The sequence below is a fragment of the Oryctolagus cuniculus genome, chromosome 7, assembly GCF_051225735.1.
Source record: "Oryctolagus cuniculus isolate XC-2025 breed Fujian yellow rabbit chromosome 7, ASM5122573v1, whole genome shotgun sequence".
NCBI lineage: Eukaryota > Metazoa > Chordata > Mammalia > Lagomorpha > Leporidae > Oryctolagus > Oryctolagus cuniculus.
This window is the reverse complement of record NC_142873.1, coordinates 70,456,833-70,722,685: the sequence shown is the minus strand read 5'-3', so window position 1 is coordinate 70,722,685 and position 265,853 is coordinate 70,456,833. Positions and strand designations below refer to the sequence as shown.

Here is a 265,853-nt window from a genome sequence, read left to right as displayed (position 1 = left end):
AGCTGAATTGGAAGTGGGGGAGCTGGGTCTCGAACTAGTGCCCAAATGGGATGCCAGCATCACAGGTGGCGGCTTTACCTACTACACCATAACACTGGTCCCCCAATTTTTTTTATGTAATAAAGTCAGGATACAGATTTGATATGTAATTTGTATACAGTTGTCATCCCCTTACCTAATGTTTTCCCTGTTGTGGTTTTAATTACTCAAGGTAAACTGTGGTGCAAAAATATTAAATGGAAAATTCAAGGCATAAATAATTCATCAGTTTAAATTGTAAGCGATTCTGTCATGTGATGAAGTCCGCTCCACCTTGCCTAGGGTAGGAATCATTCCTTTTTCCATTGCATCCACATTGTATATATCATCACCCATCAGCCAATAGCTATCTTTTTAGGTTATCAGATTGACTGTCAGTGTTGCAGTGCTTGTGTCCAGCTAATCTTGTTTTATTTAATAGTAATCCTAAAGCACCTGAGTAGTAATACTGGCAATTCAGATAAGCCACAGAGGAGATGTAAATGATTCCTTTCACTATCCTCTCATGTCATTACAAGAAGAGTGAGTATAGTATAATAGGAAATTTTGAGAGAGACCATATTCACATTAACTGTTCTAGAGTATACATTCATATGTTGCTTAACTGGGATATGGTCTGAGAAATGCAGTTAGATTATTTTCTCATTGTGCAGACAACAGTTTACTTACACAAAGTAGATGGTATATGTTGATCACTGAACATGGCCTCTTTTTTTTTTAAAGATTTATTTATTTATTTGAAAGGCAGAGTTACAGAGGCAGAGAAAGTGCTTCTATCTGCTGATTCACTCCCCAGTTGGCTGCAACAGCTGGAGCTGCGCCAATCTGAAGCCTGGAGCCAGGAGCCTCTTTTAGGTCTCCCACAAGGGTGCAGGGGCCCAAGGACTTTGGGCCATCTTCCACTGCTTTCCCAGGCCATCGCATAGAGCTGGATTGGAAATGGAGCATCCAGGACTCGAACCAGCACCCATATGGAATGCCAGCGCTTCAGGCAACAGCTTTTACCTACTACGCCACAGCACCGGGACATGGCCTCTTGATATGATCTATTATAAGATGTATGGGGCTGCTACCAGGGGAAAATGGTAGACTTTTTTTTTTTTTTTAATAAGTAGAAATATACTCTAAAATGAAAAGTATAGCATAATAAACGCATAAGCCAGTAACAGTCATTTGTTATCCAGTATTATGTACTATATACACAAATTGATATGAGCTATACTTTTATATGACTGACAGTGTAGTAGGTTTGTGTTTACCAACATCACCACAAAAATGAGAGTAACATTATTAGGAATTTTGATAGGAATTTGATTGATAGGAATTTTTTACCTCTACCATAATCTTACAGGACCACTGTTGTATATGTTGTCTGTTGTTGACTAAAATGTTATTTAGCATGTGGCTATTGTTAAAGTGTTCTATTTTTTATTACTAATTGTTGCTAATCTTACTCTTCCTAACTTATAAATTAAGCTTTATTTATGTATAGTAAATAACACTTTATATATGGAGTTTGGTACTATCCAAAGTTTCATGCATTCACTTAGGCTCTTTTAAAAATTTTTCATTTTATTCAAAGTACACACAGATCCATCTGCTGACTTACTCCTCAAATGTTTATCAACAGCCAGGTTGAGGGGCTGGTGTTGTGGCGTAGGAGGTTGGATTGCAGGCATCCCAAATTGGCACTAGTTTGAGTTCCGGCTGCTCCACTTCTGATCCAGTGACCTGCTGGTGTGTCTAGGAAGGCAGTGGAAGATGGCCCAGTTGCATGGGTCCCTGCACCCATGTGGGAAACCCGAAGGAAGCTCCCCCCACTATATGTAGTTTTAATCTCTGCTGAAATCTAATGTAATGTATAATGAGAACACCTTAGGCAAGTGTACTTGTATTGTCAATGATAAAAATCAGCATTGTCTCATTCTAATTATATTGTACCTTCCACCTATTGAGTATTGGTAAATATTTCATTTCAGCCTGTTAAATATATTTTGAAAGCTGAACAATTAGGGCTGCAAAATTTTAACTCTAATAGATTTGGCCAAATTCAGCCTCAGGTAAATTTTTGCTTGGCTTATACAATCAAAAAAATAATTGAGTGCCTTTAGAATGGAATGTGCTTTTACATTTAGATTACTTCATTGTTACTTGAGGTTGTTACTCAAGTGAAACCAGTCTGGTGTGTCTGCTTAATATGCTGTATGATACTCAGAGAGAGGAATTCATTAAAACTTGGGATCATCTTGGGCCTTATCTAATGATGATTAAAACTTAGTCCAATATGTATATCCAGAGGATGGTAGTATGTACATTCATAAAATCCTGAATTGGTCATTAGAAATAGCATGGTGAAAAAGAAATTACTCTGTGTACATAATCATTACTCTCATCCTTGTCTGATTTCTATGGCCTTGGACATCTAGGTTTAATTAGCTTTTTTTTTTTTTTATTAAAGATTTACTTATTTATTTATTTGAAAGAGTTACAAGAGAGAGGGATAGACAGAGATGTTCCATCTGCTGATTCACTCTCCAGATGGCTGCGATGGCCGGGTCTGGACCAGGCTGAAGCCAGGAACCAGAACTTCATCTGGGTCTCCATGTGAGTGGCAGGGACCCAAGTACTGGGACCATCTTCTGCTACTTACCCTAGGCCCTGAGCAGGGAGCAGCCAGGACACAAACCAGCACCCATAGGGGATGCCGATATTGCAAGAGGCAGCTTTACCCACTACTCCACAATGCCAGCTCCTCAGTGTACTATAAATATGACGATGGTATTATTGTTTGTTGCTGACATTTTCACAAAGGAGGTAAGTTGTTAGTTTTTAATTTCTATAACAGAAGAGATAATATCTTTTTAATTTATTTTACTTCTTTTAAATTTTATTTTAAAGGCAGAGACAGGCAGACAGAGAGCTTCCATTTCATGGTTCACTCCCCCAAATTTCTGTACAGCCATGGCTGGACCAGGCTGAAGCCGGGAGCCTAGAACTTAATCTCCTTCTCCTCTGTGGGTATCAGGAACCCAAGTACTTCAGCCATCATCACCTGCTGCCTCCCAGGGTGTGTGTTAGCAGGAAGCTGGGACTTGTGCACAGGTACTCTGTTAGGGGTGTGGGTGTCCCAGTGTCTTCACCACCACTCACCAAAAACTATTTTTAGTGTAAAACTATACTTTTCCTGTAGTTGTTGAAGGGGTTCTGATAAACTGAGCTCTTCTGACAGATGTGATCCTTGCTACTACTGATAGAGCTTGCCAGCAGTGTTAAAGAATACCTTGGGGGTGGACGTTGAGCTTAGCAATTAAGCCACCTGTGTCCCATATCAAGTGTGCCTGGGTTCAATGCCTGGTTCTAGCTCCTGATTCTGGCTTCCTGCAAAGGCAGACCCTAGGAGGCAGAGATGACGGCTCAGGTAATTGGGTTTCTGCCACCCATGTGGGAATCCCAGATCAAGTTCCCAGTTCACACCTTCAGCTTGGCCCACTGTTGAGGTATATACTGACCGGTTTGCCCACCATCTTATCTGATCCCCATATGTCTATTATATCACTAACTGTCTGTCTCCTGAGACCCCAAACCTTTCAAAAACTTCTGGATTTTTTTTTTTAAGATTTTGAGAGGTAGAGTTACAGAGAGAAAGGTCTTCCATCACTGATTTCATTCCCCAATGGCCACAACAGCTGGAGCTGGGTAGATCTGAAGCCAGGAGCCAGTAGCTTCTTCTGGGTCTCTCACATGGGTGCAGGGGCCCCAAGCACTTGGGCCATCTTCTACTGCTTTCCCAGGCCATAACAGAGAGCTGGATTGGAAGAGGAGCAGCTGGGACATGAATCGGCACCCATATGGGATGCCAGGGCTGCAGGCAGAGGCTTAGCCTACCATGCCACAGTGCCAGCCCCCTGGATTTCCTTTCTAGCCTGGTAGAACCCCTTGTCTGGGGTCCTTTCTACAATAAAAGTATTTTCTGCCTTAACTGGTCATCTCTGTGCCTTCTTTGAACCCTAAAGTCCTAATATTTCTAAACTGTACTGGTTAGTTTTCCTAACAAATGACTGCTTGGAGGCTAATCTGATTTTTATTTTATAGTTTTATTTATTTATTTTTATTTGAGAGAGAAGGAGAGTGAGAGAGAGAGAGAGAGAGAGAGAGAGAGAGATCTTCCATCTGCTGATTCACTCTCCAAATACCCACAACAGCCAGGGCTGTGCCAAACTGAAGCTGAGAGTCTGAAACTCCATCCAGGTCTCCCACATGAGTGTCAAGGACCCAAGTATTTGAATCATCATTGTTTATTCCTGTGATGCATTAGCAGGAAGCTGAAATCAGAAATGAAGCAGCTGGAGCTAGAACCAGGCACTCCAATATTGGATATGAATATCCCAAGCAGGGACTAAACCCCTTGCACCACAACACTGGCCTCAGTTTTGTTATTTTTAAAACACTCAGGCACAGGCTATTGCATTCTCACCCAATGGTATTTCTCTATAATTTCAGTGATTCTCAAACTTCAATGTAATAATCTTTTCTGGGGAGATATAAAATTACAAAATCCCAGTCCAGTCTTCTCACCAGGAAAGTCTGAGGAGTAATTCTGTGTAGTGCCTAGGAATCTGTATTTTTAAAAAAGATTTATTTATTTGAAAGGCAGAGTTGCTGAAAGGCAGAAGTAGAGATAGAGGTCTTCCATCTTCCCCAGATGGCCACAATGGCCAGAGCTGCACCGATCTGAAGCCAGGAGCCAGGAGCTTCTGGGTCCCCCATGCAGGTGGAGGAACCCAAGGACCTGGGCCATCTCCCACTGCTTTCCCAGGCCATAGCAGAGAGCTGGAACGGAAGTGGAACAGCCGAGACTTGCAGGCGGTGGCCTTACCCACTACGCCACAGCACTGGCCCTATGGAATCTATATTTTTAAAAGGAAGCACCCCTCACCTCCTCCCCCCCCCCCCCACACCAAGTAAGGGACTCTGGTTTAGCTGGTCCATGTAAAACCCTTCAAGGAATACTGCTGTCGATTTACAGGCATCTCCAAAGCTGGAAAAAAAATCGAGGAAGAATTCAAGACTCAGGAAGAAACAGGTGCAAGTTATTGTTCTATTGGCAATAGAATCAGATTCCAGAAACACAACTAGAAAGACAAACCCAAATCCTTTTTGCCTTTGGTTCAAAATGTGGCATGTCCCTGCACTCGCATTTCCAGTTAGGTACACAGAACAGTTTTCCATCTGCACAAGAAGGGCCACGCGATGTGATAAGAGCCGGTATCAGATTGCTTTCAGGATCCTATCACAGCTTCCTCCAACACCAGTGGGGACAAATAGATCTGAGCGTGAGTACCAGCTTCACTACTTCCTAGTTGTCAACTTTAAGCGAACTCATTAAGCCTGCATTTTCATGGGAATAATATTTTTGAGCTGTTACCAAAGAATAACTTGAGTTGAATGAAATATTTAATCATTGTAGACTTAAGTTCATGTATACCAGATGCTCTGGTGTCCTTTCCAGCTCTAAAATTCTTCATATGTCATATGAGGAGGCGATTTGCATTGTCAGCCAATCAAAAACATTCAGGAAACATAAAATCACAAAAGGAAAACAAAGCCATTAAACTCACTCTGTTTCCTTGGGGAAAAAAAAGTCAACAATCATCATATTCCTAAGCTGAATAATGACAGGGAAGGCAATGGCGACTTCAGGTGAAATAAGTCTGCACGGGGAAGCTGTAGGATCTCTGAACGGAGGGCAATCTTTGGATCTGCTCTCTAAGCGCGACCTTTTCAGAGAAATCCTGAGAATGCCCTCAGTGGACTCTGTCATGGAAGAAGAGCGTCCAGTGATGAGACGCCGCCATTGTGTCACACTGGCCCTAAGAGCATGGTCCCAAAGTGGAGTGTCTGAAGCGTGAATGACGCTGACCGCCCAAGGAGCTTTTGAGCGGAAATAGGGCATGGCGTCTCATGTCACTCCTGAGGCGTCTCAGATTTCCCCATCCTCTGTCTGCACCCGACACTCTCAAGGGGAAAGATTTCCTATCAAAGACCAGGAGTCTGGATTGCTGCCTTTCCCGCTTTCTCTCAGTCTTCTGGCACCCATCTTGTCTTCTCCAGTGCACAAGGTTGTTTAGGTTTTAGTGGACAAGTGACATTTACTGCATGGGGTGGGGGGGTGTCTGAGGCACAAACACTTGAGATTTTTTTTTTCTCCAAGTAGGCTGCAGGTTATTTAGTCGGCTTTGTCTTTGGCTTTGTTAAAGCCCCAAGTTATACACACTTGCCAGAAGGACTGGAAGGCTTAAAGCACTATGCAGGCCAGACACGCTTCCCGGCTGTCCATGTAGCTCCCAGGTCTTGGGATGCCAGAGACTCCGATTGGCCTGGGGTAATTTCTGTTCCCTGGAGGACTGTTCGAACTCCTTCCCCTGGCTAGGGGATGGGCAGCATCACTGAATCAAGTGGAAAAAGGAAGTGTAAACAGACTTGGTTCGAAAAAGCCAAGAAAAAGACAAGACTGAAGTTCAAAAAAAAAAAAAAAAAAAAAAGTGAGCGGGCTACTCTGAAGTTGCACACTGGAGAAAGGTTGGAAAGTGAGGCGTCGTGGCAAAGTGACAGGAGAGCACACAGCAAACCGGAACTAGATGCCCAGCACCACCGATGAGAAGGGAAAACCAAGCTGGAGCCTGTGGCTGAAAGGAAGTTCTCTGCTGTCTTGCTGAATTCTTCCTCGGTGAGGGACCTGGATAATTCACTTTCCCACACAGGTGCTCCAGGGCAGGGTCTACATCCTCACCCTGCTGCTGCCTCTGAGAGAGCCTGATTCTATCCTGTGTGCGAGCCAGATCCACGCGCGGCCGCTGTGAAGCCTGCACTGATTTCCCCTCATCAGTTAGGCTGGTACATCTCCTCTTTTCCTTTCCTAGATGCTTGAGGCCGTCCAGTGGGGCTGGGGGGCTGTGGGCCCCTCCAGACATGGATAGAATGTCCTTCACAAGCAAGCTGTCGGCTGTAGCTGGAAAGCCTGTCTCCAGACCAACTGGCATCTCCCCCACTCGTAGCTCCTTGTGCTGCATGTGTCACCTTGCGGCTATAAATCACACCTTCAGGGTAGATGCAAGCCCGCACTCTGAGCTGGCAGGGGAAGGGGCTGAGCCCCTGGGGAGAGTTGGACCAGCTGCAGGAGACCTTGGCTATCTTGTGTGACCTTGCGGTTTTAAATTATGCCTTCAAAGTTAGTTGCAATCTTCCTCCCAGAGCTAGCAGAGAAGGGGGCTGGGCTCCTAAGAACACAGGCTGTCTCCAGGGGACCCCTGCTATCTCCTTGAGCCCTAAACCAATCAACACACATATGTGAAAACCCCTCCTCTAATGGGCACCCCCAATAGGATGACCCAATGAACAGACAGTAATGCCCTGAAAACCTGGGACACTTCCTCAAAGCCAGTGTCCCGCCCTACTCTCGGACCAGACGCTTTCTCTGTCACTTGCCAACCAAATAAAAGTTTCTTTTCTGTCTAATAAAAGTTTCTGCTTATTTCTATACTAAGCTGAGGAAAAGAACCCACGAGACTTCCTCTGGCAACCACCCTTCCCTCGTGACTGGTAGCAATGCTGCCTTTTCTGCCACTCTGGGTTATCCATAAGGATCCTGGTTAATCTGGTTTTTCCTCATCTTCTTATTTTTGGTTTTTCCATCTGATAATGCTATTCTTTGAACTCTCCCTCTTGGGTTTCTCTCTCTTCCTGCTTACCTTGTTTGTAATTGACCAGCTGTCACCATTATTTTTCTACCCTGTACAGCTATTTTCATTATTGCCTTAAAAGTTTTCCCTTATTTTCTCTTGTAGGTATTTTTTAGGCCATCGCAACTTCATTCCAGTTTCTCTCTCATGATTTCTGGGACACAGTAGAGAGTCTCCCTCAGCTGTTCTTTTGGCTTAAATACATCTGTAGCCTTCTTGACACAGCTACCAACTTATGAAGAGTTGTACCATCTTGCATGGGAACAGTGTCTATCAAACAGCATGTTCTCTACAAAAATTTTTAGTTTTTCTACTTCAGTGGTTATTTTTAAAATTAATGCAGTTAAGATAAGTATATTCAAGATCATCTGGGTGTGTCCATTTGATAGCCAAGTATTTGACAAAATTTCATGATTCAGAGTTGCACATATAATTGCATAGGCCCCAAAGAAAACAGAGGCGGATTTAACATGCAAGTGAAGCAGGAGAACGCGGTGGAAGCTGAGTGACATCATGATGCATGACACAAAGGAATGTTTTTCAGCGATTCAAATGCCGAGCGCTAATGAGAGAGGTGAATCACTGCAGCACAAAGGTATAACCCTGCCACACAAAACCTGCTCTGGAACAGTCAGTACTGTGCCTGGTTTAAACCAAATCACATCGTCAGTCACTTTAATTTAAATTTCATTTATCTTATAAACTTATTACAATTAGTTTATAACATTTAAAAATGATTTTTTAATTATATAAAAGTTATATGCATAAAGGGTTTGTGACTATTTTTCTATTTGTAGATAATTACCTATCATCAAATAAAAATAATTTGTCAGGCTTCTAGTGGTAGGCAAGATGGATCAACAGCGATTCGAGCTACTCTGGTGTCTGCGCCAACTAAAACAGTGAACAAAATCTAAAGAATCCTAATTTTCAAGATATTAGGCACCAGGCAATAAAGGATAGTGTTCCCTGAGAAATGGGAAACCCAGATTGCCCCCAAGTGCGATGATAAGGTCCCCAGGCCTTGGCACAGGGAGGAGAACCCCACGTAGAACCTGGTGAATTCTCTAAGCGGAGGACTCTCAAAGGGGCTTGAGGAGGGTCTGGAGGGCAGGATACTGGCAAGGGGAGAGCACCACAGAGACAGACGCTCAGGCACCTGCCGAATGCCCCCCTTAAATATCCAGCAGAGACTGCAGGCTGCCTCGCTACCCACAAGGACTAGAGGGAATGGTACGTCGTGTGCACACAGGACTAGGGAATGTGTTTGGCAACTCCTCACGCCCCCCTTTCCTGATTATGAAATGAAAAGAACTTCATAATTCATGAGGGATTGTGTGGAGTACTCAGAGCAGTCATACCTCAGAACTGGGTAATAATTATCTCCACAATAAATGCTCCACAATAAATGGTCTCACCTCGCAAACTGAAAGACAGATCTAAAGGGGTCAAACTATTTCCTAGTAGCTTAACTGCAGCCCAGATCCAGCTTCGATGATACTTAAAATTACAAAAATATTCAGCCTCCATCAAGGTGAAAAGCACAATGTCTGGCATCCAATAAAAAAAAATCAGGCAATCAAAGTTGCAGGGGAATATGACCCCATTATTATAAAAAAAAGAACTAATAAGAACACTCAGAACTGATAAAATTTGTAAGAATTAGACTAAATTAAAATAATTATTATGACTATATTCCACATGTTTGGAAGGCTAAAGGAAAGAATTTATACGTGAATTAGAGAGTAGAAAATGTAAAAAGGACTCAAATAGAATTTGGAAGTAAAAACTATAGTATTTAACATGAAAAAGGCACTGATGAGATCAAAGGCAAATTAGACATTGCAGAAGAGTGGATTAATAAACTTGAAGACATGGCAATAGAAAATACAACATGTGGGGCTGGCATAGCAGGTAAAGCTGCTGCCTTCAGTGCCAGCATCCCACATGGGCGCCGGTTCGTGTCCCAGCTACTCCACTTCCGATCCAGCTCTGTGCTATGGCCTGGGAAAGCAGTGGAAGATGGCCCAAGTCCTTGGGCCTCTGCACCCATGTTGGGGAGCTGGAGGAATCTCCTGGCTCCTGGCTTCGGATCGGCGCAGCTCAGGCCATTGCAGCCAATTGAGGAGTGAACCAGTGGATGGAAGACCTCTCTCTCTCTCTCTCTCTCTGCCTCTCCTTTTCTCTCTGTGTAACCCTGACTTTCAACTAAATAAATAAATCTTAAAAAAAAAATCAAGAAACTACAACATGTAACACAGAATAACATTTTTAGAATGCAGCAACATCAGTAAGCTGTGGGACAACCTCAGCAATCCCAAATGTTAATTTTGGCTTTGACTGCCTGTGCTTCTGGGGTATTTTCCAAGAAGTCTTTGCCAGTACCTATATCTTGGAGAGTTTCTCCAATGCTCTCTAACAATTTGATGGTGTCAGATCGTAGATTTAAGTCTGTAATCCATGTTGAGTGAATTTTTGTGTAAGGTGAAAGGTAGGGGTCTTGCTTCATGGTTCTGCACGTGGAAATCCAATTTTCCCAGCACCATTTATTGAATAGACTGTCCTTACTCCAGGGATTGTTTTTGGATCCTTGATCAAATATGAGTTGGCTGTAGATGCTTGGATTGATTTCTGGTGTTTCTATTCTGTTCCATTGGTCAAATCATGCCAGGGGATCCCAATACAATCCCATCAAGGTGGCATGTACCAATGCCATCTCACTAGTCCAAGTGATCAATTTCAGTTCACAATTGATCACACTGATACATCTAAGAGTCAAAGGGATCACACAAACAAGCCTAGTGTCTGCTAATACCAGCTGATAGAATCAGAAAGGGAGAGAACGATTCATCATGGGAAGCGGGATACACAGTAGACTCATAGAATGGCAGATGTCCTAAATAGCACTCTGGCCTCAGAATCAGCCCTTAAGGCATTCAGATCTGGCTGAAGAGCCCATGAGAGTATTTTCGGCATGGAAAGCCAAGACACTCTGGGGGGGAAAAAAAGAAGACCTAAATGGAAGATCTCTGTGAGTGAGATCCCAGTAGAAAGAACGGGGCCATCAAAGAAGGAGGTACCTTTCTCTGAAGGGAGGAGAGAACTTCCACTTTGACTATGACCCTGTCAGAATAAGATCAAAGTCAGTGAACTCAAAAGGCTTCCATAGCCTTGGCAACTCATGACTAGAGCCTAGGGAGGTTACTGACGCCATAAACAAGAGTGTCAAATTGTTAAGTCAACAACAGGAGTCACTGTGCACTTACTCCTCATGTAGGATCTCTGCCCTTAGTGTGTTGTCCAATGTGAAGTAATGCTATAACTAGTACTGAAACAGTATTTTACACTTTGTGTTTCTGTGTGGGTGGGAAGTGATGAAATCTTTACGTAATATATACTGAATTGATCTTCTGTATATAAAGAGAATTGAAAATGAATCTTGATGTGAATGGAATGGGAGAGGGAGTGGGAGATGGGAGGGGTGTGAGTGGGAGGGAAATTATGGGGGGGAAGCCATTGTAATCCATTAACTGTACTTTGAAAATTTATATTTACTAAATAAAAAATAAATTAAAAAAGAAGAAAAAAATAAATATGTTAATTCCAAAAAAAAAGAAAAAAAAACAAAGCAAAATGCCTTTTTAGACTTACAAAGGCTGAAAGAATTAACCACCAATGATCTGCACTGAAGGTGGGTGTACAGGGAGAGGCAGGGGTGATAGAATCAGGAACAGGCCCGTGCTGCTGTGGGGAACCTAGGCTCGGAGTCTTGGCAAAGACCTGAAGCGAGCACACAGTGAGGATGGTTTTCTTTTCATAAAACATTAAATTGGGGGAAGAGAGCAAACTATAAAGAAAATACAAAAAGAAATTCATCCATGGTAATCCTGGAAATTGCTTTCTAAGGTAGTGTGTGAACTTTGCGTTAGGTGATGCAGAAGAGATTCATTCTAAAAAAGTCAAGAAAATAGCTCAACTGGGTTAGATCATGCTAAAAGGAGATAACATTACTTTGCTACAAAGTGTCTGCAACTAGAAATGATAAATGAAGGGAGAAATTGTTGAGAAGGCAATACAGTGTTTTTATGTTTTTTTTTTAAAGGTATCCTTTATTGACAGTGTAGTTTTGATAATCCTTATATTATTACAAGAACACAATGAAAACTGTGGGATTTTTCTTTTAAAAAATTCATAGATGATTTTCAACACCATTGGGGACTTTTTATTTGAGTGCAAAAATAGACATGGATAAGCAAATATTCTCAAAATAAACTTGGGATCACATCTATATGTTTGTGTCTAGTTTTTATTTGCTTGTTTTCCCCTTTATAGATTACGGAGACTTCTCATTTAAGTATAATTTTTCAGGAATGCTATTTTAAACCTTCCTCCCCAGAACAGAAGCAGAGCTCACTGGGTGACAGCCTTCCAAGCTGCAGGAGACTCTAAATCCCTTGGGGGAGGCAGACAGATCAGACAGCATTGTAGCAGAGATGAAGGCTGCATTGTTCTCTTATGGACAGAGTTTTTCCAGGCCCCACCTCGTGATGCTGCAAGAAACCTGGCTTGCTCCTTGAAAGGACAATTAGGTGACCTCTCTCATCCCTGAAAGCGCTGAAGACAGAGCACCCCAGGAATGCAAAGAAGAAAAGCAGAAGGAGAAGCTGAGCAGGAAGAGAAGAGAAGAAATAAAATCCAGAGACAGTCAAGTTTGTTCTGTGTCATTTTGGTTGATTTGCCTGCTTGTTTTAAGAGAAGCAGTTGGCATGAGAATCTCAATTAGATCCACCTGGGAGTCAGGGGGCCTGGGGGACTCTGCTCGTTTGGCTTTGTTAGGGATTCTGCCAACAAAACACAAACAGCAAAAGCCGCCTTCCCTCATGCAAATGTAGACAGTGCAATGTCACGGACAGAGAACTTCAGTGAATGATTCCCATTCCCATAGCCCATAGTCAATACCATCTTCTTTCTAAAGGAACAGCCATATTTTCAGCTATCAACTCCACATTTTCATTTACTATTTCACCTTAAATTAAATTTGAATGGCCTCGTTGCCCTACCTCTACTATCCACTCAAGTTCAAATTCCCTGTTTAATATTTTTTAAATTATTGGTCCCTTAAAAAGCATGTATTAAGTGACTACAATGTGGCTAAATATCAGAGAAGAACTAAGTCTTTCTGGACCTGGGGGACTCAGAGCCCAGTTGCAGGGGGCAGGGAAGGTGGCTAAACAGATAGAAGTCTTGCACTAAAATGCAGTTATGCTACGGGGCTATAAAATATCCTTACAGTCCAAATATAACCACCAGTCAACCCCATCTCCATTTCTCAGCCAATACCCTAGACTGAGCCCTGGCCATTTTGTGCCTGGTTGTCAACATGGCTTGTCTGATGGTGCCCCTGTCTCTGGACTTTCCCCTCTCCAATCTATCCCAGCATCAATACCAAACTAACCTTGTACAAAACTTTCAATGACTGAAATGGCTGCTGAATCAGGTTTGTACTCCTCCACCAGGCTCTGGAAGGCCTCATGACTGAGCTGCATCAAGGTCAGCACAGAACTTCCTTACTTGTCTTCATTGGGTCTTTTATGCCTTAGAAAGTGCCATTCTCCTTCCAGCTTCCAAGTTTTTGTTATTCTTGTGTCTTGGACTGTTTTCTTCTTTCCCTCCACTTTTCAGATCCTTCCCACTTTTTCTTTCCCTTCCTTCCTTCCTTCCTTCCTTCCTTCCTTCCTTCCTTCCTTCCTTCCTTCCTTCCTTCCTTCTTCCTTCCTTCTTTCCTTCCTCTCTCTCTCTTTCCCTCTCTCCCTCTCTCTTTCTCTTTCTTTTCTTTTCTTTCTTTCTCTTATTTATTTGAAAGAGTTACAGAGAGAAGCAGAGCCAGAGAGAGGTCTTCCATTCCACTGGTTCACTCCCCAAATGACTGCAACTACCAGAGCCGAGCTGATCCAAAGTCAGGAGCCAGGAGCCTCCTCCAGATCTCCCATGCAGGTGCAGGGGCCCAAGGACTTGGGCCATCTTCTACTGTTTTCCCAGGCCACCGCAGAGAGCCAGATCAGAAGAGGAGCAGCTGGAACTCGAACCAGCGCCCATACAGGATGCTGGTGCTACAGACTGGGGCCTGAACCTACTGTGCCACAGCATCGGCCCACCTTCCCACTTTTCAATACAGCTAAAATCAATCTTCATTTTTGGGAAAAAATTTTTTTTGTTTATTTCTTTGCAAGCAAAGAAAAAGAGAGTGTGAGTATGAGAGAGCAGAGAGAGAGAGAGAGAGAGAGAAACATTCCTATCTGCTGGTTTGCTCTTCAAATACCTACAGTGGCTAAGTCAGGGCTGGTGCAAAGCTGAAAGCAAGAAAGTCAATCAAAGCCTCCCATGTGGGTGGGTCAATTATTTTATCCTTCAATGTTGCCTCCTAGGAATCACATTAACAGGAAGCTGGAGTCAGGAACCAGAGTCTAGAATTGAATCCAGTCATGTCTATTGTGGGACATGAGCATCTTTTACTTATTTCTTGAATGGCAGAATTACAGAAAAGGAGGGAGAGAGGAAGATAGATCTTCTAGCCACTGGTTCACTCCCCAAATGGCCACAACAGCCAGGGTTGGGCCAGGCTTAACCAGAAGCCAGGAACTTCTTCCAGGTCTCCCACATGGATTCAGGGGCCCAAGCATTTAGGCCATCTTCTGTTGCTTTCCCAGCTACATCAAAAGGGAACCGGATCAGAAGCGGAACAGCCTGTACTTGAACTGGTACCCATTTGGGATGTTGGGGCTGCAGGCGGTGGCTTAACTGGCTGAGCCACAGTGCTGGCCTCCAACACAGGCATCTTAAATGCTAGGCTAAATGCCCAATTCCCGGCTTTTCTTGATGAAACATTCCAATTCTTCATCCCCTGCTTCAATCTTCTCTGAATTTCTCATGCACTATAGATGCCATGTAATAAGAATACAATCAAATGTGTATTTTCTGAATTTTGTTACCTAAAGCTTCAATATCTACATTAGGGTTGGCCAAAATACCTAAACAGTTTACTGCTTCCTCTCACAAACAAAATTCCCATCACGATTTACAACCTGGACATCTTTCTCTTGATTCCTCACTGAAATCTTTTGGGGAATGTCTGCAGCAGACTGCGTCCCATTCGGGGATAACATGATGCTCCAAGGCCAAGAAAGAGCAAAGGTTGAGCAGCAGGAAGGTTTTCCTGGAGCTTCCTGACAACTGGCTATTTAAAAAAAAATTATTTACTTATTTGAAAGAGCTAGAGAGAGAAGGAGAGAGGGAGGTCTTTCATTTGCTGATTTACTCCCCAAAAGGCCAGGAGCCTCTTCTGGGTCTCCCTGTGGGTTCAGGGGCCCAAGTACTTGGGTCATAGTCTGCCGCTTTCCCAGGTGAATTAGCAGAGAGCTGGATAGGAAGCAGAGCAGCTGGGACTCAAGCCAGTGCCCATGTGGGATACTGGCACTACAGGCAGAGGCTTAACTTTCTACACCACAGCGCTGGCCCTTGGCTGTTTTCTTTTATAAGAACTGGTCTTCTGGGTAGGCATTTGGTGCAGTAGTTAAGATACATGTCTAAACACACCAATTAAAATAGTGGGATGTGAGGACAATCTGGCTGCGACATCTGTCACCCCGTTGATTGCCAGGGTTGATTCAGCTGATCTGGCTGGCTAGGCAGATATTCACTTCCTCCCTCACCACTCCACGTGCGTCCCTCCTGGAGCTGCTCACTCAGTCAAAGGGGAAGACCTTCCCCGCTAGAGGAGGACCAGTCTTAGGTCAAGGGTGTATGAGTAGCTGCATTCCACTGCTAGAACCTCCAAACAAGCTCTCAAAAGACAGAGTGGATCAGAGAATAAGACCCAACTACATGTTGTCCACAAGAAGATCACTTTAAATACAAAGGCAACTACAGATTAAAATTAAATGGATGGAGGAAGACACCATGGTAACCCTGGAATAAATCATGGAGAGGTATATGAAATTTCAGATGGAACAAATTTCAAAGCAAGGAAAGTTATCAGAGATAAAGATGGGTATTACGTAATAACGAAAGGGTCAGTTCTCCAAGGAGACACAACAGTCCTGAAGGTATATGTGCCTAACAAGAGAGTATTAAAATACAGGAGCCAAGAAAGCACATCAAATAGGTTCCTATATTGCTGGTGGTGTTCTGTGACTTAAGCTGGGTGACTTAAGCTGAAATGTCTTTCTAGTATACAAAATAAACATGTAAGTCATTGTACTGAATTGAGCAGGACCTGGCTCCTCATATTTGTGAAGATGTTTGAAATCTGAATTCAATGCCAAGGGTTGGTGGATTAAGGGTGCACTTCATCTAGTTATGGTGGCGAGGAGTGGGAACGAGTTGGAGGGTCTTTGGGTCACTGCAGGCTTGCCCTCAGAAGGCAGTTCTTGCAAGAATGTTGGTTACTTGAACTAAGTTTGGTTTAGCAGTTCTCTCTGCTTCCAGAATCACCATGTGATCATTTCTCCATACATGCTCCACCATGGCCAGCCACCACCAGGTGCCAGACTGATGGGGCCGTCTGTTCCTGAACTGTGAACCTCCAAACTGTAAGCCAAAATCCCTTTCTCAAGAAGCCCCTCCTGGGTACTTAAGCTGAATACTAATGAAAAGCTGACTAATACAGTCACATGCCACTTTCTATGTGCAGTGGAGTGAATGTGGCTCTTTCTCCCAAACCGATATGTAGGAATCTAATGCTTGATGTGCTCATGTTAACAGGTGAGTCCTTCCAGCACTATGGTGTAGTGGGTAAAGCTGCCACCAGCAATGCTGGCATCACATTTGGGCACTGGTTCTTGTCCCAGATCCCTCCCAAAGGCCTAGGAAAAGCAGTGGAAGATGGCCCAAGTACCTGGGTCCCTGACCCATGTGGGAGACCCAGAAGAAGCTCCTGACTCCTGGATTCAGGTCAGCACAGTTCCAGCCATTGCAGCCTTTTGGGGAGTAAGCCAATGGATAGAAGACACCTCTCTCTCTCTCTCTTTGCCTCTACTTCTCAGTAGTTCTGCCTTTCAAATAAATAAATAAATCTTTAAAAAATTGTGACAAACCAAAGGAACCAATGTTATTAAAAAACAACAACAAAAAATCCAAATGCTGGCATCGTCCAAAGAAATGTAAAAGGTTTATTGATAATTGAAGTAAGTTGAACTGCCAGAGACAAATGTCCAGAGACATTTTGACTTGCACTAATGCTTTATGTACCTGTATTTATATTAAAAATCCACACAGAAATGAAAATGGAAAAACTGATATTACCCGATTTTTGTCCCCTATTTTTTGACTTGCAACTTAAGTAACTTTTGACCCCATGGAAAAAAATAAATAACATTTATACTACCAATAACAGGAAGAAGAGAAAAAAATTTTTGAGAATGAAATGTTTGCCATCATACTGGATTCTTAAGCATATTCTCCATGTATGTAGTGTGATAGCTGCGTGTCTTTTGGCATAGTTGTTACATGTTTGGCATGGGTAGCAGATAAATTGGCATCTTCAAAAAGGCCTACTGTATTGGCCTCACTTGCCTCCTGCAGACCACCAGTAGCTGCCTCTGAAAGTGTAGTTCTGTTTTGAAGTATTAAGCATTAAGTATTTGAAGTATTGGGGTCGGCGCTGTGGCACAGTGAGTTAAAGCCCTGGCCTGAAGCGCCAGCATCCCATATGGGTGCTGGTTCTGGCCCAGCTGCTCCTCTTCTGATCCAGCTCTCTGCTATGGCCTGGGAAAGCAGTAGAAGATGGCCCAGGTCCTTGGGCCCCTGCACCTGCATGGGAGACCCGGAAGAAGCTCCTGGCTCCTGGCTTTGGATCAGCACAGCTCTGGCCGTTGCAGCCATCTGGGGAGTGAACCATCAGATGGAAGACCTCTCTCTCTGTCTACCTCTCTCTGTAACTCTGTATTTCAAATAAATAAATTTTTAAAAAAATATTTGAAGTATTAAGCAGTTTTTTGCACCAGTCGGTGGAAGGAGAGTGCGATCAGAAGCTCAATGGACTTGGATAACCTCCACCTTTCATGAAGTGCTACAGTACCAGACCTGAAACGATAGGGTTTCTTCACCCCTCCAGCAGAGGGCGCACTCTAGCAAGCGGCTTTTGTAGGTGGTTGCTTCTGGGGTACTTTACCATTGGTGGATTTGCAGGCAGTCTGCTTCATATGAGTCATGGTGTAGAGACCTCTTTATTTACTCCCCTTCTGCGGCTGGAGCTCAGGGAACCAGAGCTGGCACTGGCATTAGAGCGGAGAAGGCAGTGCGAACATCATTTCTGTTGTTTATCAGTTACTGAGTTTCAGGAATTTTGTTCCAGCAGCCATAACAGACTAAGACAGCACATACGATATATTTATACTATATGTTTAGGTAATATACTTCATAATGAATTTCACAATAACAGAAAATTTTATTTTTGTAACTATGTGGAAAGGATCTTCCTTCTTTAATAGCATCAAGGAGACAAATGCCTTGTTTGAAAGGCAGACATAGACAAACAGAGAAAGCGAAAGAGAGAGATTGATTTTCCATCTGATGGTTCACTCCCCACATACCTGCAACATCTAGGGCTGGGCCAGGCTGATATCAGGTGCCAGAAACTTCATCTAAGTCTCCCAAATGGGTGGCAGGGGCCCAAGTACTTGTGCCATCAGTGCTGCCTCCCAGGGTACACAGTAGCAGGAAGCTGGAATAGGAAGCAGACTTGAACCCAGGCACTCTAATATGGGATGTGGTATCCAAGGTGGCATCTTAGTCACTAAGTCAGTCGCCTGTCCCTTGTTGTGTGCTTTCCAATGCCTATGCCTTTTCCATTGTACTATTTGGCTAATTAGTAAGATGGATCTTGCCTCTTGTTTTACAATGCCATTATAATATAACAAAATTTAAAACTTCGAGAGGAAGGAAGGAAGGAAGGGGAGAGAGAGAAAGAGAGAGAGAGAGAGAGAGAGAGGGAAACTTTCATCTACTGGTTCACTCCCTAGTGCCTAGGGCTTAGACTGGGGCAAGTTACAAATAAGGAATTAAAATTGAGAAAAAGAAAAACTAGAGTAGTAAGTCATGTCCGGGCACAGAAAGTGGAGTACAAGTGAACCACCAGAATTGAGTTTCAGGTTTGGGCTAGGGTTCCTAGCGGAGGTGAAAAGAGAAACATGATATATGACTAGTTATGTTCTGACCCCCACCCACACAGCCCACACCCAACTCCCTCAACTAGTCCTCTATTTCCATATCGGAAGTAACTGGCTTTCCCTTAATCATGACCATAACAGAACTTTCTCACTTGGGGCTATAAGCTTTTATTATCATCATTGCTTCCACATACCTTGCATAATAAAGACACAAAGAAACTAAGTTGTAGACGGATCCAAATTGAGTGAATCATTAACTTGCACACTGGCATGAAGGAAACAGCGAGTGTAACTGACATAACTTGAAAGAGCTTTGTATTTGTTTATTAGATTATATCTCAGTAGTAAATATCTAGGGACTTAATCCTCATTTGAGTGCTTTGGAAATTTGCAATCACCGAATGCACTTGCATCATTTTTTGGTTGATATGTAAATAGTTGAAGTGACGTTTATGTGGTAATTCTGTTTGCTAACTTTGTGATTTATGTGTTACTTCAAGGTTCATTTAAGTCGTTCCTTACATAATTAAATACCCTAATATGATGGGCCACTGGGGAGATAAGGAGCCACTGGGGAAAAGTTTTGTTTAGGATTTTTACCACTGAGCTGGATGAAGAGACAGTGTATTGATTAAGACCATAATGGCAGGGGTGAGGGGTGGGGGTGGGTATTCTAGCAGTTAAGATGTCGATGCCAGGCCACCTGCATCCCACATCAGAGTGACAGGGTGCCAGCCCTAGCTCTACTCTGTATTCCAGCTTCCTGCTAATGCATACTCTGGCAGGCGATAGAAACAGCTCATGTAATTAGGTTCCTTCCACCCATGTGGGAGAACAGGATTGGCTCCTGGCTCCATTCTGAGCTCCAGTCCAGCCCTGACTGTCGTAGGCATTTGGGAAGCAGTCCAACACAGATTCCTGTCTCTGTCTCTCTCTGCCTCTCAAGTGAATAAATAGAAATTAAAAACAAAAAACAACTATAAGGGACACAAAGCTGAAAGTATTAATTCAAACAGTAGATTATAGAATCTGGTTCTCATTCATCTTGATTCTTTTAAATGAGCGTGACCCACGTTGTTGAAAGATGCTGAAGTCCAGCCGAACGCAGAACCGCCTGTCTGTGGGACTTCTGCGACCACTTCCGGTTCAGAGCCTCTCTCCGTGCTTCGTTCTGTGTGTTTCCGCTGGTTCTGCCTGCCCCTCTCATCCCAGGATTCGCTGAAGTCTGCTCACTTGCTGACCCACTTGCACCCACTTCTCCTGCGAGGCCCATGGAGCTGTGTCTGGAGATGATTCGTGTTGCGCCTTTTACTATGGCCCTGGAGCTCTGTGGAAGTGGCGTGTCCGCCTTCCCTGTCCGCCAGGAGCTCAACGCAGCTCCACTGGCAGTGTTTCCTCAAGGTATATGACTGGGGACTCTGACCGGTCTCTGCCTCCTTGGTGTGTCCCCCAGAATGAAAGAACGAGGAAACCTACTCAGAGTTGTTCAAAGAGACGAAAAAGCTCCATGGTGTATTCATTCATTCATTCATTAGTGGACCACTGCGAGTCAGGACTGGGAAGACGGAAGGAAACATGACGTATACTGTCTCTGGTCATGGCATTGAATGGTAAGAGAAGACGTAATTCTAAGACTTTGTGTGTGTGATTTATTTATCATGTACAGAGTGGACACTTGGGCAAAAAAGCTATGACAAAAATGATGGCTCCTTAACAGCAGCTATTAATCGGTTTCCATAATGATTCTAAAACTGGGGTGATTTTGCCATCCCCCCCAAGCCCACCACCCTTATCCCCAACCCCCGCTGCAGACGTTGGGCAGGCTGGAGACATTTTTGGGTGTCACACTGGGAAGTCAGGCATGCTGCTCCAGGTCCTTCCGTCCACAGGAGAGTCCCCAGTGACAAAGATTTACTCCATCTAAACTGTCAGCAATATGGAGATTAAGAATCCTGGACTATTGTGGGTGTCGATTCAAGTGTTTCTGAAGCATTTGAGCAGCCGTCGAGAAAGTCCCCTGTAGCTTGGCATCTATCAGTATTATTAGTCATTAACATTCATTAAGCACTTACTGTATACCGGGCATTATATAAACACTTTAAATTTGTTATCCCACTTAATCATCAAAACCCTTGGGGGTGGGTGAGGGTGGGTGTTATTACTAGTCCTGTTTGAAGATGGAGAAACAGGTTTGGTAGGATTAAGATCTTGCCCGAGATCTCCTTGCTAAGAAATGACAGAGCTGGGAGTTGAACCCAGGAAGTCTGACTCCTTCTTCTTTTTTTTTAATCATAAAGATTTTTTTTTAAATTTATTTGAAAGAATTACACAGAGAGAGGGAGAGAGGGAGAGAGATCCATCTGCTGGTTCGCTCTGCAGATGGCTGCAACAGCCAGGGCTGGGCCAGGCCAAAGCCAGGAGCCAGGAGCTTCTTCAGATCTCCCACATGGGTGCAGGGGCCCAAGCACTTGGACCGTCCTCCACTGCTTTCCCAGGCCATAGCAGAGAGCTGGATGAGAAGTGGAGCTGCTGGTACACGAATCAGCACCCATATGGGATGCTGGTGTCACAGGTGGTAGGTTTACCTGCTGTACCACAACACTGGCCCTGGTTCCTCATTCTTCACACCACCAATGGGCAGCATATCTCACTTGGATGCCAGGCTTAGTGTATTAGCAATTGCATCAGTGGGTGCCCAAGTATTTGGGTCCCTGCCATTCATGTGGAGTTCTAGGCTCCTGGCTTTGGCCTGGCCCAGCCCTGGCCTTTGTGGCCATTTGGAGAATGAACCAGCAGATGGAAGATCTCTCACTCTGCCTCTTCCTCTCTCTCTGTAATTTTTCCTGTCAAATAACTCTTTTTTAAAAAATTGCTTCAGTGATCTTCTATTGGCCAAAGGCTTCCATTTGAAGCTGAGGAGGAAGAAAGAGTTATCATTATGGTGTATAATTCACCCAAATTTGGGGAAAGACAATTTTATGTGTTAAAATATCAGCATCTAGTTTATATGACTAATGGTACTCCCACATGATTGTGCAGTTGGCACATAAATCCCACTCAATTAAACAGAATCAGCCAAAACTGTTAGTCATATCTAATTCATCTCTAGCTGTGTTGACACAGAGTAGGCTGCAGTATCATAAATAGCAGGTGCAAGCTAATAGGCTCATATGCAGTCTACCATCATTATTTTACACTTTATCATTTTGGCTTTATTTTTCATTACTTTGCACTTCTGTTTTACTAAGAGCTTCTAAGCAGTCTTTGATAAACAATTTAGGTTCAGGCTGCATTTGCTATCCGACTTTGGTGTTTTCTGAGGGCAAAGCAGCAGTTCGCTGTCATCCATACCTTTACTTGCATTACAGTGTCTGAACACTCCTAGACTGTAACTGATCTAGTTTCTTAACCCTATAATCTAACCGATAGAAGGTAATCGGACACCATGCCTGTCCATGTGATAGGGCAGCATTCTTCTGTCTTCTCACCTGAGTACAGCAGGCTTGTGCCACCCAGGAGAATGAAAAGGTAACTCAAAATATGTGGGGTCCTTGTAGCCCAGCTGGGTATCCTTACACAGAAGAGGAAGTATGGGCCCCACAAATCACAGGTCAGTGTGAAGTGAGTACTGTTTTGGCTCCAGTAAGATTCTGAGATGACTTGCCCTGATAAATATGAGTGTGTGTGTGTGTGTGTGTGTGTGCATGTGTGTCCAGAGGTTTGGTTGTTGCGTTTTTAGGTCCTTAAGGTATGTGTGAGTAACATGCCCCAAAGCATTTCTGGAAAGAGTAATTTATCTGGAATTTGTATCTGTTTAGGATGATTGTGAGTGAAAACATCTTTGTATGCAGGACCAATAAGTATCTAATGGGTTAAATGTCAAGGATGTTGATTTCTTTCCTTCTTTTTAAAAAAACTTTTGCCATCTCAAACGGAAGCTGACTGATTAAGGTATTTTTTGTGGATGAGCGTCCTTTCCCTGTTTGTTATCGAGCCTGGCATACTATCTTTTTCTTATCAGTAAGTCTTTCAGATACTATTCTATTAATGACCTCTTTGAATTCCTAGAGTGGTAGATGGTGGGCTGGTTTGTTTGTGGTGTGTGTGTGTGTGTGTGTGTGTGTGTGTGTGTGTTTCCTTTACAAGTCATGGAGAGGTTCAATATCCAAAAAATTGATTCTGGTCCACAGTTTAAATCATGAGTGTAGCTTTGCATTTTAGAATCTTCAGAAGAGCTTGCAGAAGGTCTGCTGTTGCTGAGCCTGCTTCCAGAGCTGTCCTCTGATACTCTCTGCAAACCCTGCTTGATACTAGGTGTATTAGCATTCCAAAGTGCTATCGCTTAATGACTGCAATGTAGCCAGTCTAAGTGTGGACTGCTGACTGCTATAAATGCACTTTATTATTTCATCCCTGTAATAGCTCTTTATTTATTTCCATTTTACAGAGGAGCAAAGGGTAGTTTACATTAAATAATGTAGGTTGGATGAGTCAAACAACTGGTAAGAAAGCTACTAAACTGGTATTTTAAGTTTTTCACTTTTTATTTATTTGAGAACCAGAGAGAAACAGAAACAGAGAACAGAAAATGCCCATCTGTTTGTTCACCCCCTCAGTGCTTGCAGCATCCCAGGCCAGAGGCTGAAGTGGGTAGCTGTTAGCTGGAAATCAATCCAGATCTCTCACATGGGTGGGAGGAACTCAGTGACTTCGGCCATTACCTGCTGCCTCCCGAGGTGTGTATAGCAGGAAGCAGGAGTCAGGAGCTGGAGCCAGGAGTCAAACCTGATGTGGACCTTGTGTGTTTAATGAGCGTTTTATCAGCAAGGTCAATTTCTTGTTCTCAAACGGGGTGTGGATGCAGGTTGGCTGATGCCAAGGTTCCCATGAGTGACCACTGTCATTTCCTGAGGACTCTATTCAGACTCAGGGTTTAGCTGAAGGATTGTGGAGCAGAGAGACAGTGGAATAAGAAGTGGAAGGACAGAGTGGGGGCAAAGAAGTGGAACTTTCTTCCAGGAGACTGACTTCTTGGTATCAATTTATTTCTATTTTTTTTCAGCAAAGTCTTCATTCTGTGTTTTATAAAAGTGGCAAACTGTTCTGGAAAACTGATGTCACTTTCCAGATTGATAATCCAATATTTTGTGAGTTACAGTTCTCAGACTTACTTTAGATAGAATTTTTACTTTGTCCTGTTTCTATTAAGAGGAGAATAGTGGTTGAATTAAGTCTAGTGTAGTAATCATTTAATTGAACAGACAGTATGTTGACTTATAATTCCTGTTCAGAAATCTCTATGACTTGGGAGGGAATTTCACAGTACTTAAGCTTGGCGGTCTTTACACATACTGTAAACCCATAGGGAAAAATAGGAAATGCCACCTGTTTCTTATTCAACTGCTATACCTGCAAAATTTTCACTAAAGAAGGTTGTGGAGTTGACAAGTAGATAAGCTAATAATTTCACTGTAATGTTTAATAGTAGCTAACATTTATTGAGCACTCAACAGTCTGACAAGACTTTAGATCTAGGTATTTTGCATCTCATCATGTCGCTTCATCCTCACCACCCAATATGTTGACTGTAATGCCATCTCCATTTTATAAATGATAAAGCTGAGGCTGAAGTTGAGAGAGATTTGGAAACCAGCTCAAATCACATGGGCAGTGGCAGAGCCCAGACTCAATCATGGGTCCGACAGCAAAGTCAATATTTTCAGTTTTGCTGTAGTGGTATCTGACCTTGACACTCATGAGGGTGAAATGTATAAGAACATTATTTTGTTTTGTTCTTCTACTAAAAATCTGAGTGCCCTATTTTTCAGTCCTAATGTAGATACCTTTAAAAAATACTATCACCATTATATAAATATTGTAACAAGAATCACATTCCAAATGCCTCAGCCCACCATTAGAGACTCTCTGTTATCATCCTATTTTTTTCTTTCTTTCTTGTGTTTTTACTATAGCCACACTGGATTATTCATCATATCCAGACATGCCTCTCTTTAAAAGTACATTTATTTATCTATTTGAGAAGCAGAGAGAGAGACAGAAAGCACTTCCATCCATTGGTTTACCACCCTCCCCGTCCCTGGAAAAAAAATGGCTGCTATGACAAGGACAAGGCTAGACAGAAGCCAGGAGCCAGGAACTCAATCAAGGTTTCTCACATGGGTTGCAGGAACCCAAGTACTTGAGCCATTGCTGCTGTCCCAAGGGTCTGCACTGGCAGGAAGCTGGAGGCCGAAACTGGAGACCTGTTTTGAACTCAGGTACTTCAGTGTGTGACACAGGTATCTTAACTGGCGTTTCAACCACTAGGCTAATGCCCGCTCCCTCTTTTTTTTTTTTTGTATTAAATTCATTGAAGACTTAACAATACATGCAAGGTACTTTAAATTTGGGGAAATTAAAGAAAAGACACTGCATACTCTAGTCACAGGCTGCAATGCCTTTGTTACAGAGGGTGTTGGCAGGTAGAGATCGTAGGAGAGAATATTCTGGGTGTTCCACACATTTCCTAAAGCTGTGGCATCATGGAAGGCATTAAACTGTAAAGGACTCCTCCAGGGAAGGGTGAGCTGTATGGTGCAGAAGAAGACTGGTATGAAATTGAACATGGCCAAAGACAGGCTTGCAAGGTGGCAGGGGATGCATGGCCAAAGACTTCAAATTCCTGATAAGGAATGTAGATTTTGTTCCATAGGCATACATTCCATTAAAATCCAAAGAGATTTCTTTGTTTTTTTAAAGATTTATTTATTTACTTGAAAGTCAGAGTTACACAGAAAGAGAAAGAGGCAAAGAGGCAGAGAGGCAGAGAGGCAGAGACAGAGAGAGAGAGAGGTCTTCCACCCGCTGGTTCACCCCCCAATTGGCCGCAATGGCCAGAGCTGCACCAATCCAAAGCCAGGAGCCAGGAGCTTCTTCCAGGTCTCCCATGAGGGTGCAGGGACCCAAGGACTTGGGCCATCTTCTACTGCTCTCCCAGGCCATAGCAGAGAGCTGGATTGGAAGTGGAGCAGCTGGGACACGAACCAGCGCCCATATGGGATGCCGGCACTGCAGGAGGTGGCTTTACCCCTACGCCACAGTGCGTAGGTACCCCAAACAGATTTCTAAGATCTGCTCCACCCACCCCTATTATTTTCCTGCTCTGTTTCCCTCCTACTTTCTCCATTGTTTGTTCTGTTCCATTCACCTTGCCTTTATTTGAATACCCTAAGAATGCTCACGTCCCACCAGTTGGCACTTGATGTTTCCTATACCTGGAAAAATCCTTTCCTAAATGTGTGCATAGCTCACTCCTTTGTTTTCTTCAGGACTTGATTGAAATAGCACTTTATCAGGGAGAGTCGCCTGACTACTCTCTGTAAAATAACACCCCCTTGTCTTGTATCCCTGAGCCCAGCTTTATTCTTTTTTCATAGTCCTTAGCACCATTTGACATATTATTTGTTTAGTGTTCTCTCCCTCATTCTTTCTTCCCAACATGAAGTATAAACTCATTTATGCAGAACTTTCTCTGTGTGTGTTTTAATCACTGCTATATTCTTATCATCTAGAAAAATCCCTGATACAAAGGAGGTGCTCAATGCAGATTTGTTCAGTTAACGAGTTAAGTAAAATATGAATTCCTAGCTTCTGCCACCCTTTGAGACATTCTTTAAGAGCATCAAATGCTCTCCTTTCATTTAATCAGATTTGATTATTTTTTTAAAGATTTATTTATTTATTTGAAAGTTAGAGAGCGATCTTCCATCCGATGGTTCACTCCCCAATTGGCCACAACAGCTGGAGCTGTGCCGATCTGAAGCCAGGAGCCAGGAGCCTCCTCTGGGTCTCCCACACGGTACAGGGGACCAAGGACTTGGACCATCTTCTACTGCTTTCCCAGGCCATAACAGAGATTTGGATTGGAAGTGAGCTGCCCTTATGGGATGCCGGCGCTTTAAGCCAGGGCATTAACCCACTACGCCACAGCGCCGGCCCCAGATTTTCCTATTTTTAGTGGTTATGTGCAGAAGGATCATGTGGCGTGCTTGTTTAAAAATGTTGATTACTGGTCCTCACTCCCCAGATCCAATTATGTAGATAACCCTGGATCACATGTGTAAAACAGTAAAGTCTGTGAAAACTCACATGCAGCTCATTATAGACAATAAAACTCAAATGAGCCCAGAGGTAGAGAAGTATTTGGTCACACATGAAATAAATTTCCTATGTAGTCTTCCCACCTCCCAAGGGTTGATGCAGTGTTCTCAGCAAGTCCTGTTTCTATCCTACTTTGCTCAGCCTTTCCTGATGGGCTTTATCCTTGAATCCACGTGGTGTCAAAATGGCGGTTACATTTGTAGACACTCCTTTTTCAATCTTCACCATCCGTCTGAGGGGAAGAAACAGTGGTTTTGGAGTTGATCTGGTACAGAGTTTGGGATTCATTCTCTGTCTTTGGCTCTCTTTATCCCAAACTCAGTTACTGGGACCACTGTGTAGGGGGGTGCTATCCTGATTGGTTAAGTCCAGTTCGAGCCCATCTCTGTTGTAGAGGTGGGTGAGTGGTTGAGAGTAGTTGAGGGGTATTTCAAAGGAAAATTTGGGGTGCAATTGGAGGAGTAAGAGAAAAGGATGTGCTAGGGAGACAACATAAGACCTAGCTTCAGATGTCCTCTTTCGAGTGATTGGCTTTTTCTGTCCCCAGCACTAGTGCTTTATTTTTATTTTTATTTTTTAAAAAAGATTTATTTATTTTGAAAGAGGAAGAGAGAGAGATCATCTATCCAGTGATTCACTCCCCAGATGGCCACAATGGCCAAGGCTGGGCAAGGCTGAATCTAGGAGCCAGGATCTTCTTCAGGTCTCCCACACAGGTAGAAGGGGCCCCGATAGTTGGGCCATCTTCCACTGCTTTCCCAGGCTAGTAGCAGGGAGCTGGATTGGAAGTGGAGCAACCAGGACAGGAACCAGCACCCACACAGGATGCCAGCATCACGGGTGACTGTTTCACCTTCTATGCCGCAATGCTGGTCTCCTAGATTAACTTTTTTTAGCAGGCAATTAATAAATATTTATTAATTGTGTGAATGACTGCTTAAGATACATTAAATAGACACAAAAATGTTATCAGCAATTAGCATTTTTTATTTTTTTATTTTTATTTTTTGACGGGCAGAGTGGATAGTGAGAGAGAGAGAGACAGACAGAAATGTCTTCCTTTTCCGTTGGTTCACCCCTCAATGGCCGCTGTGGCCTGCACGCTGTGGCCAGCGCACCGCGCTGATCTGAAGCCAGGAGCCAGGTGCTTCTCCTGGTCTCCCATGCGGGTGCAGAGCCCAAGCACTTGGACCATCCTCCACTGCACTCCCGGGCCCCAGCAGAGAGCTGGACTGGAAGAGGAGCAACTGGGACAGAATCCGGCACTCTGACCGGAACTAGAACCTGGAGTGCCGGCGCTGCAGGCAGAAGATTAGCCTATTGAGCCGCGGCGCCGGCCCAGCAATTAGCACTTTTAAAAAAATATTTATTTATTTATTTATTTATTTGAAAGTCAGAGTTACACACAGAAGTAGAGGCAGAGAGAGAGATAGTGGTCTTGCATCCACTGGCCCACTCCCCAGTTGACTGCAGCGGCTGGAGCTGAGCTGATCTGAAGCCAGGAGCCAGGAGCTTCTTCCAGGTCTCCCAAGCGGGTGCAGGGACCCAAGGACTTGGGCCATCTTCTACTGCTTTCTCAGGCCATAGCAGAGAGCTGGATTGGAAGTGGAGCAGCCAGGTTTCGAACCAGCGTAGGGTACTGGCACTGCAGGCGGCAGTTTTACCCGCTATGCCACAGCACTGGCTCCAGCAATTAGCATTTAAAGGCAGAATTACAGTGTTATTTTGGAACTACTGTATGTTTTTCAATTTTTCTCTACTTAGGAGATAATTCTTAAAATTGGTATAGAAAGCCTAATTTATAAACCTATAGAATTTTTATAAAGCTTTTATTTAATAAATATAAATTTCATATGTACAGCTTTTGGAATATAGCAGTTCTTTCCCCCATACCCGCCCTCCCACACCCACTTCTGTTCCACCTCCTACTCCCTCTCCCATCCCATTCTTCATTAAGATTCATTTTTAATTATCTTTATATACAGAAGATCAGCTCTATACTAAGTAAAGATTTCAACAGTTCGCACCCATACAGACACATAAAGTATAAAGTACTGTTTGAAGACAAGTTTTACCTTTAATTCTCATAGTAGAACTCATTAAAGACAGAGGTCTTACATGGGGAACACAGTGACTCCTGTTGTTGATTTAACATTGACATTCTTATTTATGATGTCAGTGATCACCCAAGGCTCTTGTCATGAGCTGCCAAGGCTGTGGAAGTGTTTTGAGTCCACAAACTTCGTCATTATTTAGACAGGACCATAAGCAAAATAGAAGTTCTCTCCTCCCTTCAGAGAAAAGTACCTCCTTCTTTTATGGCCCGTACTTTCCACCGGGATCTCACTCACAGAGATCTTTCATGTAGGCCATTTTTTGCCACAGAGTCTTGGCTTTCCATGCCTGAAATGCTCTCATAGGCTTTTTAGCCGGGTCCGAATGCCTTAAGGGTTGATTCTGAGGCCAGAGCCCAGCACTAGTGTTGATGTATCACAGCTGTGTGGACTGGTTTCTAATCTTAGTTGGGAATTGTGCTTGTTCCCCATGCTTTTCTGTACATATTTCAAGTACTCATCTCTCTCCATAAAATCCTTACTCAGGCCTGTGTTTTTCTTAGTAGGTGATCTCAACTCTAATTCATAGAGAAAATAGAAGTAATGAAGCAAGTAGACCCTTTTCCCAACAGTCTACCCAATTCACAGACTTATCTTTGTGCTCATTCTCGCCTACTTCCCCCTAATCCTACTGTTGTCATTGGTAAACTATGGCCAAGAGAGTGTGTGCCACCTGCTTTTTTTTTTTTTTTAAGATTTTATTTATTTATTTGAGAGGCAGAGTTAAGGACAGTGAGAGGGGGAGACAGAGAGAAAGGTCTTCCATCCACTGGTTCACTCCCCAAATGGCCGCAATGGCTGGAGCTGAGCTGATCTAAAGCCAGGAGCCAGGAGCCAGAAGTCAGGGGCCAGGAGCTTCTTCTTTGTCTCCCATGAGGGTGTAGGGGCCCAAGAGCTTGGGCCTCTTCCACTGCTTTCCCAGGCCATAGCAGAGAGTTGGCTTGGAAGAAGAGCAGCCGGGACTAGAACTGGCGCCCATATGGGATGCCAGTGCGGCAGGCAGAGGATTAACCCACTATACCACAGTGCTGACCTGCCACATGCTTCTGTAGATAACGATTTTATTGGATTACAATGATACCCATTTGTTTATGTATTGTTTATGGCTCCCTTGTTGATACAATGGCAGAGATAAGTAAATGCAACAGGGACTGTGTGGCCTGAAAAGTTAAAAATAATTACTATTTGGCCCTTTAAAATAAAGTTAGCTGATCCCTGTTTTAGAAGATGGGATGCTCTTCAAATAACCAAACCGAATCTTTCTTGTTTTTGATCTTGTCCTCTTCTGTTTCTTTTGCTCACTTAGGTTTTCCCTTCTACCTTCAGCTTCTCTAACGTCTTTGGCTGCTGTTCCTCAATATGCCAGTCTGCTCAAAGATATCAACTTTTAAACAAAATGAAGCCTTCCCCTGATCCTTCAACTCTCCCATGACTCTGCCTTATCTATCATATTTCCTTTTCATACAAGCTTCTTGAAAGTGTTACCTTCATGATTGGTGTCCTGTTCCTCACATTCTACTCATTTATCAAACCCCTTCAGTCTTCACCTCTGTCCTCACTAGTTGCTGTTAGTTGATTAAAGAAGTCAATAAGTGTACCAATTAAACCATTTAGCTAATGAAAATATTTTTGGAAGAATCATGATAAAGCCAGGTTTTGTTCCGTGCTCTGATGACACAGCTGTGAACACAATTGGCAGAAATATTTGCCCAGTGGGACTTGTACCAGTAGAGATGACAGTGAACCAAAGAAACAAGTAGAATATCATTAGGTTAGAAAAATATCCATTAGGTTAGAAAGTGATATGCATTTATGGAGAAAAATCAATCAAGGAAAGTAGGTAGAGTTGGTAGGGGCTATGAAGTGGGGGTTCAGAGGGCCGCATTGTGGCATAGCGGGTAAAGCCTCCATTTGCAGTGCCGGCATCCTGTATGGGCGCTGGCTCAAGTCCTGGCTGCTCCACTTCTGATTCAGCTCTCTGCTGTGGCCTGGGAAAGCAGTGGAAGATGGTCCAAGCCCTTGGGTCCCTGCACCTGCGTGGGAGACCCAGAAGAAGCTCCTGGCTCCTAGCTTCGGATTGGTGCAGCTCTGGCCATTGCGGCCAATTGGGGAGTTAACCAGCTGGTGGAAGACCTCTCTCTCTCTGCCTGTCCTTCTCTCTGTGTGTAATTCTGACTTTCAAGTAAATAAATAAATCTTAAAAAGAAAATTTTAAAAAAGGAAATGGGGGTTCAGATTTTAAAAGGGTGGTCAGGGAAGGTCTCATTGAGAAGATGGCATCTCATTGAGAAGATGAGCAAAGATGGAAAGGAAGTGAGTGAGTGAGCCCCTGCCTCACTTCTGATCCAGCTCCCTGCTAATGTGACTGGGATAGCAGCAGAAGACCCCTGCATACTTATACACAAACACACCCCTTTCAAATAAATAAAATGAATCTTTAAAGAAAAAAAACCATTAAATATTGATTATTCAACTTAGGATCTGTGAGATAGATTATTATTTTTTTTTTATTTTTTATTTTTTGACAGTCAGAGTGGACAGTGAGAGAGAGAGACAGAGAGAAAGGTCTTCCTTTGTCGTTGGTTCACCCTCCAATGACCGCGCTGATCCGATGGCAGGAGCCAGGTACTTATCCTGGTCTCCCATGGGGTGCAGGGCCCAAGTACTTGGGCCATCCTCCACTGTACTCCCTGGCCACAGTAGAGAACTGGCCTGGAAGAGGGGCAACCGCAGAATCTGGCGCCCCGACCGGGACTAGAACCCGGTGTGCTGGCGCTGCAAGGCGGAGGATTAGCCTAGTGAGCTGCGGCACCGGCTGAGATAGATTATTTTATAGTTAGAGTAGGTATTTCACACCTCTTGAGGGACTGATTCTTGTACTTCAGTACATTGTTATATTTTAAAAAATATTTATTTATTATTTATTTATGTATTTGAGAGGCAGAGTTACAGAGAGAGAGATATCTTCCATCCTCTGGTAACTCTCCAAATGGCTGCAAAGCCAGGAGCTTCATTTGGGTCTCCCACATGGGTACTTGGGCCCAAATACTTGGGCCATATTCCACTGCTTTCCTAGCACATTAGCAGGCACCTCGACTGGAAGTGGAGCAACTGGGGCACGAACCAGTGCCCATATAGGATGCCAGTGTCGCAGGTGGCAGCTTAACCCTCTCTGCCACAGCACCAGCTCCCACTCAACTATTGTTAAAATACCAGACTTCTTTATGTCAGTGATAAGCACCATTAGAAACCTTTTCTGTAATGTAGCTAAAGATACAATTCTCATTTCGACTCCTACAGAAGTTATAAGTGTTATACTTCTACAATTATTTGAGAGCCTGCCCACTGATGTTGTGGAGAATCTTGCGCTAGGATTATTTTATCACCTGTGTGTCTCCATGTCTCAATTTTGGTGTCTTTTGACAAAACTAAAACTGTCTGGAGCTTTTCCTCATTTTCTCATTCTCTTTGAAGAATTCCTCTTTACCCACACCTTAAAATGCTGACCTTTCCCATGGCTAATTCTGATTTTCTTCATCTCTTGTTGGATACACTCTTCCTTGGAGAACATTCTTATTTAGAAGACACATATGTGATGTTTGCTAAGTACTGTGCACTGCTGAAAGCCCTTTACAGCTAAACTGGTTTCAGCTTTATGATGTTCTGCAGTGTGAATGTTTACTATATCCTTTTATGGAGCAGGGCATTGAGGCACAGAGAGGTGTGCCTGCCACAAAGGGGGTGCTGGGACTTGGAATCAGGCTACTCTAAAGGACCCAGTGTTTATCACCTCACTGTGCTGCTCCTGCAGGTAGAAGGTGGCTGTTCTTCCGGCCCACCTGCCTCTCCTGAGCATCAGACCCACACAGCCAAGTGCTTAAGTAAGGTGTGTCTCCATTCGACTGTTAGCAGTTCCTTCAGGTGTTCTCTCCCCTCACCCCACGAACGTTTTATATCTTAGAAAACGGCATCACTATCCAGCCAGTGAAATTGTCATGATTTGAGAGTTATCCTTAGCTCCCCATTTCCCTCTCAAATTTTATTTACGGCTGTTTTGCATATTCCATCAGTTACTCTGCCTCCAGGTGCCTTGAATTTGATCTTTTATGCATACTGACATCTACCATCATTAAAAAAACAATTTATTTATTTGGGAGAATCACATAGAGAGACAGGAAAAGATCTTCCATCTGCTGTTTTACTACCCAAAGGACTGCAACGGCCATGGATGGGCCAGTCCACAGCCAGGAGCCAGGATTTTCTTCCAGGTCTCCCAGATGAGTGCAAGGGCCCAAGCACTTGGGCCATCCACTGCTGCCTTCCCAGACATGCCAGCAGGGAGCTGGATCGCAAGTGAAGAAGCAGAGATTTGAACTGGCACCTTATGGGTTGCTGGCATCCCAGGAACTATGCCATGATGCTGGCCCCCACCCTCATCATTTCTGCCCTGAATTACAAGCAGCAGAGGTTCTGGTTGGTCATAAACCATGTCCACCACTTGGACTTGCACATGCGCAGGTATATCTGATGAACTGGCGGGGAAGGCTCTCCAAAAGTCTATTTGTAAAAAGGTAAGAAAAGTCTGGGGGTGGGGGTTGGGGAGAAGGAGAATTCAGTTTAAAGGAAAGGGGAAACAATGATGAGTCTGACCAAAAAAACAAATCAGGTGTCAGGTTTTTGAAGGGAAGGGATCTGCTTGATAATAGTACAGTGTTTTTCTCTTGCTTCTCTGACTCATGGCATCTGGTGCAGTAACTATTGCTGGAATGTAGCAAGATAGAACATCGAAAGAAGTAGACCTCATTCTGGGCCACATATTGCAATTTTGTTTGGTATATCCATTTAAATTCTTTTTTATAGATAATGTATAATGAACACTAAAGGAAATGTTTAAAAGAAAAATCCCATGCTTTGCCCTGACAAAACAACTATCTCTGTGACTTAGGCAAGATGAATTTCTGTTAAAATGAAATGCATGAATCTATTTGTATAGTTATATTTAAAAACACAATTAAATTCATAAATGAAATGAGAATAAAATTTTGTGTTATTGTCAAGTTTTTTCTTAACTATTATTTAGCAAATATAAATTTCCAAAGTACAGCTTATGGATTACAATGATTTTTCCCCCCTATAACTTCCTCCCGCCCGCAACCCTCCCAAGTCCCACTCCCTCTCCCATTCCATTCACATCTAGATTCATTTTCAATTCTCTTTATATACAGAAGATCAGTTTAGTATACATTAAGTAAAGATTTCAATGGTTTGCACCCACACAGAACATAAAGTGTAAAATACTTTTTGCATACTAATTATAGCATTAATTCACATTGAACAACACATTAAGGACAGAGATCCTACATGAGGAGTAAGTGCACAGTGACTCCTGTTGTTGACTTAGCAAATTGACACTCTTGTTTATAGGCTCTTGTCATGAGTTGCCAAGGCTATGGAAGCCTTTGAGTTCGCTGACTTTGATCTTATTTAGACAAGGTCATAGTCAAAGTGGAGGTTCTCTCCTCCCTTCAGAGAAAGGTACCTCCTTCTTTGATGGCCCATTCTTTTTACTAGTATCTCACTCGCAGAGAGCTTTCATTTAGGGTTTTTTTTTTTTTTGTTTGTTTGTTTTTTTTTTTTTTTGCCAGAGTGTCTTGGCTTTCCATGCCTGAAATCCTCTCATGGGCTCTTCAGCCAGATCTGAATGCCTTAAGGGCTGATTCTGAGGCCAGAGTGCTGTTCAGGACATCTGCCATTCTATAAGTCTGCTGTGTATCCCACTTCCCATGTTGGATCATTCTCTCCCTTTTTTATTCTATCAGTTAGTATTAGCAGACACTATTCTTGTTTATGTGATCCCTTTGACTCTTAGACCTATCAATATGATCAGTTGTGAACTGAAACTTTTTCACTTGGACTAGTGAGATGGCATTGGTACATGCCATCTTGATGGGATTGAATTGGAATCCCCTGGTACATTTCTAACTCTACTGTTTGGGGCAAGTCAGCTTGAGCATGTCCCAAATTGTACATCTCCTCCCTCTCTTATTCCCACTCCTTATATTTAACAGAGATCACTTTTCAGTTAAATTGCAACACCTAAGAATAATTGTGTGTTAATTACAGAGTTTAACCAATAGTATTAAGTAGAACAAAAAAATACTAATAGGGACAAAGTATTAAGTTGTTCTTCAACAGTCAGGACAAGGGCTGATCAAGTCACCATTTCTCATAGTGTCCATTTCACTTCAACAGGTTTCCTTTTTGGTGCTCGGTTAGTTGTCACCAATCAGGGAGAACATATGATATTTGTCCCTCTGGGACTGGCTTATTTCACTCAGCATGATGTTTTCCAGATTCCTCCACTTTGTTGCAAATGACCGGATTTCATTGTTTTTTATTGTTGTATAATATTCTATAGAGTACATGTCCCATAATTTTTTATCTAGTCTACTGTTGATGGGCATTTGGGTTGGTTCCAGGTCTTAGCTATTGTGAATTGAGCTGCAATAAACATTAATGTGCAGACAGCTTGTTTGATTGCCAATTTAATTTCCTTTGTGTAAATTCCAAGGAGTGGGATGGCTGGGTTGTATTCAGGTTTCTGAGGAATCTCCAGACTGACTTCCATAGTGGCTTAACCAGTTTGCATTCCCACCAACAGTGGGTTAGTGTCCCTTTTTCCCCACATCCTCTCCAGCATCTGTTGTTGGTAGATTTCTGTATGTGAGCCATTCTAACCGGGGTGAGGTGAAACCTCATCATGGTTTCGATTTGCATTTCCCTGATTGCTAGTGATCTTGAACATTTTTTCATGTGTCTGTGGGCCATTTGGATTTCCTCTTTTGAAAAATGTCTATTGAGGTCCTTGGCCCATCTCTTAAGTGGGTTGTTTGTTTTGATGTTTTGATGTTGTGGAGTTTCTTGATCTCTTTGTAGATTCTGGTTATTAACCCTTTATCTGTTGCATAGTTTGCAAATATTTTTCCCACCCTCTTCACTTTCCTGACTGTTTCATTTGCAGTACAGAAACTTCTCAATTTGATGTAATCCCAAATGTTAATTTTGGCTTTGACTGCCTGTGCCTCAGGGGTCTTTTCCAAGAAGTCTTTGCCGGTACCTATACTTGCAGGGTTTCTCCAATGTTCTCTAATAACTTGATGGTGTTGGGTCATATATTTAGTTCTTTAATCCATGTTGAGTGGATTTTTGTGTAAGGTGAAAGGTAGGAGTCTTGCTTCATGGTTCTGCATGTGGAAATCCAGTTTTCCCAGCACCATTTATTGTTATTGTCAAGTTTTTAAGTAGGACTAGAAACAGATTGCAAAGCACTTGGGTCTCTGCCACCCACGTGGGAGACCTGGAAGAAGCTCCTGGCTCCTGACTTACACCTGGTCCAGCCCTGGCCATTGTGACCATCTAGGGAGTGAACCAGTGGATGGAAGATCTCTCTCTTTCTCTCTCTTTATAACTCTGAATTGCAAAATAAATTAAAAAAATCTTTTTAAAAAGCATAAAACTGGATAACAAATAGTATATAATTAACAAATCATTGGTAACCCAATCATTCTAATGATGTAGTTTCAGTGTATTCTCACTCACTCATCTTTATTTTATTTTTTAGAAAAGATTTATTTATTCATTTGAAAGGCAGAGTTGGAGAGAGAGGGAGAGACAGAGAAAGGTCTTCCATTCACTGGTTCACTTCCCAAATGGTTGCAATGGCTGGGGCTGGGCCAGGCTGAAGCCAGGAGCCAGGAGTTTCTTCTAGGTCTCCCATGTGGGTGCAGGGGCCCAAGCACTTGGGCCATCTTTCACTGCTTTCCCAGGGAGCTGGATTGGAAATGGAGCAGCCAGGACTCAAACCAGCACTGATATGGGATGCTGGCATCTCAGGTGGAGGCTTAATCCGTTGTGCCACAATGCTGGCCTGAGTCATCTTAATTTTAAAAATTGTTTTCAAAATTTATTTGAGAGGCTGTCTGACAGAGGGCTCTCTTCTAGATTATTCCCCAAGGATGGGGCTGTGCTGACCTGAGGCTGGGAGCTGAGAACTCAATCCAGGTTTCCCACATGGGTGGCAGAAACCCGATTACTAGAGCCATGACCATTGCTTCCTGGGGTCTGTAATCAAGATCTGAAGCTAGGATTTGAACCCAGGTACTCCAGTGTGGGACGTGGGCATCTTAACCAATGTCTTTACTGCTAGGTCAACACCCACCCCTGTTATTTTTCTGAACTTTTTTGGTTTTGTTTCTTAGAAAATAATATTTTAAAAACACACACATGTGTGGGTGCAAACTGTTGAAATCTTTTCTTAATATAAAGCTTGTCTTCTGTATATAAAGTCAATTAAAAATGAATCTTAATGAAGAATGGGATAGGAGAGGGAGCAGGAGGTGGGATGAGAGTTGGGGTGGGAGGGTGGGTATAGGGGGAGGAACCACTGTATTCCTAAAGTTGTACCTATGAAATTTGCATTCATTAAATAAAAGCTTTAAAAAATTAAAAATACACACACATGTGGTATTTATAATACCTTTTAAAAAAGCTTAACATAGAACTTGATACAAAAGGCATTGTAGTTTAATGATTAGGGGATGCTCTTTGAGGTAGTCACATTTGTATTCCAGTCCCGTTTGCATTAACCATGCAATTTTGGGCTCATTTGAACATCTCTGAGTTGTAATAACACCATCTGAAAATGATTATGTGTGATTAAATATTAAAATTAAATGATAATGTATGCAAAGGGCTTGCCATACTGTCTGGAATGTAATAGGTAACAAAAAGAATACTCATTGCTAATTATCTTCTTTTCATATACATTTGCATAATCTTCTTAATCATCACTATGGCTTTTGCATATTAGACAATTTGGGAGATGAACTATATTATCCATTTAATCCCTCCTCCATTTTTTATGTATTGAAAGAAATGCATATATTGTTTCAATTTGCATTTCTTCGATTACTGAGGTTATTTTGCCACCTGTTTACTAGTTGGATTTGCTCATGTAAATATTTTTAAAGATTATTTATTTGAAAGGCAGAATTACAGAGACAGAAAAGGAGACAGAGAGAAAGGTCTTCCATCTACTGGTTCGCTCCCCAAATGGCTGAAATGGTTGGGGCTGCACCAAGCCGAAGCCACAAGCCATGAACTTCTGCCATGTGCGTGGCAGGGACCCAGATACTTGGGCCATCTTCCACTGCTTTTCCCAGGCCATTAGCACAGAGTTGGATTGGAAGTGGAGCAGCTGGAACTCAAACCAGCACCCAAATGGGGTGTTGGCACTGCAGGCAGCAGCTTCCTGTTGCACCCTGCTCTTAGAAATTGTTGTCTACATCCTTTACTTTATTGTGGTTGTAATTTCTTAGAGGTTTGTATACTTTTTTTTTCTTACCAAAACAGTAATTTGAGTAGTTTGTCCTTATGGGTAAGACCTTGCTTGAGATACTAGCGTCCCATAAGAATACCTGGGTTCAATAGCTGCCTCCAGCTCCTGCTAATGCAGACCCTGGGTGGCAGTGCTGATGATTAAGCAATTGTGTTCCTGCTACCAGGACTGAGTTCCTAGTTCTTGCTTTGGCTCAGCCCAGCCCAGCCCAGCCCAACCCTAGCTGTTGTGCGCATTTGGGGATGAACCAGTAGATAGAAACACTGTCTTTCCCTGTCTTTCAGTCACTCTCTTTCTCTCTCTGCTTATCAGATAAAATAGATATAATAATTCTGTCCTTATTTTTTAAAAATTATTTTCTTTGATTTGCTGATTACTTTTTACTTTAGCTTAAACATTAAAAACATATTTTCATTTTTTATTTTAATTGGAAAGGCAGAGAGAAAGAGATAGATGAGATAGGGAGGTCATCTATCACATGGTTCACTTTCTTTTTTAAAAATTTTATTTATTTACTATTTATTTGAGAGGTAGAGTTAGAGAGAGAGAGAGAGAGATAGAGAGAGAGAGAGAGAGAGAAGGGTCTTCAATCCACTGGTTCACTCCCCAAATGGCCGCAACGGCCGGAGCTGAACTGATCCGAAGCCAGGAGCCAGGAGCTTCTTCTGGATCTCCCACATGGATGCAGAGGCCCAAGCACTTGGGCCGTCTTCTGCTGCTTTCCCAGGCCACAGCAGAGAGCTGGGTTGGAAGAGGAGCAGCGGTAACTAGAACCGGTATCCATATAGGATGCTGGCATTGCAGGGGGAGGATTTAACCTCCTGCGCCAGGGCTGGCCCCTCGTGGTTCACTTTCTAAATGCCTGCAACAGGTTGGGCTGGGCCAACCTGAACCAAGAGCATGGACCCAGGTATTTGAGCCATCACCTGCTGCCTCCCAAGGTGTCTGTTAGCAGGAAGCTGGGGCTGGAAGTGAAGCTGGGACTTGAACCCAGGCACTCCAATATGGATGTATCTGTCCCAAGCAGCAATAAACTTTTGCCCCTTAGTTTCTCAACAGTCCTGATGATTTTTTCCTTTGTAGTTTATTCTATTAAGTCTAAGCTTCTCTTCCTCCTGGAGTGAGTAGATAAACTATCTTATTTTCTACTATTTGATTTTTTTTTTTTTTGACAGGCAGAGTTAGACAGTGAGAGGGAGAGAGACAGAGAGAAAGGTCTTCCTTCTGTGGGTTCACCTCCCAAATGGCAGCTATGGCCGGCGCGCTGCACCGATCCAAAGCTGAAGCCAGGAGCCAGGTGCTTCCTCCTGGTCTCCCATGTAGCTGCAGGGCTCAAGCACTTGGGCCATCCTCCACTGCCTTCCCGGGCCACAGCAGAGAGCTGGACTGGAAGAGGAGCAACCGGGACAGAATCCGGCGCCCCGACTGGGACTAGAACCCAGGGTGCCGGCGCCGCAGGTGGAGGATTAGCCTAGTGAGCTGCGGCGCCGGCCCAACAATAATTCTTAGACACTGATATTATTCTCTTGTTCATGATTCTCATTTTTTGCTTAGTTTCTTTTCTCTGTTTTCTATGCATTGCACCAGAGCCTGTCCATATAATTATGTGATTTCCTCCTTTTATTATAACATTTAAAATATTTATTTGTTTGTTTATTAGAGAGGCAGAGATATGGGAGAGAGGGGTGGGGGAGAGCTGTCTAAACCATCAGTTCACTTTCCAAATGCCCACAATGTCTGGCCAAAGCTGGGAGCCAGGAACTCAGTCCAGGTCTCCTATGTGAGTGGCAGGGATCTAATTTAATCCAATTGATTAATTTCAGCTGGAATTGGGGTGCAGCAGGTTAAGCTGCAGCCTGCAATACCAGCATCTCATATAGTCCTGGTTACTACACCTCTAACCCATCTCCCTGCTAATACACCTAGGAAAGCAGCAAAAAATGGCCGCAGTGCTTGGGTCCCTGCCACCCGTGTGTGAGACCTGGATGGAGTTCCAAGGCCCCTAGCTTCCACCTGGCCCAGCCCTGGCCAATGCAACCATGTGGTGGGTGAACCAGTGGATGGAAAATTCTCTCTCTCTCTCTCTGAAACTATGACTTTCAAACAAATCAATAAATAAATCTTAAAAAAAAAAAATACTTAACCCATCATTGCTGCCTCCCAGGGTCTGAACCAAGCAGGAAGCCGGAGTCAGGAGCTAGAGCCAGGTATCAAACTCTGATATGGGACATTGGCATCTTAATTGGTGTTTTAAACATGAGGCTAAATGCTCATTCCTTCCTCCTTTTAGAAATTTCCTGGACTTGGCTGGCGCCACGGCTCACTAGGCTAATCCTCCACCTTGCGGCGCTGGCACACCGGGTTCTAGTCCTGGTCGGGGCACCGGATTCTGTCCCGGTTGCCCCTCTTCCAGGCCAGCTCTCTGTTGTGGCCAGGGAGTGCAGTGGAGGATGGCCCAAGTGCTTGGGCCCTGCACCCCATGGGAGACCAGGAAGAAGCACCTGGCTCCTGCCATCGAATCAGCGCGGTGCGCTGGCCACGGCGGCCATTGGAGGGTGAACCAACAGCAAAGGAAGACCTTTCTCTCTGTCTCTCTCTCTCACTGTCCACTCTGCTTGTCAAAAAAAAAAAAAAAAAAAAAAAAAAAGAAATTTCCTGGACTCATTGTTTGTGGTAAAAAAGGCCAAATGTATTTGTGTAGACCATAATGCCATTCACACTCTGGCTCTTGTCTTATTTCCAGCTTCCACTCTACTTTCCTTGCCTAGCCATAGGAAGGTATGTTCTCACCAAGAATAGGAACCTATGATTTTTTTTTTTTTTTTGACAGGCAGAGTGGACAGTGAGAGAGAGAGACAGAGAGAAAGGTCTTCCTTTTTGCCGTTGGGAACCTATGATTTGATCAGGAATCTCAGTTTGGGTTCATAAGACTCCACCATGCAGAGATGGAAAAGTCTGAGGAAAGACAGGAGGGACAGTGAACTTGACAATGACCCCACTTCACAGACCAACTGCTGGCATTGGACACCTACATAACTTTTCCCAGGATGTACCCTCCCCTGTCCAGTGGAGGAGTTCTGATTGGAATATAGTCCTTGAGGTCTACCTACAGATCAGAACAGAAGTGAAAGTTTTGCAACTCTTGGTTATTGCAGAGGTCTGGGGAAGTCTATGAGTCAGCTTTTTGACATGGTAACAAATGCCTGAGAGGGGCTATTATGAAAGAAGGTTTATTTTGGAGCATGGTTTTGGAGGTTCCACAGTCCAAGATTGGGCTGCCCCATTGGTCTAGTGCTTGATGAGAGCAGTGGAGGGTGGAATGCCTGTGGGGATCACAATGGGAGTCTGGAAGCAGAGAGAAACAGGGAGTATGCTCACTGTCTATCCGCTATCTGGTCTCTCCGTTTAAAGCTACTATGATTCAATCACGGGCCTCCACTTTAGTGACTTAATACAACACAATCACTCTCCAAGGCCTCACCTTCAGACACTATAAGTGGATTAAGTGCTATTTTATTCTGTTAATATAAGACTCTGAAGTTAAGCCCTTAACACATGGGCCTTGGCGGGACACCCAAATTATCTGATCCATAACAGGAAGGGATGAGGTTTGCTACGGAGACAGGTGTAGGATTCAGGATACATTATGAAGGCAGAGTGGGCAAATCATGTGGAGTGATTAGATGTTTGGGATAAATTAAAGATGATTGTTAACTTGGAGTTGGCTTAAGTGGTAGTATGTACTGATCTGAAGAAATCTGGAGGGGGAAGAGATTTAGGGACAGAATCGAAAGTTCTGCCTAGGAAGAGTTATAGTGTTAGGAGAGGGTTGTCAACTTGGTAAGTCAGTAACTTTCTTGTCCAATATGTGTGTTTGTCTGTGTGTGATTTCCGTAGGCAAGTGGGTAATACTTAGGTTCATGATGCTGTAAGTAAGATTGCTTTGAAAGGATTGCCATCAAGGGCCGTGATGCAGTCACGTCTGTCAGGAAAAACTGACTAGGTAAGCTATCTTGGATCACCAAGAAAAGTCCCAAGATGCATAGACAGTGCATATCAGATAAGGATTGCAATTGCGACTGGTGAATATTTTCTCTCAAGAAGAGTTGGGCAAGCCTGGGACTGCCTCCCCTCTAGGGCCTCCAGTGCACACACCATGCAGTATAGCCACTCTGCCCCACTCCTTTTTTTAAACCTTAGGGAAAATCAGATTTCCATTGAAGAAGTCATCAAATCACTCGTGTTAATTTGTTATTTCTAAAACTTGAAAGATTTATGGAAGTCAACTTCTTATATATCAAATTACTCTTCTTAGTTAAGTAAAATATTTTAAGTGATTATTGTATATTCTAATTTTATATTTGTTTTGGTTGTACTAAAAACAGTTATAATTCAGAAGAAATACACATGCTGTTATCCACATTTATCTCCAACTTATGCAAATAGTTTTTTCAGAAATTTCAGACAATCTTCCTGTTATGCACTGAAGTATGCTCTGCAAAAATTGGCCAAGATCTATTTCGTCTTTTTAATAGTGAGAGGTAAAATGAAAGACTGAAAGATCCAATTAAGTGGGTCTTAGTCCCTATTCCTGATGTAATTCTACTTCTTTGGGGATTAGTGGAGTAAGCTGCAATCTATTTGCAATTAGTTTATCTACTTTGCAGACTCTTTCTGGCAATTTTTAAATCCCCAGCTGACAAGGCTTTGCCCACATAGCATTTCATTTTGGTGCCCCGCTGCCCTCTGGATAAAGTCCACATTTTTAACCTAATTTATCAGTATCCTTTTTTCTCTATCCCACTTCAGGCTAGAGCCAAATGGGACTATTTCGGACCCCCATTTAAATGATTTCTCTGTTGCTTCCCAGCCTCGGTGCTACTGTTCTCTCGGATTGAGACACACACACACACACACACACACACAGTCTCTCTCTCTCTTTCCTCCTCCCCCCCCCCCCCTTCCCTCTACAATCTGGCATCCTGGGCTTCCTAACTCACATTCAACCCTCCAGTCTACACAAGGATTCTCCAGGGAAATCTTCACTCACTCTTTGGGGCTGATGCATTTCACAAAAACTTCCTAGTGCTCTGGATCTCCTCCAACCTGTTTATATGTTTTGAAGCCTGACTGCTCATCGATGACCCTTACTGGAATGCAAATTCCTTAAGAACAGGAACTCTTCCTTATTCTCCAGGCAAATAGTGGCCAATAAATATTTGCTGAATGAATGAATGCATAAATATAAAGACAATGTAGATTTGATATTATAGGAAATAAAATTATGCATGAAGAGAAATATTTTACCTGAAATAAATATATTTTAGGATAAGTAGAAATTGTGTTGCTTTGTGTTACATTATGCAAATTATTTTACCCTACATTAACAAATACAAATTACACTTTAGATATAGTTTAAAGAATAATATAGACTCCTCATGTGGTAAGTTTTAGTATATGGTAAATATTTTTTTTTTGACAGGCAGAGTAGACAGTGAGAGAGAGAGACGGAGAGAAAGGTCTTCCTTTGCTGTTGGTTCACCCTCCAATGGCCACCGTGGCCGGTGCTGATCCGAAGGCAGGAGCCAGGTGCTTCTCCTGGTCTCCCATGGGGTGCAGGGCCCAAGCACTTGGGCCATCCTCCACTGCACTCCCTGGCCACAGCAGAGAGCTGGCCTGGAAGAGTGGCGACCAGGACAGAATCTGGTGCCCCGACCGGGACTAGAACCCGGTGTTCTGGCGCTGCAAGGCAGAGGATTAGCCTAGTGAGCCACGGCGCCGGCCAGTATATGGTAAATATGAAGTGTGTTCCCCCCAAAAAATTAATATAATTACAGGTATTGTTAAGAACAACTATCATAATTACATAGCATTTTTGATTGCAAAATGTAAATCCAAGGACTCCTGTGAGTTTATTGAAAATATTATTCCCTCCTGGAACCTTTACACAGTACTAGGCACCAGAAAATCCAGTGTTCCAAAGGTGCTCAAGGTCACCATGGGAACCACAGGGAACAATGTTTGTGGCCCAGGTTTCTGGAATGGAAGAACATCTGTGCTAAAGGGGAATTTAAGAAATCATGGAGGATGGGGTTCTTAGCCCCAGTCATGCCATGGAGAAAGGCGTTATGGTCAGAGGCAGTCAGAAATGAAAGAGGATATTAACTTGTTCCCTGTGGAGTTGTCTTTGGTTGATAGAACTTCTCTGTGAGTGCATATTTTACTTATGTTGTTAGCTAGGCGTGAATTAAATAAAAATACCTAGATGCAAATAGATATCAACATTTGAGGCTGGTGAAAATTAGGTTTTAGAAATGAGTTAGTGTTTCATAATCTATGCTTTTAACATGAATAACAGTTACTTGTGTGCTTTAGCATCACAGTATGGTACTCTTATTTAATTCCACTGTTATTTTGTGAGTTAAGAATTATTATGATCCCTATATATCATCCAAGATAACTGAGTCCAAACAACGCATACAATTGTTGGGAAAGTGAGGCCTGAAGCCTGGGCTTCTGCTTGCAACTCCGGTATTTTTTATACTACCCCATGCTAAAGGAGGCGATTGATGTGTCCAGATGACCCACACAAGCTCATCTCCCAACAGCTTTATTGAATATTTTTTATTCATTTTCCAAATATATGTTGAGCTTCCAATTTGTGTCAGTTTGCTCATCTTAAAAATAGGATTAACAGTAAGAGTATGCCTTAAGATAACTGATGTGAGAACTGAGTTGTAAATTGCCATGCTTGGTTTTCAGTGAAATGTAACTGTTATGTGTAATTATTGTCCTGGTAGAAGTATGTAGAGTATAGAAGAGACATAAATACGCATTTGAGAGTGAAATTCAAAACTTGAGGTTACAGTGTGTAACTCACCCGTATTTCTCAGCATGGCAATGATGGTAGGGGTGGTCATGGTAGAGGTAGTGGTGAGAGTGGGTGAGGAGTTGTGTGGGGAAAATTATTTTATAATAATAATAAAACATGGGAAAATTGCACTTCTTAATTTTTTTTCTGTGAGAGTAGGAGTGACAAATAAGTGCAAGTGGATAAGTTCTATACAATTTAAAAATGCACTGAGTTGTTAGCCTACTTTAAAAAATATAGCAATCTGGCCAATAAATGGACTACTATTAAGTGCATTGACTTGGTCATGGATTTTTCCTTTACTTTCTGAAACTGCATCATTTGTTATTGGCTGCAGTAGTCAAGGATGACTATTGAATTGACTTGCTAAATTTAATGTTCACTAAATCACTGCTTCTTAAACTATGCTCTGTAGAATGCTTGTATCCTACTAATAAATCACAGGAGCAGAAAAAAATTCAAATTTTTATAGACACCATGTAAGAACAATAGCCAGGCAGATAAAGCAACACCTTCTTTTATTTCATTATAAGCTTAAATTATCTCAATCTTTTCTTTAAGTGGTTTGAAGAAAGCAGCTGAAGATATTATGTATATGTTATAATTCTTTTAAGATATGTTTTACTTATTTGAAAGGAAGATTGACACAGAAAGTAGGAGAGTCACAGAAAGAGAGAGATCTTCTCTCTGCTGGTTCACTCCCCAGCTGGCTGCAACAACCAGGGTTAGGACAGGCCAAAGTCAGAATCCAGGAACTCCCTCCTGGTCTCCCATGAGGTCAGCAGGGGCCCCAATACTTCCGCTTTCTTCTCAGGTATCAGCATGGAGCTGGATTGGAAGGGGAGCAGATGGGACTTGACTTCGGTGCTCGAACATGGAATACTGGTGTTGCAAGCCTTTGCTTAACCCACTGTGCCACAATGCTGGTGCCCTATTCTTTGATGTTTATTACCCCCCAGATTTAAGAATCTATAAGATGAACAATGTAATTAAGCTGTTAGAATAAAATTGTGAAAAGGTTGTCAGTATTAGGGAAAATAATGAAATAATACTGGTCTTACTTCTACCACTAAATAGCTATATGACTTTTTTTTTTTTTTTTTTGACAGGCAGAGTTAAGACAGTGAGAGGGAGAGAGACAGAGAGAAAGGTCTTCCTTCTGTGGGTTCACCCCCCAAATGGCAGCTACAGCCGGCGTGCTGTGCTGATCCGAAGCCAGGAGCCAGGAGTCAGGTGCTTCCTCCTGGTCTCCCATGCAGCTGCAGGGCTCCACTGCCTTCCTGGGCCACAGCAGAGAGCTGGACTGGAAGAGGAGCAACCAGGACAAAAACAGCACCCCAACCGGGACTAGAACCCGGGGTGCCGGCGCCACAGGTGGAAGATTAGTCTAGTGAGCCGCGGCGCCAGCTGCTATATGATTTTTTTGATTTATTTATTTGAAAGTCAGAGAATCTTCCACCGCTGGTTCACTCCCCAAAGCACCATAGCATCCAAGGGTGGGCCAGGCAGAAGCCAGGAGCCAAGAGCCAGGAATTCCAACCTGGTACCCATCACGGGTAGCAAGGGCCTAAGCACTTGGGCCATCTTTTGCTGCCTTCTCAGGGGCATTATCAGGAAGCTTGATCAGAAATGGAGCAGCTGGGTCTTGAACACGTACTCTGATATGGGATGCTGGTGACGCAAGCAGCAGTTTAATCTGGTGTGTTATAACACCAGCCCTTTCTCCTATTATTTTTTTCCTTCTGTTTTGCTACATAATTTTTTAAAAAGATTTATTTATTTATTTGAAAGTCAGAATTACACAGAGAGAGAAAGACAGGCAGAGAGAGAGAGAGAGAGAGAGAGAGAGAGAGGTCTTCCATCAGCTGGTTCACTCTCCAATTGACTGCAACAGCCGGACCTGAGCTGATCTGAAGCCAGGAGGTTCTTCCAGGTCTCCCACGCGGGTGCAGGGGCCCAGGCACTTGGCCATCTTCTACTGCTTTCCCAGGCCGTAGCCTAGAGCTGGATCGGAAGTGGAGCAGTCAGGACTTGAACCTGTGACCATATGCGATGCTGGCACTGCCGGCAGCAGCTTTACCTGCTACGCCACAGTGCCGGCCCCCATAATTTTTTTTTAAGCTTTATTCTAAAGGCAGAGTTACAAAGAGAGAGAAGGAGAGAGAGAGAGAGAGAGAGAGAGAGAGAGAGACTTCCAAATACTGGTTCACTTCCCAAATTGCACAACAACTGGGCTGGGCAGGCCCTAGCCAGGAGCTTCTTCTTACCTCCAACGTGGGTGCAGGGGTCCAAGCACTTGGGTCATCCTCTGCTGTTTTCCCAGGTGCATTAACAGGGATCTGGAGAGGAACTGGAGCAGCTGGGTCTCGAACACATGCCCACATTGGATGCTGGCATCGCTGCACTGCTATGCCACAACGCCGGCCCACTGCCATGTAATCTTTTGTAGATGAAGTGTTTAACAAAATCCCTGAGTCCTTGTCCATTATTCTTCACTCTCATCCTCAGGTTTGGCCTCTGGCAAATCCCTTGCACTCCATGGAGTCTGTTTGAAAAGTTTAACTATCTGATCTCAGTCCCACCTGGCTCTTACCGATTTGATGCTGGTTCAGAATTCTTAAATAGGCACTGGTAATTAGTGTGAAGCAAAATATGGCTGGATTAGGCCACAAACTAGGCATTTGTGGGTAGCTATTTTATAAACCACCTTAAATCTATATATTTTTGGTATTGTTCTACTGTAATACTTTTTGCACATATAATTTACTAAAAGCTGTTGTAATTTATTTTGGCATCAGACAATATATTTAAGCCATTGAAATCATAGAGAATTTTGAATTACTCAGCAGTAAAAGTTTCTACTGCTTCTTGTTTCATACTTAATTTGAAAATTAACTTCTAGAAAGAATTCAAACCAGCCAGCACCGTGGCTTACTAGGCTAATCCTCCACCTTGCGGCACTGGCACACGGGGTTCTAGTCCCGGTCGGGGTGCTGGATTCTGTCCTGGTTGCCCCTCTTCCAGGCCAGCTCTCTGCTGTGGCCCTGGAGTGCAGTGGAGGATGGCCCAAGTGCTTGGGCCCTGCACCCCATGGGAGACCAGGATAGGTACCTGGCTCCTGTCATTGGATCAGCGTGGTGCACCGGCTGCAGTGTGTCGGCCGCGGCAGCCATTGGAGGGTGAACCAACGGCAAGAGGAAGACCTCTCTCTCACTGTCCACTCTGCCTGTCAAAAAATAATAAAAAAAAATTCAAAGTATTTATTCTAGATTTTTTTTACTTGCTTAGATAACATTGTCATCACTAAACAAGAACTAATGAGAAATGGAGATAATTTTTAAAGAATGGAATCTGTAAATCTCTCAGCTGTCAGCCCTTCAACTATCCTGAGCTCATTTTTCTTTCCCTATTCTAACGAGAGAGGATGTTCCTCTTTCCTTGCAGCTCATGTAACTTAGTTCTTCCCTCCTTCTTCTCTCATACTCTCTTCCTCCCCCCTCTCTTTCACCTTCTTATTGCTTTTGCTTCCATTCTGAATCTTTTTCTGACTTCAAACCTGATCATTCCAGGTCACTACTGGCCTTTGTTCAGGTTGGAGATACACTTTAGGCGAAATTAGACAAAGTGGTGACGAGACTGGACTGAACTGAAAGTGAGGGAGTGTGAAGCCACATAATATATATATTGGAAAAAAATGGGGATTTGAATCTGGAGAATTCTAAGGGGAAGATGTGATGAAAGACGCTGTCTTGGTATTTGAAGAATTGTCATGTATAGGAAGAGTAACTAGGAGTTTCCAGTACAACCTTAAGGGGAGGAATTGGAACAGAGGGTGTTGAAGTCACTTGGTGTTGCCTCCAGCAGTGTTTTCTGTCTCTGCAGGTGCACATGCCTAGGCTGCAGGGCGTCCAAGGCAGTGTGCAAACACTGGTTGCAGATTTAAACTTCAATGTTGTTTTTAAACTCAAGATACTTTCTATGCTTACCTGCTCAGTTTGTAGTAAGAACTCCCTTTCCTGCAGTTGAGCTCTATCTTAAATCTCTTAGTGTTTTCTTTATGTGCAAAAAAGATAGATGTTTTGCACATAAAATGAAAGTGAATTTGTTTTATTTATAATAAGTGGAGTGGTTGGAAAGAAATGCCTTCCATTATCTTGCTCCATAGACTGAAAAGCATGCCCTTATTATGAAATTACAATCAGTAGGAACTTTGACCTCATGATAATTGAGACAATAATGTGTTTTATGATCTCATTAGAACCTTGGCATGTATGTGTGTCATGTGTACTCTATCTTGTTCACATTTTTCTTATTCCATTTAGATTTGATTTAGGGAGATTCTATCACACTGACACTTATTTTCCTGTAATGCAACATAAAAAAATTTTAGTACTTGTAGCTTCTATTCCCTTAAAAACAATAAATTTATATTATAAATATGCTAAGGAAAAATGAATCTTTTCATTTTAATTTATTTTATTTAGTAGGTTGCAATTAATTCTTCATGACAAAATTTGCAATCAGGGGAATTATATGAAAGAAAATGCTTTTGTAAATTAAGTTTAGAAAACAAGAGAATGTTTAATTAAATCTGGCTTCTCTGAAAGTGTAGATTTGCAGTTCCTGTTATTAGACTGTTTACTTTGTGAAATTAGAGTACATTGAATGAGAAGCCCAGCTTCTTATTCCTACCGTTGTTTTTCTATTACAGCATTCCAGTGAAAAATTATCAGGGAATTTAAATGAGTTCAGCTTCTACAAGGATGTCAAAACAGCCACTTTGGAAATAGGTTATTATCACTGGATTTATTTAGCCTCTTAAACAAAGGAGCTAAGTTTTTAGAGAGATTTCTACACTTTGCTTTTTCATATCCTTCACCTATAAAATCTCGGAATTTTTCACTAAAGCAATCTGATTTGTCCACGCGATTGTTGACATCAAGATCTGGCGAATAAACATCAGGCAAAATTCAACTTTTCTTTGAAATTCCACAGCCACAGCCTAGGTTAGGTGAGACACCCTTTTAGGAATTTCAGTTTTAGAACTTTGATTTTTTTCCCCTCCTCGTATGACAACTTAGGGGATGTTGAGAAGTGCTCCTGTGTTTGTATGGTTTGGGGCTTACAGTTACAGATCTGGATAGTGGGAGAGGTGGTGTTTTGAACTGTTTTGCAAGGGTATGTCTGGTTAGAATTTCTGGCGTGTTTCAAATAGCGCTCGCACACAGGACAGTAATGGTTACTTCATGATTTTCGTGCCAGTTGTTTTTTGGGGGCGTCCGTGAAGCAGACCCGCAAGGACTGAGAACAAGGAGTTAGGCTGTCCTCCCCGGCCCCAGAACGCGCTCGCTCCGCTCCACGCCGGCCGCCCGGCTCTTTCCTCGCGCGCCCCCTCTCTCCCGAGAGGTAAACAGCCCGCAGCACCGGGGAAGGCCGGCGCAAAGCCGGTTCTCTCGGAGAAGCCACGCAGGGCGCATGCTCTGCCGATGGCGGGTCTGTAGCGCCATTTTCGGATGCCCACTCATTAGGCAGGTCCTCGGGACAGCGGGCATTAAAGTTGTTCAGACAGTGGGAAGAGCTCGCAGAGGCAAGCCCAGGGCCTCTCGGAGAGGAGCCCTGCCTGCCGCGCGTCGCGGTAGCGCCATGAAGAAATCCTTTTGTGTAACTTCCCCGGGTGGACAAGTGGCCCCCCCTGCCTTCTCTGCCTCCGGCCGCGCTGGCCTTGGCTGTCCCGCCTCGCCCGCTCCGGGAGCCCAGCGATACACAAAGCAGGCATTTGTGATGATTTTGCGCTCACAGTGGCGTCCTCAAACTGGGACGTGGAGGCTGCATGGGGACGTTTGATACCCGCGAGAACAAAGCACAGGTTCCATCCGAGTCTGCTTCTGTGCAGAGGAAATCAGTTCGTGGACTTCTAAGCTAGGAAGTGGCGCTTCCTTTTCAATTTCTTTTCTTTTTTTAAAATATAACGATGGAGACCCCTTAGTGGTGGGGATGCAGGTTGGCTGGAAGGTCAGCTGGAGGTTAGGCAGGGCGCGGGGAAAATCAGGGATGTTTGAGTGTGGGTGCGCGCGCGTGCAAGAGTTTAGAAGAAGATGGGGGCGTGCGAGGAAATGAGAGGGACTGAAAAGAAAACCGTGGAGTGGGAGAAGACTTTCTTGAGTGCAGAAGAGGAAGGCGTGCGGGTGCCTGCTGGCCTCCGAGGCCGCTCCGCGGTGGCCACTCGCGCCCCCCACCGTTTCATTCATAAGTTTCTGGCCCTGAGGCCCCGCCCGGCTCCCCCGGGCCCGAGGGCCGCGTTTCCCGTACTGCAATTGGTGAGCGGCAACAAAGCCTTAGCAACTGGCTCCTAGTGACCCGCGGGGCGCCTGGTAACTGGGGCGCGGGCCGGCGCGGAGAAAGCAGCAGGGCTGTCCCTTTAAGGGATGGCCGCGGAGCCGTGAAAGTGGAGGGGGCCGAGGGGGGGGCGGGGAGGAAGGTCTGGGGGCGGACCTAGGGGGAGGAGGAGGAGGAGGAGGAGGAGGAAGAGTTGCTGCTGAAAGGAGGTGGCGGAGGAGGAGCCAGAGCAGCTGCTGCCAGCCCGCGGGCACCGGAGTCCTGCCCGCTGCCGCACGAGTAGCCACGGGCGCGATCGGGGCCAGCCGTGTCCTCCTCCATGATCACTTTGGGAGCTGGGGGAAGACTTGGCCGGGCCGTGAGAGCTGGTTTGCGTTTCCCAGGAGCGGCGGCCGCGGAGCAGCAGCAGCAACAGCAGTCCGCTTCGAATCGGAGCGGCCACAGCCCGGGGCGTGTGCGCCCCGCGCGGAGCGGGCTCGGGTTCCCCACGGAATGTCCCCGGGGCGCCCGGCGCGCTGACCCTGCAGCCGCCTCCACCCTCGGCGCCCGCTGCCTCCCTCGGCCGGGCTCGGTGTTCCGGACCGCGAGCTTCCTGGCTCCTGGGCAGTGGGGAAGCCCCCGGGGGCGGGTGACCTCAGCTGGCCACGACCCAGCCCTCCTCCGTGCGTAACTCGCTTAAGATGGCAGCGGAGTCAGGGGAGCTAATCGGGGCTTGCGAGTTCATGAAAGGTGAGGCGCAGCCGCCCCGCATCCTCCGACCCTCCCTCGTCCCCAACTCCTCACTTCTTGCCGCTGCGTCCCAGCCGCTGTCCCAGGCTTCTCCCGGGTCCCCGGTCCTGTGGCCGCTGCGCGCGCTCAGGTCCCCTCTCGCCACTCTCCAGTCCCCGAGGACCCCCTGCTTCCGGCTTCTCTTTCTTGCGTTCCCTCTTTCCCTCTGCAGATCCCTGGGATGGCCTCCCCCGCCGGTGATGGGACAGCGCTGGCTTCTGCCGGGGCCCGGCACCCTGCAGCTTCTGGGGATCCTGCACCAGTTGATCCTTTCGGTCGCCCCTACCCCATCGTTGCCGGTCTCGGTTTTCGGGACACCCCCACCCCCCACCTCCAACCACACCCCCTCGTCTCTCCTTCCTTCCTCTTGAAGTCTCCGGAGCTGCTGGGGAGAGAGGCTCGCTTCTCTCTTCCCCTTCGGCAGCTGTGAGGTCTGGAGATTTCAGAACCAAACTTGCGTCTCCAGGTCTGCTGGTTCCTCCAGCATTGGTGTCCTCTGGCGGGCGCGCGGCCACGGGCTGAGTCCCTGGGTCCGGCCCCCCTCCTGTCTCTCTCACTGTTGTGCTCTGGGGGCTCTGCTTTCTGAGAGAGAGCGGGTTTCTGCAAGAATTTCACGTGTTAATAGGGTTCTTTAAATTATGGGTAGCAGATGTTATTTTGAGCCTTCTGTTTATCATCAGCCTTCACCTCTGCTTCCCCACTTCTCATATGTTTTCTCCTGTCTCTTATACTTGTCTTTCAGATCGGTTATATTTTGCTACTTTAAGGAATAGACCAAAAAGCACAGTAAATACCCACTATTTCTCCATCGATGAGGAGCTGGTCTATGAAAAGTAAGTTTCTATTTTTTTTTTTTCTCTCTCATTTAGGTTGTTGGCTCTTTGGTGAGGACACACTATGCACCTTTATGGAAGTTTTATTCAATTTTCTCCCGTGGTGCAAGTAACAATACTAGATATTTCTTTCAAAGGCTCAGGTCTTTGGGAAGAGGTGCAGAGCAAATTCACATAATTTGAACCTGTCAACACCTCAGTCCTTCTAGACTTCTGTCTGTATCAGTTCTTCTTACCACCCCAACAAACAGCAACTATACATGACCAGTGCTTCCTAAAGTGAGACCAAGCAGATCCATCTCTGTCATTGCCAGACTGTAATTGGCCGGTGAATCAGTCACCAAGTATTTATGGGACAACCACAGGGTGCAGGACAGTGTGTGCACTACAGGTACGTAAGATTACAGTTCACAAGGCGTCTTTTGTACCTTAGCCTGTTTTTATTTGTGCAGCTCCTTTGCAGAAAGTGGGACACATGAGCTGCAGGGAGCTGTATCCGAGTTGTATCCATGAGGAAGACTTTGCCTGTGTGACAAAGTATTGATTGAGTTGTGTTATTCAGGTGCCCCAAACTTCAGGCTCTTCTTTTCTTTGCCTTTGAGGATGGAGTACAGGAGTGCTGATTTACTTTCTTTGTTTACTTTGCATGTGTGGGATTAGGATTGAGAGTGGAAAATAAGAAAAGGGAACTGTTTTCTGTGAAACAGCACTGATCCACAGGAAAAAGATGATAGGAAAGTTCATGGGAAATGGATGTAAAAGGGCTGATTTTGTTATCAAAAAATGAAATCTGTGCATGGTTTTTGCATAATACACATTTTCCATGAATTTTTTGAAGATACTTTGTGAATCTCCATTCATTAAAGCAGCAGATGATAAGGAATAAGAAGGCTGAATTGATTTGGGTATGTTCTTTTTATTAAAAGAGCTGGTATTTCAGAGGAGTCTACTGTCTTCTAATATAAATATTAGTTTACTGTCATTGCTGTCGTAACAAAAGGTACAGTTGCAGGAGCCATGTAGCTTCCTAGCACTTGTCTAGCTATAAAGGACATTTGGCTGTGCTGCCTAAGGATCTGGGGCTTACAGCAGGCCTTTGAAGAGTAAGTGTCATGGGCCTTTTCTCAGAGGAAGCGGCGTTTAATTGTCCCTGCATCACAGGGGTTCTTGAGATGGAGGTCTTGGGACGTTTCTCTTAGTGGTGCTGGGAGGAGGACTCTCCTTGAATAGCTGTCGTGAGAGCTGGAATGAAAGAGCCCTTTGCTGCTGCGGTGAGTGCCCGGAGTTGCTGAGGCAGAGATCTGAGTCCCTGGTGTCAGATTACAGCTCTGCTCCTAGGCAGAATGGAGCTCTGCTCAGCCTGCTCCCTGACCCTTGGTACCTGGGTGATGTCACTGCCAGCAGTGTTTATTGAGTGTCCACCCTTTGTTGAGAATGTGCATTGTTGTGGCTTTCCTTCTGTGAATGTAGGGTTTGGGGAACCTCTTGTGAGTCTGATGATGGGGACTGTGCCTCTGCATCATTATGTTCAATTCTGCAGGGACTAATGTGCTAGAGATTGTTAGTATGTCATCAAACAAGCTCCAGTCATTGAGGTCTGAGTGGCTCCTCATGAGACTGTTGCTGGTAGATCCAGCAGAAAATCACATTTTGCCAACTAAATAGAGCGCACAGTGGCTTTTTAATTCTAATATTGATATACTAGCCCGATTTTGTATGTGCTATTCATGGTGGTTTTTATAGGATGGGACTACAAATCATGTTTCTTTCACATTTATTCTATTGTGTTTCTGGGGTCTTGTCAGGAAAGACTTGCTGGAGAGGCCATTCAGTTTATCTGGTGAGTTTGAATGTCATTTGAAATGATGGTGAGGACTCCAACCTGGGCCGAGTGTGTCCTGCTCTAGTTTGTATCTGTCCTGCTGTGACACAGTGGTGCCTGCGGTCTCTGTCACCCACAGCTCCATCCTTTTTGTTACCCCAAATTACACAGTACGAGTGACACAGAGAATGACATGATGATGACGTTTAAGGAGCTCCAAGCCTAAGGTGAGGATAACAGGACTGCAAAAAAGGTGCAGGAAATTTAACTGCTTCAGTATAGCCCCTGTGCTTGGAGGAATTCACAGGAGGCTGGGGCACAGCTTGAGGCGTGTTCAGAAAAGTTTTGTGGAGAAGTTGAGAGCACATGAAGGATGGGCGGGGTCCAGTAGTAGAGATGTGGGATGATGGATTCTCTAAAAATGGCCAGCAAGGGTGAGGAGGGAGGCTCAGACATGTGTTCAGGCAACAGTGGGTTCTCCAGTTTGCTTGCTGTGCACAGGTCACACATGTGAGGTGTGGACTCTGAGGCCGAGAGCTTGGTTGGACACAGATTGAATGTCAGGGTGAGGAACCCACAGATTCCTTGGCATGCCACGGGACTCTGTTGAGGATATGGGAGCAGGTATGGTATTACCAGATTTGTGCTAATTGTAAATAATGACAAACATGAGCTGAGCATTTAAATGCATGCCAGGTGCTATGCTAGGTGCTCTGCAACTATTCATCATTTTGTTTCTTGCATCAGTTCTATGAAGTTAGCACCATTACTATCTTTACTGCACAATGATGATGAGGCACAGAGAGGGTAGGTCACTTGCCTAAAGTCACAGAAATAACAGGTAGCAGAATGGAAGGTGAAACCAAGTATCTAGTTCCAAAGGACACAGATCCTCTCAAAAAATTCAGATGATAGCACCACTTAAGATGGATGAAAGAGGTGGGGCCAGCCCTCTCTGAGATGTCCATGGAGAAACAAGTGCCTGTATTAGAGTGGTGGGAGTGATGATGGAAAGGGGGCATCTGAAGTCATGTGACTTGGCAGCAAACCAGGAGTGTGGGGTGTAGAGAACTGCAGAGAAAGAGGGCTCCCACAAGTCCTTAAGACAGCCTGGGTTGCTGTCAGCCTATGGGATCCTTGGCTGTCACAAGGAAGTGGTGTGGAAGAGCTGGTTTCCACGGGAAGATCCGATGCTCCATGTGGACCAGGTTGAATTAAAGATGTTTAAAGAATATTCATATCACGGATGGATATTACCTAAACGTTGAGTTGTCAAATTTGGGAGTTTCCCCAAAGGTGTGCTAAAGCTGTGTGGGTAACTTGATTTTTGAGAAGAGGTGATACGAAGGTCTGTTATTTTGCAGGCAGGACCAGGATGAGGGGAGAATTGGGAGAAAGGAGAGACAAGTAGCCCCAAAAAGTGGGAAAGCATGAAGGAGACAGGAGAAAGGGAATGTGGACAGAAGCAGTAGAATCCATCTCTTCAGCTCAACTTCTTAGAAGTGTCCAATGAGAGAGACTGCAAAGCTTCTAGGAGGATGTGTAGCAATCTGGGCTCTGTCAGGATGTCCTGGGAGCAGTGGGATCCTGACTGTCACACTTACATGTGTATGTCTCTAACATCAGGTGTGTATTATAGAGGGCTTCCATAAAGGCGTGTATTATAGAGGGCCTCTACAGCCTGGTCACTCAGGAATCTGATGAATGTTTCAATAAAATGCTACCTTTCTGTGCAAACAGTCACCTGGGAAACTTTCTGAATCAGGGCCTAGGCTCAGTATGAGGCTGAGGATCCTCTGGACAAAGCTGTATTTTGGGAAGATGTTTATTTCATCATCAGAGGATGGCAGCACTTTGTGATTGAAATAGCAACTTTCTGAGAAGCTGTGGAGGAAATCTCACCAAGTGTTCCCATGATGTCAGGCGATTGGAGTGACAGTTAAATTTTCTGCTTTATTTTTATTTTCTTAAAAAAGTATTTATTTGAAAAGTGAATGAGTGGGAGAAAAGAGAGAGAGGGAGTGAGAGAGAGAGTGATCTCTTCCATCTGTTGGTTTACTCCCCCAGTGCATGCAATAGCTGGGGCTGGGCTAGGCTAAAGCTAGGAGCACGGAACTCAATCCAGGTCTCCCACTCCCATGAGTGGCAAGGAATCCAACTACTTGACTCATCACTGGCTACCTCCCCAGGTGCACATTAACAGGAAGCTGGAATTGGGAGCAGATCCAGGACTCAAACCCAGGCACTCCAATCTGGGGTGTGGGTGTCTTAACTGCACCACCAAATGCTCCACCCCTCTGCTTGATTTTTAAATTGACCTTGTCTCAATACTAGAAAAGACCTGAGCAGTTGGAATAAAATGTGGATGATAAGAAATCATACTTTACCCTTAGGTTTCGATTCCACAGGATTAAAATCAGGGTATAGGCTTGCACACTTGTGGTACAAAAATAGCCCCCTAAAAGGCAGCCTTTCAAATAAGATTTATGTGTGTTTGATTACACTACAAATAACGCATAACTCTTCAGAAAGACTGATTCTTTTGGTGTTGGAATTGGGCCCTGTAATCCGAATAGAAGCTTACCTTTAATAACTTGGCTTACAAGTTAGTAAAATCAAATATGGTAATTATTGTAATCCTTGTGTCCCTCTTGTTAAGGTGGCCATGGGGGTAGGATTGGTTGTTAATTGTACAGAAAGCCAGTTTGTTGTGAAGGATCTATATGTGGTGTCTTTGTTTTCAGCCTTGTCCATTTTCATTTCTTCTCTCTTTGGATTTGCAAAGAGAAAGTATTGAAAATGCCAGCAAGCTCCTCGTGGAGCTACTCTGAGGGCCGAATTTTAAGCAGTTCCTAAAGTGATTCGAAGAATTCCACCCAATGTGTTAGCATGTTAACAATGAGCAACCTCTAATGAGGACTAATTAGCTAAGTGGAAGACTTAAATAATTTAAAACATTGAACTTTTGTTTGAATTTTATTAACGTGGCCTGATATTAATGCATCTAGGAATTCTTGGATAAATAATTTATAGAAGAATGATTTCTTTTGTCTGTGGATCAGCCAAAATGTAATTGTAGGATATTTTTGTGTGAAGTACAGAACTGCTTACCTAGAAATCTTTGCAGGAAGGAGTATTTAGATTAGATTTATGTGAGAAGAAATCCTCCTGGATTTTCAATTTCTATTTCAAGTTTAATATGTAGCAGCGAAGATAGCTTAGTGGGAAGTTGGATGCCACTTAAGCAGATACCCACCTGTGAGCCTTGGAGTCTAAGCTCTCATCATGAATTGCTGTGATACAGACAGAAAAGTCTGGTGGAATTCCTAGACAGATTTCACTGTAGAAATGAAAATAAAGCCCCAACGACATTAGCAGCTGCGGCTAACTTGTGTCATCTTGTGCCAGGCAGTGTTCTGAGAGTCTTTCTCGTTGTCTCTGAATCCGTAGAACAATCCTGGGAGTTAGGTGCTGCGTTAGGTTTTCATCACCACTTAAAAGTGAGAGGAAACGGCCCAGAGAGGGTGAGTTCATTGCTGGAGGTCACGGAGCTAGAAGAGGACAGAGTGGGGATTCAAGTCCCAGGCAACCTGCCCTGGAGTCACTCCATGCTCCTAGGCCTCCATCTGTTCCAATGTCCTGAGTCTGAGGCTAGTGGGGAGGGTGTGGGACAGCCCTGCTCCTCCCTGCCAGGCCTGTCCCCTCTAATGAGGGTGATGGTTTTCCCGAGAAATATGCCATACGCAGCGTATGCCTATACCATGTCTGGCTTGTATTTGGGAATGCCTGATGGTAATTAAAACTTCTGTTGGCAGTTCCTCTTTTGTGGATATAATTTTGCATTTTCTCCTTTCAATGCACTGCCAAAAAGAAAGAAGTTGAATTATTTTTGTATAGTTGTAGGACATGTGACAGTAAAAACAGCCCAATTTTTATAAGTCTGTGAAAAGTGCTGTTGTAGGCTGTCTGGTGAAATGTATTTCCTGTCTCACTGGTGTAACTTAATATATAATGAGTTCTACACAGAAGTCTCTGAAAAACTTCGAAAGTTATTGAGTTTTTAGTTTTTATTTATTTAATTTATTGCAAAGAGGGAGAGAGAGAGAAAGAGAAAGAGATCGATCTTCTGTCTGCTGGTTCCCTAACTGCTCTCAGTGATGGGCTAGGCAGGCCAAAACCATTCAATTGAATCTTTTTTTTTTTTTTTTTTTTTTTTTTGGACAGGCAGAGTGGAGAGTGAAAGAGAGAGACAGAGAGAAAGGTCTTCCTTTGCTGTTGGTTCACCCTCCAATGGCCGCCGTGGCCGGCGCGCTGTGGCTGGCGCACTGCGCTGATCTGATGGCAGGAGCCAGGTACTTATCCTGGCCTCCCATGAGGTGCAGGGCCCAAGCACTTGGGCCATCCTCCACTGCACTCCCGGGCCACAGCAGAGAGCTGGCCTGAAAGAGGGGCAACCAGGAAAGAATCCGGTGCCCTGACCCGGTGTGCCGGTGCCACAAGGTGGAGGATTAGCCTAGTGAGCCACAGCACCGGCTCAATTGAGTCTTTAGCATAGGTAGCAGGGGCCCAACTACCTGAGTTATCACCTCTGCCTCATAAGGGAAGGAATTAGCAGGAAGCTGGGATCAGGAGCAAAGTGGGGCCTCAAACCCAGGCACTAGATAAAGGATGCCAGTGTCCCAAGCAGTGTCTTAATTAAAAAATGCCACCCCTATTTAGCTTTTCTTTTTTTTAAAGATTTATTTATTTATTTGAAAGAGTTACACAGAGAGAGGAGAGGCAGAGAGAGAGAAAGAGGTCTTCCATCGGATGGCCACAATGTCCGGAGCTGTGCTGATCCAAAGCCAGGAGCTAGGAGCTTCTTCCAGGTCTCCCACGCAGGTGCAGGGACCCAAGCACCTTGGCCATCTTCCACTGCTTTCCCAGGCCATAGCAGAGAGCTGGATCGGAAGTGGAGCAGCCAAGTCTTGAACTGGCGTCCATATGAGATGCCGGCGCTTCAGGCCAGGGCTTTAACCCGCTGCGCCACAGTGCAGGCCCCCCTATTTAGCTTTTAAAAGATGATAGAGTTATACTTTCTTCTCCTTCTACCCTAGCCTTCAAAAGTAACCCAACATTGTTCACTGTTGTTTCTCTCTCTCTTTGTAAACATTTATCTATTTATTTATTTGAATGGCCCAGCAACAGATCCCCCTCTGTTTTGAGTGTAGGTATTTGTTTGCATGTATGTACTTATGTGTACAACTAATGTTATTATGCAGTATACATTATAGGAAGTAGTCTTGTATGTATATATTCATAGCCGGTTCTTAATGAGGTAACCCACTTGAGTCAAATTTGACTTTCTAGATATTAATTTATTTAAGTATTTGCTGTTTTGACCTCAAGGTATTCACAGTCTACAGTCTGTAATCCTCCCTGGTAAATTGTTGTTCAGTCTTTTGCATTTGTTTGAGATAAGCCTGGTGAGAATGAAGAATTTAGCTGAGGTGCTAGGAGAGTGTTCTTCACAGGGCCGGCCCTACCCTGGCACCCAGAGAGCGAGGGGGAGGTCTGAGAGGCTGCAGGAGAGTCCATTGAGGAGCTGTTTGCCGTCCAAGTTCTTTCTGTGCCAGGTCACCGCAGGGCGGCTTCATTATTTTGTTTGAAGTAGATTCCTAAGACATCAGATGTTCTCATTTGTAAGTTCATAATCACTTTTCCAAGCCAAAAGTAAATGATTTTTACTTAGTCACAGCTCAATACGCCTTTGTGCTTAAAAAAATGACTTGCTACATTTTTATGGGAAGTGAAAAGCATAACTTGAAACCTGTAAATGGTTGAAATCTGCTGTACACGAAACTAGCATAACTTAGGTGGGGTAGGTTATGACACAGAGCCCTGTGCTTTGGAAATCGACACATATGAAGACACTTCAACAAGTATGTGGAGAATGGAATTAGCAGGTAATGTGCATTTTGCAATAACTTTTTGAAGTACCTGTGTGTCTATAAAGAAGGATGAGGAAATAAATACCGTGCAGGGCAATATAAGATCAAAGTTGCACATGCATGTGTTGAGTGTCCCAGAAAGGAAGAGCTCATTACTGCCCGGGTGACCACTCCGAGAGTGATGTTGGAACCAGCTTTGCGAGGGTGTATAAGAGCCCAGAATACTTTTAGGATCTCTTTGAGGACCTGTTATTGCTCACCATTCATTGTTATACCTAGTGCAGTGCCTGGCACAGAGCTGGGGTCCTAGAAATTTAAGTTGAATGAATGAGTGAATGAATGAATGAATGAGTGAGGAAGGAAGAATAGAAAGGAAGGAAGCAATTTCAGGCAGAGTCACAGGAAAAACCACACGAGATGTTTGGGAAAAGGAAGACTGCGAGGTGGAGCTTAATACTGGATGGGGCATAGTCACAGATGAGAATGGACCCTTGGTTGGGTACTGGATTGTGGAAAGCCATGTGGACATCTGTCAGTTCTGCGTGATGATGCATGGCTCTGATTTAGGCTGGGCAATGACAGGAATGGATTTGGAGCAGGAAGGCCAGGTTTGGAAAGGCTAGAGTATGGATTGCCTGGCTGTGGGACTGATTGAATGAGAGTTGGGATGAGGGGTTGAAAGAGAATTCAGTTTCTGGCTTGGGTCCCCAGGAGAAAGTGATACCTGTAAGTGGGTGAAGTATGTAAATCAGAGGGCGGAGCTGCCATTTTGTTCTGTTTGTTTGGTTTTGGGGATGGGAGATAGGAAGTAGAAAGGGGGAGTTGTTATAATGGAGTCTTTGTCTTTTGTGGTCTTTAAGTAGAAAATAGACAATGCCTGTCCTCAATATTTAGATATTTACTTGTTTAAAGTCTGGGGAGGTAGGTGGAGCAACTGATCTCAGATTCCTTTCTGGCTTTGTGCTTTGAGTTGGGCTGTCTACATTTCATTGTGGGATTCATTGTTTCTTAAATTTTTTTTCTGAAGTTTTAGTTCAAATTTACTTCAAAAATATGTTGGTTTTGTTCATCAACTGAATCCTTCCAGAACCACCAGGAAATTACATGTTGAATAAGAGCCTTCTAAAATATTGTTCTGTTTATTGAAAGTATGTAATATTCCTAGTCCTTGACCACTTGGAAACATCTGGTAAATGAGATGATTATTTGTGGTTGACAAAGAATTCCTTTTTAAGAAATAGTCTCTGTGAAATATGGTTTTTGAAAATTGTTTCCTTTATTCCTTTGTTATTTTTTTTTTAGAAAAGATTTATTTATTTATTTGAAAGGCACAGTTACAGAGAGAGAGAGAGAGAGAGATTGAGATTCCGTTCACTGCTTCACGCCACAATAGCCAGGGCTGGGCCAGCCAGGCTGAGGCCAGGAGCCTGGTACTCCATCTGAGTCTCAGCATATTGATAGGTGAAGGGGCCCAAGCACTTGGGCCATCCTCCGCTGCCTTCCCAGACTAATTATCGTGGATTGGATCAGAAGTGGTGCAACTGGGACTTGAATTGGTGCTCATATGGGATGCCAGTGTCTCAAGCAGCAGCTTAACCTACTATGCCACAACCCTGGTCTCAATAGTTTGGTCTTAAACATGTATACATTCTGTTGATTTGTATTTCTTTTGTTATACAATTTAATTTGCTTTTGAGGACCAGAAAACATAGTTTATTTCATGTTTGACCTCCTTGATCAATACACAATAATCATGTATTTATTCAATTTTGTCTGGGCATGTGGCCTTTCTGTGATGCTAATTATACAGAGAATTGGGAAATTACATCTTGAAGTTTCAAAGCTGTTTGATCATTTAAATGTCATGGAGGAGCTGGCATTGTGGCATACATAGTGGGTAAAGTCTCTGCCTGCCATGCTGGCATCCCATGTGAGTGCCAGTTTATGTCCTGATCCACTTCCCATCCAGCTTTCTGCTAATGCACCCGGGAAAGCGGTGAAAGAAGGCCCAAGTGCTTGGGCCCTGCTTCCCATGTGGGAAACCTGGAAGAAGTTCTTGGCTCCTGGCTTCGGCCTGGCCCAGCCCCTGTCATTGTGGACATCTAGGGAGTGAAACAGCAGATAGAAACTCTCTCTCTGTCTCTCCCTCTCTCTCTGTAACTTTGACTTCCCAATAAATAAATAAATCTTAAAAAAATATATTTATGGAAACTTTTCTAAAATGAATCCATATTTCTGCTTTCTTAAAGAATGTTGCTGATCATGATTTACATTTTCCTGTAATATATAGATTGACTTGTTATGAATATGGGGGTTGAACACTTTCCCTGTAATTTGGTGGGTAGTTTTAGGGACTCTTGATGAACCAAGTGCCCTCTGCTAATGTGCCAAGTGGCTCCAGTTTGCTGAACATCTGTGTGTTTTCATAGTATAAATTTATTCTGTTTTTATTGCTAATACTCTGAGTTGAGTACTTTGTGGGTGCTGCTTTGTTGGGTTAGCATTGACATTGCTGTCAGGGAACTGGCCACTGATAGCGACTCCTCCCCATGAGCTGCTGATGAGTCTGACAGCTCTGGGCATAGAAAGCAGAGATCACATCTTATTAGCATTTGCTACCAGAGAAGCCTAAATCGACTCTGGGATTCTGTTTCTGCTTTTCTTTCTTTTTCTTTTTCTTTTTTTATGATTTATTTATTTGGAAGTCAGAGTTACAGTGAGAAATGGAGAGACGGAAAAAGACAGATTTTGCATCTACTGGTTTGCTCTCCAGATGGCCGTAATGGCCAAGGCTGGGCCAGACCCAAGCCAGGATCCAGGGGCTACCTATAAGTCTCTCACACGGGTGGAAGGGGCCCAAGCACTTGGACCATCCTCCACTGCTTTTCCCAGGTGCATTAGCAAGGAGCTGGATTGGAAGTGGAGTAGCCGGGATTCAGTGGCTTTACCTGTTGTGTGCAATGCTAGCCCTGGGAGTCTTACAATCATAGCTACAGGGCATGGGTGTGTGGCAGGCTTTAGAAGAAACAATGCAACTTTGTTTTTGGTTTACTGATGGTCCCCACTGAGATTTCAGATTGGTGATACTTGGGCATGGGTACCCTTGTGTAACTGACTTCTTGGTCTATATATGTTTCTTCCTTTTAAGGGCTTGTGGAATTCATACAGAGTTTACGGGAGTTCTGGTAGTTAAATGACTGGTTCCCAGCAGTAGAATTAGTCTGAAATGTTAACGTGTGTGTGTGTGTGTGTGTGTGTGTGTGTGTATTTTGTGTGAAATCAAGACACAGGCTGAAAGGTTGCTGCTCGGAGGCTGTGTCTGGTGGGCTTGTAGAACCGCGCCTTCTGCTCCTGCCCAGGACTGAAACGTTGGGATGTGCTTGCCCTGGAGCTGATGCCTGCAGCTCTGCAAAGCCCGAAAGGGAAGGCTTAGGCTGACTTTCATTTGGATAAATTCACAGAGTTGAAGGAGCTCCCAAGAAAAAAGGGGCTGGAATGATGACTAGTTGAGGTGAGTCCTTGCAGCTTTTGGGGGTTACCTCTGGAGCAGGCCACACACGGAGCATGCTAGTCACAAAGATGCAGCTGCAGGGGGAGTCAGAGGGGAGAGGCCTAACCTTGCTGTGTGCCCAGAGGGGTGGATGATCTCTCCAGATCCACCCCCTCCCTGGCCCTTCCTTCTTGGGTCATTTTGTCTGCCTCATTTTACTTTGTACTCAAAGCTTATAAAAAGTGATTATGTGTTGTCTCCCCTCCATATTTAACCCGGCATAGAGTTTAGAAGGATAAGAGGGAAGTATCTTTGCAAATGAATCAATCAGATCACACAATCTTCCATTTATTTACTCAGTCATCTTTGTACTGGGTGCTTCAGATACAATAGTGAGCAAATTTAAACCTAGCTCTGATCTCATGGAGGTTGTAGTCTGGTGGGCGGTAGTGAGGATGTTAATTAAGCATTTTAGACCCAAGATTACCTGCAGGTGCTCTAAAGGGAAGACCTGCGGTTCTTTGAAAGCATGTATAGCAGAGCCTATTTGTGTGTGTGTGTGTGTGTGTGTGTGTGTGTGTGTGTGTGTAGAACAGGGTTTGGAGAGGTGGAGATGGGGTGAGGTAAAGAGTTCCTTGAGGAAGTGTGACTGGGACTGAGAACTGAAGGATGAGTGGATGTTAATGAGGTCAGAGGAGGTAGTATGTGCCAAGGGCCTGAGGCAGGAACTAAAATAAATCCTGTGGCTCAAGATTATTAACTATAAAATGGCTAAAAAGTTTCAAAATGAGATCTTAAAGGGAGATAGGTAGGGGCCACACCACCCAGTGCCTTGCAGGCAATCTTCAAGGTGTTGGAGATTTTACAGTAACTATTTCCACCAGCACAGGTTTTAGAGTGGCTGTTTTTCTTTTGGGCTTCAGCTGCCTTGTGAAATGTTGTGAGCCTTAGTTTTTATTTTATTTTTTTTTTGAATATAAGTTTCCTTTTATTTTGAAATGGAAACAGCGGAATGCAGTGGTTTGTCACGGGGAAGAGAAGCGGAGGGTGTGCCCTGCGAAGGTCAGAGCCAGCTGCCCTACCCCCCAGACAAGCACAGAACAGACTCAAGGCTGGGAAGAGAGGTACAATCAGAATTGGGGTGGCGGTGGCTGGCAGATTTCCAGTCATGTACAGTTTTCAAAGTTATTGCGATTACAGAGTAAGGTAGCACTCGTTCTGAAAATCACAAGTCACAAGAGGGGGTGCTCAGCCCCCCCCCCCCCATTCATAAAAATACACCCGCCGGTGAGCCTTAGTTTTTACGTACAAGAGACCCCTCATCATCTGGTTTTCTGCCAAAGTCACATTATACTGTTGGCCTCGCCCTCTTCAGCGCCTGCTGTTGAGTAATGGGGTGAATTTACACTGGTTTAGAATGTTCCTGTGGGAGTGAGTTCTGTCTTTACAGGGCATTCTTGAAGAAGTCGCCTTTTGGTTTTGTTAGTCTGAGTCTTGAAGGGGGTTTTCTCTAATTGACCTGCTCCAAAGAAGGAATTCACAGAATTACAGACCCAGATGCTGGATGCTTCCTTCATACCATCTGGTCTGTTGCTTGGCTTTATGGAAAAAGGGCAGCACTTACCTATTTTACCAAAAACAGCAGCTGTACCCTTAGGCACCCTGCAAATTGCTCTGGGCTAAGAAGGTACTAAGTGGGAGAAAGGGTCCTTATACTCTCCTGTTAACTAGGCCAGAGAGCGCGTACTAAGGGCCCGAGGCAGGAACTAGACACGGGGACTTTCCTAAAACAGCATAAGGACAGAGTTGGTAATTGGATTTTCTCCTTCCTTTAGGATCAACAAATGTTCAGCTTTATGCAGATAAGTAAATGATATGGGGGTACTTCAGAATGGTCATGGAATTGAAAAATAAATTTATTTCAGTACAAAGGCAACTTTGAAATCCATGCATAGATTTTTCATGATCTACATTTTCCATGAACTTTTTGCAGGCCCCCTTGTGGTTTCCTAATACACAGAGGTGCTTTCTAGGCACTGCAAGTGTAGAGAAAGTGTGGCAAAGGTCAGGGAGAAGGCTGAGTCCTTCCCCTTTCCGCTCTGAGGGAAATGCCTTCTGTACCTTAATCCAACACAGTGAGAGGACAGAGTACACAGCGAGTACATAGTGAGAGGACAGGGTGAGCCGCCCTGGAGACACATTTGAATTATTGGATGGTTTTGTCTAATGTAGATAACTAGAGTTGTAGACTCCTCGACTCTAGAATGAAGTGGCTTCAAAAGTTCTTCCCACTAGTGTATCATGATATATACATAGGATATATTAGCACAGCTGGAAAAAGATTAGAAGCCACCTGATTGGGTGGCTTCCTTTGAGAGATGAGGATGTGGGGACTCAGCGAGGCCAAGACACCAGCCCAGGGACAGTGAGGGACCATGCTGGGACAGGAAGCCTCTGGCTCCCAGTGGTCTTTAGCTCTACATCAGGCTGCTGTGTGCAAGGAAAGCTTGTGAGATGTGCATCTGCTCTGCTCCGGGAAGCTGGCATCAGTGGACTTTGGGTAGTTCTGCCATGAGTGTTTCAGCCAAAACTCAAGACTTGCGCTGTGAGACCTTTTGGAATTATGATCATTTTAAATTTTAGCCACACATAGAAACTTATTCATTTGACTGGAGGAATGCTGGTAATATTCATTCTAGTGATAGGGAAAATATTAGGTGGTGTGTGTGACATAGAGGCAGTGCTGCTTAACTTCTGCAAACTATACATACACAACCATGACTTGTGTAATCTTACTGTGCTTTGTGGGATACTGATATCTCAGCACTAATCACACTGTAACAGTATCTCTACTTATCTTCTCAGTAGGGGGTGAGCTCCCTATGGATTGGGATCAGTAGCCTTTCAGTAAACATTTGGGTGAGTGAATCAATAGACCAAAAATGTCAGCTGTGCTGGTAAAACAATGGAAGAGTTGGCATGCCTTATAATCTTATAGAATTTATTTAAAGCAGTTGTATATATTTTAATTTTAATTTATAATTACTTTTTAACAGCTTCAATGTGATTTATAGATATAATTCTGAAGCATAATGATATTCCCTTTCTTCCTGCCTCCCTCCCCCTGTCTTCCTCCTACTTTTTTCTATCTCTCTTTTTTTTTAAATTTTTGAGATAACATATTTTAAAATTACATTACAGTAAAAAGGCTTAATACTTCACCAAGTAAGAAGTTTAACAAGTATAAAGCAGAAAGACTGTAGTTCAGTGAAAATACAGACAATGGCTATAAACCATAATTGAATGGAAAAAATGACCATTTTACCCATGCAAGGAAATTTTAAAGTAATCACAGATCATTGAAACTATAGTAGTATAGGATTCTTGTTTGGCGCTGCAGCTTACTTGGCTAATCATCCGCCTGTGGTGCCAGCACCCCGGTTCTAGTCCCAGTTGGGGCACCGGATTCTCTCCTGGTTGCTCCTCTTCCATTCCAGCTCTCTGCTGTGGCCCTGGAAGGCAGTGGAGGATGGCTCAAGTGCTTGGGCCCTGTACCCGCATAGGGGACCAGGAGGAAGATCCTGGCTCCTGGCTTTGGATCAGTGCAACGTGCTGGCCATAGCAGCCATTTGGGGGTTGAACCAATGGAAGGAAGACCTTTCTCTCTGTCTCTTTCTCTCACTAACTCGGCCTGTCCAAAAAAAAAAAAAAAACCAACACAAAAAACTATAGTAGTATAGGATTCTTAACCATTGGTTTGACAAAGTTATGCAGCGAAGTTTTAAAAAACAATATTTGCAGCAATATTGATATACACAGAAATTTCTTTCTTTTTTAAAAATTTAGCTCCCTCATATAAGGCAGAACATGAGATGTTTGTCTTTCTAGGTTTGGCTTATTTCACTCAACATGATATGCTCAGTTGTGTCCATTTTGCTGCAAATGGTGGAATTTCATTCGTTTTTTTATAGTGAATGATATTCCATTGTGTATATGTGTCAGATTTTCTTTATCCATTCATCTGATGATGGACACCTTGGTTGGTTCCAAATTTTGGCTATGGTGAATAGTGCTTCTAGAAACATGATGGTGCAGATAACTCTTTAATACATTGTGTTCAAGTCTTTTGGATAAATACCCAGTAGGGGGATTGCTGGATCATACGGCAAGTCTATTTCTAGTTTTAAAAGAAATCTCCACACTGTTTTCCACAGTGACTGCAGTAATTGACATTCCCACCTACAGTGTTTTTTTTTTTTTGTGTGTGTGTTTTTTTTTTTTTTTTTTTTTTTTTTTACAGGCAGAGTGGACAGTGAGAGAGAGAGAGACAGAGAGAAAGGTCTTCCTTTGCCATTGGTTCACCCTCCAATGGCCGCCGCGGTCGGCGGGCTGCGGCCGGCGCACCGCACTGATCCGATGGCAGGAGCCAGGAGCCAGGTGCTTTTCCTGGTCTCCCATGGGGTGCAGGGCCCAAGCACTTGGGCCATCCTCCACTGCACTCCCTGGCCACAGCAGAGAGCTGGCCTGGAAGAGGGGCAACCGGGACAGAATCCGGCGCCCCGACCGGGACTAGAACCCGGTGTGCCGGCGCCGCTAGGTGGAGGATTAGCCTAGTGAGCCGCGGCGCCGGCTTTGACATTCCCACCAACAGTGTTTAAGTGTTCCCCTTTGTCCTCATCCTCACCACCATTTGTTACCCTCTGTGTTTTGGATATTAGCCATTCTCACAGAGGTGAGATGATATCTCATTGTGATTTTAATTTGCATTTCCCTGATGGCAGTGATGTTGAGCATTTTATTGTATATTTGTTGGCCATTTGTATTTCCTCTTTTGAGAATTGTGTATTGGAGTCCTTTGCCCATTTCTCAACTAGATTGGCTGTTTTTTTTTGTTGAGATTTTCAAGTTGCTAATATATTTGGGATACTAATCCTTTGTCAGATAGGTGGTTGGCAAATATTTTTCCCATTCAGCTGGATGTGATGGCTTTCACTCTGTTGATCAGTTGCTTTGCTGTGTGAAAGCTTCTGAGTTTGATATAGTCCCATTTGTTTAGTTTTGCTTTCCTTGTCTCTACTTTGAGGGTGTTGTCCAAGAAGTCATCCCCTATGCCAATATCTTGGTGTGTTTCTCCTACATTTTCTTCCAGCAACTTTGTAGTCTCAGGTCTTAAGCTTAGGTTTTTGATCCATTTCAAATTGATTTTTATATATAGTAAGAGGTATGAGTCTAATTTCATTCTTCTACATATAGACATACATCTTTGCCAGCACCATTTATTGAAGAGATTATCCTTACTCCACTGTATGGTCTGAGCACTTTTGTCAAAACTCAGTTGGCTGTATGTATGTGGATTAATTTCTCGGCTCTTTTCTGTGCCATTTATCTATGTATTGGCTTTTATGCCAGTACCAAACCATTTTAATTACTATAGCATTTGCAGTATGCTTTGAAACAGGTATTGTGATGCCTGCAACTTGGTTTATGTTGCTCAGGTTTGCTCTTTGGCTATTCAGGTGTTTTGTGATTCCATATGAATTTTAGGATTTTTTTCTAACTCTGTAAAGAATATCATTATATATTTTTGTATTGTCTTTGATTAATATTCTAACATGTAATACCTTGTTCAGAAGAGGTAGTTATAAATTTTGTTGAATGACTGACTAATTCTTGGAGTATAGCTTATCTTTTTGCTAAGAAGTTGAAGATTTTCACAGAAAACTGTGAACATGTAGGATAAGGCATAACAGAGCTTCAAACAATGATTTCTCTGAGAATGGGCTCACTTCGATTTTATTAGCTTACTGGAAAAACCAAAGACCAAGTAATGGCACAATATAAACTTAATAAATCTTGTAAGGAGAGCTAGACACGCTGGGTATGACAGAAAGGCTTCTTGGCCCAGTATCTATGTGCCTTAGCATCCATGGAACCAGTGCTTGTGGGTGCCAGGTGACTCAGTTTGGGCTCCCATTTCTTTTTTCTCCCCTTAAGGAAATGAATCACTTTGCAGGACTCATATGCTCCAATTCTTTTAATTTCTTCCTGTCAAAATGGGAGGAAATTTGATTTTTAGCTATTTACACCCATTGAGTAGAAGATAGAATGATTTTCACTTAATAATTCATGAGTTTCTGTCTATTATTGACCCATATTCTGCCAACCTTGCTATAGGAGGAGATTTTACAAATTGGTAGACAGATTGATTTGTTCATTCATTTATTCATGTGTAGATGAAGCTGAGGGTCTTCTGAAATAATAAAATGATAAATCCATGATTTTTCCTGCCCGATGAGACCAGAATAACTCCGGCTCTCTTTCAAGACAAAGGAAGTGTTGCTGGGCTGTGGTTCTGCAGGCTTCTTCCTGGGAATTTTCAGAATGGAGAAGACACTGTCCAGTGTTTGTCACCTCAAGTTCAGGAGCCCACTCAGCCTCTGATTTCTTTACAGAATTTCTAAAGGACTTACCTCGGCCATTCCATCTCACTGTCCCCAAGCTCTTGAACTTCTTTTTCTCCTCTTCTACCCTGAGTCGAACTCCTTTCATTCTTCTGCCTTTGTTCCAAGTTGCTGAAATATGTTTTTTCTACTCTAGTATGTTCGACTTATTTCAAATGTTTTTTATTTTCATAAAATATCAAATACCTGTCTAGTGGTCTGTATTGTAAATGTGTCTATTTTCCCCACATCAGGGAAGAAGATTCATGGGAATAAGTATCTTAGTGGATGGTGTTTCTCTATTCAGGCCATTTTATTTATATTAAAGTTAGCAATGACCCAGTATCATGTGAACAATTATGGCCATTTTCTCCATGATTTTGACATTTTCAGAAATTTATGTGACTGGTTAGAAAACTATATATGCACATACAAACTATTATTATAAATACACAGATATTCTTGTAAACAGAAGCATTGTAAGGAAGTGGTATATCAAATGACCTTAAGATGGCTTCTTGGCTTTATCTTTGTCACACTTCTGCCTTTTGAAGACTAGTTCTAGGTTGCTCTTGGCTATGCAAAGTGTTTGAATTTCTTAGTGTGTAACTTGAAGCCTGTCCCTCTCTCTGTGGTATATGAAGGCAGATCTATAGAGCTTCATGATGTTGTGGGGTGGGAAGTCCTTTGGGTTGAGATGGCTTGGTTTTTATTTTTCCTTATCCTTAACTTTGGACTGTGGCCAAGAAAGAGGTGTAACCTCTTCACTGTGTTGTTTGTGGGTAGCAATCTGCTCTTACAGCGGCCTTCCACTTTGGAGATGATAAGGAAACTGGGGACTAGAGCCTCTTCTAATTTTCTGTTCTTCAGTTCAAGGTCCCAAACTGACTTTTTGGAAATATGACTCCTTTGAACAAACAGAGATAAAAAATTACTAGGCCTTAATCTTACTGTTGGGAAATATGTAGGTTCTTGAAGAATATTGTCTTTTTTTTATGGTAATCTTTTTTTTTTAAACTTTTATTTAATGAATATAGATTTCCAAAGTACAGCTTATGGATTACATTGGCTTCTACCCCCCCCCCCCATGACTTCCCTCCCACCCACAACCCTCCCCTTTCCCGCTCTCTCTCCCCTTCCATTCATATCAAGATTCATCTTCAATTTTCTATATATACAGAAGATCAGTTTAGTATACATTAAGTAAAGATTTCAACAGTTTGCACCCACATAGAAACAAAGTGAAAAATACTGTTTGAGTAATTGTTATAGCATTAAATCTCAATGTACAGCACACTAAGGACAGAGATCCTACATGAGGAGTAAGTGCACAGTGACTCCTGTTGTTGACTTAACAAATTGACACTCCTGTTTATGGCATCAGTAATCTCCCTAGGCTCTTGTCATGAGTTGCCAAGGCTATGGAAGCCTTTTGAGTTCACCGACTCTTATCTTATTTAGACAAGGTCATAGTCAAAGTGGAAGTTCTCTCCTCCCTTCAGAGAAAGGTACCTCCTTCTTTGAAGACCTGTGAAGAATATTGTCTTTAAACATTTTATCTATGCCTCATTCATGATACTTGGCAATTTCTCTGGTTTTTAAATTTTTTTTTTCATTTAAAATGTATTTATTTAAAAATCTATTTGGCAGGCAGAGAGAGAGAGAGAGAGAGAGAGAGCTAGCTATTGATCTATCTAATTTATCTCTCTCTCTCTCTCTCTCTCTCGATTTCTATCTGCTGGTTTACTCCCCAGATGTCTGCAATAGCTGAGGGTGGTGAGGCTGAAGCTGGGAACTCAGAACTCAGTCTGGATCTCACACATGGGTGACAGGAACACAATCACCTTCTGCTTTCCAGGGTGTGCAGAAGCAGGAAGCTAGATAAGAAATAAAGCCAGGTCTTGAACCCAGGCACTTTGATATGAGACGCAGGCATATCAAATGGTGTATTAGCTGCTGTGCCAAACACTTGCCCCCAAGTGCTGGAAAAAGCTGGAGCTGCCCTGGGCTTAAGCCAGGACCCTGGAGCTCAATCTGGGTCTCCCACGTGAGTGGCAGGGGACCAAGCACTTCAGGCATCACCTGCTGCCTCCTATGGTGCTCATAAACAGGAAGCTGGAAGTGGAAGTGGAGCTGGGATCTGAACCCAGCTATTCTGATATGGGGATACAGACAATCCAGCAGCATCTTAGCTGCTGTGCCAAACACCTGCCTCTCTAGTGTTTTATAGTTATTTTTGTTTCTATTTGATATTTACATCTTTATCAATATTATCCACCAGGGTAGAGCATTTTTTAGTTCTGTAGCCACATGTGGCTTTGCACATATACATTTCAAGTGATAGGGAAACTGAATTTTAAACTTATTTAACTAATTAATTTAATTCAAGTCATCATTACTATTGGCTACCATGCTGGAGACTGCAGATCAATTTAAGGACAAGGTCTATACGGTCTGTTTTTGATTTCTTGTGTTACTGGAATATGCCAGTTTACTTTCCTGATGTTTAATGAAGTAGGTCCATTTGTTCACCATATTGCTTCCAAAAGTACATGTGACTAACCCGATCTTATTGTTAGAAATTGCATAGCTTTGAGTTTGAGATTGAAGTTGGCTTATAGTAGTTTTAATGAAACTGGAATTGAATGACATGAATTCTTTGTTTCTTTCTGAAATTTATTCAAAGTAGGTTTAAAAGCTGAAAGAACCATAATTAAAAGTTGCAAACTTAAAATTCTGTGTTAATATTCATGTTCAAGTAGGGAAAAAAGGAGGCAAGTTAGTCAAAAGTATTGCTTCTGATGATATAAGGGCAAGGAAATATCTGTTATAGAGATAGGATTGCTTTAATCAATGTTGTTAAGGGCATTTTTTTAAAGATTTACTTATTTGAAAGTCAGAGTTACATAGAGAGAGAGAGAATGAGAGAAAGAGAGAGAGAGAAAGGTGTTCCATCCTTCTATTCACTGGTTCACTCTTCAATTGGCCTCAACGACTGGAACTGCGCCAATCCAAAGCCGGGAGCCAGGGGCTTATTCTGGGTCTCCCACATGGGTGCAGTGGCCCAAGGACTTGAGCCTTCCTCTACTGCTTTCCCAGGCCATAGCAGAGAGCTGGATCGGAAGTGGAGCAACTGGGACTTCAACCAGTGCCCATATGGGATGCTGGCACTGCAAGGCGATGGCTTTACCTGCTTGGCCACAGCGCCAGCCCCAAGGGCATATTTTTGTAGTCTTTATTTTGGTTCTTTTGAATGGGTTCTTGTTGAATAGTTTTAGATTGGTCAGTCACTAAGTCATTGGTATAGTGCATTTTGATTCACGAGTATTTTGTTTGTATTTACAGCATAGCACTATACTGAGAACTTCATAAATAAATCATGAACTTTTATATCAAATCTCAAAGGTTTCTTTTTTTTTTTTTGCAACTCTGTTTTTCTCATGAAACTTGTATACAGGAACAGCTCATTTTAATGCTACCTATATTATAAATTCTACAATATTATTGATTTGTCTTTCATGGATAGGATATACAAGTTCAGTATTCTTTAATTGTTTGAGGCATATGGCTATTAGCACAGTTGATGTAGTGTAGTGACACATTCATTATAACAATTGGGAGGTAGAAAAAATTAAATGATTCCTTAAAATGAGGGTCATTTGTGGACAGATTTTTTTGGGAAATGGTTGGTTTTTAGTGAATTTGTGGTCTTGGTTAAATTGAATTTAAAGCATTAATGAGCCCACTATTAAGACTCATTCCTTGGAGTTTCTTCTAATTAGATAAGGCATACCTCAGTCCCTGACAGAGAGACTTGCATTGTACCTGAATAGGTAGTATATATATATGGTAGTATGTGTCCCTGGCCACAAGAGTGACACAAATGGTGAGTGTTGAGAACTTTGAGAAAAAAGGTGGTTAATGTTCCCAAAGAGTAACTGGACAGACTTCATGAGAAGGTAGGATTTAAACCAGGGTTTGACGAAGCTTCAGTGTAGCATGAAGAGAAAAGGAGGGCACTCTAGGCAAGAAGATCATGTGAGCAAGGACTTGGATTAAGAATATGTGTGGAGTATTTGGGAGTAAGAAATGGACAAGTTTGTTGGGATAAAGACTCCAAATGGACCCTGATGTGAGAGAAAATCAGTCTGGGATGTAGGGGCATGTTGTGTAAGGTTGTGGTTCCCGGGCCAAGAAATTATTCTGAAGGCAGGAGGGAAAGACTGAACATTTTTGAGTGGTTGGAGGATATGTGAGACGTGAAACCTTATGAAGATCGTTCTTAGTAGTAGAACACAGAATGGTTGGGAAGGGGAGAGAGAATTTAAACAGTGCAGATGTGAGACAAACAGGATTCGGATTTCTATTGTCACGGTGGGCACAGAAAGGAAAAGGATGAATTATATGACATATAAGAATTAATCTAAGATTTATTTGCTACTGTATCATGATTGTGAAGGTGATCATGCTGGAGGAACTGGGAGACACAAAATGTTTTTCAGCTTGAAGGCTGCTTTGAAGGAAAGGTGGATTGAGTTTTAGATATTCTGAGTTTCAAGTGATAGAAGGATCTGTAGATGTTGGGTCCAGCAGATAGTTGAAGATGGAAAAGGCTGATGCTGTGTCTCAAGTGGAGACAATGCTTTTCTGTAGTGTTATCAATCAGTTACATTCATGGCAGTTGTATAGATTTCAGACTATATCCTGGAGATGTAAGGGATTAGGGAGTGGGAGAGGAGCCAGTGTATTTTAGGATTCAGAAATTCAAGGAGAATGAAAACTGAGAGAAGACCACTGGGTTTAAGATACCTGAGAATTGAGAGCAACATTTGAGTGGAACAATTGGAATTGGAAACTAGATTACACAGCATTATGACTTACATAACTGATAAAGAAATAAAAGCAGGACATATGGGCCACGTACATCTCAGTTCTTTCCTTGCCTGCTTTTTAGTACTTTGACTTAAATATCCTGGTAGTGAGATAAAAGGAGTTGGAACTCAATACTGTCCAACAGTCTCCTTTTATGAAACTGGTTAGGATAACTGGAGGGCATTAGTAAAGCCAGTAGTTATTTGGACTACTATGAATTAGATCTGTTACACAGTGACCTTTGTCCTGAATACAATTTGAATTTGATGATAAATTTAATGAAATTAAAAAGGAACATTGATGTTACTACTACATTTAAAAATTTATTTTTTTTATTTTTAAGGAATTTATTAATACATTAGATTTTCAGGGTCAAAGCAAATGCATGATAATTACTATAGTACAATTCTCATGTTAATATTATATTAATACACAGAGAACAGATTCAAAGTATTACATTTTTTTGTTTGTGTTTTATATCTCAGTTTCTATGCAGATTTTGGACCTCTGAACTTGGCAATGGTATACAGATACTGCTGTAAACTAAACAAGAAACTAAAAGTGAGTATTGCCATGATGTTTATATTTTGATATTAAAATATTTGAACCATGAAATGTGTTCATTGGGGTTGCTGCACACACACCATTGTCAGGTAGTCTTCTTTATCTTTGGAAATTAATGTGAGTTAGTTCACTGGAAGTTGAAATTGATCCTCCTGAATATTCCACAAAGGAGATGTTAACCTCTTTCATTTTTCAGGATGAATTGCAATATGAGCTGAATGAAGTCATTGGAATCTAAGAAAGAAAGAACAGCACAAATCCCTTTAGGTTATTGTTTATGAGTCTCTATCAAATTCCCTCCTAGGATAATTTTTCTGAAACCTTCCAATCTGTTTGTGGACACTGTTACAGGTGATGAAAGGACTCATCATGACTGAAACTCTGGAATATAACAATGGTCTGTCTGGGAGTGAAATGTTTGTGTGTTTTTTATTTTATTTTTGTCATCTCTGTAGAGTTAATCGCCAAAAGAGACTGATGAACGGGAGTGATAGAGCACTGACTTTACCTGATGCCACAAAATTCAAGTCAGATACTTAGTATTCACCTACATTTTTGATTGTACTTGAAGGAATTGGTTTCCCTTTCTGTACTTATATGTGGATCTTGACATGTGACTTTTTTTCTCTTAAACTTTAAGCATATGAGGAAAAGTGACATCTATATTCCTCATTTTGGTGAACTTATTTCATCCCTTAGAAAGCAATATTTACCTATCCTTTTCTTCTAAGATCTGAGGCATTTCATTTTGGTAGGCAAAATACAACACAGCATGCTCTTTTTTTTTTTTTTTTTTTTTTTGACAAGGTAGGGTTAGACAGTGAGAGAGAGAGAGACAGAGAGAAAGGTCTTCCTTCCGTTGGTTCACCCCCCAAATGGCTGCTACGGCCAGCGTGCTGTGCTGATCCGAAGCCAGGAGCCAGGTGCTTCCTCCTGGTCTCCTATGCAGGTGAAGGGCCATCCTCCACTGCACTCCCGGGCCACAGCAGAGAGCTGGACTGGAAGAGGAGCAACTAGGACAGAATCCGGCGCCCCAACTGGGACTAGAACCCCGGGGTGTTGGTGCTGCAGGTGGAGGATTAGCCTACTGAGCTGCAGCGCCGGCCAACACAGCATGCTCTTTAGGACAACCACTAAGTTATAATGGTCAGATATTTTATTTTATTCTTTCTATAGGGTAAAATGTTATTGGTTCTACATAATACATAATTTATACATGTTAACTGCTCAGTGATTTTCTTATTCCCACTCTTATTTTTTATTGAGATCTATTACGAAACTTTCTTTTAACATCATGAACATTTAATGAAGTCCAGACAATCCATTCGGTTCATCTCAACCATCAGGTAATCTGTTGGATCTCTGGAATGACATTTTTAGCTTTGGTACAATTAATGGACACCCTGTTACTTGTTGAAGGATTGACTTTTCAAAACCTACATGTTAATCCAGCATGCATTATCTCAGTAAAGCGTGCTGACTAGAATCTCTGTTAGGGCAATTGCCTCAGCCTTATGGAAACTCATTTCTTGGATGATAAAATAGGTACTACAGGATGAACATCCCTTCTCTGAAATGCTAGGGGCTGAAAATGTTTCCAATTTCAAATTGGGAATATTTGTCTATATTTAGAGAGAGATCTTGGAAATGGGGCTTGAGTCTTGACATTAGTTCATTTATTTTCATATATACCTTATACACAGAGCCTGGAGGTAATTTTGTATAGTATTTTTAGTGTGCCTGTGTTTTGACTGTGAAGTGTCACATGAAGTCAAGTGTGGAATTTTCCATTTGTGGCATCATGTCCAGTGATCACAAAAGTTTGAATTTCGAAGCATTTTTGATTTTGGTTTAGGGATGCTCAACCTGTATAGAATTCTCACAGGGTGATACTTAGGATTATTTTAGAAATGTATATAAATGAGCTTTGTAAAAGTTAAGATGCTAACAAAATAAAGTTACTGTTGTCACATTTGTGAGTTCTGTTAGGAAATACAATAAAGACTTCCACGAAATTTATGAATACCCTCTTTGCAGCCTTAAAGCTCTCATTTCTAAATGGAAAAGCTATCTACTATAATTTTTGGAATCTACATGACCTTTTAGTCAAAGCTGAGAAGGAGGCATGGGAGAGAGATGTGACTTGCTTAAGGCTGCCAGGTGAAGTCAGAACTGGCTTTTATGGCCCTTGACTGCATCATTCCTGATCTCCTCCCATCTTTGGTGGTCATCCCAGCCTCTGGTTTCAGGCCCACTCTCTCCTTGGTCATGACTGCTTCACCTTGTGTTGTCCCACAGTGGCTTCCAGGCTCCTCTGCCTCTTCCATTGCAGTGACCGTTACTGTCACTCTGGCTGTGCGGGTCCCATGATGCAGACTCCAGACTCTTACTAGGAGCATTGCCCTTCCTGTGACACGTCATGCTGCACATCCTGTAGGGGATCTCTAGACTAGCCGTCTGTTTGCTCAGTCCATGGGTGACCTGCTGATGTCTCTTGCCTGCAGCCCATGATGGTTACTCATTCTGGTAAGGCCCTGGCACCTTGCCTCCATGCCTTTTTCCTTGCTTGCTTGCAGCACCACCCTTGCTGTATTCCCAGTATTTGACTAGGGAGCACTTTACCTCTGCTCTGCCCAGCCTTGCACTTTACCCTGCTCTACACGGACTACTATTCCTTGCATTTGCTTGTCCCACCCAATATGAATAGAATGCACTTTCTCTCTGGCTTGATAATTCCTTATTCCCTAAGACTGTGCTCTGACTCCACAAAGAAACATCTCCTTGTCCTTTTGGGCTGGCTTGAAGGTGCCTCTCTTGTTTCTCCATAATTCTCTCTGCCCATCTCTATTGTTGATGAATGATACTTACCTGCTTGCACTTGTCTTTAGTGCTGGACTATGGGAGCTTCTGCAGGATGGGGAGACTTGCCAGATTATCTTGGTGGGTTCTCAGTGGCCAGCACAGAATCACCAAATGAACAGAAACTTCTGTTGACCAAGTCACGATCCCCTTGACTTGCAGTCGCCTTTTATCCCCTCCCTTCTACAGGTGTCAGAAGAATGACTCGACCTCAGTATGGTCCCATCTTGGCTATGCGCTGATTTCTTAACCCTCTACTGTCTCGCTTTTGCACTCCCTGCTCCACTGAAACTGCACTAGTGACATCCTAAACACAGAATCTGATGGCCTTTGCTTAGTCCTCGAGTTCCTTAGCTTCTCTGAATAATTTGGCATTATTGCAACCACTAAATTCACCTTAGAATTTTTCTCCTGTGTGATTGCCTAATTCTTTTAGACACGTTTTATTTTCTAGTTTGGAAGTTGTTATTACTTCCAATAAGGCTTTTATTATTTTCTTCCTTTATTCCAGGGCTTATGAAGATAGGTGGTATTTTGCTGTGTATCCTACTCCAAATCCAAATTTCCTATTTTTTATATATCAAAGGCATTTTTTCTTTCTTTTGTTTTAACTTTTATTTAGTAAATATAAATTTCCAAAGTATAGCTTATGGATTACAATGACTCCTCCCCCCATAACTTCCCTCCTACCTGTAACCCTCCCAACTCCTGCTCCCTCTCCCATTCTATTCACATCAAGATTCTTTTTCAATTCTCTTTATATACAGAAGATCAATTTAGTATACATTAAGTAAAGATTTCAACAGTTTGCAACCACACAGAACATAAAGTGTAAAATGCTGTTTGAGTACTAGTTATAGCATTAATTCACATTGAACAACACATTAAGGACAGAGATCCTACATGAGGAGTAAGTGCACAGTGACTCCTGTTGTTGACTTAACAAATTGACACACTTGTTTATGGTTTCAGTAATCTCCTTAGGCTCTTGTCATGAGTTACCAAGGCTATGGAAGCCTTTTGAGTTCACCGACTCTTATCTTATTTAGACGAGGTCATAGTCAAAGTGGAAGTTCTCTCCTCCCTCCAGAGAAAGGTACCTCCTTCTTTGATGGCCCGTTCTTTCCACTGGGATCTCACTTGCAGAGATCTTTGATTTAGGTTTTTTTTTTTCTCCCCCCCAGAGTGTCTTGGCTTTCCATGCCTAAAATACTCTCATGGGCTCTTCAGCCAGATCTGAATGCCTTAAGGGTTGATTCTGAGGCCAGAGTACTGTTTAGGACATCTGCCATTCAAAAGCATTTTTTCAAGTAGCTGCTTTGAGGTGGTGACTTACTGCTATTTTTTGTGTCTATATGCATTCTGTTACCAATAGCTTTAGTTTTAATTATATTATTAGAATGGAAAATTACCCATCAGACATTTGCTTAGATGAAAAATCCAAAAATGAAACCCACCATCACCAATAAATCCGTGATACTTGTTTTCAGGTAGTACTAGGTTGCTATTTGCTATTTCTGGCCGATAGTTACTGTGATGGGGAACCAGTCAAGAAAGAGACTTATTGAAGTGAGAACAATTTGTAAAACTGTATATTTTAAAATGTAAAATGTAATCAGTGATTGATAATCTAAAGAAGAAATTATTAATCTGATATTTCACGTGATCCTAAGCCCTTGAAAAAAATGTGTACAATTTTGTGTGTGGTTACATTTTCCTTCGTGAAGGATCCATAGCTTTTCATCAGATTCTCAAAAGCATCCTTGACAAAGCTGACGCTTAGAAATTGGGCTACTATAAGGGCTTCCAAGAGAGAAGGTTGTACTCATAAGACACAAAGTAGTGGTAGTTTCAGAAGCAGAATATTTCCTTTCCAATCCTAATTAGCTTTAAAATCTTTCAATTACTAATTTAATGACCTGAAAGTTTTATAAAGGTAATACGATTGAACTGACTTTCCCTAAAATGGTCAATCGTTTTGATTATTGATTTCACTTTTCCTTGGAGAAATGCAAAACCCCGGTTTTTTTGGGGGGATATCCCTGAATAATGGGACACTTTTGAAGACAGTGATTTTTTTTAAGTACTTGCTGTTGTGAATCAGTGGGACAATGACTATTCTTGAGGACTGCTTTAAAAGGAATATACACAGAAATGGAATCTTAAATTTACAAAACGGCCCAAATAGCCTTTTCAGGATAAAAGAGGCAGAGGGGTAAGCATCATGAAGTGAAGGCTTGTACTGAAGCCCTGGAAGCACCTGGCAGATGGTAGGGCTCCTGGAATGTCTTGCTGCTGGACGAATCAGTGCAGTAATCCTATCCTGGACACCAGGCGCCTGCCACTGTGGCAGGTGGTTGTGCACAAGAACTCTTTTGATAAAATGATTAGACCACCTTCTTATCACAACTACAAACCATGTTGAGATTTCCTCATGCACTTCTGTGTCAGGCTCATGGCTTTGAGGGAAGAAAAGCAAGCTGTGTTTTAGGGATAGTTCAGGTCGTTTTACGGGGTACTGAGAGCTGTAACACAGAGTTAACTCACGTGGGAGTGAACACTGACAGGCTTTGGCGAGACATGGACCCGTTTGTTCTTTCAGGAGTCCTCAGGCCACGAGAAGAGCCACTTTTGTGGAGAATCCCCACTTATCATCAGCATGATCAAACAATCTTTATGAGCAACATTTCTCAGAAATTTTGACTTCTGCTTTAATCAAACACATCATTTCATTCATGAAATAACAATGGCTTTGAAACAAAATGGATCATTTGGAGACGCTTTTTCTTGATAAGGAAACAATTCCACCTCTTTTTTTAAAAAAAGATTTATTTATTTATTTGAAAGTCAGAGTTACACAGAGATTGAAGGAGAGGCAGAGAGAGAGGTCTTCCATCCGCTCATTCACTCCCCAACTGGCTGCAACAGCTGGAGCTGAGCCAATCCAGGAGCCAGGAGCTTCTTCCAGGTCTCCCATGTGGGTGCAGGGGCCCAAGGACCTGGGCCATCTTCCACTGCATTCCCAGGCCACAGCAGAGAGCTGGATCGGAATGGAGCAGCCAGGATTCGAACCTGTGTCTATGTGGGATGCTGGCACTGCAGGCAGCAGCTTTACCTGCTATGCCACAGCGCTGGAAATTCTACCTCTTTTGTCAACTCTCACTAAAAACATTAACCATATTTTGTTTTGTGCAGCCAAAGAAAATTTTCAAGAATATCCCTTTCCTGAGAAAGTTGGAGGTAAACATGTAGAGGTCATGGCTGTTCACGGAAAGACCTGTTCATTGTGTCGCTTTTGCAATGAGATGACCACTGATTGCTATGGAGATTGCTGATTGCTGCAGCTGGTTCTGGCAGGCCTAGTCACCTGTAAGAGAATGATCCCTCGGTCACCATGGTCCCTGTGCTGTGATCTGCTTCATCTGCCCACCGTCACTGGCAGAGTTTGCTCATTTAGGGGAGTGCATGGGCTCTATTCCTTATTAAAGAGCTTATTATCCAGGGTGCCTTGAGCTCAATCAGATAGATTCATCCAGCTGAGTTAAACAGTGTTCTAACCAAAAGACTTGATGTTTTTATTTGAAGCACGACAACAACTTTATTGAAAGACTGCTTACAATTTTTGTGCCTGACCACTAAACTTCTGTTTTTTTCTTTTTTCTTTTTTTTTGGCTGTGAGCTTAATTGTATCATCTTTTGTTGTGGAATGATTTTTTTGTGTTCTGACTTAAGCTGAACAAGTGCATGATTTGTATGTGTTACCATAATCCAAGGATAGCCTGGGTTATAATTATTTATGTAGCATGTCATCATTTTGTTCTCTCTCTGAGTTGCCAGGGCTTGTTTTTCAGGACTGATCCCACTAGAATGCAACTTTTCACATAGCTTTTCCAAGACAGAAAATGTCTGTCCGGGGTCAATACCCTCATCTTAGTTTGTATTGCTCTATTTTAGCAGTACATTGTACTTTGGTTTACAAGTGCCATTAAACATCCTATGATATGTAACACACTTACCAAGAATTACATAAGGATGGTAAAACTTTGACTCTCAGGTAAGCAGTGCAGGTCTGGGAATTTCTATGGGTTTGATTATATTAATTCAGAGATACTCAGTATTAACTCATTTTTATCTCCTATTTTTGATGTGAAATGATTATTGTGATTGTATTTAAGATCATTTCATTAGTCCTTGTGTACTAAGTATATCCCTACGTAGTGATTCCCTTTGGCTTGTAATACATCTGGGCTAAGATTTTGCATTAAATAGTAATTCAATTGTGAGTGCATGTGAAGATGGAGACTGGGGTTCTCTCCGTTGCCACAATGCTCAGTAAAGTGTTTGACACCTAACAGCTGCTCAGTTCATGCAGGTAGACCCTCTAGACCTTTCTGCAGCCATATTATCCTGGCACCCAGATTCAGCAAACTGGTTGTTAATGGTTGCATTTAGTTGACAGACGTGCTTTGTTGGGCATGAACATGATTAAAATTTTGAATTCCGAGTCAACATCTACAGTTTATTTATTTATTTAATTTTTTAAAAAGATTTATTTTATTTATTTGAAAGGCAGAGCTACAAAGAGAGAGAGGGAGAGGTAGACAGAGAGATCTTTAATCCACTGTTCATTCTCCAAATGGCCACAGTGGTTAGGGCTGGTCCAGGCTGAAGCCCGGAGCTAGGAATTTCATCTGGGTCAGGGGACCAAAGATTTGGGCCATCTTCTGCTGCTTTCTCAGGTTCATTAGCATGGCTCTGCATTGGAAGTGGAGCAGCCAGGACTCTAACCAGTGTCCGTATAGGATGTTGGAGTTGCAGGCGATGGCTTAATCGTTATGCTACAACACCGGCCCCTGAAATCTACACTTTATAAAAATTTCCACAAAATTCTAGATGTTTGCCTTCCTTTACATATTGCAATATTGTACAGTTCTCGGTCCAGATTCCTGCAAGGAGCAACAGGTTGGAGGTAGGTGTGCTTCGATTTGGGAGTGCTCTTCTAGTTTGCCAACTGGCCCACTTCAAATTCGTGGCCTCTGAGAGCATTTAAATTTAGAACTTCTGGAAAAGGGCCATGTAAGGCATCTTAATTATGGGATCATTAAAGGAACTCGTCCCTAAGACGGTACCACCTACAATGCATAAATTTACAAATTGTAATAAAGTTTTCTGTGGGACATGAGAGATTTTAAAAAATATGCTTTTAAAAGGTATACAGCATGATTTGGAGTTTCTTGGAAAGAGAATTTGAAATTCTTTGTTTTATACAGCTCCCTTCCAAAGTTCAACAATGTCTCAGAGCAGTGTATTTCAGGGTACAGTCTCTGGACCGCCAGTGTCAGCACCACTGAGAAGCCTGGTGGTCCTGCCCCACTGAAGCACCAGGGCCCAAGAATCTGTTTTAATCTGCCTTCCCAGTGGCTCTGAACCAGTCTCTTGAGAAGATGAACTATTATGCAATAATATACTTTAGATTTAGTTTGTTTCTGATTTCTGAAAAATTTTAGTCCTATTGACCATTTCAACCTGGGAATTATTGAAATTCTGAACCATAAAGCTAGGTAAGATTTCCATAAATCGTCAAGTTTAGGGAGAGAGCCCTGGGTTTCTCCTGCCTCCCACACTGGCTGTGTAAATGCTCACTGCAGGCCCTCTCTGGCCCCGGCTGTGTCTTTGTGATAAAGCAGAGAGTGCTTGTCAGGTTTCAGACTCTGGTTTGAGAGACTGGTTAAATCAGCTCCCTCTGGCATTGTTCCTGTTGCTTTGGATAATGATGGACTGTAGCAAGTTACCAATAACTGTTAGCTCTTGCTGTTGTTGTAGAAGATTGTTTGCGTCCACTGCCTCTGTTTCTAGATGGAAATCTAAAATATAGAGTGGATAGTGGTTGCAGAATCTGATTTGTTGTGGGTCAAGGGCAGCGTCACTGCAGAGCAGGCTAGTATTCCTTCTGTGACACCTTCTCCTTTATATTTAAGTCTGTATTCTTTTGGTGTGGCCAATTTCTAACTCAACGTTGCTGCTGTACACGGTGTTTTTGTCCTCTGAGCTTCTCAGGTAAAGCAGAAAGAATCCATAACAGAGTGGGAAGCTCACTGAAAGCCAGTGTTTATGGCATAACTTTGCAGATTTCTCCTTGAAGGCGTGGGTTAACATAGCACCCTGCAGAGGAATGGAGCCTGTGACAAGGAGGCAGCTGTCCAGTTTAGAGGCATGATGTTCACTTGGCATTAGGGCAGAATCTCGAAGAAGCATCTCATGGGCTTGTTAATTGAGTCGAGTCCTGCTGTCTCCAAATTATACCTTTATTTTATGTTTGTCTACATATTTATCTTTTTCAGTGTTTTTCATTTCTTTCTGTGGGTTCTTCAATTTTTTAAAAAGATTTATTTTTTTATTTATTTCAAACCAGAGTGACAGAGGAAGAGAGAGATGGAGAGAGAAAAAAAAGAGAGAGTTCTTCCATTTGCTGGTTCATTCCCCAAATGGCTGCAACAGCTGGGGCTGATCCAGGCTGAAGCCAGGAGCCTGGAACTCCAGCAAGATCTCCCACATGGGTGGCAGGAGGCCAAGTACTTGGACCATCTTCTGCTTTCTCAGGCACATTATCAGGGATTTGGGCTGGAAGCAGAGTAGCCAGTACTTGAACTTGTGCTCTGATATGGGATACTGGGGTGGCAGGTGGCAGCTTAGCCTTCAGCACCCAATGATGGCCTCCAAATTATGCCTTTCTTTCCCTGGATGGTGTATTTCTTCCATGAATAATCTTTTTTTTAAGATTTATTTATTTGAAAGTTGGAGCTAGAGAGAGCGATTTAGAGAGATAGAGAGAGAGAGAGAGAGAGAGATCTTCCATCCGCTGGTTCATTCCCCAGATGCCAGATGGCTGCAATGGCCAGGACTAGGCCAGGCCAGAGCCAGGAGCTAGGAGCCAGAGCTTCTTATGTGTCTCCCATGTGGGTGGCAGGGGCCCAAGCACTTGGGTCATCCTCCACTGCTTTTCTCAAGTCATCAGCAGGAAGCTGGGTCGGAAGTGGAGCCGCTGGTCTTCAAACCAGCACCCAATGGGATGCCGACATCAGCTCCCTATGAAAGATTTTGAAGGATGAGTTAACGTTCCTTTACAGGTACTAATGTCACTAATATCTCCACTGGATAGTGTTGTTTCTTTTAGGGTACTTTGATTATGTAAAAGTAGTTTATTTTTTTTTAAAGGAAGGGGCTAGTTAATATTTAAAAGGAAGAAATGGGGATGGTCATTTGGCCTAGTGATCGGGACATCTGTCAAGTGAACCAATGGAGCTCTCTGTCTCTTTCTATCTCTTTGTCTATCAAATAAGAAAATTTTTTTAATAAAAAGGAAAAAAAAATGAAAGAGTTTTGTATATCAGCTCAACCCTGTAAAACATCAGCAAACAATTGACACAGATAATTTTGTTTTGTTTTCTTTGAAAATGGTCACTCTGGTACCAGAACTCTGCTCTTTTGAGCAGCATCACTGGTGTCAAACTGTGGGGCAGAATGGCTCATAACAGGGAGGCTGGTTGTTGCAGGAGACAAATTAGGACATGGCCTGTGGCATGTAAGATTTTTTCTCTGTCACCATTCACTTGGAGTTCGTTTTGATTCCTCGAGCAATAGCCCAAATCTTGGTGATCTGACTGGGAAGATACCGCCAAGCCTTGCAAAGCAGATCATTTGGCTGTGGTACTTTTGCAAGTTAACTGAGAAAACAGAATTTTAGAAACATCTATGTGAGGCAAATGCTCGGAACTTTAACTGTTTTTCTTAAAGTCAGGCAGAAAGCTCTCTTAAAAAAAGTGTTATGTTTGCTTTCTGTGGGCAGCTTCTGGTGGGAAATATTTTATGGTAGCTTAAATTTCTAGGCAGATTTTGTGAAGACCATTTGTTGGCTGCCATGATTTCTGAAAGCTTGTAAAGCTTAAAATAGTCTTCTAAGGTCCTTAAAATTGTAATCTGTGTTCTATTTACTTAACCATATTTATGGGTATGGAAGAAAAAGAAGGCCTCCCTGAGAACTTTGCCCTCCCCTGGCGGTTCCTGTTCCAGATGGTCTCTGAATTCCATGTGCTTTAGAGTGAGCGAGAGAGAAAGCAAAGAATATAAGCACAAAACAAATTCTGAAAAGAAAGCAGGAAATGACTGTCAGCGATGAAAGAACAGCAATATACGTTGTCCCTTGTGGCGAGTAGGTTTATAAAATAAACACAGTTCCACATTATTAAGTGATAGCAAGAGCTTGTTCTAAAACTACGTTCTTAGCAGAGGAGAGCATCAGAACAGACAAGCTAAACTTCACGATGGATCACTGGCATAATGAAATGTACAGAGAGGGGCTGGGAACCAGAATACTGTTGAATCCTTGTGCCCAGTCTGACTTGTGTTTATGGAGAGCCTCACCTATGTCAGGAAGTCTTTAGGTATTTGAGATGCAGATGACTGGACATGCTTAGTTCAGAGGAGCTTCTGATCGCCTTTTGTTAAATGAAACACACCTTACTGATGGAGAACACTAAGTGGTGAAATCAACCAATCCATGGTAAAATAAAATAAACAGAAAAAAAGACGTGTCTCGGCAGTCAGTTTCAAATTGAAAAAGCAAGGAGAAGACAGGTATCAGCAGCTTGTAGTGACTTTGAAATCTCTAGCTGTAACTTGAGTTTATTTTTTAAAGATCTATTTATTTACTTGAGAGAGGCATAGTTACAGAGAGGTCTTCCTTCTGCTGGTTCACTCTCTTCAAATGGCCAAAGTGGCCAGAGCTGAGCCCATCTGAAGCTGGGAGCCAGGACCTTCATCTGAGTCTCCTATGTGGGTATAGGGGCCCACTTGGTGCAGGGGCCCAACCACTTGGACCATCTTCTGCTGCTTTCCCAGGCCATTAGCAGGAAGCTGGATGGGAAGTGGAGCAGCTGGGACTTGAACCAGCGCCCATATGGGATGCTGGCACCGCAGGCAGATGCTTAACCTACTACACCACAGGGCCAGCCCATAACTTGGGTTTATTAACTCCACTGACCCAGATAAAATATTTCCCGTCTATCTCATAGGTGTCTTTTCATAAGCCTTTCAAAATATAAAGGCATTGGCAAGAAGAGACATGTCTTTGAGCCAAACAGTAATTTTCAAAAGTCCAGTGAAAAAGGCACTGCAATGTCAGAACATGAAATTCTTGGTTAGCAAAGCAATGCCTGGCTGGGGTAAAGAGGGGTTTTCTGGCTCATTGCTGGGATGCCTGGGACTATGGTGTCTGTGGTTTTGTGCTGCAGCCAGACTGTTGTAGTTTCCTCCTAGAACGAACTTCAGAGTTGAGAGGGTTTCTTTGCCTGGAGACAACAGCCTGGTAAAGAAAGGTAAACACTTGAGCTGTTTTTACACTTTTAAAGGGATTCTAAGCCGGAATTCTCTGTTACACATTCTCTGGTCAATGTATAAGGTATAAAAAGCTGCTCTTTAGTTAATATGAATTGATAGGAAATATGAAAATGTGCTTATGTGACTGTGTTTTGTATTGTCAAAGTACGAAAACTGTTTTGAAATATGAGGAAACTGAGAATTTATTGAGTTGCGTTGATGTTCTTACTGCTTTGTATTTATTTGATTTTTTATTAATAATTTGGTTGCATTTTAGTAGATGTTTTTATTTGTCACTTCTTTTTACATTTAGCATGTGTGCTACATACCATGTTGTTTATTTGGATTCAAATACTTGAGCATGCAGCATATTGCCTGGCATGGAGCAAGTGCTTAATAACCGAATTGATGGATTTACTAATAGATGGTTACTAATAGATGGCTCATCTTTTTCCATTAACCATTTCATATAATTAAAAGGAGGTTATTAAAGAACACCATAGAAAGAAAATATTAATATTGGTTTATAAAGATGAAAACATCTAGAGATGACAACGAATTGGTTGACACACTTAAGAACACACCGTATAGTATGAAAAGTGTAGATAACTTTCTGTGAGTTGGAGTGACATGTAGGGAGTGAAAAAAAGTGAATGCATAATATATGAGAAAGAAGAAGAAATAATCAAACATGGTTCCTATTAAAACAGATGCCATTAATTTAATTCTATATCACTGTATCAATCTCCTTTTTGGAGAAAAACCTGTTATATTTTTAATTCTGATTATCATGATGGGCTGTCAAAGCTTCCCAGTCCCTCAAATGCTCATGTCCAAATGTCATTGACATTGAAGTTGAAAGCTGTGAAATTTTACAAATTGTGATGTTTGTTGAAAGTTGAGATGATGGTTATCATCTGTATATTTGAACATTGTCTCTAGGGTTACACTAACTCTTTTTTTATCCCTTCTTTGCAGTCATACAGTTTATCAAGAAAGAAAATAGTGCATTATACCTGTTTTGACCAACGGAAAAGAGCAAATGCAGCATTTTTGATAGGTGCTTATGCGGTAAGTACTGTCTTCATGGCTATTTTTTATAATCAGACCAGTGGAGTGCTAACAATGGCAGATAGAATCCAAGCCACTTTCCCAGAGGAACTGTGAGTCATAGCAGTATGGGGGTTGATCTGGAATGACTGGCATCAGTAGGGTGTTTACTCTGTAGATTTAATTTTTTAGTAGTGAGTGAAATAATCAAGCAACTGCAGTGTTAAATTGGACTCCACAGTTGTGTAGGTATTTTAATAAAAAGAATTCTTCACAAAGACATTGCCAGGAAAAATATTTCATATGTGTATATCTGCATATGAAATATAATATTGTGAGCCGGCGCCGCAGCTCAATAGGCTAATCCTCCACCTAGTGGCGCTGGCACACCGGGTTCTAGTCCCGGTCTGGGCGCCGGATTCTGTCCTGGTTGCCCCCCTTCCAGGCCAGCTCTCTGCTGTGGCCCGGGAGTGCAGTGGAGGATGGCCCAAGTGCTTGGGCCCTGCACCCCATGGGAGACCAGGAAAAGCACCTGGCTCCTGCCATCGGATCAGTGCGGTGCGCCGGCCACGGCGGCCATTGGAGGGTGAACCAACAGCAAAAGGAAGACCTTTCTCTCTCTGTCTCTCTCTCTCACTGTCCACTCTGCCTGTCCAAAAAAAAAAGAAATATAATATTGTGGAAGATTTATAAACACCGTTGAGGTGTTTCTTTTTTTGGGAGACGATGAAATCTTAGATTGCACAGGGAGGGGTGATGATAATGATGAATATTCTGTTCATCTATAGGTGTGGTTGCAGTATAAACCTTGCATGTATTACGGCTTCCCTAATTATTAGGAAAGATTTTCAAAAATAATTTTAATTAGAAATTTTGTTCTCTGTAAGCACTAAAATGTCCATGTGAATTACACATGTGAATTACTCAGATTAAAATATACTTATCTGAAATCAAGTCATGGGAACAAGCGTGTGTTTCCTACGGGGTTTTGTGCTGCTTTGTGAGCTTATTTGTGGATCCTTTGTCACAAGGGATTGCCATCAGAGAAGGGTCATCTGCCTGCTGCTCCCCACATGTCTTTCCCTCTCTGTCCCTCCCTCGCTCCCTTCTCTTTTCCTTGTTATCACTCATCCTTCCTGTTTTGTTGAGTGTGGTCCTTCACTTTGATAGAGTACCTCCAGAATTTTGGAAGGGAGTTTAGTTACAATAGATGCATGGATAAAACACTGAGATAAAATACATGTTTTGATGCAGAACTTTTCCATCACTTTCTGGCAACGAAAGGGAGTTGAAGCAGGCTTGGTGTGGTGGAGGAGGTGCTGAGGAAGCCTGAGCCTGTCTTCTGTGATTCTTACAGTCCTGAGCCATGGTGTAAAGTGATTGCAGTCTTGTCCGGGTCATTTCCCAACTGATTTTCTATTTTAATTTTAGAAATGTGCTGTCTCAGAGTGCTTTCAAAAATGTTTGTTTATTTATATTTGCTTGTAAGAAGGAGAATGAGAGTGAGAGAGAGAGAGACAGAGAGAGAGAGAGAGAGGGACCAGACTTTCATCCACTGGTTTACTCTTCGAATGCCCACAATGCCATGGCTGGACCAGGATGAAGTCAGGAGCCATGAATCCATCTGGGTCTCCCATATGAATGGCAGGTGGGTTGGAAGTGGAGTAGCTGGGACTTGAGTTGGTTCTCCAGTATGGGAGGAGGGTGGCTCCAGTAGTGATCTAATTGGCTCTACCACAATGCCTGCACTCCCACATCCCCTAAGAGAGCTTTTTGACATAAACTCTTAATCAAAATAAAACTAGGGGCAGACATTTGATGTAGAAATTTCTGTATTGGGGTGCTTGGTTCAAGTTCTGGCTCCTCCACCTCTGATCCAGCTTCCAGTTAATGTGCACCCTGGGAGGCAGCGGATGATGGCTCAAGTAGCTGAGTCCCAGTCACCCACGTGAAAATCCTGGATTGAGTTCCTGGCCTGGTCCAGCGCTTGCTGTTGCAGGCATTTGGGGGAATGAACCAGTGGAAGAAGATCTCTTTCTCTGCCTTTCAAATAAAATAAATGAAGTAAATAAAAAATTTAAGAAAAAAGAAACTATGAATTGTAGTTTTCCCTTCAAGAAAATTTTATAGTTTTTGTTGTATATTTGCATTTAATTGTTGACACAAATCTTGTAAGGAGATTGTCAATAATGTGCATTATACACCCATCTCAGATTTCATAGGTGTTAGATTTTGTGGTTGGATAACTTCCAGTCTTGGGGGGGATTCTTTGGCTACAAAGGACTGTTGGAACAGCCACATTGGCTACTTGGGACACACGAGGTGAGTGTGTTTTATCAACGAGAAGTCCTTAACCTTGAAGGTGTTCCTCATTTTTTTTTTTTAAGATTTATTTATTTATTTGAGAGGCAGAGTTAGAGACACACACAGAGAGAAAGAGAGATCATCTTCCATCTGCTGGTTCACTTCTCAAATGGCTGCAATGGCCAGGCTGAAGCCAGGAGCCAGGAGCTTCTGGGTCTCCCATGTGAGTGAAGAGGCCCAAAGACTTGGGCTATCCTCTGCTGCTTTCCCAGGTACACTAGCAGAGAGCTGGATCGGAAGTGGAACAGCCAGGACCTGAATAGGTGCCCAAAGAGGATGCTGGCACTGCAGATGGTGGCTTAACGCACTGTGCCACAGCACCTGTCCCTGTGTTCCTCATTTTAAATTTGGAATCTGTGCCCTTTCAAGGGGAATTGACTCCTAAATATTTTACAATAAGACAAACCTTTTCTTCTGACTCTTAGTTTTTGGTAAAATGTGCATAATTCCAGAGTTCCCTTGTCTACTTCATGGTTAGGCAAGTGTGTGTTTTATGGCTCTGTGTTATGTATCTGAATGTTATCTCACATGTTTTGTGGTGAAACAGAGCTCTTTATTCCTCTTCTCAAACTGATTTATTTGCCCAGTTGTCCCTTTTTCCGTAAATGAACTACCATCAGTGACTCACTAAACTGAAAGATGGCAGTCATTTTGATTCTCTTGTTATCCCTTCCCATGTTACACTCACTCGTGAGTTCAGTCAGCTCTACTTTCACAACACGTTGAATTGGGATACCTCTTTTCCTCTCCACGGCTGTCGTCCAGCCCGCTGAAGGGTTGTTGCTAGTCTGGATTGTTACCCCTGCCTCACACCTTGTTTCCTTTATCTATGCTTGCTTTCCTGTCATTAGGGTAATCTTTCAAGACTATAAGCTAGAACATGTTATTTCCCTGTTTCACAGCTGTCTACTGATTGCTCACTGTTGTTAGCATTAAATTCATCATCCTTACCAGTACTGTTAGGATTCTTTCTGGGCAGATGCCAGGTCTAGCACTTAAGACACTGGATCAGATTCTGGCATCCCACATTAGAGTACCTGGGTTCTACTCTTGGATAGGTTAGGATAGGATAGGATAGGATAGAATAGGTTCCGCTTTTGGTTAGGTCTCTGCTACCCACGTGGGAGACCTGGATGGTGTTCCCAGCTCTCTTCTTTGGCTTGACCCAGTCCTGGCCATCGTGGGCATCTGGAGAGTGAACTAGCAATTGGGAGTTCTGTCTGTCTGTCTTTCTCTCCCTGCCTCTCTCTCTCTTTTTTTTTTTTTTTTTTTTTTTTTTTTTTTTTTTGACAGGCAGAGTGGACAGTGAGAGAGAGAGAGACAGAGAGAAAGGTCTTCCTTTGCCGTTGGTTCACCCTCCAATGGCCGCTGCGGCCGGCGCACCATGCTGATCCGATGGCAGGAGCCAGGTGCTTCTCCTGGTCTCCCATGGGGTGCAGGGCCCAAGTACTTGGGCCATCCTCCACTGCACTCCCTGGCCACAGCAGAGAGCTGGCCTGGAAGAGGGGCAACCGGGACAGCATCCAGCGCCCCGACCGGGACTAGAACCCAGTGTGCCAGCACCGCAAGGCGGAGGATTAGCCTAGTGAGCCGCGGCGCCGGCTCCCTGCCTCTCAAAAACAAAAAAATCCTTTCTGATTTGGCCCCATCTGCCTTTATGATCTCCTTGCTCAAGCTACTCCTACCATGCAGGCCTTCTGTGAAAATTACAGATAATTACAGAAAATTACAGATAAATATCTTTGATATTTCTGTTCTGTTTGGAATTTTCTTCCATCAGAACTGTGTATACCGATTCCTTCTAATGTTTCCTTGTTAGAGGGGCTTTCTCTCAAATCCTACCCTGCCACTAGCACCTCAGCCACTTGCTAGTCCTCTGTTGTTTTATTTAGTATTACTACTATTATTATTATTTTCATTTGTGATAGGGAATGAGAGCCAAGAGAAAACTCCCATCTACTAGTTCATTTCTCAGAGGCCTGCAATGGCAGAAACTGGGCTGGGCCGAAGTTGAGAGCTGAGAACTTGATCCAGGTCTCCCATATGGGTGGCAAGAGTCCAATTAGTTGAGTCATCAGGGCTGCCTCCCAGGGTCTGATTAGCAGGAGGCTGGAATCAGAGGCTGAAGGTGGGAACTGAAATGAATGGAGGCACTCTAATATGGGCTGTGGTGTCCCAACCAGCTGCTTGACAGCTGGGCCAAACGTCTGCTCTGTTTTATTTTCTTTACTACACTGTACTATTTGAAATTACTCTGGCTGGGTATTATTATCTGTTCCCCAGACTAGAAGGTAGGAACCTTGTCTGCTTTGTTTATTGCTGTGTCTGGAGGTTGATGAAATACTTAACAAGGGGTGAGGCCCACGCCTTCCCTAGTTAAGTTGGAAGCTGACTGCAAAGTTGTGGCAGAGTCCTAGAGGCTTCCTGCTGTGCTGAATCAGGAGGAAGTCCTGGGTGGGGTATGGGAGGGGTCCCAAGGGTGAGACTAGGGTAGCCAGTATGGAGTAGGGAGGGGCCCTGGGGGCAGCAGTTGTTTATCAATTGGTGTGGGACTATTTCAGTTTTTGAATACCTAGCATCAGCTAAGAACTGTGCCTGGCTGGCACCTGGTAGATGTTTCATGAATATCTGTCAATGAGTGAATAACATGATGACAGAATATGAAATTTGTTCTCAAAATGATCATGTTGGACATGAAGTGTGAAGTGCTGTCTTCTTGTTACCAGAATACTTGTAACTGTGGTCTTTAACGTTGCAGACTCAAAGCAATAATCATTGACCAAGGGTGGTGTCTGGTATGCAAAATCACATCACTACCTTGCTTTTTAAAACTAATTTCTTGTTTTCTCATTTTTTTATTGTGGTAAAATACACATAGTATAAAATTTACTGCCTTGGCCATTTCTAAGTGTGCAGTTCAATGGTGTTAAGTGCTTTCGTTCTGTGCTGTAAGCATTGCCATGCTTTGCTCTTTTGAGTGTAACATTTTGTGGTGAACATGATGTGTGCACCAAGTCATGGCTGTGCTTGTGGTTTCTCCTTTCTATGATAATTTCAAGTATGTCACTGGAGCATTTGTGGCCTCTTCCCCTGTCTCTAAGTGGGGGAGAGTTTGTGTACTTTGTATCTCATAGAACTGTGCAGTAGGGAATCCACAGGGAAGGGAGTCCCCTCAGAGTGACCTTAAAGCCAAGCTGGCTGGAATATGGTGGCTTCAGGAGATCACAATGACATTTAATGGATGACTTATACCCCTAGCAGGGAAGTCCCTCCAGGTGAAGGACATCTGCTATCCCTAAGCTGTGACATGGTGTTCCTTGAGATGGAGGGCTCAGTTTTTAAAAAGTCAACTTTGTCCCTTCCTGAGTAATGCTAAGTACAATTTTAATTATAATGTTTAGATCATCATTAAAAAATTAGAAGTATGAATTAGGTTCTTACCATGTGGCTAAAGACTAAGTCCTCACAAGTACCAGTGTTAATGTACTATTTTCAGTTTACTTGCTTATATAGCAAGGAGGTCAAGGAGAATACAGATTAGGCCTTGATGATTCAAGAGTTGTAAAAGAATATATATGAGAAGTTAAAATTAGTGTGATTGTTTGGCTTAGAACATTGAGTTCAGAGTTATTAAAGAAGTAAGATTCCCCCCCCCTCCCCCAACCCCAGATGTATGGAGGATATGTAAACAGAGGAGGCAATCACATTGTGTTTTCATTAACCTGCTTGTTAAGTCCTTGCTAAATGAGAGGTCTGCATTGTGTGCTAATCGGGACTATCCTGAATCAGATGTCATGTCTGAATAGGGCATGACAAGGCTGAGATTTGTAGACTTTCTAACCACATAAATGTCTGTTCTTTGTCTTGTAGACTACACTTAAGGCCTAGATAGATATATTTGAAAGCTAAGTCTGCTACTAATTGCAAAGAAGCCATTCTCCAGTAGTTGAGACTTTAGCATAGCCAGAGGCTTGGCTTTGAATCCATTGTAAATTACAAGTCTTGAGCAAGTAGTTTCACTTATCCACACTACTGTGTTTCTCATCTTTGAAACGGGTAATAATAGTCCACCTTACTAAGTTGTGATGAGGACTGAAAGAGGTCATACACATATACAGGTGTCACTGGTGCGGAGTGCAGTATGTGGCATGTAAGCACTGTAGGAGTGCCTGGTAGCTCTGGCTGTTGAAGCTGTGTGGCTTTCCAAAAAGTTTTCTGAGCCAATCTCCTACTTCCTATTCCCCATTTCTGTGTTTAAAGCTTTAGGCTCCCCCTCCCCTAAGATCTTCCCCCTCCTTTTCTGCTTATCTTCCCTCCTGTCTACCCCATTTATACTTAAATCCTTTTGTGGCTCAATAACCCCTCAGATGGTTGTTAATCTGAATACTGCTTAGCATAAATCACTGGAAGGTGTGTGTGTGAGCTCCCCCCCCCCCATGTTATTTACATTTTACAGGATAATCAAATTAATTTCTCATTTGTGAGATATGTAGTCAAATATGTGCTCCTTGTTTTAGATATTTAAATGGTGAAAAGTGCTACTTCATTGTTTAACTAATTATTTTTTCTTTATTATAATGTAACTTATTGTTCTAGTAGTTTCATTTCTAGGTTTCCTAACTTTTTAAATGTCTCATGATTTTAAATGTGTTTCCTGTATTTGGACCATTTAAGAGTTGAAAAGTGGCTTCTGTGTCTTTCTTTAAAAAAAAAAAAAGTGAAGCCACTTCCCTGCCGCTTTTTATTAATAGGTGCGGATCACTAGAAGTCACGCCCTGAGTCTGAGCTTCTGTTAGGAAGTGTGTGGGCCTTGAGCTCTATGGCTCACAGTGCTGTATTAGTAAGCACTTCTGTACACCTGCATACAAAGATGGCTGGTTGCCAATACTGCTAACGGAGGTACTCAGCACCGGGTTATCTGCTGAATATTTGGGAATTACATTCAGAACACTATCATCTAAAAGTGGTTAGTGTGTGTTTGTATCATTGGATAGAAACATCATTGGCTAACTAACTGTGAATTTGTTCTAGTTTTTATTATTTGGACCAGACATGTTAGTTTCTTTATTCTCTAACTCACAAGTCACCAAACATTGTGATATCAGAACTGGTTTGTCATTAAAAAATGATAAACAAGTGTCATTTAAAATAAAGATAAAATGCTCAAAAAGAATATTGGTGTAAGAGAATACAGGCATTGACTTTATAAAATTTGTTAAAGCAGCAATGTAACGGATGTCAGCCACTTTCGTTCTGTCCCCCTTCACAGTGGCTTCTTGGTGAGTTTGGAGAGGAAGGGAGGGGAAGCACATGACTGGGGCAGGTCAGTTTCCTGTTGCAGTTCCTTCCTTTTATAGTTTGATGGGCAAGAACCCTTTTGTGATACTCCCTATAAATGGGCCAGACAGCCTCTTCTTGCACAATTATGTTTTTGATGGCTTTGAAGCAGGCCAGTCTCCCTCTCATCATATAACATTTTCAGTTTCAAGCACTTTGAGATTGGGGGTTGTTGCTCTTGTGCATAGAGCAAGGTCGTTTCTTAGTCAACTGTCCTTGTGTGTTTCGTTTAGCTGTGGGCTAGTAAAATTAGCTGTTTGCTTTACATTTGTGGGAGGTGTCTCAAATTACATTGCATAAGTCTTTTCACCTTTTTTGTTTCTTTTCTCTTTTTGGCATAGTGATAACGTACTTCCTCAGTACTGTAAATGAACTCTCAAATTTATGTACATATAACACAGCTACACACACACACATACAACACACACGCACACTTTTAGTACTATATACTTAGTGTTCTTATATTTAGTGTGCATGTGCTTACAATGATTTACTCACACATTGCTGAATCTTGCTAGTAGCCTCAGAATGACATATGCTTTTAAAAAGTTTATTTGTTGCGGCTGGGGTAGTGGTACAGTGGGTTAAGCCACCACCTGGAATGCTGGCATCCCATATGAGTGCCAGTTCAAGTCCTGGCTGCTGCATTTGCAATAACAACTCCCTACCACAGTGCCTGAGAAAGCAGCAAAAGATGGTCCAAGTCCTCGGGCCCCTTTGCCATGCACAGAAGAGATTGGATGGAATCATTTAAAAGCTAGAATGCTTAAAGATAAATTATGAAGTCAAAATGAATTGTAAAAATAATAGCAAGAATCACTGTATTTTGAGGCATTAGTTTTTTTAAAGTTACTGATTGAAATAAGGTGTTTTATATAGAACTGAAATAGGCTTTATACCAAATGCAGACTTTTAAGATTAATATTATGCATGATTGTCTTAATTTTAGTGCCAACTTTGTTTTTTATTTATGCATAAACATGGGTACTAATGTAGATAATTTTTAAACAGCTGTTCTTGCAAATTTTAGGATTATCTTCAGTAAGAAATAATTCAAATGCTTAAGAGTATTAGAAAAAATTTAAAAAATTATTTGAGAAGCAGAAGGACACACAGAGAGATATAATAGAGCTCCCACCACTCACTGGTTCACTCCCTAAATGCCTGTAATAGCTGGATCTGGGCTGGGCAGGAGCCAGGAGTCAGGAGCCAGGAACTCATGCCATGTCTCCCATGTGGGTGGAAGGAACCCAATTACTTGAACCATTACTGCTGCCTCCCAGGGTTTGCAGGGAGCTGGAACCAGGAGCCAGAGTGGGTATTGAATTTAGGAACTCTGATATGGGTCAAAGGCACCTTAACTGCTAGGCTAAATGCTTGCTCTCTAGAAATGTTTAAACAGAATTGAATTTTCAAAAGTTTTACCTGCGTACATTCATTATAAAAAATAATCAGAAAATAAGCACCCAATGTCTGAATACATGCATTTCCAGAGTGTGCCTGATGATGTATTTGCCATGTGTGATATGAAAGCATGTCCTGTACATCTCTACTTGGGCTTTACCTGGTATTTACTGAGTTGGGGCCGTTGCTATTCGAATTTATACAAATATCTGGACAGAGCAGGTTCACATTTAGACATCACTCAAGTACTAGATACAGGTTTGCTTATCAATGAGATGGTTACTAGAAAGCACACATACAGAAGCTGGATGTCATCTTTCCAAAATTTATGCAAAATGAGATTATTTGCCCAATGAATACACCTTGATGAAATGTGATACTGAATGCATTTCTCTGTGTTTGCTGTTTTAATTTACAAATAAAGCACATACTAATTAAAAATAGATGCACTTTTTCAGGCTCACTGAATTATGTCCCCAGGAAATTCACTAGGCAGAGCCCGGCTCCAGTCCTACTTTCTCATGTTTCAGTTGTAGAACCTGAGCCCAGAGAGGTTATCTGAGGTCAGACCCAACAGGTGAAGAGAGACTGGAATTCAGAGCTCTAAGTTCCCAGCTGGGAGCTTTGTCCAGTTCAGGGGGTAACTGAGCAGTGCTAGTTTAAGGATAATATACTGCTTCTAAACCATGACAGTCTGTGGAAGAGTGAAAACAGCCTGTAGTGTGGATGGGTAGAATGTTCCAGTAGAGAGCAGTGTTACTGTAGTGTCTCAGATGCACTAGTCACACCCTTCTCTTCCAGGCAGCATCTGAGCTTTCATTCTGGCCAATGGGCTAAGCACACTACATACTATTGTGCACTGACTGGGTGCAGTGGTAACTCTTCTCATATTTCCTTTGGTGATGTCCTCGGAAGTCTTAGGGTAGGTCCAAGTGTAAGGAATGGTAGGGGAATAGCAGAACCAAGGAATGAAGTGATTTCATTCTGTTTCTCAGAACAGAATTTTTCAAGCTTTTTTTTTTTTTGCTGTAATTCACCATAAAGCTATTTTACATCTGCATTACAACTTAGTACACACACACGTACACACACATCTTTCACATGTATGATAGAATCAAGAGGTTCATGAAACAATTGTTACCATACATGGTGAAGCCTACTGATATTTTATATTCTGCTCTATATTATTAAGAAGATTGTCAGGGGCTGGCTTCATGGTGTTGTGGGTAAAGCTGCCACCTGCAAGACGGCATCCCTTATGGGCACCAGTTCGAGTTCTGCCTGCTCCACTTCTGATCCAGCTCGCTGCTAATGGCCTGGAAAAGTAGTGAAGGGGGGCCCAAGTGCTTGGACCCCTATAGGCATAGTGGCAGACCTGGAAGAAGTTCCTAGCTCGTGGCTTTGGCCTGGCTCAGCCCTGGCCATTGTGGCCATTTGGGGAGTAAACCAAAGGATGGAAAATTTCTCTCTCTCTCTGGGTCTCCCTCTTCCTGCTTATATTTTTCTCTCTACCTCTGTAGCTCAAATAAATAAATATTAAAAAAATTGTCTTTCTCATTATATTGATTTTGTTCCTCATTAGTGGGTTATGATCTACAGTTTACAAAACAGCCCTTACTGTGTTTAGCTCCATTTACATATTTTCTAGGGCATTGAATTTGGCACTGAATGTACAGGTGATTGTTTGCCTGGTCCAGTTTAGTCTGTGATTATGGTTAGGGTACATTTAACATGACCAGTTTAAGAAAACCCTCAGAGGCTCCTGTCTCTAAATAGCAAGATGTGCAACTGGCCCCAGATGGTTTTTATTCAGTTGATACTTGAGTCTTGGGCAAAGGTGAATTTGTAAAATGATTTATCTTTTTTTACCTCCCTTTGATCTAAATCACTGTTACCCTCAAATGTCTCCTTTTCTCCTTCTTTCTTCATAGCAACCAACACGTGCATTTATTTAGTTGGGGACAGCCTCAAATGAGAAAAGCCTGTGTTTGGGTCAGCACTGGGGCCCGTGCTTCCCTGGCCTATTGGGTCTAAGCTCCACAGGGGACTTGGTTTCTAAGTTTGAACTGATGAGTAATGTAGTGCCCTGTTCTCTTTGTCACAAGGCATTTTACACTTTATCCAGGTTTTTTTGTATATGTCCATTTTATTTAAAGAATTTGTTTTCTGTTGATCTAATGAGTAAAATTGTATCCTTTCCTCTATTATGGAAAGTGAATTCACAGCATTAAAAACCCTCTGCATATGTTTTTTGTGAACTTTTCAATAAAGGAGGTACTAACTACATTTATGTGAAGGCTGCTGTGTTGTTTAGGTCCCTAAGATTTTTTTAGTGGTCAGAATATGGTTGTCATGTTAATAAATGTAGACTGTGCCCATTTAAAGTCTTCGCTTCCCATGTTAGGGCCCCTCTGTCCCTGTGTCTTTCTTAATTATATTTCTTGTTTTTCTGTCTCAGCCTTGCTTCCTCTGTGCCATCTTCCCCCAAAGGCTTGTAGGGCCTTTCAATTTTCATTATGGAAATACGAGGTTTTAATTGATGAGGAGCTAAAGCCAGGGATGTAGTTAGACAACCAATTCATGGGTAATAAAAGTACACAGTATGACTGGGAAGGTGTTGCCTCAGTGTAAAAGAAATATTTAGATGGCTGCAGTGCCTCAAAGAATTATTTAATAGGGAAGTAACTAACATTCATGGTTCACAGTTTCAAATTAATGAGCAGACAGACAAGCCTTTCCGTGTGAATATGCATACTGTAGGATGACTCAGACTCGCAATTCTTTCGAGAGTGGGTGTGTGAGTCATTCCGTGGGCCTGCTTTGTGAAATTTCTTAGTTAATTAAAAAAAACCCTGATGCCCTTCTCAGATACACTTTCCCGATGTTTTCTCCCTAATTAGTTTGCCTACACCCTGCTGCCTCCCCACTCCCAGCTGTTCACTTTATCATTTTTTTTTTACCTACCTGACCCAGAACAAGGCTTGCTTTTAGCTTTTCTCACTTTGTCTTGCAGTTAATTGTGCATAACATAATCTACTAGAATGGCTCTTTGCAGTTACCTGCTCTGCAATCTTTCTTCTATTAGAACAAGCTTCCTGAGTAAGGAGATGAGTCCTAACTCATATTTGTGTCCCAGTGTCCAGTATAATGCTTATCTCTGCTGTTTGTTTTTAAAAGATTTATTAATTTACTTGAAAGACAGAGTTACAGAAGAGAGAGAGAGAGAGAGAGGGAGAGAGAAAGAGATTTTCTGTCTGTTGTTTAACTCCCAAATGGCTCCAACTGCCAGGACTGGGCCAGGCTGCAGCCAGGAGCTCGGAACTCCGTTTGGGTCTCCCATGTGGGTGGCAGGGATCCAAGTACTTGGGGCATCATCTTCTGCTTTCCCAGGCACATTAGCAGGGAGCTGGATTGGAAGTGGAGCATCCAGGACTTGAACTAGTGCTCATATTGGATGCCGTTGTTGCAGGAGGCAGCATACCCTGCTGTGCCACAGTGCTGACCCCTGTCTCTGCTGTTTTACTGGATGAAAAAATGAAGGAGATAGCCAACAGCCCTGGAGGGAATTTTGATTCCCCATGGTAACTGAGATCATGTTAGCAGCATGTAAGAAATGATGCAGACAGACTCCAGGTTCAGAGTCTTTATCATATAATAGTAGACCCCTCTTATGCACAGTTTCACTTTTTGTGGTTGCAGTTATCCATAGATAATCATGGGTCACAAATACTGAGTGGAAAATTCCAGTAATGAACAATCCCTAAGTTTTAAATTGTACCATTCTTAGTAGGGCTGTGATGAAATCTCATGCTCTCTTTCGCGTGGGCTATGACTTTTCTCTATGTTCTGTATGCACACTGTATACACTACATACCTGTTGGTTGCTTAGTAGCCATGATGGTTTTCAGATTGACTATGGCTGCTTTGGCTGTATGGTAGTTCTTGTGCACAATTCTTATGTAATGCTCAGTCATGATACCTATGTCATTCACCTCACTTCATCTCCTCAGGTAGGCAATGTATCATCTCACATAACCGCAAGAAGGTGAGGACAGTACAATAAGATATTCAGAGAGAGCAAGAGGGAGAGAGTCTACATTCACTCAATTGTTACTACAGTAGAGTGTTACAATTCTTCTGTTTTATTTTTGGCTGATTTTGTTAATCTCCTGTTGCCTAACTTATAAGCTAAACTTTATCATAGGTATGTAGATAGTGACAAAAATAGTATATGCATGGTTCAGTACTTGTAAAGTTTCAAATGTCTACTGTTGCCTTGGAACATGTCCTCTGAGGACTAGTCAGCATTGCTGTTCTCTTAGCCCTGGGCCCTGCCTAGACTGCTGTCACTGAGGCCTCCGCTGCAGCGCTTCTGATCTGAAATGAGCTGCTTGTCAACACACGTGGGCTGGACCCATCCTGGACACTGAGTTTACGAATATGTTTCTAGCATTACAGGAATCAGGGAAGCCTTACATCCTTTGGTTTGAATGTGGTGGAATATTTATGTTCCCTTCAGAAATATTTGAAGCTTTGAGAACATTCTCAGTGTCTTCAAGTGGGTTGTAGTTTTGGTAACAAGCTACATATTTTATCCAGAGCCAAGATTCATTTTTTTTCCTAGAGACACATATGTGAAATATAATGGAAATAGTGACAAAATGGGGTTAGCATTCTAAAACAGTTTCTAAAATCATTTTGTTTTCCTGTCTGCAAATCAGATGTATCAGTTAAAAGATCTCAAGACTTTTAGGATATCCTGGCATTGGACTTGTGCTATCATTAGTACATAGTTAAAATATAGTAGATACTAGATTTTATGTATAAATGATGAAAATATTTTACTTCTGAATTCATGGAAGAGGAAATCAGATTAAGTTGTTAAGTAAGATCCTTGTATTACATTTAATTTTTTTAAAAAAATTTACCCAGAATGTGGACCTTAGGATTCCCTCTTTTAATTCCATTGCACATTTTTGGCAGTGGCGGCGGCGGTTGCTGCTGCTGCTGCTGCTGCTACTTCTTGTTCTTCTTGTTCTTCTTCTTGTTCTTTTTCTTCTTGTTCTTGTTCTTCGTCTTCGTCTTCGTCTTCTTCGTCGTCTTCTCTTCCTTCTTCTCCTTCTTCTCCTTTTCCTTCTCCTCCTCCCTTCTTTCTTCTTTCTTCTTCTTTACCATTGGTTGACCTAGACCTTGGGGTAGATACTTCAGGATGAGATTGAGCATCTCTGATTTTTACCTATCTACCCTGATTAGGGTGGGAATGAGCGATCCAGAAAATAGGTTGCTCTGTGCAGCACTAACTGCTTTAGGGGAGCTGTACACTGTGATTCCTCATCAATTTACAGAAAAGACACACCTCAGAGAGGAGCCCTCCCTGCCTACCCCACCCCTCTTTGTCCCTATCCTCACTGTACTAGGACACCCAGAGGAATGAAGGAGGGACTGGTCACAGGAGGCAGAAGTGGGATATTCCAGTCTTCTTCCTCTCAACCTTGTTACCGGAGTGTGTACTTTGAGTTACTCATCTTTCATCTTCCATTCTGGGTGCCTTTCTCGCTCCATTTCTGTTTTCCCTACTTCTTCCCCCTCTCTTTTCTTCCTCTCTTCTCACAACTTCTCTCTTCTTATGGCTTTGCTTTTCTTTCCTCTTTCTCCTCCTTTCTTAATTAGCTCATCTAAAGAATAGTGGTATTGTTATCATTGGAGCTTTTTGGTCACTTGTAATAGAAACTGGCCCTAAGGTACTCAAGCTCATAGCTTAATCATGAATTTCCTGGTAACTTAGTCAAAAAGGGGGACAGTGGAGAGTTCCATGGCCTCCACTGTTTAAGAAAATCTATTCCTTTTAATAGGGGACAGTCTTTTCCTCTCCCATTCTCGCAGTTTCATTTGTTTGTTCATTGAACAAATATCCATTGAGCACCTGTGCCAGAAACCTTGGCACTAAAGATATAGCAGTGAACAAGAGAGTTAAAATCCCTGTCCTTACAGACAGAAGGTCAGTCATGGTGGTCGGGTGTGACATGCTGGTAACTGGCTGCATCCTTCAGGTTGAAAGTTCAGAGAAACCCTCTGTGAGGTGATGGCAGTTACACTGTTGAGGAGGAAGAACCTTCTAGGCAGAGAGGATAGCATGTGCAAAGAGCTTAGGATGGGAATGACTGCAGCACCATGGCCAAGAGTGTGTAGAGTAGGAGCACCAGAGTGAAGAGGCCGATGTGCAAGGGAGATGATCGGAGGTCCCTGCCAGGCTTGTAGGTGCGGTTAAATTTGGGTTTTATTGTCCATGACATGGGAAGCTGTCAGAGAGTTGAAATGATCTGATGTGCCTTAGAAAGACTTTTAAACACATCTTTTAGAACTCAACTTGATGCTCTCCATGGTACAGTTATCTCTATGATTTGAATTCTTTCTTGCTCTGATACCATAGTGATATGATTATCTACCTGTCTGGCTTTCCTGTTGTTTTCATTTTGATATCCCTCAGATACAATATGGTACCTACAAGTTGACACATGAACAAAGAGGTGGATTTGTTACATGAGTTGTAAAGGACACTGGCTAAGCCTATTGATGTTCTCCTGGAATTTTATCTGGAGTGTAAACGTCCTTTCTTATGTCAACGATCTCTTCATAGATAAGAGGATAATGTTTATTTGTAGTTCTGTGATATAATTCAGGTGATTAGCCTTCTGAGTTATATAAGGAGAAAGCTTATAACAATGGGCCTCCGACCAGAAATACCCATGGGGCAGACTTCATATTTGGTGAATTAGAATGCCAGGGAGAAGTCAGGATATCTGTCTGTTAAAATATTTTTAAATGTTTTTCTGAGGAGAACTTGAAGTTGGGGCCCCTTGGGTTGGGATAGTGGATGAAGTCAGGAGCCCAGTGGCACGCACTTTGTTCCTGATATTACCCGTGGTGCATGGTACCAGGAACTCTGGTGAATGAGGAAATGAATCTCTGCTCACTTCCCTTTCCTGTCTCCTTCTGCTTTCAGATTTTCCTTATTCCTAATAAACCTGCAGTGCATATCTTACTGCTGGTCAAACTATGGAGTGAGAAATTGCTGACCAGCGTTGAAGGGGGGCTGTTTTCTTGAAGAAGTGAGGTCTGCCCACATCTGAGAGCCAGAATAGGAGGGAAATTTCAAATAGGGGCTGGTGTTGTGCTGCAGTGGGTTAAGCCGCCATTTGCAATGCTGACATCTTATATTGGAGCACAGGTTCGAGTCTTGGCTGTTCTGTCTGTGATCCAGCTTCCAGTTAGAAGATGGTGAAAGTACTTGGGTCCCTGCTACCCACATGGAATACCTGGATAGGGTTCCAGGCTCCTGGCTTCTGCCTGGTTCACAGGCTGTTGCAGCTATTTGGGGCGTGAACCAGTGGATGGCTGATCTCTTTCCTTCTCTGTCTCTCCATCTCTTTCTCTCTATTAATCTGTTTTTCAAAAACATAATTAAATACATCTTTTCTTTAAAAAAAAGAAATTCCAAATAGTTGCAGAAAAAGTAGCTAGACTGATGGCATATTACATACTTTGGGTATGTGTGCCCTAGATTTGTTGGTTGGGTTTCATTGAGTTTTATTTAAGTTGGAATTATCTTTACTTGTCTCCATTCTACTGTCTGAGGAAGTTAGTAAGCTAACATATTTAGGGGAAAAAGTTACTTAAACAAATCTATGCATGTTTAACAATGATTGATTTTTTTTCTTCTGGAAGGACAACCCTGTCATGTGGCATGTGTTTGAACAGTTCAGGCCAATGCATAGGAGAATTGCCACAGAACCCTTTCTGCAAACACCTGACTGGTGGGCAAGGGCAAAGCTCTTGTTTCTCCTTCATTCTCTAAGCAACAACCCTTTTGTAAATATGGAAAGAGAACAACCAGTTCCTTGTTTGCCTTCATTGTTAGCTTTCTATTCTTGAGTGAGTTCAGAGAACAGTAGGCTGCAAGTTACCATGAGATCCTAGACCTGAAATTCAGTTCACATGCTGTGTGGCTTCTGCCTTTGATGTTGGGATATCTTACCTACAGGTTTCTGAAAATTTGAAAAGAATAAGATGACTATATTTGAAAAGGCTTTAATTTTTTTAATTAAAATAGTTTATTTTTACTTATCCTTAAGTTAAGAAAAGTTTCCTCAGGTACACACTGTACTTACTAGAATGAATATATTGTATCATCTGGTCTCCCTCCTTACTCCTCTCAGGAGATCAGTTTGTAAGGTGCACTGAATCAATGGGAAGAAGCTACCCACCCCTACCCCTCCCTACCCCAAGACGGCTTCCACCCCTGGCAAGTTTGTTGTCCTCCTTCTTCCTGTGGGAGCCCAGAAAGTTTTTGACTTTTTTTTTTTTTAAAGTAATGCATTTACTTATTTGAAAAGCAGAATTACAGAGGAAGAAAGAGGGGGAAGACACAGAGAGCCAGAGAGAGAGAGAGAGAGAAAGAGAGAGGGAGAGGAAGAGTCTTCCATTTGCTGGTTCGCTCCCCAGATGGCCACAATGGTCAGGGCTGGGGGTCATGTAAAAGCTAGGAGCCAGGAAGTGCGTCTGTGTCTACCACATGGGTGTTAGGGGCCCAAGCACTTGGACCGTATTCTGTTTTCCCAAGTACACAGCAGGGAGTTAGATCAGAAGAGGAGCCACTGGGACTGGAACTGTGCTCATGTGGGATGCTGGCATTGCAGGCAGCTGCTTCACTCACTGTGCCACAATTCCAGCCCCTTTTGACATTTTTCTTAACAATTATTTCCTTCCAGTAACATCAAGAAAGATTTTCTCTTCCTACTGCCTCAGATTTGAAATCAATCCTAATCATAATTTCAAATATTGAGGAAAGTTAGAGATTTTTGAAGTAGAATTAGATATAAGCAAATATCAAACATTTTAAGTTAACTCAAGACTTACTTTAGAAGTTTTTTTTAAGACTTATTTTATTTGTTTGAAAGGCAGGGTTGGAAAGAGAGAAAGAGGAAGAGAGAGAGAGAGAGAGATCTTTCATCCTCTGGTTCACTACCCAAATGACTGCAATAGCTAAAGGTGGGCCAGGCTGAAGCCAGGAGCCAGGAGCCAGGAGCCAGGAGTTTCATACGTCTCCCACAAGGATGGCAGGGGCAGAAGCACTTGAACCATGTTCGCTGCTTTCCCAGGAGCGTTAGCAAGCAGATAGATTGGAAGTGGAGCAACTGGGACTTGAACCTGTGCCCACATGGGATATTTGCACTGCAGGTGACAGCTTAACTCATTATGCCACAACACTGGCTCCTATTTTAGAGTTTTATAAGCATATCTATTGATTTCTTCATTTTTTCAAATCTAGCCTTAGGTGTTAGCATTGAGGGAAGAATATGTAAAAAATGAACACATTCATTTAATTATTTTATTTCTGATTTTTAAAATAATGTTTTCTACTACATTTTATTTTAGATATGTGACTTTAGTATGAATCATATGATCATTTTTGGACTAGCGTTGGAAACCACCAATCTTAAAATTTTATCTTTGTCAAATTATTTGCAGAATTTGAAATGTTAACTTTTACAGATTAACTTCTGAATGGTAACTCATTTGCAAGTTATGAACTTGATGTAACTGTTAATGGGTTTTAAGAGGATTCAAACATTAAACCATGGTCTATTACAATGGAGCTGTCATCGGTATCTTCATCAGAAATGAATTGTGATTCTTTGTTTTCCAAGTTTGATCAAAAAGCCCTTGACTTAATGAACACATTTTTCTCTCTTTATTTCACTTAGGTTTCTTCATTTAAAAAGTTTTTGAGATAAAGTTCGTATTATACCCAGAAGTGAGCAGTGAAACTCAGCACCAGGAGTATTTAGCGTGAAAGCATTTGGTTTGAGAGTATATTATTCAAGTGATATTCTGGAGCGAGTCTGGTTTTGTGCTTTACACAGAGACTGCCTTTTGATGCTGAGTGCTGGATGAGAGACAGGGTCATGGTTCCCTGTGTGTTGTTGGCTTGTGGGAGACTGGCCACTCAGGTTTTCTTGGGACCAAACATTTTCTCCTTTCCCTCTTTGATGGATTCCTTTTGACTTCTGCATACTGAAAACCTTGGCTTGCTGTTTCCTTGGTTTGCTTAATAAGAGGTTGGGCTACTTCAGTGTGATAGAACCAGCTCAACCATGTCTATGTTGAACTGTGTGTTTGCCTCAGGCAGAAAAAGGCCATAGTGTCGCTCAGACAATTAGATCAAGAGATGTCTATTTGCCTTGCCTGTAGCTGTCACTTCTGGATTCTGGGTCCCTTCAAAATAGACTTGAAGAAGCACATGGCGAATGTTGTGTGCAGTTCTCCCAAATTGCTCTCTGATGAGATCTCTTACTGGTTTCATTGTAATTACACCCATGAGGGGGATGGAAAGAATATTTCCATTCCAGATAAATTCTCAAATGGATGCTGACTGTACATCAGTTTCTGACTTCAACTGAAAATGGAAAGCAGAGATGTCACATGAGAGTATTTCAGAGCAAATAGCAGCTCACACAAAAAGCACAATCTCTCTTGACCTTGTTTTCAGAAAAATGCCAGAGTTTTAAATATTTGGAGTAGGAATAAGTGATGGAGATACTTGATGTCAGATGCTGTCTCACTTGTATCGCTAACCTTGCTTCCATGTTTGCTAAGTGGATGCATTGTCTTGTACTTTGCTGCCCTCATAATCTGTGATTTTCAGTAGACTCAAAACTTGAATAAAAGGAAGAATAACTTATTTCTTTTTCTTTTTTATTTATTTTTAAAGATTTTATTTATTTATTTGACAAGTAGAGTTACAGAGAGTGAGAGGGAGAGACAGAGAGAGAGGTCTTCCATCCCAAATGGCTGCAATGGCGGGAGCTGGACCGATCTGAAACCAGGAGCCAGGAGATTTTTTTGGGTCTCCCATGCGGGTGCAGGGGCCCAAGGACTTGAGCCATCTTCTACTGCTTTCCCAGGCCATAGCAGAGAGCTGGATTGGAAGAGGAGCAGCCGGGACTAGAACCAGCGCCCACATGGGATATCGGCACTGTAGGCAGAGGATTAACCTACAGCGCTGGCCCCATGACTTCTTTCTTTTCTTTTTTTTTTTTTTTTTGACAGGCAGAGTGGACAGTGAGAGAGAGAGACAGAGAGAAAGGTCTTCCTTTTGCCGTTGGTTCACCCTCCAATGGCCGCCGCAGCTGGTGCGCTGCGGCCGGCGCACCGCGCTGATCCGATGGCAGGAGCCAGGAGCCAGGTGCTTTTCCTGGTCTCCCATGGGGTGCAGGGTCCAAGCACCTGGGCCATCCTCCACTGCACTCCCTGGCCACACCAGAGAGCTGGCCTGGAAGAGGGGCAACCGGGACTAGAACCTAGGGTGCCGGCGCCGCAAGGCGGAGGATTAGCCTAGTGAGCCGCAGCGCTGGCCGACTTATTTCTTTTACAATGTGTTCAACCAAGGTTGTAGGAGACAAGATGCATTAATTCTTACTCTGTTTTAATTGGACTATTTAGCTAAAAGGATAGAATTAAAATGGATTTGAGATGGACTAAAATATAGGTTGCTTTAAATATACAGTTGAATGTTACATGTTTGGTTCGTCATCAGACTTTCTATCTAATTTGTAAGTGGTTGTTTAACACCGAGGATTTCTATTTCCAAAGGCAATTAGAATTAAAGTGGAATCATTTGTGCATTTGAGCAGTACATGACTTTTTCCTGCTTAAATTTATAAAGTTGACTGCAGATGTTGTTTTCTCAGCCACTGAATAGAATAGGAGGAAATGATTAAGAAGGAAAGGTTGCTAAACAGTTTTGTTTTGGTGCTTATATATGACAATAAAGCCTTTAATGCTGTCTTCAGGAAAAAGCAGTTTCTAAGTGAAATGCCTGACATTTAAGAAGTCTGAGAAACAAGTCTTGGGACCCAAAGCAGAAACTGTAGACGGTTTGTATTTCAGCAGTGTGCCGAGGTGCTGGCCTCATGGTGTGTTTTGTGGATGTTCTTTTCACGGGTTTCTGTGGTTCGTTCGTTGCAAGTAACTGGTAATTGCTTTCCTCTAATAATATACGCAACCTGGTAATCTTATTCTTTTTCTCATAAGAAGTTCACATAGGAAAAATGAGTACAATACTAGTAAAATAAAATCTTTTCTGTTTGCATGTACTTTTTGGAAAGACATAAGCCACCTCAGGGATCTTCTGATATTTTGACAGTAGATTTGATAAAGCAGGGTCCAGTGGCATTTATTTTATGGTTGTTGGTATTAAGGAACCAGGAGATGTGGGAGCCTGTTTGAAGAGGCGGAACTGAGGCTGGAATCAATGCTTGTCCTTGAAAATGAGAGGCTGAACTAAATGATGGTCTGCGTGTTTTGGTTTTGGTATGTCACAATCACAAGTGATATTTACAACCTCATGTTTTGACATATGTATGTATAGGCAGGCTTTAGGGCTCAGGTACGAGAAACAGTAGCAGTCATGGATCTAGATTCACATGGATAGAGCTGGTAAGAAGTAGAAAAATTCCTTCGGGATCAAAATTCTGTCATTCTTTGGTTCCTTGCTAAGTGCTAGATGCAGTTCTGGGCATTTTACATACATTATTAATTCATTTAATCTTCCCAACAAATAACTTTATGAGGTGGCTACAGTTATGTCTCCATAAGGACTCCTAAGGAAACAGAAGCCTAGAGAATTAATGCCTAGATGTACATAGGTGAAAAGTTGGATTTGAACCCAGGCAGGTGGACTCTGGGTGCCTAACCCCCACTTGCTGCTGCCTCCTCAGTCTCTGGCCAGTCAGTGCTCCTTGAGTCTGTCATGTTTCTTCACACATAAAATATCCTCTTTCCTCCCACTGCTTGTTTGTGCAGCTGCCAGTGGTTTTTTGAGTGTGTGCTGTGTGCCAGGCACAATGTTGAGTTCTGCAGATGGGGAAGAGATGGAAATGTTCTCTCAGTAGCCTGCAGCCTCATTGAGAAGGACTAAATCAAGTCTTCATAGAAACAAACTGGGGTAAGAATTTGGAGAAGGAGGGAGAGCTTTGAGAGCACGGGGCGAGTGCTTGTTCTCATCTCATTTCCAAAGAAGGCTGCCTGGCATGACAGGCATGACCTTAAGGAAGGGCAGGAGGTGGCCATGAAATGGCTTTCATGACACAAAGCAGGCTTAGTCTTCAGTCTTTTTCAATTCGTGGACAGTTCCCCAGACTGCTTTGGGGGCCTTACTGTCAGTGTCTTCAGTTCTTTAATCAGGTTGCAGACTCTCCCTATGTCTTCATATGTGTGCGTATCCCTGTGTCAGTTGTCAACATTAAGTACATTGAAGACGTGGTTGAATCCTAGCCGTCTCTGGTGATTTGTGTTCTGGCTCACCTCCTGGTGGTTGCCTTTTAGCAGGTGTTGGAGTGGATGAGTGTAGCTTCAGAATAGCCCCAAGGAAAGGGGGAGGCCGACTGTGGGGACCTGAGAGGAGGCTTTCACTCTTTCAAAAGTCTCTAGAAACAAATGCAAATTATATGAACCAGAGCTTTTAGCTGTTGTTGTTTAAAGATTTATTTATTCAAATAGTGGAGTGAAAGAGAAAAGGAGAGACAGAAAAAGAAAGCGAGAGAGATCTTCCATCCACTAGTTCATTCTCCAAATGGCTGCAGCAGTCAGACTTGAGCCAGGCCAAATCCAGGAGCCAGGAACTCCATCCTGGCCTCTCATGTGGGTGGCAAGGCACTTGGGCCATCATCTGGTGCTTCCAGGCATATTGGCCAGGAGGTGGATTGCAAGTGGAGTAGCTGGGACTCGGTCGCAAGTAACATTGTCAATTGCTGCACCACAATACTGACTCCAGCTTTTAGTTTTTATTTTTATTTTATTTTATTTTATTTTTTTTTTTGACAGGCAGAGTGGACAGTGAGAGAGAGAGACAGAGAGAAAGGTCTTCCTTTTGCCGTTGGTTCACCCTCCAATGGCCACCGCGGCCGGCGGCTTTTAGTTTTTAAATCAGTCCCTTTATTACTTTCTCTCTCTTTTTAAAAGATTTTATTATTTTATTTGAGACTCAGAGTTACAGACAGAGAGAGGGAAAGAGAGGTCTTCTATTCCCCTGGTTCACTCCCCAAATGGTTGCAATGGCTGGAGCTGAGCCAATACGAAGCCAGGAGCCAGGATCCTCTTCTGGGTCTCCCACATGGGTGCAGAGGCCCAAGCACTTGGGCCATCTTTCCCAGGCCATAAACAGAAAGCTGGATTGGAAGAGGAGCAGCTGGGATATGAACCTGTGCTCATGTGGGATGCTGGCGCCTCAGGCAGAGGCTTAGCTTACTGTGCCACAGTGTTTGCCCCTGTTACTTTCTCTTTTAGTCCCTCGTTGTAGAATTGAGTCTACCTAGTTGGATGCTTCCATACATCTGGGCTCTCAGAAAATTAATTTTATGAGCTTCCCTGGGCATTACCAATAAAGTGTCAGTGACACATTTCTTTGAACTTTCCTTCACTAATTGTTAATTAAGCTGAAGTCACTCCCTGGGAAGATTGCACTGTTGTCAGTACCTTGCAAGTTAAAAGTAGTCAGTCACAGAACATATGAAGGGGTCTTTGAAAAGTTCATGGCAAATGTGCATTCAAAATAACTTCAGGGATTTCAAAATGTTTTGCAAAAAAAAACAAACAAAAAAAAACAAACAAAAAAAAACACCAAAAAACAACAACAACAAAAACTTTTAATTCCATTTTCCATGGACTTTTTTGAAGCATTGGGAAGAAGATGTGATTCCTCATTCTAGAAGCTTTCTGCTTTGGAATCAAGGAAAATAATCCCAACACAGCTGTGAGGTGCCCAGGAGGAAGTGATTGTGAGCGTCTCTGAGCGAGCCAGGATGCCTGACGCCCCTGAGCTGTAGCCAGGTGACTGTGAGCAAGTGGTTTGCAGTGTTGGACCTGTGAAACAGAAAGTAGAGAATGATGGGACCTCCTTCAGGGGGGTTGTGAGGATTTATGAGCCAAATTATGCCTAGTATAGTACCTGACACCTAGTGTGAACTGTGCAACTTTTTTTTTTTTTTAAATTTTTTGCCAGGCAGAGTTAGACAGTGAGAGAGAGGGACAGAGAGAGAGAGAGTTAATAGACAGTGAGAGAGAGACAGAGAGAAAGGTCTTCCTTTCGTTGGTTCACTCCCCTAATGACCGCTACGGCCGGTGCTGCGCCGATCCAAAGCACACATCTCTGAGTGTGCAAATTCAGTATTCTGTGTGGGCTAAATATGGTTGTCTGAAACGTTAAAAAAAAGACTCTCCTTTTTGGCATACATCCTCTATATTTGGTTAATCTTGGTGCTTCTAGACTATTTCAAGTAATCACATGTGTTTTCTGGAAACTTCCATTTTGAAGAAAATTTAATTGACTCAGAAATGTTTGGAATGCTAATTTCAAAGCTATCTTATAATTTCCAGTGGAAGTGCCTAACTGGGAAAGGCTATTCTCAGCATTTGTTTCCTCTTTTTTAAACAAGTAAAATATTAAACAACAGGAAACCAACTGCCAAAATTGATGAACACTCTGAGATGGCCAAATTGAGACCTGAGAGTATTTAGACTTTCCAAATCACAAAATATGGTAAACATAGGGGCACAAGTTTTATTTTAAAATATACTGTGTGTGTGTGTGTGTGTGTGTGTGTTGCTCTTTGCCATATGGCTTGTCTGGGGAAACAGTAGCACCTGAAAGCAAAGCCACACACATAGTAAGCTTTGAGTCTGGTTTAGACTCTATTAAGCCATTGGTTGTTTTGAGAATCACCTCTTGTGTATCAGACAGATTAAATTATTGGAGTTGAAAATGACAAGAGAGGTTGTAAATTGCAAGATGCCCCTGAAATTCATATATGTTATTTTTGACAATCATAGGATTTAGCTTAAAAAGAATAGATTTATAAGTATTTTCACATGAATTCTAAGAGGACTTTTATTTATGTTGGTCTGGTATTGATCTATAAAATAAGTACAACCTTGGTATTTTTTACATTATTTTTCATTTCATTGTATACACAAATATTTAAAAATTTTTAAGATTTATTTTTATTTATTTTGAAAGTCACAGAGAGAGAGACAGACAGACAGACAGAGAGTTTTCATCCACTGGTTCACTTCCCAAATGGCCACAACGGCCAGAGCTGAGCCAATCTGAAGCAAGAAGCCAGGAACTTCTTCCAGGTCTCTTATGTGGGTAGGAGGGACCCAAACACTTGGGCCATCTTCTGCTGCTTTCCCAGGCACATTAGCAGGGAGCTGGATCAGAAGTAGAATAGCCAGGATATAAACTGGTGCCCATATGGGATGCTGGCATTGCAGGCAGCAGCTTTACCCACTATGCCACAATGCTGGCTTCACATTTAAAATTTTAAGTTATGTATTTTAGTATTAATTCATGTGTAGACTCAGTAGCATGTTTTTCATTTATAGCAAGTATACAAGACACTTTACGTCAGAACTGACATAAGTTAAAGGGGGTACACGGTGGTACATAAACTGAAGTTGAGAAAGTTAATGTTTGATTAATTGAACTTTGACATCATTGACTTACTATTAAATAGTATCAATTATGCTGCCTTGTAGTACTGTGCTTACATTTTAAATAAAAACCTCGTAACTATTGATCTCATATATGTTTCAGTACTTGTGGGGAGCAACTCGGACTAGACTAAGTTACTGGAATTAAGACTTATTCTATGCATCTGCTCTCCCACAATATGGCGCTGGGAGAGGAGAAAACAGCTTCTACCCAGCTGCCTCCAGTTCAACCAATAAACAGCAGGACCTGCTCCTGATTGGAGGAGAGCAGCATACTCGGCGTGTGGGCAGCCGAGTTGGGATTGGCGGAGGAGGACTATAAAGGAGGAGAGAGACGGCATGCACCAGGAACATCTAAGGGGAACACCTGTGAAGCCCCCGAGAGAGCCGGCCGGCGGTGTGCCGCTCCCCCGCGGAAGTGGGGAATGTGGCAGGGGGAACCGCCCTTCCACGGAGGTGGAAGGGACGGTAGCCAACCCGGGAAGAACCAGCAGCAAACCCGGGGAGGGCCGAGCAGACAAAAGAACAGCGCAGGGTCCTGTGTCGTTCCTCCACGAATAGGGGGAGCGACATAATGGTGCCGTGACTCGGATATGAAGCCTAGGCAGGGCTTAGTGTCGTTCCTCCACGAAGAGGGGGAGCGACAAGTACTGGCTCTTTAAGAATCTTTTATTAATTTATTTTGATACCTGGCATTAAAAAATCACTTTCATTGGCTGACTCCTGCCCAGTTAAACATAAGGAAGTATATATTAAATGTTAATTTCCTGAGATAGTTTCTATGACTTCCTGAAAGGGTAGGGCAATTATAGAAGTGAAAACACATATGGCTCACAAGTGGCTTTTGTTCAGTTGTATCAATGCCAAGTTTGGGAGCATTCTTCCAATTTGGATTTATTTATGCTAATATTTAATGGAAGACTGGGCAGCATATTATTTTTTTACCCTTAAAACTAGAAAAGGAAAAATTATACTTAAAAGATGCTTTGAAATTAATTTTATTCATAAAATAGTTTTAGAAATATTAGAATATCTGGTAATACATTTTTGAGCACTGTAGATTTTATTTTTATGTTTCACTTTAAAAATTTTTATTTATGTGAGAAGCAGAGGCTGAGACACAGAGAAAGAGAAAGACCAAGAGCGAGACAGAGAAGATCTCCCATCGTTGGTTCATTCCCCAGTGCCTGCAGTGGGCAGGACTGGGTTAGGCAAAAGTTGGGAGCCAGCAACTCAGTCCAGGTCTCCCATATGGGTGGCAGAAACCCAACTACTTGAGCCATCCTTGCTGCTTCCCAGGGTGTGGCTTAGCAGGAAGCTGGAAACTGGAGTGGAGCTTGGACTCAAATCCAGGTGCTGTGATGTAGGATGAAATGTCCAAAGGGCACCTTACTACTAGGGCAATAGCCCATAGATTTTACTTTTAGAAAGATTACATTTTTGGGGCCAGTGCTGTGGCATAGCAGGTAAAGCCGCTGCCTGCAGTGCCGGCATCCCATATGGGTGCTAGTTCGAGTCCCAGCTGCTCCACTTCTGATCCAGCTCTCTGCTATGGCCTGGGAAAGCAGTAGAAGATGACCCAAGTCCTTGGGCCCTGCACCTGTGTGGGAGATCCAGAAGAAGCTCCTGGCTTCTGGCTTTGGATTGGCATAGCTCTGGCCATTGCGGCCAATTGAGGAATGAATTGGTGGATGGAAGACCTCTTTCTCTCTCTGCCTCTCCTTCTCTCTCTGTGTAACTCTTTCTAATAAATAAATAAATCTTTTTTTTAAAAAGTACATTTTCCACATTTCATAAGTGATTTGATTACTTCCCTTTAAAAAACACATTTGCACTCATCTGTACAAACTACAAAAAGAATATCATGAATGTAGGAAATATATGGACAGTTCTGTATTCTCCCTCTAGTCCTTCCCCCAGTCCTACTCCTTCGAGACAACTCCTGTTAACACCTAATTTTTTTTATTATTTTTTAACACAATTTTAAAAGTCAAGTGTAATGGTCTTTGGAGACTTGGAAGAGTGGGAACTTTTCTCCCGGATTTTTGGAGTCAGATCTCTGTTCAAAGTCTGACTTCATCAAAGAGCAACAATGTGAGTTTAAAAAGTTTCTTTCCCTTCTGAACATCAGATTTCTCAACAGCAAGGCTGAATCAATGGCAGTTTCCTTCCTGAAAGTTTAACAGGCACAGTCTGTTTCTGTTCTCTTTCTGTTTCTCTCTCTCTCTTTTAAAAATATTTATTTATTTATTTGAAAGTCAGAGTTACAGTGGGGTTGGGAAGGAAAGAGAGAAGAGAGAGAGAATCTTCTGTCTGCTGGTTCACTCTCTGGATGGCCACAACAATCTAGGCCGGGCCAGGCCTAAGCCAGGAGCCAGGAGCTTCTTTCAGGTCTCCCACATGGGTACAGGGGCCCAAGCACTTGGGCCATCTTCTGCTGCTTTTCCCAGACCAGTATCAGGGAGCTGGATCAGAAGTGGAGCAGCTATATGGGATGCCTGTATTGCAGGCAGCAGCTTAACCAGCTATGCCACAATGCTGACACCAATCTCTGTCTCTTTTTCATCAGGGTATATGTCTCAGAAGAAGTGACAAAGGAATCCATGACCTATTCCTCTTAGGAAAATGGAACTTGGCATTTTTTTAAAAAAACTTTATTTAAGTTATACAAGTTTCAAGTATTCTGTATAAACAGGTTTAGGGACATAGTGATGGAATTTGGCATTTTAGTCTCCCAGCGTGTTTATTCAGTAGTGCACTCATTTATCTGGAGAGCATTTCCCCCTCTGCCCCAAATACTTGCCTTCAGCTTGTGAAAGGTCAGCCTGTGAAAGGTGCCCCAGGAATCTTCCTGGAATTTAGATGGCCCCTGTTGGGTTTCACTTTGCACTTATTAATAATTTAACACTGGGATAAAAATAAAAACAAAGACTCTCATCTTACAGTGTGAGAACACGGGTCCCGTGTACTAAGTCATGCAGGTAAGATGAGGAGCGAAGCCCTTTGGGCTCGCCTGTCTGAAGAAGTCGTTCACTCTGGCTGGCTTCCCTCCTGCAGAATGATTGCCTCCAAACGAAAGGGAATTATCCTAATTGCTCCTGAGGTGGGAGATGTATTTTTGCTCTTCAGAGGTTGTTGGATAAGCATTAATTATCTAATCCAAACAGAGAGGCTTTCTACTAGGAGTGTTGCCTTTTAGCAGCTGTAGTCGACTTTCCAGTGCTGCAGCATCTTTAGGCCTGAGCAACCATGGTGTTGTAACCACCTCTGTTATCTAACCTCCCTGTTAGGACGCAGTAGAATCCTGTTCTAACACTTGTTACCGAAAACAGACTTGAAACCTAGGGTTGTTTTTTAAATGGGTTTGTGTAATTGGAGCTGCAGCTACAGTCACGATTCTTCATTTGTAGGATCTGTGCCTTATATCTTGTTTAGCACTTTCACAGTTTAATTTGTAGTGCTGTTTTTGTTTTATACACAATTACCTTAAAAAAATCAGACTTTCATATTTCCTTGCTAAATGAATGTGGGGCTTTGTTATTAAAGTCAGAAGTACTTTTTATCTGTAGACATTAGTTTTCTGTCCTTAGAGAATTCAGAATTGAGGTGGTTTATATTCTGGAAATTATTAAGTGAACACATGTAATACATTGTTAGTAATATAGCTTAATGTATAAAGATGCTTTGTAAATAGAAATAAAACCCCTATTTCTGAGAACTGGGGCTCTTGTCATTCTTGTCATTGAAATGCATAGGGTTTTGATGTTGTGGCATATTAAGGAAATAATATTAATTCTGGGTAGAGGGTCCAGCATTGTGGCACAGCGGGTTTAGCTACCAACTGTGATGCTGGCATCCCATATGAGCTACTTGTTCAAGTCCCGGCTGCTCGGCTTCTGATTGAGCTCCCTGCTAATGTGCCTGGGAAACCAGCGGAAGATGACCCAAGTACTTGGGTCTCCTGTGACTCATGTGGGAGACCAGCATTGGAGTTCCAGGCTCCTGGCTTCAGCTTGGCCCAGCCCTGGCCATTGTGGCCCTTTGGGGAGTGAACCAGCAGGTGAAAGATCTCTCTCTTTCTGTCCTACCTCTGTTTCTGTAACTCTGCTTTTCAAATAAATCAAATAGATCTTTAAAAAAAAACCTTGTAATTCTTGGTAGAGAGGATTTTAGAAATTAATTTTGATCAAAGCTATAGAGGAAAAGGACCAGTGCCCTTGGCCCATTGTTAAAATATTAAACCACACTTGGAATAAAACCAAACTGTTGCCATGCATTGTGTTGCTCCTTACTTCTGCCTGGCTTGCTCCTTCCCAGCCTCCACACTGACCTCTTCTCCCCCACAGATCTCACCCTTAAAGGTCATCCAGACCCCCCCACCCCACCCCCCGCCCCATACCTACCTCAAGCAATCCACTTCTCTCTTTCCAGGGCTCTGATAATTCCTTTTCAGCCAAGATTTCAGGATATATTTTTAGTTATTGTCTTTACCCCACAAGAATGTGAATTCTGTTATGAGACATACCAGTACCTGGTAGAGTGCCTGGCATAGACTACATAGGCCATGATCTGGTTAGATGGATGTTGTTTACTGGTTTTGAGAGCTCCTTTGTGTGTGTTTCTTGAAGATTAGTTCATCCTGCTGAGCCACGGGGATTTAAGCACCACTGGTGTCAAGAGCTAAGCCAATGCATTGTGCAGTGCTCTTACCTGCACCCATTTTTTCCCATTTCCTTGTGAATTTATTGAGCTTTAAGAGAGCAACACTGACTTTTCTCAAACAGAGCTCCCAATAGCTATTTGATGAATATTGCACTCACCATAGAGTGTCTTCCAGACTTCACCAGGCACTGAACTAGTTCATGCCAGACCTTCTAGGAAGGACAAGGAGGCCCACACTGGTCTTTGGTGAGCACTTGGTATTCTGAAGGTATGGTTGTTCCTGTCAACGGTGTCCATCAGTGTGCCTGATAAACAGTCCTAGATGGCCCCTTAATGAATTTGCCTCTGCAAGCTCTCACCCATTTGTAAGCCAAAGGCCGCTGCTCATCTTAGCTGAAAAGGAAATGTTGGCAGCTCAAGTTGCTGTCTAAAGACCAACTTTATCCCGATGACTGTGTTGGAAGCACTCAAATGCAGATCTGGTGAGGAATTAGTTTTGTGCCGTTCTTTGGTGATGTTCTCATTTTGCTGTTTATCTGTCTTAGGTAATCTATTTGAAGAAGACCCCAGAAGAAGCCTACAGAGCACTACTATCTGGCTCCAACAATTCCTATCTTCCATTCAGGTATAAGTGCTTCCATTCAGGCCTATCTCCTCAGCTGGGCAGTGCTTCAGAGAGAGCTGACTACTTCAGTGCTACATTATGGTGTCTGCAGTTGTCTTAAGGCTGTGTTACATGGAATGAAGTGAGGTGTGAGCTTTAGTTATTTCATTTGGCAGACTTTACCCCTAGCTAGGTAGGTAAAAATAAAATAATTTCTTTTTTTTAGGATCTCTCCTTGAGTTCTATGTTTTAGAGTTGACTTGAAGCAAAAAGAGTACCTGTCTTATGTGCTAATACCTATGACACGATTTACTAGACTTCAGTAATCTACATCACCGGTTCTTCCGTTCATTCTTTCATCTCATGAGCATTGATTGAGCTCTGACTGCATGTTGGGACTGGGGATATAGCATAAGTCATCCTGAGTGCCTTCAATGTTTAGGACACGAATCTGGCTTCCATCCTCAGGAAGCCTCTCATTATAGTGTTGGAAAAGAATGTTTTGTAAAGATCAGTTGAAGAAAGTCTCTTAAAGTTGGGGAAAACTTGAACTTGTCTACATAGTAGGAATGAAGAAGAGTCATCTGATAGAATTGTGAATGATTCTCATATTTTTGCTTATGTGTGTCCAAATCTACAGACATGTGTATTGCTTAATTATCATAATTTCTAAGGCTAGAAAGGAATGGGACAGCTGAGGAGACTCCTTATTGTTCGTCTTCCTCCTGCTGCTTGGTGTAAATCCAGAGAGTGCTGGCCTCTGTGCCCACATTGAGAAGTGCTTTTAGCAAATGAAAATTTATTTTCATTTATTTGAAAGGCAGGCAGGGGGATATATTTCATCCATTGGTTCACTCCCCAAATGCCTGCAACAGCCAGGCTGTTGACAGGAGCCCCAAACACCGTTTGGGTCTCCCATGTGGATGGCAGGGGCTCAAGTCCTTGAGCCATAACCTATTGCCTCTTAGGGTGTTCACAGCAGGAAGCTGGAGTGGATGTACAGGTGGGACTCGAACCTGGACATGGATGCAGGTGTCTCAACTGGTAGTTTTACTACTGCACTGTGATGCCCTTACTGCTAGTATAAATATTTAAATGAATAAATTAAAAGGAATATATATCAGGATATATATCAGGATATATATATCAGGATATATATATCAGGATATATATATCCTTCAAGATCCAAGGGATTCCCAACTGTTTGAGACCACTGGAGACACATAGGAGAGACACAGGAGGGTGTGAAGGCAGGAGGAGGGACAAGGCAGAAGAACACCCATTGAGCTTATTTTTCTCAACAAGCTCAAAGGGCATAGGCCTGGGGTTGGGACCTGAGAGGAAAATATCCCTTAAGGACAGATAGAAAGTGACAGGTTTTGTGTAAAAGAGTATGAATGATGATGGAAAGCTCTCTTTTTTCCCCCCTTCACTTCTAAGGGCTCCTGGACTTTGAAAGCCTTTTGCAAAATACAATTCTGTTTTTTTTTCATAAAGGATAATACTGACGCTGTTAATGACCCTCCCTAAGTTCTAAGCAAAGTGGCTGAGAGTGTACACTTTGGAAGCAGGGACCGGGGTCGAAGCCTCATTCTGTTTCTTATATCTGCCCTAGGTGTAAATAACTTTGGAAAAACTACTCTATCATCTCTGAGCCTCAGTTTTCTTATCTGTAAAATAGGACTATCTTTATTAAATGAGGTAATGCTTTCCTCACTATGCCAAGTGCAGTACCTGGTCTTTGTCTATCTGTTGTTGTTAGTAATGATGTTGTTGTTGATAAGAGACAAAGATTATCCATAAGGATATAAATATGAATAAGAGCTATTTCTTCTAATGATCTCACATTTGAGAGGGGCAGGACAGATCTGTAGGCACAAAATTAACCGTAAAATGTTTAGGTTCAGGGTGGGTGTTTGGACTAGTGGCTAGGATACCATGTCTCATATTGGAGTACCTAGGTTTGATACCTGGCCCTGTCCTTGACTTCTGCTTTCTGCTTTCTGTTGTTGCAGACCTTGGAACACGGTCGTGGTGGCTCATGTAACTAGGTTTATGCCACCCACGTTTCTGACTCCTGGCTTCTGCCTGGCCCAGAGCTGGCTGTTGCAGGCATCTGGGGAGTGAACCAGCAGATGGGAGCCCTCTGTGCCTCTCCCTGTAAAACAAACAAACAAACAAACAGTTAGATTGCACAGAAATAGAAGGAACGGTGAATTCCGACAGGGATTTGGGAAACTCACTTACACTGAGCTTTACAGGAGGGCAAGGGTTTGGCAGGTGGAGAATGGAGGAGGCGAAGTTGGCACAGGTGTGCCTTATGGAAGCATGTGTGGTATGAGGCAGCTTCGGAAGGGCTCTGTGGCAGGAGCCCAGAGAGGAGGCACTGACTCTGGGGGTGACTGATGCACTTTTCCTGCAGACAGACCTCGTCAAACTTGTTTTTCAAATCAGAAAAGTAATTGCAGTTTTCCTGTTGTTATTTTGAAAATCTACGTGCACCTAGAAACTGCAATATTGTAACACTTATGAAATTGTAATGCCGGTAAATAGGCCCGATGAACAATATAGTTATTTAAAAATTTACAAGTGGAATGTATGTATTAATTTTTCTGCTTGTGGTATCCTTGCCAAAGAGGGTGTATATTTCCCCTTCACTGGCTGGATGAGACTTATTCTTCTTCTTGTCAATTTAGATGAAAATGTTGGAGGAGGGGATAAATTCTTTCTTTAAATATAATTATATTTTATCTTTCTTGTCCTTGGCAATTAATTTGTTCCTTAAGAGGTAGAATTTTTGAAGAATTGGCAAGACCATAATAGAAGAAATGCTAGTAAGAAAATTATTACTGCTTGCCATAGAATTGAATCAGAATGATCACAACTGTAGCCCATTTTTCCATGTTTTTATTTAAATATTTGAAAATATAAATATATTCACATAGTTCAAAAATTTAAGAAATAAATAGGAAGGTTTACAGTGAAAATTCCCCTTCTCATCTTTGATCCTCATTTTTTAGTCTTTTCCAGATAGTCTCTGGTATTGTTATTCCATATTCCTTTAGTTTCTCTATGTCGATATAAGCAAATAAAGATCAGCATTCTCGTATTTCTCATACAGTGGAGCATATCACATGCACCGTTTTGCACCCCCCCCAACTCATCTCAGATACCTTTACTCACCAGTGCAGAGAGAGCTTCCTTCCTCCTTCTGTCCTACTCATGTGTACTTTACAGTAGGAATACATTAGTCAGCTTCTTACAGGTCAAAACCTAGGTTGTTTCTTATCACCTTAGTTATACCTTTCTAAGTCACTTAGTCTCAAAAGTATTTTAAAAGGAACTGAGCAAATGCTCTGGAAAATATTATAGCATAGTTGTTAGACATAAAGGGATTTAAATCTGTTTACATAAAGTACTCGTTATGTAAAAAATTGTGTTTAACATACATAGGAGGCATTTGTTCCTTGGTGTAGGCCCTCATTTTCTATTAAAACTTTGACCTTGAATTTAACTTTTTAAAAAAATTTATTTGAAAGTCAGAATTAAGAGAGAGGGAGAGAGAGGGAGAGAGGGAGAGAGGGAGAGAGGGAGAGAGGGAGAGAGGGAGAGAGGGAGAGAGAGAGAGAGAAAACGCTTCCATCTGCTAGTTTATTTCTTAGATGGCCACAGCTGCCAGAGCTGGGCCAGGTGGGAGCCAGGAGTCAGGAGCTTCATCCTTGTCTCCCTCATGGGAGGCAGGGGTCCCTACACTTGGACCATCTTCTGCTGCTTTTCCTAGGCCATCAGCAGGGAACTGGATTGGAAGTGGAGCAGCTGGGACTGAAACTGGTGCCCATGTGGGATGCTTTACCTGCTATGCCACAACATTGACCTCAAATTCAACTCTTCAGTTGTGCTTTCTGATAACTCAGGACAGCAAGAACTGTAAATCTAGACTCTTCATAAAACATACATCTGAAATAAAAGATACCACAAAGTAGTGTGTTTAAAATTTAGTGAAGAATTTAGATCAAAGAATACTACCAGTTTTCTGGAATTTGACTGAAGAGACTTACTTCCCCCACCTGTGCTAAGATGTAAGTTGTTTTCAGTTCACAGCACAGACTGACTTTTAGACCAAGGAATTATTAGGAAGACTCATCGTCATATCCTAAATCCTAGTCAGCTGCCATTGCCTGGGCTTTCATTATAATCTGGCATATCATCTGCTAGTTTTTTTTTTTTTAAACCCTATTTGTTATATTTTTATCTTCATTGTCTCCTTTTATTTAACTGCTGTTTTGTTAATACTTTTATTTAAAAATAGGAAACCTTAAAAGAACTCCCATTTAAATGTAATTGTTTTATTGTTTAAAAACTTTTGAAAATAAAGACTCTTTTGAAAGCTTTTTTTTTTTTAAAAAAAAAGATTTATTTATTTACTTGAAAGGCAGAGAGACAGAGAGAGATCTTCCATCCACTGGTTCATTCCCCAAATGGCTGAAACAGCCAGGCTGAGCTAGTCTGAAGCCAGGAGCCAGGAGCTTCTTCCAGTCTCCCATGTGCAGGGACTTAAGCACTTTGGCCATCCTCCGCTGCTTTTGCAAACCATTAGCAGGGAGCTTGATTGGAAGTAGAGCAGCCAGGACTTGAACTAGCACCCATATAGGATGCCGGCCTTGTAGGTGCTGGCTTTCCCCGCTAAGCCACAGTGCCATGCCCCTGAAAGCTTTTTGAGGGCATGGTTGGTGTATTCTTGTCACTTTTCTCTGTGTTCTCGTTTGTGCTATGTATTTTAATGTCTTTAAATAAAGGAGTTTTACAGCTACTGTGAATTAAAACAATGCTGTTCAAATATTTATTTAGCAAGTATTTTCCCCTGCTCACTCAACTCTGTAAAGCCTTTCCTCATTTTTCTAGAGAAATTGGCAGGTCCTTCACTAGTAATTCCCTGTTAGGGTTTATGTGTTACAGTGCTGTGTGCAGCACATCAGCACGCGTCTTGCATTATAATTCTTTGTTTGCGTGGCTGACTTTTTTTCCTATTTGTGTCTGAGGGAATAAGCACATCCATTTATTACTTTCTCTGTGGACCTAAGGTGATTAGGCCAGCTGGTGCTTGCTGCAGGGGATTTCAGTGTACAGAGTGTATAAATGTATAGGCAGCGAACACGGCTCTGGGCTTTGTTAGAGTTGGGAGAGAGGTGGTAGGAGAATAACTCTGGAACCGGGGATTGGACATGTTAAGGTAGGCCCCGGAACACACCTTTCTTGTTGGGATGAAAACTGGAAAATAAACACCCAGGTGCTGATTTTAGGTGCTGTACCTTTTTATCTGTGTGGCATAGTTATTTTTTATGATGGTATATTAGGTAGGGACCTATATAAAATGATGTTTACAGTGTAGTTGCATTATTATCACCAAAAGGTCTATCTGATTTTCTTTCTATTTGGACTCCTATTTAAAATTTTAAACATTATAGCTTTTATTATTAATCTGGTTAAAATTGTCTAAAAATGAGATAAATTAAAAAAAAGATTTCTGTGGATTCACTACCTATTGTTGATTACATTAAGTTTAGTTGACTTTAGCTAGGAGTAGTTGAATGTCTGGCATGGTACAATGTTCCAGGAGTATTGTAATGTTACTGTTTTTGAGTTAGTCTCAGGGTGTTCCACTGAATGTATCGAGAACTGTAGTTTTCACTTGTACTGAAAATAGCCAAAGTGTTTATCAAGAGCAACTTTAGCTAAAAATTAGAGGAAAGGATATTTTTCATCTACTTTAATCCCTTCAGTCCATCCATCTTAAGTGTTGGTTTGGCAGCTGGCCCCTAAGGGAACAAGGGCCTTTCAGTTCTCCACAGAGCTTGAATTGGCAAGTCTGGGACGGATCTTTTAGCAATCTCTCCCTTTCAGTGGACTACCAAATTATAGTGCATACCCTTGAGCTTGATTCTGCAAAGTCATATTAATTGCAGCATGTCACAGTGCCATGGGACAGCTGGTCCACAGTGGACTCCCAGATTGCTTTGAAGGTGGTCAGGGGCAGTGGTTTTCTTTTTTTGTTTGTTTGTTTTGTTTTGTTTTTACAGGCAGAGTGGATAGTGAGAGAGAGAGAGAGACAGAGAGAAAGGTCTTCCTTTGCCGTTGCTTCACCCTCCAATGGCCGCCGTGGCCGGCGCGCTGCGGCCGTTGCACCGCGCTGATCTGAAGGCAGGAGCCAGGTACTTATCCTGGTCTCCCATGGGGTGCAGGGCCCAAGCACTTGGGCCATCCTCCACTGTACTCCCTGGCCACAGCAGAGAGCTGGCCTGGAAGAGGGGCAACCAGGACAGAATCTGGCGAGGGGCAGTGGTTTTCAAACCCATATTTTAAGATGCTCATAAAACAGAATTTTCAAAAAATTTAACTCTTAGAAAACATGGAAAAGGTAACCAATCTAAACTGCACAACTCTTATTGTGCTTAATACATACTTCATTGTTTCTTTATCCATATATATCAGTTTGGTAAGTTTCTTGGTATTGGTGGTGATTTCTAAATCTGTCAAAAAAATCAATTTTTCTTTGATGTGTAAAATTATTCAGACAGTAAACAACATACCCAGAAATGTGCAGGTGAGTTTGGAGGTAGGGTGTAGTGCTGACATCCAGTAAAATAAAGCTGCTTGAATGCTGGATATCTCATCTTCGTTTGATACTTTTTTTCCTTCTCTCCTCCCTCCCTCCCTTCCTCCCTTTTTCTTTCTTTTTTTCTTTTTATTTGACAGATAGAGTTAGACAGTGAGAGATGGAGAGAAAGGTCTTCCTTCCATTGGTTCACCCCCCTAATGGCTGCTACGGCCAGAGCTTGCCGATCCAAAGCCAGGAGCCAGGTGCTTCTTCCTGGTCTCCCATACAGTGCAGGGCCCAAGCACTTGGGCCATCCTCCACTGCCCTTCCGGGCCACTGCAGAGAGCGGGACTGGAAGAAGAGCAACCGGGACTAGAACCTGGTGCCCGTATGGGTTGCTGGTGCCACAAGTGGAGGATTAACCAAGTGAGCCATGGCAGTGGCCCCTCTTTCTTTCTTTTTCTTGCAGGTCTCCTGGATAGGTTCAGGATGCAGTTTTGTGTGGCTTTTATTTTAATTTGGAGAAGAGGCTAGGACTAATAGATGAGTGTTCTCCAAAGTTAGTTGGTTTTAAAACTTATCTGCATATCTTGGAAGCTTTTTAAGAACTACTGATGCCTGGGTTCCACACCCAGAAGTTCTGAAATAATTGATCTGTGGTACAGACTGAGTACTGGGATTTTTAAAAAAACTGTCTACACGATTCCTATATGCGGCCATGATTTAGTGCCCTATGAGATGCACCATGATAAACACAAACAAACAAACACACACACAGTCAATGATCAAATAAGCTTAGAACTATCCATCTTGGAGAGTTTTAAAGATTCTAAATGGGTCTGTTACAGGGTCCCTGCCTGCTGCCCAGTCATGCTCAGTGAGCCCTGTCCTTTGAGGAGAGGAAGGCCTTGTTACTCTAAGTCCCAAGTGAGGAAGCAGGAGAAGTATCTCAAATCTTCCTCCCAGATTGGGGGTGGGGGAAATCCTTATAGAATGGGTAGGAGAAAGCTGGTATGTGGAAATACCCAGCAAGGCAAAATCTTGATGGAGAGAGGCTTAGAATCAGGCCAGCTTGGAAAGATGGATTTTTAATTCTGGGTTTCTTTGAGGGATCCCTCGTGTCTGAGAGGGGTTGGCTGTACCCAGGTTCTGGTGTTGCTCTGGTTTCTTGGGTCCCATCCATTGGATCCTCCGACTTCTGCCTGTGCCTTGGCTTGCATGACAGGCAGTGCCCACTTTGTACCTATCTGAACACCTTGTTCTGAAAAGCAAGGGCTTACAAAATATGACCAGAACCATTATAAAAGCATTAAATGGGGAAACTCTCAGGAAGGGAGTGGGGAAGCATAACAGGAGATTTTTAGGTTAAGGGGAAATCCAAAGAAAGGGTGGTCTGATGTTAGTTCTGGGTAGTGAAATAGTCTGTTTCGCTTTGTTTAAACCAGAATTTTCCAAAGTACTGATTCCCTTCCGGCTGCTGTTCTGCAATGCTGTATGGCATGTTTCCAGATCCACACCTGTGTGGAACAAAAAAAGATCTCTTGGGTTCAGAAAAATACGCTGTTATTTGTGGAACTCTTTTTTGTGCTGTTTGCTGAGAGTCTTGGAAAATAGAAGGTGTACCAAGTGGTGGTATTTATGTGATGTGGACCCTGATAGCCAAGGTTTTTTCCAGAGCAGATGTGAGGCCAGACTGTCTTCCTTAACTGGGTTCCACAAACCTCCCACTGGCAATCCTGTAATGACATTTATCATTAAAGTGGACCCGTATTGTTTGCCTTAAGGGAGGTGTTTGTTGTGTTTTGGGGATGACCCCTAGCGATGTCCCGGTGGTTGAGCTATGTGGCTAAGTCTTAGTGAAATCTCAGAAGCAATTATTCTAGATATTTTGGGCTTGCCAGGACTTGCAGGTCTTCTAACAAAGACTCAAAAGGGTCAAACACTCAGAACTTGGCATCAGGATGCCTTCTTTCTTCTGAACTACAAAGTAAACATGCACTGGTTGATGTAAGATGTAATTATAAGATACACCTCTTTGCATCTAACATTAAACCAGATATTTGTTGGCTTAAATATGTGATTTTTATCAAAGTTTGTGTCATAATAAGCTTTGTGTTTCAAGGGAGAGTTTTCCTTACCCCATTTCCTTCTTGAGTTTCAAAATTTTATTTTATGTTCTTTTAAGATACTCAGGATGGCTACCTTGCTGCTTTACGGTCTTGATCTTTGGGGCCTGTTTTGCCCTATGGGTCTTTAATAAACCTTTACTTTAGGTGCTTGGTATTATGTAAGGACTTTGCATTATTGTTGAGTAGTGAGGATGTGCCAATTTCATTATTGTTGAAAATAGATGGTTTATCCATTCTAAACTGTTGAGTTCATTCTTGAGAGCTGGAGCATATTTTTAGTAACTTGGACCATCATGAAAAACAGGCTGTCAGATTTTTCTTGTTAAAGTGATAAATAAGCACCATTATACAGGATCTGAAAACAGAAACAACTGTCAGGGTGTCTATGACCCTTTAACTACACACATGGAAGTGAGTTATATCTGTTCTATTTTTTGTTAGAGCAAGACAGTACTTCAGTACTTTGCATGGTGAAAATTGGTGCAGACAACTTTTTTTGTTATTCCCACTTTTATGGTTTCAGATCACTGTTAACAAACTTTGCGTACAGGGTTGTTACCAACTAACCTTTTTGTACTCCTTGTAGTAGTATATTGCTAGTAGTCAGCTTTAATTGATCAAGATGATTTGGAATAAGATTATACTCATTTACCTTAACAAACACAGTAGTACTTTGTTGAGTATCTGTTGTAAAGCCCTTATTTTTAATACCTGAGTTAAAGACAACTTTCCATTATTTTTGTTTTAAAAGGAAAATTAGAGTGGTTAAACATATAGTAGTCAGATATTCATAAAAGGCCCAGAACACAGATCCTGGTCTTTTTTTATGGTTTGATTGCTAGTTTTAGACAGATTCCTTTGTGCAGATTTTGTATGACCTTCTGAGCTGCGACTTAGAATTGAATTTTCATGTGTCTATTTCCTTAGTTTACCAAAGTGATTAGTGCATAGCCTACAGTAAGAGAAAAGCAGGAGATCCTGTGCTATTTTTTTGTTAGGTGCTGGTTATGCTAAGCTTTTGGCTTTGCTCTGTGAAGCTGTTGGTTTTACTTTTTCACAAATGGAGACAGTTTTGTTCTCCCATTGATTCTCATTAAATACATTTTCATCTTATAGGCCTCAGTAATGTACGTGATCAGCTCTTTCTTTTTCCTATGACTGGCACCATGGATTTGTTCAGAGAAACTGGAAATGAAGGTGTCCTTTGGATGATTTTGTAAATTATTTTGAGGCACTGTCTACTTCTTATACATATAATCTAGAACTGAAATGTGTATAGTAGTTACTAGTTGCCTATTTTATGCATTTTCCCATGCATTTTAGCATGGGAAATTTGTCTAGTCCAAACTGAAATAATCTAAGTGTAGAATACACATTGCGTTTTAGAAATTTTATATATGACAATATAAAATATCTGAATCGATAATATTTAGATGTTTTAGATTAATCAAATCATTATTGAAACTAGTTATTTTTATTTTATCTTAATATGACTGTGAAAAATTGTAATTATAGATGTGGCTCTCTTTTGTGGCTGGTGTTATATTTCCATTGGAAAGTGATGATTTGGAGTGCTTTTGCTATTGTACATAGTTTATAATTAAAGATTTAGATGACTTTTTTTCAGAAAGGTTAATAGTTTCTAACCAGTAAATATGTTTAGGTATAAGGAGAATGAATACCTGTTAATGATCATTCATTCATTCAACAACATCTGTAATATAGTAATGTGCCTTATATTGTGAACACTTAGACATAAATGATGCATTTTCTGCCCCTCAGATGCTCATGACTTTGTGGTGGTTGTGAGGATGGGATTCAGTTCAGTGCTTAAGAGGTTTCTTGGATGACCTTTGAGATTCTTTACAACCCACTGCTCTGCAGATATTTGTACACTTCCTAACTACTTGTCATCCAGAGAATTTACAGAGAATCCTGTGATCAGGACATACGTAGATCACAATCATTCCCAATATGCCATAGCCCATTTACTAACAGTTCTTTTTTATAGCTGTATAGTCTCCACATAGTAGACGCTGGGCCTCTGTTCTCTATTCTTTCTTCATTTTGAAAATTTCATTACCAGAAATGCTTTCTTTTTGTTTTGTGTAAACATATTCTTTCATCTCTGGTTTCATCATGTAATTCCTAATATTTATCAAATTGCTTCGTTCTGAGTGATTTCTTAGATTCTTAGGTTACAAGCAGTGGTGTGCTAGTGACCTGGCTCTAGAAGTAAAATGTGCTTGCTGATTCCCGTGGTGTCAGTACTTTACTGCTGTGGATTCAGGCTATCAAAATTTCTGAATATTTAGTGGTTGGCTATTGTGAGCCTGTGGAAGATAGCTGTAGGACGCCAGTGAATCCATTTCAGTATCTAATTATGGGTAATGATTCTAGTTTTCTTTGATTTTTTTTCAAAATAAATGTAAAAGAACACACACACACACACATTCAAATCCCAGTTGCTCCTTCTATTAGAATATTTCTTCATTTAGTTTTTCACTCAACAGATATTTATTGACTGGAAGCCTCTCCCAAGGTCATGGTTATGTAGATTTTTATAATCAGTTAATAATAGCTTTCCGGTTCAGTTGACTGTTATGCTGGAAGTCACATTTAGAGAAATAGAATTTCCAGGATGGATGGAGTTTAGGTGATGGAGCATGAGGCTGAGCTAAATTTGCATTTGGATATCTCTGTAGACAGCTGCTGGCTGTAACATTAGTCATCTCTGTTGGGGGTTAGAGACACATGATTTATTCTTCAACAGAGATGAATGATTAGAAAACCTGAGTATTTGGGTATTACCTTATCTCCTGAATGAAGAGCAGCCTGTGTTTACCTGTTTAACAGAGTAATGCAATACATAGTAAAGCTATCATGGCAGATAAGGGTCAGAGCTGTAGTTTTCCCACGTGGCAAAGAGTGTGCAGACTTTTCTTTCCTTTATGAGGGAGGTGGAAAAATACAACGCGTCCTCTTGTTCCACTCAATAACATTTGGCTTAATAAATATGGATGAGTGCATGATTGAGCGAATGAATGAAAAGGCAAACCAGGAGTAAAGTAAGTAATTGGTAACTGTAACTGCATTAAAATTGTGGGAATTTAAACTGTTTCGCTCCTTGGTATGGTGACTTAAATTCTGGATGCTTTTTGTAGCCTCTGTAAAGCAGCTGAGTTAAAGCATTTTGTCTAATATCACTTGACACAAAGGAGAGAAAACTGCCTTTTGAGCCTCACTGCCTTTACATTTATTCAATTAATATTCTTTGGCCAAAGGAACAGAAGAAATTGTTCTTAATGGCCAGGAGAGATTTTTTTTGGGTTAATGTCATCAAAGCTTTTCTTGGGAGGTTTGAGTTAACAAAAGTGGTCAAAGAATATGATAGTAGGACATTGTCTTGGGATGAACTCCCAAGCTCCTGCACTTAACCATTTATTCACATACTTATTGAGCTTTAATTTTGTGCCAGATGCTAGGGAGACAGTGGGGAATAAAAATGTACAAGCATAGATATCTTGCCTTCCTTAAGATTGTTACAGAGAGAGATGCCTGGAATCAAAATAAACATAGTAGGATATACTTTCTTTTTTTAAGATTTATTTATTTATTTGAAAGTCAGAGTTACACAGAGTAGAAGGAGAGGCAGCGAGAGAGAGATCCTCTATTCACTGGTTCACTCCCCAATTGAGCACGACAACCAGAGCTGGGCTGATCTGAAGCCAGGAGCCAGGAGCTTCTTCTGGGTCTCCCATGAGGGCGCAGGGGCCCAAAACTTGGGCCATCTTCCACTGCCTTCCCAGACCACAGCAGAGAGCTGGACTGGAAGTGGAAAGCCAAGAGTAGAACCAGTAGTAGCCTCACCTGCCACGCCACAGTGCTAGCTCCAGAAGGATATACTTTTAAAATGTAGTTAAGTCCAGTGAAAATAAGTTTGGGGTCTTGATCCAGCCAGCGCGGGGTTGGAGGTTTCCCAGCTGAGATCTGAAGGGTGAGGAGGTACCCCATGCAAAGGTAAGTAGGAAGAATGTGTGAGAGCAGCAGAGGCAAGGTTCTGTGGGGAGAGATGGGTGCCCGACACAGAGCTCAGGCAGGCCCTTGGGGCTGAGCACAGAGAATGAGAGGATCATGATCCAGGAGAAGGCCGGAGGGGCAGGTGGGGCTAGATAATGTAGGGGTTGAGGCCATGTTGAGGATTTGAACCTTACCTAGAACAATGGTAAATCAGAAAACTGATTAGAAAGACTAGGATTGGGTCTAGAAAGGTGGTGGCGATGGAATTAGAGTAAAATACATTCAAAGAGGGTATTTAAGAGGCAAACACAATGGTACAGAGTGATGGACAGGATAAGGGAAATGAGAGACGTGGAGGGTACCTTTGGGTTTGGCTTGAGCTGTGCCTTTTACTGAGACAGGGACTGATAGAGGACCAGATTTGTGTTGCTCTTGGTTTTGGGGTTTGGGGCAGATTCAGGAAATTCTTCCCACATAATGAGTTGCAGATATGTGTCATACACCCAATAGAAATGCTACATTAGGTGCTTGATTGTACTATTTTGGAATTTTAAGAAGGAGTTTAGCTAAGAAATGGAAATGACTTAATTATACATTAACTGGGGCCAGTGCTGTGGCGCAGCGGGTTAACGCCCTGGCTTGAAGCGCTGGCATCCCGTATGGGTGCCGGTTCTAGTCCTGTCTGCTCCACTTCTGATCCAGCTCTTTGCTGTGGCCTGGGAAAGCAGTAGAAGATGGCCCAAGTGCTCGGGCCCCTGCACCCACATGGGAGACCTGGAAGAAACTCCTGGCTCCTGGCTTCGGATCGGCGCAGCTCCGGCCATTGCGGCCATCTGGGGAGTGAACCATCAGACGAAGACCTCTCTCTCTCTCTCTCTCTCTCTCTCTCTCTGCCTCTTCTTTTCTCTCTGTGTAACTCTGACTTTCAAATAAATAAATAAATCTTTAAAAAAATTATACATTAACTGATGAATGGATGAAGAAAGTGTGGTACATATACACAGTGGAATACCATTCAGCCATAAAAAGAATGAAATTTTGGCATTTGTAACAACCTGGATGGAACTGGAGGAAATTATGTTAAGTGAAATAAGCCAGTCACAGAAACACAAATACTGCATGATCTTGCTTACATGCGAAATCTAAAAAATTGATCTCATAGAAGTTGCGAGTAGCATGGTAGTTACCAGAGGCTGGGGAGAGGTGAGGGGAAGGAGGGTTTGAGAAAGTTAGGGATAAGAAGTTCTGGTGTTCTGTTGCACAGTACGGGGACTATAGACGATGATAGTATGCTGTATATTTCTCCAAAAAAAATAGAAGGATGGATTTTTGGAGTTTTTTGCCATAAGGAAATGATAAATATCTGAGAGAATACATATATTTACCCTGATTTGAACATAACACAATGTATACGTGTATTGAAACATCACAAAGTACCCATAAATATGAGGAGTCTTAAAAATGTATGTGAACATACCTATCATGAAAAACCTATCTGTGGGTTTAAATTTTTTTATAATGAATAAATTTATCTTTTAATTTCATTTTTCCACGAGTTTTATTGATTGATTTTTTTAGAGATTAGAGAGAGAGAGAGAGAGATTGATTGTGTGTGCTACCATGTGCTGGTCCAGTTTTCAAATGCCTGCAATGCCCAGGGCTGGGCCAGGCCAAAGCCAGGAACCGGGAACTCAGTCAAAGTCTCCCACATGAGTGTCAGTGACCCAACTACTTAAGTATCACCTGCATCCTCCCAGGGTGTGCATCACCAGGAAGCAGGAATTCAAAACAGAGCCAGGACTCTAAGGGAGGTACTCTGATATATCATGGGTGTCCCAGCCAGCACCTTAACCCCAAGGCCGCATGCCTACCCTTCAAAAACTGTTGGAAGTATTTTCATCTGTTTATGAGTAGTTAATAAAAAGGAGTTTGTGCTAGCGATGTATTTGAGGGCATTCTTAGATAGTGGTAATGATTATAGATGAGATTGTCTAGGGCAGTGGTCCTCCAACGTCTCTCCTACTGGCAGCGTTGGAACTTGGGAGAAATGCAATTCTCTTGCCCTGCTCGAGGGTTTAAGTCAGCTGACTTGAGATGGGGCTCAGCAGTCTGTTTTAAAGGATTATACAGGGAATGCTGTTGCAAGCTACAGTTTGATAGTCTAGGGAGAGAGGATGGAGTAAGAATTTGGACCTGGAACTAAACCCTGAGGAGGTCTAAGTTTTAAAGACTGGGAGATAAAGGATAAGTCTGCAAAGGAGATTGGGATGACTGGCACTGCAGCTCACTAGGCTAATCCTCCGCCTACGGTGCCGGCACTCGGGTTCTATTCCCAGTCAGGGCACCGGTTCTGTCCCGGTTGCTCCTCTTCCAGTCCAGCTTTCTGCTGTGGCCCGGGAGTGCAGTGGAGGATGGCCCAAGTGCTTGGGTCCTGCATCCGCATGGGAGACCTGGAGGAAGCACCTGGCTCCTGGCTTCGGATCGGTGCTGTGCGCTGGCCGTGGCAGCCATTAGGGGGGTGAACCAATGGAAGGAATACCTTTCTCTCTGTCTCTCTCTCACTGTCTAACTCTGCCTGTCCAAAAAAAAAAAAAAAAAAAAAAAAAAAAGAGATTGGGATGTAGAGTTCTAATTGGTGGGGAAAAAATCCAGGAACTAGTGAAAAAGGAGTGTTCAAAGCAGGGAGTTACTGTTGCTGACATATGAAGTAAGATGATGCTTGCAAAATGTTCCTGGGGCTTAGAATTAGTCAATCGGGAGGAACAGAAAACAGATGAGTGGTTGCCAGAGGCTGGGGAAAGGAGTACTGGGAGCAACTGCGAATGAATGCAGTTTCTTTTTGAGGTGATAAAAGTGTTTTTCTTTTTAAAATGTTTTAGAATTAGTGGTTGAATAATACAATGAATATATACTAAAAACCACTGAATTGTATTTTAAAAAGGAAGGCACACACTTCTTAGAGAAGTCTTGTTTTAAAGAGGTTGTCAGAGAGTGGTAGCTGAAGGAAGATGTAGTTTTGGTTGATGTGTTCTTTTTAGAGAAGAGATGGTAGAGACCTAAAAATGTTTAAATTATTTGGGGAAAGATCTAAGAGAGGGATAACGAGAGGAAAAGGATACTCAAATAATGATGTCATCTCAGAGTAGAAAAGAACATTTTTCTTTTAAATGTATTTATTTGAGAGAGGGAGAGAAGAAGAGAGGGAGAGAGGCAGAGAAGAAGAGAGGGATAGAGGGAGAGAGAGAACTCCCATCTGTAGTTCCCTCCCTAAATGCCTGCAACATTCAGACTGGGCTGGGGCTGAAGCTCGGAGCTGGGTCTGGATCTCTCACATGAGTGACAGGAACCCGATTACTTGAACCATCACCTCTGCCTCCCAGGTCTGCATTGGCAGGAACCTGCAGTCAGGACCTGGAGCTGAGGCTCAAACCTCAGTACTCTAATGTGTAGCATGAGTGTTTTAACTGTGCTAACTAAATCCTTTAGGAAAGACTTTTCAGGTTAATAGATTCTGGATTTTTCCTAACCCCCGAAGTCCATATCAAATCCCAACATGGGTGAAATACACTCCTCATAAAAGATCTCTCAGGGGCTGGTGCTGTGGCGCAGTGGGTTAAAGCCCCAGCCTGCAGCTCCTGCATCCTATGTGGGTGCCAGTTTGTGCCCCGTCTACTCCACTTCTGATCCAGCTTCCTGCTAATGTGCCAGGGAAAGCAGAAGATGATCCAAGTGCTTGGGCCCCTGCACCCACGTGAGAGACTTGGAGGAAACTCTTGGCTCTTGGCTTTGGCCTGGCCCAGGTCTAGTTGTTGTGGCCATTTGAGGAGTGAACCAGCAGATGGAAACCCACCCCCCCGTCCCGCCTTGTCTATATATCTCTCTGTAACTTTGTGTTTCAAATAAATAAATAAATAAATAAGTCTCTCTTTTTTTTTTTTTTTTTAAAGAATTTTCCAGTTCAACTTTGCACATTGTGTGGGGCAGATGTCTTGCTGCCTTCCAGTGCTAGCCATTCTAGTTTCAGATGATTCAACCACATGGGAGGGATAAAGAAAACCAACAGGGAAGTGTTATTGTATAGAGTAAAATCTCTCAGCTTTTTAAATAGGCTTTCAGTCTTATTTTAGCTATTTCCTTCATCCTCACTTTGGAGAATCCAGTACCGCCAGGACCAGGCTTATGAGAATTTTCTGGTATTAATGGTGCTGGTTCTTTGTTCCTCTGACAGTTAAGTCTTCTGTTTTCTTGGTCTTCTAATCTGTTTACCACTCATCCATCTTATTTCCAGATTTTAAAATTCTTTTCTTTTTGTCTACTGTCTCATGTTTTCTCTCCTTGTTGGATTCTATATTAAAAATTGCTTTTCAGAATTCTCTTTCAAGAGAGATTGTGGTAGAAAGGGTTCAGTCTTCCATCTTTACCCTTTTTGTTTCTTTTTTTCCCTCTCAGAGAAAATATAACATGTTTTTATGTCTCTTCAATGCTAGTTTCTCTCCCATGACTGTGTTTGAGTCAGGTGCTACTACTAAGCTATTTTTCTCTTGTCCACTCTGCTAGCCAAATTTTGGGAACATACTGGCTTTATATGGCTGTCATTTGGCTTCCTTGTGCTAATGCATCTGAATAAATACATTTTATAGTAGGTGTTCAGAAAAGGTGTGTCATCTCCTTCCCTCAGCCCAGAGGACATGACTTATTTTATTGCAAACCTCTGATCATCCTTTCAGCCTGCTGTGACTGCTTGTATCTTAATTCTGTTAGGTGGTAATGAACTCTCCTGCGCAGCTCTGCAGATCTGCAGATTTGATGATAAAGTCATTATAGCTCTTCTCAGTCATTGGTAACAGTTGTGGCTATGAGAGGACAAGAGGTATGACAGTCTCACTGTCTTTACAGCCATCTGGGGAGACTAGGTCTGCAGCATCAGCCTGGAAACTCATTTTGCTGAAATTGTTCAGCTCAGTCTCAAGGTGGGAAGACATAGTTGAAGGAATAAGGGTCACTTCCACTTCTCACAGCTGTTTGTTAACTTTTTCAGTACAACGAAGATTTTTTTTCTTAAAAAGATAAAGCAATAGTTTTTAACCCAGAGTTTAAAGAGAGCATGCAGAGAGTCAGTCAATATAAATGAGGAAAAAATTTTTATCTTTATTTCCTCTAAGTCTTATAAGAAGATTACATTCAATTATAATGAGTATTAGAAATAAAGTATAGTAGTATTAGCAATACAAGTAGCTTTGTCACAGTAGAAATCAGAGATTTTTATGTCACATTAAAGTTGTTATATCTTAAAATATTATTTATGCTCATTCCTTCTTCAAATTTATAGTAATCAGACTTGTCAATAGATCTTATTGGATTACATTAATTTTAAAATGCATATTAGGCTATTATAAATTTGTCTTAATATTTTGATAATTGTTGACATTTAATTGGATTCACTATCTATTATGTTAAGTATTTTATTTTATGCATTTAAAAACATTATTCTGAGAAAATGGATCCTCAGCCTTCATGAGGTCAAAAAACACAAAGGCACTGAAACCATGCCCCAAGGAGTGAGACTTTTTTTTTTTAGTACAAACTAGCATTTTATCTTAGATCCCCAGCTACCCTTTTCTCTGGGAAAGTCCATTAAAATTTGATTTGTGACATATGAGTCACATCTTTACAAGGGGGTTATTTTGTTTTCACTGACATATGAGTTCCCATGGTTTTTGACAATGACAACAACAGCAAAAACTCAAAACCTTGGAATCAGATTGACTTAGAGATGCAGAGTAACCCTTCTTTACACAGGTTAACTTTGACGTTTCAGCACCTAAGAAACATTTCTTTTAAGCTGCTTTGCTTGCTTAATATTTTTCTACTAGATGATCAGGATGCTAGTTCCCGTTTTAATTCATGGCTTAGCAGCAGTGGGTTCCAGTTACCTCAGATGCTTAGTGCTGTCAGACTTGGTTTTTATGTTTGGCCCTTACAGGTTGTTTTCTTTGAGTACTGCCTTCTGGCACCCTCCCGTGCTGCCCTTGGTGGAGGCTGTGGGGTGTGTGGTTTGACTTTGTCAGGGCAGGTGCCTGACAGCTCTGTTTCTTGGGTCAGCAGTGGGGGCTGGGCAGGAGACTGAGATGGTTGAGGTCAAGTTTCTTGCCTCGGACACCTTGGAACATTGCTAGTGTTAAAGTGCTGTGCCAGTTCTTGCTCAGCTGACCCGAACTTGATACTTTAGTTTTATGTTGCCTAAAGTAAGTCTGTTAAGTTGCTCTAAAAACTTAAATAAAGTATGAAGCACTCACTTTTCAATGCAGTTTCCCATTCCTTTTGATGGAGCACTTCACTGTGTCTTAGAAGCTCTGGTGGATGGATCCCAGTGACTCTGGAAGGCCATGGTCGATGGTCGGGAAGCGTGTGACTGTGTTTTCCTCTGGTTTTGTTTTTGTTTTTCTTTGGGAAGAGAGGAATGGCATTCAGTCCATGAAAAGAGCAGCCAAGTTCTGTTGAAGTGCATACATTCTGCCTCTTACTTTTTTGTGCTGGTGTTTATGGTGTTCCTAACAGGAGGTTGTCCTCTGCCAGAAAGCCTCTCAGGGTGATGAATGTTTTACTTAAAGAATTAAGCTCATTGTTAATAATCAGAAGATTCATAGTGTTTATTAAGCGCTTCCTCTGTGCCGTACACTATATGAAGGACTTTATGTACTTTTTAATGTAATCTGAACACAATCCTGTGGGTGATGGATGACACTGTTGACTTCCTTTGCCAGAGAGGAAGCTAGGGCTGTAGAGGATGGAACTTGCTCACAGTCCAAAGCCAATATGTGACAGAGCTAGAATTTGAGCCAAGGCAGTCTGACTTTGGAGCTCAAGTGCTTACATCTGCATTTTTATTGATTCAGCCTATTGTTAAGATGAAAGCAATTTCAGAAACGCTGTAGATAAGCCACAGGGGTAGTTGACAGCTAGGATCTGATGTGCTACATGAGTTTACCAGGCTGTGAAGCCAAACAAGCATATTTCCAACTGACTATGGTGTTTTCTTATTTGAATACTCTAAATGCAAGTTGTTAATGTTAAATTTATTTATATTTATAGGGATGCTTCCTTTGGAAATTGCACTTACAATCTCACCATCCTCGACTGTTTGCAGGGAATCAGAAAGGTAATAACAATTCTCCTTGCTGTAGTCGACACAGTAGATTAAAATATGGAAAAGGAATCATCTCAGCATTCTCGTTGGTCCTTGGGGACAGGGGACCTAGTAAGCAGAAAGCTTTCACTTCCCGAATGATGATTGATTTGTAAAATACAGTCAGCCCCCCTTACCCATCATGGGTTCCTCCTCTGGGCATCCTACCAATCACAACTGGAAAATCTTGGGAAAAATGCATTTTTAGTGAACATATGTGAACGTATGCAGACTTTTTTTGTTGCTATTGTTACCTAAACAACATAGTATAACACCTTTGTACATAGCATTTACACTGTATTAGGTATTATAAGTACTCCAGAGATGATTTTAAATGTATGGGAGGTTAAGTTATATGCAAATACTACACCATTTAATATGGGGAACTTGAACACCTGTGGATATTGGTATCAATAGGAAGTGGGGTATGGAATGAATCCCCCATATATACCCAGGGAAGACTATAGACAGAAGGGTGAGTGCAGGAGGGAGTGAAGGGACCTCCCTTTCTCTTTTTAGCTGTTTGTGTTCTTGGGCAGATTTATTACTTCTATTTGCTGCTATGGCTGTGACATTGGCATGTCACCCATTTAGCTTCATTATCAAGCTTGATCTTGATATGGGAGAGGCAGGAAATTATCTCAGCCACTGTTCTCTTCTGTTAGTTGGTCCCCACCCCAGACTGACTGAATCATAAGCTTGGGGGTTGGGGCCCCCACAGTCTCTAACAACCCCTTCAGCTGATTTGATGCACTCTAAAGTTTGGGAGCCAACTTGTAGTTACCAACTTAGAATGGAGATGTTAAGCTAAAAGATTTTGAAAACTTTTGGAACATAATTTAGAAACAGTAACTTACAGTCTGAAGTCATAAAAGCAAAACTGAATTGAATGAGGGCTCCAAGTACATAATTCCATACTAAACCTATAGTCATGATTTGTTATCAGTCAATAATGTATGTATTACATTACCCACTGGCAAGGGTATCATGGATTATATAGTATCAGTAGCTTTTCTAGCTCAAATATTCTCTGATGTCATATAAAACTGATTTTGGTATATTTTTCATTGAGAAAATCAGTATGATAAATATGTTACCTGTTTTATGTATGTTTCTCATGTTTCATTTTAAATGCATCTGAATTATCTAAAACTTCAAAATAGGTGCCAAATATTTTTCTTTTTATATAAAAACTTTGGAGACATTCTAGCCCACTCTTGCAGATAATATCATCAAAATGCACTTGTAGAAATACCACGTAAAAACCTTTATGGAGGTATTACCCAACATGTAATCCATAATTATAGTGTTTAGAAAATATGTTGGGGCAAAAGAAGTACTTTATTGTTTCTGTTATTATTATTTTGCCTTTCCTACCTGTGGTAGGGGCCATTTTTAAAAACAACACTTATGAAATTCAAGAAGAGTTCTCACTGGAATAGCCCTGCCTACTCTTACAATAACTGGTTTCTTGGTATAGAAATTTATATCATCCTTCCTGTTGTACACTCTTTGTTGTGAATTTTCTCATGAATAAAGTCTCCTGTAAACTTATTGTTTCAACAGATGTTGGGGTTTACACAAAGACAGATATGATTTTGAGGTCGGAGAGGTAGTTCCTTGTGTCTTTAAGCAACTGAGATATATTGTACACTCTTAACATGAGGTGTCATTTTCTGGGCTCTTTTTTGGCAGTAAGTACATTCTAAGACTGTACACAGAATATAGCCACATTTTTGTCTTTTATAGGAATATATTTTTCTGATTTTGATGTTTTACATTGTCATCAGATAGTTTGCATGTTATATGACCTTATAGAGACTTTCATAAACACACTTGAGAAATAAAAAGTGAATTGTTGCGGGTATATTTTTCTCTAGATTGGTACATATGGATGAACTATGTTGCTTTTTCAAAGGTGAAATAGTTTAAATAACTTGTTCTGCTTATTTTGGATAGGTTGTCTCTGCCCATGTTGTCAGAACTTAACATTTTTAAGAATCACCTAGGAAAGTATATTAAAAATGCCAATATTCATAGAGTCTGGGAATGGATCTTAGAATCTTTTTTTTTTTTTTTGATCTAAGTTTCTCTGTTTCTGACATAGATGATGTTCTGTATTTTGAGAAAACAATGCTGCTCTCTGAATCATTTTCCAAGAGAAATGGACCAGAGCTTGGCTTACTGATTTCATTTTCTGTTTTTAATGACTTGATCGTGTAACTTTTAAATCCATCTGTGGTTTTGCATTCTGTTGTCATCTGCATAGCTTCGCAGTTTATAAAATAAGTCTTTGTCTTCCTTAAAATTTTAGATCTGAGCAAGCTAGATAGTTTTTAAAAGTTGTAAGTCATTAGTTACAAAAAGGAGTGTGAAGTCTTTGTGTAGTTGTAAATTGTAACAGCAGTGAAGGTAACTATCACTGGGAAACAAATTCTCTCAAAGTAGAGTTTGAAGAATGAATTAGGGCCTATTAAGAAAAATGCTCTTATTTTTGGCTTAACTACCTCATTATGATAAAAGGAAAGCAGAACTTTCTAAGAGTAATTGATGTTTCTTCTGTCAGGGAAGTTAATCACTATGATATATTTTGTCATGGGTTTATAGTTCCCAAGAGATTTTTTTTTTTTTTTTTTTTTTTTTTTTTTTTTGACAGGCAGAGTGGACAGTGAGAGAGAGAGACAGAGAGAGAAAGGTCTTCCTTTGCCGCTGGTTCACCCTCCAATGGCCGCCGCTGCAGCCGGCGCACCGCGCTGATCCGATGGCAGGAGCCAGGAGCCAGGTGCTTTTCCTGGTCTCCCATGGGGTGCAGGGCCCAAGCACCTGGGCCATCCTCCACTGCACTCCCTGGCCATAGCAGAGAGCTGGCCTGGAAGAGGGGCAACCGGGACAGAATCCGGCGCCCCAACCGGGACTAGAACCCGGTGTGCCGGCGCCGCAAGGTGGAGGATTAGCCTATTGAGCCACGGCGCCGGCGGTTCCCAAGAGATTTTAACTATAACTCTGCCAGTGTGTTTCATTTTATATACATAATTAATTTTACACACAAACTAACATACTAGGATTCAAGAAGCTTCTTTTGTGGAACATATTTTTGTGTCACTCTGATTACTTTCACGTCTAAGATGGTATTAAAGCAGAATTCCCATTGCTATGAAATGATTTCTAGATATGCATTAACAATCAAAGGGTTTAGGCTTCCTCCTCCAGGTCCGTGGGGATTATTTTATAAGAAGGATTTCCAGAACTGACAAGTAGATTTTTATCAATGTGGTATGGAAAAAACTAATTGAAATTCTACTTTTAGGGATTACAACATGGATTTTTTGACTTTGAAACGTTTGATGTGGATGAATATGAACATTATGAGGTTTGTACATTTAAATCTTTTGCAAAAACAATTTTGTGGTACTATATATCTATCTATCTATATATATATATTTCATTTAACACCCAGGTGTTAACAAACTGCATGGATGCAAAATGAAAGCATTCTGGAGTTGTGTTTTTTTTTTTTTTTTTTAATTGTCAGCTTTGTGCTTTTAGTTTTGGTTATTGCCTTTGAACTAGGAGTCAGCAGAATCTGTGTGTGGGAAAATGCCAAACTAAAAATGTCTATACATTTTTCTATCAAACCTTTATTCACAATCACTTTGAACTTTTAGTTTATCAGAAAAATAAATTCAGAATAAAAGTTTGGTGCTGAAATTGTTACTTACTTTTATCTTAAAATTCAAGGTTTATTTTAGATAAAACTGATGTGTGTCTTAGAATATTTTTGACTGGATAAATTTTACTTTGAAATATAACTGAGTTTACTTAGTGCTAAGTAAGGTGGTTAATTTCCAACCCTAGGGAACCATTACAAAGCTTTGGAATGGTATCATGCCTGCTCAGTGAGGCAGTGTTTAGACAATGGCTACCCCAGCTTGTTTGTTGTGCCCTAAGGTGACATTCAGGGAGAGAAGGTTTTGTGCAGGATAAGGAGAAATCTAGAAGTTAACTTTTCCTGAAAGATGAGAGTCTGGGGAGTGGGAGTAGGCCCAGCATTTTCTGAAAGTGAGCTCATCTGTTGGGTTTCTCTGGAGGAGTGATAAAACTTATCACTGGCCTTAGTAAGGGCAGCCCTCCTATTTTGGGCTCCAGTCCAGGATATTCTGCTTACGTGTTGAATTTAACATATCTGAAAAGAAACTGATCCTCTTCCAGTCAAACACGGTTTTCTGCTTTGTACATCCCTGTTACTGGCATGGCCATCCTGCAGTTCACCCTTTTTTGTCCCTGTTGAAGCCAGCAGGTGTTTGAATTCCCTGTGGCTGGTGTGACAGGATGTATCATATGCATCTCTCTCCTTTCCTCTCTTTCTCACTACCTTCCTGCTGGCTCAGGTCTCACATCTTCTCCTGTGGCTGCTCTCCTCTCAGGCAGTCTCATGTACACCTGACTAGGTGATCTTATAACAGAGCGCATGTCCTTTCTTGTTCTGGGCCCCAGACTGGCTGCTGCTCCCATAGCTCTGCCGAAGTGTGGATAAACTCCTCTATCCTGGTGTTTTGCTGTGAAGCGCTCCAGCCCACCTTTCTAGCCACATCTCCTATTTCTTCCACATCCCTCTTCCATGTCCAGCCCCTGCTGAGTCGTTTATTTACTGTTTCTTGACTGTCTCTGTGCCCCGACCCAGCTTGCTTTCTCCCAGGTCCCCATTCTCCTCTGTTTTGTGTGTGTTTGTAACCTACTCAGATCATCCCACCTCTGGAGTGGGCCAGCCCCTTCAATTTCAGGTGTTACAATTTGTATTTTCCATTTTTCTTGCTTCATGGCTATTTGCACACAGGCTTTATTTTCCTCATTAGATTTCAAATTCCCTGTGAATGGGATACGCCTAAACAGAAAAATGTATACCATGTTCTTGCATAGAAAGCCTTAATATTGTAAAATTGCTGCTTGTCAAATTAACAAACTCAGCACATTTTTTTTTTAACTTTTATTTAATGAATATACGTTTCCAAAGTACGAATAATGGATTACTATGGCTTCCCCCCCATACCGTCCCTCCCACCCACAACCCTCCCCTTTCCCACTCCCTCTCCCCTTCCATTCACATCAAGATTCATTTTCGATTATCTTAATATACAGAAGATCAGCTTAGTATACATTAAGTAAGGATTTCAACAGTTTGCTCCCACACAGAAACATAAAGTGAAAAATAATAGATGATTTTTTTTTAATGATGATGAAATCAGATCAGACCTATTGTCATGTTTAATCCCAGTGAGAGTCAAGTTGGGAGTTGATAGTTTCTTTTCTATTCTTTTTTTTTTTTTTTTTTTTTTTTACAGAGGATCAGTTTAGTATGCATTAAGTAAAGATTTCAACAGTTTGCACCCCCATAGAAACACAAAGTGAAATATATTATTTGAGTACTCGTTATAGCATTAAATCTCAATGCACAGCACATTAAGGACAGAGATCCTACATGAGGAGTAAGTGCACAGTGACTCCTGTTGTTGACTTTACCAATTGACACTCCTGTCTATGGCATCAGTAATCTCCCTATGCTCCAGTCATGAGTTTCCAAGGCTATGGAAGCCCCTTGAGTTCTCCGACTCTTATCTTGTTTAGACAAGGTCATAGTCAAAGTGGAGGTTCTCTCCTCCCTTCAGAGAAAGGTACCTCCTTCTTTGAAGACCTGTTCTTTCCACTGAGATCTCACTCACAGAGATCTTTTTGCCAGAGTGTCTTGGCTTTCCATGCCTGAAATACTCTCATGGGCTTTTCAGCCAGATCTGAATGCCTTTAGGGCTGATTCTGAGGCCAGAGTGCTATTTAGGACATCTGCCATTCTATGAGTCTGCTGAGTATCTCACTTCCCATGTTGGATCACTCTCCCCTTTATTTATTCTATCGGTTAGTGTTAGCAGGTACTAGACTTGCTTATGTGCTCCCTTTGACTCTTAGTCCTTTCATTATGATCAATTGTGAACTGAAATTGATCACTTGGACTAGTGAGATGGCATTGGTACATGCCACCTTGATGGGATTAAATTGGAGTCCCCTGGTATGTTTCTAACTCTACCATTTGGGGCAAGTCAGCTTGAGCATGTCCCAAATTATATATCTCTTCCCTCTCTTATTCCTACTCTTATGTTTAACAGGGATCACATTTCAGTTAAATTTCAACACTTAAGAATAACTGTGTATTAATTACAGAATTAAACCAGTCATATTAAGTAGAACAGACAAAAAAAACTACTAAGAGGGATAATGTATTAAGTTGTTCATTAACAGTCAGGGCTATGCTGATCAAGTCACCGTTTCCCATAGTGTCCATTCCACTTCAACAGGTTTCCTTTTTGGTGTTCAGTCAGTTGTCACCGATCAGGGAGAACATATGGTATTTGTCCCTTTGGGACTGGCTTATTTCACTCAGCATGATGTGTTCCAGATTCCTCCATTTTGTTGCAAATGACTGGATTTCGTTGTTTCTTACTGCGGTATAGTATTCTAAAGAGTACATATCCCATAATTTCTTTATCCAGTCTACCGTTGATGGGCATTTAGGTTGGTTCCAGGTCTTAGCTATTGTGAATTGAGCTGCAATAAACATTAGGCTGCAGACCGCTTTTTTGTTTGCCAATTTAAATTCCTTTGGGTAGATTCCAAGGAGTGGGATGGCTGGGTCGAACGGTAGGGTTATCTTCAGGTTTCTGAGGAATCTCCAGACTGACTTCCATAGTGGCTTGACCAGTTTGCATTCCCACCAACAGTGGGTTAGTGTCCCTTTTTCCCCACATCCTCGCCAGCATCTGTTGTTGGTAGATTTCTGAATGTGAGCCATTCTAACCGGGGTGAGGTGGAACCTCATTGTGGTTTTGATTTGCATTTCTCTGATTGCTAATGACCTTGAACATTTTTTCATGTGCCTGTTGGCCATTTGGATTTCCTCTTTTGAAAAATGTCTATTGAGGTCCTTGGCCCATCTCTTAATTGGGTTGTTGGTTTTGTTTTTGTGGAGTTTCTTGATCTCTTTGTAGATTCTGGTTATTAACCCTTTATCTGTTGCATAGTTTGCAAATATTTTTTCCCATTCTGACGGTTGTCTCTTCACTCTCCTGACTGTTTCTTTTGCAGTACAGAAACTTCTCAATTTGATGCAATCCCAATAGTTAAAACTCAGCACATTTTATTAAGGATTCCCGTATACTATTCTTTTGTTTTTAATATTTATTTATTTATTTATTTACATCTACTCGAAAGACAGAGTGACAGGGAGAGACAGAGGAAGAGATTTTACATTTGCCGGTTCACTACCCCCAGACCCTCAATAGCCAGGGCTGGTCTGAGCTGAAGCCAGGAGTCTGAAACTCCACCCATGTCTCCCCTGTGGGTGGCAGGGGCCCAAGCAGTTGAGCCATCACCTGCTGCCTTGCAGTCTGCATTAGCAGGAAGCTTAATGCTCGCAGAGGAGCTGGGACTTCATACTGGATGTGGGGAGCTCAAGCAGTGGCTTAACCCAGTGTGCCACAATGCCTGCCCTGGTCTTTTTTTTTTTTTTTTTTAAGATTTATTTATTTGAAAGTCAGAGTTAGAGAGAGAGAGAGAGAGAGAATCTCCCATCTGCTGGTTCGCTTGCCAGAAGGCTGCAGTGGCCAGAGCTGGGCCAGGCTGAAGCCAGGAGTTATGAGCTTCATCCCAGTCTCATATGTGGGTGGCAGGGGCCCAAGCACTTGGGTCATCTTCCACTGCTTTCCCAGGCCATTAGCAGGGATATGGATAAGAAGTGGAGCAGCAAGGACATGAACCCATGACCGTATAGGATGTTGGCATCGCAGGCAGCGACTTTACCTGTTATGCTGCAACACCGGACCCCCACCCCAACTCCTATTCTTTAAACACCTGATTTTTGGTAGTGGCAAAAGAAAGCCTCTCTCCCTACCCACCAGCTCAAGAACTCCAGAAAACTAGAAGCGAAACGAACTGTATACTTACAAGGGAGAAATTTGGACAAACCATGGTACATATACAAGAATACTTCAGCAAATTGGTGGGAAAATGGTATTAAAAGATAAGTTTATTTAGGTGCACAATTTTTGAAATCCACACACACTTTTCCCATAATAGCTATTTTCCATGAACTTTTTGAAGAACTCTCATACATAATGGAGTGTTATGCATTTACAAACATGAATTGAGGGAGTGAGGATCTAGCCTGATTAAGATATCCATGTTTCACATTGGAGTATCTGGGTTGGATTTTCAGCTCTGGCTTCTGATTCCTGATTCCTGCTTCCTGCCAATGGAGACCCTTGGAGGCAGCAGTAATTGCTCAAGTAATTGGGTTCCTGCCTCCCACGTGGGAGACCTGGATTGAACTCATGGCTCCCAGCTTCAGCCTATGTAACTGCAGCTGTTGTAGGTATTTGGGGAGTAAAGTAGCAGATGGGAGTTATCTGTCCATCTGTCTGTCTTTATCTCTCCCTCTCTCTCTCTGCCTTTCAAATTAAAAAAAAAAATGAATTGAGCTGTACTGTTTGTCCTGGAATGATTAAAGTATTTTTGGAAAGTAAAGATACAAAAGAGTGCTTATTATATAACTCCCCCTTGTAGTAAGCCAAAAATAACACACTTCCTATATGTATATATGTCTGTATTATATGAGTGGAGGTCATTTACTTTGAAGCTAATGAAGCTTAAATTTTCAACATCTCATATGTATGAATACCTTTTAAGATCCTAAGCCTAATTTTTGTATTATTGTAGTGGGTTCCCCCAAACCTTTATATCTGAGTATGGACAGAAATGTATGGCCAAACACTAAAGCTATTTCAATTAAAAGAGAGGTTAGAAGGCCGGCGTTGTGGCTCAATAGGCTAATCCTCTGCCTGCGGCGCCGGCACCCTGGGTTCTAGTCCCGGTTGGAGTGCTGGATTCTTTCCTGGTTGCCCCTCTTCCAGGCCAGCTCTCTGCTGTGGCCAGGGAGTGCAGTGGAGGATGGCCCAAGTGCTTGGGCCCTGCACCCCATGGGAGACCAGGAGAAGCACCTGGTTCCTGCCATCGGATCAGCGCGGTGCGCTGGCCGCAGTGGCCATTAGGGGGTGAACCAGCAAAAAAGGAAGACCTTTCTCTGTCTCACTGTCCACTCTGCCTGTCAAAAAAAAAAAAAAAAAAAAAAAAAAGAGAGAGAGAGGTTAGTATTGAAAGATAGGAGAGATGGAGAGGTAGACAGGGAAAGAAACAGCATCAATAAAGAGAAAAAACCTAGTTGACCTTTTATTTATTTGTCTCTTTCGTGAAATCTGCAGGAGACGTACAGATGCATTCTTGCAAGGTAAGAATGTTTGTGTGTTTTTTTTTTTTTTTTTCAGGCAGAGTGGACAGTGAGAGAGAGAGACAGAGAGAAAGGTCTTCCTTTGCCGTTGGTTCACCCTCCAATGGCCGCCACGGCCAGCGCGCTGCAGCCGGCGCACTGTGCTGATCCGATGGCAGGAGCCAGGTACTTATCCTGGTCTCCCATGGGGTGCAGGGCCCAAGCACTTGGGCCATCCTCCACTGCACTCCCTGGCCACAGCAGAGAGCTGGCTTGGAAGAAGGGCAACTGGGACAGAATCCGGTACCCCGACTGGGACTAGGACCCAGTGTGCCGGCGCCACAAGGCGGAGGATTAGCCTAGTGAGCCACAGCTCAGGCTGAGAATGTTGTTACACTTCACCTGAATCCACCACCATCACCACTTAGGCAGTGGGAGGGGTAGGCAGTTTTAGGGAACATTTGAAAAGTTTTCTGTTCAACAACTTCCTCTCTTCTAAGATCTATAAGCTAGAAATGTGATTGGCCGGTGGTAGGTATTGCATACATGTTTGTTTAATAAATACATGGGTAAGTAAAGGAACTCTTTCCCAGCAGTCTGTGGGCCTGGTCATTCCTGTTGTCTCTCTTACTGATTGCCTCTCTCCAGTGCATCCGGACATGTGGAGAACTTGTGGAATTGCTGCATTCGTGCATTTCACTAACTCTAACACAGTCAGTTTTCAGGAAGTTACTGTGATTTTCCAAGTAAAATTTTATTATTATCAGCAGTTTGTGAGAGTGTAAATCTTGAGTAGGCATGTTCAGGATGGAGCTTTTCAATGGCTCTTCTTTAGTAAACTACATTTAACATATAATATGGATCAAGAAAAAGCCTAATCCAATGAGGCTGCAACTCTATGTGAGATTAAAGGGAGTCTTATAAGAATGCCACATGAAAATGCTACTGATAATGAGGTCAGCAGATCATGACAAATATTAGTGTGAAGTCTACAGAGAAACCTCTGGTCATTTGCCAAAGGTTGTATCTGTCCTCTCCCTTCACTTCAAAGGATCTAAGGCAGCCCTGTTCAATAGAAAGATAATAACATTCATTTATTTGTAAAATATTTTAGTAGCCATGTTTAGAAAAAGGAAGAAAAATGAGGAAATTTAGATTACACACATCACTTGATACAAAATAGGTTAAACATTTTACATGTAACAATATAGAAATTATTCATGAGGTATTTTACATTAAAAACAATCGTCTGAAATCCCTCATATAGTTTAGACTATATCTTAATTTGTCCCGGCCACATTTCGAGTGTACAGTAGCCACGTTTAGGTGGAGTGCAAAATCTGGAAAATGACAGGCATGTCCACGTGCTGTCGTAGATCATCTGTGTGACATGAAGCCCAGGAGAAGCAAAACAGATTGTGTCTCCTTCCTTCATGGGATCGAATTGTTCCCCTGAGAGTGGATTTCAAGGCCCTGCCGTATTTAGAAGGCCAGGGTAAGACACCTCAAGTTTGTGCTTTACTTTCTGTGTGACTTGCAAATGGCTCATTGTATTAAGTATTTAGAAACAGCACCCGATGTTGGTTTCCATCTTGGAAAAGTAGCTTGCACAGTGTGGAAACCCTTTGCCAGCCATTGTGAACCGTGCAGTTCCTCACATTTGCACCGATAACAGCAGGATAACTTTGACAGCTCTGCTGGGAAAGTATAGAAAAGTAGCTGAAAGACAGGTGGTTCATGAGTTTCCCCTAGCTAGGAATCACTGTCAGGAATGTTGGGTCTTTTCCAATACATTCCTTAAGGTGTTCCCAAAGAACTAAGAGAGCAGAGGGAGTAACTGCTTTATTGCAACGACACCATTGATCAATTCAGAAAAGGAGAAAGATAGACCTTTAGTCCTAGGGAGAAACAATGAAGAGGAAGAACTTGCATATTCAATTGAATTATGCCCCTGTGGGGACCTGGGGACCTGTGTGCTCACCTGTAGTGATGGTCAGCAGCCACCGCTGGTACACAACCATGTTCCACTTTCAGGATCTTGAATCTGCACCCACATACAGAGTCTGCCCTCAGGCAGCTTTAAAAATAATTTTTTGGGGGTGGGGGGAACTTGTCCTTACCATGTGAGACCTTGCCAGCCTCCGGCATCACTAATGATAGTGCTACTCTTAAGCGGTCATTGCTCATCAGAGGAACTTTGCTGTGTGGAGTTCACCATTTTCTGTGTGTGGTTCATCATTTTCGTGGTCCGTGAGGGGTTTGCTGCTGTTTATCTGGAGTCCTACCATTGTTGTTGATGTCCCTGTGTTGGCCAAATGTGGAGGAGCTCAGGTGAAAACATGGAGAAAGCGATACCCCGTCACAGTTCTCTTCCTTGGCTGGGGGTGGGGGAAGAAGGGCAGAGAACTGGTGCTTACAAGGCAACAACTGGAGGTGCCTGGTCACTGGAGCTTGTCTATCACCTGACCCAGAATGTGGCCCGTGCAATTCCAGGGAGCCGCTTTAAGCACCCTTTAGGGGAGTAAACAGAGTTTAAAGTTCAATAACAAACCTCAAAACTGAGAAATTATTCTGATTGCTTTCTTTGAATGATTTCATATCTGCCATCATCTTTTCTCCCCATAAATCATTCCATTTAACTGGAGAGAGGGGGAAGAAAAGCTTTCTGTGTCTTAGCTTTGTTAGTAAGGGTATTTGTAGACTATGGAGTTACTAGTGGCATGATTGTGCTTTTACCCACTGACAAACCTGGCCCAGTGGCTACGTGCAGTTAGAGCTGCAGGTGGCTACTGCCCGCCTGATGACAGAGGTGCTAATTGAATCCTACTCAAGAGCCAAGTCCTTTTGTTTCTGCCATCATGGCACATGGGAAAAATGATAACATTTACTCAGCACCCTGTGATCCTGGCTCACAGCTGTTGGGGACTGGCATGTGCCACTCTGGCTGCCCCAGTCCCTGCCCAGGCAACTCCTCTGTTCTGGTCACACTGTTTGGGAAACTTTGTTTTATAGAAAATAATAGTTGACAGATAAACACTTGTTTTATGAAAGTCAAGGAGCCACATTACTCCCCTTGCCATTTTAGTCATAGAACTTTTCAGTTTGTTTATTGAACAGATATCAAATATGTCCTACTTGTTTAATATAGTTCCTATTTTCTGGAGGCTGCCTGTAATTTCCTTTTTTCCTGTGTAGTGCTGGGGCCTTGGCCCTTGTTGCCTTGTACCATAGGATCTGTAGATTCTTATGCCTCATTCTTCAGAAATGATCATGTTTGCTCGACTCTTGCCACAAGTCCCCGTCTTGATGCTTGTCAAATTAGCCATCTACAACACAGAATTTCTCATTGGCTCAAGACTGGTTGAATGCAGACTATTTTGCTAACTTCACCTAAAGGATGCTCTTTTAGGAAAAGAACACTGCTGTTCTAAAAATTGATTGCCTATGATCTGAGCCAAATTACAGTGAGACAGCATGGGTCCATTCTGCTTCTTGGGATGGAGTCTTTCCTGACTGGGTCTCTTCAATCAAGTCTTCACATCTCTATCAGAATACCTGTTTAAAAATTTAAGTCCAAGCTTAATCCCCTGTTTCAAGTCTTCCGTGGGCTCCACACTGTTTAAGTATGGAGGAAATACATACTCCCTGCTATGGCGCACAGGCCCTTCTTAATGTCAGCTCTTTCTACCTCTTCACTTTCGTCCTTCACAGCTCAGGCTCACACCCAGATCTCGGCCGTTTCCTGGACGGCTGCAGCTCTTGGTGCTTTTGCAAGGTTGCACCTGCTGTTGCTCTCTGTGGCTGTGAGTGAGCCCTCCTTGCTGGATCACTTTATTTGCATGGCTGGCTGCTGAGTCCTTCTTGTTCCCGTGGAAGCCGTCTTCAAACAGTGCGGTATGGTGCTGTTTACACACAGGGACCTCGGGTCCTCCTTGCCCTCTGTAGGTATTTCCAGGCGGGAACAGTGCCTTACTCATCTTTAGATGTATAAGTAACCCAGCAGCACAGTGTACACATCGTGCGCAGTCATTCAATGTTTCTGGAACGAAATAAATAATGGGCAAATGAGTGATTAAATACTCAAACAGTAAAGCATATTTTATGTGACGTGTTATCTGTGGAAAGTAAGACATGTTAATTAAGAATCCCATTCTGATTTTGAAGCAACATTCTAAGAGATAAATTTACTATGGTAGACAACGTTTGCAATGAAATTGCTTTCTCTCAGCACCAGACAAGAGTGAGTTGCCTTTTTAGAAACTCAGTTCTTTGAAACACAGATGCTAGTTATTGTTATCTAATGCCACGTCTGTGTGTAACAACTTAGTTTAATAAATGACTGAGGACATCTCCAGGCTGATTGTGTCATCCTTCATTGCATAAATAACTTGTCAGCCTGACCAGATGGTGTAGGCTCCTGATACTGCCCTTTAGCACACACCTTGAAAACCAGTAGAGTTTGTTAGGTTTCCCATCACTTGATAAATACCTTCAAGTCAACAGCATGAGTCATTGTTGTTCACTGACACATTATATTTAAGGCTTTGCTTTGGACTAGAATTTGAACAGCAAACTAGAATGTAATCTGGATGCTGCTTGATCCTCGCCTCCTTGTTCATGGATCAAGGAAGCTAAAAGTGAGAATTCCTGGGAGTGGGCATTGTGGCATGGAAGATTAAGCTGCCATTTGGGATGCCCACATCCCATATTGGAGTGCTTGGTTTGCATCCTGGCCACTCTCTGCTTCTGATCCAGCTTCCTGATAATGTACTTGGGAGGCAGCAGGGGGTGGCCCCAAGTAGTTGAGTTCCTGCTACCTTTGTGGGAGAACCAGATGGAGTTCCTAGCTCCTGGATTCTGCCTGGCCTAGCCCTGGCTATTTCAGGAATTTGGGGAATGAGCCAACAGATGGCCGATCTTTCTTTCTCCCTCTCTGTCGTTCCTTCTCTCTCTGTCACTCTTTTCAAGTAAATAAATTAATAAACTCTTTAAAAATTGGAAATTCCTGCTACAGACCCACAGGGTCAAGCAGTTTCCATAGTAAAGTTACTAGGGCAGTTCCTCACCACCTGGAGCAATGATCAATTGTGCCTCCCACAATAAGCAGACTGATAGAAGGGTGTAACAAGCATTCCCCTGAAGCTATCTCATGCTATCAAGTGCATCACTCAGAGACCACCAGTTTAAGGGAGCAAAAATGCCTTCCTGGTCACTGTAGCTGCTAAAGTGGAGGGACCCAGTGTTTCCACAGCACTGACACATGACACCTGATGCAGGTTCAAAGATCTTGCTCAGGTGGTTGGTTAAGTCTATAAAATGTTCTGAGGTCTACCCTGTCCTAGGCAGTTTCTCACAGTTATTTTCTTCCTCATTAAGCATTATGTAGTCTCTGTCCCTTATTTTACCTCCAAACTTCTTGTGGTCTTGGGCTCTATCTTCAACATTCTGCTGAAACTCTTTGCTAATAAAGCAGTTAGCAAAACCAACTGGCTGTGCTTGGTCTTCCTACTCGATTAACTCTGTGGCCACTCTCTAAATCTGGAAACTGACTTTCCTTCCTTAACTTTTAAGTTCTGTATCTTGCATTTCTCCTTTCCCTATCCCTGGACATCTTTCTTAGTCTCCCTTGAAGTTCTTCCTCTTCCTTTGCCCACCCTAAGAGGCTGCTGCTCTGTAAGGCCTGGTAATTTTGTTTATTACACTTTCTGTAATTGAGTGCACCTGTTGCCAAGTTTCAACAACCATGTGTGTGCTGCTGACCCCAAATCTTCATGTCTCGAACACTGGGGTGGCATCTGTGAGCAAGCACTGGGTCTGCTCCCTGCTGTAGCCTCATCAAAGGTGCTCTCAGCGCTTGACTGTTGGAGCAGTGTCCTAAACATGCCTCCTCTCCTGCAGCTGTCTTCCCTGCCACAGCTGTAACAGGCAGAGGTGATGCAATCATCCTCTGTCCCTCTATCCTGCTGTCTCTCTCAGAGGCAAATCTAAATTAATAACCTAGAGTTTGATTATTAATTAAAATCAAATGGCATGGCAACTTAATTTAAGGCAAACAGTTCAAATATTTATTTTTGCATTAAGCTCATAAAATGCTAATCCTTACGGCATATTTGTGTTTATATAATACAACTGTTTCAATACTGTTTTATTGTTTTAGAAATTAGGGGAAATATCAGATGATACTTTTTTAATTAAAGATTTAAAATATGTTTATTCAAAAAGCAGTGACAGAGAGGGAGGGAAAGATAGAACGAGAGCTCTTGCATTTGCTGGTTCACTCCCCAAGCAACTGGGGCTGGGCCAGGCTGAGTCCAGGAGCTCAGAACTCCATCCAGGTCTCCCATGTGAGTTATAGGGCCCCAAGTCATTGGGCAATCTTCTACTGCTTTTCCACGCACATTAGCAGGGAGTTGGATCAGAAGCAGAGCATCTGGGACTGGGACTGGCATTCTGATATGGGCTGCTGAGTTATGGGTGATGGTTTAATCCACTGTGCCACAATGATAGCCCCCAAGAGGAGACTTTTTAATGAATTAAAAAAAAAAGACATCGAGTTCTGTTGTCTTGATTTTTAGAATAGTTTTTATGTTACTGTCATGACTCTTGTGTACTTCTGTTATAACAGTTATCAAAGTTTAATGTAACTTTTCTCCAATGGGTAGAATATAGATGGTAAGAGTACCTGATTCAGAGAGTTGTAGTGAGGATTAAATGAGTTGTCTGAACACAGTGGTGCCTAGCACAGAGTCAGTGGCACAGATGTATTTGCTGTTACTGTCATCACTGTTGTTTGTCATCCCTACTTGCCTTTGGACTCCTTAGAAAATGCTTTTTATTACTTTTATATAGTAAAGGCTCAGAAAATACTTGAATGAATGTTGAATTGAGCTTCAAGATTGTTTATATGTGTTATATTAGAAAACACATATGCTAAAAGGAATTGGCTTTTGAATTGGCAACCTCAAGGACTATGTTTTCTATCTTATTGTATGTTTATTAAAATGGTAAGCAGGCCAACTATTTTTCAGAGGCATAGATGTATTTCTTTTAGAAGTTGTAAAAATTTATGATTTTAAATAAAGTTGTTATATTAAATTTATATTATTTTAAACTTTTTTTATTTATTTGAAAAGAAGGTGTATAGGGGAGATGTGGGGAGCAACCCGGACTGGACTGAGTTACTGGAATTAAGACTTATTCTATGCATCTGCTCTCCCACAATATGGCGCTGGGAGAGGAGAAAACAGCTTCTACGCAGCTGCCTCCAGTTCAGCCAATAAACTGTAGGACTTGCTCCTGATTGGAGAGCAGCGTACTCATCATGTGGGCAGCCGAGTTAGGATTGGCGGAGGAGGACTATAAAGGAGGAGAGAGACGGCATGCACCAGGAACATCTAAGGGGAACATCTAAGGGGAACACCTGTGCAGCCCCCGAGAGAGCCGGCCGGCGGTGTGCCGCTCCCCTGTGGAAGTGGGGAATGTGGCAGGGGGAACCGCCCTTCCACGGAGGTGGAAGGGACAGTAGCCAACCCGGGAAGAACCAGCAGCAAACCCGGGGAGGGCCGAGCAGACGAAAGAACAGCGCAGGGTCCTGTGTCGTTCCTCCATGAAGAGGGGGAGCGACAGGGAGAGATGTGCAAAGACCTTCCAGCCACTGGGTCACTCCCCAAATGCCCACAAAAGCTGGGACTGGGCCAAACCAAAGCCAGGAACTCAATCTCTGTCTACCACATGGATGTCAGGGGCCCAGTACTTGAGCCATCATCTGGTGCCTCCCATGGTGCACACTAGCAGGAAGCTGGAATGGGAAGTGGAGCTGGGACTTGAACACAAGCGCTTCCATATGGAAGTCCTAAGCAGTATCTGAACCACTGTGATAAATGTCCATCTCCCAGATTTCATTTTAAAAGCACCAGGGGAGTTAGTATTCAAAACAAAACTGGTGACTCTATTGTAGACTGAAGAATCCTGTAGTAAAATGAATAATAGCACCTAAATATATCCACTTCAGGAATTTACATTTTTATTTTGGTGATTTCTTGTAGTGAAGAAGACTCATAATTCTTTCACAGAATATTTCCTAGGTAGTAGGCTTTAGAGCAGAAGCTAAGCTCATTACCTCATCCTTTCTTAGAAGTTTGTTTATAAAATGTTGTAAGGTTGGAAAGTACCTTAAGTTACCATCTAATCTAGATTTTTTAAAAGAATGTGTGTGTGTTTAATTAGAAAAACCAATTTGTGTCATCTAAAATAATCTATTTATACATGTTAGGATTTATATAATTCACTATGAAAGAAAGTGCAGATATTAATTTTGGAAGATTACCAAAGTAGGCTTATGTTTTATTAGGTCAGTTAAAAGCTGTAACATTAATTTTTTTTTTCAGATTTAGGTCTAAGACCTAAATCCCTTTGTTTACTCCATCAACCATACCCAAGCTACTGAACATGGCCCAATATTATGTATGTTTATCTTTTTGGGTAGAAATATTTACAAGCACATTCTTCTGACTGTGAGTGAATGCATTTTAGTGAAGCCATTGCCTCTCTCTAGATGACTGATTGTAAAAGCTAAAATTTAGCCAAATTGATGTTTATAATGCAAATAAACTGATTTAGCACAATATGTTTATCTAGCCTATTGATATCAAGGATGCAGAAATAGTGAACATAGAAACCTGTTTTTGTCTGTTATTCCTAAAGAATTGGTTTTAGTCTTTTGATGATTAGAGCATCCCTTTATTCTTGGATGTTTAAACAGTGTTTTAAGCTTAATAATTATTTGAGAGGGATATGGAATCATTAGTTGAGACATTTATTTAAACAAGATAATATTTAATTGTGATCAGGAATTTAATATTGGGCACCTTATTCAAATTATTATAAATGAATAACTGAGATTTAAGTCAGCATGTGTACTCATATCACTCTTAGTGTCTCTAGGATTCTACTTAGGGCATTATTGATATACTGTGTTACAATTTGATTAATGCAATCCAGAAATTTATAATGTATCATGTAAAGTTTAATTTACAAGCTTTAGATAATTGGAAAGAAGCATCTGCACTTTTAAATGAAAATTATATAGTCAAGTTTTGATGTTCACAGAAGTGGTAATGGATAATATAATTAATGTAGTGGCTCCAGATTTCCTTGCCAACATTCTGATTTATTTTACAAATTTTGAGTTCTTAGAGTACTGTATAGACTTTGTGTTTGGCTGAGATTTCCACCATTGAGGTCCTTGACACACAGTGGAGGAGAGAGCCTTTTATAGGGATAGCCGTGGATAGCCCCGTGAAGACAACAGAACTGTGCTGCTTCATTGCCTGGAGGATGGAGAATAAAGGGGTCTGAGGGAATACATGTATTGTTTGTTTATTAGAAAGAAAGAGAGAGAGAGAGAGAGAGAGTGTGTATCCATTGGTTCACTTATCAATGCCCACAACAGACAGGGCTGGGCCAGGCTGAAGCTAGGAGCCCGGAACTCAGTCCAGTCTCCCATGTAGGTAGCAAGGACCCAAGTACTTGAGCCATCACTTGCTGCCTCTTAGGGTGTGCATTTGCAGGAAGCTGGATCAGAAGCAGAGCCATGACTCAAGCCTAGGCACACTAAGGATGCAGGCATCCCAAGTGGTGTCCTAACCACTGTGCCAAATGCCTACTCCAATTTTGTGATGCATTGCACAAATATCTCTCAATTACTTGCAAAATCTTAGGTAATCTTAGTCCTGCCTCAGTGCTCCAGGTGTTCAAGGGCACAAGGGAATGGGGGAGGGGAGAAATGGAGGAGATGCTGGAGTAATGAGAAAGTACTTAATCCCTTTCCCAGTCTTCACACCTTTTCTGAGGATCCCTTAGAGTCTATAGACTAAGGGCTGACAACCTGGTGATTGAGGTCAGCCCACAGGTATGTTTTACTTGGTTTCATAGTATTTAAGCACTAAATTTAAACTGGTCAACATTTTAAAAATAGAGCGATTTCACTTGAAAATCCAGTTGGAAGACTGGCCACCTTCAGTTAGCTGTCCTGCAAGGAATAATGAGTTACAGCCAAGCAGCACTTGCCTTTAGGTCACTGTCTGGCTCTTGTTTGGATTTGCAACCAGCACCTGAGTAGACCTTGACCGACTGTAGTTTGTGGTATACCTTGAGGGCTTAATGAGCCCCTGTCCCTCATTCCTGTTTCCCAGTCTAAAAATCAGCACTGACAACAGATATAAGCCATCAAAACAGAACACATTTGAAAGTGTGTTTATCATGAGCCTGATGCTTAGAGATTTTTTCCATTGTTTAAGTATGTTTACTATGTTCATGGAAAGTGCTTATTTTTCTCTTACATTCTTTTGTTTATTGCTAGAACAGCAATGTTTGCTTTCATTTCATTTCATTGTGGAGTGGTCAGGAGACAAACTTACTTCAAGTAAATACTTCTCCCTTACATAAATTAATTTTTCACATGGTCTAAACTTCTGTAAGGTGTAGGTGAAAATTTTCTAAGGCAGATTGAATCGTAAACAGTAAGCTTTATTACTTTATCTTCATGTTTGTCTAATTAATCTAGAACAAATACTGTGAAAAGAAGTTTTATTGTAAGAGTTTCATAAATTGTATAAGAATTATAATATATTTTTATTTTCTTTTTTTCACAAAATTCTGCCAGCGAGTTGAAAATGGTGACTTCAACTGGATTGTTCCAGGAAAATTTTTAGCATTTAGTGGACCACATCCAAAAAGCAAAATTGAAAATGGTAGGTTTTTCTTTCCTTTACCATCCCAGAATTTATTTTATCTTCTCTAATTTCTTAATTTTCTCAAGTAACCCTTTCTTTGGATAATATTCTCCAAAAACATTCACTTAATAATTAAGAGAAATTAAGCAACAGTAACTAAGTATGTTTAATGTTTCCAGTAGGTGGTGCTATAATCACTGTTTTAAAAACTAGCAACTTTTCTTGGGATGAGACAAATAGGACATTTGCTTTATGTGACCCAGTTATCAAAGAAGAATCAGAAAACCAAGAAGCAGGTTGCTAAATTCTATCATTGGTTCTAGGATTTATTTGGTGGTACAGTGTCAACACCATGTTGAATAATACTAATGATGCCTAATTGTCATTGAGTACCTGCTGTATGCCTGTTATTAGCTAATCACAGCATTATCTTATTTAATGCTCACACAACTCTATGAGATGTAGATATCAATATATCCATCTTACAGAAGAGGAAGTTGAGATTTTTTTTAAGTAGGGAATTTGCCCAAGGTCACATTGTAATAGGCAAAACTGATTCTTTTATCCAGAACTGGGCTCCTAAACAATGCCACTACATTGATCTTTTTAGTTCCATTGTGGCAACTAGGAACACTCTTCTAGTTGAAAGTAATTATTTGCAGAATATGTGGCCATGGGCATACATATTCAGAAAAGAAAATTCAAATAAACAAAAAATAAACCTCTTGAATGAAACATGGTCAGCTATACAGTATATAGCTATATAATATTATTCCCACTAATACTTGTTTGTTATTTTTTCATCTGCCAGCATTCCCTAGAAGACAAGTTAAGAGGGATGCAACAGTTTAAGATGAGATTATGGGAAAAATACATAAATCCAAAAAATATTACCTATGTGCATATTAGCTCCTTTTTCTGGCCATACAGATGGATCACCAGTCTTCTAGTGAACCTAATTTGAAGCCCCTGGTGTAAACTCATTCTTTTTCATTTTCCTCCTTCTCCCACCTTCATGTTATTTCTCCTAAACTCTAGTTTCATTTGTTTATTGTGATCCATGCATTTAGATTTGAAAATTTGAGTTTCTACAAATGCAAGTGTGATCAATTCATGCCTGTGACATGTCCGTCAGGGAACTCTGTGTGAGGCATGGTTTATTTCTGTCCACGAACAATCCAGGTCTAGAGTGAGGACTCGTGTGTGAGGCCTGCACCATCGGGGAGAGAGGGGCTTCGGTGTTTTTCCTCAAGACGCACCGAGGACAGGCTCCAGTGAACATGTCCGCTTTTATTCATGACCACATACACTTTTAAAGGGCGGGCAGAAGGGGTGTAGCTAATTCAGGGTAACACTAATTCTATAGGTTAGAACATTGATATTGGCACCGCTATGCTTCTCCAATCAGCTTGAAGGTCACGTAGCTCAGATAGCTTTCCAGGTGGTCCTAATGGGCCTGGGCCACACCTGGGAGCTGTTTACCTGATTGGCAGTTACAGCGCCCTTTAACAGAGGGCGGGGGTGGGGAAAAGTGCCTGGGACTCCCACCGCCTGCCAGCAGTCAGGTTGGGATCCTTCCCTGGAGGCATGGCACACCATGCCCTTTCAGCCTCCTACATGGGCAGGGCAGGGAGACTCCCCGCCAGGAACAGCATCACTAACACTAGAGAACCAAGCTAACAGGGCACTTCTGTGATGAAGCCAGATGCTGTCAATCTTGATTAGTTAACCTCTGTGAGTTAGGAGTAACCTGCTGGGAACCTGGGGAAACTGCTTTCATAAGTTGGCATCTGAAGATGAGATTGATACCTTTTGTTCCAAATTATCTGACTCCAGCTGAGGAAATCTTAGTAGATGTATTGTTTCAGCAGTGATTTTGTTGTTTTGTATTTGCTTGGCAAAGATGGAAGAATTTTCCCATTTGGGATTCATGTGTTTTACCCAGCTTTCTTAAGGAGAATATGGGAACTATAATTTAACAAGACATTTAAAATATTTTTGTAGAGGTAATGCATACTTATTTTAAAAAGAGAAGAAAATGCAGATGAACTAACAAAAGAAATTACAAAATTGACCTATAATTCTACTGAAAGTTGACTGGTCTGTTGGTGGTATTCTTGGTGATTTTAGTTTCTCCTGTATGCTCTTTTGTAGTTTTTACTTTTACATGTCTTAACTGTTTTATGGTATCTATACATTGTAAATGTGCACATATGCACATGCATTTAAACATTTTTTTCTTATAAAAGGGGGATTGCAACATAATTACAGGTTTTCTTTCTTTTTTTTTTAGAAAACTTCTATTTAATAAATATAAATTTTGAAAGTACAACTTTTGGATTATAGCGGTTTTCCCCCCATAACCATCCTCCCACCCGCAAACCATCCCATCTCCTACTCCCTCTCCCATCCCATTCTTCATTAAGATTCATTTTTAATTATATTTATATACAGATCAACTTAGTATATACTAAGTAAAGATTTCAACAGACTGCACCCACACAGACACAAAGTATAAAGTACTGTTTGAAGACTAGTTTTACCATTAATTCTCATTGTACAACACATTAAGGGAAGAGATCCTACATGGGGAGCAACTGCACAGTGACTCCTGTTGTTGATTTAACAATTGACACTCTTATTTATGACATCAGTAATCACCCGAGGCTCTTGTCATGAGCTGCCTAGGCTATGGAAGCCTGTTGAGTTCATAAACTCCGACCTTATTTAGACAAGGCCATAGTCAAAGTGGAAGTTCTCTCCTCCCTTCAGAGAAAGGTACCTCCTTTGATGGCCTGTTCTTTCCACTGGGATCTCACTCACAGAGATCTTTCATTTAGTGGACAGTTTTTTTTTTTTTTTCTAAACATACCACAGACTTATTTCCATGGCAATAAATGAAGATCCACATAATCAATTTCCATGACTATACCATTATGTTTTCACTCTATGGCTGGGCCATAATTTCATTGATTTGTTTTTGAGTGAGATCTAAGTTGTTTATAGTTTTTTACTTTTTAAAAACTACTCTGCTTGGCCTACGCATGCATGTATCTGCCCACTGCTCCTGTTTCTTTAAATTCCTTTAGAAGTAAAATCACTAGGTAAAAGGATATGCAGATTTTGTGTTATAATTATGTGAAAAATCTCATTGTTTTTGGTTTCATATGTCTGTGTGGGAGAACAGCTATAGCCACCATTTGTTTTTATTCCCAGAATGGCGCCAAGCCTCTTGTACACACATCATCTTCTGAGTCATGGGAACCACCTCTGGGGTAGGACGCAGTTCTGTTATGGAAGAGAAGGTGGAGACCTAGAGGGGTTCCCTGACTTGCTCAGGTTCACACAGCCAGTCAGTGGCAGCAGGTAGATTCAAACATAGGTCCCATGAAGTCCAAATTCTATTATTAAAAATTTTATCGGGCCGGCGCCGTGGCTCAATAGGCTAATCCTTCACCTTGCGGCGCCGGCACACCGGGTTCTAGTCCCGGTTGGGGCGCCGGATTCTGTCCCGGTTGCCCCTCTTCCAGGCCAGCTCTCTGCTGTGGCCAGGGAGTGCAGTGGAGGATGGCCCAGGTGCTTGGGCCCTGCACCCCATGGGAGACCAGGAAAAGCACCTGGCTCCTGGCTCCTGCCATCGGATCAGTGCAGTGCGCCGGCTGCAGCGGCGGCCATTGGAGGGTGAACCAACAGCAAAAGGAAGACCTTTCTCTCTCTGTCTCTCTCTCACTGTCCACTCTGCCTGTCAAAAAAAAAAAAAAAAAAAAAAAAAAAAGAGCTTCAAAAAAAAATTTTTTTATCAATGAAGACATACATGCTCAGTACAGAAAATTTAAGCAATACAGATGAAAAAAAAAACCCTTTAAAATATAATTTAGAAACAACTATTGTTAAGATAATCAATGGCTATATATACAGTCTGTACTTCAAGAATTCATGGAAATGGCATTAAAAGGTTTATGTTGGTGTAAGTATTTGGAAACTCATGGCTATTTTTTTCATAGTCTACATTTTCCACATTGGTTTTTTTTTTTTTTTTTTTGTGCAAATGTTGTGCCCTCTCATTTGGAGAAAAAAAGGTCTGAAAGTCCCGTTTATGATGACTGGTACAATTTCATTTAAGGCTGCCTTTGGTATAGGCTTGATCTTACTGGGATGTCCTTTTTTTTTTTTTAATTTTTTTTATTTTTTGACAGGCAGAGTGGACAGTGAGAGAGAGAGACAGAGAGAAAGGTCTTCCTTTTGCTGTTGGTTCACCCTCCAATGGCCGCCGTGGCCGGTGCGCTGCGGCCAGCACACCGCGCTGATCCGATGGCAGGAGCCAGGTGCTTCTCCTGGTATCCCATGGGGTGCAGGGCCCAAGCACTTGGGCCATTCTCCACTGCACTCCCTGGCCACAGCAGAGAGCTGGCCTGGAAGAGGGGCAACCGGGACAGAATCCGGCGCCCCAACCGGGACTAGAACCCGGTGTGCCGGCGCCGCAAGGCGGAGGATTAACCTAGTGAGCCGCGACGCCGGCCTTGGGATGTCCTTTTTACCATCTCATATTCACGAGGAGCTTCAACATTGAAAGGAAGTGACCCCCCCCCCCTTAATTAAAGGGCTTTGATTTTGTAGAACCTTTTTGAATGTAAGAGAATAATTTTGTGGTGGAATTAATAAACTTGACTCAATTGTAGTGAGATCTTAGTACATTCTTTTTTTGAGTTCACAAACTCTGTGTTTCCTGAGTCATTTTAGGGGTTTGTAAGTAGAAAAGCTGAAATTTTTAATGAATTAACCATTACGTAGATGTTGCTAGGAGATAGCAAAAGGAAGCCCTAAAATCTTGGGTTCCAGGCAGAATGCTTTATAAGAGACTTGATCTGTGTTTGTGTCAACAGAGAACAACCAAGGAATTTCTTTCAGCCATCTTGATTCACATTGTGTTGACATAGGGGAAGAGAAGAGATGGACTTTTTATTTTTGGAAACAATTTGAATTGATAAGTGAATGATAATAGCAGAAACATTTTGAATCTCAAATTTTATGAAAAATATTTCTTACCTAGCCATTCTATTCTTAACATTATTTAAACATACTGCACACATACAAAGAAAATAACTTGAAACAGAGAATTCCAACAGTTGGGAGCATCAGCCTTCTAGTTTAATGAGAAATCAGTGTAAAGATTAGCCTGCCCCCATCCTTAGCAGGCAGTGTGAACTTCAGTGAACTCCCAGTTTTCGCTCGTTTATCACAATGGGGGAAATATGTACATTGCAGACATTGACTTAGGACTGGACATGTTTGCCTCACCTTGGGCACATAGCTTATTGGATAGTACACTTTATGATTACCTGTTTTTTTTTTTTTTTTTTAAAGATTTATGTGTTTATTTGAAAGGTGGAGCTATAGAGAGGGGGAGAGAGAGGGAGAGGGAGAGGGAGAGGGGGAGAGAGAGGGAGAGAGAGACTGATTGATGTTCCATGAGCTGGCTCATTCCCCAAATGGCCACAACAGCCGACCTGGAGCAGGCTGAAGCCAGGAGCCAGGAGCTCCATCTGGATCTCCCATGTGGGTGGATAGGGACTCAAGTGCTTGAGCAAATGGATGGCTACCTTCCCAAGCTTTTAGCAGGAAGCTGGATTGGAAGCAGAATAGTTGAGACTCAAACACGTACCCCAGAATGGGATGCCAGCATCCTAAGCAGAAGCGTAACCTGCCATGCCACAATGCCAGCCCCTATGATTACATTTTTATCATTAATAATCCTAAATCCCCATATTTTCTCTCTCAGTACATTTGCCTTCCAATTGTGCAGTTTTTCCTTTTAATAATGAGTGGGTGGGCAGTCTAATGTTATTCATTTCTGTCTAATGTTCTTTAGTTTCCAGACTTTAAAATAAAGAACTGAGAAGATATGAATTTAAAATTTATTTTAGCTCTGAAATTCTGTATGGCCGGCTCACTTCTTGGGCTTCTGCTTGTGTTTCACCAGTGCCGGTGCACCATCTAGTGGCCAGATGGAGTAAGGGTCAGATGGGCTGGACCATTCCCAGAGGGTGGTCCACCTTGCTGAAACCAGCACTTGATAAGAAGCATTCAGATAGGAGCGGGCAGTCAGCTAGGGGTCAAGATGCCTGTGTCCCATATTTGGGTGTCCGTACCCTGCTCTGGCTCCTGCTCCAGCTTCCCGCTGATGTGGACTTTGGAGACAGCAGATGACGGCTCCAGTAGTTGGGACTCTGACGTCACTAGCTTGATGCTCCTAGCCAAGTCCAACAGCTGCTATGGGCAATTGTGGAGTGAACCAGTGGGTGAGAGCTCTCTTTATCTCTCTCTCTTTTTAAAAGATTTATTTTATTTATTTGAAAGGCAGAGAGAGAGAGAGAGAGAGAGAGAGAGAGAGAGGCTTCAATCTGATCTTCAGTCTGCTGGTTCACTCCCCAAATGGGCACAAATGGCCACAAATGGCCAGGGCTGGGCCAGGCCAAAGCCAGGAGCCTGGAACTGCATCTGGGTGTCCCATATGGGTGACAGTGACACAGTGCTTGAGCCACCATCTGCTGCTTTCCCAGGTGTATTAGCAAGGAGCTGGCTCAGAAGCAGAGCACCCAGGACTCAAACTAGTGTTCTGATACAGGATGCTGGTGTAATTGCAAGCAGTGGCTTAACCCACTGTGCCACAGTGCTGGCCCTTCTTTCTTTTTCTGCCTCCCAAATAAAGTTTTTTTCAAAAAAGCACCCAAATATATTGATAACACCCACCAACAATTGTTCTAAGATTATAGGATTTTCTTTGTTTGTTGCTTATAACTCATCTGAAACAGCTTTAAGCATTTTTAAACAAGCTGCTTACCACCTCTAGGAAGTATTACTTCTAATGTTCATATCAGGTCACCTTATTTGGAGGCCTAACCAATAGAGTCAAGTTGAGTCTTACTGACATCCAGGACAGGTATTGGAATCTGATTGCTGGGGTTCAGATGCTGGCTCTGCCACTCAGCAGCTGTGTGTGTGTGAGCCGGTTGATTTTTCCAGGCATCAGTACTTGAGTAATTGCAGGGTTAATGAGAGTCCACATGAAGCAGTTGGCATCGTGCTTGGCACATAGTAAGTACGCAAGAAATGTTAGATGCCACCACTATCATTACTGTTATTATTGCCGTGTCCCACTGCTAGATTTGGACAGTTCTGTCCAGGATCGTCTCTCAAAAGATACCGTTGTTTCTCTAATAGTCTGTTTAGCTAAACCCTCCTGGTCCACCCCTTGCTCCCGATGAAAAGTCATATATGAAAATGGAGATTCTTACAGCCTTGTTTGCAGGGGCGTGGGGACAGACACTAAGCCAGGCCAAGACAGGTAGAAGGGGTAAGACATCAGTGACATGTGCCGTCATGGAGGTGCAAAGTAGGGGGGCAACCCAGGGGCAGAAGCTGTTGCCAGCCTGCCACTGAGGGGAGGCTTCCAGTGTACTCGTGAGTCCTTCTCCTTCCTATTCCTCACAGGATAGAAAAGCTCTTATTTCTTCCTCCCGACTATAGCCCTTTCCCTTCTAGGCTATGGATCTGTTGCTGGGAAATAATTAGAGCAAATAAACCAACTCAGAAAACAAACTTAATTTTTTTCAGGTACAAAGGCATGTGTTTCAATGACTGTTTCTGCACAGAAGATTTTAAATAAGCCTGTATTAAGCTGATTGCTCAAGACAGTATAGGCCTAAGAAAGCCAAGCGTCTGGCTGTGGCAGGGAGGGCTGCTTTCTGTTTTCTTTCTCTCTCTTCTTTTTTTTTTTTCTTTTAAAGATTTATTTATTTATTTGAAAGGCAGAGTTACACAGAGAGAGAAGGAGAGGCAGAGAAAGATCTTCCATCCAATGGTTCACTCCCCAGATGGCTGCAACAGCCAGAGCTGTGCCAATCCAAAGCCAGGAGCCAGGAGCTTCCTCTGGGTCTCCCACATGGGTGCAGGGGCCCAAGGACTTGGGCCATCTTCTACTGCTTTCCCAGGCCATAGCAGAGAGCGGGATTGGAAGTGGAGCAGCCAGGTCTTGAACCGGCGCCCATATGGGATGCTGGCGCTTTAGGCCAGGGCATTAACCCGCTGCGCCATAGCGCCGGCCCCTCTTCCTTCCTTCCTTCCTTCCTTCCTTCCTTCCTTCCTTCCTTCCTTCCTTCCTTCCTTCCTTCTTTCCTCCCTCCCTCCCTCCCTCCCTCCCTCCCTCCCTCCCTCCCTCCCTTCTTCTCTCTCTCTCTCCCCCACCCTCTCGATTTTATTTATTTGAGAGGCAGAGTTACAGAGAGAGAGAGAGAGAGAGAGAGAGAGAGGGAGGTCTTCCATCCACTGGTTTACTCCCCAAATAGTCACAGTGGCTGGAGCTGGGCCAATCCAAAGTCAGAAGGCAGGAGCTTCCTCTGGGTCCCTCACATGTATGCAGCTGCCCAACCACTTCTGCCATCTTCCACTGTTTTCCAAGACTGTAAGCAGAGAGCTGGATCAGAAGAGAAGCCGGGACTTGAACAAGTGTCCATATGGTATACTGGCACCACAGGCAGAAACTTAGCCTACTATGCCACTGCTCCGGCCCCAAGGGCTGCTTTTTATTTTTATTTTGGCTTCCATTTGGCGTGACCTTGACCAGGTGTACCAGTTAGGATTCTTGGTTGCAGGCAGAAGAATCAAATTTGGTAAATTAAATGACATCAGCAAAAAAGGCATTTATTGGGCTGTTTTGGGCAGCTCACAAATGATGTATTATAAACATATTGTTGTCCAAGAGAAGGCTGGAGATCTGTGCTTAGAATAAAAGAGCAGGACTCAAAGGAGACCATGTATCTGCAGACTCAGGGGAATAAGAACGTCACTGGGTATTTCAAACAGAGGGAATTTAACACCAGGAATTTATTGCAAAGAAAGACTTAAAAAGTAAAATGACGTCACTGAGGAAATCTGAATATTATGGAGAAAACAGCTGGGTATAGGTGCCAAAGTACAGTTCCTAGAACCTGGGGGCTCTGAGAAGGTGTCCTGTGTGCAGCTGATGCTCAGACCTCAGAAAGGAGTGCCGCACAGCTAGGGTCAAGGAGCAGAGACCCTGGGGCTGCCCTCCGACCTCTGGGGCAGCTGCAGCAGGATGGCGCTGGTGTGCTAACCCAAGCCCAGAGCTCTGGCTGCAAAACTCTTCTGCTGCCGAAGTGGTGCTGACAGGGGATCAGCAAGAAGCTCTTCTCTCTTCTCTGGTTGCCCTGCCATGCCTGCCATTTTTAGAGCCAACTGCAAGTCAGCTAGAAAGGTAGTCTGGGGAATGTAATACATGGACCCCAGCCCCAGCATCACAGAATGGGGGTGAAAGAGGGTTGGCCTGGAGCTTGGAGAAGATGGGAACTGATCAGGGTGAGCAGAATCCGGGGCAGCAGGAACTCCAGCCAGGTCATGGTGCAGAAGTGTTCTGATGCATTTGCAGGCTGCTGCCGCCACCACGCTGGGCGCCCACCACCACGAACAAATTCCTGTGGGATGGTCTCCCTCACCTGGTATGCCAGGAATCAGTGCACCCTGAAGGGGATGCAGATGTGTTCCTTGGGGTGTGTGAAATCAGTCTGTTTGACCGTGGGGCTGCTAGGATGGCCTGTATGGCCAGAGCCCCTACTGGTCACCGTGGCTGATCGGCCACTAGCTCTGTGACCCAGCCGACCCTGAGCTCCCAGGACACACACGTGGTGGAGCTGCTCAAAAAGAGAAGGGAGCTCACTGCCCCAGCATTCCCCACTCCTCCCCACCTCCCAGAAAGAAAATTCCTTGAAAAGGCTACTCTTTTAGATTGTTTTTTAAAGTTAAAAAATTATTTACATGTTTCTATTTTAAAATATGGACACTTGCTTTGAAAAAAAATGCTATTTATTTGGGAGACAGACCAAGAGAGCGCCCATCTGCCGGCTGAGGCTGAAGCTGGGAGCTGTGAACTCAACCCCGGGCTCCCAGTGGGTGGCAGGGACCCAATTACTTGGGCCGTCACTGCTACCTCCCAGGGTCTGCATTAGTAGGCACCTGGAGTCAGGAGCCAGAACTGGGACTTGATCCCAGGTACTCCTATGTGGGATGTGGCTGTCTTAACTATTAGGCTTAATGCCCATCTCTGTATTTTTAATTGAAAAAATCATCTATATTTATGATGTACAACATGATATTTTGAAATATTTAAATACATGGAAGAATGGCAAAGTCAATTTTTTAAATGATTGATTGATTTGTGAGGCAGAATTACAGACAGATAAAGGGAGAGACAATCTTCCATCTGCTGGTTGACCCCCTAGATGGCAGCAAAGGCTAGAGTTGGGCCAGTTCAAAGCCAGGAACCAGGAGCTTCTTACTAGTCTTCCATGTGGGTGCAGGGGCCTAAGTAGTTAGGCCATCTTCCAGGGCTTTCTCAGGGCTTTCTCAGGCCATCAGCAAGGAGCTGGATCAGAAGTGGAGCAGCTGGAATTCAAACCAGTGCCCATACGGGATACCTGCACTGCAGGCAGACTTAACCTTCTACCCCACAGTGCCAGCTTTGCTAAGTCAAATTTAACATAGGAATCACCTTGCCCTGTCATTTCTATTGTGTGTGAGAACATTGAAACCTAACTTTTTGGTGACTATCAAGTATATGTTGTAGTAGGTCTATTGAAGTTATTCCTCCTTTCTCATTGAAATTTTATATCCTTTGGCAAAGGTATCTTCAACCCTGCCCCTGCCAACTGCCCCCTTTTAGTTTCCCGATTTGTTAAGTGGGTCACTCCATTCTTGGCAGGTGGTTTGAGAATTAAAAGAGTAATTGTGTGTGATTGTGACTCACACATCATAGGTATGTGCTGATCATCAGTCTCTTTTGCATGGACTTGTACTGTAGATAAAAACCATGTAAACTGGCTGATGGCTCAAGCCCCTGGGGTCCTGCCAACCACATGGGAGATCCAGATTGAGTTGGAGGCTCCTGGATTTGGCCGAGTTCAGCCCTGGCTGTTGTGGGCATTTGGGGGGAGTGAACCAGAGGATGGAAGATCTATCTCTGTCTCTGTACATTTCAAATAAAAAAATGAAGGTAAATGAAAAAATTAAAAAAAAAAGGACTGTTAGAAGAAGCTTTTGAGTGTCGTTGAAAAGGGCTTGCTAAGCAGAGACTAGTGAACTATGAAGCATCAGGCATGGGTCCAGGTGCATGAGTACGTTTGAGTACTTTAGAATGCCCGTGCCAGGAAGATGCGCGGGGGATTTGAATCCTAGAGGCTGAGATGTTGAACTTTGACACGCTACCCCGATGCTTAGAAAGGTATGTTTTTTCTTCCAAGTCTCCCGGGCGTTCAGAACTGTGCAGACTGCTGCTGTGTGGCGCTCGCTTTCACCGCCACGGAACGCGCTGGCCTCCAAGCCCTGCAGTGTCAGGGCGGGCTCTGTGTCCCTGGGGTCCGGCAGAGGGAACGCGTGCCTTTTGCTTACGGCTCCTTTCCCCTTTAGGATACCCTCTTCACGCCCCTGAAGCCTACTTTCCTTACTTCAAAAAGCATAACGTGACTGCAGTCGTGAGGCTGAACAAAAAGATTTACGAGGCGAAGCGCTTCACAGATGCTGGCTTCGAGCACTACGACCTCTTCTTCATAGACGGCAGCACTCCCAGCGACAACATCGTGCGCAGGTTCCTGAACATCTGTGAGAACACCGAGGGCGCCATCGCCGTGCACTGCAAAGGTGCGTGCCAGGCCTGGGGTGGGGGGTGGGGGGGCGTGAACCCAAACCTAGGAGATACCGGGGAACAAAACCAGTTCGTGTCTCGGGAGATCAGAGCTTTTATTTCAGAAAACTGGAACACGATCAACGATCCCGTTTTCATGACGCCTCCCAAAGGAAAGGACTGCGTGGTGTGGCCAGTTGGTGGTGGTCTGACTTGCTGACCAGGCGGGGTTTCTGCCCTTACGGTTCTTTCCTCATGTCCTGGGTCAGCAGTGGCTACAGGCTGCCTTGAATGCCTTTAAATGGGTAACATTGTTCCTCTTTCTTTCAGAGTCACTGGTCTCTTTGTCTGCTTCCACCCAGCTCGTATTAAGCGCTTCCAGCTGTCTGGATCCCGCTTCTCCTCTCCCCACTAGTCTCTTGCATTTGGAGCAGAGGGTCTCCCTTGTCTTTGCTGTGGGTAATCAGCTACTTACGGCTGCTGCTGTAGTCCTGCCTCTTGGGATGAATGGGAAGACTTGCTTGTAGAAGTAAACCTCCGGGCCCTGGGAGTGGGTGCTTTGTAGGAGGCACGGAGTTACCAGATCAGTGACTAATTCTTGTACCCACATGGGGGTTGCTCAGAAAGTTCGAGAATAGCATTAAAAGAGAGTACCCACTTACCAGTTTTTGAAGACCCCTTCAAAATATTGCACAGAATGTAGTTCTGTATTTTATATAGCAATCCTGTGCTAGCGAGCTACTCAGAAAATATGAATGGCGCTTGCTCTCAGTTTAGTTGTTAGACTCTGAGGGAGCTCAAATTTCGTTTAAGAGTTTCCAGATTGGCGGAAGGTATTTATTGGGGTCTGATTTCAGGGGTGCGGGATCCAACTGCTAGTTCCTCACACGCAGTTTACCATAGCGCCGCTAGGTGGAGCTACTCCCGCGGCACTGGGTCTGAGTGCTCATTTCGGGCTTGTTTTATGCTAATCCTCCAGTAGGTGTTGGGGATGGTACTGTTCTTTTCGTGTGCCTGGTGCTGCTCTGACTGACTTATTCAGACGAGTATGGCTTTGGTTCTGACAAATTAAAATACCATTTTGTAGGCCCTTGTTTCTATGTTTAAGATGTGAGTAGGTGGAGGTACTTTGCTGAACATGTGAGCAGTGAAGGGAAGCTGCGCTTTCCCAGAGACCTGGAGAAATGGAAATGAGAGGCACGTGGCCCCCCTGTGTAGATGAGGGCGCCCTGTTCCAGGCTTCATAGGCCTCTGATGCTGACTCGGACGCCTCTCTTGCCTCCCCTCCCTACTTGCTAGCAGGGTGGAGCCCTGCTGTGCAGTCCATCCTATCCCGAGAGCCTTTGTGTGGGGGTCTTTTGGGAAGGGATCTCTTGCTCATCCTGTAGGTGCTGTTTCCAGTCATAGTGACTTGGCTTTTCCAGGGGTGATTCATTTGCACCCCAAGGTTGCCTTCCATCCCATTTTGTTAAGGATTGCCCAGGCCCAAGACAAAGCCTGCATGTCACGTATTTCAGTTATCAGAGGATTTGGAGAGCTTCTAGAGTCACGGCAGCTATCGATGTTTAGTAGGAGATACCAGCTTCTGTTTCCAAGTTTAATTTCATTATAAAAACCAGTATTTCTCCTGGGATTAATTTGGTTTTATTTCCCGTTTATCGTGTGATCACTAGGTCATAGCTTTTCTATATATCTTGGATTGGTAAGTTCAAGGGAGAGGGATCAGCGCTGTGGCATAGTGGATAAAGCCACTGCCTGTGGCACTAGCGTCCCATATGGGCCCCAGCTGCTCCACTTCCACTCCAGCCCACTGCTAGTGTGCCTGGGAAAGCAACAGAAGATGGCCTGAGTCCTTGGGCCCCTGCACCCATGTGGGAGACCTGGAAAATCTCCTGGCTTTGTACTGGCCCAGCTTCTCCCATTTTGGCCATTTGGGGAGTGAACCAATAGTTGGAAGATCTCTCTCTCTTTCCCTCTCTAACTCTGCCTTTCAAATAAATAAATAAATCTTAAAAAAAATTTCAAGGGAGAAGAGATGCAAGGTTTTCATTAAAACAGCATCTTTTATGATAATTTTCCTCACCTAAGAAAGATTGTGAAAGTAAAAACACAGTGTTCATTGTTTTTGATACAGGTTATAATATCTGTATATCCTTAACCTGTCAATGTTTATACCTTTTAAGAAATACAGAGTGTAAGTATTTATATACAGTATTGCAGAGGGTTTTATATTTTTATCTGAAATCAAGACTTCAGCATGGAGGTGAGTTCTTGTTAGGAAGGTCACACGTGGTGACATCTTTTGATGGTGTTATTTCATTTGCTTCCACTTGTACACACATGTAGGATTCTTTTAGAAGGATTATACCTTCAGTTTAATTACAGCTGCATTGCTTTTAATAGCATACTTCTCTGGTGTAGGTCTGTTGATTATTTTTGACATCTGCCCTAATTAAGTCAGTTTGATTTTCTGGGAATTGAAGCAGCACTCAGTAGCATAATTGAACCTCAAGGAGGAGGGAGGGGAGAATCTTATCCTGTGTGAAATGACCTTTGGTAGCTACTGGACACAGAATGAATATGTCATGCCTCAGCAACAAATTAGATATGGACGCAGACTAGAAACTGCCTTGCTGAGAACGTGTGAAACCCTACAAGGGTTCAACATCTGCAGTTCACTTGGTGTTTGGTAAAGGGATGGCTGTGCGTTCTTGAAGTTCTCTAGCACAATTAATAATCTAGAATACAACCGCACTGTGAATTTCCAATATGTGATTGTTGATGTCCTATTGGGATTTCAGAAAACGGCTAGAACCATAAAGCGAGTGGTGTTTGACTTGGTATTAATAGAACACTTTTCAACATCTTGTCATGCCGTGCCAGGGAGCCCTTTAATTATGAATGCTTTAAGAATTTTGTTCAAGTTTTTATAGAAACTTAGTGAAATGTTCCTCTTCTGTTCAATTGCAGTAAGAGCGCCTAACTATTGAGTGCTAAGTATGTTCTTTTTATAGATCTAAATTATAGACTCTTTTAAAAAGGGGGATGCAACTTTAGTTTCAGAGAAATCTGAATATTTTCTGCAACACCTTTTGGGCTGCAAGAGCAACCATGAGCCTAAGTGAGGGAGCCAGGGTGCTCCTTGCACAAAGAGGAGGGAATGAGAGGTGGTGTTGTCCCTAAGAAGAAGGCCATCTTCCCTTCAGTCTGGTGACATAGGGAGGGACTCAGGGAACCAACTGGGCCCTGGCTCCTGTTCCAGGATGGTTGGCTATGCTTTATCTCTGTGGTCTCCATGGTCTTGTCAAGGGTGTAGGGGAGTTACAGCTATAAGTTCTGGGGGAAACAGGGAGGCAAATTATTCTTAACCCTCAATATTAAAGGAAGAGCCCTGCTGAGAGCATCATTAAATGTCACACTTTTCTAAAGAATGTTGCTGTTTAGTCTGGAGCATAAGGTACATCAGATGAAATCAGGGCACACACAGAGAGACTCATATACACGTACACACCTCATCTGGTAAGCAGGATACACACACACACACACACACACACACACTTATTAAACAGGAAGGATCAGTAGGAGGGTGTTTGGCTCAGTGGTTCAACCCTGTTTGGGATGACTGCATCCCTTCTCAGAGCACTTGTCTTGAGTCCCAGCTCCTCGGTTGCATATCCAGCTTTCTGCTCATGTGGATCCTGAGAGGCAGCAGGTGATGACTCAAGGACTTGTGTGTTGCTGCCACCCGTGTTGGAGACCCTGGTGGATTTCAGGGCTCCTGGCTGCATCCTGGCACAACCCTGGCTGTTGCAGGCATTTGGGGAGTGAATCAGCAGAAGGAAGATTTTCTTTCCCTGTCTTTCCCCATCTTTCCTCCAGTTGCTCTGCCTTTTAAATAAAATGAAAATAGATATGAAAATATCTAAAAGGCATCTAGCTATATCAGCTTGACCATCATCTATCATTTCATCTGTGTGTATTTGAAAAGCAGAGTGATAGAAGGGGATACACACATGCACACACTTGTGTGTGCACACGAGAGAGAGAGAGAGAGAGAGAGAGAGAGATCTTCCATCCACTGGTTCACTTCCCAAATGGTTGAAATGGCTGAGGCTGGACCAGGCTGCAGCCAGGAGCTTGGAACTCCATCCAGGTCTTCCATGTGGGAGGCAGAGGCCTAAGCACTTGGGCTGTCTTCCACTGCTTTCCCAGGAGCATAATGCAGAGAGCTGGATTGCAAGCAGAGCCGTCAGGGCTCAATACTGACCCCTCATCTGTTTTTTATATTCTCCACCCAGGCGTTACTGCCCCCAGGAGGACCGAATTCTGTTTTACATAAACAGTTGTGCAGTGTATCTATGGCACTAAAATTTCATAGGCGACGATTAGGAAAAAAGTATCTAAAGAAGCTCCTGGGGGATTAATGATGTAAAAATGGTTGAGAAACATGTATTTAGACACATACCTTTCCTACATTTTAACAGTTCTGAAATTAAGATGGATCTTAAAATTGATAGCATGTCATACCTTAATTTTTTCTTACTAAGTGGAATTTAATGGTGTGTATCACCATTAGGCAGTGTGATGGTATCTTAGACTGGCTGAAATATCAGGTATTTTTGAAAGAATTGGGCATATCAGAGAAGACTTTATTTTTTACCTGTGAAAGCTGAAGGGCCCCCTCAAAAGCAGAAGATTCTTAAATATATTAAAAATGAAGCCATCCAAATTTCCCCTCATTCTTTTCTTTTTAAAGATTAATTTATTTGAAAGGCAGAGCTCCAGAGAGAGAGAGAGAGAGAGAGAGATCCGTCCTCTGTGCACTGGTTTACTCCCAACATGGGCCGGGGCAGGACCAGGCTGAAGCCAGGAGCCTGAAACCTCATGCAGGTCTCGCATGAGGGTGGCAGGGGCCCAAGCACTTGGGCCATCTTCTCTGCCTTCCCAGGTGAATCAGCGGAGAGCTGGGGCACAAGCCAATCCGCCAGGACTTGAACCTGCACTCATAGGGGATGCTGGTATTGCAGGTGGTGGCTAAACTCACTGTGCCACATGCCAGCCCCACTGTCACTCTTTTTCTAACTACGTATTTTATGGGTGAAATCAGCATTGTACCGGTTGTCAGTGTCAGAGGTATCCGTTATCTTTACCTGTTGCTGAGACCCAGCCAGCACGCATTTCTCATGGAGCTCTTCAGATGGCTGCATCCCAGCCCCTGTGGCTGTTCTTGCTTTTCCGCATCTGCCTTCTGTCTCCTGGGCCTCTGTCCGTTCCAGTCCTGGTGTCTGCTGCTGCCAGATCCATCTACTTAATTATGTCACCTTCTTGTCCCCAAACATATGGACGCCTCATTTTGCCCTTTCCATTGGTTAAAGAAAAATACAGATGCTTGCCTGCTGGCAGCTGCAGGCTGATTAGCTGTTGATAAAGCACTGCATTTGAACCCAGTGCAGTTTCTAGGAGGGGTATGACTTCAGTGTTTTTGTGGGTGCATTTGCTATACTTTGTATTTCTTCTTTCTCTCTCTTCCAGCTGGTCTTGGAAGAACAGGGACATTGATAGCCTGTTATGTCATGAAACACTACAGGTTTACACACGCTGAAATAATTGCTTGGATCAGAATATGCCGGCCAGGTTCCATTATAGGACCCCAACAGCACTTCCTGGAAGAGTAAGTATATTGTCTTCATGCTCTCTGCCTCTTGTTCCTCTTGGTGGTGGACGGTGTCAAGCCTGTGCTTATAAGATGGCTACATCGTTACAGAAGTCTGCCCTTCAAGTAGAATATTGTTGCTTTGACAGCTAATGCATTCTAACTTTGTACCTTTTATATATCTTAGATCAGGTGAGAGTGAGAAGAAAATCACAGAGCCATCTCTGCCTACCCTTTTTTCTGTCATTTTCTCTGTGTGATCTTGGCTACAGTGCAATTTTCTTATGTCATCCCACTTGGCACTTTTCATTCTTTTCTTTTGTTTGCATGTCTAAAAACAGACTTTAAGGAAAAAAAAACCACCACAATTAGGGTCACTCAGTGATTTTGGTAAGATTGCTCTTATCCTGACAAGTAACTGAACTGCTAGCAGAGTGACAGCTTACAAATACACCCAAGAAGTTTCCAAGGAAGGAAAAAGAAGACACAGAGGTTAGCCCTGGCCATGCCACTGCCTTTATGACCATTATTTTAGAGGAATACTTTTAAATTCATTTATTCGCTCATACATCAATTCACCTACTTGTTCATTTAACATTCTGCCATCCTCACCCCATGAAGTGCAGAGATTTAACCCCTAAGGGTATGGGTCTTTCCGGTCCACTTGTGTTTTCCTTAAAGTGGTAGAACTTACCATTAGTTTACTCATTAGTAAGACAAGAAGATGAAATTAGCATTAGTTGATCCAGATCCAACTCTAAAATGTTATCAATTAGTGATTTACTGAAATAGATTTTTTTCCTTTCTATGCTGAGATGGTTCTGTTTTGAATATCAGTGTTTTATTCCTTTCCAATTCAAATCACGTTAGGTTGGTAAGAACTAAATGATCATGAATTTCAGAGAATGATGTCATATGTAAGATCTCGGCATCTGAAATGATAAGGAAAATTTGATGTTGAAGAAGAAATTGTTCCTGGGGCTAGCTCTTTAAGATCCAGCAGTTAGGAGTTGGAAGAATGTTCATTTGACAGTGTCTCTTGAATATGCACCTTGCACCAGACACAGCTTCGTGCAGTGCACAAGTGAGGAGATGTAGCTGAGAATGCGCCGTCCAGGTCACTCGTGTCCTCAGGGTTCAGACACCACAACCTTCCCATTTCATGCCAGCACACGCTTTCCTACCTCTCGTTTGTGCCTCTTCTCTCTGCGTTTCTCAGAATAATAGCAAAAGAAATTAAGGCCAGGAGGCACAGGCACTCTGGGTTGATGACGAGTGTCATTTATGGGCACTTCAGTTGGAAGATTTAGGGACGTTTCTTTGTTGTGAGTTGACATTATGGCTTGTCAAGGGTCGACCCGTGGAAAATGAGGTGCAGGAATGCCTCACTTGTGTAACTGCCATATTAGCATAGGCATTATAGTGCTTAGATTAGAGCCTTCCTGAAGGCAGGGTCCTTTTTTTTTTTTCTCTTAGGCATTATACCTTTTGTATATTGCAGTGTTTCTTAAAGAACTTGCATGGAAAAATGACTGCGTTAACCACAGACTTTCTGGGCTTTCTCAGATGTAGGGTACTTTTAAGTGGCATCAGAAGTAGTATTTTGCTTGACTTTTTACTCTTAGTCTCTCCTTCTCTTTATCTCCTTCTCACATTAAAAAAAAAGATTTATTTATTTTAAAGGCAAAGTTACAGAGAGGAAATAAAAGATAGAGAGAAAGAGAGAGAACACCCTTCCATCTGCTGGTTCACTCCCCAGATGGCTGCAAGAGTCAGGGCTGAGCCAGCCTGACACCAGGACCGTGGAACTCCATCTAGATCTCCCACATGGGTGGCAGAGACCCCATGTGCTTGGGCCATCTTCCTCTGCCTTCCCAGGCAGATTAGTGGGGAACAGGATTTAAAGTGGAGCAGCCAGGACTCGAACCAACACCATATGGGATGCTGGCATCACAGGTGGCAACTTAACCTTCTGTGCCATTTTTGTCTTAACGTAGTCATTGGGAGAAGTCATGGTGCATTGGTGACACTGGTTTGTCCCACAGATATTAATTGGTTGCTCACTCTGGGCCAGGCAGTGTTCTTGGCCCTGGAATGCAGCTGTGAACCTGGCAGTTGACGTTCTTGCTCTCAGAGTACTTACTTCTCTTGTGGAAGGAGCTTGTAATCATTGAGCATATAAATTTATATACTGGGTGATTTCTGATGGTGGTACATGCTGTGAAGATGGGATAGAGGCTGGTGTGGGGGGTGACTGATGGTGGTGAGACCACTCCAGGTTACATGGTCAAGCGAGCTTTTTTAAAGAGAGAAGAGACCTGTTGGGGAGAAGGAGCCACTTCTGTCAAAATCAGAATAGTGTCCTTTGCAGAGGGCCCACAAATGTCCTGAGGTGGAGTTGGGGGAGACTTAGCATTTGAAGTCCATAAAGAAAGGTAGCATGAATGGAATTTAATAAGCCTGAAGTGGGAGGGTTGAGATATAAACTTGGTGATCTGTCATGAAGTGAATTCACTGTGTAATCTCCCCTAAATAAAAAAATAGAACATTGCTCGTCGGCGCCGTGGCTCACTAGGCTAATCCTCCGCCTTGCAGCACCGGCACACCAGGTTCTAGTCCCGGTCGGGGTGCCGGATTCTGTCCCGGTTGCCCCTCTTCCAGGCCAGCTCTCTGCTGTGGCCAGGGAGTGCAGTGGAGGATGGCCCAAGTCTTTGGGCCCTGCACCCCATGGGAGACCAGGAGAAGTACCTGGCTCCTGCCTTCGGATCAGCGCGGCGTGCCGGCCGCAGCAGCCATTGGAGGGTGAATCAATGGCAAAGGAAGACCTTTCTCTCTGTCTCTCTCTCTCACTGTCCACAAAAAACAAACAAACAAACAAACAAAAAAACCAACATTGTTAGCACCCAGAATCCCTTGCCTGTCCTCTTGTATTTGCTACCCGTGCTGTCAAAGTGATTGTTATCTTTCTTCTGACACCATAGATGGGTGTTGCCTATTTCTGAGCCTTGTATAAATGGAACCACACAATATCTGTGTCTAACTGCTTTTATTATGCATTATCTTTGCTATTGTGTGTAGAAATAGCTTGTTCATTTTCATTGCTCTTATGTCCTGTTGTTTGAAGACATGAGAAAACTTTGCAAAGTTTGTGCAAATGGAATTAAAAGACGAGTATATTTTGGTGCAAAAAAATTTTGAAATCCATTTATATGAGGGTTTTGAAAATGGTGTGCTCATTTGGCCTGGTGCTTAAGTCACTGGTTGGGACACCTGCAACCTATATTGGAATGAGTGGGTTTGAATACTTCCACTGTCAAAGGATATTTAGGCTGTTTCTTGGTTTTGCTATTTATGTGTCTTTTGCTATACTTACCTGTTGGTTGTATACTTGTGAGTAGAACTGTGGTTATTTGTATGTTCGCAACAGTAGGTGCACCTGTTTGCATTCTCATCAGCAGTGTCTTTTTATGCCTTTTACTTTCAAGCCATTGGATTTTGATTGTAGTGGTAATATGCTTTGTAGTTTAATTTGCCTTTCCCTGATGACTAATGGGTTGAATATCTTTTAATTTTTAATAACCATTTATCTATTCTCTTTTATGAAGTATCTTTTCATGTCTCTTTATACATTTTTCCTATTAAACTGTCTTTTTCTTGTTGATTTGTAGGCATCTAAATATTCTTGATACAAGTACAGTATCCATCATGTGTAATGCAAATATATTATTCTACTTTCATGCTATGCATTTTCATTCTCTTAATAGTGTTTTTTGATGGACAGACTTAAAATTTCAGTGCAGTCCAGTTTCATCGATCTTTTCTTTATGGCTAATGCTTTCTATGTGCTACTGAAGATATCTTTATTAACTCCAGAGTGTGAATATATTATTTTATGTTATCTTCCAGAAACTGTATTGATTTTTCTATTGGATTTAGATCAATTCATCAGGGATTGCTTAAAAATATCTTAGCAGATAAATTGGGAACTATCTCCTTCTCTATATTCTGAAAAAAAATGTATATAAGATGGTATTATGGGGCCAGCGCCGCGGCTCACTAGGCTAATCCTCCGTCTTGTGGTGCCGGCACACCGGGTTCTAGTCCTGGTCCGGGTGCCGGATTCTGTCCCGGTTGCCCCTCTTCCAGGCCAGCTCTCTGCTGTGGCCAGGGAGTGCAGTGGAAGATGGCCCAAGTACTTGGGCCCTGCACCCCATGGGAGACCAGGAGAAGCACCTGGCTCCTGCCATCGGATCAGTGTGATGCGCCGGCCGCAGCGCACCAGCCGCGGTGGCCATTGGAGGGTGAACCAAGGGCAAAGGAAGACCTTTCTCTCTGTCTTTCTCTCTCACTGTCCACTTTGCCTGTCAAAAAAAAAAAAAAAAGATGGTATTATGGGAATTGAAGAATTGGGTGGATAGTGTCAAACAAAGTACAGGTTAGATACTGAGGGACCGGGAGAGTCAGTTGTATTATGTGACAGAGTTAATGCAGATACATTGGCCACGATTGAAATTCCCTTAGAGCTAAGTAGGTCACCAGTAGAGACTGGGGAATATTGGCCACCAGGTGGTTTTCTGTCTGGCAGTTTCTGGGAGGATGGTGGCCAAGGGGAAGGCATTCCCAGGTGGGTAGGCAGGGGACTATGAGTTGTCTGGGTGATGTCAGCTCCACTGTGTGGTGGTGCTGGGGCCTGCAGGAGTAGTGCCGGTCACGGGAGTCTCAGCCATGTGGTGGCTAAATGCTGTGTTCATTGTCTTCCCTGGCATGCCTTTTTCCTTTTCTTCTTACTATTTTAAAGATTTATTTATTTATTTGAAAGGCAGAGTTACAGAGAGAGAGAGGGACAGAGAGAAAGGTCTTCCTTCCATTGGTTCACTCCCCAAATGCCCACTACGGCAGAGTTACACAGAGAGAAGGAGAGAGAGAGAGGTCTTCCATCTGCTGGTTCACTCCACAATTGGCTGCAATGGCCGAAGCTGCACGGATCTGAAGCCAGGAGCCAGGAGCTTCTTCCAGGTCTCCACTGCAGGTGCAGGGGCCCAAGGACTTGGGCCATCTTCTACTGCTTTCCCACACCATAGCAGAGAGCTGCATCAGAAGTGGAGCAGCTGGGTCTCGAGCTGGCACCCATATTAGGTGCCGGCACTGCAAGCGGCAGCTTTACCCATTACGCCACAGTGCTGGCACCAACTAGATCTTTTGAACTTATTTCGCTGACTGAAATTTATATTTGTGACCATCTCCCTGATCCCCTTCCCAATCCTCCTTCCTCCAGCCTCGGGTAATCAGCATTATATTCTCTACTTCTTCTTTTTCTTTTTTTTTTGACAGGCAGAGTTAGACAGTGAGAAAGAGAGAAAGAGAGAGAGTTATAGACAGTGAGAGAGAGACAGAGAGAAAAGTCTTCCCTCTGTTGGTTCACTCCCCCAGTGGCCGCTATGGCCAGCACTGCGCCGATCCGAAGCCTGGAGCTATATTCTCTACTTCTATCACCAGCTCTTTTAGATTATCTGCACTCAAGTAAGCAAGATCATATGGTGTTTGTCTTTCTGTTCTTGGCTGGTTTCTTTGACTGTAATGGTTCATTTAGCATAATGATTCATCCCTGTGGTTGCAGATGACAGAATTTCCCTTTTTTAAGAGCACTTCTTATTTTCTATTTATTTTTTAAGTATTTTTATCTACTTGAAGGGCAGAGTGATGGAGAGGGAGGGGGAGGGGGAGGAGGAAAGGGAGAGAGAGGGAGAGGGAGAGGGAGACTTCCATCTGTTGGTTCAATCTCTGAGTTACTACAACAGTCAGGGCTGGGCCAGGGCAAAGCCAGAATCCTTGAATTCCATCCAGGTCTCCAACATGCGTTGTCAGGGGCTCAGGCTCGTGAACCATCATCTACTGCCTCCTAGGATGCGTTACTAGGGAGCCAGATTGGAAGCAGAAGTGCCAGGATTTGAACTGATGCTCTGTGATATCCCGAGTGATGACTTTAACCTGCTGTGCTGCAATGCCTGCTCCTCTATTTTTTTTGTAAAGCTGAATAGTATTCCATTATGTATACCACGTTTTCTTTATGTGTTCACCCAGTCTTTGATGGATGCTTGAATGCATTCCATCTTGACTGTTGCAAGTAATGCTGCGGTGAACTTGGCAATGTAGCTATCTCTTCAACATACCACTTTCATTTCTTTTAGAAATATACCCAATAGTGGGATCGCTGGATCATATGGTAGCCTTAAAAAATTTTTTTAGGAAGCTCCATACTGTTTTTCACAATGGTTATATTAATCTGTATTCCTCAAATGGGTAATTTGGAGAAGATGGTTATGGTTTCCTATTGAGGGAACAACAGGTGCTGAAGTTTGGCTTCAGAGTGTGCTGGGGGCTGCTGTGACTACATGGGTGATGAGGTCAGAAGGTAGCGGTGTCAGATCACTCAATTTTCTAGGCCTTGCAAGGCTTTTAGCTTTTCTTTTGGAGAGATGAAAATTCAGTGGAGTGTTTTGAGCAGGGGAGTGATGTGATCTGACATATATAATCTATCTGTAAAATTTTGACATAATTATAGATTCACATGCAGTTTAAAGAAGTCATACAGTTGAACTCATAGATGTTGAGAGTAGAATTGTCATTATAGAAGGCTGGGGAGAGTAGAGGAGAGGAAAGGGGAAATGTTGGTCAATAGGTAGCAAGTTATCATTAGAAAGGATAATTAGTTCTCGTGTTCTGTCACACGATTGGGTGATTGTAGGTAATAATAGCATACTGTATATTTAAAAAAATCTAGGAGAAAAGATTTCAAATGCTTTTCACCACAAAGAAACAATGTTTGAGGAAGAGATAGGTATGCTTGCCTTATTGTATACACAATGCATGTATATATCCAAACATCACATGGTGCCCACTATACCTCACAAATACATAAAATTTTATGTGTCAGTTAAAAAAGAAATAATATAGACAGATCCCATGCACCCTTTACCCCCTCCTCTTAAATACTAACATCTTACAACTATAGTGTAATTCCACAGCCAGGATACAGTCAAGATATAGAACATTCTAATCACAAGGATGCTATAATGCTTTTTTATAGCCACATGTACTTCCCTTCCATCCCTGATCCTTCTTTAATTCCTGGTAACTGTTAACCTGTTCTCCCTCTATGTATTTTGTCATCTGAAGAATGTTAAATAGCTAGTCTTGGAGTGTATAACCTTTGAGCTTGGCGTTTTCCCCTCTGTGTAGTTCTCTAGAGGCTCATCAAGGTTGTTGCATGTACCAACAGCGTGTTCCTTTTGTGGCTGAGTGGTATTCTAAAACCGGGATGTGTCATGATTTGTTCACCATTCACTTGTTGAGGAATATCTGTGTTGTTATTAGGTTTTGGCTATTACCACTGAAAATGGTGTGTTTGTGTATAGGTTTTTTTGTGGACATAAATTTTCATTTCTGTGGACTAAATACCCAAGAGTGTAGATTAAATACTACTAGTCCAGTTATAACTGTCAAACTATTCCAGAGTGGCTGGTGCCATTTTACATTCTCAGCAGCAACGTATGAGTGACCAAGTTTGGTACAGAGTTGTCACCATTTAGTGGTGTTATTATTATTATTATTATTTTAATTTTTTTTTTGACAGGCAGAGTGGACAGTGAGAGAGAGAGACAGAGAGAAAGGTCTTCCTTTGCCATTGGTTCACCCTCCAATGGCCGCTGCGGCTGGCACACTGCGGCCGGTGCACCGCGCTGATCCGATGACAGGAGCCAGGTGCTTCTCCTGGTCTCCCATGGGGTGCAGGGCCCAAGCACTTGGGCCATCCTCCACTGCACTCCCTGGCCATAGCAGAGAGCTGGCCTGGAAGAGGGGCAACTGGGACAGAATCCGGCGCCCGGACCGGGACTAGAACCCGGTGTGCCGGCGCCACAAGGCGGAGGATTAGCCTATTGAGCCATGGTGCTGGCCAATTATTTGGTTTTTAAACCATTTTAATAATTATATAATGATATCTGGTGGTTTTAATGTGTATTTCACTAAAAACAATAATACTAAACAATTTTCATGTAATTATTTAGCATTCATATATCTTTAATGTGCAAATTTTTGCATATTTTTTCAGTTTCTTTATTACTGATTTTTCAGAATTTATTAATACACTCTAGATATTAATCCTTCATCTAATTAATAGTTCCAAATATTTGCTTTCAGTATGTAACTTGTCTTCGTTCTCTTACTAGGATGGGGTTTATTTCTTTTTTCAAAATTTTTTCTTTGCTTGTAGTTTTTAGTATTTTGACCATATGTGTTGGTACCAATTACTTTGGAATTATCTTTTAAAAAATTTTATTTCATTTATTTGAAAGATGGAGTGACAGAGACAAGTGAGAATGAGCAGGAAAAGCAGGAAAAAGTAGGGGGGTGCGGAGAGTGAGTTCCCCCATCTGGTGGTTAACTCCCCAGATGTCTGCAACAGTCAGAGCAGAGCTGGACCCTGCTTAAGCCAGGGGCTGGTAACTCAGTCCCTTTCTCTCATGTGAGTTGCAGGGACCCAACTACCTGAGCCAATGCCTGCTGCCTCCCAGGATGCTCACTAGCAGGAAGCTAGAATTATAGTGGAGCTGGGACTCAAACCTAGGTACTTCCATATGGGATGTGGGTATCCCAAGTGTCATCTTAACCACTGTGCTGAACACCTGTCATGGGGTAGTCTTGTCTGCCTCCCCTCCCCTCCCCTCCCCTCCCCTCCCCTCCCCTCCTCTCCTTTCCTCTTCTCTTTTCTCTTCTCAGCTCTTATTTCCTTAAATATATTTTCAGCCCAGTACTCTTTCTCATCTCCTTCTGGAACTCCATTGACACTGAATATTAGATCTTCTGTTAGAGGTTTTCAAGGTCTCTGAGGCTCTGTCCATGATTGTATTTCTAGTCTGTCTCTTGCTTCTTCACACTGGGTAATTTCTATTGTTCTGCCCTTCAGTACACTGATTCTTTCCTTTCCCTTTCCATTCTGTTGAGCCCAGTGACTGGACTTTACATTTTGATTTTTGTGTTTTTCCATTTTAAAGTGTCCATTTGCTTTCGCTTTGTATCTTCTTCTTTACTGAAATTAATTTTAAAAAATATTTATTTATTTATTTGAAAGGCAGAGTTACAGAGGGAGAGGGAGGGGGAGAGGGTAAGAGAGTGAGAGGGAGAGAGAGAGAGGAGAGAGAGGAAGAGAGAGGGAAAGAGAGAGTCTCCCATGTGGGTGCAGAGGCTCAAGTATTTGGGCCATCTTACACTGCTTTCCCAGGCCATTAGCAGGGAGCTGGATCAGAAGTGGAGCAGCCTGGACTTGAACTGGCACCCATATGGGCCAGCTCTGCAAGCAGGGGCTTAACCCTTTACACCACAATGTCAGCCTCTTAGTGAAACTTTCTATTTTGTCAGGTTCATATGTGTTTGTAATTGTTGAAGCATTTGTATCATGGCTACTTAAAATTATTTATTTAATTTGAGAGGAAGGGAGAATGGGCTGGGGATGGGGCAAGGGAGGGAGGAAGAGAGAAGAGAGAGACTGACTTAACTTCTGCTGGTTCACTCCCCAAATACATTGGATCCAGGAACCTAATCCAGATTTCCCACGTGGGTAGCAGGGACCCACCCACTTGAGCCATCACCTGCTATCTCTCAGGGTCTATATCAGCAGGAAGCTGGCATTAACACTGGAGCTGAGCTTGAACCCAGGCACTGTGATATTGGATATGGGTGTCCCAGGCAAGTATCCTAACTACTGTATCAAACACTCACCCTGGAATCTTTGTCAGATAACTCTAACATCTCTGTCATCTGGTATTGGTGTTTACTGTTTGCCCATTTTCATTCTGTCAGTGTCAGAAAATGTCAACCTGGACATTCTCCTTGTGTGTCATGAGACTCAACCTTCCCGAAACTCTGTTGTACCTGATTTCTTACATTGCTTCTGCAGGAGAAGGCAGTGAGGTGGAGACAGAAGTCTAAGTTTCCCATCAGCCTCTATGGATACCCAAGGTCAAGGAGTTTCTTGTTACTGTGGGGGGGGGGGAGGTGGGAGTTGTAGCTTCCTCATGTGGTCATCACTGACCCCACAGTGGGGTGGCCTTGTTAGTGAAGGGAGGTGGTGGAAGTCTCCACTCTCCCCTAGGACTTTTCTGGCCAGTAGGGGAGAGACTTCTCCTACTGTTGGGGTGGGAATCTAGGCTCCACAGTTAACATCTTAGAGGGAAGTGGGGTCAGGACTAGGGGGGTCCATTCCTTGGTTCCTCACTTGGCCGCCTTTGACACCTCCCAGTCAGGGAGGCTGGGAATTGAGCTTGGCAGGGTTGGAAATATGGGCTGCCCTTTCAGCTTTTGTTGACTGTATGGGATAGGGTTACTGCTACTTGCTGTGGAGTCTGGTTAGAGTAGAACAGTTACTGTCTGAAAGTGTTCTGTCTTACTGGGATACCCTTTTCCTGGTCCTTGGATTGGAGGGAAAGAGCAAAGTTCTGTTCTGTTTTTTTTTTTTTTTTTTTTTTAATTCTATTTTGTTGGCTTTTCTGGATCACTGCCCTATTCAGCCCTGAGACAGAGATGTGTGTAGGCAAAAAGCAAGCCTAGGAGCTCACTGCCATGGTGTTCCATGAGTCTCAGGGTTCCTATCCACTCTGCTTTCCTCTGTTTTCTCAGCTTCTTCTGATATCTTTTCTATAAATAACATATGGGATTTAAAATTGTATGCAGAGGGATGAATAGGGGGAAAGGTACATGTACTTCTGAGAAATGGCATTATTGCCTTACATTTTAAGATAATTAGTCTGGGATGTTCACCTTGGATCTACTGTCGTAGGTGGAATAATGTCTCCCCCAGTACATGCGCGTTGTCATCCCTGGGGAAAGGGGACTTTGCAGCAATGATTAAATTAGGATTTTAATGTGGAGGAGGTTCTTCTGGATTGTTTGAGGGGCCTAATATAATCACAGGGCCCTAAAAGAGGAGAAGGCCAAGAGATGACAGAGATTGGACTGATGCACTTTGAGGATGGATGATGGGGCTCGAAACAAGGAATAGGATCAGCCAAGGAAACAAATTCCCCCTCAGAGACCTTAAGAACTGACTCTGCCTACCCCTTGATTTTAGGCCCTTAAAATTAATTCCAAACTTCCTGCCCGCAGAACTGCAAGAGAATAAACATGTTTTCATTTATACCACTCATTTGGCAGTGCTTAAAAATAACGTGTGGTAATTTTTCACAGTCTGAAGCTAATACATCTGCTTCCTGTGCATAGTAAATATGGACAGTAGAGTGTGAGGGCCCTAATGATGAACGTGGATGTTCTGATCATCTTCTTTTATTCATCATACTTTCTAATTTGGAGTATTTGATGTAGGGGAGTCGTGTGATCCAAGGGTTATTTAAGGAAGATTGGGCCACAGCGGAGTGTAAGATGGATTGGGTGGATGGGGTCGGAATCAGAGGGGCTGGAACGAGACTAGTATAATCTATCTTAGGGAGACAGGGCCTCAGCACCGGGGATAGGAGTTGGGCAGGAGAGTTAGAGATGGGTACCGGGGCCATTTCAAGGGAAAAAAAATGCCAAGCTTTGAAGACTACTAATGATACAAAAGATGAAGGGTGTGAAGTCAATGGTGACGCAAAAGCATGAATAAGTAATGCTCCCTAAGAAAGAAAGGAGGGTGTAAGGAAGTTTTCTGTTGGATTTGCATCTGTCAGCAGTGAAGGGACTGTATTCCTTTCAGAGGTGAAAAAGCCAATCAGTGCTTTTTAGGTAATGTTCATTCTAAATCTGTGACCGTAGAACAGCTGATTTATCATATCCTGCTCATCTCTGAAGGCTGCAAATATGTCCAGGTGTCTGATTTCTGTGTCTTAAACTAACATTCCTGCTATGCCATTGACAATAATAGAGCTGGTTGTTAGCATCCTCATGAGCGATGGATGAGTTTCTATATTGGCAGATCCACACTTCTCCTTTGTTATGGTCTGATGCTTTATATTTGAACTTTTCTAGGATATAAATAAAGCTTCTTTTATGCCAAACAATCATCAGGTGTTTTTCTTCTACTTACAGCCGAAGTTCTTAAGCTGAAAATGCTATTCTGAACCCCAAATGGATTTCCTATCAACCGTATTTGAGGTTCTTAACATGAGGCATAAACATATCATTTTTGTTGTTGAGCCAACTCTGAACTCCTTCTCACATGTAGAGTTATAAAGAGGGAGGATGTCAGGATACCTTTAAAATTTGGTTGATTCTATTTATTGAACATTCACTGTTTGATCCCATGCTGACTTCTGAATCATGTATCGTTAGAACGTTCCTTTAATGTAAAGGGCATAAGGGATACTGGGCTCCCAGGGAAACTAGCAGCTCACAGAGATCCTTAACTTAGGGGCCCCCTATCATATTTTATTTCAAGTTTTCCTCCGAGAACTCTGTTAAAGTCTAAATCTGCACCCTGCAAGTTGGAGCTTCTGTTTTTTTCTTTTTCTTTTTTATTTGACAGGTAGAGCTATAGACAGTAAGCGAGAGACAGAGAGAAAGGTATTCCTTCCGCTGGTTCACTCCCCTAACGGCTGCTACGGCCAGTGCGCTGCACTGATCCGAAGCCAGGAACCAGGTGCTTCCTCCCAGTCTCCCATGCGGGTTCAGGGCCCAAGCACCTGGGCCATCCTCCACTGCCTTCCCGGGCCACATCAGAGAGCTGGACTGGAAGAAGGGCAACCGGGACAGAATCCGGCGCCCCAACCGGGACTAGAACGTGGGGTGCCGGTGCCACAGGCGGAGGATTGGAGCTTCTGTTTTGAATGAAGTTAATTTTTTAAAAAAGCAGCAATTTTGTGGGTGTACTCTTTTTCCATTTAAAATTTTTATTTATTTATTTTTATTTGTTTGAAACACACACACAAAGAGAGAGACAGAGACAGGGACAGAGGTGTTTGTTTGTTTGTTTGTTTTAAGATTTACTTATTTATTTAAAAGGCAGAGTTACACAGAGAGGAGGGAAGTGAGAGAGAAAGAGATCTTCCAGCTGCTGGTTCATTTCGGTCCTGGGCTGGCCCAGGCTGAGGCCAGAAGCCAGGAACTCCATCCAGGTTTCCCCATGTGGGTGACAGGATCCCAAGCTCTTGGGCTGTCTGATGCTGCTTTCCCAGGTGCATTAGCAGGGAGCTGGATGGGAAAGTGGAGCAGCCAGGACTCGAACCGGCACTCACATGGGATGGCAGCATCGCAGGCAGTGACTTAATCCGCTGTGCTACAATGCTGGCTGGCCCCAAGGCAGAGTTCTTCCATTCCCTGGTTCAGTGCAACTGCCTGCAGCAACTAAGTCTGGGGCAGGCCAAATTCAGGAGCCTGAAACTCCATCCAGGTTTCCCAGGCAGGTGACAGAGACACAAGTACTTTGAGCCATCATTGCTGCCTCCCAGGGTGTGCATTAGCAGGAAATGGGATCTGAAGCAGAGCTGGTACTCAAACCCAGGCACTCTAGTGTGGGATGCAGATGTCCTAAGTGGCATCAAAACTCCTATGCCAAATACCTTCCCATCTTTTTCATTCTCAAATCTATTAATAAAAATTCCCCATTCTGTGATATTTCATCAACTTCCAGTCATCTTAAATAGTTTTCAGCATTCTAACTTGATTGTAAGCCTTTCTTTGTCTTCAGCTCTTCTCAAACATCTGAGTGCATAAGAATCATTCTGGGGGTCTTATTAAATGCAGTTTCTAAATAAGCAGGTCTTGGGTAGGAATTTTCATTTCTTTTTTAAAATTTTTATTTATTTGAGAGGCAAAGTTGGAGAGGGAGGGAGGGAAGAAGAGAGAGGGAGAGAGAATGAGAGAGACGGGGAGGTGGGGGGGGGGAGGGAGGGAGGGAGAGAGAGAGAATCAGTCTTCCATTTGCTGATTTATTCCCCAAATGGCCACAGTGGGGGCAGTGGCTTAATCCGGATTAAGCCATACTAACTGTGGGTCAGGCTGAAGCCAGGAGCCAGGAGCTTCTTCTGGGTCTCCCAGGTGGGTGCAGGGGCCCAAGGACTTGGACCATCTTTCACTGCTTTCTCAGGCACACTAGCAGGGAGCTGAATTGGAAATGGAGTAGTTGGGACTCCAACCAATGCCTATATGGGATGCTGGCACCACAGGCAGCGGCTTAACACAGTGCTGGCCCCAGGGATTTTCATTTCTGATAATGCCCCCAGGTAATGTGGGGCTTCTGGTCCTTTTTTTTATTTATTTCATATTTTTTAAATTTAAGGTAAACAAAGTTCATGTATTTCATATATACAGATTTAGGAACATAGTGATACTTCCTACCCTACCCTCCCTCCTGCCCATGCCCCTACCTTTGCTCGTCCTTCCTCTCTTATTCCCTCTCTTAATTTTTACAAAGATCTATTCAGTTTACTTTATACTTAAAAGTTTAGTCCTACACTAAGTCAAGAGTTCAACAAATAGTAAGAAGAGAAAAACACTGTTCCCCAACAGTAGAGACAAGGGCTGTAAACAATCATCAAATCTTAAAATGTGAATTTCATTCCTATACATTACCTTTTTGGTATTCTATTTTGTTACCCCAGATCCGGGAAAACATATGGTGTTTGTCTTTTTGGGACTGGCTTATTTCACTAAGTATAATGTTTCATAGTTGCATCCATGTTGTTGTGAAAGACAAGATCTCATTATTCTTTATGACTGAGTAGTATTCCACAATGTATGTAACCTACAGTTTCTCTATCCAGTTAATGGGCATCTGGGTCCACATCTTAGCTATTGTGAATTGAGCTGCAGTAAACATGGGGGTACAGATCATTCTTTCATATGCTGATTTCATTCCCTTTGAGTGAATTTCCAGGTGTGGGATTGCTAGGTCATAGGGTAAATCTATTTTTAGATTTCTGAGGTATCTCTGTACTGTCTTCCACAATGGCTGTGCTAGTTTATATTCCCACCAACAGTGGATTAGGGTACCTTTTCCACCCACGTCCTGGCCAGTATTTATTGTTTGTTGATTGCTGTATGACAGCCATACTAACTGTGGTAAAATAAGACCTCATTGTGGTGTAATGGGTAAAGCTGCTGCCTGTGATGCCAGCCCAGATGGGCTCCAGTTCATGTCCTGGCTGCTGCTCCTTGAATCACATTCAGTAACAAAGGGATTTTGGTTCATTTTTACTCTATAGATATTAACTTAAAATTTTTTTATTTATATAAACAGAACAGATTTCATGTATTTCATCTACACAATTTTTTTTTAATTAATTTATTTGACAGATAGAGAGAGACAGTGAGACAGAGAGAAAGGTCTTCCTTCCGTTGGTTCACCCCCGAAATGGCCGCTACGGCCAGAGCTATGTGGATCTGAAGCCAGGAGCCAGGTGCTTCTTCCTGGTCTTCCACGCGGGTGCAGGCGCCCAAGCACTTGGGCCATCCTCCACTGCCTTCCTGGGCCACAGCAGAGAGCTGGACTGAAAGAGGAGCAACCGGGACTGAATCCGGTGCCCATATGGGATGCTGGCGTCGCAGGCGGGGGAATAACCAAGTGAGCCACGGCGCTGGCCCCTCATATACACAGTTTTAATAGCGTAATGATACCTCCCACCTTCCCTCCCTCACTCCCATCCTCCTCCTCCTTCCTTTCTTATTTTTCTTTTCATTTTTATAATGACATACTTTCGGTTTATTTTATAATTGCAGCCTTAGCTCTCCACCAAATAAAGAATTCAACAAGTAATAATAAGAAGAACCACTGTTCCCCGAGTATAGACAGAGCTATGAACAATAATCAAATCTCCAAATGTCAATTTTATTCATATACATTACATTAACTTATGCTGCATCTCAGTTTAGTACTTAGAACATTTGGTAAATTTCATGTTTAGGTTGAGCTAAATCAGAAATCAATAATTTAACCAATTTATGCATTTTATTTCTGGAAATTACCAAAAGTAAGATGGCAAAAATCTGTTTAGGAAATAGAAAAATGCATTAAAAAGTCTTCTTAGCTCACAGAGTTCCTTTACACATGGGGCCTGATAATGATGTTGTTTTAGTTTTAGCTGAGATTGGATTTTTAAAAAAGATATATGCTGTAGGTCAAGGAATATGAATTAACATTTTTTATAATCTGTTTTAAGGACTAAAAATTTTTTCCCTAAAGTAGAGATTAAAATCTGAAATAGTATATAAATCAGAATTTAACAGTAGAAAATACTGTGATTAGTTAGAAGTACAGGCATATTGTAGAGATTTGAGTTTGTGCTTTTATTGAAATTGACATTTTTACAGTGACATTTGCAGAACTTCTAGAAGTTTCTGATTTCCTTTCAATATTTACATCTGATCCATTTTTTGATTCTTAGTTAACACAGAAACAATGTTTCCATGCCAGCTGGGTTTGTCATTGTGGTGCAGTGGGCAAGCTGCTGCTTTCTTTCTTTTTTTGTTTTTAAAGATTTGCTTATTTTAAGATTTATTTATTTATTTTGAAAGAGTTACAGAGAGAGAGAGGGAGAAACAGAGAGAGATCTTCCATCTGCTGGTTAATTCCCCAGATGGCTGCCAACAGCCAGCACTGGGCCAGGCCAAAGCCAGGAACCTCATCCAGGTCTTCCATGTGGGTAGCAGGGGCCCAAACACTTGGACCATCTTCCATTGCTTTTCCCAGGCCATAAGCAGAGATCTGGATGGGAAGTGGAGCATCTGGGACATGAACTGGCCCCCATATGGGAGTCTGGTGTTGCTTTACCTGCTAGTGTAATATTTTTAAAGTTCATCCATATTGCAACATGTATCAGAATTTCATTCCTTTCTGAGGCTGAATAATATTCTATGGTGTGGATATACTAAAGTTCATTTATCCATTCTTTTGTGGACCCTTGGGTTGTTCCTGCATTTTGGCCTCTGTGAATATAATGTATCCATGAACATTGGTGTATGAGTATCTGATTTTTAAAATAATTTAAAAAATATTTATTTATTTTTCTGAAAGGCAGAGTTACAGAGAGAGAGAGAGAGAGACAGAGACAGAGACAGAGAGAGATCTTCCATCTGCCGGTTTACTTCCCAAATGGCCACAAAAGCCAGTGCTTGGCCAGACTGAAGCCAGGAGCCAGGAGCTTCATCCATGTTTCCTTCATGGTTGCAGGAATCTGAGGACTTGGGCCATATTCAGCTGCTTTCCCAGGCACATTAGCAGGGAGCTGGATCAGAACTAGAGCAGCCGTACAAGAGACAGTGCCCATGTGGGATGCTGGCATTGCAGGAGGTAGCTTAACCCACTACTCTGCAACTCTGGCTCTAAATAAATTTTATTTAACTTTATTTAATAAATATAAATTTCCAAAGTACAGCTTTTGGATTACAGTGGCTTTCCCCCCTCCCATAACTTCCCTCCCACCTGCAATCCTCCCATCTCCTGCTCCCTCTCCCATTCCATTCACATCAAGATTCATTTTCAATTATCTTTTTATATAGAAGATCAATTGAGTATATATTAAGTAAAGGTTTCAACAGTTTGCACCCACACAGAAACACAAAGTGTAAAGTACTGTTTGAGCACTAGTTATAGCATCAGTTCACATTGTACAACACATTAAACACAGAGATCCTACATGGGGAGTAAGTGCACAGTGACTCCTATTGTTGACTTAACAATTGACACTCTTGTTTATGGCGTCATTAATCACCCTAGGCTCTTGTCATGAGTTGCCAAGGCTATGGAAGCCTTTTGAGTTCACCAACTCCGATCTTATTTAGACAAGGTCATAGTCAAAGTGGAAGTTCTCTCCTCCCTTCAGAGAAAGGTACTTCCTTCTTTGATGGCCTGTTCTCTCCACTGGGATCTCACTCACAGAGACCTTTCATTTAGGTGGTTTTTTTTGTTTGTTTGTTTTTTTTTTTTTTTTTTTTTTTTTTTGGCAGAGTGTCTTGGCTTTTCATGCCTAAAATACTCTCAAGGGCTCTTCAGCCATATCTGAATGCCTTAAGGGCTGATTCTGAGGCCAGAGTGCTGTTTAGGACATCTGCCATTCTATGAGTCTGCTGTGAATCCCGCTTCCCATGTTGGATCGTTCTCTCCCTTTTTTATTCTATCAGTTAGTATTAGCAGATACTAGTCTTGTTTGTGTGATCCCTTTGACTCTTAGACCTATCACTGTGATCAACTGTGAACTGAAATTGATCACTTGGACTAGTGAGATGGCATTGGTACATGCCACCTTGATGGGATTGAATTGGAATCCCCTGGTATGTTTCTAACTCTACTGTTTGGGGCAAGTCCGATTGAGCATGTCCCAAACTGTTCATCTTTTCCCTCTCTTATTCCCACTCTTATTCTAAATAAATTTTAAATAACAACAATTGTACATATTTATGGGCTACGGTGTGACATTTCAGTACATCTATATGTTGTGTACTGATCCAAACCTGGTATCAACAGTTCCCCTTTTCTGATATTACTTTATGAATGGAGGCTGAGCACTTCTTTCTAATATTTGTTCAGACAATATGTACTAGGTTATTGTGAACTAAGGTCTCCCCCATGCCATGTCACACTAAGAACTTATTCTTCCATCTAACTGATTTGGTACCCGTTATCCAAATTCCCTGTATCCTTTCCCCCACCCCCAACCTCCATGAATCACCATTCAGTGTTCAGATTACCTTTTTTTTTTCATTTCAACTTCCACATATGAAGGAGAACATGGCTGCAACAGTTGGAACTGAGACAGGCTGAGGCCAGGAGCCAGGGACTCCATCGGGATCTCCCACACGGATAGTAGGAACCCAAGTTACATGTACCATCTTCTGCTGCTTTCCCAAGTGCGTTAGCAGGAAGCTGGATCAGAAGTTCAGAGTAGCTGGGACTTGAGCTGGCAATCTGATATGGGGTGTTGGAGTCAAAGGCAGCAGCTTAACTCCCTGTGCCACAATGCCAACCCCTGACCAATTCTTTAAGCCAGGAAGTATTATGTACTGTACTTCTGTTTCTATAATAGCCCTTGGGATGTTAGAATAGGAGGAAGGTAACACAGAACAGATTGGTATTCAACCCATAGCTGGAGAAGGCCCAGGCCAAGCTAGAAAGTTGGTTGAATTTTTATGTGAAATGACTTAATGGTAGCATTGGATAGACATTGGGTCAGGGTTGGGTTGTCCCAGAAAAAACAAAACAAAACAAAACAAAACAAAACAAAACAAAACACCTGTCCCAGGGTTTAAGAGTGATGAAGATGAAGAGTTAGGATGGTGTAGGATCAGGATTAGGCTGGAAGTGAGGGAGAATCCGCTGCCCAACAACTTCCATTGTGTTTTGGGCTGGAAACCTGTGTATAATTATAATAATGCAACTGATTGAAATTCATTAGTGGAATATTAAAAACAGATATTAACAAAAATCTGTGAAGGCTGTATATCAGAATTGACTCAGATTTAACTCATAATGAAGCAAGTTATTTAGTTATTTTCCTGTGCTCCAGGCCTGGCTAGTCCAAATTTGGCTATCCCAGGGCTGGAACATGGCTGAAAACAGTTACTCTAGCCCTGGATACACCCCTGCACAAGGCTGTGTTGAAATCAAGAGACATCCACTCCTCTCATTTCAAAATACCCATCCTGTTAGCAGAGGGTCAGCAATTTCCTCCTGCTTGGAGACACACTACATCATTGCAGTTTTACTTCGAGCTGACATAGCTTCAAAAGATTTGATTTTCAAATGCGAAATACTTAAAAATACATGTTTTACTTCTTTTTTGTTTGAGATGAGGCTTTTAAGGCGTAAGAGACACCACAATAAAAGCTCTTGGGGTTTTCATTGTCAATAAAAAGGTGTTTGCATGAAGTGCTGCTTTTCTCAAAAACATTTGCGTACTGCATCGCTTAGCAACACACACATCGGCTTTGACACCTTATTCATCTTTAGTATTCATGTTCAAATAAAGTCTTTCCAGAGAAGGGACAGAAGCTTTTCAGCTGAGCAAGTGGAAGTCATTTTTATCTTTAGGTTGGTAGCACCCTCAAGTTTCATTTTGAAACTTATTTTGGAATTGAACGTTTTTTCAATTTCACCTTTTAGGTTCTTCTCTGCTTGTTTCTACTTCATGTTTTTCTTTTCTATTATTATTATTATTCCTTGAGACCCTTACATGGTATTCCTTTCATTATTTGTTGTTAAAGATTTATTTATTTATTGGAAAGGCAGACTTACAGAGAGGCAGAGGCAGACAGAGAGAGAGAGAGAGAGAGAAAGAGAGACAGAGAGACAGAGAGACAGAGACAGATATCCTCCATCCACTGGTTCGCTCCCCAAATGTCCACAACTGGAGCCGGGCTGATCTGAAGCCAGGAACCAGGGGCTTCTTCTGTGTTTCCCATGTGGTTGCAGGGACCCAAGGACTTGGGCCATCCTATGCTGCTTTTCCAGGAGTGTTAGTAGGAAGCTGGATCCCAAGTGGAGCAGCCAGGACTTGAACCGGCACCCATATGGAATGCAGCACTGCAGGCAGTGGCTTTATCTGCTATGCCACAGTGCTGGCCCTTCCTTTTGTTTTGGGGATAAAATTTATATTCCTTAGCTTGGCATGTAGAACCCATTATAAGCTGTTTTTTGCCTCCTTTTCTCATATTCTCTGCTTCAGACGAGCCAAAAGAACCTACTTCCCAAGCAGGCATTGTTTTATAGCTACTCTTACCTGTTGCCACATGTAAGTCTGTCACTGGCTTTTTAGCAGCCACATAGTATTGCACAGAATGGATCTACTGTAATCTGATGAACTGCATTTCCATTTGGATGCAAATAATGCTGCAGGAAACAGTTTTGTATTTTGCACACAGTTTGTATTTTTGTAGGATGAAACCTAAATGTAGAATCGCATCATTGAAGGGATTGCCCATGTACACTTTTTCAGTGATTTAAAGATTAATCTTTTCTTGAAGACATTCAGCAGTATTTAACCATAAGCAATAATGTTCGGATTTGAGAGTAAACTTGGCTTACAAGGAGATGGACTCCTTTCCCAAGGGCCTAATGAAACCTTCAGGGAGGGTTTGATGTTGCTGTTGTTCTCCCTGTTTTAACTTCTATTTTGTGTAATACATAGGACCTCTTTGAATGAAATTAATACTTGGCTTCCTAGATATTTTAGGAAAGAAATCTGCGTACTTGTTGATGTCCTGTCCATGACAATGTTTTTATTTCATTGGATGTTGATATTCTTTCTGATGAACCACAGTGGATTTACTTTTAATTCTATACTGTACAGTTTGGTATGGAATAGAAATAAACTTATTCTATGGGGATAATTTACCTTAAATTTGTTGAGATAAATAAATCAAATTTATTCAATAAAAATAGAAACCCAAGATTATTTGGTTTACATATTTTAAGTTCTCTTCTTAAAGCATTGAAAAAGTTGTGACTGTGCCTTATTGAATAAGAGAAAGCTTAAGATAAATTTCATTCATGCTTTCTTACCCCAAAGGAAAATCTGATGGAGGCTACAATAAAGCCTGGCTTTTGGAATATAAGAGAGGATTTCTATAGTTATGTGTTGAGGGCCTTTCACTGGGCCACACAGGAGGTGTTTACTACGTTTTGGGTAATGTCTCTGTTTGGCTCTAGTTCTTTCACACTCATTTTCAAGTCCAGTTCATTCCAGCTGTGTTTATAAACAGACATACCAAACTTCTATTTGAGAAATACTTACAGATTTCACATCCATATTTAAGAGACACATGAGCTCAAGGTTTTTATTGCTGTAGAATGTATACAACTGATAACCTCAACAGTCAACCTGTGTAGGGCCACATAGACAGATAGTGGAGGGTTGGTATTTGTGTTTCTATGGAAATTTGATTTATTTTGGCAATTTGAAAATGACATTTTGTTTTACTGTGAGATTTCATAATCTTTCTAATCTATGAATGTTTATCTGTTTATTTTTCATTTTAAGCATCTTACTTTTGAGGAGATGATGGCACTTTATTGTAGAGTTTATTTTGTTTTCTCTCTTTTTTTACAGAAAACAAGCATCATTGTGGGTCCAAGGAGACATTTTCCGATCCAAACTGAAAAACAGACCTTCCAGTGAAGGAAGTATTAATAAAATCCTTTCTAGCTTGGATGATATGTCTATTGGTGGAAACTTATCTAAAATACAAAACATGGAAAGGTTTGGAGAGGTGAGTTTCCCTAGGGAGAGTCCATCTCCTTCAGACCAATGTCCCGTGCTGTCACCCAGTTGCACATGTATCATGCAGCAGTGTCTTTCTGTAGGATTCTGACAGTATCAAATATTTAGGTATGCAGTCATCTACCTATAATACAAGAAGCAGAGCAAAGAAGCCAATTATCCTAAAAAGAAAAGAAGCTGTAATTTAAGGAGTACAATTATTTGTAAGGAGACTGTTCTGGTATGGAGAATATTTACAGAAAGGAAATAGAGAAGCACATTTTTACTTGCAAACTGAAAAAAAGAATCAAGAAGAAAAAAATTTCATTTGGCGTAGAAGTAGTATGTATCATAAATGATACCTGAAAACCTCAAATTTGTGTTGATTTCTAAAGTATTTGCAGAGTTGAAAGCATAAGTGGAGCAACTTTCTTTTTTATTGAGGCTCTATCATAAGCAAAACACTTTAAATAGGTGTTATATGTTACCTGGTTTAGTCTGCATGTCTACCTGATGGGTAAGGTAATATTATTTATTTTATAGTAAAAATACATTATAGAGGTTTTAACCTTAGAGTTAAAACATGACTTAATCCATGTGTGATGCAAAATTTATGTTTTTCTTTGTAAATTTTATTTATTTAATTTATCTGAAAGACAGAGCTAGAGACAGATGGGTAAATGGATAGATGGATAGACAGATAGATAGCCATCTTTCATTCACTAGTTCACTTTCTCAAATGTCTGCAGTAAGCTGGGGTTGATCTGGGCAGAAGCCAGGAGCCAGGAATTCAATCTCAGTCTCCCACATGGGTGTTAGGCAGACACGTACTTGAGCTTTCACCAGCTGCCTCTCAGGTGCTCATTTGTAGGAATCTGGAGTCAGGTGTGGAGCTGGAATTGGAACCCAGGCACTTTGATATGGGATGTGGGCATCCCAGGCTGGGTCTTAACTGCTGTGCCAAACTTGTGCTTTTACTATTATACCCCATTACCTTGAATAAAAATGGAGGTAACTGACTAAGAATTAGGATCATGAGCATTTTTGGAACTAGCAGCAACCTTGAAGTCATTTGCTCTAGTTTCCTTCTTGTATGAATAAGAAGATGGGGGTCCCAGAATATTTTACCCAAGTTCCCAGAGGGTTTAGTAGAAGGGGCCATTATGAGACCTGGGCATCCAACTCCAGATTTAGCTCTTTCTATCATATTACAGCTAAGGTGGAGCTAAGTACCTGATTTCTGTTTGGTTTGTATTTTTATATCCCTGGAGGAATGAAAAAAGTTGCTAAAATATGTATGCCACAAGTGTAGATTTGCGCTCTTTTAGACAATGGCCCATCAGACCTGGACAGGAGTCTGAAACGTAATGCCCCGGCTCAGTTTGTCCCTCAAGAAACCCAAAATGGAAAGAACACACATGGCTCCCTTAGGTCAATGACTGGCCTAACTACAGAGATACCAAACATGTTTCCTTTTGCTAGAGAGCTTGAAGATTGGGCAGTAAGTTTTCTTTGAGGACATAAAGTAGAGGCCACTGATGGAACTGCTTTTTAATGTTCTGCAGAACCACAGATGTAGTGCCTAAGTTCACCTATGTGAGTCCTCTGTCCTCAGGAAATGTGAATCTTAGCCAAGGTCATGTCCATGTGCAAAGCCTTTTGTTGGTTTTCTTGTCTCTGTGTTGCGGTCTGGCCTATTAAATGCCAACAAAAAAGCACCTGAAATAACATTTTAATGTGATAATATAGCCGAGAAAGAGCACTCTTTTCTTGCTGTGGGCAGCATATTCCTCCTAGGTTAAGTTCTGGTACATAGGGCTTTCGGTTATACTTTTGAAAAGCAAACATAAAATTTGTCGCTCTATCGGAGAGACATATTTACCTTGTGGGAACATAGTGCTTTCTTTGGCATAACCTGTATGAAGTTAATATCTAGTAATTAGGACATTTCATTCTCATGCTTTTTTTAGACACCAATTTGTCGAACTTAAAAAATAATTAACACTTGTTTATCACTGGAAGGGTAAGGAGTGCAATATGATTGAATTTTCAAAGATTTATTTACTTTTGTGAAAGGCAGAGCAAAAGAGAGAGCAAGAAAGAAAGAGAGAGAGAGAGAGAGCGAGCTTCCATGTACTGGTTTACTTCCCAAATAGCCTCAAGAGCTAGGGCTCGGGACCAGGTCGAAGCCAGGAATTGGGAATTCCATCAGCCTCTGTGGATGGCAGAGGCCTAAGTACATGGGCCATCTCCTGCTGCTTTCCAAGGCATACTGGCAGGGAGCTGGATTGGAAGCAGAGTAGCCAGCACTCTGACATGGAATGTGGGAGTGTCAGGTGTCCCAAGTGGCTACCCAACCCACTGCCCTACAATGCTGGCCCAGATATGATTGGAATTTAAAATGATTTTAATGTAAGTATGTTTTCAGATGCTGGGCTGTCCTTTCCTCCATCTTAGTTCAGGCTGCTATAGCAAAATACCATAACCTGGGTGGTATATAAACAATGGAAATTTACTTCTTAAAGTCCAAGAGCAGGGTACCTGCAGATTTGGGATCTGGTTCATAGATGGTGCCTTCTTGCTGTGGCCCTGCTTGATGGAAGGGGCAGACAAACTCCCTGAGACCTCTTAGGTAAGGCCACCAATCCCTTTTATGAGGACTTCACTTCTTAATACCCTCACCTTGGGAGTTAGGATTTCAATGTAAGAATTTTAGAGTGACAAGAACATTCAGATCAGAGCATACCCCTTTCCCCAAGTAATTATGTTAGCTTTGGTTATTTAAATGCTATTGTTTTTGAACTGGAGGACAGAAAAGCAGTGTGGAGAATGATGGGTGGTTAATATTTCACACAGTGATGTGTACGTGGCTTTTGGGGCACTTTACAGCTTGTTGATACTCTGTGTAAGGAGCTCTCCCAGTTGCTTTTCTTGCCTTGCCTGTCTGGTGCCAGCTCTGGGACATTACATGTATATGGGAAATTTAGTTTAAAACTAGAGTTGATAGAGTTACTGATAGCTTTATTGTTCTTATGTAATACTGTAGGAAGTCTAATCTGTTTCAAGTTCCATACCGATGTTGTAGGTAGAAGCCCACAGAAATTCTGGATTTATTTGGTTTATATATAAAGTACAAAAGAGGGCAGTACTACTCTAGAGGGTGCCTTATTTTTATTTTTTTAAATAAAAGATTGAAAGTAGAGACTCTAAATTATTTTTTGATTTCTAAGTCTATAGAACTCATGATTTTTATACTATCTTTTTGATTCATTTTTCTATGCATTTTTGAAGTGTCCACATATTCCTGGCCTGCAGGAATGAATTTACTTGAATAAATGAACAGGTTATAGTTTCATATAAGAAAATGAGGATAGAGACATGAAATTGGTAGTGATCTAAGCTTTATGAAGGCATTGTGTGTTCTAATAGCAAGTTAGCCCCTGCAATAAGTGCTTATTTTTATATTCAGGGACTTAAACTCCATCATGAGTTGGGGTTATTTAAAAATTGCTTTATTTAGAGTACCTCATTTAAAGTGCAAATATTTGAGCTAAATGAGGCGCTTAGTGGCAGCAACAACCCAAATAGCACCTACTATCTTCCAGAAATAGTTCTAAGCCCTTTACATCCTTATAATCCTTCCAACAGCCATGTCAAAAAGGCATTATTACTAGGCATGCGTACGTAAGACGAGATAGAGAAAGCTAACTCCTTTGCTCAGGATCATGCAGTACGTGATAGAAATGTTACTTGAACCCAGGTGCTCCAGCTCCAAAGTCGCTGCTATTCTGTGAGACCTCTTGCAGCACATACGTGCCTCTCTACAAGGTCTTCAGTGTGGCTTTAGAATATTATGTATAGTAATTTTGAACAAAATCTTAGCCAATCTGTTCTAAAAAATGTCTCCTGGAATTACAGTACTTTCTAATTTTCTTTTTCTATTCTAGGGCCACAGGCCAATATTAGCACACAAATCAGTGGATGCTCTTGACTTAGAGATATTAAATAGATACAGGTGCTGCTAACGTTCAGCCAAGTTCACATAAATTGACCATCAACTAGGCAAGAATGTAGTGTTTTGATTATAACTTTGAGATACTGTGATTTATAAAATCCATCATAAGCACTTGTTGAGCTCACTCTGGCTGTGATGTGGAAGTTATGATTAAACAGAGTCCATGTGGGCTGGGGTGGAAGACCAGGGAGTTGGTGACAGCAGCCAGTGGCAGTGAGGAGGGAGGGAAGACAGATCTGGGGGCCTCTGATAAATCTAAGCCTTTATTGATTAGAAACAGCATCTTTGTCTTCCCCTTACCTTGATATCATATAGGTTCGACATCTGAGAGCTGAAAAAGAACTAGAGAGGTGACCCAGCTGCTTTTCCTGGTCAAATGATTTTATATCTGCTAAAAATTCCATTATCTTTATCTTTCAACCATTTCACTGCTATTTTTACTCATTCCTATTTCAAACTCTCTATTTATATCTTTTTCCCATTACCTCCCTTCCATCTTTATTCCCTAAAGTGCTGTATTTTCTTCTAATAGATGATTTTTTTTTTTTTTTGACAGGCAGAGTGGACAGTGAGAGAGAGAGAGAGAGAGAGAAAGGTCTTCCTTTGCCGTTGGTTCACCCTCCAATGGCCGCCGCGGCCGGCGCACCGCGCTGATCCGATGGCAGGAGCCAGGATCCAGGTGCTTTTCCTGGTCTCCCATGGGGTGCAGGGCCCAAGCACCTGGGCCATCCTCCACTGCACTCCCTGGCCATAGCAGAGAGCTGGCCTGGAAGAGGGGCAACCGGGACAGAATCCGGCTCCCCAACCGGGACTAGAACCCGGTGTGCCGGCGCCGCAAGGTGGAGGATTAGCCTATTGAGCCACGGCGCCGGCTCCTAATAGATGATTTCTGAACAGTACATTCCATAGCTTCCCCAATAGCTTACTCTGCCACCATACTCTTGATGTCTTGGTCTGTAGTTACTTTATCCAACTGAAATCTATGGGCGCAATTTAATTTTTAAAATTTTGATTTTTCATTTTTATATAGACAGAACTACTGGTGGAATAAAATACATCTTTAGGCTATTATTCTTTAGCTAAGTCTTCATCTTTAGAAATTCTACTTTTTTAGATATTTTAGTTTGCTGTCACTTTCTTGCCTTTATACAAGGCCACCCAGTATCTAAAAGAATGAATGCTGGCCGGCGCCGCGGCTCACTAGGCTAATCCTCCGCCTAGCGGCGCCGGCACACCGGGTTCTAGTCCCGGTTGGGGCGCTGGATTCTGTCCCGGTTGCCCCTCTTCCAGGCCAGCTCTCTGCTGTGGCCAGGGAGTGCAGTGGAGGATGGCCCAGCTGCTTGGGCCCTGCACCCCATGGGAGACCAGGAAAAGCACCTGGCTCCTGGCTCCTGCCATCGGATCAGCGCGGTGTGCCGGCCGCGGCGGCCATTGGAGGGTGAACCAACGGCAAAGGAAGACCTTTCTCTCTGTCTCTCTCTCTCACTGTCCACTCTGCCTGTAAAAAAAAAAAAAAAAAAAAAAAAAGAATGAATGCTACTGCTCAGACCCTCTGAAGGGTAATGGCCAAGAAGTCTACTTTCTTTCCTTTGCAGGAGCAAAGATAGGAGGGTCTTCCCTTGTCTAGGCTTCCTCATATATCTCCAACAGTCATGCACTTTAGTTCCTTTTCCACAGATTCTGGGGGTCTGCTGACCCTTCACCAGCTCAGGGAAAGAGCATCTGCAGGGAGAGAGGCTACTGCCTGAGAGGTCAGAGGACAAGGCTGGGCTCTGCACATTGTCATTGGTGAATCTATTTATGAATCATGGCAAGGAATGAATTTGGTATAAAGAAGGCCAAACAGCTCCTGATGAGAAAAGTCTGCAAACTGCCCCTGGTTTACCGAGTCATGAGTCTGATTTATGCCTCACGATATGTGGAACTGCATTTTCTAACAAACTCCTGTTCCCCGCCCTCCCCCCCCCCAGCTCTTATGACCTGGTAAATGTTACAGAATCAGTCACCTAATAACTATAGGCCCTAGTTCTACTCACATTTGTGTATCTTAATCAGTATTCAAGGAGGCCAAAGTCCTTTTCCATATAGCTTTTAATTGTTTAATTCTGTAATTTAATATAAATGTGTTTTGAATAACATGGAGTTTTTTTTTCTCAAGAGGTTGAGGACTATTATTTTCCCTATTAACTAATATATATTGAGCACACTGATATTTACTATATACTCTCTTCACAACAGTGAACCTATGATACACACATTAGCAATCAACACATTTTACAAATGAGGGCTGAAGATGATCACTGTTACAAATCTTCCCTCAGGACATGTGTTGAAATGAAAGAGTCAGTATTTGAAATTGGGTCTCTCTGAGACCAAGCCTAAGTTTCTAAACCTTATATGCTACAAATTCAAAGAGTCATTATAAGATTAAATGAAATTATGAATGGAATAATGCCAAACATATCTAGACACTCTATATGAATATAGCCATTATTAATCTTAGTAAGAACCTTCAATTGTGCAAGTAATTGTTTCCTTTTTATTTAAATAAATTTAATTTAAACTCACTTTCTTCCTTGCCACCCAGGAAAAAAGTACTTAGAATTTTATGGCTTATATGTTCTATACCTCTTAGTTCTAAAACTATACCAAATTTCATACGATATGCACAGGAACAAGAAGTAAGGGAAGATCAGTTGAGACAAAAAAAAAAAAAAAAACAACCCTGATGTATATTTTAGTAGATTTCAGACCTGCATTGCCTTCTAGATTTTTTCCCTTCCTTTCCCTTTCCCATAACTTAATGCCTAAGCATTTCGCCACACTTGAATCCAATTGGTCATCTTTCTTTTTTTTATTTAGTAAATATAAATTTCCAAAGTACAGTTTATGGATTACAATGGCTCCCCCCCCATAATTTCCCTAATTTCCCTCCTACTCGCACCCCTCCCATCTCCTGCTCCCTCTCCCATTCTGTTCACATCAAGATTCATTTTCAATTATCTTTATATACAGAAGATCGATTTAGTATATATTAAGTAAAGATTTCATCAGTTTGCACCCACACAGAAACACAAAGTGTAAAATATTGTTTCGGTACTAGTTATAGCATTACTTAACATTGGACAACACTTTAAGGACAGATCCCACATGAGAAGTAAGTACACAGTGACTCCTGTTGTTGACTTAACAATTTGACACTCTTGTTTATGGCGTCAGTAATCTCCCTAGGCTCTAGTCATGAGTTGCCAAGGCTATGGAAGCCTTTTGAGTTCGCCGACTTCGATCTTATTTCAACAGGGTCATAGTCAAAGTGGAAGTTCTCTCCTCCCTTCAGAGAAAGGTACTTCCTTCTTTGATGGCCCGTTCTTTCCACTGGGATCTCACTCACAGAGATCTTTCATTTAGGTCTTCTTTTTTTTATGCCAGAGTGTGTTGGCTTTCCATGCCTAAAATACTCTCATGGGCTCTTCAGCCAGATCCGAATGCCTTAAGGGCTGATTCTGAGGCCAGAGTGCTATTTAGGACATCTGCCATTCTATGAGTCTGCTGTGTATCCACTTCCCATGATGGATCATTCTCTCCCTTTTTGATTCTATCAGTTAGTATTAGCAGACACTAGTCTTGTTTGTGTGATTCCTTTGACTCTTAGACCTATCAGTGTGATCAATTGTGAACTGAAATTGATCACTTGGACTAGTGAGATGGCATTGGTACATGCCACCTTGATGGGATTGTATTGGAATCCCCTGGCACATTTCTATGTTAAGTGAAATAAGCCAGATGTGGAAAGACAAGTTAGGTATGTTTTCCATCATAGGTGGAAATTAAAAACAAGTTGATCTGAACTTGGAACAGTGATTACTACCCACAGGAAGGTTGGAGGCAGGAGGGGAATTGAGGAAAGCTGGGTAATGGTTTCAGTCGGGTGGCGGTAACAAGTTCTAGTGTTCCACAGTACAGTGGGGTGACTGTAGTTCCCAATAAGGCATTATATACTGTATAAGGTACTAGAGGAGAGGAGCTGGTAAGCTCCAAATACAAGGAAAAGATAAGGAAATGGGAAGGCTGTGTATATGCATAATGCTGTGCTGCTTAAAATGTGAAAGTATTACATGTTAATTAAAAATTTTAAATAAAATAATTTATTAAAATATTTTTAAAGGTATGTTTTCCCATCTAGTGCTTGAGAGCTAAGACTTTGTATGTATTGCTTTTTTTTCTTTGAGAGTAACGGTGCTTAACTTGAGTAAACCTAAAGAAAGTGAAAATGTTAAATCTGGATGATGAGGTACATGGCTATGTGGCACAGCATTTTTGCTTTCTGTTTTTGAAATGTACCTTAATTTACAAAAAAATTTAAGGTTCATAATAGAATATGAGAAAAACACATGTAATTATAATTTTAAAATACTATTACCTTTTTAGCTAAATTGCATATCTCAAAATTAGTTTTAATCTTCTCCAGTAGTAAATGACCACAGCTTTAAAAATATCAAAAAGTGTTGAATTCCAATAATAAAAAATATTAGTCCCACTCTGACTTTTCTGTATTTTCAGACCCACTCGCAAAGAGGGAACCTCTAAAAGTAGATTATGCTAACAAATTTACTATCCTATTTCTGAGATTACATTGCCAATTTTTATTTATCAAGCTTGCATTGCTGGTTTTTTTTCTGCCTTTTAACATGTAAAATTCAGTGGCTTTTCGTGTCCTGTTATGCAGCCATCACCACAATCTAGTTTTTAGAACATTCTCATGACCCCCAAAAGAAATCCCATACCCATTAGCAACAGTTTCCCATTTTTCCCCTCCAAACACTCATCCACCTTCTGCCCTCCTGGGCATTGCAATTCTGTTCCTTATGTTCACAGACATAAAGCCACACCACATATAGCCTGGCTGCTGTCACTTTGCATAAGGTTTTCAAGGCTCATTCATGTCGCAGCACATGGAAGTACTTCATTGTTTTTCATGACCAAAAAATATTCCAGTGTACAGATACACCTGTGACTCATTCACTCATAGAATGCTGGTCATTTTGATGCTTTGTACTTTTGGCTAAAATGAATGATGCTGCTCTGAACATTTGTGTACTAATTTTTGTGTGGATATCTGTTTGTGTTTCCCTTGGATGTATACTTAACAGTGGAATTCCTGGAACACATGGGGGAACAATACTTTTATTCAGAAACTGTCAAACTGTTTTCTAAAGTGGCTATACCATTGTATTTCCCTATCAGCAATAAGTGAGGGCTACAGTTTCTCCACACTGACATCCTCTCCAACACTTGTCCCTTTTGTTTTAGCTACCGTAATGGAAGTGAAGTAGTATCTTTTTGTAGTTTTGCTTTGTACTTTCTTAGTGACAAATTATATTAATCATCTTTTCATGTGAGTGTTGACAACTTGTACAGTTTCTTTAGAGAAATCTCTGTATGAATATTTTTTTCTATTTATTAATTAGGTTGTTTGTCTTATTGTTGGACTGTAAATATTCTTTATATAGTCAAATAGAAGTCTTTTATCGAATTCAATTTGAAATATCTTTTCCCATTCTGTACACTTTCCTTTTAAAAATTTTTTGTTGTTTATTTGAGAGGCAGAGAAACAGAAATAGAGCCTCTGTTTGCTGTTTCATTCCTCAGTTGGCCAAAAAAGCTAGGACTGGGCTGAACTGAAACAGAGCTGGAGCTGGCGCTGTGGCGTAGTGAGTAAACCTGCCACCTGCTGCGCCGGCATCCCATATGGGCTCTGGTTTGAGTCTCGGCAGCTCCACTTCCAATCCAGCTCTCTGCTATGGCCTGGGAAAGCAGCAGAAGATGGCCCAAGTCCTTGGGCCCCTGCACCCGTGTTGGAGACCTGGAAGAAGCTCCTGGCTCCTGGCCTAGGATCACCTCAGTTCTGGCCATTGTGGCCATTTGGGGAGTGAACCAGCATATGGAAGACCTGCCTTCTGCCCCCCTCCACCCCCGCCTTTGCCTCTGCCTCTCTGTAACTCTGCCTTTTAGATAAATAAGTAAATCTTAAAAAAAAAAAAAAAGCAAAGCAAAGCAAAGAAACTGGGAGTTTGACATTGCTAGTTTTATTTATCAAGTCTGGACATCTTTCTATTGTGTCCTGGTTATGCTAGACGTGATTTAGCTGTTCTGTCTAGCTATTGTCCTGCCTCCCTTAGCTTCCCAATCATAATTTTTGATTTTACCAAATAATATGTGCATGAAAATATGATTCAGCGTTCAGCTAGTTGTTGCATTATGTCTGTCCTATTTGTCGAACCTCTAACCTCTTTTTCTTTCTTCTAAAGTTAATTGCTTTTTTATTTTCATATTTTTATGCATTTGAAAAAAGATAATGCTACTCCTCCAAAAAGTTGCCCTAAGCAATTTTAACTTTGTTGAAATCTCAATGGAGCAAAAAATCTTACCAATTCTGTTCTTTTTATGGAAAGCACTTCTCCTTTCTAATTAGCCCTAATGTATAGATTTTTAAAAATTTTGAGAGACAGACAGGAAGACAGAGAGATCCCATCCTCTGGCTCACTCCGCAGATGTCTGCAACAGCCAGAGCTGGACTAGCCCAAAGCTTGCATCTGGGAACTCAATCCAGAACTTCCACGGTGGTGGCAGGAACCTAATTACTTGAGCCATCACCAGTGTCTTCCCCTGGAAGCTGGGGTCGGTGACCAGTTTTGGGAATTGAATTTAGGTACTCTGATCTGTGGGACGTGGGTGTCTTAACTTCTGGGTTTAAATGCTGCCCCTCCACTCCTAGGTCTTTTTGTCATAGTCTTCATTTGGATCCCTACTTTTCCTAGATCTCATGTTTTCTTCTTTCCTTTTTCCTGAAACACTTTATGTGTTTCAGAAAGGTTGAATTGGGTTGGGGCGTAGTAAAATTTTGTATCTTTGACCCGTATGTTTGATGAGAGATTTAATTTTAGAATTACAGGTTGAAGATCATTTTTTCTTAGAATTTTGAAGGACTCACAGAGCTGGGAACACAAAGAACCTCAAGATTAAAGGGGTAAACAAGCTTCCTGGCTTTCAGATGCCCACAGAGGCACCCTGTTGACAAGAAAACTGTGATTGGGATGAATAAGGATCCTGTCAGGTCCTCCAAGAAGCATTGCTGGCCTGTCTCATGAGGTCTTATGTGCTTCTTGGATCCACTCCATATTCTGGAAACTCTGGCTACATGCTAACTAGCGGGTAACATCCCCACTGCGTGTCCAGTGTTTGCTGTGGCTAGATGGAGTGAAGCTTACTGTCTCAGGCGCATCATCCCAATAGCAAACTAGCCTTCAGACCTTCCTGACTTCTCCTCATGTGTGCTTCCTTGGGTGGCCCACTGGGTTGTATGAACAGAGATGAATCATGAAACCAATTCCTGGAGCCTTTACAGAGGGGCAGCTTGTGACTCTAAGAGATCTCTGTGGCTTTAAGTCTCATGGATCATGATGACCTGGCCTGCTTCACTTGTACTCAGTCTTTGAGACTCAGCTAAGGGACTGCCTGCTCTAGGAAGCTCTTGTCATCATTTCTTCTTTCCAACTGGCTCTGTGCTTTGTGTGCCCTCCCCCTTTTAATTAAGCTCAGTGATACAGGAGTGAGGTGCGACCTTTTTAGCCAGAACGTGCCTACTGCACCCCAGATGTGTTTCAGGAACCCAACATAAGTGGTGGGGAGTGGAGAGGAATCTCTCTGAGAAACAACTAGAATGTGACTAGTTGAAGTAAATTTTTTGTATATTCTTCATCAAATAAGAATTCTTTCTCTAACAAAGGAGGGACTATTGTGGTTGGAATGGATCTTAGCAAATTCAAGTCCTTTGATTTTTCAGGTGAGGGAAAAAAGGGCAAAATGTGGTCTTTACTGGTTCAATGTTAGGGTGCGGTGGCTCATATTTTAGAAAGAACCTTGCATCTGAGGACAAGAAATCTGATTTGAGAATCATAGCCCTGACGTTCAGAGTTTAGGGAGTGTGGGCAGTATTCCTAACTTTCAAGAGTGCTTTTTTTCCAACTATAAATTAAGCATAACCGTGCCTTCTTCCCTGGGGTTACTGTGAGAATTAAACAATAGCTGGCCTGGGGAAGGACCAACGTGATACTTGTGGTTTTCAAACTGTGAGACTTATTTAAGAGGGAAACATGCTTTCTCATCTAGTAGTCCTAGTGTTTTAACTCATTCTAGAAGAGGCTTAAGTGCTTTTGCTAAGGGTAAGTGATGTTAATAAGTTGCTGTGTAAATAGGCTAAATTACTTTGTCGTGCATTTTTGTAAACAAGTCTCAGAATTTGCAGGATGGCTCCGGGTGGTGTGTGGAAGCCTTGTCTGCACTGGGTCTGCTGAGCCAGCCTGTGTCCAGGTTTTATTCCAGACTGTGACTGTGCCTGCATGGGAGTCTCCTTAGTTGTGGTCCATTATAATAAACAGCTCTTTTAAATTTTTCTGCATCCATACCCGTGTTTTTCTGATTTGCGATTTAACCCATATTAACTTGGCAAACAGGCAAATATTCCTTAGTATAAACTTGGACAATGCTGAATTTATAATGCGTTTAAATGACTTAAAATAATCAATAGTAAGATAATCTATATATTTCTATATACACAATCTGTCATCTATTATGAAATTTATATAAGGCAAAATTATTGTCAATGACCTTCCTATGGAACATGTGTTCTTTTTCCCCCAGAATAATCTAGAAGAGGATGAAGATGTGGAAATGAAAAATAATATAACCCAGGGAGACAAACTACGTGCCTTAAAAAGTCAGAGACAGCCACGCTCCTCTCCGTCTTGTGCATTTAGGTAGATCTGTTTTACACTTTTAAATTCATAGTGCGCTTCTGTTTGTGGGCAGAACTTTTAAATTCTTGTTTTGAATATTCTAAAAATACAAGTTTACTGCATTTTTTTTTTGGTTCATAACTATTTTGTGGTGTTTAGTGTTTATTTTATCACTGTTGGAATAGCTGTATTTCAGAAGTTTGTTGAAAGCAACTGTGGCATCTCAGTCTCTGGAGTCCTATCTTTTTGCTGCTATGTAATTATCTCTGGGTCTTGGTTCCAAATTCCATTTGGAATTTCTGTGGCTGGAATTCTACTTCTGTAGCAAAGTCTCATAGGTGTGCCACAGCTTTTTGTATTGAAGTCAGAGTATACAGAAAAGCGTTTTATGCCAGGCTTGGTATAGCCTGACTAATTCCTGAGATTTACCTGTGTTTTTGAGATCTAAACAAGTAATTCTTGCTTGTGCCTATGAAGTTACAAACCATCTTGATTCTGTGGTCTCAAATTACTCATCAGAATCAATAATGGGATTTGACTGCTATCACAATATTTGAACACTTCTTACACTTTTTGGTTTTAGAAAAAGGTTTGAGGATCAATGTAGCTACAAAAATCTACAAATACTAATATTCTTTACTGCGATCTATGGGGTGGCAGGGTCTTAGGCCACACAGTAGCTACTTTTCTTTGACTTAATTGGTGAAAGACATGTATAACAGGAAGGATGTTTTGTGAGTGTGATCGACATGAAACAGATTCATGGAGAATTGAGTTTCTGTGTGTCATATCAGAGGATTATGACACTTCAGTCAGATTGCATCTTTGGGAACTGGTTTGCTGACTTAGGAACTAAGGATTTATCTTTAAGTAATGATTTTCTGTAATATGATGAGAAAATGGGATAGCAAGAGTGGTGCTTAGTGATAACTATCAGCTACTCTTGGAAGATTGAAGAGAAGTACCCTTTCCTGAGCACCTGCAGTGAGCCAGGAACCATGGTAGGTTCATGGTTTGAAGATGAGGGTTAACAGGGTTAACATAAAAGGTCTGCCCCATCCCTGGGTTTGGGTTGTTTGCTTGATGTCAGAGAGGTTAAGTCATTTTCCGTTTGAATGGAGCTAGAAATGAAGGCGATGTGGAGTTCAAAGCATGGGCTCTTTGCACTGGAGTTTGTCTTTCTCAGTGGATGGAAGGTTCTTCAGGACTAGTTTACATGACCAAAGTTTTATAGTCACAGTTTTTCCTTGAGACTCTTAAATTGTTTTATATTGATTAAAATAAACATATTTATATTTTCAGAAATCAGAAGGAGGAGAGAAGCAATAAGTTGTAGAAGCTGAATTATAACATGGCAAATAAATAGGAGAAATGAGAGAATATCATATTATACAAACTGTAGAAGGCCTATTACATTATAGTTTTTCTGTTTTCTTTTAAAAACATTTCATAAATTTTCTCATCTATTGGAATTTAGTTTTCTTAACAGCATTATTAATTGTCATCAAACTTTTTTTTACCCTGAGTGCATACAGTACTGTTATCTGCTTAAAAAGCAGGATGCTTCTAGGTGAAATAAAATGACTAAAATGTATTTCCTTTTGGTTTTAGGATTTATTTTATGAAGTAGATGAAAACTAAAATCCATTTGCATGGTTTTTCCCTTTTGCTAATTTCACATTTTCCCTGGTCTGACTCATAGACGCGCCTTTTGGTATTTGTTTAAATGTGTGAGGCTGGTGTCATGAGAGCATTTGTCTTTTTTCATTTGCAGGTCAGATGACATGAAAGGGCACCCGAGAACAGTGTCCCAGCCTTTCAGGTAAAAAGGGTTGACTTTCTGGTGGCTTGCACATATGTGCTACCTTTTTTTTTTTTTTTTTTTTTTTTTTTTTGACAGGCAGAGTGGACAGTGAGAGAGAGAGAGACAGAAAGGTCTTCCTTTGCCGTTGGTTCACCCTCCTATGGCCGCCGCGGCCGGCGCGCTGCGGCCGGCGCACCGCGCTGATCCGATGGCAGGAGCCAGGAGCCAGGTGCTTTTTCCTGGTCTCCCATGGGGTGCAGGGCCCAAGCACCTGGGCCATCCTCCACTGCACTCCCTGGCCACAGCAGAGAGCTGGCCTGGAAGAGGGGCAACCGGGACAGAATCCGGTGTGCCGGCACCGCAAGGCAGAGGATTAGCCTAGTGAGCCGCGGCGCCGGCCCGTATGTGCTACCTTTGAGACATGTTTCCCAAGCATCAAACCATCAACAATAAGTTGTACAACCCTTTTTTTTTTTTCACATTTTAAGTTTCTAACTTTCAGTTCCAGATCGTTACATACCCTTTATGCCTAATACTTAGCCTGAAAAGGCTGTTGTTTTCCCTACATCGCTGTGATCTGTGCCCCAGGTCGTGGGGATCCCCAATCAACTCAAGTGCTCCGCAACTGTCCTTTCAATCCAGCTAGAGATGTTGCCTTGATTTACCTCCATTTCTATTAGTCCTCTTTTCTTTTATTGATAACATGTGTGAGAGCTCTTCAAAAAGTTCATGGAAAATGTGTATCATGAAAACCCCAAAATGTTTTTGCACCAAAGAAACTCATTTCGTCATTCCATTTTCTGCACATTTTGAAATATCCTTGTATTTGTTCCTAGTTTTATTTTCCCATTTTTGTTTGAGAGGCAAAACATGTCCGTAAGCTTCTGTTTGGAGGATAGATGATGTAGGGAAAAGTTTACAAGTAAATAAAAAGCTTTTTTTCCCCCCTAGTAGATAGGAACACAAAGTCCAGCTACATTATATGATTTGCCCAGAGCAAAATCTGAGTGGCCCTGGGTATGCAGCAATCACTGTTTGCTGTTTGTCCACTTGGCAAACACTTACTGAGGACCTGCCCTGAGTCTAGCCTGTGCTGGCCTCTGGGAATTGAAATGAGGGGACAGCCTTTGTGTTTTAGGGGCTCATGTCAAGTGAGGGAAATCGACAGATATTAGACAATGAAAGGTGAAAGAGCTCTGCTTTACTATGACGACATGAAGGTACTTCAAAATGTTCTTGGAAAAAAAATGGAATTAGAAAATAAGTTTATTTGGGAGCCAAAAAATTGGAAATTTATGCATAGCTTTTTTTTTTTTTTTGACAGGCAGAGTGGACAGTGAGAGAGAGAGACAGAGAGAAAGGTCTTCCTTTGCCATTGGTTCACCCTCCAATGGCCGCCGTGGCCGGCGCACCGCGCTGATCCGATGGCAGGAGCCAGGTGCTTCTCCTGGTCTCCCATGGGGTGCAGGATGTGAAGAAGTAGAGGGAACGGCATACTGAGAAGTAAATGGCAGTGTAAGGAAGGGAAGTGAGCAGGGAAGATAGGACCCTGGTTAAGAGCAGGACTTTGAACCCTGCTCTGCCACTTGCTAAGCAGGTAGCTTTGATTGGAAAACTGTCTCTTTGTTTCTTCCCTTGTCAAGTGGGGAGAGCAGTATCAGCTCCTTCCCTACGTGGTTGTGGGCATGAACTGAGTTCACATCTTTAAGGCTGTCAGTGTTGGCGGTGGCTGCTGTCACCCTGATTAGGATCTGTCATGCCATCTTTAAGGTTTAATAGTTTGTCTTGTCCTAGCAGATTGCTGAGTATTTAAGATAACACAGTTTGAGTGACACTTTGTCCACTTTTTTCTCCACAAAGATTAAGTTCTTCCCCACAAGGATCTGCATGTACGCTGAAGACCTCAAAAGTGGCTTTGTCCCCTTCGGCGACAGCCAAGAGGATAAACAGAGGTACTTCGTCCTCAGGCGCCAATGTCAGAAGGTAATTTTTTCCTCCCTCTCCCAAGCTACTGATTAGACGTTTAAAAAAAAAGATGCAGCAGGCAATGACTTTGGCTGTGGTTTTATCAGAGGAAGAGACAAAAGAGAAGGGGGGAAACCACGCACACAAACCCCAAAATACAGAGACCAGCAGTGGAGAGAATGTTGTAGAACATTCCAGCTGATTTAGGGGACCAGAAAGTGGGGTCCAGTTGCTGACAGAAATGCTAAGTGGTATAAGCTCTTCTTACCTGATGGACACGGTCAGATGAGAACGAATTAAAATGGGAAGGGGATGTTTGATGTAGTGAAGCTGAATATGACCAAGTTGAATCCTGTACTTAAGTCTGTCTTCAACACTCCCTATAAGGCCTTTTTCATTTATTTACTGCCTCAGATGTTCTAGTTCATAGTCTCTGGGCAAAGTGTTGTAGCTGGCTTGTAGGGTTTTAGCTAACAGCTTTTGACCAAGGTATTTGACACATATAACTGAAGGCCACATATGATAATGTCCCCTGGGGCAATCCAGAAGCCATTCTGTCTGTGTCTGCATTGATCAGAATTGTCTTCATCCCAGTCTGTCATGTCGTGGATATGTGTCTTGGGACTGCGAGCTGTGTGTGAATAGACGCCTACACTGCTGTCTGTGTTTTCTCCCCTCCCCCGTGTTTTCCATCCAGCTTTTCCATAAACTCTCGGCTAGCCAGCTCTCTAGGGAACTTGAATGCTGCAGCTGATGATCCAGAGAACAAAAAGACGGCCTCGTCCGCTAAGGCAGGTTTCATAGCCAACCCATTCACCAACCTCTTGAATGGCAGCTCCCAACCGACAGCCAGGAATTACCCAGAGCTCAACAACAACCAGTACAACAGAAGCAGCAGCAGCGGCGGGGGCAACCTGAACAGCCTCCCGGGCCCCCTCAACGCCAAGACAGAGGAGCCGGCCACCGTCCTCCGACCCGCCTACCCCAGCCTTTCTTCATCTCCAGCGAGATTCCTGAGCCGTTCTATCCCCGTAAGTTCGCAGACACCACCTCTTGATCCTCAGAACCCTGAACGCAACTTTTGTGCCTTGCCTTCCCAGCCGAGGCTGCCACCAAAGAGATTTAATAGTGCCAAGGAAGCCTTCTGACCGGTGCCCTCCCTCTGGCCTATGAAACTGTCTATGAACTACATTCTGCTGGCTCCCTTCAAGTAAATGCCAAGTTTCAGCTGGGGTCTCTTCCTTCCTTCTGTTCCTTCCTCCTCCCGCCGCTCCTCTTGGAGTGCTTTCTCTTATGAGGGAAGCAACTTTCATTCGCTTCATCGTGGACACTGTTGGCTTTTTGGTTAAGTTTTCAAATCATCCTGAATATCCAGTAGAAAGCTAGGATCTGATTGATTTGCCAGATTTCATCGGCTTTGGTTGTGGCGGTATTCGGAATTAGGGCCTTTTCTGTACCCTGTGTCGATGAATGGATTCTGGGGTATTGACATATGGAAGGTGCTAAAAGAACAGCATCTTCCCAGAACTAAGTGTCAGGCCCTTGGAGAACTCACTTCCTGCAGGGAACCGACTCAGAATTAAGTGGCAGATGGGGTGGCTTTTTGTAGGAATGGCTTAGAGGTGGGTGTCTGGGATGCAGGGGGAGGAGCAGGCAGAATACTGGGGAGATGTTGAAAACACAGCCCTCACTCTTCTGGAGACAGGTGAGAAGATCTCCAAACATGGTTCACCAATCAATGAGTAATTCCAGTTAGGGTAAAATATGTTGGCGAGCCTCCTGCTGGGAATTACTTGAATTGTGTATTTGATAGCCTCAAGGAGTATTGAGGTCTAAAGGAATGGGAGTTTTGATTTGAGGAGAATAAGAACAAAACAAGATGGAGAAATAGAGCCCACCCGTCAAGGAAGTGGGAAGTGCAGTTGAAACACTGACGGCACTTGGGGTGCACGCAGGCCCCCAGTGTCCTGGGTAGGCTGGCCTGGCACGCCTTCACACTACCCCACTGTTCTCTAAACATTTCCCCAGCCGTTCTCCAAGGAGACAGAAGGGCGGGAGGAAAAGTGCTGGTGGCCTGTGCTGCTGATTATCCACTCAGCAAAACAGTGCCCCAGGGTTAATCCTTCATGGACCCCGCGTTGCTGCCCGACAGTTCAGAAGCCATGGAGATGTTTCCTCACCTGAGGGTGCAGTGTATGCTCATGTGTGCATTTCTCCACGTAGGGGCGTGTTGCACTCAGTACCACTCCCAAGCCTACCTCAGGCTGCTTCTCGAAGGTTTTTACCCTTCTGTCCACATGCAAGCCTTTCCCTTAGAGAGTCTGGCAATGTACTCTTTCTCATCTGATTTTATTCCCACTCATCTTTTTCAGCATCACTTTAGATTTCTTTGTAAATTGGGCTTCAGGTGACTGTCAGCCCAGCCACCCCTTAATCTGCTTCTAGTCTCACTGGATAAGTTGCTTACATGTGTGTCATAAAAATTTAAATCCATGTAACTGGGGATTAGATGTGACATGAACCTATTTGAATCTTCATAACTCTTTGCAGGTCGTATACTTTTCAGTGTAAGAATTCAGGCAATATTTTCATAAACAAATTGAGGATCAGCCTCTGTTTTTAAGACCAGAGTCTAGATCTTGCTATTTGCAGAACAAGTCCTATAGATAAGTACATGAATGTCTTGGCTAACGGTGCTGTGTCACACGTATTCATGACTGAATGTCAGAGCATTGGTAGCTGAACAGGAAGAGCACTTTACCTTTTCTGCTTCCCAGTTTCCCTGGTAGAAGCACGGGGCATTCTGTAGACAATTGTTACTGCCTCATCATGTTTATATAACTGAAGCTTGCTCTAGTTCCATATTTTGTTATTTCTATTTCACCTCTCCTCCTTCTTATCCCTCTCCTGGCTGGAATAGAGAGATTTTTTTTTTCTCATAATTGAATTTAAAGTAATAGTCTGTGTGGGCAATTGCTGCTGCTCCCTGCTTCTCCCCCCACCCCCAAATTTGTCAGCTTATTGTAAAGAAAAGCATTTATAAATAGAATTGCCAGCCTGACAACATTTTCCTCCCTCAGCCTGCCAAGAAGGAAGCAGCAGCAGGTCCCTGATAGGAAAACCTCCCTCCTGTCTCTCTGCTTTCCAGGCCTCCTGCAGGAAGGATGGTGGGCAGGAAGCCTACATTAGGAAGGAAATTCCCACTCTATGTGGCATTGAATCCCAGGTTGTGCCTTGTTTATATGTATGGTCCAGTGCAGCTTTTCTAGTGTTCGTGGATTTGTGCTCTCGATAAGATTGTCCAGCTTCTCAATGTCTCTGAAGAGGCAAAACTTAAGAGCCTTGAAGAACTGGGAGTGGATCCCTGAACACACATGATTCTGAACCCTTAGGTGGGAAAATGAACCATGCATGGCAAATTCCTCTTAGCACCTTTAAGAAAGACCTAGAAGCTCTTCTTCGGGGAGGAGGCTGACGGGTGTTTGGAGGGAGCCGAATGTTTTAAAAGCTACAATTAGCATCTCTTTTGAAAGCTGCAATTGCTCTCTCACTTTTTTGCAGCAGTTCAGCCCCCAGAAAAATGTAAAAATGATTTCCTTGTTCTGTCATTAAATGGTTTAACACAGAAAACAAGTACAAATGTTAAGGAATCCTTATGGTTGTGACAGAATGCTGAAAAACAGACTTTTTTTTTTTTAAAAAATAATTTTAGCTTGGCCTCTCCTGCTGGCCCTGTGGTTTCTGCTGCCCAGCGCATTGCACAGGTTTCATTTTTGTTGCCCACTCACTCACTATAAAAAATCTGTTTCACTCTCTGACACTTAGAGGAGTTTTCAGACGAGGGACATATAATTATGGCGTGGGTAGGGTGGAAGTATTTTATTAAATTAAAATGACTTGTGGTATCTGTCTTGAATATTTGCTGTGTTTTATTTTTACGACACTTACTGCTGAATTGCTGTTCCACTGAAGTGTCCTCACCTGCCCTGGGAGTCTGGGTTGGATCATGGTGCTTCCTCTGTAACCTTCCTTACATCTTACCTGGGGTTTGGTGACAGTATTTTTCTCCTTCTGAATTTTCACCAGTCAACAGATTGTCAGCCTGAGTGAGGGCAGAGGTGGTACCTCTGATTTTCATAGTTGTATGCCCTGTGCCTGGCATATGCAGGCACTCTATTTAAGTATCTGTTGATGAAACAAAAGGATGACTGGCTGTATAACTGAATGAAGGAGGTAAGAATTATTACTTCTGTTTTATTTATTTATTCTTAAAGATTTATTATTTATTTGAAAGGCAGAGTTACAGAGATAGAGGGGGAGAGAGAGAGAGAGAGAGGGAGGAGAGGGAGGAGAGAGAGAAAGAGAGGGAGATAGGTCTTCCATCCGCTGGTTCACTCCCCAGATAGCCACAAACTGGCCAGGGCTGGGCCAAATTAAAGCCAAGAGCCAGAAGCTTTTTCCCGGTCTCCTACATGGGTGCAGGGGCCCAAGCACTTGGGCCATCTTCCGCTGCTTTCCCAGGCACATTAGCAGGGACTGGATCAGAAGTGGAGCAGCTGGCACTCAAACGGGTACCCATACACCGCAGGCAGCAGCTTTACCTGCTGCACCACAATGCTAGTCCCTATTACTTCTATTTTAAAATAAAAATCTTGAGGGTCTAAGAAGTTTATAGTTTGTCTAAGATTGCACTGCTAATATCAGCCGAACCATCATTTGTTTGTTTGTTTTTTGACAGGCAGATTTAGACAGTGAAAGAGAGAGAGACAGAGAGAAAGGTCTTCCTTCCGTTGGTTCACCCCCCAATAGCTGCTACGGCTGGTGTGCTGCGCCGATCTGATGCCAGGAGCCAGGTGCTTCGTCCCGGTCTCCATGCAGGTGCAGGGTCCAAGGACTTGGGCCATCCTCCACTGCCCTCCTGGGCCAGCAGAGAGCTGGACTAGAAGAGGAGCAACTGGGACAGAATCCAGCGCCCCAATCCGGACTAGAACCTGGGGTGCCGGCGCCGCAGGCGGAGGATTAGCCTAGTGAGCCATGGCGCCGGCCCCCCGAACCATCATTTGAACTTGGGTCAATTTGACTCCAAAAGGCATATTCTTTTTTTTTTTTTTCCAAAGATTTATTTATTTATTTGAAAAGCAGAGTTACAGAGACAAAGACAGAGACAGAGACAAGAGAGAGAGAGAGAAAAGGGAGAGCGCTTCCATCCACTGGTTCACTCCCCAGTTCACTTTGCAATGGCTGGAGCTGGCTGATCCGAAGCCAGGAGCCAGGAGCTTCTTCCTGGTCTCCCATATGGGTGCAGGGGCCCAAGGACTTGGGCCATCTTCCACTCCTTCCCCCAGCCATAGCAGAGAGCTGGATCTGAAGTGGAGCAGCCGGGACTTGAACTGACACCCATATGGGATGGCAGCACTGCTACACCACAGTGCCAGCCCCTAGGCATATTCTTTTGATTGCATTCTGCCATAGGCAAGGATACATCAAAAAGTTTGTAAAAATGGAATGAAAAGATAATGCACATTTCCATGAATTTAATGAAGACCTGTCATAAACACTATTGTGGATAGTTATAATAGAGGCATCTCTGAAGAAATCTCTTGACAAGAAGGGTCAGGGACAGCTGTAAAGAAAAGGTAATATTTAAGTTGGGCTTTGCAGATGAGTAGGAGCCTGCTAGGTATCTAGTAATGGAAGTAGGAAGGGCAGGAATGGCCGTTCTAGGCGGTGGGAACAGCAGGAACTAAGGTATAGCCTTAGTACTGGAGTTAAGTTCTTGGATTCTGATGACAGCTACACTTGGTTCAAATCTTATCTCTGCTGCTGCCTTTTGCTGAGGAGTTCAGCAGGTTATTTAACCAGAGCCTTAGCAAAATGGAACTAATAATAATCAAGGACAGATCTAAGTTTGTTTCGTGTGCATCCTGAAATTTATACAATACACCCCCTTTTCTGTTTGTGTCTTTAATGAGCTTTCTAACTCCATTTCTTTCTGCCTTTAATTTGCAGTTTAAAATAAGGCCAGCAAACTTTTTCTGTTAAGGGCCAGATCGTAAATGTTTTTAGCTTAAGGTCCCAACTGTGCAGGTCAATACATAAATGATGGTGTGCCTGTGTTCAGCTAAACTTTGTTGACAAAAATAGATGACAGGCTGAATTTGGACGATGGGCTGGTATCTGGAGACCTCATGCTTTAATGTATTGCCAGACAGTTGATATCAACACCCCTTTTTCCTGTTCAGAAATCATCAGTGATCCTCTAATAGTAGAACCTTAATCCTGAATTATTCTGCTGAGCTTCACGCCTCTGTATTGTGTTCCCCTATTGTATCTTTGCATCTACATTTACCCTGTCTATCCCTCAACATGTATCCCCTTGTCCTCTTCTTATACCATGCTCTCTCATACTCACTTTGGGGAAGTCCTTTCTTGGAAGCTCTGGCCCTCCTCATAAATTTCTCATCTGTAAAAACGTGTATGGCTTTCTGTCTCCATTAGCAGCTTTCCTTGATAAATTGAACCTGCCCAATGGAAAAAAAAGGAAAACATTTCTTAAAAATTATTTATTTATTTATTTATTTAGTATTTGAAAGGAAGAGAGACAGGCAGAGAGGGACTTTCTATGTGCTGACTCACTCCCCAAATGTCAGCACCAGCCAGGCCTGGGCCAGGCCAAAACCAGGAGCCTGGAACTCAATCCAGGTCTCCCACATGGGTCTTAGGGACCTGATTACTGGAGCCATCACCTGCTGTCTTCCATGTGTAGTAGCAGGAAGCTGGACTGGAAGGGTAGCCGGGACTTGAACCCAGGCATTTTGGTATGGGTTGAGATGTATCTTAAGAGGTGTCTTAACCCTGGCACAAAACACCCATTCCAGGAAAACCTTTATTGACTTCTGTTCCCATCCATGATGAATATTTAATACCTAATTTTATCAGCATGTAGTATTGCAATTATATACCCAAACATTTATATTTGTTTACATATATCCATGTACCAGACTTGTTTCCAAATTTTAGGCTTTCTTTGTGTAGACATTTCATTAAGTTTATTTATATTTCCTTGTGTCTTTTGCTTGTTTTTTTGTTTTCATTTTTAAAGCTTTATTTATATATGTATTTGAAAGGCAGAAACACAACACATAGGTTGAGAGAGAGAGAGAGAGAGAGAGAGAGAGATCTTTCATCCATTGGTTTATTCCCCAAATGGCTGCAACAACTATGTCTGAGCCTGGCCAAAGTCAGGAGCCAGGAACTCCATCCTGGTCTCCCATATGGGTGGCCCAAGATGTTGGGCCAAGTCCTCTGCTGCCTCCACAGGAGCATTAGCAGGTAGCTGGATTGGAAGCAAAGCAGCCTGGACTTGCACTGGCTGTCTGATATGAGATGTTGGCATCACAAATGGTGGCTTAACCCACTGTGCCATAATGCCAGCCCCTGGTTCATGGTTTCTAACACAGTATTAGACATAGAAGGGAATTAAAAATTTAAATACTCATATATATAAAGTTTAAAGGAAAATTCAAGTTAAATATCATGTGCTTCTTCCTCTACCATAGCATTCTTATTCCATAGTTGAAATTGACTTTAATAGTATTCTCTGACCCAATGCTAGTAGCTGTTTTTACACCTGGCGGCTTGTTAGTGTTACTCTTTGGTTATTAAGACACTGAGGATAAGTTCTCTGTGTCACATTTGGCCAGTATCAGAACAGCTTTGATAAGCCTATGAATGGGTTAAGTTCAATTGAGTTCTAACATAAAGAGTAATATGTGTTTTTTTTTTTAAAAAAGATTTATTTATTTATTTGAAAGGCAGAGTTACAGAGAGGCAGAGGCAGAGGTAGAGAGAGAGAGGTCTTCTATCTGCTGGTTCACTCCCCAGGTGGCTGCAGCAGCAGGAGCTGTGCCAATCCTAAGCCAGGAGCCAGGAGTCTCCTCCGGGTCTCCCACTCAGGTGCAGGGGCCCAAGGACTTGAGCCATCTTTCACTGCTTTCCTAGGCCACAGCAGAGAGCTGGATCAGAAGTGGAGCAGCTGGGACCCGAACTGGCACCATATAGGATTTGGGCTCTGCAGGTGGTGGCTTTACCGGCTATGCCACAGCACCACTCCCCAATATGTGTATTTTAAGGAATTTTGGTCCTTAAAGTAGAACTTGAAATATGATCAGAATATTAGCTCTCAACTCTGTACAATAGCCAGTTTAATGAAAATCCACTGAGTGATTGGCATGTGCATCAAAGCGTGCTTCATTTTCACCTTAGAATGTTAGTGGTGACAGGATTGCACTTATTGTTTGAGCATCCATTCCCAGTAAAATGCTGTTTTCCAGTGGCATGTAATATCTTTTTCTGATTTAAATGTGGCAAAGTTTCCCTTTACCCATTTTAAAAGCTCTCCTCTTTTCTTAATTTTAAATATTACTAATATTTAAATTATTTGATTAATAGATTTAATTAATACCTAATTAAAGCTTAAATATTATATTTAGCTTTGATGGCAAAGATTAGTATTAGATTTCTTTTTTGTTGTATATTGAAATTTCTGTGCTCTTTTCATCTAATAATATAAAGAATATGAATATTGAACCACATCTTTGGAATTCATTCAATATTGCTATTCTTTTGTTCCCTACCCAAGGGTAGTTGGAAATGTTATTTGACAACACATCAAATAGTTCTGATGACTGCATGGTTCAAGTGATGACTTTAAATCTGTGTATGTGATATTTATATATATGTAGTCTTTACAGTCTGTACTTTGCTGTAATTTAAGTTTTCAGTGTCAAATAGTTTACATTAATTTCTGTACAAAGCCTATCAGCTATTTTTGGCTTTCCATTTTAAACAAAATTTGCTTTAAACGATAAAGTCAATCAGAAATATATAACAGGTAAGAATTGGTTTATATTCTCAAATGCAATGGGGCTGTTAATTAGTTTGTTCAATTGTATACCTTCTTTCCTATATAATACCAATAATATTGTAGGTCAATAGAAGAGTGCTGTTTTGGTATTAAGCTTGTCCTCTGCCCCATCCCCCCTTTTTTGGCCAGGAGTGAAAGAAAGTGCTTTTTATCTATGTATAAAAAGCTGTCCAATTTAAAAAAGTGCTTAATCTTTACATGAGTGTCTGTCGAGCTCACAGTGTTTTAGTGGGGCGAGGTAAGACAAAGAGGAGCAAGCCACTGTTTCAGCAGTGTGAAGGCTGCACGAAGACATACTCTGGCCTAATTGTTCTTCGGCTGTCAGTTCTGTCTTGCCACAATGTAGGCTGCATCTCTGCGGCCTGCCATGCAAGACCTTAAGGAGGCTTTTGAGACCAACTATTCTTACCCTTTTCCCTTTACTCCTGGGCATGAACCTTCTGCTGCTGTCCAGCAGTTTCTTATGTCCTTGACAAGCCTTGCTCCTCCAGCTCTATCCTTCACTTACAAGCCATTTCCCAGCCTGGTCTACCCTCCCTCTTCCCTTCTCAGACTCCTCATCTGGAGTTGGCCTACATCCTGCTTCCCCCTCTGTGAAGCCTTCCTTGACCTCAACTGACCGTAATAATCCCAATGTTTTCTCAAAGTCATCCTGCCTGCTTTGGTCGTTTGGTCTTCATCATCCTCACATTGAAGGTTATGAATGTAAGCCTTGCATAGCTCCTGAATTGGTCGGGAAAGCTGAGATTAGCAACATGAAGTTAGAAAACAAAGTCTTTGATTTTTGCTATCTCTCTAGCATCAAATCCTGGGCTATGCTTACCTCTTTGATTGTGGATTTAGTTATTCCATACTTTCATCTAGTATTGAATAGGTTATTTATTTCATCTAAAAGTCTGAAAGTCACTGTGTATACCTAAGATCTTTAATGTAGAAAGCTAGATTTTCATTGCAGCTTTCTCTTACACACAGACATGCATACATGTGGATGTATATGCATGTGCAGACAAGCCCAGACACCACATGGGCATTACTGGTAAGATGGTTGGATTTACCCCTGATGAAAGGGGCAAATGAAAGTCTTTGGTAAATGAAAAGGTTCTCCTGGATAGTGAATAGTGTATCCCATTCAGTGGCTGGTACATGTGGGAGATAACTATTTTGTCTATACAAGCAAAGAGTTCGCTGTCTTGGGCTGTCTTGTGAGTTCCTTTTCCAGCTGATATGAAAAAATTCAGTAAATCAAAAGTGAAAATTGAGAAGTGTCCATTTGAAAGTGAGCAAATGAAGCTGATCCGTTCCAGCCCAATTCCTCTCGTTTATGCTTTAAGTATGAATTGCTTACTCTCGGGTGCCAAATCTTCACAGTGAGGATGCACTGGCTGTGTTTGGACTTATTCGATGCTCTGCTCCAACTTGCCTCCCTTTTCAACACACCATCAATGACATGAGGATCTTCTCACCTTCATCCCTGGAGGACCTTTGCTTATATGTTTTAGCTATCAGCTACTGCCAACATTCTGGACAACTTGGATTCATCACCATCATCTTCAACCATTTATTGAGTCCCTCCTATGTGCCAGGCGTTTTATTAGGTACTTGATGTACATTATCTTATTTATCTAACCCACAGTTGACAGATGAGGACATCAGGATCCAGAGACAGTAACTTGTCCAAGGGGTCTTACAACTGCTATGTTTGAAACTTTCTTAACACTAGGGATCTTTATTTTTATTCACTTAGAAATCTACTTAATAGACCTTCTTATGGCTTAAAGCATGGTTTCTTTTTTTTTTTTTTTAAGAAAATATTTATTTACTTGAAAGGGAGAGTTACAGAGAGGGATCAAGATCATTTGCTAGTTCACTCTCCAAATACTTGCCACAGCCACAATTTGGCCATGCTGAAACTAGAAGCCAGGAACTCTTATCTGGACCTCCCACATGAGTGGCAGGAGCACAAGTACTTGGCCACTGCTTCCCAGGCACATTAGTAGGAAGCTGGGCTTAGAAGCAAAGTAGCCTTGAATCAGCACTCCAGTATGGGATGTGGGCATCCCAAGCAGTGGCTTAACGTACTGCACCAAAATGCCTGTGCCCCATGCTCTGATACTAGAATCCTACAAAGCTCTTTGAGTATTATCTCCTAATTCTGCTCCTTGATCCCTTTCTTTAAAAACACTTTTTTTTTTTAACCTGAGGTTTTTAATTTTACTTGTTAAGATTCATTTGTTTCTTTGAAAGGCAGAGCAACACAGAGAGGGAGAGGGAGAAGAGGAGCAGGAGGGGGAGGGAGAGGGGGAGGGGAGAGGGAGGGGGAGGGAGAGGGAGAGAGAAAAATTGATCCATCTTCCATCCACTGGTTGACTCCCTAAAGGACCACAGCAGCCAGGGCTGGGCCAGGCTGAAGCTAGGAGCCAGAGACTCCATTCTAGTTTTTCACAGGGTGGGAGGGGCCCTAGCAGTGCTTGGGGATCCTTTGCTGCCTTCCCAGGCCCATTAGCAGGGAGCTGGATAGGAAGCAAGTAGCCAGGACTCAAACTGGCACTCCGAAATCGGATGCTGGTGTGGCAAGTGGCAGCTTAAGCCGCTGAGCCACAGTGCTGGCTGGTCCTTCATCCTCTTCTGATCCCTGCCTGTTTCCTGAGCCTCTTCAGTTTACTTCTTTCTTTCTGTAGCTTCTTATAGTTTTTTTTTTTTTTTTTGCTTCCTTTTCTGAATATTTGAAGCTCCGCTTGGATATGTCTTTAAATTAGTGGTCCCCACGTGTCAGTCAGTTCAGCCATCTCGTGTATCTGTCCCTCATCTCTTCTAAGCACTGTTGAAAAAAATACCATTGACTGCATTTCAAATGTGTTGCTAATTTACCTGGCCCTTCAGCACTCCTGATTGGCTTATCTTTTTTGTTGCTCTTTCTCTTCCCCACACTACAATCAGTACAGTCCCTTCTGAGCTCCAGAGTCACTTGACCTTGCCTTGAGATCTGTTGTGAACGTAGTTTTCAGAAATTATTTCTAATTCTTTTCTTTGCTACCTCAAAAGCTTATTTGCATCTGGAGTCATCCTTTTTTCCTTCCCTTTTGGATAAAAAGAAACCCTATTATTTCCCAATGATGCCTCCATCTACCTGTAATTTGTTCCCAAACCAGTTGTCTACCTACTTCCTTCGTCTTCTGCCTTCTGTCTCTTCCCCTCCGCTTGCCTGTCTCCTCTCCTGCAACCATGCACATTCACACCAGGATGGCTGGTGGGGAATGGGGAGGCGTCTTCTCTCAGTCCACCTCTCTCATCTCCCTGTGCTCCTTTGTTCTGTACCTGGATGTGGTCCCCATTCTGGCCTATGGTCTCTCCCATGTTTACCACTGATGTCTCTAAGCCCAGATCTGATGGTCTCTTTTTGGTCATCATCTTTCTTAGGCTTTCTGCAGCATTTGACAATATTGCTCACTCCTTTTCCTGTAATTTTCTTCCCGTCTGATTTTGGAGTATTTTTTCCCCCTTAAATTATTATCGATTTTCCTCTGCCTGCCCTTTATAGCGGCTCTCCTCAGCTCTGAGCTCGGCCCCCTTACCTCTCTGGTAATCTGCACATTATGTCTACACTCTCAGCTTCTTGAGAGCATTCCTTAGGATGGAGAAAATACATTTAAAAAAAATTTTTTTTTCCAACTCTGTGTTTCTCTTTGGTTTCCTGGTTCCCTAATCCCACTTTGCTCATCCTATCATCCAAGGTAGACATTCAGAATCGTCTTTGAAAGTAAGCCTGCCTTTCAGTTCATTTTCTGTCACTCTGTTCTCACCCTTGCTGCCCTAATTGAGAACCTCACGATCTATTGTATAGCCCTTTTCATTTTCTCCCTGTCTTAGGTTTCTCTTGTCTTTGATCTCTCTCCTATACTGCTGAACATTCTCATCTGTGGCATTGTTCAGAGCTCCACTGCGCTCCCAGCATCAAGTCTGGATCCCTGGGCTTACAGTTCATGGCTCTTCCCTGTTGGACTGTGTACCTCCCTGCCTGCCTTCTCTCTGGCAGCTCTACCTGGCATCCTGCCCATGTGTTTCTCCAAGAGTGCCATGCTCTGCCTGGAACCTCACCCCTGCCAAACAAGTTTACTCCACTTTTCTTCCTTGCTCTGCTTGGTGTTGTATTTCCTGGCCCAGCTCAATAATTATCTTTCTGATAGAGCATTTGGGATCCATCCAGGGAGAATGTCTTTTGCTTCTTACTTCTTATAGGACTTTATTCACACCTCTGCCACTCTCGTATTTATAGACAGTTGCATGTGATGCTTTGTCTCCTCTTATCTTTTTTCCTGAGGTTCTATAGTGTAAGTGCCTAATACATATTTATTGCACCAGAACTTGGAGAACATGTCTGAATTCATGAATGCCAAGCTGCGTGCTTAGGAGCCCATGCATCATAGTGTATGAAGCACTCACCAAAAGCAAACTGAGTTTTCAGCTTTGACTTTAATATACAGTAATCTGGAAGTTGTATATTTTTCTAGAACTTTGCCTTTAGTAAAATAAGAGAAAATAAATTTAAACTGAGCTTGCATCAATATAATTTTGGTGTTCAGATGAACTGAAAACACTCATGTAATGGTTGGCTGAGTCAAACTGGGTGTCAACAATCTGTCATGTAACAATTGAGCTCTTTGTGATTGTTGAAAAGCACACATTAAATTCCCCCAGAAAAAAAGACTGTCTTAACAAGCATGTAGGAAGGTGAAAGAATATTTTCCATAGCATTTTAATTAAGCAAAATTGGCTTGTTAGATTTTGGGGCATCTGAAATTCATAGAGAACTCTATAGAAAAATGTGAACACCCTTTTAAAGCAGATTTTTATCATAAACCTCAGCCTTTTTGGGTTAACATGATGCCAGTTATACCTTAGCCAGCTGTGTTTTGTCTAATGTTATTGAAGAAGTATGTAGTATATTAACAGAGGCAAATAATTTCAGTATTTCACATTTGTAAAAACATATTTCAGTGCACATATTTTGTGTATTAATTCTTAGGCAGTACCCTAATTTTATTCATACCTCTGCCACTCTTGTATTTATAGACTGTTGCATGTGATGCTTTGTCTCCTCTTATCTTTTTTCCTGAGGTTCTATAGTGTAAGTGCCTAATACATATTTATTGCGCCAGAACTTGGAAACTCTATTGTAAAAAGCATAAAGAGACAAAGAATATAGAAATTATAGGTAAATTAATATTTATTGATTATTATATTTGTTCATTAAAACTTAAAAGAGTAGATTTATATATAAAATAGTGTATTGCCAAGCATAGGTTTTTTCTGTAATCATGCCTACACAAGCCATTTTTTAGGTGCTTTTTTGTTTCTATGGTTGAACTCAAACTGAGTATAACTAATTGACTATATTTTCTTCTTCTAAGGACTTGGGAAAATGGGGAAATATGGGAAAGAAAAAGTCACTGTGGCAAAAGTCCATGAAGATTTTGAGCCAGGATTTTGACCAAGTAGGAAGCTAACATTCCATATCATCAGCCCTTTTATTGAAGTATTCAAATTTTAAGCTACTGCATCATTCATTTACTGGCAAGGATCTGAATCTGTCATTGTTTACAAATTGCTGTTTTTGATAGTCAACTTGCATTTATTAACCATCTGTATCAATATTAACTATCTGTACCACCTTTTCCTACCATGATTAGGTAACGGGGCTGTTTCAAAAAGAAACACCTTAAGAATAGCTAAATTTTTAAAGTTAATTCTTAACATCTGCCAAAACACATTAGTAGAAGATTTCCAGAACAGAACAAATTGTCTTGATCTCCTTACCTTATACTGTGTTTTATGTCAAATCTGCTTTCATGGAGGTATAAAATTTTGGAGGGCTACAAGTGTGAACCAATTTCATCATTATTTTCTAGGTTGAATATTGTTGCATTGTTACTTTTATGGTATTCGTATCATAATAATATTATATACTCATAACAAACTTGATTTGGTTTAATTCATTATAAATCCCTGGAACTTACTGTCCAGATGAACTGGAATATTGTATTTGAGAAATTAAAATCTCTTAGTTATATAAAAAAGTACTAATGTAAAATTATATTTATACCTCAGTCTCACTTTCTTCATAATCATCTTGATTATAATTGCTATTATATTTTGCATTTCAGATACATTAGGTATTATTTTTTCATTATGGTAACAACAAAAACATTAGCCAAGCAGAATTAAAATTTTAATTAATCAAATATTCTTATAAAAATTTCTTTTTGAGAATATTCCTGAAAAGTCTTTTGGTTCTGATAAAAATAATTTTAAATTATATATTTTCTTTAACAAGTATACATTATGAATTTAATATTTCTTTATTCACTCAGGATCATGTCCTGCCTGAGATCATAATTTGGCCATGTCAGGTTGATAGAGAATGTTGGACTACATACGTGATGATCACTGGCCAAATGCCAGATGTCCTGAAACCTTGTTCTGTGACGGCCAAGGATTTGGGTTTCAGAGCTAGACTACTGGGGTTCAAATTCCAGCTCCACCAATTCCTAGTTGCTTGATCTTGGTCAAATTATCATTTTATACCTCAATTTTCCCATCTATAAAATGGGTTGTCTATAATATATATAAATAAGATATTTAGAACTATACCTACCATATAGAAAGTACTCATTAAATCTTAAAATCATTGATCTACCAAGTAATATATCTAATTTAGTAAGAACTCCAGATGGTTTTGCTCCAGTTAATCCATTTTTCAAATAGGAAAATCAGCAGTAATAACAATATTGTTTATGGAATAGAGAATTTCTTTTTTACTATAAAAATTAAAAATGCTAATAATTGGGTACCAACTTTTTTGAGATATTAATTTCATGGTACATGGACATTTGGAAAACATTTTATATGGTTGGTAGATATACCTATGACAGCAAACAGAGCATGAAGTTGTGTGTTTTAGGATGTGTGTTAGGTCAAGCCAGAGATGAAGGAGGCTTATCAGTATATCCTTCATCCTCAGATTTTAAGTGGGGAGGACTGGCATTTACTCGGAGGTATCCTGAACTGTGTCTGAGTACAAATGACGTGACCTAGAGAGATCCTCCGTGCAAACCCTTTGTGTGAGCACACGTGCTCAAACTCTACATGTTCTCGTCATCCTGCGCCGATGCTCCCCGGAGAAAGGGGCTTGTGGTGATCTTTATAATTTTTTTTTTCAAGTGAATGTATCCTTGTAGCCTTCAGCAATTCTTCCCTGAGTCTATTTACATTAAGACTGAAACTGAAAGTAAATGAATTACAAAATATGGAAGGCAGAGATATATGCTAAACATTTTTACCAATTTTTATGTCTTATAACTTTTTAAAAATGCTTTTTCTTTAAGATTTATTTTATTTATTTGAAAGGCCGAGTTACAGAGAGGGAGAGAGAGAGAGAGAAAGAGAGAGAGAATCTTCCATCTGATAGATAGTTCACCCCCCAAATGGCTTCAATGGCCAGGGCTGGGCCAGGCCAAAGCCAGGAGCCAGGAGCTTTGTCTGGGCTTCCCACATGGGTGCAGGGGCCCAAGCACTTAGCCCATCCTCTGCTGCTTTCCCAGGCACATTAGCAGGGAGCTGAATGAGAAGTGAAGCAGCGGGGACTTTAATTATTGCCCATATGGGAGGCCAGTGCTGCAGGTGGCAGCTTAACCTGTTGTGCTACAATGCCAGCCCTTGTCTTTTTTTTTTTTTTTTTAAGATTTATTTATTTATTCGAAAGGCAGTGTTACAGAGAGACAGAGGCCCAGAGAGAGAGTGAGAGAGAGAGAGAGAGATCTTTTGTCCACTGGTTCACTCCCCAGACAGCCAGCCACAAAGGCCAGAACTGTGCTGATCTAAAGCCAGGAGCCAGGAGCTTCTGGGTTTCCCATGTGGGTGTAGGGGCCCAAGTACTCAGGCCATCTTCTACTGCTCTCCCAGGCCATAGGAGGGAGCTGGACTGGAAGTGGAGAGTGGAGCTGCTGAGTGACTCGAACCAGTACCCATATGGGATGCTGGCACTGCAGGCCAGGGCTTTAACCCTGCCAACCCTTGTGTTTTAACTTTTTTTACACTGTAGAAAGAAACTGTGGCATATGTTTTGTTTGAATGCTTAGTTATCATTTTTTGTCCTCCAGGACCTGATATCTGTAACTGATGTTTAGTAATTGTTGAATGAATGAGCGTGATACTCATTCTTTCTCCAAAGTGTGCCTTCATTTGCAGTGGCCTGCGGTATGAGTTATACAACACCTGAGAGCAGATTGGCTGGGTGGAAAGGAAGTGGTAGGGGCTGCCACGAACTGTATCTGAGGCTAGAATTTCTGAGCTCTGCTGTGTAAGAGCAAGGGCTTTGCCCAGGAGACTAACGGATATATTTCATATAAATGGTAGAAATCCTTGTGGTATTTTAGGCCATTTCTGTTTTCTGATTCAGTGGGTACCATGATTTACAAAATAAATAAGTATAAAATATACACATATTTACCCCCTTACATGGATGCACAGGTAGATTTTTACCCTAGAAGAAAGTTAAACAGAGATCACTTTTGTTGCATCTATTGGCCGTATCTTTGTTTATTGAGAGCTGATGGAACATTAGAGATGTTTGCAAAATACAGCTTTGTTCCAAAATGTAGAAGCAGTATGAGGACTTTGTTGGTGATAACATTAACAACTTTTTGAGTTCAAACAAAAGCAAAAGTTAGCTCCGGCTGATACTTAAAAATGCACGTGTGACATCCCTGTAGCTTGGGAGACGTATCAGGCTGTGCCTCTGAATACTTGCTGGACTTAAGAAGAAATAGGGAAAAAGCAGCTAGAAAAAATGACAGCCTGTTGTTAAGCTCCAATTGTGAGTACAGCAACTGGTGTCCTACAAGTCAAATGTATGTGGCTTCCAGGTATTTGACCAGTTTCTCTGGACCTTCATTCTGTCTGCGGGTTCAGGTATATCCGTATTATATTGCTCTAATTCTTGATCATTTCACTCCTGTTTTGAAGCCTCAGCATCAAGCACTTCTGGTAGAAAGGGACAGCCTGCCAAGCATTTTCCAAGCCTCCTAACGTTCTTGACATTTAAACTCTTCCTTGAAACTGCAGCCTGGAGAGCCCCTCCCTTTTCCTTACCACCCTCCTTACCCCGCTGCTACTGGTGCACAATGTTAGTTTTACACTGTGCATGTTGCTATTTCATGTTGAGTGCATGTTGCTATTTCATGTTGACACTTCTGTCTTTTCATTTAGTATCTTTTATGACCATGCGGTAGTCTATTGCCCTTTTTGGCTCATTGTGTTAATAGGTATTTAGTAAATGGCTGTTGATGGGATGTAAAATTCAGGGATCATGAAGCTAAACAAAATAGTTGAATTCCTTTTGTGTGTTCTTCGGAAAGTGAATGGAGTTTTATGTGCTGATAGCTATATCATCACCAAAATAGACTAGCCTCAGAATTGGTAAGACCTGTTAATAAAATGCTGCAGATTCATTTGAAAAATAATTATTTAATGGCAGAACAGGGCATTTAGTAGAGAATCAAATAAACTTTGTTGTTAAAAGGTATTTGATTAGAAGAATTATGTAAATAGGTACTGTTTAGATTAATTTATGGTCCTTCTTTCTCGTCATTATTTGCTCCTCGAAAATAACTGCTTGCATACTTTCTCCAGCTCTCTTCATCTTTTCCTGGTTTATATTTATAACCACGTTTTCTGATTATATATCTCAGTCTTGTTCCTTTTATATGTTAGTATCTAACGTGATAAAGGAGGAACGTGTGCTGTTTACCTGAGCATTGCTTTCTGTTTATTGAGCTATAATATTAATGCTTTTGGGTCTTAGGATCAAACTGCAAAATTGTTATTACTTTGTGTAATTATTTCCCTTAATGAAAAGAATTTGTACAGTATTTATTAAATTCAAGCATTCTTGAGGAACTTATTCAAATGGCTGCCAACTCTACTGCCTTAGAAGCATTAACATACCATTGACATGTATTGAATTAAAAGTAGGTATTGCCTCAAATTATATTCTAGTAATATCTAGTTACAAACATTTAACATCTTGAGTAAAACCCAACATTTCACAAAAGCTTAGCAACAAAATTAGGCTTTCAATTGTCAATTAATACTTAATTTTAATCACTTAAATTAGGAAACCTTTTAAAATATAAAGTTTTCTTGCAATCACTTTATGTACTTGGTTATGTCATTCTTATTTAGCAAATGCTTTGCTTCCCCCATCTTTTCCTGTTTTTTCGTAGCTTATTTCATTCGTCTTTTATATGCTAGTCCCAAACTGCCTTGTGTTGAAGGAAGAAGCTGCATGATTTGCTAGAAGTTTTACATGTGATAGAATTTAACCTCAGTTTATGTCTCTCCCTGTGCAGTCCCTTCAGTCTGAATATGTTCCTTACTAAGACCTTGCCACTCCAGGAAAACTGTACCGCTCTTAGAAACAATTTCTTCATCTGGACAAGCAATGTAGAGGGAAAGCAGCTGCTTGCTGGAAGAATATCTCTGCCTTCTTACCTTAAATTAAAGAAAGCACTCAGATAACACCTTCAAGAGACTTGAAACCAGAAACCTGGTTACTGACTACTATAGATGCACTGGAACTATGTTTATGGAGACTTCAACACTTTTTAAGAGAGTTTTCAATGCTGACTTTGGTATTTTGAAAGGTTATTTTTAATGTATTTCAATAATACATTTGTTATTACATTTACATGTACAGTGTTACATTATGTATGTATTGTGAACTTTAAAAGACTATTTTGATAAATTTATGAATATATAAAAACTAGACTATATTTTGATTTAGATTTTCCTGCTGTTTGTTACCAAAAATTTGTATATTCAATTTGTTTAGTTTTATTGTGGTTTTGTCTACAATGAATAAATAATTCCTCCTTATTAAGAAAAAGTAAGGGAGAATGTATTTAGAAAGTGATTTTTTTATCCTCCCATGATATACACAGCTGATCAGTTCATTGTTTTGGGAAGTCGTTCTAATTTACTGAGTTCCTTCAAGTTTACCTCTACCAAGAGGATCATTGTTGATGTGGCTTACTGAGGACAAAAACCTTTTCTTTTTATTTTCCGTTGTTGAGTTCTGCATCCTTGGGACCTTTCAAAAATTTAGCATCCAGTTGAAGATCAAAATTCACTGAATGTTTCCTGGAAGCATGATTTTCCTCTGTGATATGACTGAACATTCCAAATGCTTTTATTTCTTTCCTTCTCTCAAAAGAGTTCTTTTTTGAAATGCCTTAAACATTTATTTGGCTTATATTTTCTCTTTTACATATGCAGAAGACAGGGATATATATTTTAAATTCCACATCCAAAGTCTTTCAGCACTCTGTCATTAAATAAATGTACAATACTGATTTGAATTACTGAAAAAGCACTTCAAATAGTTTTCCCTAATTAGAATATCCTGCTTTTGGTACAAGGTCGTTGCCTTGTTATCATACATAGTCTGATGCCAGTTTTAAGTTACTGATGAGAAAAAACCTAGAAAGATGCTGCTAAGTAGTGCTCTGTGTTCTGGGAGATATTTTACGAAGAGAGTGCAACTGCCTGGTGTGCACACTGTTATATCAGGAACCTAGCATGAAAGTGAAAGGACCCCCTTATGGGTACTCACAAGCCTTTTCATGTAAGTACAATCTGAAACTCACATCTCCAGAAGCCTGCAGGCGTCGTTTCTGCGAGGAGCTGGGAGCCTTAGATCCTGGTTCTCTCGCAGGCTGCTGAAGAAGGGACTGCTGAGATGCTGAAAGAGCTACTTACATGGCTTCCTCTGAAGTGCTTTGCCCTCCACCGTTGATTACTTAGGATGTATTTATTAGGCGGAGGCACCTTGAGACTATTACACATGCTTCAGCAAGGCGTCTTGTTCTTGTTTCATATTTTTAAAAGGCATTTGATTGAATGTTAGACTCAGGTTTGTTAACATAACCTTCAATAAATGCAGTACCAAATAATTGCACTCATCTGATGAGAAAATGAACTGTATGTTTTAAGAACCCAAACTTAAAATAAGTGGAATTAAATTGTGTATCTTTTCTAAAGCTGAAAATAAAATATTTTATTATGTTACTGTAAAAGAAATTGGTTAATTGTATAGGAAAATTATAGTATTTTTTCAAAGGATCATTGTAAAGAAATTCAGATGATGTTTGAGAAGTAAGGGAAAGGGAACCATGTTGATGTTTTTAGTTCTGTGAACACTAATTTGTGTGCAGCTATGAAAATGATTGTAAAGTTGACTACTGTAAATTTTCCAGAATTATGTGTGTATATAAGTCATATGTATCTACATGTGTATGTCTTAACATTAGTTATACACATGTGCATACATATACACCAAGAAGTGGATGTATATAATATAGAAAGTATATAGCAAAGTAATTCTACTCCAATAATAAAAATTGTTTGACATGTATTTTGTTATGAATAGTTTACCTTTCAAAAGATATTTTGTTCTATTTTAAAGTGTAGAAGAATACACTGCTAATAAATAATAAACTTTTATGAAATTTATTTGTTCCTTGGCTTTTATAATTTGGATGTTGAGTTATCAATACACTGATGTCTCCCCATAATTTTATTTTTGATTCAGTCTGGTTGGTTCCTTTTAAGTTTCTCAAGATTTTCTTTCTGGATTTTTAGTTCATTTATTGACTTTCTAGCATAAGGCTATTGCCTGAAATATGTGACAGTGACCACAAAGAAAACGTATTCTTTGAATTTCACAAAAGTCAGATAATGTTAGATCCTCACTCTCTTTCCTTCTAATTTTCCTTTTTTGTTAATAAAACAATGATCATAATCAATGTTTTGGATTCTGCTTGGTCTTTTATGATTATTGATTATTATTGTGCGACAGAATGGGCATCAGTTCCTTTTGGGGAAGAGTACCCATTTGTTTTTTCCTGAGAGAAACTACAGAACTAAATCAGATGGAACAAATCTCACATCTGTGGATCCGGATCCTGAAAGATCAGCTTGTCAGGAAGAAACTGCACTATTTGTTGGAGATATTTTATGTACTAAACTTAAACTGTCTGGGTTGTGATATTTCAGGTGTATGTCCGTGTGTGTGTTTATATTTTTCAGAATGCACAGAAAAAGTTGTGGGTGGGAAGGCAGTTTTTCAGTCTTTCTGGAGTTGAGAACCTGCAATTTGCTGTTCTCACAACACTGAATGAAACAGTTGGGGTACCAAGTTTATGATGCTAGAAAAGGTGATTTCTTATGAATCTGTTTTGAAGGGAAGAAAAATGTTTTTTTTGCAGACTGAGCTCTTATGAAAAGAAAAACAATCAATTGTCTAGTTCCAACAAATTTTTCACATATTGGTCATTGAATTTACAGTGTTACCCTTAGGGATAAAGTGGTTTACAAATTTCAAAACACACCTGCAAAAGCCTCTCTCTCTCTCTCTCTCTCTCTCTCCCTCCCTCTTTCTGTGATGCAGAGTGAGCAGGAATAGGAACTTATCAACTATAAGTTACTCAAATGTATTTTTAAAATGATTTCCACTTACGTGACTTCTTTGGTAACACGTTAAACCATTACTAACATGTTAAAATTTCCTATTAACCCAACTGGTGCATAGGCTGAGAAGTACCCTCTGGTGTTTAGTATCACATATGAGGTCTCTGCTCATTCTCAAAATATCATCATATAGCAGAGTTAATGATACCTGTAAAAGCCTTGCAGCCCTCTTTGTGACATTCAGAAAAGCAAGAATTTGGTTGCTGTATGTCTCCTCAGAAGATTTAAAAATAATTCCAATTATAGCAGCATATGATTTATAGCATACGATGTAATACTTATTTACACATAGCTTGCATAGGAATGGCAACCATGACATATAAAGGAAAGTAGAAAATAATTGTATTAAGTTATTTTGGGCTGAATTGAAATGTTAATATATTCCCACCCAGTTCCTCTTCTATGGATTGAATTATGGTAATCATAGTAAGAAGGAGAAAAATAGATTTTTCTAGAGAATTTTAAACTTTTTTGGGTAAGTGCCAGTAGAAACATTTTAGAAACTACTTTTAAGCAAAATATGTTTATGTGGAATTAGTTTGAAATGGACAGACATGAAGGAGCTGACCTATCCCGCTCCCCGAGCTTTGTTTTAACCCACATACCTTCAAAATTGAGGTGTAACACATCACTACCTGCATTTCTCCGTTGGATTAATTCAAGTTGACTGAAAACAGGTTTCAGAAGTTGGACTGCAAGTGAAACATGGAACATGGTAGTAACTAAGAATGACCCCAGCTACAAATACATATACTAAAACTTCAAAGTTTAGGATAATGTATACTCTGTTTATGACTCTCTTGAAAAGAGCCTGTCGAAATTTCAAAGAACAGCAGGTAGTTACTGCATAGGGGTGCCTGTAGGGACTTGGACCCTGAAATTTGAGACAACTGATACTGTTATTTAAATCTGAAATAGGCTCTTAAATTTTACAGTGTCAGTCTCTGCTCATACAGGTGGGCAAATTTATATTGAATACACACCTTTAGTCAACTCCAGAATTCCTCACTGGGATGTATTTTACTCCAACTTTAATAAAGAGATCTCCAAGTGAGATTGTCAAGCTTGACATCCAGAATGATTACGTAAAGTACATGGAATAGAAAGTTCAAGTGACAAGTTGAAACCCGAGATAAGAATAGTATAATGATAGTCTATCGTCTCTATCATCCATCTACCTTTCTATCTATCATCTACATCACCTGTCTCAATCATATACATGATCTTTACTAATGTAAATTTACTAGTGTTAAGGTAAATATAACATTTTCCTTTTTGTACTGGAAGTTAAATAAATCTTGAAAGACAGACTGGTCCCAGATTAAAGGGGGTAATTCATACTTAACAAAAGCAAAAGAATAAAACCCTGGATGAGATGGAACCATTTCCCTAAAATCTGTATTTCTTGCAGGTAGAGGGATTTTTAATGCCACATAGCACATACTGAGAGAGGTATATCCCAAGAGGCTTGTTCCAGGCAGTTTTGTCAATTCTAGAAAAACGTAAGCAGTTAATTCTTCCAGCAGCTGTGGCATCTCTGAGTGTGACCAGTAGGGTCAGAAAGGCCAGACTTTTCCTGACTTGAGGAAATGTCTAATATTAACTTCTCCTTTCCCCAATACGAGTACAGCACCCAATCCTTGTCTTCTGTTGTTTGGAGTCTAGCTAGCAGCCTACTTTTCTATTTAGGTCACAACATCAAAGACCAAGGAATGAATGGCCAGGTGCCACGTCAAATGTCACCACTGCGGCAACAGTACAGCTAAGATTTGTTAGCAGAGACCCTGGGGGCAGAATCCTGGGCTTTGAAAAGTCTCACGTCCCATCATCACAGAGCCCCAGGCTCGTCTGATACTGCACCAGTGGCTTCAGCCTGTGACGGCTGCCCTGTCTTGACAAGAAGTGGAACTGCGCTGTGTGCCCTTGACAGCCCATGAGGCTGGCGAACTGAGCCGTCAGAATAGTTGAATCTATTTTAAAGTCAAATCTGTTGAGAAAATTATCCTTAATTAAAGACTACTCTTTAAGTGACAGGTAGTTAGGATTGTTAGTTTTTAAGGTAAAGCAAAAGAGGAAAAGTTCACTCATCTGGTCTGGAGGAGAGAGAAAAGTCAACTACTTAGCATCTAATTATTTGCTTGTAGAACAACAGAGAAGCCCTGTGTGTTGGGAGACCCCATGGCCACTGTCATGTTCAGTGATTTGCTGGGAGGATCACTGAGCATATATGAGTGTGTGCTAAGATTCATGGCAGTGAACAAATACAAAGCAAAGTCAGCAAAGGGAAGAGGCACACGGGGTGAGGTCTAGAGGAAACCTGCACTAATCTTCCACGAGTCCGCTCCTGGTGAAGTCACGTAGGACGTGCTGAATTCCCGCAGGCATTCAGCTGTGGCAACACACGTGAAGTCTGCCAGGGAGCCTCATTAGAGACTAAGCAAAGTTTCTACTTGAAAGTTGGTCATGTAAGCACCCTGTGCCTAGCATGAACCAACATCCCCGACTCCCAGAAGAAAAGAGAGTGTTAGTCATGAACCACCATGTCTGCACAATCCAGCCCAGTGAGCCACTCTTTGCCTAAAGGAAGTTTTACACCAGTGTAGGGAATGTTTACCAGTCAAGTTCTAAGACACAAGCCAAGGCCAGACTTACAAGTTTGCAAGTATGTGGTCTTAGGCCTGCTGTTCAAACATACTCCTGGTCACTTTGCATCCTAGCCAACTAATTCTGCAGTTACTAAAGCCCATTTAAATGAATGTGCACTTTTACCCCGTGAACTTGACCCCCAAAGCTCCTCCTTTTTTCAGAAAACTTTTTTGTGGAGGGAAGAGTGGTGGTCTTGGAGACTGCGGTTCTCTTAAGGACTCCAATGCTGCCAGAGTTTGAGATTCTGTTTTAGGTTTTTGTTTTATTTTGATTTTTTAGGATTGATTTATTTATTTGAAAGGCAGAGTTATAGACATGGAGAAGAAGAGGCAGAGAGAAAGGTCTTCCATCCACTGGTTCATTCCTCAAATGGTCACAATGGCCAGGGCTGGGCCGATCCGAAGCCAGGAGTCAGGAGCTTCATCTGGGTCTCCCACATGGGTGTAGGGACACAAGCACTTGGGCCATCTTCCACTGCTCTCCCACGCGCAATAGTCGGGAGCTGGATTGGAAGTGGAACAGCTGGGACTAGAACCGTTGCCCATATGGGACGCCAGCACTTCAGGCCAGGGTGTTAACCTGCTGCACCACAGCACCGGCCCCTGTTTTAAATACAGCGGTACAGCTTCTCCTAAAATGTTCTACTTGCTATAAACTTGCTATCACTCAATGTCTCCAAAATCTCAATCCATTTCAGACCTAACGAGAAGGAAAAACTTACATCTTTTTTTTTTTTATAAAGACTTATTTTTTATTTGAAAGTCAGAGTTACACAGAGAGAAGGAGACAGAGAGAGAGAGAGAGAGAAAGAGGTCTTCTGTTCACTTGTTCACTCCCCAATTGGCTGCAACAGCCGGAGCTGCACTGATTCAAAGCCAGAAGCCAGCAGCCAGGAGCTTCTTCTTGGTCTCCCACTTCCCAGTCTCCCATATGGGTGGCAGGGGCCCAAGGGCTTTGGCCATCTTCTAGTGCTTTCCCAGGCCATAGCAGAGAGCTGGATCGGAAGTGGAGCAGCCGGGTCTTGAACCAGTGCCCACAGGGGTTGCCGGCACTGCAGATGGTGGTTTTACCCACTACACCACAGCCCCAGCCCCCACATCTTTCCTTTAAGAAAAGAATTGGGCCTGTGCCGTGGCTCAGTAGGCTAATCCTCTGCCTGCGTCATCAGCACACCGGGTTCTAGTCCTGGTCGGGGTGCCGGATTCTGTCCCGGTTGCTCCTCTTCCAGGCCAGCTCTCTGCTGTGGCCCAGGAGTGCAGCGGAGGATGGCCCAGGTCCTTGGGCCCTGCACCCCATGGGAGACCAGGAGGAAACACCTGGCTCCTGGCTTCGCATCAGAGCAGTGCGCCGGCCGCAGTACACTGCCACAGCGGCCACTGGGGGGTGAACCAAAAGGAAGGGGGTGAACGGAAAAGGAGGACCTTTCTCTTTGTCTCTCTCGCACTGTCCACTCTGCCTGTCAAAAAAAAAAAAAAAAAAAAAAAAAAAAGAAAGAAAAGAAAAGAATTGGTCTAAAAATTTTCCTCTCAATATCTGTGACCCAATCTGTGCCTTAATAAGTAAAAGAAATAGAAATGGCTGTTGAGACAGCTTAAAAATATTGAAATTAAAATATTAAAAAAGCAATGAAAAAATTAAAATGTTTGCAAAACCAAAACATCACTCAAGTTTAAAATATATGTACTTAAAGTGATACAAGCTATAGATTAAAATGATAAAATACACAAATTGTCTCTGTCTATGACTTCAGATTTATAGTGCTTAGTACATTGCCTGATTACCCAAGGCTTCACAGCTTCCACAGGTCTACAGATGCTGGGCTGGCAATCTAAGTGGAACAATTTTGAGCTGACAAAATGTCTTTTTAAAAAGATTTATTTGAAAGTCAGAGGTACACAGAGAGAGGAGAGGCAGAGAAAGAGAGAGAGAGAGAGAGAGTCTCTGTCCGCTGATTCACTCCCCAAATGGCAGCAACGACCGGAGCTGCGCCAATCTGAAGCCAGGAGCCAGGAGCTTCTTCCTGGTCTCCCATGCAGGTGCAGGGGCCCAAGGACTTGGGTCATCCTCTACTGCTTTCCCAGGCCACAGCAGAGAGCTGGATCGGAAATGGAGCTGCCGAGACTTGAACCAGTACCCATATGGGGTGCCGGCACTGCAGACGGTGGCTTTTCTGCTACGCCCCAGACAAAATGGCTTACCCTTAAACTATTCCATGTGGGGATTGTGACTCATAAGACCTTCGCTTGGTGGTTCATCCTTGGGACCAGGCTGAACGAGAGGCCTGTGGGCATCTATCATTTTGTCTGCACAAGCATCCAAGTGTTTTAAATCTTTAATTACTTTAAAAATGTATCTCTAAAAAAAAAATCAAGTCTTTGAACCCCTTCCATTTTAAGTCACCTGCTCACATACTTTCACGTGCCATCTAAAGTCAGACACTTGGCAGCCATCTCCCCTCCACTTTCTTCAAGGAAGCCTTTCTCATGGAGCTTTGGGAAGCTTGGGAAGGCAGACACTTTTCCCCTCTCACTAAGCTCTGACATCCTTAATTCAGGTTGTATTTGTATTGCTGTAATGCAGGTAACTGCCACAAGATAAGCATAGCTTGGATTTTTTTTTTTTCACATTTTCTTTGAGTTCTTAAAAATTAAGTGCTACCTAGATCCATTTTCTTGAGCAGACCTCTAACCATCGGAGCTAAGAGTTTGGGTGAAATCTGGTGTGGTGAAGCTTTCTTCAGGGAGCAGGGCTTTATCAGAAAGGATTTGGGGAGGATCAATTTGCCAAGGCCTCTTGCTGGTCCAAAAGGAGCTGAGACAGTGGGAAAACTCAGCAATAAGAACTCGTATTTACCCACAGAGACGGGACAGTTGACTGTGCACTGATGTTCCTTCACTCTCTCAACAAAGTTGATTGAAAGGTGACTGTGGAACAACATATGACGTTCAAATTGGCGTGCTCATGCTCACAGGCATCTCAGGAGACAGACCCCTAACTCAGGGAGAAATAGGGTGCTGTTGTTCAATGGGTGTAGAGTGACAGTCATGTAAGAGGAATACTGCATGGATATCTACTGTTCAGCAAAGCACCTGAAGTAACAATACAGTGCTGAGAATTTAATAATTTGTTGAGGGCAGATCTCAAGTTGTCAAGCTTCTCAACACATGTGTACATGCACGAACACACAAATACACATGCAGTGGACACAGGAAACTTGGAGGTAATGGATATGTTTTTACCATGATTGTTGTGATGGTCTGATAGGTATATGCGTATGTCCCAATCAAATTCTGTCCATTAAATATGTAAATATGTGCAGCTTTTTTGTATACTGGCTCTATTTCAATAAAGCTGTTAAAAACTCCCCCCCCCTCATTAGTTGAGAGACAAAAAGACTCCAAATGATGACAGTTTTATTTTTTTCCTAATAACAAATGTTTTAATGTCATTCAAAGGCAGTGTTGGAGATCAAACTTTCCAACCATTTAACATTGTCTCTTTAAGATCTGATTAATTCTTCATGGTAGCTTTCAAAATCAAGATGTGATGCAACAGTTCCCGCATAGCTCTCAGTTAGTGTCTTGCTCGGTGGGGTGTGCTGGGAACTGCAGGGAATACAAAAAGGCAGGACAAGGATGAGCTGGGATCTTCTCCATGCCTTCATCCATGTCTTAAAGGAGTCACTAATCCAGAGGACAGCATAATCCTATATTGGCCAGTCTTTGTGAGGAAAAACCTAACTTCTCATTTGGGCCCCAAACACTTGTGGCACCCAGGAAATGGTAAGCCCTTGGGCCTCAGGCGCAGCAGGAACCCGGAGATCCTCAGCAGCAGGAACATCCCATCTGTTTCTCTGCACGTTGGGAAATGTGGCAGCTGACAGCAGTCACATGTTTCAGCTTAAGCTTCAGTCACCTGGAGAGACGCTGGCCTGACTCTGAGCCCAGGTCCACATGCCTAGGAATTAACTCATTAGGTCACCTGGGGACCTAGAAGCCAGGACTGGGGTGGAGAGTTTGGAAAACGTGGCTCACAAAGGAATAAGGGACCCTCTTTGAAATCAAGGGAACGATTCTGGTTTTTTGAAGAATATGGTTTCTAGTTCCAAAAAAGCATGTGGATGGCATGTTCTGGGCAGACCAAACCAATTCTATGCAGGTGGCATACAGCAAGACACTGATGTTATGGGACGGCTCTGGAACACAGCGTGTGGTAAAAGCAAGGGCCCAATGAATGGTGCAGTATGTTGCTCTATCTGTCTGAGACGAGATTCTAAAGCTCAGGAGCAGCTTCTGCTCAGAGTTGGGTCTGTATGCACACACTTTGGACCTCCCACTGCCTGAGGGGTGTAGACGGTGAGGATGCAGTGAGGCAGTGCTGGGGCACAGCACACAGAGATTCAGAGCTCTGTGTAAGTGTGGGCGGATTGGCTTGCTCTTTTGTTGTCTGAGGGAATGGCTAAAGGTGCAGCAGAAATGGGGTAACATCTACATCTCTTAAATTCCATGGCAGAGCCTTCGAACATTTACCTGGCGGTTTCTTTCACGGAGGTTCAGAGCACCGGGCCTGTCATTTAGAGAAGGTCTTCCAGGATCATTAACTAAGGGGCTATGCTGAGAACGGGGCTTCTGGAAATCGGGAGGTCCACTGGCTCCCCCTGCAGGGAGCAGGCGCGCAGCTTCTGAGGGGAGGAAAACACCAATGTGGGAGAAAACACCAGTGTGGGAGAAACAGGATAGCCGTGTTGTCTTGTTCCCTAACAAATATAATTTGGATTTTACATGAACAGGGGAGGGAGTTGTGCGGCAGTTAAACCACTGCTTGGTATGCCCACATTCCACCTAGGTTCAAATTCCACTTCCGCTTCTAATCCAGCTTCCCAACAATGTTCACCTTAGGAAGTAGCAGATAAAGGAAGGCTCAAGTACCTGAGTTTCTGCCACCTACACGGGAAACCCAGAATTCTGGGCTCTTGGCTTCAGCCTGGCATGATCCTGGCTGTTGTGGGCATTTGAGGAGTAAACCAGCAGGGGGAAGATTCTGTCTCTGTCTCTTACTCTATCATTGTTTCAAAAAAAAAAAAAATTGCACAAACAGTTCCTTAGGTATTTCTTATTTTGTTTGTTATCTTCTCAGTCCTGCTTAATCCTAAATCCAGGATGATGATAACTGTGGCCAAGTATCTAAAAGTGTATGATTGTGTTTCCCATCAGTGTTATATGTGAGCAAACACACACTCACACAAACTCAAACAACTCTTCTAAACCATTTTGCTCTCTTCACTTACATTACCAGAAATAATTCATACATGCTTGAAAACAGAAAGCCCTCTCCATCTAGTTCCTATCTGTATCAAATAGAAATATTTTAAAGCAGATTTTAAAAAATAATCTACATTACACCCCTTACTGGAAAAAAGTCACTTTTGGACACAGACCAAGCCAAAGCAATTTGAGCTCAGATTGGTTTTCCCGGAAAAGCTGAAAATGTAGTTCAGAAAAGAAATGCCTTGGCAACTTTACAAGTCAACACTCGCAAACTAACAAGCTCAGCTGAAATATCCCTCACTTCGATGATTCTCAAGTACTAGCACGGAAAGGAGTTGCCTGCTTCTTGATTAACAACAAAGGTTGGTAAAATGCAGATTCTGGGGCCCAGCCAGTGTAGCTGAACCAAAGCAGCTTGGAAAGAGTAGAGATTTGAAGTTCACAGCTCAGTCAACTCAGAATAGACAAAAGTGGAGATTTATGAATTAATAGGACTAGAACAAGGAACGGTATCAGGGAAACTATTTCCTAGACTATTCCAGTGGAGCCAGTCGTCTCTGGGACGTGAGACAACCTGACATGAGGTGCCCCTCCATCACTGAGTGTGTGATTTATGTACTTAAAATGGTCCCCAGGTGACCAAGAGCTAATTCCATGTGCATAACAATATCTAAGCCAGTGTTCATGTAATTTAAAAGTCTGTATAATATTGATAAGGAAACTAGTGAAAACATTCAGTGCCTTTGGATTTCAATTTTCTTTCCAGCAGAATGGGATCCCATGATGCCTTACTCTGGACTGCGATACCAAAATACCATAAACTGGGTAGTGTGCAAGCCACTGAAATTTATTATCCCAGTTCTGAAGCTGCAGAGTCCAAGGTTAAGGTTCCAGCAGGTCCATTATATGGTGAGTGCCTTGTTGCTCAAAGGCAGTGCCTCTGGCTGTGCCCTCACACAGCAGAAGGAGTCAGCTGGTTCTCCAGGGTCTCAAAAGGCATGGATCTATTCACAAAGACTTTGTCTCACAATTTCATCGCCACCCCAAAGATCCCACTTCCTGATACCATCACCTTAGGGTTTAGGACTTCAACATTTGGGGGGACACAAACATTCAGAGCTGCTATCAATGGTTCTTAACTTTTCTGAGATTACAAACTCCTGTAAGAGCCCAATAAATTCCTTAATCTTTTGTCCAGATAAAGATGTATATACACATTGTTGCAGGCAAATTTAGGGACAGTCTCAGTTCCCATAAAATGTTTGCATGGACTTCCTATTGCAGTGACTCTCCCAGGAGGACAACTGGGTTTAATCTAGTTTCTTTCAGGAACTTCCCCAGCCACAATTTCGAGTTTTCTCATTAAGGAATTGTGGCACTTCCTATCCCATGCTGGGAACCACCACTGTCACAATTGTGGCACATTTATACTAAGTGCTGGCCACTTTGTGCCTAGGTTTAATGATTTTAAGGCCACCACAGAGGTAGATGACATTACTTCTATTTTACAAGTGAGAAAACTGAGGTTTGTAAAGGTGCAATAACTTGCTCAAGGTCACATGGCTAACAGCAAACAGACCCTAGATTTGACTTTGCCCTCTTCAACACTGTGACAGAGTTTCTCAATCTTGGGGCTCAATAATGCTTTATTGTGGCTGCTGTCCTGTAGACTGTGTGTTGTACAGCACCCCTGGCCTCTACCCACTAGATGCCTATAGCATTCCTGCCCTTAGGTTTCAAAAACCAAAAATGTCTCCAGAAATTGCCAAATGTACCTGGGGTCGGGGTTGGCGGAGGGCAAAGCCAGCCCCAGTTGAGAACTACTGCTTCATGGGTCACTCCCCCCTTGTCATTCCCATCAGGGGTGGAAGTCTGGCAGAGCAGGAGGAGAGTGGAGAGCGGTCAGCACAAGGTTTCATGCACCCCAGGTAGAGATTTTCAGGAAAGACAAACAAGTCATTTTCAGCTTGATGATTTTCAGATTTTCCAGCTTTATAAATCTCTGGGTTTCTTGTGGTGGTGGATGCTTACATGCAGTTGAACTGCTCTCTAACCCAGTTGTAAAACCACATGACCATGTCATGCCTATGAGAAATGCACACAGTCCAAACTGGCCCATTCTAACACAACTCTCAATTGTGTAACATCTGAGAGACCAAGAGGTGAGGAAATGCAGCTGGGATTTGAAAGGAGGTTTTAGACACTCTTGGGATTATGCACAGTGAGGCTGCCCTGTGGCTTGGCCAACGGCAGCAAGGGAAGGCAACAGAAAATGAGGCATTTTTCACCACTACTATTTATCCTTTGGTTTCCCCAAGTATGTGAACCAGTTGTGATAGCACGTTTTGGTGGCTCATGGAATTTAGTGCTAGGAAAAGTAACATTGGATCCTCTCGGGGTGGATGTGGGGTTATATGAGGGTTTTTTTTTCTTGTAAACAAAAATTCTATTTAAAAATAATTTGGCAACATAAACCACAAGGATGTGGTTATGTGAAACTTTTAATGTTTTTTTAGGAAAAGAAATAACAACAGTGCTCTGCTGCCTGGATTCAGTGCCAGCTCTGTCTCTTGAGAAACATAATTAAGAGTGAAATCTTTTTCTTTGTCTCTCTCTCTCTCACTGTCCACTCTGCCTGTCAAAAAAAAAAAAAAAAAAAAAAAGAGTGAAATCTTGATCCCACATAGCAAAGATTTCTGAGGGATCTGGTCAGCTCCTGGTTAAGTATTTATGATGTGTCAGGCACTCCTCACATTCCCCCCTTAATAAGAATGGACCCTAACATCTGTTGGGGGGGACTGGCCGATGATCCCTCTGGCTGCTTCGTGCTGAAAAGGGGCATTGTTGGGAACAGGAGTCAAGACAGGGTCCCAGCAGGACGTGGCTTCTCAGAAACAGGTGGCTTCTTAAAGGGGATGCAGTGCCAGCTTGCAGAAACTGCTTCCATTGGAGGTTTCATGTGCACGGCCATCTAGAATTTTACTTTTTTAAGTCTGAAGAAAATGAATCTAACAAGCAGTTAAAACTCACAAGACCTAAAACTGAGGACAGAGTCATTATTGAGCCACAAGCAAGTTTTCTCATTGAGAGGGAAATAGAAACTGACAGAAGGGGCTTGATAATAATCAGGTGGGCTTTAAGGCTTGCCAGTTATGAGGCTCAGGCCTATCTATCTCTTCACATGGGGTACATGAGAAGGGAGGTACCCTGTTGACTTCCATTACCCAGGACAGCTAGGATTCTGATTTAGGCATCAGACTAATGATGATGTTGGTCATGAGATTCAGAACAAAAGCAAAGGAGGGACTGTTTAGGAAAGTAAAATGAGGAATCAGTTTTGAACACAGTGCTTTTGAAGTGTCCACAAAATACTGAGGTGGAGACACAGTAAGCAATTTTATACCCACGGGAACATATTGCCAACTGGCAAAGAGATATCTACCTCTTCTTTTGTCCTGTTCTTTTGGGTCTGCACACAGCGGTGTAGAAGTTTTGGGGGGAACATCTGGAAGCAGGCTAGCTGATAGTTTCATAGTGGATAAGAAGCCAATGGTGAGTGCATTTCTTAAACCAGTTCATACGCTTTCACATCTCTCTTCTTATCCCTCTATCATTTTGTAAATTTGCATTAAACATTCCAACCTGTTTCAGTCATGTACAGCAGAGGAAAGAAAGATAACATGTTCTTTTTTTTTTCTTACAGATTTATTTATTCACCTGAAAGGCAGAGTTACATAGAGACAAAGACAGAAAGAACTCTTCCTCTTCCATCTGCTGGTTTACTCCCTAGTGGCCTCAGAGGTGGGGCCAAGCTGAAGCTAGAAGCATCTTCCAGGTCTCCCACATGGGTGACCAATCATTCAGGCCAGCTTCCACTGCTTTCCCAGGTGCATTAGTAGGGCTGGATTGGAAGTGGAGCTGCCTGGTCTTGAACTGACATCCATATGGGATGCCTGTGTTGCAGGCAGCAGCTTTACCTGCTGTCACAACACATGGCCCCTATATGTTTATTCTAGGGCCACAGTGCTAGGGGTGAGCAGTGTACCTCACCAACTCCCAAGGCTAAAGTGTAGTTGCAGTGGAAGTTAAGAATAAACCCCCAAATTAAGGAGAATGACCTGGAAAAATCCAGAGCCCGAAATCTCCAGATGGGTATTGGTCTTCCTGGCTACTCTTGGGGAATTTGAGTTTTATCTCATTAGTGAAGGTAGGGGTTACTTTGCAGAAGGCTTCAGAAGATAAGAATGCATATGCTTTCATGCCTCTCTTCTTTGGACAGTATGGTTGGAACACCCTGCCTCCAGGAACATTTCCAAAGCCAAGTTCAATACTACTGTCTTTGAGAAACAGTCTCACCCTATCTTTCAGCTTCTGTATGGCACTTTGGACACTTTTTTTTTTTTTTAAATAACACTAACGCGTGCTTATGTCTAGGCTAGCAAGCCTGGGTCCTAGCTACTAACTCCAGGTGAGCTGTGATAGTGGTAGCAACAATTAGTTAAGCGTTGTAAGGGCTCAACCTTCAAAATTCAGCTCAGTTATCATCAGCATGTACTCTGTGAAGGCTTTCCTGACTTCTAGGCTTGATAAGATATTTCTTCTGTGCCAGTTTCATAGCATCTTATTTGTGTCTTCATTACAGCACTGAGTTCATTATCTGATGACAATTTTACTTGCTTATCTGTTTACTCCTGTAGACTAAGCTCACTGATGAGTTGGAATAGAGATTCCTTATCTTTACACTTTCAGTGTCCAGCACATAACAGAGGACCAATTCGTGTGTGTGAGTGTATTTGTATGTATTGGTAAAAGCAATATATCATAAAAACTTACAATTAGAATATATATTCATATAATATAGAATATATAATAATGATAAAATGAAATGAACACTATGAGAAACGGTGACTTGATCAGCCCTCACCCTGACTGTTGATGAGCAACTTGATATGTTATCCCTCTTAGTATTTTTTTTTGTTTGTTCTACTTAATATTTTTGGTTGAATACTGTAATCAATACACAATTCTTCTTAAGTGCTGAAACTTAACTGAAAAGTGATCGTTGTTAAATATAAGAGTGGGAATAAGAGAGGGAAGAGATGTGCAATTCGGGACATGCTCAAGCTGACTTACCTCAAATGGTAGAGTTAGAAACATACCAGGGGATTCCAATTCAATCCCATCAAGGTGGCATGTACCAATGCCATCTCACTAGTCCCAGTGATCAATTTCTGTTCACAATTGATCATAATGATAGGACTAAGAGCCAAAGGGATCACATAAACAAGAATATTGTCTGCAAATACTAGCTGATAGAATCAAAAAGGGAGAGAATGATCCAACATGGGAAGTGAGATACACAACAGACCCATAGAATGGCAGATGTCCTAAACAGCACTCTGGCCTCAGAATCAGCCCTTAAGGCATGCGGATCTGGCTGAAAAGCCCATGAGAGTATTTCAGGCATGTAAAGCCAAGACACTCTGGGGAAAAAAAAAAACCTAAATGAAATCTCAGCGAGTGAGATCCCAGTGGAAAGAACGGGTCATCAAAGAAGGAGGTACCTTTCTCTGAAGGGAGGAGAGAACTTCCACTTTGACCATGGCCTTGTCTAAAAATTATCAGAGTCAGTGAACTAGGGGGCTTCCATAGCCTTGGCAACTCATGACAAGAGCCTAGGGTGATTACTGATGCCATAAACAAGAGTGTCAATTTGTTAAGTCAACAACAGGAGTCACTGTGCACTGACACCTCATGTAGGATCTCTGTCCTTAGTGTGCTGTACATTGAGATTTAATGCTATAACTAGTACTCAAACAGTATTTTTCACTTTATGTTTCTGTGTGGGAGCAAACTGTTGAAATCTTTACTTAATGTATGCTAAACTGATCTTTGGTATATAAAGAGAATCGAAAATGAATCTTGATGTGAATGGAAGGGGAGAGGGAGTGGGAAAGGGGAGGGTTGCGGGTGGGAGGGACGTTATGGGGGGGGAGCCATTGTAATCCATAAGCTGTACTTTGGAAATTTATATTCATTAAATAAAAGTTTAAAAAAATGGAAAAAAATAATGATAAAATGATAATGGAAATATATAATTATTTTTTATTTCAAAATATAGTCAAAATTTACTGCAAACTAATAGACTAATAGACTAATAACCTTAGGATAAATTGATATGGCAGTCATGGAACTCTGTATAAAAAGTCTCCAGTCCCAGACAATTGATACATAAGTTCCACAAGATCTATAAAACATTTTCCAGAAAAAGACAAAAATCTGTCATTAATTTTATGATTTTACATAATATTAATATCATGAAAGGACAATACAGTATAAGAAAATTAAACTAAATGGGTTTCACTTATGAGGCAAAAATATTAAATAGCACCAAAGAGAATTCTACAGTCTATTGAAATGACTGTCATGACTAAATAGGATTTATCAAAGGAATGGAAGGATGACTCAACTTTTAGAAATATGTCAATTGTAGCCCACTATTATTAAAGGAAAATCATTCATTTCATATAAAAACTCTTCCTATAATTAGACACACATTTTCCCTACCCTAATGACAATAGATCAGAAGGCTACAACACATTTCATGTGAATTGTTAGAAACAATAGGGTAATGTCAAGGGCAGTTATCAAAGATGTGACCATGGGAGAAACAACAGGATGAGGAGGGAGATGAGCCAGCCTCATGCAGAGTTCCAAGCAGTCTGAAGATCTTAGAAGTAGAGTGGGAAGAGGCAAGAATGAAGGGCAAGGGGTTGGGTGAGATCAAGTAGAGAGAGAGAATAAGGTGAGAAGAGAACCTAGAGCACAGCACCAAGGAAAACCATAGTAAGGTAAAATCTTCAGTTTTCTAAATAGCAAAGTGCTGGTTTTCTATCATCCTTCCCAATCAATTCCACTGAGATATAGCTGAACTGGACTAAATCCATCAAGTGATGCTTAGCTTTATCCCCTGTTAGAGTTCTCAAGTCGTTAATTAAGCACTGGTTTTGAAAGAAAAGCAGAGGAATGTGTCTTGATCTCTTCCTGAGAAATTCTTAGGGACATACTGGAAAAGGCTCCTGCCATATGATTCAGGACTCCACAATACATGTTAGATAGAGGCCACATATGCCAGGTGTTATGTCACATGAAGCCCCAAGGGTTCATGGCTGGGAAGACCGGTCCCTAGTGTGCCAATGTTGAGAAGTGTTGGGATCTTTAAGAGGTAAGGCTCAGTGGGAGTTGGTTAGGGTGTTAGTGGTACTTCTCTCAGAAGGGATTAAAGTAGTTTTTATGGGATCCTGAGTTAGTCCTCTACAGAGTTGTTAGAAGACTGCCTCTCCCCATAATCTGGCTTCTTGTCCTGTTGTGTGATCACTTGCCCTTCATTTCTTCTTATCAAAATGGCATCTTTGATGATGTGAGGTAGCCAAGGGGACCCTCACCAAAGGGAGTACCATATTGTTCAGACTCTCAGACTCCATAACTGTGAGCTAAATAAATCTCCTTTCTTTATACTTTGCCCAGCCTCAGATATCTTATTATAGCAGCAGAAAACTAAGTATGGCAGGGATTCACAGACAATTTGAGCAGAAAGGGCTTCTGAAGCTCTCTAGTAGAAACTCCTCATCTCACAAGATGAGAACAACCCTGCACCAGGCCAGCTTATAGATACTTTGTTTAGAACCCAGTTGTCCTGAAGCCCCATATAGCATTTTCCCCACCATGTCACATTACCATATTCAGTGAATACCTTATTCAGTGAAAGTCTCAAATAAATGGGTTTCCCAGTGAAACATTATTTCTGTGGGAGGATCTCTTTACAAAAAACGTTCCATGTGGATTGGAGAAATGAGTGCTTGCCCCAGAGAAGCTTCCAACACCAAAATGAAAATCTCTAAGACTATAAGATAAGAAATTCTGAAGTAAAAAGCAACTTCGTTGTTTACACTGTTGATTATTCAAATTTCTTCCTTTCCTCCTGAAACAGATTAAAAAAAATAAAATTTACACCTCTGAGTTTTAAGTGAAAGGTACAGAGATAATACAATACTCTTGCCCGCCCCATGCGTAATCAACACCTGAGTGGTTCATTAGTTACAACTGGTGAGCATGCATGGACAGATTATCATTCAGTCCATAGTTGACACTAGGATTCACTTTTAGTTGTTCATCCTGGGGCTTAGAAACATTCATAGTGACATATTTATTTGCCAATATAGGATCAGATAGTTTCACTGCCCTAAAAGTCCTCTGTGTTCTGCCCATGCGTCTTTCCCTTCTAACCCCTGTCAACCACTGATGTTTTTACTGACTCCAAGGTTTTGCCTTTCCCAGAGTGTCACACAGCTGGAGCCATATAGCATGTAGCCCTTTCAGACTGACTTCTTTTGCTTGGTAATACACATTAAAAGTTTCTTCGTGTCCTTTCATGGCTTGCTAGTTCATTTCTTTTCGGTGCTGAGCAATAATGCTTTGTCTGTGTTCCACTGACATCTACTTTGAAACTTCTACTTCATTTTTATCCTCTAGTCATTTTATTATTGAAACGCAACCACACCCTGGAGAGGAGCTGGGTGATGAGAAAAAAACTGGGAATTGTGTTTTCAACTGAAGCTTGGGGTCTTTCTGTGGATAATTACCCATGTCCCACTTTACCAAAGAAAAATAGATTTCAAGTAGGATACAAAGTAATTCTTTCTAAATATGTGACAATGAAGAGATTAGCCCTGGGTATTGGGAGTGTTTGCAGGAAAAATCTTGCCTCCCAAATGCATCAGACTGAGATGAATTATAACGGGGTTCACTAAATTTTATTCTAACATTGAAGAGGGGAAGGAAGGAAAGAAAAAAAGAAGAGCGAGTTACAAGAATAAGGTATCTGAGAAAAAGAAAAGACAGAAACATCATCCAAAGGACCTTTTGAGCAAGATATTTTTCTTCCTTTTACAAGTTGGAAGCTACTGAATAATTCATGCCAAGCGTGGAGAGGCTGCCTTTCCCTCGGCTGATGTATAACTGAGCAGGAGAGCGTTTCCAGTGGGTTCACCACATCAGCCACCGCTCTTGCCTCTGAGCACAGGGTGCTCTCCTGAGCTCAGCTTCTCTGCTTCTGCAGCCACGCACCCTTGCTGCTGCCTGCCTGCCTGCCTGCCTACCCACCCTGCCACTTCACTTTCCCCAGCGCTGCAGCTGCTGGCTCCTGCCTGGGACCATGTGTGTGGAGGCTGTTTGGAAGAAGCGGGCACTTACTTCTGGCACTGATCCCAGCTGAGGCTCTCCTGTTGCTTTCTGGACCACAGATGCTGCCGCTGAGGAGGTACTCCCTGGCATCCCTCCCTCTGCTATTGCCAGCCAAGGACCAGCCCCAAAGCAAGGTACCCTCCACTGCTTGCCCCTGGCATTTGTCCCAGCTGGGATATCCCTACCGTCTCTTGGAAACTAGGGACCCCAACTAGCAATATTCCCAACTGGTGTGTGTGTGTGTGTGTGTGTGTGTGTGTGTGTGTGTGATGTGTCTTGAGGAAGAAGAGGAGACCATTCCTGGCATTACTGTGCTCTAGGGCTTCCCTGTGCTGGCTGAACGCAAAAGGGACCTTTCCCCTGGCACTGGAGGCATCTCCCAGGCAGGCACCTGTCACCCGCCACCCCCGTTCTCCCGGAGCTCTCTTTCTGCCCCTCCTCCAGCCCGTGACTCTGCTCCAGCCCTTTGTGTGTCGGTGGCAGAGGGCTGAGGGGTGTCTTCGCCCTCCTGGCAGGCAGGCAGGTGTCAGGATGGGCCGCGCTGCGAGAAGCCGCCGTCGCTAGCGAGCGAGGTGTGAAGAGTCGGCCAGGATGACCAACTCCTCGTCCACGTCCACCTCCTCCACCACGGGGGGGTCGCTGCTGCTGCTCTGTGAGGAAGAGGAGTCGTGGGCGGGCCGACGCATCCCCGTGTCGCTCCTGTACTCCGGGCTGGCCATCGGGGGCACGCTGGCCAATGGCATGGTCATCTATCTCGTGTCGTCCTTCCGAAAGCTGCAGACCACCAGCAACGCCTTCATCGTCAACGGCTGCGCCGCCGACCTCAGCGTCTGCGCCCTCTGGATGCCGCAGGAGGCGGTGCTGGGGCTCCTGCCGGCCGGCTCTGCCGAGCCCCCCGGGGGCTGGGACGGCGCGGGGGGCAGCTACCGCCTGCTGCGGGGCGGGCTGCTGGGCCTCGGGCTCACCGTGTCCCTGCTGTCCCACTGCCTCGTGGCCCTGAACCGCTACCTGCTCATCACCCGGACGCCCGCCACCTACCAGGTGCTGTACCAGCGGCGCCACACGGCGGGCATGCTAGCGCTGTCGTGGGCGCTCGCCCTGGGCCTCGTGCTGCTGCTGCCGCCCTGGGCGCCGCGGCCCGGCGCCGCGCCCCCGCGCGTCCACTACCCAGCGCTGCTGGCCGCCGCGGCGCTGCTGGCGCAGACGGCGCTGCTGCTGCACTGCTACCTGGGCATCGTGCGCCGCGTGCGCGTCAGCGTCAAGCGGGTCAGCGTGCTCAACTTCCACCTGCTGCACCAGCTGCCCGGCTGCGCTGCCGCCGCCGCGGCTTTCCCCGCCGCCCCGCACGCCCCCGGCCCCGGCGGCGCCGCGCACCCGGCCCCGGCCCAGCCCCTGCCGCCCGCGTTGCAGCCGCGGCGGGCGCAGCGGCGTCTCAGCGGCCTGTCGGTGCTGCTGCTCTGTTGCGTGTTCCTGTTAGCCACGCAGCCACTGGTGTGGGTGAGCCTGGCCAGCGGCTTCTCGCTGCCAGTGCCCTGGGGCGTGCAGGCAGCCAGCTGGCTCATGTGCTGCGCCCTGTCCGCACTCAACCCGCTGCTCTACACGTGGAGGAACGAGGAGTTCCGCCGCTCCGTGCGCTCCGTCCTGCCCGGCGTCGGCGACGCGGCCGCAGCCGCTGTGGCCGCCACAGCCGTGCCAGCCGTGTCCCAGGCCCAGCTGGGCACCCGCGCCGCGGGCCAGCACTGGTGACCCCACCGCGGGGCTCGGGAGTCGGAGATTCCCGGTTTCCGACGTCCTTGGCCGCCATCGTCCTATTCCCCCTTGATGCGTCCCCTTGTCCCCGAGAAGACTCCCGCCGGGAAGCCCAATAAACAGGTGCAAAGATTTGGCCTCGGACCCCAGTGGGATTCCCGAACCAAAGTCTCCCTGAATGGGGTTCCGTGAGTCCTTCTGGGAGGCCATCTGATTCTTACCCTTTGTGTCTGTGTTTTAGAGAAATCCTAAGTCAGTAGTACACTGGAGACTTTAAGAATTTGAGAACTGGCGTCTTAACAGAATCGGTTCATTTATTTCAAAACTGTTTTTGCAAACGAGCTTTCATAACATGTAACTCTTCCCACTTTCATAGTCTTAGAATATGTATGAAGCGCCTTGAGTGTGCATGAGCCAAAGGAAATAATTCTGAGGAAGGAAGTAATAGGGGAAAAGCCTTGTAGAAAGTAATCTGTCTTGAATGACGCTCCTGTTATAACTGAGTCTTTGTTATATTAACCTGGAAGGGTGCTGGAAGGTGAAGCTGCAACGCGTGCACCGCAGGATGAGCTGCCTTTAAGACCTGAAGCCCTTTATTTTTAAAAGGGGTTTTATAAAGTCATCATCGAGTAAGATGCATATTAGCCTGTGAGGAAAACAAATCACCGAAATTTATTACTTTAGACTTTTTTTTTGGCACTCTTAAGATTAAAATTTGGTATTGGGTATTAAAGTGAAAATTTCTGGTTTGATAATGGATGGTCTGAGCCAGAATTGGGGTTTTGAAAAGGGATAAAGGGGTTATCTATTTTAGGTACCCATTTCACAGTTTCTGTAGCATGCACATTTGTTGCTACTCTTATTTTGTAACCAATTCATTTGCCTTATGAATGTGACTGCAGCTTTGAACATTCTGTACTACAATGGTTGTTTCGGAAAATAAATCCTTCTGTTTTCTCTTTAACATTTAAAATATCTCAATGCACATGATATAATTAAACACTAATGATACCATGACTGCATAGCTAACATTAGCTGCTAGTGCATGCTCCTAGATGCTAGAACTTATTGGGCATGTGGTGTGCTAAAGCAATACCCATTGGACAAGGACATTTTACTTCGTCACCAGAAGAAAAGCTCTCCATTATTTGAAAAGACACAGAAACACCTCTGGCTACCTAAAGTTCTTCTTGTCTTGACCCAATTTATGAGAACAATTCCCATTTGGGACTCTATCTCATAAATGGGACCGCAGGCAAGATGGATCAATAATATGGTTTGGCTGGGCAAAGCCATCTACACTCTGTTAGAGTTTAAACAAGCCACACACTAGAAAGCAACACTGTTTTTGCGTAGTTCATGTAGGTTACTGTGACATTTAACTTTAACGTTGTATCATGTCTGTTGAAGGGGGCGTAATAAACTGTTATAGATAATGAACAGTTTGAATGGGAATCTGCTCTAAAATATGTCATCTGTGATTTCTCATTTTTGTCTCCAATTTACTAAATTTATTTGGAAATATTTGAAATGCAAAATCGTGTGAAAGCACCTTATAATATTAAAATGGGAAGAAAACAGCTTTAATATTTGTATCAGTGTTCTGACTGCTAATTAAATCAAACATGCATCAAATATCCTCAATTGACTGTATAATTCAGGATCAAATTAGCTTGTTTTGCTGCACTCTTGGACATTTTAAGTCAGGATATAAGCAACACCTGTGCGTTTGAATACTCGTGGGAGTTGCAGGAAACTTTGGCATTTTTTTTTGTAGTAAAATGAAAGAAATATGTTCGTCACCAATAATCAGCAGTTGTTTTATTAATCTCTTCCCTTTGTGCATGCACCATTCCTTTCTTAAGGGTTCATCTGTTCCCATTTTCCTTGACTCAAATTTAATTAAAGTTTAGACAACTGTACTTCTGATACTTCTGAGGTTTTTTTTTTTTTCCCTTCTGTCTCTGGTTTTCTTGCATACCTCCTTGGGAACACTATAACAGAGAATACGACATTCCAAAGCACTAGGGATGACAGTGACTTCTTTTTACTGGCTTTAATTTTATTTTTAGTTTCTAAAATTATCTCTATTTTATATAATTAAATAAGGTCCATCTAGCAGCATTAAAAAACTTTGACAGGGACTGGAATTGTGGTGCAGCAGGTTAAGCTGCTGCCTGCTATGCCAGCATCCCATCCCATCCTCGCTATTCTACTTCTAATCCAGCTCACTGCTAATATACCTGGGAAAGCAGTAGAAGATGGCCCAAGTGCTTGGGCCCCTGCCACCCATGCTGGAACCCATGGTTCCGGTCTCCTGGCTTGGTTGTTGCCATTTAGGGATTGAGCCAGTGAATGAAACATCTCTCTCTTTATCTCTCTCCCTCTCTCTTAACTCTGGCTTTCAAACAAACAAAAATACATAGACCTTTCAAAAAAACAGGCAGAATTCCTTTCTTAAGCATTGAGAACAAGGCTACAACAACAGAGAGCTAAAGGTTTGCCTTTCCTAGGTGGAGGTGGGGGGACATTTTTCTAAATCTCTATCAAAAAGATCTTCTTTTAACTAGGAATTTATCCTTATTTCTCAACGTAGATGCTGCTACTAATTCCCACTCTGTGCCTATCCACATTTGCCACACAGACAAGCTTAGCTTTTCCAGGGTTTACCTGGTATCTTGCAATGTTTCCTGCTAGCACTGAGAACCATCTTTTGCTGGCTCCATGCCACGTGGGAGACCTACTTTAGATTAATTTACTGGTAATTAACTCTGCAGGACTGATTCACTTTTAATTTCAAAGTAGCAATGATGTGTCTAAAAATGCCTTCTGAGGGCACTAGCTGTGAGTGTTGGAGCTACTGCTTTTACAAATTAAGTTAATGGAGATTGTGTCCTTATTTAAATGAAACCACATATTATCCACTCAGGAATAAAAAAATCATAATTGCTGTTGTGGGTTGCCCTACTTTGCTTTTTCTACTTTTTTTTTCTCTTTTAGGAAATGCCTATTACAACATGAAGTACTTGCTGATGTATTTTAATGGCTAAATTCTAGATGTAACTCATATCATTCTTAGCACTTCCCTTCTTTGAAAACAAGGCGAATAAACACAAATCCTGTTTTGTACAGAGGCATCCTCAGATGTTCATAGTCTTAATGGCTATAGGGGAGTGCCAAGATCAGACACATGGCTATATCTCTGAATTAGAAAGATTTATAGAGTGGGAGTACTGTTCCATTCACAAGGACCCAGAGGGAGGGTGAAGTGGAAGTGAGGAAGGAGAGGGATCCTGAGCAAGTACTTGAAGAGATCTGCTCACTGATGGGATGCTGGTTTGCCTTGAACATAGAGTACAGGACAACTCTGTCCTACTGCCAGTGGTATTGGCTGACATCACTATTTCATGCACAGCCTTTACTCCATCTCCCAAGAACTCAGACAATGCTCATGGGGTTTTTGGCAGTCCTGTGAGCTGACTTGAGAAAGGGCAGCGGTGGCATATGTTTCAGTGCGGGAATGTTGATAACAATTGTAGATGTCCTTATTTTTGAGGCCTGTCTTTAAGGTCTGTGGGTTGTAAGGCAAGAGAAAGAGCTCTACATGCACATGGAGCCTTTGGTCTGGGAGATTATGGGGGACCTTTTCTCCTCCTCCTCTCTCTTTTAATACCTGCCAGGATCCCATGCACATGAGTGCCACTCAGCCCACAGATCCAAGCTCCACCCACATCCCTCTCTCAGTTGGTCACCTTACCCACCTTTGGGCTCTGTTAGTACATGCATAGAGGTCAGAGAATGCCCTGGAAATAACAAGAACATGGAGACAACTGGACAGGGAATTCCTGGGTTCCAGGTACCAGCATCTGTTGCAGAAGGCACAGGGCTCTTGTGGGCACATTTTCACAGGACTCCTCTCCTTGTAGGAAAGGTGATCAGATGAGGGTGGATACAAGGTCTTCTTTTTAGTAAAACAGTTATTTATTTGATAGAGGGAGAGGTAGAGGGAGAGGGAGAGAGGGAGAGAGAGAGAGAGAGGAGGAAGCCTGTTTACATCTGCTGGTTCACCTCCTAAATGCTCATGTTAGCCAGGATTGAGCCAGGTCAAAGCCTGGAGCTGGAAACCCAAGCCAGGTATCCATAAGGGGGATTAGGGGCCCAAGTTTTTAAGCCATCACTGCTGTCTCTAAAGGTGTGCACTGGCAGGAGGCTGCAATCAGGAACTGAATCCAGGTACTTGGATGTGAGGCATGGGTGTTTTAACTGGAATCTTAACCACTGAACTGAATGCCCCCCGCACCCCCAGTAGGTCCTTTAAGGCATGAGGCTAGGTTGGGACACCAGTTTCTCTAAGGGCAATATTTCTTCCACTGTTGTTTGTACATATGTCCTCTATGGCATGTTTTCTTAGTGTGTTCCATCTCCAGGAACTCCTCAAACAAGTGTCACACATTGAGTTTCCTTGGCTGTTTAATCACACAAGGCCAAATGCAACAGGTGAGGAGGGAGTGAGAAGATGTAGAAGAAATAAGAGGTTGGAGATTGATGGGCTCACGGTGATGCATTTGACTGTTCTATTTTGTGCATTTTTTGAAGTTTTAAATAATGAAACATCCAAAAAATGAAACCAAACTAAATGAGAATAGAAGAAAGGAAGGAAGGAAGAAAGATGAAGAAGACCACAGAATGATTAAATATAGAAGGTAGAGTTGAAAACTTGGTCTGACTCCAGAGCATGAACTTGTAACTACTGCAATGGGTAATAAAATCAGTTTTTAGTGAGGTATGGAGCTCCCTCTGAAAGGTGACCATTTCCTGATATCCTAACCCAATTTCTCCCTTTGCTGCAGCCTCAGGGGTGTGTATACTGCCTTCCAAACATGGCCCTTGTCCTGGGTGTGAGACTCTAACTCATTCAAGGACCTGCTTGGGGTGTCCTACTTTTCACCAGTCACCCCACCTCCATCCTTCCTTCTGAGGAGCTCATTTTGTTCCTTCACATTAGAGTCCCCCCACCCCAGCCATACACTCTGCACAGAACGCCCACCTCACTGTGCTCTTCCCACGCATTCCCTTGTGTCACCTCTTTCTTAATGTGTTTGCCTTGTCTTTAAAATGGGATAGGAAAATGTTTCTTTTTATTTTGGGGTGGTGTTATTTTCCATCCCTCCCTCTTTTTTAAGGAAAGATACTTTTATTCTTTTGTTACCGATTACCTGAAATAAATGTTGAACATACTTTTGCGATTGAAGACAGTACTTTTAAAAGGAAAAAGATTTAATTCTTTCTCTTGCATATTTATTTTCTCTTAATGAAATAGATCCAAGATAAATGCTAGTTTCCAACTCATGTCGTTTTTTTAAAAGATTTTATTTGTTTATTTGAGAGGTAGAGTTATAGACAGTGAGAGGGAGAGAGAGAGAGGTCTTCCTTCTGTTGGGTCCCTCCCCAGATGGCCAGAGGTGGGCCGATCTGAAGCCAGGAGCCAGGCGCTTCTTCACCATCTCCCACGTGGGTGCAGGGGCCCCAGGACTTGGGCCATCTTCTACTGCTTTCCCAGGCCATAGCAGAGAGCTGGATTGGAAGTGGAACAGCCGGGACTCAAACCAGCACCCATTTGGGATGCCAGCACCACAGGCAGAGGATTAACCTATTGTGCCATGGCGCTGGCCCCCCAACTCATATCTTGATATCTCAGAGTCATAATGTGTGGTATTACGGGCAAATATAGATCATTTGAGAGTGATTTACTATCCAGCCATACCCAAGTCCTGTTTACACCCACTAAAGTAGCAGTAAGTTTAAGTTCTAACTATATTAGATTTAAGCTTGGATTACTCAAGATGTATCATAATTTTTGGGGGTCTTGCATAGAAAAGTTGTATCACTTTGATATGTAAAAGCCTTAAACATTGATAATCAATAGTCAGGCAAGGCAATTTTCCTAGAACCCTGGGAGAATCAACCATAAGGATGTCTTTTAAAAATATTTTATTTGATGGAGGGGGGTGGGGAGAGAAAGGGTCTTCTATCTGCAGATTGACTTTCCAATGCCACTAACAGCCAGAGCTGGGCCAGGCAGAAGCCCAGAGCCAGGAACTCCATGGCAGGGACCCTCACAAGGTGAGTATTAGCAAGAAGTTGGATTGGAAGTGGAGGTGGAACTCATCCCAGGCACTCCAAGTGTGATGGTATCACAAAACTCCCCACCTCCGTAGGGATATCTATTCCTCTTTTCAGTTCACTGGATAAAAGATTCAGAAAAAAGTGCTAGAGATCGCACAGGCCAACTTCTTACTACTTATATTCGATAGGAAGTGCTTTGATACTTAATCCTTTCTGATATAAATTAGGCCCATTGGCAATTTTCCTATTCTCAGAGGCAGAATGCTATGTGTATTATAATGCTATAGCAAATTCTGTTCTGTGAAATGTCAGAGTGGTAGAATCTCCCATTACTACAAAAATTTGCCTTCGTGAAAGTTTTATTTACTTCAAGTTTATTTTTTTGACAATAAATACCTGTTTTCAAAGAAAATTTGTAAAATACATAAGCACAAAAGAAATGCTATCATCCACAGTTTCACTTCCAAAGATTAGCACCCTTAATATGTGCTGCACTCACCACCTGTTTTCCTCTCTTTTCCTTGTCTATATACTTGATTATACATGATTACAGCCAGGAAGTATGGACTAACATAAATTTCTGTATGTCTGTGTATAGTTATCTATGAAACAGCAAACATAATCTAATGAAAGATGTTATAAAGTAGGGCAAAATGAGAGTGTTTGCCACATGTGTTGTAATACTTAGAATGTGTTCATCCACAAGTAACAGACTATCGAACAGGAAATAGCTGAAACAATGATGAGGTTTAATCATCACAACAAAGAGAAGTCTGGAAATAGGTGCTTCCAGATTTTGCTCCTTACATAATGATGCCAGCAAGGACCCCAGGCCTTTGCAGTCTTCTGTGCTACCAACCTCAGTGCTGTTATGTGACTCCAAGATGGCTACTGCAGCTTTTTTTTTTAAAAGATTATTTATTTGAAAGGCAGAGTTACAGAGACAGAGAGGAAAAGATGGACAGTCTCACACACACACACACACACACACACACACACACACATTTTCCATTTGGCTGATTCAATCGCAAATGGCCTCTAAGGCCAAGGCTGGGCCAGGCCAAAGCCAGGAGCCAAGAACCTCATCTGGGTCTCCCACGTGGGTGGCAAGCCCTTGTGCCATCTTCTGCTGCTTTCCCAAGCACATTAACAGGTAACGGAATCAGAAATGGAGAAACTGGAACTCAAGATGGCATCCATATAAAATGCTGATGCTGCAGGTGGTGGCGTAAATTTCTGTGCCACAATGCTGACCCCTTGGCTGCTGTAACTCTTAATTCTTACATGTCGTGGGCTGGAAGTAGTTCATACAACCACCCCTACATGAATCTAGCTGTGAACACCTTGTATATTTTTTTCCCTACGTTTTAAGCCTTTTATTCAGTGAGAGAAATGCATAGGAGAGTGAGGGCCCTATCTAAAAGAGAGATAAATCTGGATTCATACCAAGTACCAGGAGCTAGCCATGTGGAGGAGCACGCAGGCCAGGAAGCA

The 265,853-nt window shown here is 42.3% G+C and overlaps 2 protein-coding genes across 20 annotated transcripts; both read left to right on the top strand.

Annotated features, from left to right (window-relative positions):
* Positions 1–51,983: 51,983 nt before the first annotated feature.
* On the top strand, positions 51,984–238,604 carry CDC14A (cell division cycle 14A). 16 transcript variants are annotated; one of them, XM_089300285.1, is made up of 17 exons: positions 51,990–52,550; positions 53,332–53,422; positions 76,462–76,537; positions 82,595–82,639; positions 89,753–89,845; positions 120,688–120,767; positions 140,583–140,649; positions 143,984–144,046; positions 160,647–160,734; positions 172,195–172,425; positions 177,941–178,079; positions 200,090–200,249; positions 212,955–213,070; positions 214,824–214,871; positions 216,714–216,836; positions 217,654–217,849; positions 236,151–238,604. In XM_089300285.1, the coding sequence occupies exons 1-17, from the start codon at positions 52,502–52,504 to the stop codon at positions 236,178–236,180; spliced, it is 1,695 nt and encodes a 564-aa protein (XP_089156411.1). In that variant the 5' UTR covers positions 51,990–52,501; the 3' UTR covers positions 236,181–238,604. The 16 variants fall into 16 exon arrangements, with proteins under 16 accessions (XP_089156413.1, XP_069934082.1, XP_089156416.1 ...); XM_089300284.1 differs by having other exon boundaries at positions 217,516–217,849; XM_089300287.1 differs by lacking the exon at positions 82,595–82,639 and having other exon boundaries at positions 51,984–52,550.
* A 14,785-nt stretch (positions 238,605–253,389) lies between these two features.
* On the top strand, positions 253,390–261,183 carry GPR88 (G protein-coupled receptor 88). 4 transcript variants are annotated; one of them, XM_089337032.1, is made up of 2 exons: positions 253,390–256,560; positions 257,004–261,183. In XM_089337032.1, the coding sequence occupies exon 2, from the start codon at positions 257,076–257,078 to the stop codon at positions 258,228–258,230; it is 1,155 nt and encodes a 384-aa protein (XP_089193158.1). In that variant the 5' UTR covers positions 253,390–256,560; positions 257,004–257,075; the 3' UTR covers positions 258,231–261,183. The 4 variants fall into 4 exon arrangements, with proteins under 4 accessions (XP_089193158.1, XP_069933036.1, XP_008263043.1 ...); XM_070076935.2 differs by having other exon boundaries at positions 253,390–256,618; XM_008264821.5 differs by having other exon boundaries at positions 253,391–256,560; positions 257,000–261,183.
* Positions 261,184–265,853: the final 4,670 nt, after the last annotated feature.

Excerpts from the sequence above, each read along its gene's own strand:
- CDC14A (XM_089300283.1), top strand. The coding sequence starts at position 52,502 with ATGGCAGCGGAGTCAGGGGAGCTAATCGGGGCTTGCGAGTTCATGAAA. Across the intron at positions 53,423-76,461 it reads GAGGAGCTGGTCTATGAAAA|TTTCTATGCAGATTTTGGAC; the intron begins GTAAGTTTCTAT and ends TTTATATCTCAG. Across the intron at positions 76,538-82,594 it reads AACTAAACAAGAAACTAAAA|CCAAAGAAAATTTTCAAGAA; the intron begins GTGAGTATTGCC and ends TGTTTTGTGCAG.
- GPR88 (XM_089337032.1), top strand. The coding sequence starts at position 257,076 with ATGACCAACTCCTCGTCCACGTCCACCTCCTCCACCACGGGGGGGTCG.